This window comes from Bos javanicus, chromosome 9 (assembly GCF_032452875.1).
Source record: "Bos javanicus breed banteng chromosome 9, ARS-OSU_banteng_1.0, whole genome shotgun sequence".
Taxonomy (NCBI): Eukaryota; Metazoa; Chordata; class Mammalia; order Artiodactyla; family Bovidae; genus Bos; species Bos javanicus.
In genome coordinates this window covers 26,123,920-26,344,250 of record NC_083876.1, presented here as the reverse complement: position 1 = coordinate 26,344,250, position 220,331 = coordinate 26,123,920, and the positions used below count along the sequence as shown (strand labels likewise).

Genomic DNA, 220,331 nt, shown 5'->3' with positions numbered 1-220,331 from the left:
AGTCCATGGGGTTGCAGAGTCCAACAGGACTGAGTGACTGACTTCCTCTTCATCTAACTTTAGATTCTGTCCATTTTTTTTTGTTTGTTTGTTTTAGCTTATAAACAACAGAAATTTATTTCTCACAGTCCTGGGAGCTGGAAGTCCTAGATTAGGGTACCATTATGGTAGAGGGGGGAGAAGGCAATGGCAACCCACTCCAATACTCTTGCCTGGAAAATCCCATGGACGGAGGAGCACCAGGTAGTCTGCAGTCCATGGGGTCGCTGCTAGTCGGACACGACTGAGCGACTTCACTTTCACTTTTCACTTTCATGCATTGGAGAAGGAAATGGCAACCCACTCCAGTGTTCTTGCCTGGAGAATCCCAGGGGCGGTGGAGCCTGGCAGGCTGCTGTCTATGGGGTCGCACAGAGTCAGACACGACTGAAGCTACTTAGCAGCAGCGGCAGCAGCATGGTAGAGGGGGCTTCCCTGGTGACTCAGATGGTAACCACCATGCTATCATTCATACTACCTCTTGAGTTAATTTTCTAAAACATAGATCTAATTACAGAAAATTAAATCAAATTCCTCCCTTACCATACAAGTTCCTTCACATCTTTCTTCAACAAGTTTTTCTCACTTATTCAACCACCTGTCTCCAAACTCCACTTTGATAGAACCATCATTGAAGGTTCTGGTCATTCTGAACTTCTATTTCATGTATATTCACTGCATAAAATGATACCCTTTTCTTTGCCTGATATATGTATACCCATTCTGCAAGCCTGAAAAAAAATTCCATTCTGTAGAAAGTCTTCCTGGTGTATCCTAGGATGAAGTCAACCACTATGTTCCTAAGCACTTTATTCATTTATTATTATCACAGGTTTGCATTATGATTCATTTATTTAGGTGCTGGGACTGTTTCTACTTGAGAGCAAAGTCAATGTATTATTCATTTGCAGTGTCTCTGTCATTTACGCCCCATATAAATGCATGCGTGCTAAGTCACTTCAGTCGTCTCTAACTCTTTGCGACCCCATGGACTATAGCCTGCCAAGCTCCATCTGTCCATGGGATTCTCCAGACAAGAATACTGGAGTGGGTTTGCCATGCCCTGCTCCAGGGGGTCTTCCTGACCCAGGGATGAAACACTCATTTAATTATTAAAATCAAATACAATACTAAAAATTGGCAACTTTGGGCAGAGTACTTACAATGTGCAGAAATTTTCAGTGTTTTTATATGGGTTCTCTTAAAGTTACTAACTCTTCCAAAGGTAAATATCATCTCCATTTTCTGCATGAGAAAACTGAGGGTCAGTAAAAGACACACAGCAACTAAGCTTGAGAGTCAAAATAAATATACAGTTGGGACACATTATTAATGTCCATGTAAAAGAGTTCAGTGATAAGGAACTTTCTGGAATGCTCTAAACATCCTTTTTTTTAGCAAAAAGTAATGAAAAAGCTATTTATAATCTAGAAATATTAAACTGTCTTTAAAAATATGTTTTTGAAATTTAATAATTCAGTTAAACAACAATACTAATAGAACACCACGTAGATAGAATTGGAACTGAAGGAAACTCCAAATAAAATATGATGATGCAAGGTGCAAAGTTCATGTTTTCTGAACTTGAGAACAGCATACAAGAATATTTACTAAGGAATAGTGGTATAGCTCTGACATTAGGACTGAGGCCCTAAAGCCAGTTGTTTTACCAGAATCAGTAACTGTTACAAAAATGGCTTGAGAGCAGAGATCTTATCTTAACCGCTCTACTGCAGGCAATATACACTGATGTTAATAAAAGGGAGGAAAAATGAAATCACTGAGTTTGCCCAGTCTTCTTTTTTCTTCCCAGAATAACATCAAAAACTCCTCTTGAAAGTCTGCAATGTATTCATCCATTTATTCATTCATTCATGCTTTCCTTTGATAAATATATAATCAATTTTATTATTATTTAGGCCCTACTTCAGGCCAGGCACTGCTCCATGTGCCAAAGATACAGTGAAAATGGGAAAACATGGAAAACAGCATCCTTGCTTACGCAACAGGCCCATGTTCTCTTCCTTAAAGTGGAAGTTCTCTCCTATAGTGGAAATTCATCAAATTAGGTCTTCAATTTCTTCTGCTTGTGCTTTTGTTTAATGAGAATCCGTAATGATTAAAGAATGCAACGAAGTTCCCAAAGGATCAAATATCATTTAGGTTGAGAATCAACCAGTCAATAGAGCAAGGAAGAAATATGGCTCTTAAAGCTGTGAACTCTGTGATATAATCTTAAATTGTCATGCTCACACTTTCTAAAGTGACCAAAGAACCCCCAGCAAATTTGGGGAAACGGCAAAAAACCCCCAGCAAATTTGGGGAAACGGCTATAGGAAGAGAAAATCTCATCAGGAAAGTGCAAAGTGGCTTCTTTACAAAGAAAGGGAATTTGGGAGTGTGTGCCCTTCTATTACCTGATATTGACCACAGACAAATACGTGTAATATAAAAGGTGTGGTTTTGTCTCTGAATTGCTATAATAGTGCTTCCTTCCAAATAAAATGTGCTTAGAGCAAGTGATTTAACTTGCTAATTCTTCATTCCCAGGTGGTAACAAATAGCCCCCATCCCTCCCGGGATAGAATATGTTACACGAACGCAAACGGTTGAAAGTTACAGGAGAATCGATGTGCTGCCAGATGACCATTTATAGAACTGACTCACCATGTGTCCTTAGCAATGCTGGGAGTTTCCCTATTTATAACATGGGGTTCACAGAACTTGTCAGTAAGAATGTGTGAACTCTCAAGTAAAATTTAGTACCTGGCACCCAGTGCTCAGAGTTATCACATTATTACCCAAATTGGAATTGGCTTTGTGACAGATTTTAAATACCAGAGTCCCACAAAACAACTGCAACAAGTCTGTACATTCCTAGCAAACCTGACAGCACATTCAAAATATTGGTGCATCTGGTTTTCCCTCAGGCGGCAGCTGCAGCCGCTCAAGTTGCTGTGGAATCTGAAGTGACAGCCCCCTCCTGGCTGGCAGCGTCGCTGTCATTCAGGAGAGAGATCACAGAGCCTGGATCCTCTGGGCCTTTGACGCACAGCTCACAGACGTCAGCAGGAGACCTGATGGCATGTCAGGAGAGAGATTAGAAACTTGCAAAGCTGGAATGCCTTCTCCTGCCCACAGACATTCAGCCATCCCTGTTGAGACTGGACAGATCTAGAAATGAGGGGAATTGCATCTGAAACCTCCACTTTCTTAGCTTTTCAACAAGAGACAAGCAAACCCAGAAGTATGAACTTTGGTGCTGACATCTATGGTTCAAAAAAAAAAGTGAGACTGTTTTTCTTTTTTAATTTTATTTATTTATTTTTTAACACCAAAAACATTTTCTATTGGGGTGTAGCGGATTAACAGTGTTGTGATGGTTTCAAGTGAACAGTGAAGAGACTCAGCCATACATACACATGTGACCATTCTTATATTTTGAATGGCTCCAGGGGTGGGGCAGGAGAAGTTTAAGAAAACATAAGCAGACTTCATTTTTCTCCTTCCTTTTTCTGCAACTTTTTTTCTGCAACAGGATTTCCTGATCACATCATGAGGAACTATGTAAATACGCCTCCTTTGACTTTACTGGTAAGAATCATTTCCTGTCAGGTTCTTTCAAGGAAGAAAAAAAGACCAGACCCACTCCCCCACCGCCCCCACAAACAGCCAAAAATAGAAAGGTAGGAATTGTCATATGAAATTGGATCAGGAAAAATTTTTTAAGAGAAACGAGCATTATTGTGTAATTTGTTCTTAGTTGCTTTTGCTTTGATGTGTGTTGTTTTGTCTTGTTCTTTTGGTCAAACACACGACTTACATTGTGACACACTGGTATTCCCATCTTACAAGCATTGTTCAAAGCAAACTTCACTCTTTAAAAGATTTAGGGTTTATAGCAAGCCCAGGGCGATTTATGGTGAAAAACGCTTTCTCTCTCCATTCCCGTTCCCACCTTGTTTTTGTTCATAGTGAAAGTAGGAAATCTTCAGTTGGCGCAGATGTGGGCATTTAGTGTAAGGCAGAAAAATGTGCCAAAATGTTTTCCACACAATAACAGAAAAATAAATAAATAAATGAACTCATGGAGCCAGATGGATCATTTGCCTTCTTGTCTAGATGATTCTCTCTCCCTCTATCTTGAACTTGCAACATTTAATACTTCCACATTAGTACCGTTCAGATCCTTTAAGCAGTAGCCTGAAGGTCTCAGCCATTTGAGACCTTCAGCCTACTTGAGGTGTTGTTGGTATTTACCTAGCTCAAAAATTCCTTACAATTGTTCAGTTGTTCCCTTCCTCCCCCACTTTCTCCTACCCTTTCTCTCTCTCAATATATCTAGGGAGTCCTACTGTTAAATGAAATACTCAGGAAAACTAGTGGTGACCAGTGGTTACCAGTTTGGAAATATGGGTGGAGGGAGGAGCAAGATCAGGGCAGGAGATTAAGAAGCACAAGCTACAACCTAGAAAACAAATAATGTACAAGAATATATTGAACAAGACAGAATAAAGCCATTAAGTGGACTATAATTTATAAAAATTATATTACATATTATGTTGTTCAGTTATTAATCATGTCCAACTCTTTGTGATCCCATGGACTGCAACATGCCAGGCTTCTCTGCCCTTCATTATCCCCCAGAGTTTGCTCAAACTCACGTCCATTGAATTGGTGATGCCATCCAACTATCTCATCCTCTGTCTTCCCCTTCTCCTCATGCCCTCAGTCTTTCCCAACATCAGGATCTTTTTTAATGAGTCAGTACTTCGCATCAGGTGGCTAAAGTATTGGAGCTTCAACTTCAGCATCAGTCCTTCCAATGAATATTCAAGGTTGATTTCCTTTAGGAATGACTGGTTGGATCTCCTTGCAGTCCAAAGGACTCTCAACTCTAGCACCACAGCTAAAAAGCATCAATTATAACATTTTAAATCAGCTGCTGCTAAGTCACTTCAGTCGTGTCAGACTCTGTGCGACCCCATAGACAGCAGCCCACCAGGCTCCCCCGTCCCTGGGATTCTCCAGGCAAGAACACTGGAGTGAGTTGCCATTTCCTTCTCCAATGCATGAAAGTGAAAAGTGAAAGTGAAGTCGGTCAGTCATGTCCGATTCTTAGCGACCCCTGGACTGCAGCCCGCTAGGCTCCTCCGTCCATGGGATTTTCCAGGCAAGAGTACTGGAGTGGGGTGCCATTAAATCAGCCACACCTTAACAAAAAAGAAATATATTTTTCTCAAAGGGTTTTATGTGGAAACTACTAGTAAAGTGTAGCTTCATCTACATGTAAGTTTCCATTATTACTCCAAAGTCTGCTGCTATCAAGTGGAACCCAAAATCTTCCTTTCCTTCTGTAATAAAACAGCCTCTTTAAGATTAGAGAAACACAAAATCTACACTAGGAGTAAGGCGTAAGATTTGACCCAAAAAATAATTTTCTGACTTGGGAACACAGTCACGAAAACACATTTGAAAACTCTTTTCTTTCTCTTCTTTTCTGGTCAGTGGTGAACTTTTAAAGCATTACATACTTCTAGGGCAATTAGATTCACTTCAACAAAATTTGATAGTGGGTTAAAAAAAAAAAAAAAGGCAGATAAAACCTGGTTATAACTGGAAGGGAAATAGGGAGCAAAGCCTTGCATGCAGCCTTAGGAATGTGAAGAGAAGTAGTAGTAGGGCCACAATAGATGGAGATGATAGTCCCAGACAAACAATCATCTTCTTATTTCAGTTACTTCATCATCAATTTAAATGAAAGAGCAGAGTTGCCTTTACATGACACACATCAGAGCTTAAATGAGTTCGTGGGCTTCCCAGTGGCACTAGTAGTAAAGAACCCACCTGGTAATGCGGGAGACACGGGTTTGAAGGGTCAAGAAGGTCCCCTGGAGGAGGAAATGGCAACCCACTGCAGTATTTTTGCCTGGAGAATCCCAAGGACAGAGGAGCCTGGGAGCCTGGCTAGCTACAGCCTATGGGGTTGCAAAGAATCGGATGCAACTGAAACTACAAGATACTTATGCTCAAGAGGTGTGCTCAGGAAACACGACTGTTCTACAAGTCTTAGCTGTTCTTACTAACTGTAAATATATGCCTCTGCCTTTTAAACACTGGCTTACAGAATCATATACCCTCTGCTGTCATAAGTCCTAATTCTAGAATTTTCTATGTGGTTCATCATGCCCTTGGATTAAGACATTTTCTTGCCCTCATATTCAAGCACTATAAGATGGGTTTTCAGGTTGATATAGGTCTAAGTCTATTCGTTTTCATTCTAATCTCAAAGTTTTTCCTACCTGTGGTTCTCTATGTCATTCCTTTACCCTAAGATCTCCCTACTGGCCTTTAGAACTGTTCCTCTTCTGGACTGTTACCTTCACTGACTATTTATTACACATTCCTTTTGGCATGGCTTTTCTTTCCTTTTACTGAGCTGAGTACCCTCCAAACAAGGATTACTGGTTTCACTTGGTTTTTGTTTTGTTTTGTTTTTTTCCTTCTTCTTCCTTCCTTGAGAAAGCCCATCTGCTTCAGGTCTGCAACTATCGTTTGTTTTTTGGTGTTTTTTTTTTTGTCAATGATTTACCCACTGACCCCCAGCCCCATCAAGTCCCACATTTCTTCCTGTTTTCTGATGGTGACACCCTCTGCCTACCCTCTCAGTTGAAAAGAATAAACACTCAAGTCTCCATTTCCTCCCAAGGGTTGTCCAGTCTCACAGACAGGACCCTTCTCAATTGTACTAACTCTGTAGAATCATCTCTCCATTCTCTTCTGTCTCCTAGAAGCCTTTTTTTTTTTCTCTATCACACTTAACCAGTTGCCAGATTCTACTGTTGTTTCCTCTGCATTATCTTGGAGAGATCTGCTCCTTCCTCTCAGTGCAGCAGACAGATACCTGAATCAGAGTTTCTAGTCTTTGACTAAATTGGCTCTCATTTTCGTACATGCCACATGTTCTCAAAGTCCTGTTTTGTTTTGTTTTGTTAATCAGTATCACCATTTCTACCCACTTTACTTTACATTTTCTTCCAGTCTTTCTTTCACTTTGCACTCACCTCTGTTTCATTTGTACTTGGTTTGGAGACCTTCCTCCAATACAGTCTGCAAGCATTTTCTGTCTCCTTCACACTCCTTTGCTTTACAACCCAGTTGAGAGAATTTTCAACCCTTTATAACTAACTTGATTTATAGTCTGAAGACAGATCAGTGTCTGCACTTCCAGGACTATGATTGACCTGGATCAGCATCATCCTAGAAACCTGAAATATGGCTAGTGCATCTGAGGACTTGAATTTTCCATTTTACTTTTAATTTAAAAAGCACATGTGTCTAGTGACTACTGTACAGGACAATACAGTCTAATTCTAGGACCTCCGATATCAAATAATGCTATGAGAGCTCAAATTATTAAACACAATAAGCTTTTCCAAGGACCTAAGAAAATATACAAAACTTGGAAATATTATTAGAAAATAACAGAAAACCTCAAATTCAAAATTAATAAATGTTTAAATATTGCAAAACATATGGTATCAGTTTTTTAAAAATCTTATTTAAGGAATCAAAGAAAATTGCATTGTGTTTCCACATAATTTGTTTATTTTTCCTGTTCACAAGAATTTCAAGTATACGTAATAATTGCCAAGAAATAAAATCATAGCCAATTGCAAATTAAGGGAGTTTCTCATGGTCAAATTCTATGATAAACAAAACTGTAAAAAACCTCTAAAAATATTAAAAATTTTTCCTGGCTGCGTCAGCTCTTAGTTGCAACATGCCGGATCTTCGTTGTGTGCACAGGCTCTCCAGTTGTGGTACACGGACTTTGTTGCTCTAGGGCATATGGTATCTCAGTTCCCTGATCTGGGATTGAGCCTGTATCCCCTGCACTTCAAGGCAGATTCTTAACCACTAGACCAACAGGGAAGTCCCTAAAAACCTCTAAAAATTTTATAGAAAAAGTTAATCTTTAATGTGTAGTCTTTAAATGTGTTTGGTTTGATATGAGATAGGGCCTCTGCAAGTATGTCTAGTCTATGTTCAAAAGTAACCTACTGACCCACCTGACTACAAGTAGATTCCAAACCATGTACCCAGTCTCTTCTATCCCTTTATTCAGACCCATCCTTAACATTTACAGGACAAAGCAGTGTTTAAATGGAATCTCTTGCCACATGCCCACCTTCCTCCCCATTCTACTTCATCCTGCACCAAGAAAGATTTCATGCTCTGATGGACAGCCAAGTACAGCCTCCTTGCTTCCAGAAATCATCCTAGGAATGTTCACAACTGCATCTCTTGTGTCTCCTCCATTGGCAGGTAGATTCCTTACCACTAGCACCACCAGAGGTATGGCTAAAGAGCCTTTACTTTAAAAGTGAAGGCCTTTAAAGCATGGGCTCTGGATAATACTGCTCTTACTTTTCCATACTCCCATCATAGACTTCAATACTACCTAAAATATTTTATTGTTTGTTTTTTATCTATTAAAATATATATATATATATATATATATATATATATATATATATATTGCTACCACTGGACTCTCTTCTTCTAGGCAGCACAGTAATAAAGAATCCACCCAGCAATGCAGGAAACGCAGGAGACTAGGATTTGATCCCTGACTCAGGAAGAGCCCCGGGAGGAGGAACCCACTCCAATATTCTTGCCTGGAGAATTCCATAGACAAAGGAACCTGGTGGGATCAGTCCATGCAGTCACAAAGAGTCGGACACGACTGGGAACACAGCACACCAGTAGACTAATAGCAGATTTTGCCTGTTATGATACCTAGAATAAGAAGAATCCCAATAATAAAATAGCTTCTGGCTTATAGCAGATACTAAGTAAATATTTGTTGGAAAAAAAAATGATTTTTTCCACAACAATTTCCTGTATAAGGATGGCATTTACATTAGAAAAAACATGGTCTTTGAAACTGGATAAACTTAAATCGAATTCCCTCTCATTCAATTATTAGCCATGACCTTAGTTGGTGGGGATAAAACTAAAATCTAGTTTAATGATATTCCCTTCATTTCCTTCAGACTTCTTGCTTTTTAAAATTTTCCTGCTTTAGCATGTTCTCTGTGTAAAACTGGTTTGCTACCTGTTAGTGTGTTGCCAAACCAACTTAGCATTGTAGTTCCCAAGGTGTGATCTGTGGAACCCTGGCAGAAGAGGGGTCCCAGGATATTTTCTGGAGATCCACAAGGCCAGCACCACTTTTCTGATGAAATAGGTGGTGATATTAACAAATACAATTTTCAGATATTATATAATGAAATGTATAAACCATCTGGAAAATCTTTATAACTCAGTGAACCAGTATTTTCCAAATGACTAATGCATGACATTCCAAAATCAAGCATGGGTAAAAGATCCATTTAAGGTGCAAGACAAGCCAGTGGATTTAAATGAAAATGTACTATAAGTTCATTGACACGGTTTCAGATTTCATGATGCAAGTGACCTTTAGGAAACTATTAATATCAACCACTGAATTTTGGTGTAGTAACAAAACATAATCATGATTACTTTTAAAAGCCTGTTAAAATACTCCTCCCTTTTCTAGCTACATATCTGTATAAAGCCAGACTTTCTTCATATACATATATTTCTTCATATACATGTCTATATTTGAACAACACGGGTTTGAACTTTGAGGATCCAATTACATACATGTTTTTCGACAGTAAAGACAATACTACTACATGGTCCATGGATGATTGGATCCATGGATGCAGAAGAACTGCAAATAAGGAGGGCCGACTGTAAGCTAAGTGCAGATTAACCTCTGCATTGTTCAAGGGCCACCTGCACTTCGATTTAAACACGTCTCAACCAGCTGAACACAGAAACAGATATGAAAGTCTAGCTGTCTTATACATTAAAGGGATTTTCAAAAATGTAAAACAATGTCTTTTCACTAATTTTTGCGTAAGTTTCCTTAAGAATATTTTTCATGAAAAATGAACTATGTTGGCCTATATTAGGCTTATTATTGTCATTTTAGATCAAGTAGATATTTTTTAGTTATCCATTTTAATTTACAGTATAGCAAATCAATAGATGTAGCCATGTAAACAAAAGTTTTTAGGGTGTTGTTAATATTTAAGAGTGTAAAGAGTTCCTGAGACCAAAGTGTGTGAGAACCGCTGACTTAATGCATTGTGACCAGTATCTTTTTTTAAATTAAATAGAATAAATTAAATAGAATAGAATAAAAAGAACGCTATTTTTATATTATTAAAATTATGTTTTACATTAAAGTTTTTCATTACATGGATAAATATAGTTTATTGAAACCTCATTTCAGTTATGTTGATGTGTATAGAGGCATACTGGATCACAAGATGAAATTTATTTTTTACTGTTGTAGTCAAAATGTTTGGGGGAAAAAATGTACTAGGTCATCTTCTCCTTAAGAGCAGGAACTGTGCTTTTTCATATTTCTAGGCCAAGCTACTTAGCTCAATGTCTGACACATATACTGACTCAATAAATGAAGAATGGATTCTCTATTTCTTTCCATTTCCACACCTTATGTATCAGCAAATTCTGTTTGGCTCTGCTTTGAAACTCTACTCAGTATCTGACACTGACCCCAGCTTCATGCCACTCTCGTTTCTGCCCTGCATTATTGCAATGTACTGTTTATCCTTGATTCAGCTTTTTTGCCAATAGCTTATTTTTCATACAGACGCTAGAATGATCCTGTTGCCTGTCTCTGGTGTCAACCCTTATTATTCTTCCCCTTTGCTCTTTCCCCTCAAGCTACCCGGGCCTCCTCCTTGTTCTTATAACATGCTGGCCTCTCACTAAGAGATTTCATCATCATAAATTCTCCATTTGCATCTCCAAAGACAATCAATTAGCACCCCTCCGCAGTCGCCTTTTACCACCTGCTTCCCTACATCACATTTTCCACAGCTTTGGATGAATTTCTCCACTCTCCCCTTGAAATGCCTACATTGCCAATTGCACTCATCTTCTTGCTGCTACTGCTAAATCAGTCGTGTCCGACTCTGTGCGACCCGATAGACGGCAGCCCACCAGGCCCTGCCGTCTCTGGGATTCTCCAGGCAAGAACACTGGAGTGGGTTGCCATGCACTCATCTTCTTAGTACTGTGTAAATGGTAATGGCCATGCATTACCTTAACTAAATGCTAATGAGAACTTGGAAGAAAGCAGTTGAGAAATTAGCAGCACTTGCATCTGGCTATTGCCCATAAATCAGATGTGAACATAAAAAGGGGAACTTGACTGAGGTAATAAATTCAGTAATAACCAAATAAAGTTTTCTGGAATAAAAAGTAAAATTCTTCAAATGAACCAGATCTAAATTAGACAATTGGAAAGTTAGAAAACAGAAATATAAATAGATATTTTAAAGAAGTAATTTCAGTAAACTAATCCATGTCTTAAGAGAAAGCTATGAGTTTATCTGTGAAGCGGTATTAGAGAAAGACACGTGACTAGGGTCACAGAGGTGCTGACTCTCTACCTTTTCCTGCATATCAAACAAATTCTTGAAGTTCTTGTTTTAAAAATGATGTGTGTCTTGTAGTCCATAGGATCGCAAAGAGTTGGACATGACTGAGCAACTGAATTGAACTGAACTGAAGAGTTTAGATGTTCAATTGTTTGAACAACTAGGCTCTTTAAAATTTTTTATTTCACTATGCTTCTATATTTTCTGAACATTCACAGAGCCTCCTGTCAAATGGAGGTAATAATTATTTTTTTCTAGAAGTAATAGAAGACATACACTTAATTTCTTAGGAATTATAAATCCCTTTCTTGAAAAGGGCTTCCCTGATAGCTCAGTTGGTAAAGAATCCACCTGCAATTCAGGAGACCCCGGTTTGATTCCTGGGTCGGGAAGATCCCCTGGAAAAGAGATAGGCTACCCACTCCAGTATTCTTGGGCTTCTCTTGTGGCTCAGCTGGTAAAGAATCCTCCTGCAATGCAGGAGACCTGGGTTTGATCCCTGGGTTGGGAAGATCCCCTGGAGAAGGGAAAAGGCTACCCATTCCAGTATTCTGGCCTGGAGAATTCCATGGGCTGTATAGTCCATGGGGTTACAAAGAGTCAGACACGACTGAGCAACTTTCACTTACTTTTCTTGGAAAAATCACAGGGAACAGTAGACTTAGTAGTTATTTCTCAGATAGCAGTAAATAAACTTCTTTTCTATACATGACTAACTCTTGGTCCTACTCCAGCTCCAAAATGATTGTAAACCTCATCTGATTTTTGCAACATTTCTTTCACAAAGTAATCGTACTTTGTGAATATTCTTAGGGGCTTTAAGGGACAGAAAACAAAGCTGGAAGAAACTTTTATCATGTGTATGATAAAGGAAAAGACCAAAAACAGAAAGTGAGGGGCAAAAAGAAAAACAATGAATATTCAGACAAATATAAAGTTTAAAAGTGCATTAATTAAGATGGCTAAGGATAAAAAGAAAGCAAATTCACAATTAGAAAGAAAACCAATTGGCAGCTTTTTTAGACCAGTCCACACTGGAGTCTGACGCTTGATGTCACTTCAAGCCTGAGACCTAGTCCTACATACTTTGCAAGTTTATTGTTTCAACTCACTCTGGGATGTCCCTAATCTGCTTTTCTCCCAACTCTAATGCCCAGGATGACCCGTGCTCTTAATCAAGACAGGATGTGGGACTGTAGCCAGCATAAATCTATTCTGGTAGAACAGAGATATTGAGTTCAGGGATTAAGAATGTCCAGCATTGTAGCATTATTGCCTTAACTAATTTTTTAACGAAAGACATGAACCAAAATGATAGTACATAGAAGATGAATGGAAAATACATACTAGAAAAAAATAAGACTACATCAATATTAATGAGTAATAAACAGGTAGTTAATTATTTCTCTATTCATTCTATTACTTATTCAACGATCATCTATTACATGCCTCCAGCTACTGTGAGAAAAGCATAGAAGGGATAATATTCTTTTCCTTAAAGATTTTACAGTCTACCATCTGATTGTACCTGCAAACCTTGTTACAAAAGCTAATAAGTTTAATAAGTTACTAATAAGCATAAATAGTTATGAACAAGTTTACTATTTAATACCTCTTAAATCTTTCAAATACTGCAGTGAACATGTAAGAATAATGTCTTAACAGAACTTTCCAGACATAGAAGTCAGCAAACGGGTGAGTAAAATTCATGAATAAGGGGGGTGGCGGGTGGAGCACAAGATTAGAACACAAGAATTTTACCATTTTGGGGATTGTGAAATCATAGCTGGTCTATGAATTTGGGTTTCTCCATTTTTAGAATAAAAGAATCGCAAGCAACAAGAATAGAACATAGAAACAACAGAGACGGCGGATTCCATAGAGCCAGCTAAAAGTACAATCTCATCTAAAAGCCGATCGCGTTTAATCTTACAGGAGCTCTATGATGGCTGCCCTGCCATTAAGCTCAATTTGCAGCAGAGCGAAGTGAGCAGTTGAGTGCCTTTGGTCATGCAACCGCTGAGTATGCGACTGGGGATCAAAGACTCTAACATCCTCTCACATCATAAAATGTACTGCCCCTAGGCTTCTTTGAGCCCCGTCCTAATCCTGTTTTCCTAATGGCTGTTTTGTTTACTGGATTTGTCAGTACTTTGTTTTCCCAGCTAATATGATTTGCACCACAAGAGGCACACAGACTGTAAACCTGGCTTCTGTTAGAGCCATAATGCCAGGGGACCCACAGCATCAGAGAGCAGCTGTGTTATCTCCCCAAGTCACGAAACCCCCCCAGGTCTCAGCATCCTTGTCTGTAAAACTCAGGGGTTAGATTAGATTATCTCTGAGCTCAAGGGTTCTGTTGTTGATTTTCCATTCTGGGAAAAAAATTATAGAATTCACAGATGCTTGCAGCATATAATTGATTAAATCTCACTAGATCATTTTTATTCAAGAACAAGATCCAGAAAGATGCTAGTAAACATAAAAAGAAGAAGAAAAAAAAATATTCTCTTTGTTTCTTATCATCTAAAAGTACTATCTGCTTTTAGACAGCTATTAAAAGAAACCATGCAAGTCTGAAGAGCGGAAATTAGAATTTTGCGGTAAAATATAGATAACACTAAATTTAAGTTTTGACCATTAAAGCGTACAGTCCTGTGGCATCCACTGCATTCACATTCTTGGGCAATCACCGTCACCACCCATTTTCTTCCCCAACTGAAGCTCTTTAAACATTAACTCCACATTCCTCTTTTCCCCAGGCCCTGGCAGCCATCATTCGACTTTCTGTCTCTATGAATCTGACTACCCTCAGTTCAGTTCAGTTCAGTTGCTCAGTTGTGCCCAACTCTTTGCGACCCCATGAATCGCAGCACATCAGGCCTCCCTGTCTATCACCAACTCCCGGAGTTCACTCAGACTCACATCCATCGAGTCAGTGATGCCATCCAGCCATCTCATCCTCTGTCGTCCCCTTCTCCGCCTGCCCCCAATCCCTCCCAGCATCAGAGTCTTTTCCAATGAGTCAATTCTTCGCATGAGGTGGCCAAAGTACTGGAGTTTCAGCTTCAGCATCATTCCTTCCAAAGAAATCCCAGGGCTGATCTCCTTCAGAATGGACTGGTTGGATCTCCTTGCAGTCCAAGGGACTCTCAAGAGTCTTCTTCAACACCACAGTTCAAAAGCATCAATTCTTCGGTGCTCAGCCTTCTTCACAGTCCAACTCTCACATCCATACATGACCACAGGAAAAACCATAGCCTTGACTAGCTGGACCTTTGTTGGCAAAGTAATGTCTCTGCTTTTGAATATGCTATCTAGGTTGGTCATAACTTTCCTTCCAAGGAGTAAGTGTCTTTTTTTTTGCAGTCACCATCTGCAGTGATTTTGAAGCCCAAAAAAATAGTCTGACACTGTTTCCACTGTTTCCCCATCTATTTGCCATGAAGTGATGGGACTGGACGCCATGATCTTCGTTTTCTGAACTTTGAGCTTGAAGCCAACTTTTTCACTCTCCACTTTTACTTTCATCAAGAGGCTTTTGAGTTCCTCTTCACTTTCTGCCATAAGGGTGGTGTCATCTGCATATCTGAGGTTATTGATATTTTTCCCAGCAATCTTGATTCCAGCTTGTGCTGACTACCCTAGGAACTTCATTGAACTGAAATCATACAGTACTTGTCTTTTGGTTATTGGCTTTATCATGTATAATGATTTCAAGGTTCATTCATGTTATGAGATGAATCACATTTTCCTTCCATTTTAAGACTGAATAATATTCTATTGTGTGTAGGTACCACATTTTGTTTATCCATCCATTTTTTGATGAACACAGTTGCTTCCAACTTTGCGCTGTTGTGAATAATGCTGTACTGAATAGAAGCGTACTCAGGTTGAGACCTCGCTTTTATTTCTTTGAGGTATATACCCAGAAGTGGAATATCTGGATCGTATGGTAATTCTATGATTAATTTCTTAAGGAACTGCCAGTAGTTGCACCATTTTATATTCCCACTAGCAACACATGAAGATTCTAATTACTCCATATCCTCCCTAAAACTTGTCATTTTTCTGTTGTTTTTTTTTTCTTCAAAATAGCTATCCTAATGGATGTGAAGTGATATCTCATTGTGGTTTTGATTTGCACATGGGCTTCCATCTACGGGGTCGCACAGAGTCGGACACAACTGATTCAACTTAGCAGCAGCAGCAATGAGTTGTAATGTTGAGCATCTTTGAATGGGCTTGTTGGCTGTTTGTATATCTCCTTTGAAGAAATATTTATTCAAATCCTTTGCCCATTTTTAAAATCAGATTGATTGGGTTTTTTGTTGTTGAGTTATTGGAGTTCTTTATATATATTCTAGTATCAATCCCTTATCAGTTATAGGATTTGCAAATTTTTTTCTCCTGCTCTGTAGACTGTGTTTGTACTCTGTCACTATTGTCCTTTGACCCCCCAAAATTCTTAATTTTAATTTAATATTTTAATATTAAATTAAATTTTAATTTAATATTTTAAATTAATTAATATTAATTTAATTAAGTATTAAATTAATATTTTAAATATCTAATGTATATTTTTTCTTTGATTTCCTATGCTTTTAATGTCATGTCCAAGAAATTATTGCAAATTCAATGTCATGAAGGTTTTCTGAAACCGTTAGGTGTCATTTCTAGGATTCTGAAGAGCTCTGGTACCACAGTCCTTTATGTCTCCATGCAGAAAGGAATTCAGTAAGAGGCAAAATGATAGATAAGTGATTTATTACAATAGGACACTTACAAGGTTCACAAGCTGGCAGACAAGCGTTGCACTGCCCTAAGTACTCATCGGGATACATTTTTATAATCAAAGGAAGAGAGGGGAGGGGAAGGAGACCTTCTTTGTCTTTCTTGAGTAGACATTATGTTTCCATCATGAGTTCCTCCTCCAGGTAGGACAGAGGAGTTTTCTTGTTCCTATATGGTTAGGCCAGGATTGTCATAACGCTTTGGAAAAATTATTTTTCCAAATAATTGGTCTCAGTTCAATGAAAAAACTGAATGGAAACTTTTGAGCACTTAAAACTTTCTAGGATCATATAAATATTCTATTAATATGTATTCATGCTCAGTTGCTCAATTGGGTTCATGTCTTTGCAACCCCATGGACTATAGCCCACCAGGCTCCTCTGTCCATAGGATTTTTCTGGCAAGAATATTGGAGTGGGTTGCCATTTCCTCTCCCAGGGAATCTTCCTGACCCAGGGATAGAACCTGAGTCTCCTGTATATCCTGCACTGTAGGCGGATTGTTTATTGCCGAGCCACTGGGGAAGCCTTCAGTACAATAAGCATCTTTCATTTTGAAAAAGTCACCTTTCCACAAACAATTGTGTTTTGTATGAACAGAGCATGTCCTAGGGTCATTAACTTGATGACACCTGGGCAGGTTGTAGGCCTTATTCTCTACTATTGTTTTATTGTTTGAGGGACATTGTGCAAAGAACATATCTTATGTGTCAAAGAGCATGTTTTGGGGTTCATTAACTGAGCTCACTGGGAAGGATATAAGTCTCATGTCACCATTGTTTCATTGTTTTGGGGCATGTCTCATGTTTCTGTTTTATGGTTTTGATTTTATTGTTAGGCAAGCCAATCTGGCTTTGATGCTAGGTGATTTGTTCTGCTTTATGAGTTAAGCAAGCCCACATTGTTTCAGAATTTTCCCTTTACTTTCTTGAGTGATCATTAATCTTACTGTGGTCTCCCAAAGCCCCTTAAAGTTCCTCTTTATCTCCAGTTCCCTAATGGGGTTTCTAAGCTAACTATTTGATTATCCTACTCTATCCCTATCATGTCCCTATGTCTTCTAAGAAACTTATAACTGTAGCTGTTATGTTTAACTCTGATCTATGTTAATTTTTGTATATGGTATGACTCAGAGGGTAAAGAATCTATGTAAAATGCAGGAAATGCAAGAGACACGTGTTCAATCCCTGGGTCAAGAAGATTCCCCTGGAAGAGGGTATGGCAACCCACTCCAGTATTCTTACCTGGAGAATCCCACGGACAGAGGAGCCCGGTGGGCTATAGTCCATAGAGTCAAAAAAAGTCAGACACAATTGAAGCAACTGAGCATGCACATAAGGTAAAAATACAACTTTATCTTTTTGCATGTGTATATTCAATTTTCCTAATACCATTTGTTGAAAAGGCTGTCCTTTCTCCATTAAGTAATCTTGGCACTTTTGTATAAAGTCTTTTGGCTTGGGCGTTTATTTCTAGGCTCTTTATTCTACTCCATTGATCTATGTGTCTGTCTTTACGACAGTACCACATTGTTTCGCTTTCTGTGCCTTTGCAGTGAATTTTGAAATCAGGAAATACGACACTTCCAACTTGTTTCTTTTTTAGAAGACTACTTTGGCTATTTGAGAAAAACTAATTTTTAATGAGGAAATAATGTCACTTAAAAGTAAGATGAAGATAATGATTTTTATCATAGACATACAATAAAATATTCTGTTCATGAATGAATGGGAACTTGTTCTCAAGGAGCTAGTTTTCTGCTGGGAGAGATATATTCTAAATAAGATACAAAGTAAAAGTTCAATAAAACAAACTAATACCTAAGAAATGAGGGAAATTTGAAAGAAATGAGAAACTATTTCTGGTGAAGATTAAAGGAGAAGACTTCCTTGAGCAAATACAATTTGATCTAGTTCTAAAAAAATAGGAGACCATGATGAAGCAAGGCATTTTTGTTGATTAATTGGTTCTTCTACAGCTGTTTCTACCTTGCTTCTATATGCAACAAAGGGTGTTTTCAACCTGTTTTTACATTATTTTAAAAGCTGTGATTAAAAAGTAAACACACATAACTGCCTAGATAATATCCTATATATTGTCTCCTCATATTCTTTTCCAATTTTGAGGAAAAATTGCATGAGTTTTTTCAAATGCTTTCTAAATTAATGATTAAAAAAAACAACACCTTATTTTAAAAGTCTGTCATAACACATCATCAAAGAAAATATATAGATGGCAAATAAGCTCCACATCATATGTTATTAAGTAAATGCAAATTTAAACAAAAAAATTCAACTACACACCTATTAGAATGGCCCACATCCCAAATTCTTGCAAGGATATGAAATAAGAGAAACTCTCATTCATTGCCAATAGGAATGCAAACTAGTACTGCCACTTTAGAAGACAGTTTGATGATTTTAAAAAACCTTATATTCTTTCCATATGACTCAGCAGTCATGTTCCTTGGTATTTACCCAAAGGAGGTAAAACCTCTGTCTACACAAAAACCTACACGTGAATATTATAGAAACTTTATTCATAATTACCAAACCTTGGAAGCAATCAAGATGTCCTTCAGTAGGTGAATAGATAAATAACTTGTAGTATAGCCAGACAATGGAATATAATTCAGTGCTAAAAATAAATAAATCTGAGAAGCTAATCTGAAAAAACTGCATAGTTGGAGTCATATGACACTCTGAAAAAGGCAAACCTATGGAGACATTAAAAAGACCAGTGTTTGCCAGGTATTGAGGGGCTGGGGAAATGAATAGGTTGAGCACAGAGAATTTTCAGAGCAGTGAAAATACTCTGCATGATGTCATAATGACAGATACATGTCCAAACCCATACAATCCCAGGACCAAGAGTGAACCCGAATGTAAACTCTGGACTTTGGGTGGTTATGATATAGGTTCATCAGTTGTAAAAAAATGTACCTCTCTGGTGGGAAATATTTATCATTGGGGAGGCTACGCATATATGGAGAGTATATGTAGGTAAATGGGAAATCTCTGTACTTTCCACACAATTTTGCTGTGAACTTAAAACTACACACACAAAATAAAGCCATTTAATGCCTGTTTTAAGTTTCTGTTTAAGATGACAAAACCTTTCTGGACATAGTGGTGATGGTTATATTATATTATGAGTGTACTTAATGCCAGTGTATTGTACATTTAAAGATAGTTAAAATGGTAAAATTTATGTTATGTATATTTCTCACTAGTTTTTAAATCCTGTTTATTGTCTCAAATACAAAATTTTGCTAAATGGAAACTTCCTACAGATGTACAGATTAAAAAATATTATGTGTAATTGAAGACCTGTGGGAAATATGAAGGATATGATAGCAGACCTAGAAATATTGGAAATAGCTGCTTTGTACAGGTGACTTTATGTTCCAGGGCAGTAAACTGATAATGTGTCATTTAAAGAAACAGAAGGGCTTCCAGGAAATTCAGGGAAGTTTACTAGAAGATTTTAATTTAAATGATATGTTTAAAATCAATTAAAGAAAAAGATAATTATCTAATTCCTCAGGCTAAATCCCAGGGGATACATACCCAGAAAGTCACATAGGTGAAACAATTTTTGACATGAAAATAAAGAGATAAAGCCTTGTGCTTAGTTAAGATTTTTTTCTCCAAGAATCCGGAGGACTAGAAGAGAGGATGCAGTTCAGGCCTGGGGATCACCAGAAAGGACCCCAGAGACATTTGGCCGTCTCTTAACCGTGAATGAATTCTCCCTCCCTTGTGACTTCTCTCAAAGATGAGTCACGAGTCCAGTCTTCAGCTCTCCCTGTCCTAAAAGTCCTCAAACAAACATTCTCAGTCCAAAAGAAAGGATTATCTGTACATGAGGCTTCCCTGGTGGCTCAGAGGTTAAAGCATCTGCCTCCAATGAGGGAGACCTGGATTCGATCCCTGGGTCGGGAGGATCCCCTGGAGAAGGAAATGGTAACCCACTCCAGTATTCTTGACTGGAGAATCCCATGGACGGAGAAGCCTGGTAGGCTACATTCCACGATGTCGCAGAGTCGGACACAACTGAGTGACTTCACTATTCACTACTATTCACTATAATGATGACCACCAACCTGAGAGAAACAAGGCTGTGAGGCTCTCAGTTCACCCAAAGTAGGCATCCAGTATTTGCAAGTTCCGGGGCCAGGCAGTGGAGTGGGGGAAATATTACAATGGGTCAAAAAACAGAGGTGGATCGTGATGGTTATATTCACCAATCTGATTGAGGGAATGGTTTCAGTGATATATACATATGTCAGTTTCATCAAATGGTTCTACTTAAGTATGTGAGGTTTAATGTATGCCAAAAATTCTTCAGTGAACCTCTAAAAATAAATGTAAATAAAATGAATGCATTTAAATAAAGTATTTTTTTTTTTAAAGGAAGTTGCTCTTTCAGATTCCTTCCCACTGAAGTATAGATTAGCTTGATTAGGCTTGACTGGGCTTGCTAGATTAGGAGCACGCTTACACGTTTACCAAGTGTCAGCTAAGATCCACTGTGTGTGGTAAAGAGAAGAAAATGAACAGGACAATGTCTTTGAAGAGCTTTTAGCATAAAAAATCTTGACACACTCAGTCATTGCAAAATAATTCAGTAAGTATTAGACTTGCAGTGTTTTCATTCACTGGGTAGCCACAGATGAAGCAACTTCCATAAACCCATTCTAGGATCTGGAAGGCCATAAATGAGTAACATGCTTTGTGCCACTGCGGGACCCCAGAAGTGAAGTGCAACCAGGTGAGAGACAGTGAGCAAATGTGTATATAACACTCAGCATTACTGAGCCCTTTCCATATTTCAGTCTCTCCCTGAAGCACTTGGCTTCTGTGAGCTCACTGAATCCTCATCGAACTTCTTTGAAATAGGAATTAGCATTCTCATTCTAAAATGGAGGACTCTTATGGCAAGAGGTTAAGTAATTCACCCATCTAGTTACATCATTTTCAGTAGAAGTATTTCCGTCAGATAAATAAAATCTTTTTGTTGTTGCTTAAAAAAATAACATCCACATGACAGAGAAAGGTTATGTACAGAAAGCAGTCCCTGTGGACATAACTACAAATATGATTTCCTCTGAGCGACCAGAGCAAGAGAAAAAAAGAAATGATTGATTTGCACCCTGCATTTGTTAGATACAGTTTGAATATTTTGATTACAGCTGCCGTGCATTGTTTTGCAGCAAAAAACAAAGGAATTTTCTAAGGTCACGCAGCAAGAATAATTCAAACTCTTGAGTCTTCTTACTACAAATGTTATACCCTTAAGCATCATGTTGCTTTCTGTCCCAACTCCAGTATAACATATGTAGAAGACAAGTCTTTGCCCCTTCTCAAGTCTCAACCCCCTTTTAAGTAATTCATCAGAAGACGTTCTTGAGCCCCTGTTGAACCATAATGAAATCCTGTTTACTGAAAGAAATGTGGGAAGTGCCAGTGATATTAAAACATGTTCCAGTGCTCCTCCAGAGCCTTCTGAGAATGGTGCTAGCAGTCCCTCAGGAGCTCTGGGTTGCATGGGAAGATCTTGCCTTTTGACTAGACTCACTGGGGAAATCGAGCTCTGAGAGCACTCAAGCAGAAGATCTACATTGGTCTTTGGTTTGTTGTTTGCTTTTGGATTTATTTTCTTGATAGTTGGAAGCAGCTTATCTATACAACCCTCCAAGATTTATTTACCACCGTTTCAGTAATAAAAGAGACCTAGAAGAAAAGGAAACAAATATGGCAAGTCTACATTTGCAGAATTCATTTTCTCTGCATGGAAACAGAAGGCTCTTTCTGTAGTCTCCTCCATCTAAGTTGGGCTAGAATTGTCTTCCCTTATAAAACAAAATACTGTAAAGAAAATATAAACAATGCACATATAAATAAAGAGAACAGTAGATACATAAATATAAAATTTGGGAAGCCCATTTGACGGTTCCAACCACAAAGTCATTCTCTTTCTATATTTAGTTATCAGAACAGGGATTTTCATTGCATACACATAAGAAAGACTTTTGAACAGAAAAGGTCAAACTGGAAGTGTCAGGGAATTGAGATATGACTTTAAAACAGCAGTAATAATAGTTTTGAAATGGTAAACTTTGTAATGCATGAATGAGCTTAGAAGTAGAATATTGTAGTCTAACTTCCCTTGAGTGTCCTTGCTCTGCTTAAGTAAAAGCAAGCAGCACCGGATCCATTTTCTTTTTCCCGTGAGCTCGCCTTCTCTAATTAAGGGAGATAGTAATGGCACTTAGATTTCATCTGATCTGACTTTAGGTAATTATGGTTCATTGCAGCAATTACAAGTTACATTTATAATGAACAATAAAGGGAGAAAACCTTTCAAATTCAGTTTATTAAGCTTTGGAAACCTTCAACAGAACGAGCAGTCAAGATATATTTACTGGACCATCAAATATTCAGTGAGAATGTCGAATTAAGTCTAAGAAATTCATGCCAAAGGCTCTCTTAATACTGTAACTCTAAACCCATTTTCTCCACAATCCTCCCCTAATTTAGCCCAGAATAGTCCTGCCATTCTAATGCTTCCTCAGCATCGTATATATAGTTCACAATATTAGTTTGAATTGTCCATAAAATATGGCTCTTTTAAATAATTTCATGGGATTTTTTTCCCGTGTGAATAGTCTTTCCTGTCTATGTACATTCTATAAGGGCAGAAATCTCCATCTCTATTTCTTTTGCTTCTTTGTGTAGTTTCCATGCAAAGTCTTCTCTTGTCCACATGTCTCAGTGAAATTCCTTCTCTATGAGCCCTCTCCATCATCTCAAGATCCAGCTGGGACCCTAGTTAATTTCAGAAGTTTTTCCTAAAAACTAGACCCTTCCCCACAACACTTCCTGCATCTACCATTTACTTCACTCCTATAGCATAATGTCTCACATCATTAAGAACCATTAGTTCCTTAAAAACAAATAGACAAAATTGGCCATTCTGCCTGCCACCTATTATCAAAATTCACCCATGCAGCCAAAGAGTATTTATCAACTTCACTTTAGAAAATGACCACGTAGAACGATAGCTCTTTTAAGTTCACTCATCTAAACATTGTCACTTCTTGAAGAATTAATGTACATCTTCACATCTTCTATCTATAGATGGAAGAGTGATTGCTCATGGGGTGGCTTTTTGTTACGTTTTCTCTAAATCCAGATATTTTAAACAATTTTTGAGTCATATTTGTTAACTCCAAGTGAAGCACACATGAGTAGAAATTCATTTGAATTTTTTTCTCCTATTATTTTTCAGATGCTTAACTGATGTAAATTTTAAAATTTTTGACTAAAGTGTTCAATATTTTAATATTTAGATCATTGTGCTATCATGAGAAAATATAACTTAATAAGTTCTGCCTCTGATATAGGTTCTTTTGCTAAGAAATTCCATTTTTAAAGTTATGTAACCTTTAAGGAATAGTGTTTTAGGCCCTATTTCTTTGGGGGGGGGGGAATCTGGTTAGATTTTGGAACTTGAAAATAAGATAAATTATTATCTTTTATACCCTCACATGCCAAGAACTGACCAAAGTCTTCTCTTGGTATAAAGGTTTTCACCACTTTTCAAAGATGTTAAATTAATACTTAAAATATAGTCTTACTATGGCAGCTGGCTATAGAGCTTAAACTGTAAATTCCCAAATAATAAAACAAAACAGTGGACTTGTAATTGTGCTGACCTTTGAATCTTTGCAACATGTCTCCCTTCTGAGAGAAATCACTTAAAAACCAAATTAATCTCTTTGATACATCTACAGAGTACTTTCTTGGATAAGCCCCAATATTGATTGGAGTGAAATCAAAGTCTGTTCTGTAGAAGGAAGAGTCATCATGAGGTCCTGATGTCTCCTTTAGAAATACAATGCTGAGTTCAGGACAGTCCCCCATGTCAGTGATGCTCCTGGCCCTGCTAAGGGAGTCTGCCTGGCTATCAGCCCTTACTGTTAAAGAAGCCCATGGCCAATCACGCTTTTATTATGTTTGGCCACCCTCCAGACACACCTTCCAATGTTCTATGCTTATTCTCAACTACATATATTTTTTTACATGTTTTGGGACCTGCAGACACAATCCCAGAAACTCAATGCATGAAACAGCCTTCATACATATTTAATTTTTGACTCATCTAGGCGCTAAAGCAAGTTAATAGTGTGAAGGATTTTACAAACGGATCAGGTAAAACTGTTTTCTTTCCAGTTGTAAAGTTTTCCATTCTATTCCTGTCTGAAAGGGAAAATCTGTAGCAATAATCAAGTTAGCCATTGTCCTTGTCCCTTAGGTCTTTCTTGGTCTATGAAATTAATGTTTTAAACACTAAATATTTAGGTTTGGAAAGAGCTGGATTGTTCTGGTTCAACATAGCAATCTGGAAAGAACCTGAACTCAGCTCCTTCCAGAGAAACACTGAATCAACAGCTATAAATAGAACAATTTCCTCTGGGGGGGGAAACCCTACAAACTGGCAGAGCGACACCTTTGCATTGGGCAAACAAGAGGGAAGCCACAATAAAGCAGCTGCTGCTGGGACCACTGCTATATGGCGTGGCTCTGGGGGCCAGCGGGGCTTATGTTCATGGGTCCTACGGGGCTGCACCCAATGAAGAAAGTGTTCTTAAGCAGTTATCACCCCTAGTGCACTAGAGATGACTGTAAGAGGAACAGATTCAGGAGCTCAGTCTTCCTGTGGAAGAAGTCTATTAGCTTATTATCATTACCGCAGCCCGCGGGGCAGGCTTCTAATTAAACACATATCTAAGGACTGACGGTAAAGCTTTTCTGAGACCTGGGAGGATGGGCACTATCTTAACACTCACCCTCTGCCACACTCTAGAGCACCAGCCTCTCTCATTCACCTCACTTCATCTCATCATGTAGGCATCTTATCTCTCATTACTGCAAGGAGATTGAGTATATATAGTACAATGGAATATTCTGAGAGAGGGAACCACATTCACACGACTGTTATTGCAATAGTTATATTTGTCCTGTTTAATTTTTAGTTATAGTCATTATTCTCACAGTGCCTAATTTATAAATTAAACTTTATCATTGGTGTGTATTAAGGGACAAACATAGTATATACAGGGTTCAGTACTATCTGCAGTTCCAGGCGTCCACTGAGGGTCTTAGAATGTATGCTCTGTGGATAAGGGAGGACTACTGGACTCTATCAAGCAAAACTATCATTCAGAGTTGAAGGAGGGGTTTAAAGTTTTCCAGACAAGTGAAAACTAAAGCAGTTCAGCACCACTAAATTGATCTAGCAAGAAATGTTACAGGAAATTGTTTTAAGCTGAAAAGAAAAGATGTTAATTAGTAACAAGAAAGCATATGAAAGTCTAAGTCTCACTGGTAAAGGTAAATTATATAGTAAAACAGTAGTAGGTTAGTCACTTATAAAGCTAGCCTGAAGGTGGTTAAAAGACAAAAGTAGCAAAAAGAGCTGACTGCATGCGCTCTAAGTCATGTCCAACTCTTTGCAACCCCATGGACTGTAGCCCACCAGGCTCCTCTGTCCATGGGATTTTTCCAGGCAAGAATACTAAAATGGGTTGCCATTTCCTACTCCAGGGGATCTTCCCAATCCAGGGATGCAACCCGTGTCTCTTGCATTGCAGACGGATTCTTTACCACTGAGCCACCAGGGAAACACGAATGATAGGAAAAATGGACCAGATGGAAAAATAGCTTAATTTGTAATATTAAAGGGGCAGAAGCAAAATTGTGTGAGTTGTTACCAAACAGCTCCTAAAGAGCAACAAGGACTTCTTATCCCATTAAATTCCAACAGTACGGTGATCGTGGTGATGCTTTGAAACTGCAGTTGTGACATGAGTCCAATAGGACTCAATTGATATGCAAATTATGTTACAGAATGCACGCACACACATGACTTTAATAAATGGTGCATTCTTTAAACCTTTTCATTGCTTGTTTAATTTGTCTAGAAGCAGCAAAATTAAAACCAAAATTACACGGTAGTTTTGCTCACTCTTCTGTTACTCGTCTTTCAACCTAAAGTCCTTCAGTTTCAGGATTACAAGCAATTACTTCAAGAGAAGCTGTTTCTCCAATCACCATCATTTTACTTACAGCTGAGGTAGTACTGCTAGGAATCATTTCTTATGGGCCTGACTCCAGTCCTACACGGAGGGTCACTCAGTTGAACAATATGCTCACCCAGCCCTTGTTTCATCCCCAGCGCTCCCCATGAATCAAGGTCCCCAGGAAGAGTCATTAGTCATCCTAGCCTCTCACATGCACTTTGCTGGACATGCTGATGCACACTCCATTCTGGAAAACACCCCAGCTTCTGCAAAACACCGTCTTATCTAACATTGACATAATCTACCTACATACGCCCTTAAATCCACCGGCTTATATAATTCCTCTTAAGAGCCACAGAATTGGGATCTTTTAAATAAAGCATGCCTGAAGTAAATGCTGTAGCAATAAAATAAACAGGTCACACACATGACGGCCACCATGCTGTCATGCAGAGCAATGAAGGAGGGCATTCCTGGCAGAGCTGAGGTATAGCCAAGCTCACAATGGCGTTTCTTTTGAAAATGTGTGGGCTGCTTCTTGCTCTGCACTCTAAATACCCTGCAGAAGGTCAGGATTTAATTTGCCAGCCTTCCATTTCAGGGTAATTTGAAGCATGCTTCTTCTGCGCCTCCTCTCCCCCAACGTGATGAAATGAAGTCCATAGAGCATATTTCCACGAGAAAGAGACATCTGTAGTTGTGCCATTACACTGGCGTCACCTCAGCATTCCTTTCTACCTACCAAAACCTTTTCGAAAAAGGGATTCATTTAATCTCCTTTTTTTTAATGTGACCCAATATGTTTTCACAAATGGGAGGTTTTCTCAAATGTGGCATTCATAACAGTCTGCGTGGGTTTGTGGGGCATGAGTAAATCAAACAGGGAACCTCACCGTTTTGACAGTCTGATTTAACTGGACCATTTTAAATCACTGTGAGCAGCAAAAGCAAATACAGAGAAGCCGACCAAGGAATTTTTAAGCAGGTCCAATTGAACCGCATGTTTATTCACACAGACAACCTCAATCACCTGAAAAACTCTGAATTTAATAATATTTCATGATTTTAGGGATTTCATTGGCAATGTGAAAGACAAAAATTACACTGGGCCTCACAAAAAGAAATATTTGTGGTTAGCATAGATATGGCTGCATGGGGTCTAGCTCCATCAGTCCCAGCCTTAGTCACCATATCATCTATCCAAAAATCCCTGAGAGTATGTTTGGGCCACGACTAGATTCAGTCATTTGATTAACTCCATAGGAAGCTTGATTCATTGAAGTTCATTTTGTTGCAGGGAAGAGGGACCCCTTCCAGGGCCCGAAACTGGGCTCTTGTCTAACACTCAGAAAAGAATTGTCCGAGGAGACACATGTGCTGACAAACCAAGAGATTTTATTGGGATAGGGCACCCGGGTGGAGAGCAGCAGGGTAAGGGAACCGAGGAGAACTGCTCTGCCGCGTGGCTCGCACTCTTGGGTTTTATAGTGATGGGATTAGTTTCCGGGTGGTCTTTGGCCAATCGTTCTAATTCAGAGTCTTTCCTGGTGCCGCACGCATCGCTCAGCCAAGATGGATGCTAGCGAGAGGGATTCTGGGAAGTGGACGGACACGTGGTGTCTCCATTCGACCTTTCCCGAACTCTTCCTGTTGGTGGTGGCTTATTAGTTCCGTATACCTTATCAGGATCTCCTGTCATAAAACAACTCATGCAAATGGTTACTATGGTGCCTGGCCAGGGTGGGTGGTTTCAATCATTGTGCTTCCCCTAACAATTTGAGTCAGTCTACACTACTGATTTTCTATTTAAGCATCAAAAGGCAAATGATTCGATTGTGTTTCATGCAGAATAATTAGCTTGTAATCTGTGCATTTGGGCTTTCCTGTTGGCTCAGATGGTAAAAAATCTGCCTGCATTGCAGGAGATCCAGGTTCGATCCCTGGGTCAGGAAGATCTGGACAAGGGAATGGCTGCCCACTCCAATATTCTTGCCTGGAGATGCCCCATGGGGTCATGAAGAGTCAGACCTGACTGAGTGACTTTCACAGTCACATTCAATCTGTGCATTTAAACAGAAGGCTGACTTGGAGGAACTAGCTTTGATCAGACTTATTCAACCAAAACAGATTCAATTTCCATCCTAGTTCTATAATTTGGTGATGTCAGTAGTTGATACTTCAGTCTTGTGTTGCCAGGACTTAGTTTTCTGAAGATGTATTCCAGAATACCTGAGGATCCCAAAGGAATAACCCAGCAAATGTGCTTACTCCAGAAACCCGTTAGGAATTTCCCAGCTGCTCCAGAGAAAAAGAGACATTCTCTCACATTTTGCAGCCAGCTCTTAAGACTTAATGGTTCATGTAAAGAGAGGAATTGGTTACCAAGTAATCAGAGTCTCTTTACTGTCAATAGAAATGGATAGAAGGTCTAACAGTTAGAAGGACATCTATAACCAAGATGACTTACGATAAGGAAACACAGATCTATTGTTCTCCCAATTCCACAAAGTCATCAAAAGAAAAGAACCTTCTTCAGAAAAAGTAAGTACAGGTAAAAAGAGAGAAGAATCTATTTGATAGAAAAGAAAAAATCCACTTCAGGAATCTTTAATATATCAAGAGAGTCTCTCTAATGTTTTAGAAACTAGACTCAATGAGGCAGGAAGCCCAGGCATGAGGAGATCTTAAAACATTGTCCATGTCTAAGAATTCATAATTTTATATTCAGACATCATACTGTAACTGATTTCATAATAGCATGAATAATTTTCGCATCAAGTTAGCAAATATTTTTAAAAGCTTATTGTGTTTTCAGCTTTGCTTATCTTAGAGCGTGTAATATTTTTTCTTTGTGGTCTATGTAAGTTTGTGTTTGTGATTCTATTTCCTGAGAGTCACCCTGTCTATGTCCTGCTTTAGCTCTATCACTTTGTATATACAAGAGTGATTATGTCACTTACCTGCCTTGAAACTCCCTTTCTCTCATCATTTTCAGCTCAGAATTCAAAGCCAAAAAGACCGAAGTTTGAAGCTCGTCCCAAATATTTAATACTCACGTGACTTAAAGGCAAATTGTTTGATGTCTGCAAACTTTGACTTCCCTACCTGCAAATGATGACAATAATATTTTTCTAGTAAGGTTACTATGAAGATAAAATGAGAAAACTAATGCAAACCACTTAGAAGGCAAGAATGACAAAAATGCAAAAGAAACCCTACTATTCTTACATAAGCAGAAACATACTATGTTTTTATAAAGTGTCCATTTCTGCCTTTATGGAGGTTATATTCTCATGAGAGAAACAGGCAATAGATAACTTAATTCCAGATAGTGATAAGAGCTGAGTAGAGTATAAAACAGGGTAAAGATATCATAGTTGTGAAGGAGGCTGTTTTAGATAGTAGGGAAGTCTTCTCTGCAGGCATGGTATCTGTCAAGAGATCTAAATGGTGTGAAGTCAGCCATGCTGTTATCTGGGGGCAAGAAAGGCAACAGGAAGAGAAGGAAAAGGCCCAGAGGAGGAAATGACTTTGGGGGAAAAGAGCCAAGGTATCCCCATCGTGGAGGAGTAGGAGAGAAGGGTCATCTTAGAGGAGGCAGGCTGATATTTGTTTACTTACCTCAGAAAAGCCAATGAACGGTCTTGAGCAAAAGCAAGACTTCATCTGATTTGTTTTTAAAAATCACTCCAGTAACTTCCTTAAACTATTCAATTACCAAGAATAACAACACTTTTCTGTTTTCTTTGTATCTTTCCTGTGCCTTTATGAGCCTTTTCCCAAGCACCTATTTTACTTCCTTTCAAAAGACTCCTGTTTCTGTTTCAAAACAACTTCGAGAGAAAATAGACTCATATTTTAGATGGGGAAATAGTTGTGGCTTCAGTATGTCTTGGGAAGAAATGGCATTTTTTGCAATCAAATATGCTATATTAACATTTTTAAATGAAACTGATATTTTAGTTATCCTAATAAAGTATTTAGTGTGTTTCTTTGCTCAAATATTCATATGAATGTATTGATTAGGGTGTTATTGGAAGCTAATTACTATCATCGTAGCTGTGAAAAATATGTTGTCATCAAAATGTTGCAAACTTATAACTCTTATAGCTGATTTTGTATACATTATTAAAGAATTTCTTTTATGTATAACTTTTTATTAGCTACTCTACTTAGCGTTAGATCAGTGGCCAAGAAATCAATTCACGCATTCAACCATACCAGATGTGTAAAAGCAAGTGAACCTCTTACCACTTATTACCTGGATTTCCTCATCTTCAAAACGAAGATGCTAGATAGACAAGATGGAAACATTCAACTTAGTATATGCAGCATGTCATTTATTATCTAATCTTTTCATTTAGTCTGACATTTCAATGTATCCCTTAACTTAATTTTTTTGATTTTTTATATAAGATCTTCTTTCTTAGGTAACACCTGACTAGTTCCATGTAGAGTAAAAATGAATTTTTAATATTAATATTATCTGTTTAATGATCTTTACTACAGTCCACATAAATTAACCTTTCTTGATTTTTCTATGTGACAATATGCTGCTTTTAAATTCTCAGTGGAAAATTATATTTTGAACAAGACCCTGGGAATTGAGGTAATGGTATTTTATGAACATTAACTAAACAAACTTCGCCTGAACCTAAAATTTTCTTTATACTCCAACCTAGTGTTCCTTATATCAAACTACAAAATAGCTTATATTTTTAAAAGTTGAAACTTACTTTAACTCCTCATATTGTAAGCATATATTGAACATCCAAATCATGTCTTGAAAACTTGAGCTTGGAAAATTCTTACTGCTGAATTTCTTCTGGAAATCTGGCCTTAATTTGCATTGAATTTCAATGACTTCCTTAAGCAAACACCTGGAGGGCCTCCAGTCTAATGGAAATGTGGGTCCACAGACACAATTCTGCAAAAACAGTGAGCTCCTTGGCAGTTTTAGAAAGGTTGAAAGCTGGCCATTATTCAGACCTCAAGCTGTTCACACTGTTTTTTTCCAGACAGTCAACGCAAACCAAGTACACGATTGCCCTTGCTTGAGCAAGAGGATTAAAGCTCAGATACTGCTGGTATTTGCGCAGAGGAGCAGTTTCACTGTCAAGATGAGTCATACCATGACTGAAGATGCTCCTAAACCTGTGGTTTTGGATGCTTGCCGAGTCTCCCAGCCCTAAAATGGCACTCCCTCCAGAGTCACTCCAATGGTCTAGATTGTAGACTGTGACAAGAATGGGGGAGACGCGCATAACCCAAACATTGCTATATTTCTCTGCCTCTACCCTAGGAGCCTAGTCTCATCGATTTCTTGATTTCCCTTCTACCTCTTTTATAAACTACAACAGTTGGAGTTCGTCCAAAGAAAAGTAACCACTGGTAGTGGATTTAGAAAAATGAGAATTAAAAAGGCAACTGCTCAACAGCAACAGAAAAGAGGAAATGAAACAAAGTTCACTACATGCCTGGAAAATATTAAATGATGCAGAACAATAGAAAATTTAGATAGAGTATAAAAGCATAAATCAGGAGAAAAGGAAATGGACTCATAAGCAGACAAGATTCTAGAAGGGTGTTTCTCAACCATACATGGTGTTACTGGGAACTTCAAAGTGCTTTACAAAGCACTGTGAAATTTTTTATAATGTGGAAAATCATTTCTGTTAAAAATGAAACTCCATACTATTACAATGTGAACACTTAGATAAGTAAGTCTGACAAAATGAGATCAAGCTGGCTCTAAAGAAGAAAGCATATCATAATATCCAACTGGTTTTAAGGAAAAATCACATATTTACAAGGATGGCCATGAAATTTGCTTTGTGAGTATATGAGAGCTTAGAGCAGTAATTTTTCTCAAAGGCATATTTCAGGAAGCTATCAAAGACATAATGTAATTCTATCCATGCCTTTTCTAAAGCCTGTAAGATCTTGTTACGTACAGGATACTTTAATGTAAAGTTTGCTGATTTGTTTTGAGAATTTTAACTGTTTCAAATTTTCAACAAGTTTGTATTTAAAAAGGTGTCTCAAATACAAAAACTTTGTGAATCAATGACCAACAAGAAGAGTTATTTTGAGGTAAAGGAGATGAATATCACCCTTAGCCTGGTTCCTGATACTTTCCCCAGCACAACAGGCCACCAAGACCCTCCCAGAACTGACTACATGTACTGGAGACAAAAATTGTTTGAGAAAAATCTTAACTGAAAGTTACTTCTAAGATTGAAATTAATCTGACTGCAATTACCTGGTCAGTTTTAAAGATATCATTGGATTACTTTAAATGAAATGTAAATGATATGTTGACAGTATATCCTGATAGCTCTTCATAAGAAATAGAAGTGAGTCCATAAATTACAATTATTTTATTTTTCAAAGATAGTTTCTTTGGATTTGTATTACATGAGGTATTAACTTCAAATTTATTGAAGTTTAGCTATACCTCATTTGAATATTTGTACTATGAAAGTGAAAGTTAAGTCACTCAGTCGTGTCCGACTCTTTGCGAACCTGTGGACTGTAGCCCACCAGGCTCCTCTGTCCTTGGGATTTTCCAGGCAAGAATATTGGAGTGGGTTGCCATTTCCTTCTCCAGGAGATCTTCCCAATCCAGGGATCGAACCCAAGTCTCCCACATTGCAGGTAGACACTTTAACCTCTGAGCCACCAGGGAATCTTTCTGAATAAAATGAATTTCTTTTAGGAAACAAGTAGATTATGTGAAGTCAGGCATTAAAATAAATTTTATTTCATCTACTCTTGTTAAGTATAAAGACTTAAAAAAAAACACATAATTCTCAAATTTTTCCCCAAAAGAAAAGTGTAATTACATGGCAAATTTGTGACATGTCATGTTTCCATACAGATTGATCAAATTCAATTGCTTAATTTGATTATCTTCTAGAATATTTAAAAATTATTAATATTGTGAAACTCATATTATGAATGGAGCTTTGTGATACAACCACTCTAAATTATTTTCTTACCAATGCTCAATGCTAAATAAGGCTCCAAGTAAGAAAAAAAGAAATAAGAGAGGGAAATGATAAGCTGTTCTGTTGAGAATTATACATGATCTAATTGGGTAATACAATGACTTAGTCTTAATTTATTCCAACATTCACTTGTATATTAGAATGAACAGCTGTTTAATTTAATAATTTCTGCTGTAATTCATTTGCTTCCTGGTTATAGTTTTCATCTGCCTCTTATTTGTCATGTAATACTATGAATGGCACCCCACTCCAGTACACTTGCCTGGAAAATCCCATGGACAGAGGAACCTGGTGGGCTGCAGTCCATGGGGTCGCTAGGAGTTGGACACAACTGAGCGACTTCACTTTCTCTTTTCACTTTCATGCATTGGAGAAGGAAATAGCAACCCACTCCAGTGTTCTTGCCTGGAGAATCCCAGGGACAGGGGAGCCTGGTGTGCTGCCATCTCTGGGGTCACACAGAGTCGAACACGACTGAAGTGACTTAGCATAGCATAACAATACTATGAAAATATTTCTTAATTTCAATATAGCACAAAAGACTATTGCCCTATGTTTCTCTATGAAACAAAACATTGCTCTTGGTATGTCCATTCTTCTCATGTGATTGCAACTCTCAGTAAATTAGATTTTCAATTTAGATTTCTCCAAAACTTTCCCAAAGAACGTAAGACTAAGCAAGTCTCTTCATTCTGACTTTACAATTCTAGTTCTAAAACTATGCTCTCATTTTATTGGACTATTTTAGAGGTGACATAAAGTCAAGACAATGCATCTGTAGAAGTCTCTTCAGTTTCTTTGCTCTCATTGTTAATAATGGTTCCTCTCTTTCATTTACTTTTCTCAGGTCCTTGTTGAAATTCTGGCACTTTTACTATTTCTAAACTCTTGAAGGATAAAGTTATGCATGCTGGAGAGTTTTCACAGAGAAAATATAACACATCAAACGTGATTATTTAGAAAGATGCCATGAGGTATACAGAGGCAGAAGAATGAACACTGTGCTGTAATCCCACTGATTTAAGTTAGTAATGGGAGGCTTTGAAAACTAACTTAAGAGACAATGCCTATGAGACCTTTAGAGATTTCCTATGACTCCTGACCTATAGGGGCTTCTCTCCTGTCTCAAAGGGTAAAGAATCCGCCTGCAATGTGGGAGACCCGGGTTCGATCCCTGGGTTGGGAAGATTCCCTGGTGAAGGGAGCGGCTACCCACTACAGTATTCTGGCCTGGAGAATTCCATCCTGGCAGGCTACAGTCCATGGGGTCGCAGAGTCAGACACGACTGAGCGACTTTCACTTTCAGTGACCTATAGACTGACATCTGATTTGTTGCAACAATGAAATCATGGTTGCCTACAGGAAATAATTGCTTTTTAAAATATTTTTAAAATTTATTTAGTTATCTATTTTTGGCTGCACTGAGCCGTCATTGCTTCACGGGCTTTTTCTCTAGTTGCAGCGAGCGGGATCTATTCTGTAGTTGCAATAGGAGGGATTCTCACTGTGGCGGCTTCCCTTGTTGCAGAGGATGGGCTCTCGGGTGTGTGGGTTCAGTAGTTGTAGCTCCTGGGCTCTAGAGCACAGGCTCAATAATTGTAGTGCACAGGCTTAGTCTCTCCACGGCATGTGGGATCTTCCTAGATTAGGGCTTAAACCTGTGTCTCGGGCATTGGCAGGTGGATTCTTTACTACCAAGCCAACAAGGAAACCTGGAAATAATTGTTGAATAAAATAAAATGCGATTAGCTATCATTACATTGCTTACCAACAAGGCAACTTAATATGCTTATAGTCAACAACAGTTTGATATCTTTGAAATACATAGATAGAAAATAGACAAAAGGTTATGATAGGAGAACTAAAAATAGTGAATAAAGATATGTTAAGATGTTCAGTGTTGCTAGTAATCAAAGAATTACAAGCTACTTAGGAAAGGAAGGTGGGGTTTAGTAAATTAAAAAGGCAGGCAGGTCATTCTCTCAGAGTTTGTGGGCCTAGACAAAAAAAGCATTTATCTCTTTATACTATGTCCCATCAGTTGTAGAATTTTTTTTCTTCTTATCCTTATAAGAACCCAAATCAGTTCTTGCCTCAATTATCCCTTTTGTTTTGACTGTGAAGTTTTGGCCTTAAACAATATAACTTATGAGTAAACTTGGAAAATTTTATTCAGCATTTATCATCTCCTTGTGTTTTTGAGGTTTCTTTTTAACTTATATGCAGAGTACATCATGAGAAACGCTGGACTGGAAGAAACACAAGCTGGAATCAAGATTGCTGGGAGAAATATCAATAACCTCAGATATGCAGATGACACCATCCTTATGGCAGAAAGTGAAGAAGAACTAAAAAGCCTCTTGATGAAAGTGAAAGTGGAGAGTGAAAAAGTTGGCTTAAAGCTCAACATTCAGAAAACTAAGATCATGGCACCTGGTCCCATCACTTCATGGGAAATAGATGGGGAAACAGTGCAAACAGTGTCAGACTTTATTTTTCTGGGCTCCAAAATCACTGCAGATGGTGACTGCAGCTGTGAAATTAAAAGACGCTTACTCCTTGGAAGGAAAGTTATGACCAACCTAGATAGCCTATTCAAAAGCAGAGACATTACTTTGCCAACAAAGGTCCAGCTAGTCAAGGCTATGGTTTTTCCTGTGGTCATGTATGGATGTGAGAGTTGGACTGTGAAGAAGGCTGAGCCCCAAAGAATTGATGCTTTTGAACTGTGGTGTTGGAGAAGACTCTTGAGAGTCTCTTGGACTGCAAGGAGATCCAACCAGTCCATTCTGAAGGAGATCAGCCCTGGGATTTCTTTGGAAGGAATGATGCTAAAGCTGAAACTCCAGTACTTTGGCCACCTCATGAGAAGAGTTGACTCTTTGGAAAAGACCCTGATGGTGGGAGGGATTGGGGGCAGGAGGAGAAGGGGACGACAGAGGATGAGATGGCTGGATGGCGTCACTGACTCGATGGACACGTGAGTCTGAGTGAACTCCGGGAGCTGGTGATGGACAGGGAGGCCTGGTGTGCTGCGATTCATGGGGTTGCAAAGAGTCGGACACAACTGAGCGACTGAACTGAACTGAACTGAACTTTAGCGTGTTATGAGTTTTATTAATCTGGCAGAAAAGAGGAGAAATATCAAACTTCTCCATGAAAATAATTGAGAAATTAAGAAATTATTAAGGGCTATAGAAATCTGGAAATTAAATTAAAAAAGATTGTCACTGGGCTCTTTATCTGTTAGCAGGCTGATTTTTTCCATGTATTTATTATTTATTTTGGCATATTCTAACTTTCTTCTCCAAGGAATCACCCAGTGTTAGATCTCAATGAGACCTTAGAGGTCACCTTGTCCAACCTCTCTCCACTCAAACATGAGAGCTGAAGATGTAAAAATTTAAGTGTAGGTCTAAATCATCTAACCAGTCCATGATGGCTTTGGCACTAGAACTCCAAACTTGATTGGACTGATAAATTAATTGCTTTGAAGAGAGGTACAAATTTTTTTCATTCTAATTTCAAGAATCCAAAATCCAAAAAAAAAAAAAAAAAAAGAATCCAATGCTCCTGGAAAGCTTTACCTCCCTCTCAGTCACTTTCTCAAGGACATTCCAACATACCTTGGGTCACTCTTCAATAGACACATCCTTCTTTCCTTCTTAAGGTGAGAGTGGAGCTATGTTACCTACTGTAACATAGCTTATCTTCTTCTTATCTCATTCTCTACGGACATTAAGTATCTTCCCCGTGATTTCTTCAGTATCTCCCAAGGAATCATCAACCCTTGATATTGTATGTATTTATTTTTACTGAAGTATAATTGATTTACAATGTTGTGTTAGTTTCAGGGGCACAGCAAAGTGACTATATATATTATATATAATAAAAAATATATATATACTTTTTCACATTCTTTTCCTTTAAAGGTTATTACAAAATATTGAGTATAGTTCCCTGTGCTAAACAGTAGGTTCTGTAGTTTTAACTGGCATTTCTCTAATAATTAGCTATGTTGAGCCTCTTTTCACACGCTTTTTGGCCATCAGTATTTCTTCTTTGGAGAAATGCCTATTTAGATCTTCTGTTCATTTATTTATTTATTGAGCTCTATGAGCTGTTTGTGTGTTTGGGGGACTAATTCCTTGTCAGTTGCATCATTTGCAAATATTTTCTCTCAGTCTGTAGATTGTCCCCCCTTGGCATTTTAAAATGACTTCAGGAACGGTCTAGAGGCAAAAAGAAAGGCAGTAAAAAGGAAGGCTATCAAGAAAGGAAATGAATAAAGCACAGATAAATGGAGAACATCCAGATACAACTACAGTTGGAACTAATAAATCTAAGGCAATAGAAATACATTTGTGTGAATGTTCCTTCTGGAAAAGCAGGTCAGACAACTTAGTCCATAAAATTACAATAATTTATTCAATATTTTGTTTGCTAAAGAACTTAAGAAGGAATTTTTAAGGCCAAATATGTGGCTAAACACTCTCCCTGTTCCAGAACTCTTTGTAATCATGTTTGATCCCACAGCTTTAGTGAAACTATTTCTTCTGGCCAAGTCACTGTTAATTACTCTGTTAAAATTCTAGCTTCCTTTATATGCTACCTCCCCACTCTCAACTTTTCTCTCTAAAAGGTGACTTTTCTTCTATTTTACTTCTTACCTCTCCTACTTTACCTCCACAGAGTTCCTCACTAGGATTCTCTGTTCTTTTCCCTCTGCATTCAACTGTTTATGAGAGTTTTGCCCCATGGCTTCATCTCTGTCTTGATAATCCCAATCTGAATGCCCTGTTCCCTACTGCAGAGTAGTTCCATATGTCCAGCTAGAGGGCATCTCTCCTTGCATGGACCACCATCAAATAATCACCATGCATTCACTACTGAGGGGGCAATACAGGCATACCTCAAGACAACTGAATATTTCCAATTCAGTTCCAGACCACTACAATAAAGCAGTATCACAATAAAGTGAATCTACTAATTTTTTGGCTTCTCAGTACATTTAAAATTATGTGTATTAGACTATACTGTAATCTATAATGTGCAGTGGCATTATGTCTTAAAAAAAAGTGCCTAAATTTAAAAATACTGTATTGCTAAAACATTTCTAACCATTATTTCAGTGTTTAGTGAGTCATAATCTTTTTTCTGTGAAAGTAAATATTAATAAAATCCAAGAATAACTTCAAATCAAGTCAGAGAGGGCAGGAAAAATAGGAGGACTCTTTGTGTTGTTAAAAACACTATTACTCCAACTCATTAAACTTTTCCTTTCCTGAAACCAGAACAGGATACTATTGATAAAAAATAAAATGCAATGTAATACAATTTAAAAATTTCTAGGAAATATACATTTAGAGGACAAAAATACATATAAAGTCAGTAGCAGCATCATGGTGAATGTCAGTCTGATTCCTAAAAATGCTTCATGAAAAAGACTGTTCATCCTGTGACTGCTCAGGCTTTGGAGATATGTTGTGAGCCTGTGCCATCTGTTTAGTAGATCATTTACTGCCTTCTGGTTCAAGCTAATTGTAAGATCATTTAGTAATAGCTGGAAATTTTCTTTTTCCTGAGAGTGGTCAAAGGAGCTGCACAGATGCAATTACTAACATTTATGTTTTTTAAAAAAGAATATATTCCATGCTTTCATGTCTAAATTCCTGTAGATAGCCAAATGCAGCAAGAATACATTTGTTATTGGGCAATGCCTTTCAGGGGCTCTGCGCTTTCTTTTCTTAGGGGTCTCTTTCTGACCACATTTCTCCCAGAGCTCATGTTCTCAAGTTTTCTTAAATTTCTGGATTAAAGCTAAATTTCTGTACAAAGCAATTAAGCCTAGTGTCTTAGTCCATTAAGACTATTATAGCAGAATATCATAGATTATAAACAATGGAAATTGTTTCTCACATTTCTGGAGAAGGAGAAGTCCAAGACCAAGACACTAGCAGATTCTGTGTCTGGTGAGAACCTGCTGCCTGGCTCTTACAGATGGCTGCCTTCTCACTATAACAGGTGGTGGAAGGTGCCAGGCAGCTCTCTAGAGTCTCTTTCATGAGGGTACTAATCCCATTCATGAGGGCTCCTGGAGGCCACACCTCCAAATCCCACCACACTAGGAGAATAGATTTCAGCATAGGAATTTGGGGAGGCATAAACAGTCAGTGTATAACACCTTATTTGTAGTTTCCCTTTTATAAAGCATTCATTCTGTTTTTACCTGTACATTATTAAGGAGTTTGTTGATGATTAAAAAAAAATACCATTAGAATTAACTTCAAGTTTCTGTAGCTTAATATTGAGTTTTCCTCAAGTGCTCAAGTAGATGCCTGGGATACAAGGAGACTTTCCAAACTACCTTTAAGTAAACTCAAGAATTTTAAATAAATTGAACTTTTAGTCATTCCCACAATATAATTCCTGGTTATGATTTTTTCTAAATTTTATTATTAAGATTTTCAAATATACAGAAAATTTGAAAGAATATTATAGTGAACACTCACATACCCACCACCTGGATTCCACCATTAATATTTTACTGTGCTTGTTTTATCACAAAACTGTAATTTTCAATGTAAGGTCTTTGACATATTTTGTTAAATTTACTGCCACGTATTTTATGTTGAGACTATTTTAAATTATTTTTTTAAATGTTTTAAATTTCATTTTCTAATTTCTGCTAATACAGAAAAATACAACAACATTTTATATAGTAACTGTATTCGATGGCATTGCTTCGTAAGTTCATTACCTCTAAAATCTTTTTTCAGATTTTGTAGAATTTTCTTTGTAAACAATTGTGTCATGTGTGAATAAAGGCAAACTGACTTCTTCTATCCCCCCACTATCCCTTCTTTTCTTCTTGAACTAGCTAGGACTTCCAATATAATGAGTAGAAATGGTAAAGGTGGATACTCTTGCCTTACAAGGCATTTTAACACTAAAAATGAAAAAGAGCTCAGAATAAAAATTATTTCCCAGAAAGCAGTGTCATATTTTTTGCCTTAAATATTCAAATGCAGAAAAATATTTTATACTTAAATTACATAATACCTCACATTTTTTGATGCTCTTAATTTCATCATTAGTATAGATTTTGTTCTAGCATAATTTCCTTTCAGCCTAAAGAAATTTCTTTACCACTGCTTATAGTACGGGAAGGTTTGCTGGTAAGTATTTCCGTTTTTCTTTTATCTGAAATGTCTTTATTTCACCTTTATTCCCAAAGGATCTTTTCATTGGCAATACAATTCTGGGTTGACAGTTTTATTGTTGTTATTGTTGTTTTAACACTTTAACAAGGTCCTTCCAGTACCTGCATAGTTTCAGATAAGTCAGTGATCATTTGAAGCCATGTTTTTCTGTATGTAAAGTGTCACTTTTCTCTGGTTGCTTGGAATTTTTCCTCTTATAATTGGCTTTCAGCAATTTGACTATGATGAGCAGATGTTCTTATTTACCCTGCTTGAGGAATGTTGAAATATTTAAGTACTAAATCAGGGACATTTTTGGATACAATTTCCTCAAGTATTTTTTATCCTCGAACCTCTCTTCTTCTGAGACTTGTTACCTATAAATTAGTTTTCTATTGTCTCATGGGTACCTGAGTTTCTTGCTATTTAAAAAATGCTTTCCTTCTTTTTCAGATTAAATAATTTTATTCATTTATCTTCAAGTTTTACTGACTCTTTCCTCTATCATCTCCATTCTGTAATTGTGCCAATAAAATGAATTTTAAAATTTCACATACTGTATTTTTCAGATAGAATTTTCATTTGCTTCTATTTTGTAATTTCCATACTTTTGCAGAGATTTAAAATCATTGTAAGAAGATTTTCCTTTACCTCATTGAGCAGAATTATAATATCCACTTTAATTATCCTTGTCTGCTAATTCCAACATCTGGGTTATTTTATGTTTGCTGTTTGTTGATGTTTTGTGTTCTGAAAATGGGTCACATTTTCCTTGTCATTCAAGTCAAATGATTTTGGATTGTATCCTGGACATTGGAATTGATATGTTGTACAACTCTCAGTTCTCTATATGTCTTCAAATTGTTTATATGTAAAGATATTTGGATTTAGCTATTCCCCTTCATGGATTGAAGGGGCTTGAGTAACTCACTGAAGCTACGAGCCATGCCGCGTAGGGCTACCCAAGACAGATGGGTCATAGTGAAGAGTTCTGACAAAACGTGGTCCACTGGAGGAGGAAAAGGTAAACCACTCCAGTTTTCTTGCCAGGAGAACCCCATGAACAGAATGAAAAAGTAAAGAGATATGATACCGGAAGATAAGCACCCCAGGTCAGAAGGTGACCAGTATGTTACTGGGGAAGAGTAGAGGGCCATTACTAACAGCTCCAGAAAGAATGAACTGGCTGAGTCAAAGTGGAAATGATACTCAGTTGTGGATGTGTCTGGAGGTGAAAGTAAACTCCAGTGCTGTAAAGAACAATATTGTATAGAAACCTGGAAGCAGTGACGGATTTTATTTTCGTGGGCTCCAAAATCACTCCAGACAGTGACTGCAGCCATGAAATTAAAAGACGCTTGGTCCTTGGAAGGAACTTGGTCTTTGGAAAGAAAGCTGTGATAAACCTAGACAGCATATTAAAAAGCAGAAACATCACTTTGCTGACAAAAGCCCACATTTTCAAAGCTATGGCTTTTCCAGTAGTTAAGTATGGATGTGGTGCTCCCCTCATAGTTCAGTTGATAAAGAATCCTCCTGCGATGCAGGAAATCCCGGTTCGATTTCTGGGACGGGAAGATCTGCTGGAGAGGGGATAGGCTACCCACTCCAGTATTCTTGGACTTTCCTTGTGGCTCAGCTGGTAAAGAATCCACCTGCAATGTGGGATACCTGGGTTTGATCCCTGGGTTGGGAAGATTCCCTGGAGAAGGGAAAGGCTACCCACTCCAGTATTCTGGCCCAGAGAATTCCATGGATTGTATAGTCTATGGACTCGCAACAAGTTGGACACAACTGAGCGACTTTCATTTTCATGTATGAATGTGAGAGCTGGACCATGAAGAAGGTTCAGTGCCAAAGAATTGATGCTTTCAAGTTGTGGTGCTAGAGAAGACTCTTGAGAGTTTCTTGGATTGCAAGGAGATAAAATTAGTCAATCTTAAAGGAAATCAACCCTGAATATTCATTGGAAGGACTGATGCTGAAGCTGAAGTTCCAATACTTTGACCACATGATGTGAAGAGCCGACTCATTGGAAAAGACCTGATGTTGGGAAAGATTGAAGGCAAAAGGAGATGGGGGTGGCAGAGATTGAGATAGATAGCATTACTGACTCAAAGGACACGAGTTTGAGCAAACTCCAGGTGATAGGGAAGGACAGGAGCCTGGCATACTGTAGTCCATGGGGTTGCAAAGAGTCAGAAATGACTTAAAGACTGAACAACAAAAATTAATTAATTGCTTGTTGATTTTCTTTGAATAGGGAATTAACTTGGCTGGCTTTAATCTGTAAATATTGTCTCTGGGTACCAGCTTTCATTTCATTTTATCTATTTTATCCTTAGCCAAATGGTTACAGTCTGCCCCATGAATGTGTGTTTCAGGGTCAGCCAGAGAGTTTGGCAGAATTAATATTTAGTGTTTGCAGCTTAGCCTTCTGGCTCTCTCATTATGAGATTCACCTTCACTTTCTAGTAGCTGATGTTGCCCAAACTGTCTTCCATTCACTCACAATTCTGAGTTTCATTCAAACTTTGAGTTTTCTATTTTCTGCCACCCTGTGTAGCACAAACCACAGCGGGTCCTAGGGGTCAAGCTATACAAACAGGAGACTTGTCCCGAGCCAATTCCTTCTTTAGAGGTTGACTCTTCCAGAATCTGCCTGCTTTTACTCACTCTCCAAAGCTTTCAGTAGTTGTTTTTTGGTCTGTGTATTGTTTGTTTTATTTTTGGTTTTGATTCAGAGTTTATAGCTATTATATGAGGAAGGATCATTTCCCTAAGAACTTATATGACTGTAGAAGCATGGATGTGAGAGTTGGACTGTGAAGAAGGCTGAGCACCGAAGAATTGATGCTTTTGAACTGTGGTGTTGGAGAAGACTCTTGAGAGTCCCTTGGACTGCAAGGAGGTCCAACCAGTCCATTCTGAAGGAGATCAGCCCTGGGATTTCTTTGGAAGGAATGATGCTAAAGCTGAAACTCCAGTACTTTGGCCATCTCATGCGAAGAGTTGACTCATTGGAAAAGACTCTGATGCTGGGAGGGATTGGGGGCAGGAGGAGAAGGGTTTGACAGAGGATGAGATGGCTGGATGGCATCACTGATTCGATGGACGGACGTGAGTCTGAGTGAACTCCGGGAGTTGGTGATGGACAGGGAGGCCTGGCGTGCTGCGATTCATGGGGTCGCAAAGAGTCAGACACGACTGAGTGACTGAACTGAACTGAGAAGCATAACTTGAGTGTCAGTTTTTGAAATTTTAAAATCCTACAGAACTATTGAGTCTCTAGGAGAAAAGGTCCAGTAATAGTGTCTAAAAGGTCAAAGAAACTAGGTATTTCCAAAAGTTGTATTTTCTATTGAATTCAATCTATTTATTATTTTCAGCTCTTTAGTTGGTTCAGTGGTCAAGAATCTGCCTGCCAGTGCAGGAGATGCAAAAGACGTGGATTCAATCCTGGGTCTGAAAGATCCCCTGGGAAAAGAAATGGGAACCAATTCCAGTATTCTTGTCTAGGAAATCCCATAGACAGAGGAGCCTGGTGGGCTATAGTCCGTGGGGTCACAAAAGAGTCGGACAGGTGGATGAACCTAGAACCTATTATACAGAGTGAAGTAAGTCAGAAAGAGAAAGAGAAATATTGTATTCTAACACATATATACAGAATCTAGAAAAACGGTACTGAAGAATTTATTTACAGGGCAGCAATGGAGAAACAGACATAGGGAACAGACTTATGGACATGGGGAGAGGGGAGGAGAGGGTGAGATGTATGGAAAGAGTAACATGGAAACTTACATTACCATATGTAAAATAGATAGCCAAGGGGAATTTGCTGTGTGGCTCAGGAAATTCAAACAGGGGCTCTGTGTCAACCTAGAGGGGTGGGATGGGGAGGGAGGTGGGAGGGAGTTTCAAAAGGGAGGGGATATATGTATACCTATGGCTGATTCATGTTGAGGTTTGACAGAAAACAACAAAATTTTATAAAGCAATTATCCTTCAATAAAAACATAATTTTTTTAAAAAAAGCAAAAAAAAAAAAAAAAGAGTCGGACAGGACTTAGCAACTAAACAACAATAAGAGGATCAAAGTCATGACACAATTCCTTTGCAACATTTAATTGTTTTAATTGTTGGTATATTTTTGACTTAGAAGGATGTAATTCTCTCTAGTTTAACCAGTGGAGGCATTTCAGACTTACAGCGCTTAGAGATGGAACAGATTCAAGTATCCAGATAAACCCTCTAATTTTGCAGATGAGAAATTGAAGACCGAATGATTATGTGATTTAAACATTAGCACAAATGGTCATGAGACAAAGTTTCCTGATGTTGTATGTTCAATAAGAGCTATTTGTATCATACCCTAGGGATTTTATTTCTGTGGTATGTCACTACATATTATTAACTGTATGTACTCTATCCTTCTGTTGGCTATCTTTAGGGATGTATTATTTCCTGAGCTGCTAAGAATCAGAGAGGGTTCTTGAGTAGTTGTTATATATAGGATAATACTGGATACATTAAGAATTAAGTTAGATGGTGTTTTAAAAAGCATGTCCTAAAGCTCTCGGTACAAAATAAGTGTCAGTAAGTACCTATTCTTCATCTTCTACCTACTCCTCTTTCCTATTATTAATTGCCCATGCTTTCAGAAGAAAGCATCTGAATTTAAGGAGAGCAAGGGAAAGTGGCACTCCTGTTTGGAATTTTTATTTTATTCCTGTTCTAAAATAATACAAGTCTTCCATAGACACAGTCTTTCTTCTCTCTTCGTCTTGTTTATCCCTACTCTTTCATTGCCTTCACAAGACTACAGGTTCAAAGAGACAGATAAGTAAGCAGGATGAGGTTAGCAGGGTCTCAGGCTGTGATTAGTGAGAAGTGGGTAATTTTTCTCACTCCTTTCTAAGCAAAAGAAATTGAGAGAGAGAAAGAGAGACAGGGCACACTAGTTTCTTGGCATTGTTAAAAATAAAGCCAAAGGCTTCTAGCTCTTAACCTATCTGTAGCTTTGCCTGTTTGGTCATCTCTTAATGAACATTAAAAGACTGATCCAGAGATAAGGAAACTTTGTAAAGTGACTGTAGACATTGTACACTTTGTGGACAACTTTTTGTTTCATGGTGCCTTTTATTTATTTATTTTTTCTATAGCTCCTTAAAAATATAAAAACCATTCTTAGCTCAAAGGCTGTACAAATGAACTGTACTTTGCTGATTTATGTGTATTAGACACTCCTATTGCACAATGTTGGAGAATCAGATGAGATAATGCACATGAAAATATGTTGTAAACCATGCTATAGACCTGTGCTATTATTATTAATGATAATAATTACCTGTTTTCATTTTGAGTGCAGCACAAAGGTCTGAGGGAATTGGACATATGTAAGGGAAGTTTTGATGAAAGGAATGCTAAAGGAATATTTCGAGTCTTACCAGTATGAATTTGACAGGCAACATTATTATCTAGGTATTGCCAGCATAAGATCCTACCACTTACACCACAAGCAAGGCAAGGTAGAGGGAACACCAATACACACATTGTTTACTTAACAATATTTTTCCAAGTCTAACCTTAGCAAAAATAATCTGGCTGCTTTGGAATTAGAGAAAAATGGCATATAATCAACAGTCATATGGGCTTCCCTAGTAGCTCAGCTGGTAAAGAATCCACCTGCAATGCAGGAGACCCTGGTTTGATTCCTGGGTCGGGAAGATCTGCTGGAGAAGGGATAGGCTACCCACTCCAGTATCCTTCGCTTCCCTGGTGGCTCAGCTGGTAAAGTGCTGGTAAAGACCCGGATTCAATCCCTGGGTTGGGAAGATCCCCTGGCAAAGGGAGTTAGACACCACTGAGTGACTTTCACTTGCAATCAACAGTCATAATCCTCTGTAGCCAGGAAGGCAATATACTTTGCCTTTGAAAATTATGTTTTCATAATTTGATTTTAACTTAGATGTTCAGTAAACAATTGAACTAAATTTGAATTTCCAAGCTCCTACTTTTAACTTTTATTTGTCTCCCAAATGAATGTTATATATTAAAACATGAATGATCATATGCTCTGACTTTTCACTGCTCCGTTTTTGTAGACATGAAAAGCTACTTAATTAATCTTAATATTTTATAGGGAAAAAAAAGAAGGTCTTTTGCTGACTCAAGTCTTGTTGGATTCAAGTGTGTTGAGAGTTATTTATCACTGATAACATTTAAATTTACCCTATTTTTATTACTTCATATTCCCTATGAATTTAAAAAGATTATTCTTAAAATAATAGCATAAGTAGTCTCTAGAGCCCAGGACCTGAGGGGTTTTGCAGATTCATGACTCAGCTGGACGGTTGAATGTCAGCAGATCTTGTCTCCCTCTGCCTGCAGAATTTCATCCACAGGCACCATTTTGAGAAGTGCTCACTCAACGCTGGACAGTTTCTTAGGTGTGGGAACGCCTGTCCCATAAAGCAATGTTGGGTTGTAGTTTCACAATATCTCTTAGTCACGCCTAAAGCCAGAAGCAAGAAGTTAAGTAACGAATATCATGCATCACAGAACAAGCGGGATAATCATGTTAAACACACTGACTTATTCTTTAACATAACTATTTGATGTAAAGAGAAAAGTATTGAGTCAGCTGGTGAGGCAGAGATGTAATAACTGTTACATGAAGTTAAAGGAATGGGGGGAAAAGTGCTAGACTTCCTACCAAAACCCACAGACCAAACCATATCAATAGAATCTGATAATAGAATAACAGCATACAAATCAGAAGCACAATCTTAAAAATGTATTTTATGAGTCACAACCTACTCACATTTCTCATAGGCATTACTGATTTCTATGACTAACATTCGGAGAAGGCAATGGTACCCCACTCCAGTACTCCTACCTGGAAAATCCCGTGGATGGAGGAGCCTGGAAGGCTGCAGTCCGTGGGGTCGCTGAGGGTCGGACACAACTGAGCGACTTCACTTTCACGCATTGGAGAAGGAAATGGCAACCCACTCCAGTGTTCTTGCCTGGAGAATCCCAGGGACGGGGGAGCCTGGTGGGCTGCGGTCTATGGGGTCGCACAGAGTCGGACACGACTGAAGCGACTTAGCATGACTAACATTAGAACTTTAAAAAGACATTGAACATAAAAGAAATGTTTTTGTGAAATGTAAAATGAAAAAAATAACTAAACCGGGTTGCCACACACACACACAAAAGAATTAAAATCATATTTATCTAAGAGGAAAAAATCCTTTAGTTTCTTTTTTTTCCTCCTTTTTATCACCTTTTCCACCATGTTACCTCTATTACCATATCCCACAGATTCTGTCTCTAATGGTGGTGGTGGTGTTTAGTCGCTCAGTCACGTCTGACTCTTTGCAGCCCCATGAACTGTAGCCCACCAGGCTCCTCTGCCCTTGGGATTTTCCAGGCAAGATTACTGGAATGGGTTGCCTACCATTTAATGAATGTTTGTTGAACATTTTCTATGTATCAGGTACAGTTATATTCACTGGGACAGAATAGCAGATAAACAAAATATCCCTGTTCTCATGGATCTTAAATTCTAAGGAAAGTGAAAGTGAAGTCACTCAGTCATGTCCAACTCTTTTCGACCCCATGGACTGCAGCACACCAGGCTCCTCCGTCCATGGGATTTTCCAGGCAAGAGTACTGGAGTAGGGTACCATTTCCTTCTCCAGGAGATCTTCCTGACCCAGGGATTGAACCCTGGTCTCCTGCCTTATATGCAGACACTTTACCATCTGAGCCACCAGGGAAGTCCCAATTCTAAGGAGGGGGAAGACAATTAACAAATAAAGAAATATTTATTTCATCTTACTTGATGATCACGATGAGGAAAAACAAACAAAATTTAAGGAGCTGGAGATGATGGGGGATGAGGTATATGATGGCGATATGTTATTGAAGCCGGTTAAGAAAGGCCTCTATGGAAGAGGAACAGTTTAAGCAGAGACCAAAAGGAAGTGAGGGAGGCCATAGGTATGCCAGGGAGCACTTCTGGAAGGGAGAAAATGGATCAAGCTGCTGCTGCTGCTGCTGCTAAGTCACTTCAGTTGTGTCTGACTCTGTGCGACCCCATAGACAGCAGCCCACCAGGCTCCCCCATCCCTGGGATTCTCCAGGCAAGAACACTGGAGTGGGTTGCCATTTCCTTCTCCAGTGCATGAAAGTGAAAAGGGAAAGTGAAGTCGCTCAGTCATGTCTGACTCTTAGCGACCTCATGGACTGCAGCCTACCAGGCTCTTCCATCCATGGGATTTTCCAGGCAAGAGTACTGGAATGGTATGAGCAAGTGCAAAGGGCCAGCGAGAGTCTGTGTGGTAAGTGAGGGGGAGATGAGGATCAGGTGTGAGGAAAAGGGAAACCATATGAAAGGCCTTAAGGAAGACTTCGGATTTTACTCTGGGATACAAGGAACCATTGGTACTCCTTCCCACTTCAGACCACATCGAGTCCCAACATGGCGAAGTAGCACAACAGTAGACTTGGTGGCGGTTTAGATGCTAAGTTGTGTCCGACTCTTGCAACCCCATGGACTGTAACCTGCCAGGCTCCTCTGTCCATGGGATTCTCCAGGCAAGAATACTGGAGTGGGCTGCTGTTTTCTTCTCCAGAGGATCTTCTTGACCCAGGAACTGCACCCGGGTCTCCTGCATTGCAGGCAGATTCTTTACCGACTGAGCTATGAGAGTAGACTACTACCTCATATCTAGCCCTCCACCCTGTCTTCTTCCTCTATTGCATATTTACTTTGCTATGGTATCTATTTTTCTTAAATCCAGAACTTAAACTATTAAATATATACCACTATCAAAAGCAAAACAAAATGCTTGGTCCAATCATTGTGAAGAAAATCAAATCTATATAATCAGAATCTCTGAATAAAACAGACGGTAAAAACAAACCAGGTAACATAGTGTGTGTGTGTGTGTTAGTCATTCAGTCATGTCCAACTCTTTGTGACCCCATGGACTATAGCCCACCTGGCTCCTCTGTCCATGGGGATTCCTCAGGCAAGAAATACTGGAGTGGGTTGCTGTTCCCTTCTCCAGAGGTCTTCCTCATCCAGGGATCCAACCTGGGCCTCCTGCATTGCAAGCAGATTCTTTACCACTGAGTCAGCAGGGAAGCTCAAGTAACATAGCAGAGCTTGGTAATTACCTATTACAAAAGTGTTTAGGATAGGGTTTAGGTCTTGCATGAGAGATAGCACAGTACCTGGGGATTAGCAACTGTGGGGAGCCTTACCTCCTGTCATGAGGTTAACTGTATCCCTCAAACAGATCTGTAAAGTCCTAAGCCGTAGTATTTCAGAATGTTATCTTATGATAGATGTGAACGATGCTCCTACAAACCAAGAAATGCCAAGGATTGCTAGCGAACTCAAAAGGCTAGAAAAGGTGAAGAAGGAGTCTCCCCTACAGATTTCAGAGGGAGCATAGTCCTGCTGACAACTTTATTTCAGACTTCTAGCCACCACAGCTAGGAGACTGTTTTTTTAAGTCTTCCTGTTTGCAGTATTTTGTTACAGCAGCCTTGGGAAACTAACATACCTCCCTTTTCCCTGAAGGAAGAAATTCTCAGAACCCAGAGATGATAGCATTTATGGCTTGCGATAGAGGGGCACAGACATCATAGAGGGGCCTGGCAGATTGAGAGCCAGAAAAATAAACACACCAACCCTCTGATCACCTGCCCGTGCCTTCCCTTGGCTGACCTGCTTCGGCAGCAAAGGGTAATTGAGGCCATTGATGTGTGTCCCTGTGAGTCCGCTTCCAGAGGCAGAGAAAAGGAAAGAGGGGATCTAAAAGGACAAACAGAACTATCAAGTACAAAGTCCTAAACTTATCTTTCCTGCCTCTTCTCCTGCCCTTTCTCCACGCATCCCATAGGACCAGACACCCGGGGCCACGAGCTGCCAACCAAGGTACCACGTGTTTGCTCATCTAGTCTCCCGACAGGAAAATGTACTATCCTCACCACCTTCTCCATTCGTAAAAACCTAATTTGCCTTCTAGGCTCTCCATGAAACTTTCTATGATCCCCCTAGGCAGAAATCCCCCCTGAATTATGGCTCAACACCATCCACAAAAAGATGTCTGCTATTACAACTAAGCACCGGTTCTCTCTATTTAATTGCAAGATTCTTCAGGGCATAACTTGAGTTATATTCACCATTTATACGCCCTATATATTTCACAACAATGTGTACAACATAGGGATTAATGTCTATGGGTTAAATTGAAAATGACAGTTTTAATATTGAAATGAACCTTAGGGTCATCCAGTTAAATCTGCCCATTTTACAGAGTAAAAACTGAAGCCTGGAAATAGACAGTTAGTGGCAAAATTAAGACTAGGATACAGATATTAATTTACCCAGGCTTGTGCTTTTTCTCGGAGAAGGCAATGGCACCCCACTCCAGTACTCTTGCCTGGAAGATCCCATGCATGGAGGAGCCTGGTGGGCTGCAGTCCATGGGGTTGCTAAGAGTCGGACACTACTGAGCAACTTCACTTTCACTTTTCACTTTCATGCATTGGAGGAGGAAATGGCAACCCACTCCAGTGTTCTTGCCTGGAGAATCCCAGGGACGGCGAGGCCTGGTGGGCTGCTGTCTATGGGGTCACACAGAGTCGGACACGACTGAAGCGACTTAGCAGCAGCAGCAGCAGCAGTGCTTTTTCTAGTATATAATTATGGAATAAAGCATCATTCTCATAAAGGTTATAAAAACAACTTCAAAGTCCAATAAAGATAAGAAAAAAAAAGTGAGTGAGTTAGGAATTTGTGAATAAAAAGCTTTTTAAGATACTTGCATACTGAGAAATTTCAAAGAGATATTTGAGAAAATATTTTGAGCTTTATTGATTTCACAGTGTTTGAGAAACAGCTTGTGATATTTAATATCCTCCAAAGGCATCTGGGTGCTCCCATTCCAACTTGGTAGCAAATGTGTTGAGATAAATAGATAAAATTATTTGCCATAATTTAAAAATAAATATAATCGTATCAGCTGAGAAAATTTCAGCATCATTTAATCTTTTGCTAGATTATGTCAAGGAAAATGTCATAACCAATTTCAAGCAGTTCATAAATTAGAAGGGTCAGTTACTTCTCTATATTATCTGAGAAAATCAACTTTCTTGAGTGATAAGAACAAGATAATGCATTTTCTTCTTTTTTTATATTAAACTTGTCATATTCTTGCATTAGTGGGTCCCATACCTTCTTAATGACCTCTTTCTGCTTGGGAAAATAAAGAAAATGAAATCCCATAAAAGTTGATCAATTTCCATTTTGCAGTGACATAGTTCAGTAAGTTCTCAAGACCACCCTCAGATTCAATAATTCCCTAGAAGGACTTTCAGAACTCAGCAAAAATGCCTACTCACAGTTATGGTTTATTACAATGAGCAGACACAAATTCAAATCAGCCACAGGCAATGGTACACAGAGCAGGGTGCAGGAGAGACAGGGCAGCTGGCTCCTTCCAGTGGAGTGTTATGCTGTGCCGTGTGCTCAGCCGCTCAGTCGTGTCCGACTCTTTGCGACCCAGTGAACTGTAGCCTACCAGGCTCCTCGGTCCATGGGATTCTTCAGGCAAGAACATTGGAATGGGTTTCCAGTGTGGACAGTGCTTATTTTTCCCAGCAGTGATGTGTGGCAATGTGCATGGAATATTGCAACCACAGAAGCTCATCAAGCCTTGGTGTCCAGGATTTTCATGGGAAGTCAGTGATACAGACATGGCAGACCACACCAGTGACTCAGTTAGTTCCCTGCCCCTCCAGAGGTCAAGCTGATACCATGTGACCCAAAGACCACCTCCCTCACTGCATACATGATGTTGTTAGCACAGACTGTGTGACATGGTTAAAGGTCCTCATATAACAGAAAGACCCATTTCTGTAGGCAGGCCCTATACTTACCTTCCAGGAGCTGGCAGCAAGGACCAGACCTTTTGTTAAATGAAGTGAAGTTGCTCAGTTGTGTCCAACTCTTTGCAACCCCATGGACTGTAGCCTACCAGGCTCCTCCCTCCATGGGATTCTCCAGGCAAGAGTACTGGAGTGGGTTGCCAGGTTTCCTTCTCCAGGGGATCTTCCCAACCCAGGGATCGAACCTGGGTGTCCCGCATTCCAGGCAGACGCTTTAACGTCTGAGCCACCAGGGAAGTCCGACCTTTTGTTAGGTAAGGTTAATTCTTTATGACATAGGTAGGTTTAAAATACATTTAAAATATAAATCTCTAAGAAGTTAGGATCCTGATCACGTTGCTTCTGCTCTACCTATACCTGTGGTTTCCAACCTAAAGTTCCAAACTTCCTCAGGTCATGGCACCCTTGTGTCTCAGGTATTTTCCATGTTGCCCTTTGCACTTGTGTGCTCAGTCCCTTCAGTCCTGTCTGACTGTAGCCCACCAGGCTCCTCTGTTCATGGGATTCTCCAGGCAAGAATACTGGAGTAGGTTGCCATGCCCTCTTCTGGGGGATCTTCCTGACTCAGGGATCGAACTCCAGTCTCCTGTGGCTCCTGCACTGCGGGTGGATTCCTTACTGCTGAGTCACCGGGGAAGCCCCGCCCTTTAACTGAGGCCAAAAGAAATTCCTTGTAGTAACTAGGTCTGAACAACTCAATAGCAGTAGTTTACATGGTATCCCACAGGTGATGCTGTGATTCCCTGAAGAGTTTTAAATATACCGAATTTTAAAAAGAAAAAAATTATTTATTTTTAATAAGATAATTGCTTTACAATATCGTGTTAGTTTCTGCCATATATCTACATGAATCAATTATAGGTGTATGCATGTCCCTTCCCTCTTGTGGGAGGGAGGGACAAGAGTTTTAATCAGTTAGGAACTGGGAGTTTACTATTATGCCTTAGGGCCCCTTGGTATACAATTTAAGAACCATATCTCTGTATAATGATTGTCACTACAGAAGCTCATTCTTTCGTTGTCCTTACTTTCCTTTAAAATGTTTTGTTGAATTGCTGGGTCATAAGGCAGTTCTATTTCCAGTTTTATAAGGAATCTCCACCCTGTTCTCCATAGTGGCTGTACTAGTTTGCATTCCCACCAACAGTGTAAGAGGGTTCCCTTTTCTCCACAACCTCTCCAGCATTTATTGCTTGTAGACTTTTGGATAGCAGCCATTCTGACTGGCGTGAAATGGTACCTCATTGTGGTTTTGATTTGCATTGATAATGAGTGATGTTGAGCATCTTTTCATGTGTTTGTTAGCCATCTGTATGTCTTCTTTGGAGAAATGTCTGTTTAGTTCTTTGGCCCATTTTTTGATTGGGTTGTTTATTTTTCTGGAGTTGAGCTGCAGGAGTTGCTTGTATATTTTTGAGATTAGTTCTTTGTAAGTTGCTTCATTTGCTATTATTTTCTCTCATTCTGAAGGCTGTGTTTTCACCTTGCTTTATAGTTTCCTTTGTTGTGCAGAAGCTTCTAATTTTAATTAGGTCCCATTTGTTTATTTCTTCTTTTATTTATACCCCAATGTTCATCACAGCACTGTTTATAATAGCCAGGACATGGAAGCAACTTAGATGTCCATCAGCAGATGAATGGATAAGACAGCTGTGGTACATAAACACAATGAAGTATTACTCAGCCATTAAAAAGAATACATTTGAATCAGTTCTAATGAGGTGGATGAAACTGGAGCCTATTATACAGAGTGAAGTAAGCCAGAAAGAAAAACACCAATACAGTATACTAATGCATATATATGGAATTTAGAAAGATGGTAATGATAACCCTGTATGTGAGACAGCAAAAGAGACACAGATGTATAGAACAGTCTTTTGGATTCTGTGGGAGAGGGCGAGGGTGGGATGATTTGGGAGAATGGCATTGAAACATGTATAATATCATATATGAAACGAATCGCCAGTCCAGGTTCAATGCAGGATACAGGATGCTTGGGGCTGGGCACTGGGATGACCCAGAGGGATGGTATGGGGGGGTAGGTGGGAGGGGGGTTCAGGATGGGGAACACATGTATACCCATGGCAGATTCATGTTGATGTATGGCAAAACTGATACAATATTGTAAAGTAGTCAGCCTCCAATTAAAATAAATAAATTTATATATATAAAAAATAAAAACAGCAAAAAAAAATGTTTTGTTGAAAACTTAATATGTGCAGAATGCTAGGTACTGGAATTCTGTATATAGCTAAGATATGTTCTTGCTCGGGACAGCTTAAAGTGTATCATAGATGTCAGGAAGTTAAAAATAAAGGAAAAATTGGGGAACAAATTAGCAAATTGAGTTTGCCAAAGTTTGACACAGGATCTAATAGACTTTCAGGAAATGATTGTTGAATTGAATTGTAACACAAATAGGAGGACTTGCACACCTTAAATTTCACGAGTGTGCAGGCAAATAACATCTATTAACACCAGCTTTATTTCCCCATTCATTAGGATGAAACTGTTTCATTCTTTAAAAAAAAATCTTGTTTTCTCTCTTGTCCATTTTTAAAACAATATAAAATTTTAGAAATCTTCAGAAATGAGGGAAAAAATCATCACCCTTATACAGTAACTCCCATTACTTTTGTTCTTATTTTATCACATACATGCCTACCCAGTTGTAATCATAGACATTAGATTTTCCTGTCTTTTTTCATTTTAACCCTGTTTTGTAAGCACTTCTCCATTGTTCTAAATAAATCTTTAATTTATCTTTACTTCTTCCATAATTTGGAAGAGATTTGCTTTTCCTTTTGGTAAGAAAATCTCTGTGCTTTTCAGAATTAAAGCTTTGTTTTGTACAAATGCATCTTCAGCTCTGTTGCATTGATGCCTGATTATCCCTCAGTTTGGACAAAATGATTTCCTTAACTGTGAATAACCCAGCAATGAGGCAATGGGTACTGAGAACTGTATAAGAAGAGATGTATCTCACTCTTTGCTTACCAAACCAACGAGGCATTTCAGTCTCAGGGCCAGGGAGGGGCCAGGCTGTAAATTTTTCTGACTCCTGCTATAAACATAGCCTGTCAGGAGGAGGCGGTGACTTGACACCCTTTTCACAAAGGGAAACTGGGGAACAGAAAGGTAGAGCATGTCTCTCTCTTTATGTCATTCTATGCCTTGGGAAGAGGAGATCAGGGATTTCTACATGCAGAGCCAGGGTTGACATCTTTATGGTAAACCAAAGTCACCAGAGTAGAGTTGAGCTGCTTTGAGCTGCTGTTAAACTCCAAGGTGACTTTTTCTGTGAGGGCAGAACTGGCTTCTCTCAGGTCGAGAAGAGTTGATCTTGTACTATGTCCCACCTCAGTTCCAAGAGCTTCCACAGCGTAGGCTGAAAGATGAGGTTTTCTTAGCACAGTATTCATTTGAGAATGAATTCAGGCACTCAAATAGGTGCACCTGTATTTAGGAAATGAGAAATTAGTATCACAGACTTGAAAGTATTACTTATGTCTGAGGTTATCTCCAAGCATTTTTAGAACGTTAGGAGGAGGTGATGAAGAAATTTTTAAAAAGACGAGGAAGGGAAGCCACAACCTCAGGAACAGAGGACATATAGGCCATGTTAAATTGTATATATCCAAAGAGAATCAACAATTAATATTTGATTTTTTCCCTTTTAATTTAAAAGAATGTGCTCATTAATTAAAAATGAAATGTTATTTATCTTTAATTTTCAAAAATCTCCTCAGAAATATTAGGGATGTAGACTTTCTCATGGGTCAAGGAAATGTCAACCCACTCCAGTATTCTTGCCTGAAAAATCCCACGGACGGGGAAGCCTGGCAGGCTGCAGTCCAAAGGGTCACAAAGAGTCAGACACAACTGAGTGACTGAACAGAACAGAGAGACTCTCTCATAATCTGTTAATGGGGTTATGAATTGGCGCTAAATTTCTGTGATAATGTGTGCCAAATGCCTCAAAATTACATCTACTCTTGTTTCAACAGCAATTTAATTTCTAGGACCTTATGATATGGTTAGGAATGTACACAAAAATTATACTACATATTCATATATATTAAATTTTATACATTTTCTTAAATTCTTTTTTAAAACTAATTTTTAAAATAAATGGAATTAGTTCAATAAATTGTGAGATGCATCTATAAAGTAAAATTCTATATGGTCATAAATCATGATGATGTATAGATGTCTTATGTGAAAAATGGTCAGGATATATGATTAAGTTTTTTTTTAAAAAAGCAGAAAAAAGAGCATATGCCATTTGATATTTTTTATACACAGAGATGTAAACACTAGAATAACATTTATCAAGGTATTAAAGTAGTTTATGTGGTTATTTTGGGTAGTGGATAATAAAGTTCTTCCCTTCCTTCCCTTCTTCCCTTTCTTCTCTTCTCCTTCCTTCCCCGCCCCCCTTTTCTCCCTTCTATTTGTCTTCTTTTTCCCTGCTCATCTGCCTTGTTATTCTTAGTTTCCTATGTTTTCCAAGCATTTGGGCTCTACTTTTATAATTTGAAGGAATATACTGTTTTGCTTTATTTTTAACTTTGTCTCATAAAGCCTGTTATTTGTATTTTCCTTAGGGAATTTAGGTAGAAAAACAAAATGTTCCTCTCTGGTATACTAAATGCCTCTTTTCCCTAATGATTCCAAGTTCTCTTTCTCTATGGGTGAAGAAGAGAGAAAATTGGAGTATGAGGAACAACATTCAACTGTGTCTTTCAGAAGCAGACCTAGAAAATCATTCCACCATGTTCATTCCTCTTCAGGAAATGAATTATATATATATGCTAAGATGATGCTGTGAAAGTGCTGCACTCAATATGCCAGCAAATTTGGAAAACTCAGCAGTGGCCACAGGACTGGAAAAGGTCAGTTTTCATTCCAATCCCAAAGAAAGGCAATGTCAAAGAATGCTCAAACTACCACACAATTGCACTCATCTCACACGCTAGCAAAGTAATGCTCAAAATTCTCCAAGCCAGGCTTCAAAAATACGTGAACTTCGAGACGTTCAAGCTGGTTTTAGAAAAGGCAGAGGAACCAGAGATCAAATTGCCAACATCCGCTGGATCATCAAAAAAGCAAGAGAGTTCCAATAAAACACCTATTTCTGCTTTATTGACTATGTCAAAGCCTTTGACTGTGTAGATCACAATAAACTGTGGAAAATTCTGAAAGATATGGGAATACCAGACCACCTGACCTGCCTGTTGAGAAACCTGTATGCAGGTCAGGAAGCAACAGTTAGAACTGGACATGGAACAACAGACTGGTTCCAAATAGGAAAAGGAGTACGTCAAGGCTGTATATTGTCACCCTGCTTATTTAACTTATATGCAGAGTACATCATGAGAAATGCTGGGGTGGAGGAAGCATAAGCTGGAATCAAGATTGCAGGGAGAAATATCAATAACCTCAGATATGCAGATGACACCACCCTTATAGCAGAAAGTGAAGAGGAACTCAAAAGCCTCTTGATGAAAGTGAAAGAGGAGAGTGAAAAAGTTGGCTTAAAGCTCAACATTCAGAAAACGAAGATCATGGCATCTGGTCCCATCACTTCATGGGAAATAGATGGGGAAACAGTTGGAACAGTGTCAGACTTAATTTTGGGGGGCTCCAAAATCACTGCAGATGGTGATTGTAGCCATGAACTTAAAAGACACTTACTGCTTGGAAGGAAAGTTATGACCAACCTAGATAGGATATTAAAAAGCAGAGACATTACTTTGCCAACAAAGGCTATGGTTTTTCCAGTAGTCATGTATGGATGTGAGAGTTGGACTGTGAAGAAAGCCGAGCACCGAAGAATTGATGCTTTTGAACTGTGGTGTTGGAGAAGACTCTTGAGAGTCCCTTGGACTGCAAGAAGATCCAACCAGTCCATTCTGAAGGAGATCAACCCTGGGATTTCTTTGGAAGGAATGATGCTGAAGCTGAAACTCCAGTACTTTGGCCACCTCATGCGAAGAATTGACTCATTGGAAAAGACCCTGATGGTGGGAGGGATTGGGGGCAGGAGGAGAAGGGGATGATAGAGGATGAGACGGCTGGATGGCATCACAGACTCGATGGACAAGAGTTTGGGTGAACTCCGGGAGTTGGTGATGGACAGGGAGGCCTGGTGTTCTGCAATTCATGTGGTAGCAAAGAGTCGGACACGACTGAGTGACTGAACGAACTGAACTGAACTGAAACATTATATGCTATTTTTTCCACAACAGTTAGGAAGAAATTAATTTTGCCTTTAGTGTGTAAAATTTAAATGATTCGCAGCTTTTCTTATTTTTCATAACATTTTCTAATAAATTAACAAAATTAGCTGTTTAATTATCAAACTATAGCCTGAAAAAAATTTTCCAAGGAAGCAGGAGCAAGTCATGTTTAAAAGCCAGGACAGGAAAGGTGGTAATAGAAAAAATAACGCTCAGTAATGATCTAAAGCAGTTGACTATGTCAGTACTGTATCCCAATAATCAAGTGCTGGTTTTAGGGAAGGTGCACAGCTCATTGCAAATTACAAAACACTGAAAGTTGAACCTGGTAATGGCAGAATTGGAGAAGGAAATGGCAATCCACTCCAGTATTCTTGCCTGGACAATTCCATGGACAGAGGAGCCTGGTAGGCTACAGTGCTTGGGATCACAAAGAGTCGGACACGACTGAGCGACTTCAAAAATTCAATTCAATGGCAGAATACTGGTGATAGGGTTCATATTGTGCTAACAACTGTATACAGCCTGATATGGAGCAGGTGGTCTGAGTCTGAGAATACTAAGCTTGCCTTGGATAAGTGAAATTTTCACAATGGTAGCTATATTTTCAACCTATATGTATATACATATATTTAATGAATCCTATCAGCACAATCATCATAGCTGCTTCATGTGTTTTATTTCAGGGGAAATTGATAGTAGGATCATCATATTAACTTTGCATTTTAACTCCATGATGCTGGTGTCCCATGGGTCCCAAATTAAAGACCAGGGGTGCTGGGCCCAGGTCTGATTCAAGTCTGAGTCTGTCTAGAGGCTGGTATGCCGTGGTTCTATTTTTACAAAACACCAGATGAATCCTATGGAAGGAAGTCATGGTAAGGAGAAGGGCTGCAGAGCTGCCAAGGCAGCCTTCAAGAATCCCAGCAGCGACTTGATTCAGTGTCAAGGAAAGCCACTTTCAGTGAACTGAATCTGAGGAATAAGAAACGAAAGGGTGGACACTGCAGGAACATGTTTTTGGAACACCTATGACAAACATCTGTAGGAGAGGGGGTCCCAAAGTTATGGGAAGATTGTGAGGGGTTTGATTCCTGTAGACACTGTAGAGATATACTTTTTTGTATCCATTATTGTTACTTTGGTCTTACCCTCAGACTACTGTCATCTAGAAAACATGGATTACTCTTATATCTATTTAGAAAGAACAGAAAAGTAGTTATCAGATGGCATACAGAAAAGACACATATATGTGGGCTTCTTGTCCTTGCCTTTAAAGCAATAAACACTAGGATTATTTGGAAAAAACAGCAGTTATCAGGAAATCAATGAGCCACGATGAAAAAAAACCCCTAAATAACATTTAATCTTTCAAATAAGAATTCTTCATTCCTTTTTAAAACAATATTTATTTTAATTTATTTATTTGGCTGTGCAGGGTCTTAGCTGTGACACGTTGTATCTAGTTCCTCAACCAGGGATCAAACCCAGGGCCCCAGCATTGAGAGCTCAGTCTTAGTCACTGGACCACCAGGGAGTCCCAAATTCTTCATTCTTGAGTTGAACTGACAAACGAGGTGGCATTTAGACCGACTGATTAGACTTATAGCTTTGTGGGGCTGCTGAACATCACACACATGTGATAGAGGTGTTCGTTAGTGTTACTCTGCTTTCTTAGTCCTGCATGTTTATATTTGCTCAATTACGGCTGAGTTGCACTAATTTTTCAAAGAATTAGCTTCTTCCAAACTGTCAAATTTATGAGCATATTATTGTCTGTAGTACTTTATTATCCTTTTAATGACTGCTGCATAAGAAGTGATGTCATCTATCTCATTCTTGATTTTATTGATGGTTGTTTTTCACTTTCTATTTTTATCATTCTTGCCAGAGTTTTGTTGTTGCTGTTGTTTAATTACTAACTCATGTCCAACTCTTTTGAGACTCTGTGGACTCTAGCCCACCAGGCTCCTCTGTCCATGGCATTTCCCAGGCAAGAATACTGGAGCGGGTTGCCATTTCTTCTCCACCCAGGAATTGAACCTGCCTCTCTTGCGTCTCCTGCATTGGCAGATGGATTCTTTACCACTGAGCCACCTGGGAAACTCTTAGTCCTGCGTACCTAATCACATTTCTATCATTTGTATCTGATTTGGAAAATATAGAACAATCCATTAACAATTTCAAGACAAAAAAGTCTACACACTTCATAGCCCCTTCCTATTACATGAACGTGTAAATTGAATTCCCTCTCAAGATGAAAAAAAACAAAGGTTGGCTTCCCAAAAATGTTTTCATTGGCTTTAGGGAACTAAAACGCACCAGTCTGGGTGACTAATACTTCCTGGAAAATAAAGATAGATCAACACATAATTAAGTTCTGGCTCAAATATAACTGTTGTCTTGGAAACAGTTTGGGGGATAAATATGGTTATGCTAATAAAACTTTTCATGATTTTCACCAATAATCTGGTTTATTAATTAGGCCAGACCATCTTACTATCTTAATTAAGGCTACCCGTTTTGGACTACTCAAGGGTTAAAAAAAGTTCCTAAGAGGACATTGAAAAGGAGGAAAAGGGGATAAACCTGGATATTTACCAGCGCTCAAGGTTAAACGTACTTTTTGGCACATGTGTAGGTTTCAAACATCTTTTCTACTTCATTAAGCAGAAAGCAGAGTTGTATATACAGCATTTTGAACTAAGAATTCCTAGCGTTGTTTTTCTGAACCCCATCTTCGGAGGATTTCAAATCCGACGAACTCAAGAGAAACAAGCGAAAGCAAAATCCTAAGTAGCCAGGATTTTTCTGGTTCCCGCTTTCAGTAAAGAGAGTTTTGTAGGAAGTTCTCCTCCGAGTGTAGCCCGAGGGGCAGCCTGCGGGCTCCGGAGGGTGTCTGGTGGAGGCCGAGTGTGAACTCCGGGCGCGGGAGCGCATCCCGGTCTGAGATCACACCCACTCGGGGTGTGCGTGAGTGAGCGCGCGGTGGCCGCGCGCGTGTGTACGTGTGGGGAGGTGTGCGCCAAAGGGGTGGGGTGAGGGGCGGCGAGGAGGGCTCTAGGTGAAGCACGAGGCGCGGGAGCGGGAGGTCGCGCGCTCCGGCCTCTCCCCCAGGGGCCGCGGCGGCTGGCTCGCGCTCGGGCTGCCCCTCCCGGTGCGCGCCGCTGCGGCGCCACAGGCCCCTCGACCCTGTGACCACCGCCCTCCGGCCGCCTGGCCCGCAGCGGGGACCGGCGATGGCGCGGGACTGACGGTCTCCTCCCTCCGGACCCTTCTGTCCCGCACGGGGGCTCCCGGGGGCCGCGGCGCCGCCCCGACCTGCATGTGGGGCGCGCGCGCCGGCGGCCGGAGCGAGCGGCCCTCGGTGCCCCCGAGGCGGTGCCCGGCCGCGCGGGCGGACCGGGAGGAGGAGCAGCAGCAGGCCGGGCCGGGCTCCCCGCGCGCCGCCGCCCGGGAGCACGGGCTCCCTGGAGGGAGCTCGGGGCGTCCCAGCCTCGGAGGAGGGACCCGGAAGCAGAAGCGGAGCCCCGAGTCGAGCCGAGCCGCTGCCCCCGCTGCCCGCCGGCGCCGGGTGGGGGTCCCGGCGGCTGGATGGGCAGCGGCGGCTCGGGCCGCGGGCGGCGATGGGCGAGGAGCAGAGCACGGTGAGCGGTGCCGGCGGGCCCCTGGAGGCGCGGATCCCCGCTGGCGACGCCGCGGGCCCCCCGGAGCCCCCGCGGCCGCCGGGGCACAGCGCCGGGGCGCCCGGGCCGCGCGCCGCCTCCGCCGAGCCGAGCGGCGGCGGCTGCGGAAGCGACTCCGGCTGCGCGGACGCCGGAGCCCCGGAGCCCGCGGAGAGCCGAGGGGCCCCGAGCTGGAGCAAGAGCCGGGCACCCGGGCAGCCCGCGGGACTGGCCCTCCCCGGGCCCCTCAACCCGCAGGCTTTGCAAAAGCAGCTGGCCAAGGAGGAGGAGGAAACGGGGGAGCGAAACGAGAGCGGGGATGAACAGCAGGAGGCGCCCCCCGGCGAGGAGCTTGAGCCCCCGACCCGTGTCCACGTCGGGGCCCCGGACGGACTGGTCTTGGACGTGCTGGGCCCGCGGCGCCCGCCCCCGGCCAAGAGACAAGTGTTCTGCTCCGTGTTCTGCGTGGAGAACGACCTGTCCGAGGTCCCCTCGGCGGAGCGGCTCTCGCTGCCCGCATCGCCACCTCGGGCTCCGCCGGTGACCAACCCTCCCAGCACCCCCTCCTCCTTCCCCAGCCCCCAGCTGTCGCTCCCAGCGGACCCCTTGTCCCCCGACGGCGGCAGTATCGAGCTGGAGTTCTACCTGGCGCCGGAGCCGTTCTCCGTGCCCAGCCTGTTGGGAGCCCCACCCTACTCCGACCTGGGTGGGGTCGGGGATCCCTATGCGCCCCTCATGGTGCTGATGTGCCGGGTGTGCCTGGAAGACAAGCCCATCAAGCCCCTGCCCTGCTGCAAGAAGGCCGTATGCGAGGAGTGCCTCAGAGTCTACCTGAGCTCCCAGGTAACCTCACCCCTCCGACCTTCCTCTGTTCCCCATTCAGCTTTCCAAATCCGTGGCCAGGAAATCCCGCACGCCAGCTCACTGCTCACCGGAAGAGGTGATGAGCACCCTTACCAAGGACGTCTATCAGTGTCTTACATCTCGGTTGTTGCCCTTAGAATATTTAAGTGTGTTTGTCTTCGTGGGTTAGCTCGACTGGAATTTAACTCTGGGTGAGCTTTGGGCTTTGATTGGCCACCACAGAAGGAACAGGGTATGAATGCATTGCCCTCTTCTATTTATTTTATTAGATTTCGAGCAAGGAGCTTGCTCAAAGAGGAGGGCAGTTGAGCGCGCTTCAGAGGCCTGGTATTCCAGAAACTGACAAATAGTGGGCATAAAATAAATATGTATTGAGTTAGTGGAGAGAAGGGTTGCAATGAGTGATTCCTGAATTTGAAATTTTGCTACTTTCAGGTAATCCAAAGAAAAGTGTTATTAATTATGTATTCCTTGCCCCTGGGTCACTTTTCAGTTTCCTTTTCCACAGTAAAGTTGAAGTACTTTTTCTCACTGAAGTTTTAAGCCAGCAGAATGCTTTATTTCTTTAAGAAGGAACAAAACAGAAAAAGCAAAACAAAGCAAAGCAAGGCTAAGAGGCTTAACAAAACAAGCACTGGTGAAACTTTCCTCCTCAGTTGCTTATTTGAAAGCTTGTTTTTTTTCTTGGAAAGTTGAAGAGTGCAGTTGACCGGCTTTCCTTCCCTGGTGGTGAAGGCGTCCTTCTAGCAGCTTTCAGTCTGTTAGGTTTCTGCCAGTGTTTTGCACAATCTCGAATGCCCTTTGATCCCATGTCTGATTGTCCTGGGCCTATTCATCTTTCAAAATCCTGAGCTGTTAAGGTGCCAACTTCTCTGTGAAGCCTTCCCTCACCCTCCAGGCCACGGCTTATATACTTTCAAACACTTCTGCGTGTCTTGCATGCACTGAAGTTGTTCTGTATGTCTGTGTGACTAGACAGTGTCTTTCTTAGAGCCCCTGTGTCTGATAGACTCATGTTGGTATCCTTCCTCCTAACAGTGTTTAATAACTTTGGCTGAAGGGAACTAAACAGGATTTCACACTACAGTTCCTCTGTGTATTGTGGCTAATCTGTGCTTGTGTCTAGACTGAAAGTGTGTACCCTGCCCAGTGGAAAACGCAAAGGGGAATTTAGACAGAATGGAATGTTACACAAGCAGTGACTTGGCCAAGATGGTTGAGATTATCCAAGCGCCTGTGAGAGTCTGTGATGTCTCTTTCGTGCTTTATCCGCAAACAGATACTTCAAACAGGAGGAAAGCCCGCTTCTCACTGTGGCTGTTTCTAGGATGTCACTGTCAAACAGTCAAGCAGATAGCCATGGACAAGGCCCCGTGGTGGGATTCAGACATTCCCAAACTATGGGCTCTACTCCAAGGAAGCTCCCTTGTGTGTACAAGATGTGTACACACGAACAATACAAGGTAGCATATGATGAGGTGTAAACAGAGTGACAATATCATGTAGCACTTAAGCATTGAATAGAAATACAGTGTGGGTTTAGAGGTTCAAGGGAGGTGGTCATTAGAAGTTGGGGTACTCTGCTTTGCAGTTTGATTTCCTTAAGCATTTCCGTTTCCTGAAAGCAAAAACTTTTTTTTGCCTCCAAAATCTGATCTGTGTTAATCCTAAGGTCTCTTCTACGCAAAGACTCTTGTTTCCATGTCATTTAACCTTTCTGTGTCTTAATTTTCTCATCAATGAAATGGAATTACAGGCTCTCTAATGACACATCAATTCTAAAGCAAAACAAAAACTGCAGAGTTGTTTTGGTGCCTTTCTGAACCCGATCAAAAGGGCATAAAGAGTGCCCTCTTTTTTATTTTCTAAGGTTTCTTGGTTTTTACAGTAGTAAATCTGTCAAGCTTGAACTTGCAGGCGTCTTAAGGCTTTTTAAACTAAAGCGATATATTTGAAATAAAAAGTTAATAGTGACTTTTGTCATCATCTTTTGGATTTGTGCCAAATACTTAGTGTATTAGTTAATATCATTTAAGAAAATAAAATAGAGTCCCTATTAAGCATTTAAGCAGTCATTAAAAATGCATATTAAATGTGAATTGGAATGTTGCCTGGTTAAATAATATTCTTCTAAAAGCAGCTGATGAATTCTTTGGAAGAAGGTACAAAGTTGGAAGACAGGAATGCAGATTTTTAGGTGATAAGTCTTATTTCCATTAGTGCCATGGCCTGAATATGTGGCGAAGGCCAGTGGGTAGTTGTCTCCATTATTTCAGTGTACACATAGGAGATTAGGTGGTGACTTAAATACCTCTGTGCACGCTCAGTTCATCAGTTGTGTCCGACTCTTTGCGACCTCATGGACTGTCGCCTCCCAGAGTCCTCTGCCCCTGGGATTCTTCAAGCAAGGATACTGGAGTGGGTTGCCATGACCTCTCCAGGGGATCTTCCCAACCCAAGGATTGAACCCATGTTGTCTGTGTCTCCTGGGTTGGCAGATGGATTCTTTACCCTTGGGTCACCTGGGAAACCCAAATACCTCTATGTGCATGCATGCATGCTCAATCTTTTAAGTCATCTGACTCTTTGTAACTCTATGGACCATAGCCCACCAGAGTCCTCTATCCCTGGGATTCTCCAGGCAAGAATATTGGAATGGGTTGCCATGCCTTCTTCCAGGCGATCTTCCGGACCCAGGGGTTGAACCAGCGTCTCTTATGTCTCCTGCATTGTCAGGTGGGTTGTTTACCACTAGCATCACCTGGGAAGCCCAAATTCCTCTATATTGTGGTTTAAAAATAATAGTTTTAGTTTTTTAAAACAGTGATTTGAAAAACTAAAACCAGTTTTTTTTTCAGTGATAAGAATTCTTCTTCAGTTATCACTATGCCTGGGGTCTATGTAGGATCCTTCTTAGTGGAATGACTTTACTGGCCAGCAGGTATCAGTTGCTGTGGTGAAGGATTGAACTGGTACATTATAATCTTTGGTACACATACATAGGGGTCGAGGTAGAGGCGCTAGAGCCCTATGGTACAGACAGTGGGAGTTTAACTGGTTTGTGTTGCATGAGTATGTAAATCTTTGGTGCATAAACTTCAGAAGTCCATTTCCAATGGCCTGTGTGCACATGTATGACCGTGGCTTAGAGCATGCAATGCCAGGGATATCTGTGGTCTCCTTCAGGGCACTGAGCCGTTCTGAGAACTGACCTTCTCAGCTGGTTTGGCCTTTACCCCATTTTCTTAGGAGGAAGGGTTGTTACTTTCCTCATTTCATGGAATGATACCGCACTCATTTCAAAAATTCTCCGCAGGTATCTTTCCTTTATGATTTTGATTTGAAACAGTAAAATCTGGTAGGATGTGAAATACTAATATTGAGCACTTTATATAAAGAAAAGAGAGAATTGGACATGCTAAGGGCTTTCTAAAGGTAACAGCTGTTGTGACTTTCATCACTCTGCTTCAAAGTGCTTGTGATGGCACATGCATATGAATTGGAATGTATACACCTGTCAAATGAGTATTAATAGAGACAAGCAACACATTTCTTCGGCACTTTGTGAACAAAACAGCTGCTAGATGATAATGTCCTGAAATGACTGTCTACTATAGTCATCCTAGAACCGGTGACCTAGGAGTGAAAGCTTCTAGATCCTTTTATTAAACTCTGAGTCATCCAGACCTTTATGGGTAAAAGTGTAGCTTGCTTTTTCCCTTTAAACCTTAAAGCACCCTGTATATTTTTAGAAACTGGCCTTTTCAAGATGGAGTTTGCCAGCAGCCACCTTCACACAGGTGAATTTATGGCTCTTCTCCTGCCAGCTGTGATTTTGGTAGTCTTGAAAATGTGAAGAATAAGAGACTGAACCCTGTTAAATCACTCTGTGAATTTTAAAAGTGAGGATTCCGGCGTATGTAAACTTACTCTTCCGTGTACTCTGTGTGTGTGTGTGTGTGTGTGTGTGTGGTGTGTGTGTGTGTGGTGTGTGTGTGGTGTGTGTGTGTGTGTGTGGTGTGTGTGTGGTGTGTGTGTGGGGGGGGTGTGTGTGGGGTGTGTGTGTGTGGTGTGTGTGTGTGTGTGGGGTGTGTGTGTGTGTGGTGTGTATTCTGGAGCTGTGGTTAACATTCACTTTCACACCTTTCTGACTCATGCACTTCTTTTTCCTCTTCTGACTCTTTAATGCTCTCTCTTTTAATAATTTCTTCATTTCCATTTCCCCTTAATAATTCTCTCTTTTTCCTCTTACTTTTCAAAATTTGATTTTAAATAGCACTTGAGTGCTGCCGAGGAGTCAGGGCCCTGTCCGGGCTGTGCGCTGGGCCCTCAGGACCTGCACCTCAGGTGCAGATGGTGTCTGGGCGCCTGCCTTCCCGCGTCCTCCAGCGTCTAGAGACGACACGCTCCGCCGAGAAACCCTGCCCTGCCTACGGGTCTCAAATAACCTGACTAGTACTACTTTCCTTGGGTGTCACCTTTAGAGTGGTGATTTTTTTTTTCCTCCTAGAGTAGAGCTCAGCTTTTTATAGTTGAAGGCTGTTCCTTACTCCTCATGTGAGAGACACAAAAAGAACATTAGATTTGAGCTCCCAGCTTTTCCTTAAGCATTGGTGATGGGGATGTAGACAGATGTCTGAGTCATAATTTCTTATAATTAACATTTTCATTTGTTAATGTACCATTTACACATATAAGACATTTATTGGCTACCTGTATGTCAGGGACCTTGAGAGACTTTTTAAATGTATTAAATGCCCACAAGGAGCTGGCTTAGAGCCTTGCTGGCCGTGTTTCCTCCAAGCTTTATCTGGTGGCATAAATAAGCTTTCCTTTAAGTTCTCAGACAAGTGTGGCTCTCCTCTTCTTTTTCCTTTCTGGGAGGATTTTATTAAGCCAGTTCTGGAACACCAGCTAACCTTTTAGTAAACATATTACTATTCCTCCTCTTACATGTTTATTTCAAAGTAATAAGAAACATTATTGTAATAAGTTATTACTATAATTAAATGTTCTTAATTAACATTTCTTAGAGCTCTTTGTAATTGTTGTAAATAGAATATTAGTTAATGCTTTGCTTCTTTCAACATTTTTATTACTTTTGCGCTTTTGCAAAAAAAATACTCAAAAGAAAACATTTTGCTAACTGTGTTTGGATCATTCATAAAAATATGGCCAATCTTTAAAGTTAGGACACTTTCAAAGAATTGTTTCTTGGTTCTACTTCACTTTGTCAGCAGAGTTTTATGTGATAAACTTATTGAACCTTCCCAAATCAAGTTCTGTCTTAAAAAAAAAATTCAGTATCTTCAGGACAATAATTCCTAGAAGAACATTCTCTTTCAAAGTGATCACTACTATTTGCCCCATCAGTTTTGGGTAATTACTCTTGAGCTTTGAAGTTTCCATAAATAACAACCATTAATTGAACACCTATATTTCAAGCATTTTTTACATTTATTGTGTTTCAGTTTCTGTTAATATGTTATTATGTTTCCATTTAGTGTATTTTATTATTTAATTTTAATTCCCTTGCATATTAAATACCTATTACATACCAAGCACTGTTGGTGTTGGAAACACAGAGAAGTGAAACAGATAAAACCCCTTACTCTATGGAGTTTATTTATTAGGCTGGGGGGAGATTGATAATAAAATAAGTAAATTAGTTAGTATACTAGATATTATTTAGTCTACCATAGTATACTATAAAGAAAGAAAAACAAGGGAAAGGTGATAATATTGGGAAGGAGGTTTTTCTTTATGTATTTATAGTGTTTTTAGGAATTGTCAGCGAGGGTTTGTTTTACATGGTGACTTTTGAGCAGAGATCTTCATGATGGCAGTGAGAGAGCAAACCAAGAGAATATCTGAGGAAACAGTAAGTATAAAGTTCCAGAGACAGGAGCATGCTTGCTGAGGGGTTCCAGGAATGACAGAGAGATTCATATGGGTGAAGCATATGGAATGAGGTGGGAAGCACTAAGAAGAAACCGGAAGGAGAAGTGGGAAAAGCTGATGGAAAGGGCTTTAAGGCCTCAGAGAACTTGCAGTTCCTCTGAATGAGCTGGAAAGCGGTAAGATGGTTTTGGGTTAGTCAGATGTGACTTCACCTTTAAGACAGAGGACTCTGGCTCTCTGTGGAGAATGTATCAAGAGAGTTAAGAGCAGAAGTAAAGGGACTTCCCTGGAAGTCCAGTGGTTAAGACTCTGTGCTTCCAATGCAGGAGGCACAGGTTCGATTCCTAGTCAGAGAATGAAGATTCCACATGCTACCTAGCTAAATAAAAGCCATTAAAAAAAAAAAAAAACAACTTGGGGGAAAAAAAAGAATGGAAGTGATCAGTTAGAAGAATTTGGCAATAAGCCAGAGAGGAGATGTGATGGTTCAGACTAGGGTGATTAGAGGTAGATACGGTTTGAACTGGTGGAATTTTGGATGTATTATGACAGTAGAGCTGATGGAATGTGCTGATGACTTGGTGTGGGATAAGAGGAAAAGAGTCCAGAATGACTCAGGTTTTGAGCCCAAGCAATCAGAAGAATGGGTTTGCCATTTAACAAGGTGAGGAATACTGTAGGAGGACTTATATTAAGGAGAATCAGGAGTTCATGCAAAGTTCCAAAAGCTTGTTTAGACATTCATAAAAGGATGGCAGTTGGCGTGTGGCATTCAGCAAAGAGACCTTAAGAGGAGATGTAAATTTCTGTCTTTCTGATATAGAGAAGATGTTTAAAGCCATGAGACCAGAGGAGGATTGAGGACTGGGTCTGGACATACCAGGGCTTGCTGATATAGAGCCTGGGATGTGTGAAGGAATAGGAAGGAGTCTGAAAGGGAGAGGGCAAAAAGGAAACCAAGGTAGAGTGGGTTAACCAGAAGCCAAACAAAGATGATGTTTGATAAAGGAAGGAAAAATCATTTTTGCCTAATGTTTCTGATAGTTTCAGCAGGATAAGCGTTTAAATTGACCATTGGATTTCCCAACAAGGAGACTATTTGTAAGTGTGAATAGTGCTGTTTTCATTGGCACTGCTGGAGTTGACTTTCTGATTATAATAGGTTCAAGAAAACAGGAACAGCTCAATTTCTGTACTGAAGGTAGTAGAATGTTACATGAGGAAACTCAGGGTTAGCAAGGTTAAAGAACTTGTCCTAAATCACATGGCTAGGAAATGGCAATGGTGGGATTTCAGTTCCATTTGGCTCTAAAACCCAAGGTCTTTTAATAGTGTTTGCATTTATTATCTTATTTAATAAGTTAAATGTTTTTTTTTTTTTAAGTTTATATCTGTATTGTACAAAGTCACAAGGCTTCCAGTCCAAGAAGAAACTTAATTACATGTTTTGAGGAAGTGGAAGTCTCTTGCCCAAATTTAGATCCAGAGAAAGATTTCAACCAAAGTCAGCTTCATCTTCATGTAAGAAAATCAGGAATTGAGTTGAGAAGAGCTATGATTTAACTTACTATTAAGTTTTAATGGCAGCACACTCTCTTGTTTTCTTCCTAACTCTTGACCATGCCTTTTCTTTCCATTTGAACTATTTTTATGTTACCATCTCTTAATGTTGGTATCTGCATGATCATATATTAAACCCTCTCTCTCCTCACATTCAAGTCAAAAAGAGAAGGGGGCAGCAGAGAATGAGATGATTAGATAGCATCACTGACTCAATCAACACAAATTTTTGCAAACTCTGGGAGATGGGCAGTGGAGGGTATAGAGGAACCTAACTTACTGTAGCCCTTGGGATTGCAAAGAGTCAGACACAACCTAGTGACTGAACAACAACTCCTCACATTGTGTATTAGTAGTGGGACCATGTACTTTCACTCCCGTGGTTTCAAGTGACACCAATACGCTTTTCCAAATCTTTGCTTCTAGCCCAGATGACTTTTTCTCACCTACAGTACCATATTGCTGGCTCTGTCTTTGACATTTCCACCTGTATGTTCCAACCACAGCCACCGTAAAGCTCTCAGAACTAACCTCCCTTTCCTCCTCTTCCTTCCCCCATCCCTAAAGCTTTGCTCTTCCTTTGGGGGTCCATGTTTCCATCAGTTACACCCAGGCCAAAAGCTTGGGTGTCATCTTCGAGTTCTTTTCCTCCCTCATCTCCCACATCTCATTAATCACCAGTCACTAATCACTTTCAGTCCTACCTCCTAAAATTATTTCTGTAGTCTTCTCTACTTTTCTCCATTTCCACTGGCATTTCCCTTGCTCAGGCCTCTACCATTTCTCTCCTGGATTCCAACCACAGCTTCTTCCTTTGTCCAAGTGTTCCAATCTTGGCCATTTCCAGTCTGTTCTTCACACTGCCACCAAAGTTGTCTTGTAAGATACAAGACTGGTCTTGGCATTTCCCTTCTTTACCTTTCAGTCTGCTTCTTGCCTTTAGAATTGACTCTGAACATGGTTTACATGTGCCTGGGTGAGCTAACTCCTATTTACCACTCTTGTTTCTTATCTATCCCTATAGCCGTATTAAACTTCTTTTTGTTCATTGAGTACTCTATGACTCTCTTAATCATGAATCTTTAGTGACATGTGATTCTGTGTTAGCGGGATCTACTTTTTTCCCTTAATCCCCATCTCTGCCTCTTTCACACTGATTCATTCTAGTCTCAACTTAGACATTTCTTCCTTTGAGAATTCTTTTTGACCCCCTCTTATCTGGATTAAGCATCCTTCCTATGGTCTTTGACAACCCTTTGACTCACTGTAAGATTCTTTATATTTCACTGTATTTAAATTGCCCGTTTCCTGCTCCATGCTCCCATTAGACTATAAAGCTTGATGCATGTAGAGACCTTATTCATTTTTTTTTTTCTGATTGCTTTCTTAGCTCTTGGCATACTGTCCACATGAAATGAGTATTTGTATAGTAGATTTATGTAGTTAGATTATAAATAACTAATACATCAGAGGCTAGTTGTCAACATACAAAGTATTAGGATAGATAGCCAAGATGGTTTTTAACAGGAAAATCTCAACATTTCATTATCTTGCTTAAAATCCTACAAACCCTTTCCCATTGCTGTAATGAAAAGATTCTGGTTCATGACACTGCTGATGAGGTTTGGTCCCTGCTGCTCTCTTCAGTCTCTTCTCCATCCCTCCAGCTCCAGTACTTTCCAGGCATGGATCCTTCCCTTTGTTAATTTCTTCTCATCCTTCACATCTCAGCCTTCCTTGGTCTCCAGACTGAATCTGTCTCACCGTTTATGCTTTTAGAGTCCTTTTTACCCTGCAATCATTTTTTTAATCCCCTTTTGTAATTATATGTTTGTGAGATGATTTGATATTTGATTAATTCTCTCTCCCTCCCCATATTATTTGAGCTGCTTTTATAACTAGCAGTTAGCACAGAGCCCAGCGTAGAATAGGTGCTGAACAAATGTTTGTTAAAAGACTGAATGAATGAGAGTAAATTATACTATGTTCAGGTTGGTAGAAAAATTAAGGTAGATTTTAAACCTGAATTTTTGATATTCTAGAGTAAATTTACATTTTTAATGCAATGGAATGCTGTGGCCTGAGTCTTTATCTTGGCAACCAGTTTATCACTGAGATGCTTCTTTATTATGAAACCTCTTCTGGTTTCTGTGTCTTCTGCTTAACAGATTCCTCCAGAACCTGGGCACTTAGGAACAGCCGTTTTATTTTGATCATGGCATGTAGGTCAGGAATTTGGGAAGGGCTCAGCTGGTAGTTCACACTTGGGGCTTCTGCTGCTGTGGTGGTCAGATGTCAGCTCACTTGCTTGGCTGGCAGCTGGTGCTGGCTGGTGACAGTATGCTTGGCTGTGGCTGTTCACAGCAGTGCCAGCAAGTAGCCTTGATAGCACTGTAGTCTCAGGGCAGTGGGCTTCTTACATGGAGGCTGGCCTCCCCAGGGCCAGAGTCTCAAGGAAGCCAGGTGGAGGCTGTCTTATCTTGGGAAGTCATTCAGCGTCACTTGGGCTTCCCTGGTGGCTCAGATGGTAAAGAATCTGCCTGCAATGCAGGATGTCCTGGAGGAGGAAATGGCAGCCCACTCCAGAATGGGTTGTCTGGAGAATCCCATGGACAGAGGAGCCTGGTGGGCTACAGTCTATGGGGTCACAGAGTCGGACATGACTGAGCGACTAACACTTTCACTTTTTTACTTTCAGTAGAAAGACATTTAGACCCACCCCTTCATTTTTTGTGAATATATAAAAGAATTTGGGGCCATATTTTTAAACCACCACACTACTTCAAACAAAAATCAGTAATGTTGTGAATTTAGGTAGTAAGCTTTTGAGCCTGAATTTTAACTTGTTTTTATTTGAAGTTTCATGTCTTATCAGTTATTTAATTACATATTTCCTATTCATATCATTGGGAGAAGGGCATGGCAACCCACTCCAGTATTCTTGCCTGGAGAATCCCACAGACAGAGAAGCCTGGCGGGCTACAGTCCATGGGGTTGCAAAGAGTCGGACACGCCTGAGCGACTAACACATTCATATCATTATATTGATTAATGTACTTCGGTATTGTGGGAGTTTTGTGCTTTATCTTTGAATAATAAAGCCTTAAGCTTGTATGAAAGTTGTTCCCTTTTAATAATATTTATTTTTAATTATTTATTTGGCTAGGCTGGGTCTTAGGTACAGCGCGCTTGGCTTCCCCTAGTTGCAGAGAGCAGGGGCTGCTCTCTGGTTGTGGTGCTTAGTCTTCTCGTGTGGTGGCTGCTCTTGTTGCAGACCACAGGCTCAGGGCACGCGGGCTTCAGCAGTTGTAGCACAAGGGCTCAGTTGCTTCATGGCATGTGGAATCCCCCAGGACCCGGTCAAACCCACGTCCCCTGCATTGGCAGGCAAATTCCTATCCATTGTCCGTCCACCAGGGAAGTCCAAAAGTTGTTCCCTTTTAAGCTTAAGTATTTTAGATAATTTCATTGGAACTGAATATCTCGAGATCGGGTCAACTTCCGATTATATCTGATTAACACCACTTATGTTGATTATCATAACAATATTATGTTAATTATTAATGAATGATTATTAACACCACTTATTCTACATATTGTAACTTCTATCATATCAAAATTTTAGCTTCACTAGTGATTAAAATATCATTTGAAAAAGTTGAATACCTTGCTGAATAAAAAGAATTGAGGTAACGGATAGTGTTTGTGGTACAGGGATATTCTGTACAGAAATTGTTGTATTTAATGATACCTGAGAATTAACCACTCTAGTTAATGTTTGTTAAATTGGCTCACTGTTGGGTTTTTATTGTTTATGATATTCTAGTTTGGCTGATTCTGTCATTCAGCTAGTGTCCTCTCACATAGGTAGCCCTTACATTTGCAGAAGTAAGTATGTTGTGCTCAGAAATCTCCTGGTTGAGGATCTGTGAGCCCTGAAGAGGAGGAGGTGTATGGCTTTCATCATGTGCCTTTTTTCATTTTCCCCAGCTCAGGTAACTGAATTCTGCATTTATTCATTCATGTGAATGACTAATCCCTTTTTAAATCTTCCAAAGCTGTTTGCCTTAATGGTATTCTCTACTGTAAGATTCAGAGGCTAATTATAGGCTACCTTGCAAATTACTTCCCCTTTTGTGGTGTTGATTCTTGCCTTATTTCCTCACTCACTTATTGGCCATACTCTGCATCCTTGAAGCTCTGAGACGTAAGTGGCCAGTTAAATCACCAGGGCTTTTCCTTCTGGTTGCTTAACCAGCTTAATTTTAAACAGCAGGTAAAATAAAACACTTGGTTATAGTGTTTCCCTAGCGTTTTGTTTCCTTTGACAATGCCATTTCCCCTAATGTTTAGCGTTTAGTTTATTACTAGTTTATGTCTAATTAGAGCCGTTGAATCAAATCAGCAATGACTTTGCTGTGGCTTGATCTTAGCACACCGTGTTTGTTTGAACATGTGACCTTGGTGGGGAAAGTGAATTTCCTTCATTAGTTCTACAGAGAGTAGGGCTTTTTTTTTTCCTTCTGCTTGAGATGTCCATGGTGGGAAATGATTGGTGCAATTCCAAGGGTTCTAATTTAATCCTGCTTTTAACAACTCTCACCATTAACTTCAGTGTTGTTTTTCCCCTTATGTTACCATTTTTCTTCAAGATTGTTTGTGAAAGAAACACTTTGAAAATAATGGGCTCCTGAAAATAAAAGAAATACTCTATGTGTCCCGTGTTCTGGTGTTTTATGCTAAGACTCTCTGTGTGTGTGTGTGTGTGTGTGTGTGTATGCGCGTGTAGGTCTCAAGTTTGTGTGTTACAAGAAGATTGTTTGCTCATTTTGATTTATAAAAATCTAAGTTTAGTCATTTTTGGGTGAATTCATGTATCTTGGGTTTAGTTGGAGTCAACCTAAGCCCCTTGGGTTTACCTTTTTCCTGCTGTTAGTTTTTAATATGTCACAGTGTGAGTCACTGAAGGCTTCAGTCTTAAGATAAAGGGAGAGTTTAGAGGAATGCTGGAGAAGGCGATGGCACCCTACTCCAGTACTCTTGCCTGGAAAACCCCATGGACGGAGGAGCCTGGTATGCTGCAGTCCATGGGGTCGCTGAGGGTCGAACATGACTGAGCACCTTCACTTTCACTTTTTACTTTCACGCATTGGAGAAGGAAATGGCAACCCACTCCAGTGTTCTTGCCTGGAGAATCCCAGGGACGGGGGAGCCTGGTGGGCTTCCGTCTATGGGGTCGCACAGAGTCGGACACGACTGAAGTGACTTAGTAGTAGTAGTAGAGGGATGCTTGAAAAGAAAACATTTGAAACAATAGTAAGTCTTTTCCCAAGAGTTTGAATTTGCTGCTTTTTTTTTTTTAATACTGTTTGTCCAGATATGTTCTTCTCTTTTTAAAAATCACTACAGACTTAGAAAATTTGGAAACAGAATTTTCAATTTTGCTTACAAATCATCCAAATGAGCTGCTTTCAGAGAGTTTTGACACATTTGTTTAAAAAATAGCACTTTATGATTAGCTCTAAGAATAGTTGATTGATGCTAAAGTTAGGAAAGATATACCTCGCTAGCTGAATTTCATCAGCAATCTTTGAATGCTTGGTAGATGAAACATAAAAAGAAGTGTAATGATTTAGTAAGCACAGGCAGCAAAGTATTTTTTTGCCTTCCTGTGTCTCTGTGTGGTGCTTTTTCAGTTAAACACCATCATTAAAACAGTGTATCAAAATAAACTGAACATGGATCTTAGAGACCCACTGTCACTGAATGTCAAAGATTTCTAAAATTAAGAATGCTGTTTCTGACTCATTGCTTTCACAATTTCTAATGATCCAATTAGTGATGGTAAGACATTTTGTATCATTAATTAATAAAATTGAGACTCAGATGTTAAAAAGATCACTGGAACTTTTGGATTCCTTTTACAATCTAGATGGCTTGGCCAAAACCCTGTTGATTTGCTCAGGATGCTAATAAAGAAAGGTCAAGCAGGCAGTCCTGTCACAGGCTGGCTAATGACACACTGATCTGGGGCCATAAATTACCCCTAACCCCACATGCTCATGTCATAAAGTGTCTGCTTCTGATCAGAAGACACAATGGAAGAATTACTATTAATCTCATCACCACTTCTGGAAAAACAAATGGAAACACATAAACTGCTAGTGAGTTGCAGAGACTTTTACACAGAGAAATCTTTTCCAGTGCATAAGACTTTCCTTTCTTTTGCTGTAGTCACACTGCAGAAGGTCAGTTCTCTAGTAACTCAGCTGATTTAAGGCAATCAAAAGGGAGGGGAAGCTAGAGCTTTCTTATTAAAAACATTCTCTGAGCACAGAATATTTGTTTAGCAGTGTGCTGATCACTTGAGAAGATGTAGTCTATGATCCATCCTCTTACCAAGTGTAGAAATTCAGAAAGTGAAAAGTAAGGTGTCCAAGCAAAAGATCAGGGAAAGTTTATAACTACATTATGTAATGCTGGTTGTTGACTTAAGTCGTTCTAGGAAGAAGCTGTGTTTATGGGAGTAGAAAAAGTTGAAGCTCGGCTAGTTTATACAAAGTTCTTATTGATACACAGAAAACATAGAAGAAGCGAGTTCGAGGTGGGATGTGTCTTCAAGTGAGATGGAGTGAGCAAGCACACAGGTGAATGTGCACAGGCTCAGTCGCTCGGTTGTGTCTGACTCTGTGACCCCATGGACTGTAGTCCGCCAGGCTTCTCTCTGTCCATGGAATTCTCCAGGCAAGAGTACCGGAGTGGGTGGTCATTCCCTTCTCTAGGGGATCTTCCTGACCCAGGAATTTAACCCACATCTCCTGTGTCTCTTGTATCGGCAGGCGGATTTATTACCACTGTGCCACCTGGAAAGCCCAAGCACACATATGCACTCAAAGATGCATTTGTGGAAATGAAAGAAGAGAAAGTTAGTTGCACAGTCATGTCTAACTGTTTGCTTTTCCATAGACTGCAGCCTGTCCCACTCCTCTGTCCACAAAATTCTCCAAGCAAGAGTACTGGAGTGGGTTGCTGTTTCCTTCTCCAAAATAAAGAATGTGAAGTTGCTCAGTCGTGTCCGACTCTTTGCAACCCCATGGACTGTAGCCTATCAGGCTCCTCTGTCCATGGAATTTTCCAGGCAAGAGACTGGAGTGGGTTGCCATTTCCTTCTCCAGGGGATCTTCCTGACCCAGGGATCGAACCTGGGTCTCCTGCATTGCAGACAGATGCTTTTACCAGCTGAGCCACCAGGGAAGTCCCAAAATAAAGAGGGAGGGTAAAAGTGACCATGGCTAGAGAGAGGGGCTTAGAAGGGCAGTATGGCAAATTGGAGTGGAGAGGTGAAGCTGTATGGTGAGCAGGAGTCCGTGGAACGGAGGTCTCAGTACAGAGCAGAGCACACGGGCAGCCAGACCCCCAGGTGTCCTGTGTCTCAAGGGCAGGGGCAGAGGGAGCCGGGTCATGGCTTCCAGAACAGGATGAGATCGCAGAGAGCTCTGAGGCCCCTCTGTGGAACTGGTACTTTGTTCTGTGATATGAAGTCATCGGAAAGTTGAATGGAGCTGTCAAATTATAGTTAGTGCTTCAAAAAGAGCCTGGCTTCCCTGTGGAGAATAAACTGTGTTTAAGGGTGGGGTGTGGCGGAAGAGAACCAGGGAAATGGGTTAGGAGGCCACTGCAGCAGTCCAGGGCAGAGGTGAGAGTGGTCTGGGTTACCGTGGAAATGGTTCCGTCTCTTGTCCCATCACTTACCCGGCTTTTGGTTTTCAAAGGTGTAGGGAGTTCTTCGCCTTTGGACCAGCAGGATGTACTGCCAGTCTTTGTAGCCTTTAATGCTCAGAGGTCCATGTTGTATTGGGTTGGCCAAAAAGTTCATTGGAGTTTTCCTCTAAGATCTTAGAGGAAAACCACCCGAGTGAACTTTTTGGCCAACCCAGTATAACTGCAGCTGCCATCTTTATCTTTTCAAGTCATGTGTGATTAACTGCTGTTTAGCTTGATCCCCTCTCACATCTTGCCTGTCTTCAATGTGTTTTTTGTTTTTAATTATTTCGTCCAGCGACACCATGGAAAAAATCACTAACTCAAAAAGGATTTGGAAACCTGTCCATTGTTATTTTACTGATTGTCAGAATCAGCTTATCAAAGAATTTGAGCTTTCCTCTGCTACCTAGTCTTTTGCAATTTGCTGTTCTTAGTCTTTCCTCACTTTATACCCGAGCAGTTTGCTTACCTCACTTTTTAAAACAGACAGGAACTCCCGCCCTCTCCTCCTCACAGATAGCAAAGGTCTCACAGGTCCGCCTTCAGTGCTGAGAGGAAGTTAGAATTATTTTGTAGTTCTACTTAGTTCTTTTCCTGTAACGGTTTTGAATTGTTTTGAATGACTGTCCTTTGCTTCAGTGAATTCCTGTCTAATTACACACGTTCATCTCTTACTCCCAATTCTTGTTTGTGTAACGGAGTTCCCTTTAGGTGTCAGGTCCATTTCCTCTCCCTTAAATGGCAAAGACCCTGGGGTCATGACTTCACTGTACGTGGCTGTTTTGATTGTAGTTGTTCTTTGCTTTGTTTTTAATCAGGGTACATAATAAAGTAATTACTTCAACAGAGATTTACTTCGCTGGTTTTATGCTGTGTAACTCAGCAAAACCCTCCCTTTTGTATGAACCTTCATTTGTTTATTTCAGAGTTCTAAAGTGTCTCTTCTCATTACATTCTATTATTCGTCATGGAACCAGTACTATTTCAATTGGAGGCAATAAAATATTGATGTGGTTTTTACATTATTTTTGAGAAAGCCTCAAGTATTTATCTATAAAATAGATTTGTCCCATGTGTGGGTTGTGTAAATTTTAGAAGAATATAAACCGTATGCATTGGTATCATGACAGATTTTTTAGTTATCTTGCTGTATAACAGTTACCACTGGGTGAAAGTTTACTCAATTTAAAATATTTTCAACTAGATAGTGTGAACAATCACAGATACCAGGTAGCATCTTGGAGTACTTTAATGTTTATAAAACAACTTGAGAAAAATTTAAGTACTTAGAAACACTGGACTTTATGTTTACAACATCCATTAAGTGTCTAATACCCCATTTCTATTTGTTGTGAGGAATTTAGCTCTTTTTTTCCTCTATATTAATCTTCTTGTCAAGAGCAACTCATTTCAAGGTGGATTCATTGTTTTTCCTCTATAAATATGAATGAGTTTTAATTTTGGATCTCAGCACTTTAACATTTTTCCTTAGAAGTACCTATTTTATTGAAAAACGAAAGCTAGTTCATAAAGTGATACATGATGAACTTTAATATCTATCTCACTTTATACGTACTTCTATAGCAGAAATGTGGTTGATACCTCAAAAATTCCATAGTCAAAACCCTATCCCCAACTACACACACACAAAATTCCTGCATTGCATTTTGTATATATTGATTACACAGTGTATCATTATATATTTCATGTAAATAGTTTGTAACCATTGCCATCTTGTAGACATTAATAATCCATTAATATTTATGTAAGATATTATGGTAGATTCTGCTTGAAGACAAATTAAAAATTATTTTACCTACTTACCTACTCTCTCAAGGCTTTAAAAATTTCTATATTTTTACACGTTTACCGGTCATCTTGTGTAGACCATTGATAAAGTTGTAAAGATAAAAGGTCAAAAGTTAATGACATTATAGTATGTGAAAGTTATTTACTTAGTTTCTGATGAGCAGAATGAAAATGGGTTTGTATTACTCAGTTGTTTTCTTTGAATAAGATTTAAGAACTGTGAAGGGAAGTCATTCATCCTTCCTTGGCGTGCAGGTTTATTGTCTGGTGAGGAAAGGGAAGAGACATATAACTGTCAGAGTGGAATGACCACTTTAGAAAGACTTTGTTTTAAAGGGAAAGACAAGCTTTCTATGTCATGTTCATCATCACTTCAGCATCCCCTGTTTCCAAATAGGGTGTCCTAAGTTGGTAGACTTAATAGTTCATGGATTATCTTCAGAAGGGTTCTAAGTGCCATTCATTAAAATGAAAAGGAAGAAGTTCCTTAGGCTTATAAGGATGCATCAGAAACTTAGAGTAAATATCAGCTTAGCGGTGAGACCTTAGAAGCATTTTCACTAAATTAGAAACATGCACTGATTCTTGTTGTCATTGTTACTGTTTAGCTTTATTGTGTAGGTGTAATATGAAACGGACAAATATATAATCTGAAAAAATAATGTTATTGTCTAAAAATGATCAGTAGTTTTAGACAATAAGATTACCTACATAAAATGTCCAGGAGAATCTGGAGATAAAATGTTAGAACCAACAAGAGTATTATTTTTGCTGGATATAGGAGTAGACCATGGAAATCTTGGTGTACTATTTACCAGCCAGAACCAGTGAGAAAAAGAAATTACCTTCAAATAAATACCTAGAAGTAAATCTGAAGACATGCATGATCTTGACAGAGAAAATTATTAATACTTGAGGGAAATAAAAGAACAAGTGAATTAAGACAGAGATATGTCCCATTGAATGGGAAGATAGAATGTCATAAAGATGTCTGTCTTCCTGAATTAGTCTATAAATTTAAGGCATATCAAGAGATTTATTTAGTATGTGTAGAAGAATAAATGTCCAAGATGAACAAAGAAAATTTTGAATAAGTAGGAAGGGCACATTTGCCCCAGTAAATAACAAGGTGTATTTTAAGGAAAAGTTGATTAAGACAGTGGGGTGTTTTTATCAGTTCAGTTTAGTCACTCAGTCGTGTCCGACTCTTTGTGAGCCCATGAATGCAGCACGCCAGGCCTCCCTGTCCATCACCAACTTCTGGAGTCCACCCAAACCCATGTCCATTGAGTCGGTGATGCCATCCAACCATCTCATCCTCTGTGGTCCCCTCTCCTCCTGCCTTCAATCTTTCCCAGCGTCAGGGTCTTTTCAAATGAGTCAGCTCTTCGCATCAGGTGGCCAGAGTAGTTTCAGCTGCTTTGGAGTTTCAGCTTCAACATCAGTCCCTCCAATGAACACCCAGGACTGATCTCCTTTAGGATGGACTGAATGGATCTCCTTGCAGTCCAAGGGACTCTCAAGAGTCTTCTCCAACACCACAGTTCAAAAGCATCAATTCTTCTGCGCTCAGCTTTCTTTATAGTCCAACTCTCACATCCATACATGACTACTGGAAAAACCATAGCCTTGACTAGATGGACTTTTGTTGGCCAAGTAATGTCTCTGCTTTTGAGTATGCTGTCTAGGTTGATCATAACTTTCCTTCCAAAGAGTAAGCGTCTTTTAATTTCATGGCTGCAGTCACCATCTGCAGTGATTTTGGAGCCCCCGAAATAAAGTCTGACACTGTTTGCACTGTTTCCCCATCTATTTCCCATGAAGTGATGGGACCGGATGCCATGATCTTCATTTTTTGAATGTTCAGTTTTAAGCCAACTTTTTCACTCTCCTCTTTCATTTTCATCAAGAGGTTCTTTAGTTCCTCTTCAGTTTCTGCCATAAGGGTGGTGTCATCTGCATATCTGAGGTTATTGATATTTCTCTGGGCAATCTTGATTCCAGCTTGTGCTTCATGTAGCCCAGCATTTCACATGATGTATTCTGCATATAAGTTAAATAAGCAGGGTAACAATATACAGCCTTGATGTACTCCTTTTCCTATTTGGAACCAGTCTGTTGTTCCATGTCCTAGTGTTTTTATAGATAAAGTCAAATCCATGAAACAGAAAAAAGAGCTTAGAATGAAACCCATTTGTATATGGCGACTTGGGACATAATGAGATTGCCCTATGAGTCAATGAGGACAGAATAGATATTTCGGTAAATGTGCAAGGATGGTTGGCTTTCCAGTTAAAAATTAAGTAAGATTCTTTATCTCAACACATGAAGAAATGAAGTCTGATATGTTAAAGCTCTATATGTGTAAATAAAATTTAAAGTATTTTAGTAGAATAGATTTACGGATGTCTCTATAACCTTATAAGAAAAGATTTTTCAGGCAGCATCTGAAAAACACAACTCTAAATGAAAATTACTGTTTGATTCCATCTATATGACGACTCTCTGAGGGAGGAAGATGTTATTAGGGTAAAGGTTAACTCACACCCTGGGAAAATCATTTTCTAAAATACACAACTCAAGAATTATTATTCATTATATATCCATTATGTAGAAAAACTTACAAATCAATTTAAAAAAGACTAATTACTCATTGGAAAAATACAAAATTTAATGACATACTGCCAAGTCGCTTCAGTCGTGTCCGACTCTGTGCGACCCCATAGACGGCAGCCCACCAGGCTCCCCCGTCCCTGGGATTCTCCAGGCAAGAACACTGGAGTGGGTTGCCATTGCCTTCTCCAATGCGTGAAAGTGAAAAGTGAAAGTGAAGTCGCTCAGTCGTGTCCGACCCTCAGCGACCCCATGGACTGCAGCCTACCAGGCTCCTCCGTCCATGGGATTTTCCAGGCAGGAGTACTGATAAGTGGCCAATAAATGTATATAAAAAAGTTCATTTTCATCGTTAAGATACACTATGATTCATACTAATGGGGAAAGCACAAGTTAGCAACAATGAAACAAGACAATGTTTGGGTCTTAAAAGTGGCAAGATCAAAAAGTCTGATGTAAATCGAGTGCTGGTTAGTATACGGGGTAACGGGATGTTTGTGCTGTGTACTGTGCTAGTTCTCTTCAGTCATGTCTCACTCTTTGTGATGCCAGGGACTGGAGCCCGCCAGGCTCCTCTGTCCGTGGGATTCTCCAGGCAACAACATTGGAATGGGTTGCCATTGCCTTTTCCAGGGGATCTTCCCAAACCAGGGATTGAATGCACATCTCATGCATTGACCGGTGGGTTCTTTATCCCTAGCACCACCTGGAAATTTAGACACTACTTGTTCCCAGCAGACTCTTGTCATTACATTGCGAATTGATTGCTTCCAATTGAAGATTAGGTGGAAGCTCCTCAATGCACAGTTAAATGGATTTTTAACAACATTTTTATTAAAATATGCTTCACGTATCATACAGTTCACCTATTTAAAGTATATGATGAAATATTATTTAGTATATTCACAGGGTGGTATAACCATTACCAGTCTAATTTTAGAACATTTTAGTTCTCTGTTAAAGAAATCCCATACCCATTAGCACTCACTCCTTGCCCCCTCCAAGTCCCTCCCAGTCCTGAGAAACCATTGATAAAAAACTTTCTCTCTGTATTCTGCTGCTGCTGCTGCTAAGTCGCTTCAGTCGTGTCCGACTCTGTGCGACCCCATAGACAGCAGCCCATCAGGCTCCCCTGTCCCTGGGATTCTCCAGGCAAGAAGGCTGGAGTGGGTTGCCATTTTCTTCTCCAATACATGAAAGTGAAAAGTGAAAGTGAAGTCACTCAGTCGTGTCCGACTCTTAGTGACCCCATGGACTGCAGCCCACCAGGCTCCTCCATCCATGGGATTTTTCAGACAAGAGTACTGGAGTGGGTTGCCACTGCCTTATTCTGGACATTTCATGTAAATGGAATTTTGTAATATGTGGTCTTTTGTGGCTGATGGATGAATTTTGAAATACAAAATTTCTATTGTACTACAATCAGGGTCCAAAAAATGCTGATAGAATTGTAGTTTGAGCTTAGAAAGAATATCAGCTGAAGAATTGTGTGGAAATGGACATTTTGCTTCTAGTTTTAATTTTTAGCAATATAAGAAGTTTATAGAGCAACTTGACATGACTTGTTATTCCAATGGTGATTGTCAACATGATTTTACTGTAGAGTAACTCTTGAATACAGGTACTGTGGGTTAGTGTGATTTTAGGTTGAATTCATTAGTAAACGCTAAGTCGTGTCCAACTCTTTGAGACCCCATGTACTGTAGCCCACCAGCCTCCTCTGCCCATGGGATTTCCCAGGCAAGCATACTGGAGTGGGTTGACATTTCCTCCTCCAGGGGATCTTCCCCACCCAGGGATCGAAACTGGGTCTTCTGTGTTGCAGGCGGATTCTTTACCTCTGAGCCACCAGGGAAGCACTTAGTAAACATCAGGTTTTCAGCAAAATCTAATTTCCAATGGTGGTTGAAGGTGGTTCTTGTCATTCAAAAAAAAAATTCAGCCTAATCAGAGCTAAAAAAATTGCAGTTAAATTTTACCACTGTTAGTCCATCACACTACTGTGTGGTAAGTCAGGATATTCAGCTTCTTTATCTGACGAAATGATGCACAGAGCTAACCATAGTTAACTTCGTGAAAGCAGATTAATTCCACTGTTAACACTGCTGGTTTAATAACATAATGCTGTTGTTGTTCAGTCGCTAAGTCATATCTGACTCTTTTCGACCCCATGAACTGCAGCACACCAGGCTTCCCTGTCCTTCACTATCTCCCTGAGTTTGCTCAAACTCATGTCCATTGAGTCAGTGATGCCATCCAACCATGTCATCCTCTGTCTCCCCCTTCTCTTGCCTTCAGTCTTTCCCAGCATCTGGGTCTTTTCCAATGAGTCAGCTGTTGGCATCAGGTGGCTAAAGTATTTGAGCTTCAGTTTGAACATCAGCCCTTCCCAATGAATATTCAGGACTGATTTCCTTTTTTTGAATTTTTTCACAAACTACCTGCTAATGAATAAAACAGTGAGTAATCCTAGCCTTTAAATGCATTAAATTTTCACTAGCTTTGTAAATTTGACAAACTAAACCTTTTTTTATTTATGTATATTTTGGGGACAAATCCATTGTATTACATATTAGCGGATTCCACTTCAGATGTTACTGAATTTATGTTTTCTCAGCTTCTTTAAAAATATCCTTGCCTATGGTTTATTTCATGCAGATTGTTCATACAAGGCTAATTTTCCTATCACTTCAAGGAGCACTGACTCCTCTGAAAAACAGTAAGTGGTATCTGTACACCTATTGACATGTAAGGAGATAAGGAAAATGACTTGAAATCATTTGATTTTGTTTGTAATCATTTGTTTTTAAATTGACTGTTGACATTGCATCCTGTTTCTTCAGCTCTTGTGAGTAGTGTTCTTACCAAAAGGCTTAGTTTTAAATAAGTTTATTTTCTCTAGAAACATATCTTTAGCAGCTACCACATAATGTAATTTATTTAATATGCAGTTGGTAAACAACTTTCTTTGCTTGTCTAACAAATACACTGTTTGCCCACTTAACTTTGGTGGCAGCCTCATTTTATTTTTATATTTTGTGAGGAAATTTTTCTGTAATAGGACATTCTGTTTAGGATTTTCTGGGTTTTCTGACGCTTTCATATGAGTTAGAGAAATTGTGATGAGTGTGTAGGCTGAGGTAACGTTGACATATATTGTATTTTTTTTAGCACAGCTATGGTGTTGCTACATAACAAACAAAATGTGTTACCATCTAATTCAGTAACCAAAGAATCAACTCTGTGCCTTCCGTTCCAAGTCCATTTAATCTCCTTGTGCATTGATAATAAGAAAATTAAGTGCATAGTACAGTGATACACACATGGCACTTGAAATATTGTCAAGTTATAACTCTGTCATTGTGATTCATAGAGCTCTGTGCAACAGTGGGAGTCAATAAAATGTCACACGTAATCTCTTACCACAGCAACTCAACTCAGTCCCTTGTTGAGCAAAAGCAGTCATACACAGTGAGGATATGCTGAGTATGGTTAGATTCCAATAAAGCTTTATTTGTGGACACTGAAACTTGAATTTGGCATAATTTTCTTATTTCATGAAATATTATTTTTCTTTTGATTTTTTGCAACCATTTAGATATGTAGAAATCACTGTTCACTCATGGGCTATAAAAATAGTCAACAGTTTAAAAAGAAAAAGAAAAAAAATAGTCAACAGGCCAGATCTGGCCCATGTATCAAATAGTTCTTTGAACTCTGTCCTACATCATTGATTTTTCCCTTTATTGGATCTTTCTCATCAGCATACTCTGTTATTGTTCTTTTCTTTTAAAAACAACAACAGCAGAAAATAAATAAATAGAATAGCCCTCATATGGCTGCATTTTCCTTTGCAGCTAGAATTCCTTTCCTCCACTCTCCTTACAGTCAGTTCTTTGCAAAAGTTGTCTATACTCTTCATCTCATGTTTCCTTTCTTTTCATTTTTTCTTGAACACACTTCAGTCAAGCTTTGCCTCTACCTCTCCACTATAACTGCTCTTGTAAAGGTCACCATTGGCCTTGATATTGCTTAATGGCCATTTTTTCACTCTAACATTACTTAATTTCTTAATGGTATTTGACGTAATTGATCATTCCCTCCCTTTTGAAACATTTTCTTCACTTTACTTGAAGGACGCCAGTATCTTGATTTTTTTTTTTCCCCTTCTGCTCTGGATATTTCTTTTATAATTCTTTCTCATCTGCGTTAGTAGAAACAGGAGACACAATGGATCTGCAAGGGGGGAGTCAGTCACAAAGAGCTCCGTCTAATCAAGGGCAGGGGACTTGAGCCTTTATCCTGCCGGCAGTGAGTGTCACTGAGGCAACAATGTTCTACATTTTAGAAAATAAATTACTCTGCTTGGAGTGTAAAGAGTTGAAGGGTAGGGGAGCCTGATGGGGGAGGAGGAAAAAGTGAGGCTAGAAGAAATGATAATTTTAAAGTGTTACCTAGAAAACAATTATGTAAGGAATATGTGTGTGTGATAAATATGTATATGTATCTTTTTATCATGGAAAAATTCATACATAAAATATGGACAAAGTCCTGTAGTTCCCCATGAGTCCATCACCCAACTTCAATAGTTAGTAACTCGTGACCAGTTTTTTTACATCTCTATTTCCACTAACTTCCCCTCCTTTTATTATTTTGAAGCAAATTCCAGACATAATTTCATCTTAAGATATCTTAGTATGTATCTCTATAAAAACTTTCTTTTAAACATAACCAGAATACATTATTATACCTAAACAATGAACAGTAATTTCTTAATATCATTATATATCTAGTCCATGTTCAGATTTCCAGTTGTCTCATAAGTGCCATAATTCACAAACTTGTAAGTGAAATAACCAAGATTGCCCAGGCTTCTGGCCCCAAATTTCCCTCTGTTACAATTGCTGCTTCCAATTTGGAGAAAGATTTAGTTACTAGCATGACTTTAATAGGTACCGAAAATTTCTACAACCTACTTTTACATGTGTTTTGAAGCTAATGTATCCTGAGCTGCCTGGTGTTTTCATCAATGCTCGCGATGCCATGGTAGGCCGTTGTGTGGCATTGTATTTCTACTTATGCCTTCAGCTTTTTAGGAATAAGAGTTATACTCGAAAATTTATACCTATACTTGACTCTGAATTTTATAGCTCTGTGGCTGACTCTTGGCAGCCTCTGGGATTTAGAGCTCACTGTCTGAAAGAGGTAGCATTGACATAGTCAAGGATACAGTATGAGAATTTCTGATGGTCTGCTGCTGCTGCGTCGCTTCAGTCGTGTCCGACTCTGTGCGACCCCAGAGACGGCAGCCCACCAGGCTCCCCCGTCCCTGGGATTCTCCAGGCAAGAACACTGGAGTGGGTTGCCATTGCCTTCTCCAATGCGTGAAAGTGAAAAGTGAAAGTGAAGTCGCTCAGTCGTGTCCGACTCTTAGTGACCCCATGGACTGCAGCCTACCAGGCTCCTCCGTCCATGGGATTTTCCAGGCAAGAGTACTGGAGTGGGGTGCCATTGCCTTCTCCGTCTGATAGTCTAGGGGTATAAAATGTCATTTGTAAACCTCTGCCTCTATGTTGGGCTTCTGCAGTTCTGTGGAGTTTTCCATTTTGTTGTTGTTGTTCTCTTTTTTTATTTTAATTTTTAATTTTCCAAACCTATTATTATTTTTTCTACATGTATCCAGGCTGTTAGCATTATGCAAAACCGTGATGTTAAGTACTCAGATATTACGTAAGGAAAACTTACATTTCCATTAAGAAATAATTGAAACAAGATTACTGCTAATTCTGGATTGTATTTAGAACCTTGAGTAGGAAGATGTTTGTGACTTGTTATTTGTACGTTTATTTTCTTGACACACAATTCTTTAAGTTAATGTGGTATAATTGCCTTGTAGTCCCCATCCAAAACATTCTGCACTCTTCCCTTGAGAGATAATTAATTCTTGGATTTTATTGAATCGTTTATCAATATAGTTTCACCACAAATACATTTGAAAAAATCACATAAACAGTATTGCTTATTTTTGCCTAATTCACCTTTATATAAATGCAAACATTTATATATTCTTTTATGCCGTGCTTTTTAAATTCAAAGTTAAATTCCTGAGCTTCATCCGTATTGAAGTGTGTGACAGCAGTTTGCTTGCTCTCATTGCTGTTTTGTAGTTCATTGTGTGAATAAATCCCAGTTTACTCAGACGCTTTACTGTTGATAAACATCTGAACTGTTTCTGGTGGTGTGGTTTACTGTTTTTATTACAGACAACACACCCATACAGGAATTTCTCCAGAGTTTATGTCCAGGAAAGGTATTGATGCTGCTTCATAAGAATGGGCATCTTTAGCTTGGCTTGCTATTGCCAGATTGTTTGCCAAGGTCACTGTGCCAGTTTTTACTTAACTCTCACAACTCATGAAGGTTCTTATTGCTTCGTAACCTCAACAGCACTTCGTAGCATCATACTTTAAGTTTTCAACTAATCTCCTGGGTATGAAAAAAAAAAAAATTCATAGTTTAATGTGTGTGTGACATTGAACTTTTTTTTTTTTTTTAACTTATGGTTCATTCATGTTTACTTTGAGGTGCTTTTTACATCTAGCACATTTTTCTCTGTCTCTTGGGTTACTTGTCTCTTCCTGATTGATTCACAGGAGTTCTATTTTTATAGTCAGAGTACCAATCCTTTGTTAGTTATGTGTATGACCAATATCTTTCCCCAGTTCATCCATGGTTTTCCTTTTGTTATTTTTATGATTTAATGAAGAATTTAAAAATTTTCTTTAATCCGTTGCAGTCTCATTTCTGCCCCCACCATTGTACTGATACTGCTGTGTTGAAAGTAAGATCTGTTGTCAAGGGTAGATCCAGGTTTTTGGAATCTAAAGCTTATGGGTGTACTCTTCAAGACAAAGAACCATAAGTTGTGAATACAAAATTAGATGCAAAAGAAAACGTTAGAAGAATCAGAACACATATACACTACTATGTATAAAATAGATAACTAATGAGAACCTACTGTATAGCACCAGAAGAAAAACAAAAAAAGAAGGTGTAATCTGTTTGTAAGGACATATATATGCATGCGTGCTCAGTTGTGTCCGACTCTTTGGGACCCCATGGGCTGTAGTCCCCCAGGCTCCTCTGTCCATGGAATTATCCAGCAAGAATACTGGAGTAGGTTGCCATTTCCTTCTTCAGAGGATCTTCCTGACCCAGGGATCAAACCCATGTCTCCTGAAGCTCTTGCATCGGCAGTTAGATTTTTTACCACTGAGCCACCTGGGGAGCCCCATGGCATATATTAAGTTAACCTTAAAAAATGAATTCCAGTATACAGTGAGTGAGTGAGTGTTTGCTCAGTCGTGTCCAACTCTTTGCGACCCCATGGACTGTAGCCCACCAAGCTCCTCTGTCCATGGAATTCTCCAGGCAAGAATACTGGAGTAGGTTGCCATTTCCTTCTCCACCAGTATACAGTAGGTGCCGATAAATACTGTTTGATTCCACTTACATGAGGAACCTAGAACAGTCAAATTCATAGAGTCAGAAAGTACATTGGTAGGTGCCAGGGGTTAAGGGGTAGGAGAGTGCGGAGGGGGAGTGGGGAGTTAGTGTTTCGTGGGGACAGAGTTTCAGTTAAGAGGTGAGAAACTCAGGAGAGGGATGGCGGTGAGAGTTGCCCACCAATGTGAATGTACTTAGTGCCACTGAACTGTACAGTTAAATATGGGTAAAATACTTTGTTTTATATTATGTGGCTTTTACTACAATAAAAAATTAAAATAAATTTCAGATTTAAACAGTTGAAAAATACTACAAAAATCACACAGTTTTAAGATATAATATGGTTTTAACTGCTTCATACATCTGTCATACGTCTGTTGGGAGGCATGAAACACATCTCTCCTCATACAGACTTGCTCACAGTACTCCTACAAGTTTGCATCCTATAGACACAGGTATGCTGATAAATTCTTTGTCATAGTTCTATAAAAAAAGAAGAAAATATCTGATGTGTCTTAATTGTTAAAATGATTGGAGAGAAATTCTGTTTTGATCTAGGCATAGCGAATAAGATCGCTGCTTAAATGCTTTGTGTTTGATGAGGAGTTTGCCACAGATAAACGTCTGCTTCCCTGTATTTCAAACCTCTTTTCTCCTGTACTGCCTGCGTATTTCCTGCCCTGAGTTCTATAGGGCCCGACAGTGTGTGATGCAGTGCTGGTACCTTCAGTGAGTCATTACAGAAGGGAGTAAGACGTTCTTGGAAGTTGTTCCTACCCTGGGGCCCAACCAGTTAGTTAACTATACTTGTGAGTGGCTGAAGATCACGTAGACACAGTCCCCAGACTCAGACATTTTGTGTCAGTTCTCCTTGGGCAGATCTAAAAAAGGTTCACTCATAGCTGCAGTAACAACAGGTCAGAGTAGAAGGGGACAAGAGTATTAACCAGTTGCAGTCAAAAGATCTTATTTCTGCAGAAACATGACCCCATTAGTACATTCCTAGGACCTTAAAGGGAGCCACTGCACATGAGAGACCCTGACATTGGTGTCAGAGTAATGCTCTGCTTCTATCTGCAGCCCTGAACACTGCAGTCTTTCCTTTCTGTTCATCCCTGTCTTTATTGCTGTCCTGCCCCCCGCCCCCCGCACCCCATGGCGTCTCTTGACCCTGTCTTCTCAGTTACCATATTTCTCCATGATCTGCTTTCAGACTTTTGTCTTCCACCTTGTTTGTGCTCTTTTGACCTCGTTGTTCCTGTCCCTTCAGCTGCTCTTATGCAGGGGTGACTCCAGAAGTTCTGTGTTTAGCCCTGATCTCTTTTGCAGGTTCTGGAGTCCCTTTTCTGATTGTGAGCTGAGGACATCTCCTAAGAGACATTCCTCCTGACATACCTCACATTAACTATGTCCAAAGAGAAAGTTTGTATGTTTTCTCCAAAACATTCACTACTTTATCTTCCTAGGTTCCTGTCTCAGTTACTGTCATCTCCATATTGGTCATCTCTGACTATCATCTAGTGTTGGTTATACACTTTGTTTCCCTCTTTGGCCCCTTTGTTATCCCAACCTGTGGATGACATCTTATGTGTCACTTACATCTGCCTTTTCTACTCTGCTCCTTTACCTGGTTTCAGACTCTTTAACAGCTACAAACTGCTGTGGGGTGTGGAAAAAGGCTAGTGAAGACTAATTTCACTGGAGGTTTCTTAAATGCTAATGTAAACCCATAAGCTTATTAGGTCTTCAGTTTGCCCAACATCCCAAAATTCTAAATTCTCAAAATACCATTTTCTGTACACATTGTGTTTAGATTGGTCATAGCCATATCAGATTTATAGTAATTATTTGTCAACATAAGATTATAAGCACCTATAAGATTATAAACTTGTAGTTGACAAGGAATCTATTTTCTCATTTCGGTTAAGAACAATACTTTGTGTATAGTGGACACTCAATAAGTCTAATGGGGCTTCCCTGGTAGCTCAGTGATAAAAAATCCACGTGCAAATGCAGAAGCTGCAGGAGATTTGGGTTTGATCCCTGAGTCAGGAAGATCCCCTGGAGAAGGAAATGGCAACCCACTCCAGTATTCTTGCCTGGAGAATCTCATGGACAGAGGAGTCTGATGGGCTACAGTCCATGGGATCGAAAAAAGTCAGACACGACTTTGTGGCTAAACCACCACCAAATACGCATAATACATGTTGAGTCCTTCAAAAGTGCTTTTTGCGGCCACTTTTTGTTTTCCGGTATCAATATGTCTCCTTACACCTTTACCTGTGGTCTCGAACCTGCAGTTGATGTATAGCAGAATTTGACATCAAACACGCCTTCATGTTTCAAGGTGACTTAGGTTCTCTGATGAACATACAGGGAGAAGCACAGTGCACGTGACCGGGAGGGCAGGCAGGGCCTGCGGCTCCTGTTAGCTCTGGTTCTGAGTCTCCTCATTGAGTCCTCAGAGTGGTTGGTCTCAGGATATTTTATTTTAAATTTCCTCTTGTAGAAACGCCATTCCATTTTTAGCCTGCTCGTGACATCGGTGGCTAACCGCAGGTGCACGGGGAAGTTGGTGCTTGGAGCTGGCAGGGATTCATCGCTTCCTCAGCTGACGGCCCTGCGGAGCTCTTCTCCAGTTTCTCTGGAGGCTTTCTGCCCTGTGAATACCCAGAAGTGTGTCTCTTCTCTCATCTCTCCCACTTCTCTTAGAAAAATAGCAAGTACAAATGGTCTTTCTTTTTTTTTTCCTTCTCCCAAGGTTTAAAATTATAGTTTAAACTCATGGATATGTGTGTGGTATTACGGGCAAAGCACTGTACTTAGCCAGAGCTGAAAGCATAGTTACAGGCTGGACAGATAACCCAGTTGTGCCACATTTGCCTAATGGTAAAAATGTCGAGCATAAGCCTGGTAGGGTGGCTCAAGGATCAGATGAAATGATAATTGAGGATCAGATGAAATGATAAAGACTGCTCTGAAAAGTGGGCAACAGTGTCTCTTAAAATTGAGAAATATTCAGAGCGCTTTTAAAACAGGGGGAAATAGTTTCCTTTGATGTGCAGAAGCTTTTAAGGTTAATTAGGTCCCATTTGTTTATTTTTGCTTTTATTTCCAGTATTCTGGGAGGTGGGTCATAGAGGATCCTGCTGTGATGTGTGTCGGAGAGTGTTTTGCCTATGTTCTCCTCTAGGAGTTTTATAGTTTCTGGTCTTATGTTTAGATCTTTAATCCATTTTGAGTTTATTTTTGTGTATGGTGTTAGAAAGTGGTCCAGTTTCATTCTTTTACAAGTGATTGACCAGATTTCCCAGCACCACTTGTTAAAGAGATTGTCTTTAATCCATTGTATATTCTTGCCTCCTTTGTCAAAGATAAGGTGTCCATATGTGTGTGGATTTATCTCTGGGCTTTCTATTTTATTCCATTGATCAATATTTCTGTCTTTGTGCCAGTACCATACTGTCTTGATAACTGTGGCTTTGTAGTAGAGCCTGAAGTCAGGTAGGTTGATTCCTCCAGTTCCATTCTTCTTTCTCAAGATAGCTTTGGCTATTCGAGGTTTTTTGTATTTCCATACAAATTGTGAAATTATTTGTTCTAGCTCTGTGAAGAATACTGTTGGTAGCTTGATAGGGATTGCGTTGAATCTATAAATTGCTTTGGGTAGTATACTCATTTTCACTATATTGATTCTTCCAATCCATGAACATGGTATATTTCTCCATCTATTAGTGTCCTCTTTGATTTCTTTCACCAGTGTTTTATAGTTTTCTATATATAGGTCTTTAGTTTCTTTAGGTAGATATATTCCTAAGTATTTTATTCTTTCCGTTGCAATGGTGAATGGAATTGTTTCCTTAATTTCTCTTTCTGTTTTCTCATTATTAGTGTATAGGAATGCAAGGGATTTCTGTGTGTTGATTTTATATCCTGCAACTTTACTATAGTCATTGATTATTTCTAGTAATTTTCTGGTGGAATCTTTAGGGTTTTCTATGTAGAGGATCATGTCATCTGCAAATAAACGACCCAATCAAAAAATGGGCCAAAGAACTAAATAGACATTTCTCCAAAGAAGACATACAGATGGCTAACAAACACATGAAAAGACGCTCAACATCACTCATTATCAGAGAAATGCAAATCAAAACCACTATGAGGTACCATTTCACACCGGTCAGAATGGCTGCGATCCAAAAGTCTACAAATAATAAATGCTGGAGAGGGTGTGGAGAAAAGGGAACCCTCTTACACTGTTGGTGGGAATGCAAACTAGTACAGCCACTATGGAGAACAGTGTGGAGATTCCTTAAAAAACTGGAAATAGAACTGCCTTATGATCCAGCAACCCCACTGCTGGGCATACACACTGAGGAAACCAGAAGGGAAAGAGACACGTGTACCCCAATGTTCATCGCAGCACTGTTTATAATAGCCAAGACATGGAAGCAACCTAGATGTCCATCAGCAGATGAATGGATAAGAAAGCAGTGGTACATATACACAATGGAGTATTACTCAGCCATTAAAAAGAATACATTTGAATCAGTTCTAATGAGGTGGATGAAACTGGAGCCTATTATACAGAGTGAAGTAAGCCAGAAGGAGAAACATAAATACAGTATACTAATGCATATATATGGAATTTAGAAAGAGGGTAACAATAACCCGGTGTACGAGACAGCAAAAGAGACACTGATGTATAGAACAGTCTTATGGACTCTGTGGGAGAGGGAGAGGGTGGGAAGATTTGGGAGAATGGCAATGAAACATGTAAAATATCATGTAGGAAACGAGTTGCCAGTCCAGGTTCGATGCACGATGCTGGATGCTTGGGGCTGGTGCACTAGGACGGCCCAGAGGGATGGTATGGGGAGGGAGGAGGGAGGAGGGTTCGGGATGGGGAACACATGTATACCTGTGGCGGATTCATTTTGATATTTGGCAAAACTAATACAATTATGTAAAGTTTAAAAAAAAAAAAATAAAAGACCAGAGAGAGAAAAAAAAAAAAAAACAACGGGGAAAAAAATGGTCATGGACTCCCTGCTGTTGACTTAACATTAACATATATGCAAACATCCAGTTACACTTTCCACATACTTTGTACTTAATCCTCTCACACAGTCCTACAGCTATAAAATGGAAACAAATTTTAACGTAGGTCCCGACAGTTACACAATCAATAACTACAAATTTACAAGATCGGTTTAATATAATAAATTTTTTCCTGAAACTAGATCCTTGTAGATGAATGTTTTCCGTGTTAACCTGCCATTGGTCATGTGATGACCAAAGTCTCTCAAGCCTTTCTTCTTTCAGACTACTGAGAAACCCTAGTTTATATAATGGAGTCTCATCATTTAATACTGTCTGCATTAACATCTCTGTTCCTTTTCCTTTAGTCCTTGGCAAACGGGGATACAAAATCTTGCCATGTTGTACCCTTAATTTAAGAATCTAGAAGTTATAGACATATTCTTTTTAAATGGTGTAAGATATAGATAATCACTCAAAAACGAGTTTTCTTTAAAAAAAAAAAACCAGTATGGTGAGGATCACTGTATATTGAATTCCAGTTTGAGAAAAACTAACACATAATGTTATAATATATGAAGTGTTGTATATAAACAATATACAAATTCATGGGGCGAGTATTAGAGGTGTCAGACAATAGTTATAATTTGTTGCCATTTTATATGAATATAAATGCTGTAAAGAAAACGTCTATAATTTTTTTTAAAAAGAACTTGATTTTTTCACTAAAAGTATATTCTTTCATGATTTCCTAGGGAAATTTTGGCTCTCATGTTAATCAAGTATTCTAGGAAAACATGATGCATTTCTAATTTGTAACCTTTTGAGAAATAGACATTCTAGAATATATTTTATCTAAATATATTGACTGAAATATCGGAGTAGCTGCATGTTTTTAAGGAATGGAAATAACTTTCTCACCCAATCCAGTTTGAGAAAGTTTTCCATTATTTGAATTTGAATCAGGCTTTGTAGTCCAGCAGCATGCTCCAGTAATGAGAAGAGTCCTGAATGGACTACTATGTAAAAAGATTTTTAAAACATAGAATAAGCTTAAATCTTAAATTTGAAAAGTAACATACTTTTATTCAGCAATTTTTTGTTCTTTTATTTGTAATGTTAGGGTGTTTCATACGTAAGACAGTATACTATATAAGAACTATACTTCAGTTATACAGAATTTATTTAAAAAAAATTTTTTTTTTTAATTTATAAAAAAAATCTTTGGAAATTTTGTCAAAAAGTCTCAAATTTTCACTCATTGACTTACCTTTTACTTAATGATTACTAGAGATTACCTTTTACTTATTGGTTTGGAATTTTGCAGAATATTATTTTTTAATGTCCTTTGATTTCCTTATTGATTAATATGCACTTGTTACTTATTTATGAGACTTTTTCCCACATGGAAAATAAAAGAAGGCAATAGTATTCAGAAGATTAGAGTTCTCTTAGGGAACACCAAGTCCAATATTTATGTAAAATTTTAAATAAATTTTCCAGTATTCTTACTGTGTTTTTCTTGTTATTGGTCTTCATCTGTGTTTATTCTCCTCCTATACTCCATTTTTGCTACCATCTATTTTTGGGGGCTATGTCTTTGAGGTCAGTAATAAGTAGCATGTGCTACTTGTAGGCTTGTAGGACTTAATTTGAGAACTATAGAATAAAGCATGTAGTGAAGGCTGAGGTATGTAAACTCCTATATTAATGTTACCACCCATTACTATATTATGATAAAGATGTACTAACATATTTTCAACTAGTAATTAAACATGACTGTAGAAATAAACTGAAATAAGTTAGTTTCTTTTTAATTATAAAGACACTCTTTTAGTGTTAAAATGTTAGTGGCTCAGTCGTGTCTGACTCTTTGCAAACCCAGGGACTGTAGCCCACCAGGCTCCTCTGTCCATGGGATTCTCCAGGCAAGAATACTGGAGTCGGTTGCCATTCCCTTCTCCAGGGGATCCTCCCAACCCAGAGATTGAACCTGGGTCTCCTGCATTGCAAGCAGATTCTTTACCGTCTGAGCCACCAAGTGTTAAAACATGAAGTTACAAATTGAATCAGAGTTGTTAAATTTAGGGATCATTTGCTTTCAAGTCCAGAATTCAGACACTTGCCTTGGTTTTCTCCTTTAATTTTATAGTTCTGAGCAAAGTATAGGATTTCTTCCTTGTGTGATAAGAGTACGTTGTAATGGAATCCTGCATGCATCATTGCATGGATTCTGTATTATTTGTGCTGAGAGAGGGAAACAAAGTGATTATCTTTTAATCCTCACTGGTGTGATCCAAAGCAATGATAAGTGAAAAAATGCACAGCAGGTGAAGAACAAATGTCCGTGCCATCAATTATCCCTGACAGATGAGGGAGTGTTCAGAAGCAGACCTTCTCCAGCTCCTGTTTTCATCTGGGCCGGGCATACTAAAATAATTTATGCAGGTATATTTTTTTAAGTGCTTTTGTATTCTAAATATGAAATAGGATCTTTAGTGACAAGTTTGTTTTTTTTTTAATAAACTCCGAACTAAGGGATGGTATATATTGAATTATTTCTGTATTGTTAGAGAGTAGAATACTGAAAAGAATAACAGTCCTCACAGTGGCCTACTTTGATTTTCCCAACTGCAACATCTTTGTCTAGTCGTGAGCGTCTAAATGAAGTGTCTCTCTGTCTGGTCTGTTGCATCTGAGCGCAAGGAAGCCTGCTTGGCTGCTGAGAAATGTAGCTGCCACTTTCCAGGCACCAAAACAATGTGCTCGTTTGTGGATTAAGTAAACTGTGACCTTAAGTCTTCTAATCGTCCTCATCACGGGCTTCATGGTTTCGAACGGGCCCCGCTGGCTTAGAATCACCGTCCTACTTTTGCATGCATCTCAATGTCTAAAATGCTCTTCTGGCCACTCCTCACCTCCCTGTGGGACTTAGAAGAATCGCTTGCTTCTCTGTGTTTTGTTTTGGTTTCATTTCCTCATTTACTTCCAATCTGGATCCCCTCCCTGACTTGCATCCCGCAAGTTATTTCTTTCGACACTCTTATTGACTCCTACCTGCCGCTGCCCCCGCGGTCCTCTGTTGTAGCTTAACTCTGGCCCTGTGCTTTCCTGCCAGCAGTCTCCCTCATCTTCATCTTCTCTACTTTCTGCCAGTGTCCATGTGACTTTTATGCTGGCTTACAAAACTTCATGTCCCTCACTAGAGTAGAATCTTCCCTATGATGTTATTTTGTAGTTAGGTATTTTGATGTATTTACAATGGACTCTGTTTGGTTCTGTTATATGCAGTTGGAGGAATCTTGCTGACTCTGTCAGAGGAGGCTGCTTGTTGTATTGTCATTGTTCTGGAGTCATGGTGTAAGGCAGTTATGTCAGATGAATAAGAGCAACCAGCGTGCCATGGAGTCTGGAAACCTTTATAGTAGGATAAGGAGAAAGTGAAAATCATGGTTGTATGTTAGAAAGATTGATCTAGTACCGGGATTGGCCGAAGAGTGATTGGTCTACATACACACACACATGTGCATTTTCAGACATGTACAGGTGGTTAAGAATCAGATGTGTGGAGGTGAGATTTAAAGCCTTGACTTGCAGTGCTGTGAAGATATGATTTAGCTATTAGCATTGGCGTTTAGTTTAAGATGCATTGGTTGGAATGAAACAATTCATTTTTCATCTTTTCCTCTTGTTTGAATATTTTTCTGTATTTGTTATCAAAGTGTGGCATACATAGTGATGAGTGGCAATTCAGGATTTATACTTTAAAAATCAAACTCAAATGCATTGTTACATCTGACAGGTTTATTCAAGGTCAGATCAGAAAGAAGCTGGAGAAGGAAATGGCAACCCACTCCATTATTCTTGCCTGGAGAATCCCAGGGACAGAGGAGCCTAGTGGGCTGCCATCTATGGGGTCGCACAGTCGGACACGATTGAAGTGACTTAGCATCAGTAGCAGCAGATCAGGAAGAAGCACAAATGGAGAGACCACACGTGTCTATAATGACTGATATGAAAAGGGACTAAAGTATAATAGTGGCAAACGGGACTGGCTCTGGAGTCAGGCAGGTATGGATTAATCTCCCCTCACTGCTGCTTGTGGGCTTGTGACCTTAAAAAAAGGTATTTAACTTCCCCAGGTCTCCTGGTCCTCATGTTACAATGGAGATACAGTAGCTAGTACAAAATGAACACCCAGAGATTAGTAGACAGTAACATCGTCATCATTATCATCAAAAGGTAATTGTAGCAAAGGAAAAGCTAAATGTTTATTGTCTGTGGAAATATCAATAACCTCAGATATGCAGTTGACACCTGCAGATGACAGGCAGAAAGTGAAGAAGAACTAAAGAGCCTCTTGATGAAAGTGATAGAGGAGAGTGAGAAAGTTGTCTTAAAGCTCAACATAAAGAAAACTAAGATCATGGCATCTGGTCCCATCACTTCATGGCAAATAGATGGGGAAACACTGGAAGCAGTGGCTGACTTTATTTTTCTGGGCTCCAAAATCACTGCAGATGGTGATTGCAGCCATGAAATTAAAAGACGCTTATTCCTTGGAAGGAAAGTTATGACCAACCTAGACAGCATATTAAAAAGCAGAGACGTTACATTGTCAACAAAGGTCCGTCTAGTCAAGGCTATGGTTTTTCCAGTAGTCATGTATGGATGTGAGAGTTGGACTGTGAAGAAAGCTGAGCACCAAAGAATTGATGCTTTTGAACTGTGGTGCTGGAGAAGACTCATATGAGTCCTTTGGACTGCAAGGAGATCCAACCAGTCCATCGTAAAGGAGATCAGTCCTGGGAGTTCATTGGAAGGACTGATGTTGAAGCTGAAACTCCAATACTTTGGCCACAGATACGAAGAGCTGACTCATTTGAAAAGACCCTGATGCTGGGAAAGATTGAAGGCAGGAGGAGAAGGGGACCACAAAGGATGAGATGGCTGGATGGCACCACCGACTCAATGGACATGAGTCTGAGTGAACTCCGGGAGTTGGTGATGGACAGGGAGGCCTGGTGTGCTGCAGTTCATGGGGTCATAAAGAGTCGGACACGACCGAGTGACTGAACTGAACTGAACTGAACTTGTTATTGAAGATCTCATACTGTGCCTCTTCATTTATGCTACCCTTTTGAGTCCTCAAAATGCCCTTGTGAGTTGAATAGTTTGGCAGGGAGGGGAAGAAGTTGAGGTTCAGAGAAGTTACGGAAGGACTGTGGTGGAAACTTAGAACTAATTGATCCCAGCATCTATGTTTAATTTTGTTGTCCAGCAGCCCAAATGATGTCAGACTGCAAAACTCTGCACTTGAAATGCATGTTTTAAAATTGCATCTGATCTTTTTTCTTTAGTGATAAGTTAAGGTTTTTTTTTTTTTTTTCTTTAAAATTCAGCAATCAAACAAGGTGACCTTTCTCAGGTAGTTTTGGGGAAAAAAATCCAGTGGGAAAGTTTCAGAGAAATATATATATAAGATCTAAAGCCAATTGTTAAAAGAAACAAGGCACAGCACTGGTATTATTTTGCTTTTGACTCAGGGTCCACATCTTATCTTACCCTTGTTCCTGAGGTGCAGCCTGGGTGTGTATCTCAGAGTAGGAAGCAGTTGGTGCAGGACTGGCTGTCATCCAACAGCAGTGTGAGCCTGCATCCTGGTCTTCCTCTGCCCTCAGCCTCAATTCAGCATCCAGCTAGGATAGTCCTTCTGTGCGGGTGAATCACAGGTAACAGGTATGGGGGTGGAAGTTGAGGGAGATAAGCAGGGCAGTCTAGGCCCTAGCCCTCGGGAGAATAGATGCCTGGCAGATTTAAGATAATGAGAATGATTTTCTTGCCTGGCTAGGAAGTTGTCCCCAAAGGCAGGTTACAGAAGTGTTCTGAGCCATGATAGCTTCGTTGGAAAAAGAACAAAGCTCTTACCAAGGTTGTGTGAGGGTCTGCATCTTTTTTAATGAGCCTCTGTTGTGTGGGCAGAAAGGTAAAATTGTAAATGCAAAAGAGGACAAGGGACACACTCATTTTGAAAGGTTAATTCTAACTTGTTCCTTTGAAAGTTATTCTCCTATCTTTTATTTTTTTATATATAAACTTTGATTTTAGGACAGTTGTAGATTTACAGAATTATTACATAGATAGTACAGTTTCTTTATATTCCATACGCAGTACCCCCTATTATTAACACCTTATATTAGTACAGTGCACTGGTCACATTAACCAGTATCAATACATCCTTATTTACCAAAGTATGTACTTTATTCAGATTTCCTCAGTTTTTCCCTAATGTCCCCTTTCTCTTCCAGGATGCTATCCAGGTTACCACTTAACATTTGGTCATCATGTCTCCTTATGCTTCTCTTGTCTGTGACAGTTTTCAGACTTTTTCTGTTTGCTTTGTAGTAAAACTTTGTTACAATTGTGTGTATAGTATTGTATTTCAACTTCTGTATACACAACAGTGGTCTCACTACTCTACAGTCACAGGTATTTTCAGGTTTTTTCAATAGCTGACAAAAGGAAGAAACATAAGTTATTTTCTAAGGGCCTGTATGTAGGATTTATAGCCACAACAGAAAGGATTGATTTTGTAAACTCAGCCTCAAGCGTGGTGCTTCAGGCCATTCAGGGAAAGATCTGAAGCTTTATGACTTTGAAATATCAGCATATTGAGACATCAAAGGATAAAAAATTCCATGCAATAATGTTGACTCTGTAACTTAAAGACAGACAGATCTTGCATAACATAAGGGTATAAGGTGAAACTTCTTAAAGATGATGACAAAGCAGAAAGACTTTCTGTTTTGCAGGCAAGATAATGAGAAACTTGATCTTTGCAAGAAAATCTTTCTTGATAAAAGCAGATATCCGGATAGGATTTTCAGTCATCAAGTGGTATCGCCTATGCTTCCAATAACAGATCTTCAAAGCTTCCTTTGGAAATCTTTTGAAAAGAGTTTTTTCCTTAAATCTGAATCTTTGCAATCTTGCTAAGTCGCTTGAGTCGTGTCCAACTCTGTGCAACCCCATAGACGGCAGCCCACCAGGCTCCCCCATCCCTGGGATTCTCCAGGCAAGAACACTGGAGCGGGTTGCCATTTCTGTCTCCAGTGCATGAAAGTGAAAAGTGAAAAGTGAAAGTGAAGTCGCTCAGTCGTGCTCAACTCTTAGCAACCCCATGGACTGCAGCCTACCAGGCTCCTCTGTCCATGGGATTTTCCAGGCAAGAGTACTGGAGTGGGGTGCCATTGCCTTCTCCGTTGCAATCTTGAGGAGACATTTAATCTCTCAGAATTTTCAGGATATGATGGTTGAAATTCATGTATCATGTTATATTCTAAAAATATAAATTTATGCCATTCTTTTTGATTGAACTGTATGAAGTAGCATACTTTCATATGAAAGAAATATTTCATATGAAATAATGAATAATATTTAAACTGCAGGTAAAGATTTATGGGGCTTGCCTAGTGGCTCAGTGGTAAAGAACTCACCTGCCAATGCAGGAGATGTGGGTTCAATCCCTGGAAGATTCCCTGAAAAAGGAAATGGCAATGCATTCCAGTATTCTTCCCTGGAGAATCCCATGGACAGAGGAGCCTGGTGGGCTATAGTCCATGTGGTTGCAAAAGCGTCTGACATAACTTAGCAACGAAGCAACAACAGCAACAACAAAGATGATTTATGCTGTGTCTACAACCTTGAAAAATCAGTAAGAAATGGTGTCCTTTTCTAAGGACTTGGTAATGGGCTATTGACTCGATAGATACTTTTTGAGGCACTCTGCCAGGCCCAGGAAAGAACTGTCGAAGTCTTCATTGTCTCTGGCAGTTCCTGCAAGGGATCAGAGGTCTGAGAAAAAACTTCTCAGGGAGCTCTTGCTTCCTTACAGGGGACTTTTGCCCATAAGGGTGTCATTTAGAGGGTGAATGAAGAATGGAATATAGAAGTAGAGCATTACTTTTGTTAAAGATGTCAAGTTGTATTTAAGGAAGAGAAAAGAGGCCTGAACTTTTTTGTCTAGATTCTAAAATTTACATTATAGCTGTGATGTGGGAGAAATTTTAGTTAGAGGACTTATCTAATACAGGGGATTAGTTAATAGTCAGGTCCTAACTACAGGACTACATGTGGTACTAAGGTGCTTTAGTTGTGTCTGACTCTTTGCAACTCTATAGGCTATAGCCCACCAGGCTCCTCTGTCCATGGGATTCTCGAATGCTGGAGTGGGTTGCCATGCCGTCCTCCAGGGGATCTTCCTGACCCAGGAATTAAACCTAACTCTACTGCTGCTCCTGCATTACGGGCAGATTCTTTGATTCTTTACTGCTGAGCCACTGGGGAAGCCCACAGGGCTACAGAAGGGATTAAATATGTAGCCTCACTTCCCGAGTACAGTCACTAGAACAGTGTTGTTTTACAGTATGTTATTTTTCTATATATGTTACCTAGGTATAATTATTGCATAGAAATTGCTATCCATTTTTTCCACTTAGATTTCTTTCATATGAATTACCAGTTTGCTCCACAGACGTTATAACTGATTTTAATGAAAGCATGTGATTCCACTAAATGAATTTATAACAACCGCATAGTCTTATCCGGAGAAGGCAATGGCACCCCACTCTAGTACTCTTGCCTGGAAAATCCCATGGATGGAGGAGCCTGGTAGGCTGCAGTCCATGGGGTCGAGAAGAGTCGGACACGACTGAGCGACTTCACTTTCACTTTTCACCTTCATGCATTGGAGAAGGAAATGGCAACCCACTCCAGTGTTCTTGCCTGGAGAACCCCAGGGACAGGGGAGCCTGGTGGGCTGCCGTCTATGGGGTTGCACAGAGTCGGACACGACTGAAGCGACTTAGCAGCAGCAGCAGCATAGTCTTATCAGTGTATGTTAAAATTACTTTGCGGTTTTTGTTTTTATTACTGAAACTAAATTCCCAGATGAACATCTTTGTATATATAACTTTATCAGTATTTTAGATTCGATTGACAAATACAATTATTGAATACATATATGTATTAATATATATTCAACACATATATAAAATTAAATTTTAGATAATTTTCTGGGGTCTGTCATCTAATTCTCTAGTTTTGTCATCAACTCTGTTGAGCCTAATAAATCAACTTGTTGGCTGAGTTACTTCAGTGACTGTGCTTCTCATGTAGAATTTCTATCTACTTTGTTTTGACCTCTTTTACTCTTTTTTTTCTTGCAGCAACCTTATTTTTGCCTAGAAATTTCTACTCTTCCCTTACTCAATTTGAAAGTTTTAAACCTACTTACCTTAAAGTCTTTTTTCACTTGTTCAGCTTTATTCCATTGCTTGGGACACAGAAATTTCTTGTTTGTGGTGACCGTTGCTTCATGAAAGTGTGTTTCCTTGTTCCTAAATCTTCCACACTTTTACAGTTATGGGCATCGTTACTGGGATGGTAACATCCCTTCTGCAGGTTAGAGAGCCAGATTTACAAAGAAGTTGAGCGTTAACTAATCCCAGAGCATTCATCCAGTTTCTGGTTGGGGTCCGTGAATCACAGAAGGCTGTGACCTGGACGTCCCAGTCCTGAGCACAGTTCATGCCTTTGTTTCCAGCTTTTTGGAATGACTCTCCTTCTGTCGTCAGTCAAGGCTGATGGGAAGCCTCTGGCCCTGGTGGGGTGTTGGCTAGTCCTGCAAATGGAGCAGCCCTCTTGGCCGTGTGCGTTTAGCATGGGTCAGGATCTCCTTGTGGGCTGGATCCTTTGTCCTCCCTAAGTTGCCCTCAGCTATTGCCTGTAGTTGGCCCCTTCCTTGGAGACTCCTCTTTTTCTGGATCCTGGTGATTTCCCTCTCTTGGTGTCAAGTTTAATTAGATAGTGAAAATGTTTACTTTATTTAGGCTTTTTATTTGTGTGTGATAAAATTTGCATATCATCTAAAAATTCATCATATTGAAATCACTAAATAATTTCCCCAAAAGGCTTATAATGTATTACGCCACTAGCAATATTTGAGAGTGTTAGTTTCTTCATACTTAAATGAGCATTCACAGCTATCATTTTAAAAGTTTTTTCTTGACTTAATGCTTGAAGATAATACCTTATTATGTGTATTTTTATACCACATTGCATGTAATTTTATAAAAGTCGTTCACAAAGAACAAAAAAGTAGGTAGAGTGAGCTTCTCTGAGTAGAGGTATCAGAAATGCATACATAAGAATATATGTTCTTCTTGCACCATTTTATTCTTTATTCATTTTCATGAGTCTGTTGGTAGAACTTAGAAAAAGGCATAGGATGAAAATCAAGTCTCTTGTATACCTAGATTTTTTTTTTCTCTTCTCATCCACCCTTCCAAGTCAGTTCAAGAAAGGGATGAACATAGGTATGTAGACAAAGAGCCCATTTATTTGTGCTGTAGGAGCCCTTGTGATTTCTGTAAAACACCTCCTGTCAAGTCCTGTCACAGACATGGCACCTGGACAGTAGATTTTTTTCACTTTCTTAGAAGCAGAAGTGATTGTTTTTCAAATGATGCTGTGTCTTTCTAGGAAGAGAGAGAAGTAGGCAAGAGAGAGGGAGAGAGAATGAATATGAATATATGCCATGGAGAGCTGCTGCTGCTGCTAAGTAGCTTCAGTCATGTCCGACTCTGTGCAACCCCGTAGACAGCAGCCCACCAGGCTCCCCCGTCCCTGGGATTCTCCAGGCAAGAACACTGGAGTGGGTTGCCATTTCCTTCTCCAATGCATGAAAGTGAAAAGTGAAAGTGAAGTCACTCAGTCATGTCTGACTCTTCGAGACCCCATGGACTGCAGCCTACCAGGCTCCTCTGTCCATGGGATTTTCCAGAAAAGAGTACTGGAGTGGGCTGCCAGTGCCTTCTCCCATGGAGAGCTATATCTGTGTAATTATGTGTCATGATGCCATAGGACTTTGGTTCATGGCAGCTGACTACTGTACTGGCATAATAATTTGAGATAGACTCTTTTTCTTACTCTCTAAAGAATTTCTATCTTCCCTTCCTCCTTCCTTCTTTCCCTTCCTGCCTCTCTCTCTCTCCTTCCTTTCTCTTCTATTGTATTATTTTTCTGAAAGATACAGACAAATATCAAAGCCTTTGTTTTCCTAATTAGTAGGCGTAAACTCCTGACAAGCTGCATTCTCTCTCTGTGCACATTCATTGGGAGAAATTTCTGGGAAAAAACAAAAACTGTTTATATCCTTGCAATTTTATTTCCAGGTGATCTTTCCCATGTTATATTACAGAATTTTTTTAAATGATGAGATTTCTCTATTGCTTCAGTTATTTTAGACTAGTTTCAGTAAATAGTTTTTTTGGTTCATGCTTGTCTTCCTCCAATTCCCATTTGCTGATGCAAAAACAGCTCAGCACTTTTTTTTTAACTCAAAGAGTCAGACTGGAGAAGGAAATGGCAACCCACTCCAATACTCTTGTCTGAAAAATTCCATGGATGAAGGAGCCTGGTAGGCTACAGTCCATGGGATTGCAAAGAGTCAGACACAACTGAGCAACTTCGCTCACCCACTCAAGAGTCAGACAGCTTTTCAGACTGGCGGGTGTGGCTTTCACAGAGAATGGAAGAAAGGCCAGCAGTTGCCCTCCAGTTGTACTGTGTGTCTTCTTTATATCTCATACATTTCACGTAGTTGAAATGAGCAGCATTTTCTTAAATTATTTTTCTTGAGTATTTGCTCTAAAGGAATGAGGACGGTGTTCAAGTAACAGACCCAAAGCTGCTAGTGTGACTAGAAATTATTTCCTCTTAAGATGGATACTGCCAGGACATAATATAATGATTTACCATATTTTTGTTGATTTTATTCTTGGTTTATTTGTGATCGTATATCTTTAACTTTAGTTTCAACTGAGCTTCCTTGTCGTAGTGTGCTAATGAAGTATAATGTGTGAACTGATTTGATATTTAATATTTAATTTAGTGTCTGTATTATTTTAACTGCCTTCTTAATAAGCAGTTTACAGAGTAGCTTAAGGGAGAATTGCATTTTGCATATTTGAATACCTGTACCTCTTTCTGTTTTTCCTGACACAAACTATTGCATGTTGAATCTCTAGGAAATGTTTAAAATTTTTACAGTTGAGGTTTTTCTAACTCAATAAAAAGTTGGTTGTATAAAAAATGGCGTACCTTTTCAAATGTAGGAAAAAATGCAACTGCTTTGTTTTAAATAGGTACTGCTTCTTAGACCCAGGTATTTAATACCTTAAGCAACATTTACAGAAAGAGTGCCTTCATTTTTTTTTTTTTTGCTTCTTTGCTCCTATCCACCACATGACATCCCAGTTAAATCAGAGACTTCTGAGTCTTAAGTGCCTTTAGTAGTCTCCCCTAGCTACTCTGTTTGGGTGCAGCAGACAGAGATCTGAGGAATAACCTAAGGTCTGCCAGCTGCCAAGTCCAACAGCAAAATTCTGCTGTTAGATTTGTGATTTGAGTTAAGATGTGTCTCCAGAAAGACTGGGAGTGAAATTCAGTAAAAACCTGGGAATTCTCACCCATTAAACTTTTCACATATCAGACACATTAGCACAGGTTCTTTAAACTTAAATCACTCTCAGTTCAGTTCAGTTCAGTAGCTCAGTCGTCTCCAACTCTGTGCGACCCCATAGATGGCAGCCCACCAGGCTCCCCTGTCCCTGGGATTCTCCAGGCAAGAACACTGGAGTGGGTTGCCAGTTCCTTCTCCAATGCGTGAAAGTAAAAAGTGAAAGTGAAGTCGCTCAGTCATGTCTGACTCTTCTCGACCCATGGACTGCAGCCTACCAAGCTCCTCCACCCTTGGGATTTTCCAGGCAAAAGTACTGGAGTAGGGTGCCATTGCCTTCACTCTAGAAAGCGATAATTGTGAAGGTATACTTGTGGTAGTGATAAAAGGGAACCAAGAATTCAAGAAATGACATGGAAAAGGTAAAAGGGAAGGAAGCAGAACATATAAGACAATCTTTTCTTATTTTTAAGTTTACCTAGGTTTTGCTCCACAAAAATTTTAATCTTCAGAGACAGTGGACAGCTAAAGTCTAATTAAACGGGCTCTCACCTTTGATTTTACAGTTTATAATAATAGCCACTGTTTATTAAGTAACTACTGTGTCAGTTTCTTGGTCTGATTACCTTAGCCTTGTTAACAATTTTCTTCATGTAATTACTCAAAAATCACTTGGTTAGGTAATGTCTTAAAGCGTCTGCCAACATTCATTAGTGTGAATGTATCTTTCATTGAATTAGATCCAAAAGTTTTACATGAGACAACAAGGAAATGTTAGATTCTGGAAAAGTCACGTTTAACTTAAAAATGAGAGCTTCATCGGAAGCAGTAATTCATGGTATTTCTGCATATAGTTCTCTGTTTGCCATTGCGTCTTGTTTTTTCTTTACTCTTCCTCCTCTGTATCTCCTTCCATCAGCTGTGGTGTTGCAAGAAATTCTTCCTCCTAGGATACTAACTGCCAGCTCTGTTTTTTTTGTGCTGCGTTTGCTTGTCTTTTTCCTTTGTCTTCATATGCATTTTAGTGGGCGTTGAAGGAGTCCCATCAGGAGGTGCTGGCCAGATATAAATTTTAAATCAAAAGCCACTTTCCTCTTTTAAAAGGAAACTTATTGAACAAATATATGTTGAATAAGATGAAAGGCCTTGATTAAATAAAAAGATAATCAAAGTTTGGTATCTAGTTCTTTGTAAGAGAAAACAGCCTGAAAAAGAAGCAATAAGAAATTTCCAAGGAATAGAATAAATCAGCCTTTCTAGATGTTTCTAAATATTTAAACTATATTGAAATATAGTTTAAATATATATTATATTTTAAATATATAATACTAAAATAGAAAGCATTACAAAGACTTGTCCTTGTAAGCGTTGCAGATTGGGGAGTTTTAAGTTGAGTAACTCACATAACAGAATTTGGGAAATTTTTGTAAATTACTGTTCACTGATAAATATAAGGTAGCTATAATGAATATAACATTTTAAATGTACCCCATCATACCCGCATTGTATTTTTATATATTGTATTAATACCACATATATCTATTGTGTCTAGTGGTTCACAGTTATATATACTGCTTTTGGGCTTCTATTCAAAATATATTTTGATAATTACTGTAATTTAACACAAGCTTTCCTGATAAAGGTGGATTTATAACTCAAGATTTTATGTATTCTTAGAAAGCATTAGTTTTGTGTTTTACAGAAATGTTTTTCTATTTGAAATTTTCCAAGAATTTGTCCTGTGTGTTCCCTTAGTGTTCCTTAGCAAAATGATGGCAACAGGCAGCCTATGGGATTTAAAGTGATATTTTACTTTTGTAGTGTGCTTTTGTCCTTTATATTTGAATATATTAGAAATAATGATTTAGTTTAATTTGAGTTTTGTCTTTATCGGCAAATCTGTGATCATCTTGGAATTTCTTACTCATGTTCATTATATTTTGATGATTATATTCCATGTCTTTTTAAAATACCTATTTCATACCTCAAATTGAAAGTATCTTTTCAGAGCTTAGAGTAAAATATCTTTGTACAATGGATTGATTTGTCATGGTGGTTTTTCATATATAGAATATTAAATGTTTGTTTCCTGAAAGTTAGCATTTCTTAAAAATTATTCTGAAAGGCCTTTTGGGGGAAAAAAGTATTTGAAAAACTGATATTTAATTTTGATTTTTCATTGATTCAGCATTATTGTATTTTTGAGCACCTACTATGTAGAACATAGACTAGGGAAATAGTTCTAGGGATATGATAGTTTTTGAAGCTACATTCTAGTGAGAAGAAAGAGATAGTACATATCCTTAGCAGGACAGTGGTGATAATGGTTATTGCCAGAGGTACAGAACCAAGGTGAGAGGACCGGTGGATGTAGGTGGGGGGGTGTGTGCGTGCGCGCATATGCATGTGCTCGTATGCTGGTTTTGGAAGGCTTCATGGGTGATAGGATGGTTCAGAAGAGCCCTGAGTGAAGCAAGGAAACAAGGCATATGAATACCCAGTGAAGGGAGCCTTCCAGGGAGAAAGGTGAGCAGGCACAAAAGTGCTGAGGCCAGAGTATACTTGCACTAAAACCAAACTCTGTAAGCTTTGGGTGTGTTTAATGTCAATTTATTCATTGCACAGTTCTTATTCATCTGCTGCTACTGCTGCTGCTAAGTTGCTTCAGTTGTGTCCGACTCTATGCGACCCCATAGATGGCAGCCCACCAGGCTCCCCCGTCCCTGGGATTCTCCAGGCAAGAACCCTGGAGTGGGTTGCCATTTCCTTCTCCAGTGCATGAAAGTGACAAGTGAAAGTGAAGTCGCTCAATCGTGTCTGACTCTTAGTGACGCCGTGGACTGCAGCCTTCCAGGCTCCTCTGTCCATGGGACCTTCCAGGCAAGAGTACTTGGAGTGGATTGCCATTGCCTTCTCTGTACCCAATTCATATTAAATACTGTAGTAAAAAAAGAAGTATGTGGATTCTGAAAGAAAGGACATAGCAAGAATACTCCGTGTATACTCACTGTATATTAATAATTCAGTGTGTCATCTCACTGAGTGGCAACTGGAAAGAGCATAATATTTTTCCTCTAGCGGATCAAGGTCCAGATCACCACTTGGCTATTATTTACCCATTGAATAATGTTTATAATGTAAATGGCATATGACAGCACCAGGAAGTAAAAGCAGCAATTATTTGTTGTTCTAGGATAGAAAATTAACTTGTGAAATGTTAGTATAAATCCTAGAAATATAATGCCCTCTGAGCTATGTATACAGGTTGTACTAAATCAGCCAGCCCTTTTTACTCATCAACTTGTTACTCTCTTAAATGGGAACTGTCTTTGCACCAAATTCAGGGCTAACATGTTGCACAACTCCAGATGGTGCTGTTTAGGTAGACAGCCAGGTAGTACCATTCATATTATATTAGCTGGTTTGGGGCAGAATGTATGGCCCTGACTAAGCTAGGTGATCCCAGGATAGATTAGAATCTCTTCTGTGCTTTTAACAAAATAACACTGTAGAGTAGATAGGAAAAGATTTTGAATAGTGATGGTAATCATTAACACTTCTTGAGTTAAGACTGCATTCCAAGCTCTACTATAAATGCCTGGCATGTATTAGCTCACTAAATCCTTGGAAAAACTCTATGAGGTACATATAGATGATAAAATTAAGGAACGTATAGAAAAATTATAATTGCTATAAAGCTTTGATTTCCTCTAGTTAATATTATGATTTAATTATTTTACATAGCTAGTGAAAGGGCTTCTCTGGTGGCTCAGCTGATGAAGAATCCACCTGCAACGTGGAAGACTTGGGTTTGATCCCTGGGTTGGGAAGATCCCCTGGAGATGTAATTCAATTTCTGATGATGGAAATAGGATATGAATTCTTCTCTATAATTAGCCTTGAGAGATAACTGACTTGTCAGAAACAGTTAAAAAAATCAAACAAGCCAAAACCAAGCTTTTGGTATTGACTAAATGCTTGGTATTCTGATGGACAGTAATAAAGACTTCCATTCTTCCAATGACTCTTTCATTTACCTGGGGTACAGTTTTCTGAAGACTCCGTTTTTTTTAATGAAGGGAAATTATTTTAATTAAAAATGAATACTATTTCAAGTTAAGGTTATCTCTTGACGTACATTGTAGTATAGAATTAATGAGAAATTATTAGTCATTTGCTTGATTGAGCAAATCCAAAGCTGCTTCCGGCTGAATTATACTGACCCTGCTTGTGATATTATTTAGGCCACCTGTGTCTTGAGATGAACTGGCTCTGGGACTGTATATGTTTATTTTTAGATTGATGAAAAAGTAATTGTGGTTTCTGACTGTGAATTTTAAATCATCATAACTAGGCTCAAACACATGTTTATTAAATCAAAATAGGAACCATTACAACTAACTCATTTTTGTCAACAAGAAATAAGTTTGTTTATTCCTGTAGAGTAAAAATCCCTGCTTCACGATTTGACAAACTCTTGGAAAGCATTTTCTGCCTCCTGCTGGCCGTGGAAGCATTTTCCCTGCAGAAAAATGTCGAGATGCTTGAAGAAATGGTAGTCGGTTGGCAAGAGGTCAAGTGAATATGGTGGATGAGGCAAAACTTCGCAGCCCAATTTGTTTAACTTTTGAAGTGTTGGTTGTGTGACTTGCAGTTGGGTGTTGTGGAGAAGAATTGGGCCCATTCTGTTGACCAATGACAGAGGCAGGCATGGCAGTTTTTGGTGCATCTGATTGATCTGCTGAGCACACTTCTCAGATGTAATGGTTTGCCAGTGTTTAGAAAGCTGTAGTGGATCAGATCAGTAGCAGACCACCAACCAGTGACCATGACCCTTTTTTTGATGCAAGTTTGGCTTTGGGAAGTACTTTGGAGCTTCTTCTCGGTCCAACCACTGAACTGGTCATCACCATCGTATAAAATCCACTTTTTATCTCATGTCACAATCCAATCGAAAAATGGTGCGTTGTTGCATAGAATAAAAGAAGATAATATTTCAAAACAATGATTTTTTTTTCGATTTTCAGTCAGCTCATGAGGCCACCCACTTATCGAGCTTTTTCACCTTTCCAATTTGCTTCAAATGCCAAATGACCTTAGAGTAATCATTGTTGAGTTCTTGGGCAACTAGTTCTGTAGTTTTAAGAGGATCAGCTTCGATGCTGGCTCTCAATTGGTTGCTGTCAACTTCTGATATCCGGCCACTGTGCTCCTCATCTTCAAGGCTCTCGTCTCCTTTGCAAAACTTCTTGAACCACCACTGCACTGTATGTTTGTTAGCAGTTCCTGGGCCAAATGCATTGTTGATGTTTTAAGTTGTCTCCACTGCTTTACGACTCATTTTGAACTTGAATTAAAAAACTGCTTAAATTTGCTTTATGTCTATACTTTCTGTAGTATAAAATAAATATAAAATAAACAGCAAGTAATATCATTAGGAAAAAGCATAAAGTGAGAAATGCACATTAAAATGATGTGTAACAGAGATGCCTTTAAGAATGTATTCCCATATCAAATGGCAAAGTTCAGCAGTGCAAAACCGCATTTCATTTTGCACCAACCTAATATAAATATGGATACTATAAAATTATAAATATAGATATGACTTTGTATAATTTTTTTGTATTTTCACATTATTGTAAAGAAAATAGTAATGTAAAAAGAGACATACTTCCACCAACACCCAAGAATTTTACTTCTGAAGATACTTATTCAAACATATATTAACATGTATAAGCATTTTTATTGCTATACTGTTTCTAAGAACTAACCTTGGAAACAACATCAAGTCCACCAAAAATATATTGGATTAATATAATATAGCATATTCATATGATAAAATATTACATAGTATTTCAACCAAAAATTTAAGTCTTTATATACCAACATAAGTAGGTCTCAAAACATGTGAGTGAAGAAAGGTACCATAGAGAACAATATGTGCTGCCTATATAGGCAAATGGTACACTTTTACATAAAAATATAAAGATGACTTGCAGGAGGCCTGCCAGTCTATTGACAGTTGATGAACTGGGAGAAGAAATAAGAAGATGGGGCTAGTTAAAAGTGACTAAATAGTGTTTATACTATTTAATATCTTTAAGTAGTTACATAAATCACACATGCACACATAAATGAAAGTCTAAGCAAATATAACACCTTAGTAGTTACTACTAAATGATAGGAATATTTTTCTGTCATTATTCTTTATACCTTTCTAGATTTTAAAAAATTTACTGTGAAAGAAAGCAGAGAAGAAAAAAAAAATCAGAAGGTCTCAGGGAATGTGACGTCAAGAAAGGGATGTTTTTGTTTCTGTGTTTAAGATGGGAAAGTTTTCAAATGCGCATGGCTCATTAATAGGTTATCAGTGCATTATTTTCATGGAATCTGTGCAGAAAGGAGTTACCGTAGCAGACTTGAGCCCATTCTCCTTAGAAGGTGCTACTTGCAAGTTGGACCATTGGCTGGGGAACTTGAGTGGGAACCATTTTCCTACTCAAGGAAAATGTATTTTTCCCCTTACATTTAACTTTCTCCCCAAATGGTAAGAGTGGGTCACTGCCCCTAAATTATTTTTACACGGAATACAGTTTATCCTGAAAAGCTACCCGTCTCCCCGGAGTCTGGAATTTGGGTGTGTGCTTGGCAAAGGGAGCTAACATGAGCCGTCCCCCGTGAACCCTTGGGCGGTGGTCCCTTAATGGACTGTGATTCTTCACACGCCTTGTCTGTTGCTGGAGGGACTGCGTGCCCTCTGTGTGACTTCACTGGGAGCGCACTCTTGGAAACTTATACCTGGTTTCCTCTGGATTTCACTCTGTGTGCCTTTTCCCTTTGCTCATTTTTTCCTTTTGCTGAAATGTCTTAGCTGTGAATACAACTAAAAAGAAAAAAATACATCGCCATATGAAAGCATCTTTCAAAAAAATATTTCTGGTGACTCTGCCTTTATTTAGTGTTTATATGAAGAGTCACACAAATTTTCTTATAGTTTCATGTAGGAAAAAAAGTTTCTCTCTCAGTGAGTTGGTATGCTTTTCTTTGTTGAACACTAACAGACATTCACTCCATTGCTTTTCACATTTGTCTTTGCACTGGGAAACAGGTTAAATTTGGGGATTAATGGGAGTTGTCCTTAGCAAGGTTTCTGAGTCAACAATAGCAACTCTTTGATGAACAGGCAGGGGTTGTTTTCCCTTTATTTTGTCTGTCTTTAAGTATATAAAATATGTACATGGAGGCATAAAATGATAAAAATAGCCTAGACACAATAAAAAGATTTCTGAGTAGGTAATGTTTTAGGGAGTATATGCATTTCTCTCCACTTGGTATTAGGATCAGGTGTTTCATAGGCCTTTAAGCTCAAGTGTATATAATCCTATGATTAAAATAGGGGTAAATTCTTTACTTGGTTATATAGATTTAAGTGCCATTGACTTTTGGGGAAGTTATTATTAAATTTCAACTGAGTGTGTATTTTTACAGTGCGGACACCAACCACGTTAATCTTTCTGTTCAAATTGTATTCAGTAGTTATTTTGGCACAAGCAAAGCATTATAAATAGATTAACACATTCAATGGTGAAGATTTAGATAAAACATACTGAATTACAAAGCCAGTGGTAACAGAGAAGTATTTATTCAGTTTAAAGAAGAGGTTACCATATATTTCTTTTCATCAGATTTTCTGATGCATTTAAACTATTTGTTTACACTCAACTTCCTAGTAGTACACAGTAGAATTAGACTTTGTATAAGTAAAACACTAGTCATTTCTAATGCTGACTATTCAAGATTTGTGATAGAGCAACTTGTAAGTTTTAAAAGCTTTATGTTCTTTAGAGAATCATGGTAAGAGGACTCCCTTCTTTGGCATTAGCATCAATTAATGAAGTACAGAACCAAAAAGTGCTACCACATTATATCTGTATTTTTTACAGTATTTTAAATAATGTCTTAGTTAAGCCTTTCATTTTACGTTTGAGGAAAGTTGATAATTAGTTTTATTTTCATAAGATCAAGTGACTTGCTGGAAATGCAGGGGTCACTGGTATTGTATAAAAAATTAGAATTATTTTACCCTTTTTTTCCAAAGCTGGGTCTAATTCATACCTCATTTTGATACAACAGAATGAGCTCATTGTATTATTTCAAGGACACATCTCCTTGAATACAAGAATTTTCATTGAAAACATAACATCTTGTTTGTTTTAGTTGAAAGCATTCCAAACATATTAGCATTCACCAAACTTGGGTTTCAACTCAGGAGGACAATGAGAATGAGGGATAAGACAACTGTGGACCAGAAATCCAGACCCATTTTTAGAAGAAGAAAGTGGATGAAGACATAACTGACTTAGAACTTGTTGAAACTTTAGATGATTAAAAAAAGGAAAAAGGTAAGTCTGCACCAGCTAATCTCAGAAAGTCTTCAGAATAGAAAGCCTCAGTATATTTTAAGATGGTGCCTTGTGGGGCTGAAGGTGGTAGGAGTAGTTGAGAATCTGAATAAAAATAGGAATCCCACCCCCACCCCCACCCCCCACCTGCCTTTCTGAACCTTGCACAACGAGGTGATTACCCCTCTTCCAGAGTGATCAGAGGTCTGACAGGGGTGCTGCAGACCCAGTGTGGTAAGATAGAGGCACTGCACTGAGAGTGGAGATCTGCAGACATGTCCAGATAAAGGGCATCAAATCCCCCACACCTAGTTTGGCCACATGTTCCGGCTCTGACTGTTGGACATACGCTTCCAGGCATAAAGCCAGAGAGTTCTCCTCTAAAGAAAGGGCATAGCTCCAGGGAACATCCCTAAGTCTACAGGTACGTGGTGATTTCCCAGCAAAAATGCAGCTTGCCACCTAATTACAGCAGTGCAGTCTGCCAGTGAGGCAGCTTCTTCCCCATCAGCTTCTTCCTCTCCCACTCTGACATGTGGATGGCATGACTCCTCCATGGAGGTGGTCTCCTCCATGGAGGTGGTCTTCAGTGAAACAGGGAAAAATGAAGCAAGAGAGTGGATAACGTGGACTCCAGGAAGCTATAGTTCCAACATAAGGGAAAAGTGGCAGGCTTAGCAAGAGTCCATATTGGAGCAATACAAAGGGCTTCAGAAAGTATGCTCTGAGAAAGAAGAAATGGAACTCAATGAAGTGGCTTATCTGATGATGTGAAAAAGAATCTTCCAGGGAAGTTTGTAAGAGTGGAGAGTTTTCAGAAACATTAGCAATGGGGATATAAAAAGCTTAAAAATATAAATAAGATGATAAGCCCTAGAAATGGAATAGTTATGTGAAAAATGAAATGACATTGTAATAAAATATTAGGGTCAGTTGTAAATAGTATCACATATAGTCACATATTTTTAAATGAATTTTTAATTAACAAAAACTTGTGTTATAACTCAACAGGAAGGATGGAAATAAGTAAAATGATGAGAAAAGTAGGGAAGTTTTGAATTCTAATCTTTGAATATTAGGAGCATAAACATTTTTTAGGAACAAAAAAGTAAAAACAAAAGAAAGACTTATGTTAAAAACTGTATCCCTCCCAGGCATAAAGATTAGAGTTGGATTTCTGTTTTTATTTACTTTGTAAGAATTATTTGATTTTTAAAAAACAACACACAAGTATAATGTGATGTAAAAAGAATGGGCAGACACACACAAGTGACTTACTAACTCTAATTTTTCAGATGCATAGACAGTATTGTATTGCTCTCTGACCCTGGGAAAGCTACTTAACTTTTAAGAAGACTTAGTTTTATCATTTGCAAAATGGAGATGATGATTATAACAATAAAATAACCTCCTATGAATGTTAGAGAACAAAATGATGCATACAAAGCATTTGGTAGAGTGCTTGGTACATACTATTGATGATGGGTATTATTAATGCTACTTTAGTACAGGTGTATTTGGCTCTCTAATCCATTAAGTTTTTGATAAGCTATGGAAAAGCAGATTGCATCTGAATAACACTTTGGCTTTACTTAATTAAGCTTACTTAAATTAACATTTAAAGCCAGAAATGATTGTGTCTGGATAGTTAATCAATTTCCAGTTAAGGTCATGGCACTAATAATGTTTTTTACTTCTTAGGCCAGTTAGAGTTACTTGTGAGAACTCTTTAAGTTTTCAATTTTAAAGTAAAAAATTAGCTTGTATATTCTATTTTAAAATGAGCTGTTAGCATATATGTGCTTAGTTGCATCTGACTCTCTGTGGCCCCATGGACTGTAACCTGCCAGGCTCCTCTGTCCATAAAATTTTCTAAGCAAAAATACTGGAGTGAATTGCCATTTCCTACTCCAAGGGATCTTCCCAACCCAGGGATTGAACCCATGTATCTTGCATCTCCTGCATTGTCAGGTGGATTCTTTACCATTGCATTACCTGGGAAACCCATGAGGGAAAAAAAAAAAAAATATATATATATATATATATAGATATAGATATACACACACATACACATGTACACAGTCCAGTTCAGTCACTCAGTCATGTCCGACTCTTTGTGACCCCATGGACTGCAGCACGCCAGGCTTCCCTGTCCATCACCAACTCCCGGAGCTTATTCAAACTCGTATCCATTGAGTCAGTGATCCCATCCAACCATCCCCTTCTCCTCCTGCCTTCAATCTTTCCCAGCATCAGGGTCTTTTCCAGTGAGTCAGTTCTTTGCATCAGGTGGCCAAAGTATTGGAGTTTCAGCTTCAGCATCAGTCCTTCCAATGAATATTTAGGACTGATTTCCTTTAGGATTGACTGGTTGGATCTCCTTGCAGTCCGAGGGACTTTCAAGAGTCTTCTCCAACACCAGAGTTCAAAATCATCAGTTCTTTGGCACTCAGCTTTCTTTATGGTCCTACTCTCACATCCATACATGACTATTGGAAAAGCCATAGCTTTGACTAGATGGACCTTTGTTGGCAAAGTAATGTCTCTGCTTTATAATATGCTTTCTAGGTTGGTCATAACTTTCCTTCCAAGGAGTAAGCGCCTTTTAATTTCATGGCTGCAGTCACCTTCTGTGACATCATATACCATGTGTATGTATGTACACACACACATAAATATTTTATATAGGGAGACATGTGTGCTTGCTCAGTTGTTCAGTGGTAGCTGCCTCTTTGCGTCTCCATGATTGTAGACCGCCAGGCTCCTCTGTTCATGAGATTTTACCAGGCAAGAATACTGGAGTGGGTTGCCATTTCCTAGCCTGGATAATTTTCCCACCCCAGGGATTGAACCCGCATCTCTTGCTGTCTCCTGCTTTGGTAGGCATATTCTTTACCACTGGCGCCACCTGGGAAGCCCCCTTAGCATGTATCTCCTTCTATTGCTAAATGTTTAAAAAATTCTAAGGTGGGTTTTCATGATTTCCAGTGTCTTTTTTATAATAACTATTCCTTCTTGTCGTGTGCATGACACATTGTTAGTGCTCATTTGATGACTGAGAATAAGTGCAAATAATGACAAAAACTTGCTTTAGCTAATTTTGAAAATGTTATTCTTACTGTACTATGTCTGTCGTGATACAAGGCTCTGGTTGTTGATAGCTTTTTAAATACTTGCGTAAGTAAACTGATAATTGAAGTCTGCCCCTGAATACCTCTTAGAGATGTACTAAAGAAAACCACCAGAGCATTTAGTTCTAATGTATTTTCTGGATTATTTTGCCACCACTATTCTGCCTTGTATTCTTCAGTTAACTTTTTATGTGGGAATGTGCTATCTCCCCAACTAGACTGAAAATACTTTAGGGAAAATACAAAAAGAAACCTGTGAATATGTGACTATATCTGCCTATTTTTGCATAAAGAAACATAAGAAGGATACATGAGACACAGTGAGATGGTTACCTCTGGAGAATCCCAGGGACGGGGGAACCTGGTGGGCTGCCTCTATGGGGTCGCATAGAGTCAGGCACGACTGAAGCGACTTAGCAGCAGCAGCAGAGGTGGGCGGGAATGGGGTGGAAGGTAGTAGAGTAGGTATATGCCTCTCCATGTGGCTTAGACTTGTGAAGCATGTTAATGTTTACTTATCAAAAATAAAATTAAAAGAATTTTTTTAAAGCAAGCTTGAAGATAGAATATGAACAGAAGCAAAGGGGATAACTATCTATCAAATAACATAAAGAAACAGAAGAAATATTAATCCACTCAGTGCTCTGAGTGTGTGGTTAGTAGGATATATTATGAGTAGAAAGAGAATTTCAAATAAATCCTGATCTTTCTGTAGTGGTTTGTTGTTGCTAATTTGTTGATAATTGTAATTGTGTGTGCTAAGTCGATTCAGAAGTGTCTGTTTATGACCCTATGGACTGTAGCCTGCCAGGCTCCTCTGTCCATGGGATTCTGCAGGCAAGAATACTGGAGTGGGTTGATATTGCAATTAGGAAATTCTTATTTATGTATTGGAAGATAAAGCACGTAAGTAAGTGTTATATCGGTGTTTTAACCAGAGAAGAGTTACAGGGATGGAATGAGAGAAAGTGAGAAAGACCCCTTGTAGCATTGGGTTAGAAGTGGAGACATCAGTATGAAATGCTGATATAAAATAAAGAAAAGTCCAATAATATATATTTTTAAGTATATAAAATTATATATATGTGTGTGTGTATATATATATATATATGTATATTTAAGAACTCTGATGACTCAAAGAGTCTGGAGACAGTGATACCTTAGGAGAAATGAGAGTATCTGAAGCTTGGATCTTGATCTCAAGATAAATATTTCCCACTAAAAGAACAGGGTTCTTTGGAGAGTTATTTCACTCCAGCTCTAAAACAAGGAATTATTCAAGACTAATGCAGACTTCTCAAAAGGACACTGACTTAAAGAAGTCCCCAATGGCTAAATTTGGAACTATTTGAATGATGGTAATTCCCTGGTGGTTCAGATGGTGAAGAATCCGCCTGCAGTGTGTGAGACCTGGGTTTGATCCCTGTGTTGGGGAGATTCCTTGGAGGAGGGCATGGCAGCCCACTCCAGTATTCTTGCCTAGAGAATCCCCATGTACAGAGGAGCCTGGCAGGCTACAGTCCATGGGGTTGCAAAGAGTTAGATACCACTTGAGTGTCTAAGCACAGCACAATGGATTATAACACAATGAATTTAAAAATCTGTAATTTATAAATCTATAGGTCTATAATATTATTTTTTAACTAATGTGAAAAATTCTTTTTAAGAAAAATGCCAGCAGAATCATAGAAAAATCACCATTTTGCAGTCCCCAAGACAATACTGATTTTACCATCAATGGATGGTAAAACTATTGAGTAAACTGCTTGAGGGGGAATAAAATAGTCTTATGGTCAGGTACCAATCAGGGAATTGATTAATTACAAGGGGGAAAAGTACTTTTAAAATAAAGAAAGCTGGCATAGCCATCACCATAACCAAGTGATTAAACATGTCACCACCAATAATGGTGTAAACGGAAAGTATGGGCTTCTCACCTAACACCATGGGAAGGACGCATCACCCAAAATGTATAAGTCCCATTTGCTTATGGGGAAATAATAAACAATTCCAGATTGTGAGATGTTCTACAAAACAATTGGCCTGAATTTCTCAACATGTTAATAACAAATTGTCTTATTTAAAAAACGGGAGGATTAAAACAGAAAGAGAAATGACAACAAAATGGACTGTGTGATCCTTGCCTGGATCCTGAGTGATTTTTTTTTTAATTGCATTTGGGGGACAATTAGGGAAATAAGAATGTAGAATGTGTGTTGGGTAGGGATATCTTATCTGTGCTCTTTCCCTATGAAATGATTATATTTTGATTAAGTAAAAATAATGTCCCCATTCTCTTAGGTGGTTAAGCAAAAAAAAAAGATGAAAAATATAAGAGGCATGTGTGTATGAGACAGAGAGAGGAGAAAAAAAGAGAGGAAGCAAGAAAGAGAGACTTGAAATGTTTCATAATTGAAAGCTGGAAAGAAAGCATTCGAAGGACAGATGATGCCATGCATTCTTTTTTTAACAAGTGCCTTAGCAAACTCTTCGCCAGTACAGATTGAGTGAAGATTTTGATTTTGCAAGAGTAGTGGTGTGGATTGGAGGCAATTAGCATGTTTCCTAAAATGTGGGATAGACGTTAGTTAAATGTTTTGAAAATACGTGATCAAAGAATATTGAGACCTTAAAATGAAAATCTGTCTAGGTTGCTGATTCAGGTGGACACCTGTCTCTCTTCCCCTTTGAGAATTGCCTGTCACCATTGCTTTATTGGGAAAATGAGTAATCCTTAGCTAAAATAATATATATTAAGTTAATAGTATGTTTCCGTTTTGCACAAGAAACTGAAGTCCCTGTTTGCCTGCTAGCTCAGTCAGCTTTATGAAGAACCAGCAAACCTGGGCAAGCACCGTATGTGCTGTGAAGGTGTTCCACCTGCCTCGGAAGCCAAGGGCTGTTCCGTCTTATGCTGTTCTTCACAAGCAGCGCTGCTGTGTGCTTCCCATGCCAGACTTCTCACCCTCAGCAGGACTTTCGACAGAGCTGTTTATCATGACGATAAACAACTACCAGCGCAATTAGGAGACACCCTCTGGCTTGGAGTCAGACATCTGCCAAGGCTTTGATTATTCTATCTCCGTTTATTTCAACAAACAAATACAAAGTGCTTACTGTATACAAGGCAGGGTCCTGGTGCTCCCTAGGCTACCAAGATAAAATGTGGTATGTGCCTAAGAGAAGTATATAATCCAGGGAGAGAGGGCTTGAGACAGTTACATCAATATCTGTTATTAAAAGGCAGAGGATGAGGAGTGAATTAGGGGACAACCAACAATACCCTAAGAGCATTTGGTGTTCAGAGGCCTCTTGTCTTTTAGGACTGTCGTGCAGGTCCTTCTCAAAATGGAGGCTTAAAGCCCAGGCATCCAGATGGTTTGGGACATTTACAGAACCATGATTCATAGATGTGAGATCTGGTTGTATGTTTTTTTTTTAATTGCCCTGTTTTCCGATGTTAATTATTGCAGCTAGGCTGCCAAGCAAACATCTGTTCAGAGTTGCATTCTGGATACGGGCTTGTTGCTTTGGCCCCTCTTGCTGGAAACTATTCTTACTTCACATGGAGTGTTATATAATCTCTGTGAATGCTGAGTAGTATGTACAGATCATCAAACTACCACAGGTCAGCACCTGGCCAGAAGATTCACAGGAAAGGAGAAAACAACACATAAATAGACGGATGTGTATCTTAAAGCTTATAATTAGTTTAAAAAAAAAAGCTTAAACCACAAACACAGAAAGAAAAATATTGCCATTTTTTGTTTATCACATTAAAGGTGAAAGTATCAGAGGTCTTCAAGTGCTGTTTACTTTGCAAGCTTTTTTTTTTAAACTATGGTACTCATTAGAGCATGTTGTGGAAAAATGGTTACTATCGTGGACTGTAAATAAATACAGCTTTTGGAGAGCAGTTTGGCAATATGTGTCAAAGAGTCATAGTCATCATGTCCTTTGACCCAATAATTCCAATCTGGGAATCTCTCCTAAGGAAATACTCTGAAGAAGCTTCATGCATAAAGTTATTCATCACCATAGTACTTATAATAGTGTGAAATTGGAAACAGCCTCTGCAGGTTAACTGTGGGTTTTCTACTTTCTGAAATATTATACAGCATTTCAAAATGATGATTATAACTGATAATAACATGGAAAATGCTCCTGTTGTGTTATGTGGAAAGGCAAGATACCAAATTGAATTTAGAGTGCATGTAGAATTTTAAAAATTATAGAAATTAGATGGTGTATTTGAAACGAGCCCTTCTCAATTAGTAGATGTTGTTTTTTAAGTATCCAACAACAGGGAACAATGGCAGAAGCAAGGAGATGTGAAACAATGCAATTTTTCTGGTAGCAGCACTGAAATCAAGTAACTTACCAGGTGGCTCGGTGGTAAAGAATCCACCCATCAATGTAGGAGATGCCAGAGATGCAGATTCGATCCCTGGGTTGGGAAAATCCCCTGGAGAAGAAAATGGCAACCCACTCCAGTATTCTTGTCTGGAAAATTCCATGGGCAAAGGAGCCTGGTGGGTTACAGTTCATAGGGTTGCAAAGAATTGAACACGACTAAGCGACTGAACACAGAATAAATATAGTTTCTTTACCAGCTGAGCCATAAAGGAAGCCCAAGAACACTGGAGTGGGTAGCCTATCCCTTCTCGAGCAGATCTTCCTGACCCAGGAATTGAACTGGGGTCTCCTGCATTGCAGGTGGATTCTTTAGCTATCAGGGAAGCCCTACAGTGCATTCTAGAAGGTTGTATATGAAAATGTTTATATTGTTCACATTTGGATAAGACAAAGCCTAATTTTTCCCCTTTTTCTGTTTTCTGTATTTCCTCTATAAAGGAAACAAACACTTCTCCACACTGCAGGCCCCAGTATGATTGATATCTCTTTTCCACTTGGTTCTATAAAGTGAGGAATGAAGCAGACTTGTTTGGTTTAGAGAGAAAAAGTATGTTTCTGTTCTGTCTCAAAATGATTAGATTATTCAACAATTAGATAAAACTTGTGTGTGTGTTAGTCTGGAGCCCGCCAGGCTTTTCTATCCATGGAGTTCTCCAGGCAAGAGTACTGGAGTGGGTTGCCATCCCCTTCTCCAGAGGATCTTCCTGACCCAGGGATCGAACCCAGGTCTCCTGCATTGGAGGCAGATTCTTTACCATCTGAGCCGCCAGGGAAGCTCAGATAAAACTTAGTTCCATTTTATGTAGTAGGAGTCCAGTGAAATTTTGGTCAGCCAGTAAGTTTTGGCAATTGGAGCTTTAAAGCACATTCAAGAGCCAAAAAACAAAACACTCATTGCCCTTTAATCAGAGTAGCGTAGGATCACTTTAGAGAAGCTGGACTAGGAAGGATGGGCTGACCAACAGAGAGGCCCCGAATCCCAGCCCTTTTTCTTTCCATTAACATGTTGGGTATAATAGCTGAGCCTGTGACCTGTCAAGGATGTGTCTGTTCCCCTTAAGGAAGGCTGTGCTTTCAGCCCACGTGAGTTCTCTGCCCTGATAGCAATCACTTGTATCTTCTTAGAACTACTGATGAAGGCTAATCTGACTGTCAACCCCCTCCCTCACTCCCAGAGTCCCTTAGAATGATCTAGAACAGGACATTAATTAGTCTACCTCCAAGGCTATGTTATACACTAGACAGAGCAAATAAAATCACCTTTCGCCCCCTATAATTGAGGCTGCACCCACGCTCTGTATTATCGTCTCTGTCTTTGTTCCCTCCTGGATCCTTACCTTTCTGTGGTTGGAGATCTGAACACTACCTAGAAAACCAACACAGCTATGTTAATCTCTTTTTGAATTTCAGCAAATATTCGTTAAGCACCTACCCTGTGCTAGGTAGTGAGTGAGGTATGTGAGATGTAAGAATAAACGCGTAATTCCTACCCTCAAAAAAATGTATAGGATAGTGGAAAATACCAAGCAGTCACTCTAGGATAGATAAAATGACAGGAGAGATTTGACAAATAAGCTAAGACCGGCAGAATTTAGGCAAGACACATGTGTATAAATCATGTCCCAAGTAGAAGGAACAGCAGGTACTAGAGGCAAACCAGTGTATGACAGACAGAGCCTGTGATGGGGCAATGGCAACAGAGAATCCAGAAAAATCAAATCATTCATTGAATCTTTATTTCACATATTAGGATTTTTTTTTTTTACTTCATCCTAGGCACAAAGGTATTATTAAAGTTTTAATTATTGGAGAGTCATGAATGTGGAGTGGAGTGTCATGGAATGGCATTAGTGGAGCGTGTTTTAAAAAGGGTACTCCAGAGCCAGGGCGAACTTAGTGGCAGGGGAGATCCAAAGACATAAATGGTTCTTTAAAGTGTGAATAAAATGGAATTTTGAAGATTGGTTGGTTGGGGGAGAGATGAGGCAAAGAAAAGTCAGAAGAGAGAATACTTTGTTTTCTGGTTTCTGCCCCTCTCACTGTGATAAGCAAATGAAGGATGGTGGTCTGTCAGGGAGGGATGAATGGGGAGGTGATGAGTTTGGTTTTAGGCTGAGTTTGAGGTGTATTACAGGAGGCACGAGTAGGGGATTGCCTGTGGCTATCGGAAGCTCAGTAGAGAGATCTGGGCTGGAGGTTTCCGTGGGGAAGCCTTCAGCATTTGTATGGAGTTGAAACAATGGGAGTGGAGGAACGACACTCAGAGAACCATCTGTGATAAATGGAGCCTTGGAAACTTGGGAAGTTGTAAGAGACAGAAATAGGAAGAATTCACAAAAGGGACAGAAGGAAGTACCAAGAACCTGAGAATGTGATGTCCTAGGTGTCAAGAAAGAAGCAGGGGTCAGCAGGGCCGGTGCTGCAGAGGAGGTGAGCAAATAAATAATCCTTGTTCACAAGGGCAGTTAGGAACGAGAAGGTCACTGGTAATTTTGTTTGTAGAGAGTGACCTAAAGTGGAGGAGTGAGCCAGATAATAGTGAATTTTTAAATGTGGACAGTTCAGTTAGCTTGGTTGAAAATGGAGGGAGACTGAGATGTAGAGACTGCCACATATAGGGTCCTAAGAAGTTTTTATTTCATTTTGCTTTTATGATCGGAGAAACTTGAACATGTGCATATGCTTGATTGTCTCAAGTTTCCAGAGAGAGGAGGGATCCCTGACAAGGCAGGCAGAAATACTGATCTTGGGATGCTCGGGAGGTCCTTCTTTCCAACCAAGAGGAAGGAAGGTTAGAAGGGAGCTGATAGGGAACTGAAAGTTGAAGCGGTTCTCATATGACCACGTTAGATTTTACTGTGTCAAGTGGGAGTGAGGTTATGGATTGCGTGTGGGTCAGTCACAAAGAGGAAGTTGGAGTGAGGCCTTGAGGAGGAGGTGGACATTGGAAATGGCTCATAGGTGAGGAAGGCGTGACCTTGAGGGACCCCAAGAAGGGCTGCTGCTTAGCGATGACAACCCAGACGCACATGGGGACCATCTGCTTGTTTATGGGACTGTGTGAGGGGGGAGATGAGGGTTACATCTAACCCTTATGCTATCCAAGTATCATGTTTAGAAAGGCATGTACAATGTCTGATTAAGCATTTAAGAATTCTCAGTGGGCACTAGCAACATGGCGTTATTTTTCTGAGTGACTGATTTAGCCAAGTCTGGATCAGCATCAGCAGGGGCTTAATGACAATGTGGTACAGGCTCTGACAGTGATTAGGTTTGGATTAAAGCTTCAATAAAAGTTAGCTGCTGCTATCATCATCACCATCATTCAGTTCACTCTGACAATACCAGAAGTTTCTAGAAGGTTTACAATTTAAGGCTTTACTGTAGAGCGTGAACATGCCATCAGTGCTCCACTTGCCTGTGTTAGAGAGAATGACAGAAGGCACTGGGCATTCCTGTGTGGAGAGGACAAGACATAAACAAATACTAAAAAGCATTCTCAAAATGAGAAAAAAGAATCAAAGTTCAGCGTTTATCCACTGAGTCTTTTTAGGAAGTAGGTTTCCTTGTGCAGCCCCTAAACTTGCCTAGGAATTTCACTGCTTCCCTGGCTGACCTTTTACTTCATAGAACAGAGTGGGATTGGGGTGGGTGCAAGTGGGAAATGATGATCCTTGCCTAAATCTATCTCTTTTATTGGATGAAAAACTTTAAATACAAAAAAAACCATATTCATAGTACAGTAGCCTTGTTTTCACAAACAGAGAGTAATAATAAAGTAATAGTAAAAGATAATCTCAGGACCCCAGGCTAAGATCCCTTGATATATATACAATCTATGTAGTTCCTAGAGGATTTAATTTCTAGAATATGTATAATGGCAAAATTTATTGTTATTCTATCTAAAAATGAGGTATCAGATCAGGTCAGTCGCTCAGTTGTGTCCGACTCTTTGCAACCCCATGAATCGCAGGACGCCAGGCCTCCCTGTCCATCACCAACTCTCGGAGTTCGCTGAGACTCACGTCCATCGAGTCAGTGATACCATCCAGCCATCTCATCCTCTGTCGTCCCCTTCTCCTCCTGCCCCCAATCCCTCCCAGCATCAGGGTCTTTTCCAATGAGTCAACTCTTGGCATGAGGTGGCCAAAGTACTGGAGTTTCAGCTTTAGCATCATTCCTTCCAAAGAAATCCGAGGGCTGATCTCCTTCAGAATGGGCTGAAGAATCTCCTTGCAGTCCAAGGGACTCTCAAGAGTCTTCTCCAACACCACAGTTCAAAAGCATCAATTCTTTGGTGCTCAGCCTTCTTCACAGTCCAACTCTCACATCCATACATGACCACAGGAAAAACCATAGCCTTGACTAGACGAACCTTTGTTGGCAAAGCAATGTCTCTGCTTTTGAATATGCTATCTAGGTTGGTCATAACTTTCCTTCCAAGGAGTAAGCGTCTTTTAATTTCATGGCTGCAGTCACCATCTGCAGTGATTTTGGAGCCCAGAAAAATAAAGTCTGACACTGTTTGCACTGTTTCCCCATCTATTTCCCATGAAGTGATGGGACCAGATGCCATGATCTTCGTTTTCTGAATGTTGAGCTTTAAGCCAACTTTTTCACTCTCCACTTTCACTTTCATCAAGAGGCTTTTGAGTTCCTCTTCACTTTCTGCCATAAGGGTGGTGTCATCTGCATATCTGAGGTTATTGATATTTCTCCCGGCGATCTTGATTCCAGCTAGTGTTTCTTCCAGTCCAGAGTTTCTCATGATGTACTCTGCATATAAGTTAAATAAACAGGATGACAGTATACAACCTTGACGAACTCCTTTTCCTATTTGGAAGCAGTCTGTTGTTCCATGTCCAGTTCTAACTGTTGCTTCCTGACCTGCATACAGGTTTCTCAACAGGCAGATCAGGTGGTCTGGTATTCCCATCTCTTTCAGAATTTTCCACAGTTTATTGTGATCCACACAGTCAAAGGCTTTGGCATAGTCAATAAAGCAGAAATAGATGGTTTTCTGGAACTCTCTTGCTTTTTCTATGATCCAGGGGATGTTGGCAATTTGATCTCTGGTTCCTCTGCCTTTTCTAAAACCAGCTTGCACATCAGGAAGTTCACGGTTCACATATTGCTGAAGCCTGGCTTGGAGAATTTTGAGCATTACTTACTAGCGTGTGAGATGAGTGCAATTGTGCGGTAGTTTGAGCATTCTTTGGCATTCCCTTTCTTTGGGATTGGAATGAAAACTGACCTTTCCAGTTCTGTGGCCACTGCTGAGTTTTCCAAATTTGCTAGCATATTGAGTGCAACACTTTCACAGCATCAAAAATGAGGTAAGAATGTATAATAAAACTGAAAATAATACTAATACAGAAGTGTTAGTATATATATATATAAAGAGCTTCCCTGATAGCTTGGTTGGTAAAGAATCCATTTGTAATGCAGGAGATCCCTGTTCAATTCCTGGGTTGGGAAGATCTCCTGGAGAAGGGATAGGCTACCCACTACAGTATTCTTGGGCTTCCTTTATGGCTCAACTGGTAAAGAATCCACCTGCAATATGGGAGACCTGGGTTTGATTCTTGGGGTTGATCCCTGGAGAAGGGAATGGCTACCCACTCCAGTTCTCTGGCCTGGAGAATTCCATGGATCGTATAGTCCATGGGGTCACAAAGAGTCAGACGTGACTGAGCAACTTTCACTTTCACTTTAGTATATATAAAGTATATATGGTATGTATAAATGCTTTCTAAAATGTTTAAATTGTATTATTATTCTTCCTTTACACTTTTTCCTATGTTTGGCTTACAAGAGAGAGGTGTAAGGGTTTTAAAAACAACTTGGTTTTCATTTTTACTTATGATTATTTTCTCTGTAAAAATGTGGTGATGCGTTCTAGTCTTTCCATATAGCTCACACTCTTTTGATGTGGTCTCTATTTTTACCATCTTCCTCTATATACATTATCTTAGCTAATTTTCTTAAATGAGTGTTCTTTCAATCAAAACCCTCTCATTTGAGCAGTCTCAATGCTAATGCATGAGCAATATTGATCTTGTTGGGTGGCAGCAAAGTCAAGAGGTTTTTATCCTTGTACTGCTGCTGCTGCTGCTAAGTCGCTTCAGTTGTGTCCGACTCTGTGTGACCCCATAGATGGCAGCCCACCAGGCTCCCCCGTCCCTGGGATTCTCCAGGCAAGAACACTGGAATGGGTTGCCATTTCCTTCTCCAGTGCATGAAAGTGAAGTCGCTCAGTCGTGTCCAGCTCTTACTGACCCCATGGACTGTAGCCCACCAGGCTCCTCCACCCATGGGATTTTCCAGGCAAGAGTACTGGAGTGGGGTGCCATTGCCTTCTCTGATCCTTGTGTTACAGTCTCCTAAAGAAATGAAGAAGCTCAGTTGAAGCAGGGTGGGATTTTATAAGACACACTTGAAGTAAATCAAGACATTTAACACTGGGTATTCCAGGTATTCCAACCCTTTTTCAGTCTAACCACAAAGCTTTTCAGTGAGAGGTTATAGTATATTCATTCACTAGGCTAGTTTTTGTGGTTACGTCTCTATAGCCAATCACATTTTTAAAAAGAGATTTCTATACTCCTAGGATAATATTTTCCCCTATTTTGGAGGTATTAAAACTCAAACTTCAGAAGAGTTTTTTAAAAATACATATTTTTTTTTCTCTTTTCATATTCTTAGACACTTGAACTTTGTTCCTGAGAGATATAAAGGAAAATTTGGTCACTCTACACTTAGCAGTATTTTATATCTGAAAATGATGAATAGAAACCAGGAAAGGAATTATATTTTTCTTTATTGAATCTAAAAACTCCAGGTAGTGAACAGACTATTCCTAGAACTGAGTGAGTGGTGCACAAAGATACTTTGTTTTGGCATGAAAAAGTTCTGTTGAAATTGCTCCTTTTAAGTTAAAAACCTATGTTAACTTGGTTTAAGGTCTAGGAAAGCACTGATGCTTGCCAATATTGAAAGCCCAAAACCTTAGGGGGAAAAAAAACCCCAAACATTAAAATGACTGTGAATAAAGCTACAGAACATGTATTTTTAAAGTTTGTGAAACTTGGACTTCTTCCAGGTTTACAAGTAATATCGTAAGGAGTGATTTTTGTTGTTCTATTTGTTACACAATTTTCAGGAGGAAAGGTTTCTAGATATGTAAAAAAAAAACTATTTTGACATGACCTCCATGAAAGGAATGTTGCTTTCTGTGAACTAGCTGTGATGACGTCAGCGGCGCGTGGGATAAGATTCCCACAGGGTTTAGTTGACCGAGGAAATGTCTGCTTTCTCCACTGCAGGCGGCAGAGGGTAAGGACAGAGCCCAGAGTTCAGTGCCGTGGTAGAGGCTATAAAGTTAGATTACCAGATGTGTACAGAAACAAAAATGGTGTTCATAATTCAGTTTTGATAAGTAAAATCCTGTACCCGTAATTCTTAGTACTCTGGCTTGTTTTTAGGACCAGTGCGAAGTTTCAGTTTACTGGTGTTGCACTCCATTCTGTAACTATCACCGATTGGAGTACAGAAAACACATATGCAGAAATAAAAAACTACTGAATAATAAAAAATGTAACAAACATACTACAATATTAAATAAGAAAAAATAATTCCACCACCTGAAAAATCCATTCTTAGCAATTCTGTCTTCTTCCCTCTCAGTTTATATTTTTTCACATATGCCTTTACATTTTTATAATATATACATTCAATGTTTATTCTGTTTTCTTACCTAACATTATCAGATATGTATTTCATATTATTTTTCAATTTAAGAAATAAGGCATAGTCAAAGCTACTCACTGTGATCCATCCTTCCCATTCTTCATGATTTAACTAAAATGCCTTCCTTTCCATGAGCAGTCAAAACCGTTTCTGCTTTGTGCTTCTCTGCCTGAACCATGGTTATTTATGCCCATGCCGTCTCCCCTAATAAACTGAGAATTACTTGAAGGTAGTTTATTCAGCTTTAAATTCCCCCCAGTACCTAGTAGACTGCCTTGTTCATGGTAGGCACAGAATAAATACTTGAATATTGAATTAATCTGTAGAATCATTTATAATAAAGTGACTTAAAATGAAGTTGAGGTGAGAAGAAAAGAGCAGAGCCATAGGAGGAAAATCACAAAAGAGGGAGGAAGTGATAGTATTAATTTCTGATGAGGCAGAGGGAGAATTTAAATGTAAAAACATTAAATACAGAGAACATTATTTATGAAGATATGTCATAAGTCTGTATGTACCACATAACATTGCAGCCAAATATAAAACCTAGAAGTGCAAAGGTAATTTGAAAAAAATATATAGTAAGCAATTTAAATATTCCTCTTTCAGAATCCGATTGAGGAGATAAATAATGAGCCCATAGAGAAGTTGACTTAAACCATCAAAGCTGTGGTTTAATATAAATCTATATAGAATGTTACCTTTCTTGATTAAATATTTTAATGTCCAAAACACATTTTAAAAGATTATGTAATTGGCTAGAAAAACATTAATATTCCAAATTTAAGATTTTTATAGTTTACTTTTTTCATAATCAAGTAGAGTTGAAAATAAATTTAGAAAAAAGTTACTGAAAAAACTACATAGAAATTAAAAAACACTTAAAGAGGGAGTAAAAATGGATTATAAACTGCCTAGAAAATAATGAAGAGAGAACATTTCATACCAGAATTTTTGGAATGTAGCAAAAACTCTGTTCATTGCTAACGAGTAAAAGCAGAAAACAAAGTGATCAGAAGAAGCTAGGAAAAGAATAACAAAGTGAAACAAATCAAAGCAGGAAGAGCATAATACTAATGTAAAAATCAAAAGAAAGGAAAACTAAAAGGGGGGAAAAAAGCAATATAAAGGACAAGAAAGCCCAAAGCTAATAATTTTAAGAAACAAAATGTCATTTTGAGAGCCTGATTTAGGGACCAAAGTAAAAGAAATGAAAATGAGAAAGAAACAAGATGAGAAAAGAGAGAAAAACCACAGAGAGAATATTTCTCAACAAGAATATTCTCAATAAGAGAATACTCAGTTGCAACAAAGGTAAAAATCTAGGAAACAGATTTCCTAGTTTTCTTCCCACACACACCTAGGTAAACACATTTTCCAAGAGAGAATGGAAGTTACCTTGGTGTGTGCAGGAAGAAAACTGGGAAGCTACTACATTGCCCTTCTCAGCTGGCATGTCTGTTTTGCAATACGTCTGTGTGTGTGCTCAGTCGTGTCTGACTCTGCATCTCCATGGACTGTAGCCGGCCAGGCTTCTCTGTCCATGGGATTTCCCAGGTGAGGGTACTGGAGTGGATTGCCATTTCCTTCTCCAGGGGATCTTCCCCACCCAGGAACCAAACCAGCATTTCTTGTGTCCCCTGAATTGGCAGGCAGATTCTTTACCATCTGTACCACCTAGAAAGCCTTTCCTTGAACCTTTTACCTTAAATATGCCCTTACTTGAGTTAGTGGCTCTAGTTCGGCACTAATATGCATAAATCCTCAAAATTACCTGTATTTGCAAAATTTTACTTTCTTATTTCACTTTTCAGACTTGTTAAACGAATTTGTAGAAGGGCAAAATAGTTTTCCATAACTAAACCACCAGCTTTTGGTTTTGTTTGCTTTTGACATTTTTAGGATATTTAAGCATATTTTGAAAGTCAGGGAAAAGATACCAATGAAGAGGAGGGGAAAGAAGTTATAAAAGGTCTCTTGTGAGCTCTGTAAGTTCTTTTTTAAAGTTTAAAGTTGTTTCTGAAATTTTCACTTGCCCTTTTAATTGAAATTAAACCTCAGAGTAAAACAAAATTTAAGCCTTCCTTCTCCCACTAGAGTAATACTGATTATTAATCTTTGGTACTGGATTGACTCAATTTACTAAGTCACTTCAGTTGTGTCTGACTCTTTGCGACCCTCTGGACTGTAGCTCACCAGTCTCCTCTGTCCATGAGGATTCTCCAGACAAGAATACTAGGGTTGCCGTGCCTTCCTCCAGGGGATCTTCCCAATGTAAGGTTCAAACTTGTGTCTTTTACATCTACCTGCATTGGCAGGCGGATTCTTGATCACTGGCGCCACCTGGGAAGCCTAAAAAATTAACTCAGAGAGTCCTCTAAACAACCAAATTCTATCAGTAAATTCCAGCTTTTACAGATGCTGGGCAAGGGAAACATTTAGCAACTAGTAAAGGACCAGAGGGTTTCCCAGGGGGCACAGTGGTAAAGAACCCGCCTGCAGTTATTCAATCTGGAAGAAATGGGGGGTTTTATATCTTTATTTCTTACTATTTTATTTTCAGTTTTCTTTTTCTCTTCTTGCATTTGCTAGCTCTAGTCAATGTTTAGTAATGGTGGCAGTGCATATTCACTCCGTTTCCATTCTTAAGAAAGAACTTTCAATATTTCATCATGGAATATTATGTTTACTGAGTTTTCATCTCTTCCGAGTTTGCTAAGATTTTAGCATAACTGAATGTTGAATTTATCAAATAACCTTTCCTCTTTCTATTGAGAAAATCATATGATGTTTCTCCTTTATTTATTAATGTGTGAGTTATGGCAATGGGTTTTTGAATGTTGTCATTCTTGCATTCTTGGAATAAACCTGCTTTGATTATATTATCTTTTTCATGCATTATCTGGATTGGTTTGTTAATGTTTTGTTTAGAATTTTTGTATCTGTGTTTACAAAGAGATCAGTCAGTAGTTTTTCTTGGTTGCAATACCCTTATCAGATTTTGGTATCATGAATATGCTGGCCTGATAAAACAACCTGAGAAGTGATCTCTCCCCCTCTTTTTATCATTATTCACTAAGAGTAGTTCGGTAGTGTCAGTGTTATTTCATCCTTAAGTTCTTAGTAGAATTTACCAGCAAGTCACCTGGGGCTGAAGTTTTCTGTGTGGGAATATCTTTTTCCTCTGTTGCTTTTTAAGTTACTTTCTTTGTATTTGGTACTTGGGTATCTAAGTGTGATTTTTATCAAAGGCATCTACACAATGATCTATAATATCTGCTGAGCCAGCAAAAGAGCATATTTGTCAGTAAAGCAGCCACCTTCCTCTCATTAATGATAAAATTATGGAGAAATCCATGAACCTAAAAATGAATCTGCCTTTATGGTGTTCCACAAGTAATTAATGCACAGAAAGTGAAAGTCGCTCAGTAGTGGCTGACTCTTTGCAACCCCATGGACTGTAGAATTCTGCAAGCCAGCATACTAGAGTGGGTAGCCTTTCCCTTCTCCAGAGGATCTTCCCGACCCAGGGATCGAACCCAGGTCTCCTGCATTGCAGGCGGATTCTTTACCAGCTGAGCCACCAGAGAAGCCCGAAGCACAGAAAGTGCTTGTAACAGTGCCTGGCGTAGATGAGGTGCTGCTTACATTTCCTGACTGTTGTTATTGCTTTCGTTGTTGTGTTCTCTTCTCCTCTGCCATATCAATGTGCTTCTTTTTACCGATAGAGGAAATCTGAAATCACTTGGTTTTAAGTGAACAAAAGACTGTATAAAGCACGCTGTATACTCTCATGACCAACCAAGATCAAAACATGTAAACCATGTGTTTGATAAACTGAGCCTTGAGTCCAAGGTTTATATTTTCTGTCTTTTTCTTTGGAAGAGTTCTGTCACTTTTCCAGTTGTCTCCCTCACCTGTGTCACTGAATTACTTTTGAGTTATCCCAAGTGGCAAATTAGCCATCTAACTTGAACATTAAGTGGGTAACTGTGTCTCTTACTAACGCCCTTGGAGACTGTTTTAGAATTAAATAATTTTGTCTTCAAGAATGGACATGCTTTTGTTCAGATTTGGAGAGCCTATTTTTCAGTGATATAAATAGCAGTATTAGCGTTGAACACAACAGAAATTTAGACCTTTGTTTTATTATACTAGTACAAAAATTTCTATAAATAGATGTTAGATGACATTACTGAAACTAAGTTGATATTAAAGAATTATTGTCATTTAAAAAATATTTGGTATAGTGATTATATATATTTTAAAGATTTCTTATTTTCTTTAGACTCATACTGCAATATTTATGAGTGAAATGCCATGATGTCTGGTATTTGGACTAAATAATATGGGAAGACTGTAGTAGGTCAGGGCAGAAAAAAAATAAAATTGACCAAGCTGAAGCATGGGTACTTAAGGGTTCATAATACCAATCTGAAGATTTGTGCATATGTATATGTGTTCCTAATAATTTTAAATTTGGGGATAGAATATTAAATGAATTGAAGAAGAAGAAGAGGAGTCGCTCAGTTGTGTCCAACTCTTTGTGACCCCATGGACTATAGCCTACCATGCTCCTCTGTCCATGGGATTTTCTAGGCAAGAGTACTGGAGTGGGTTGCCATTTCCTTCTCCAATTAAATACCACTAAATTCCAAATTGCTAGAAGAGGCTATCAACACAAATTTAATTACTGTATTCTCAAGTTCCATGAGGGCAGGATTCATGGTTTAAGCTACTTTATATCCTGGACTTTTATATCCTTTACCTGTAATATTATAGGAATTTAATATATGTTTTGAGGATGAATTAATCTTTACTAAATTTGCTGTGAGTCATTTCCAGCAAGTATCACATACCCATGTAAACTGTTGTTTTATTAGAAATTCTCAATAAACTGTGTTTTATTAGAAATTCTCAATAAACTGTGTTTTATTAGAAATTCTAATTTTATTAAAATATTAATCACACCCACCAATCATCAGGTTATTTCAAGCCCAAAACCTGGAATTCTTGACTCCTGCCTTTACTTCATCCTCCATATCTGGTTCACCACCAAACCCCATTGGTTGCATTTCGGAAATGCATCTCATGTCTGGCTACCTCTTGCTACCTAGTTCAGTCCCCTGTCGTCTGCTGCCTGGATAACTGCAGTAGTCAAGTGCCACTGGTAGAAAGAACCAGAGGACCTCCTGCTCCCCTCTCTGGTCCAGTGTGTCCTCTGGGAAGAGCCAGGATGATCTCTTTGTAAAATGTAAGTCGGGGTATGTCACTCCTCACAAAACCAGTCGGCGATTCATAGTGAACTTAGAATAGGATCCACACTTCCGGTCACAGCCAGCAAGGCCTGCGTTTCTGGCTCACTTGGTACATGTTTCAGTTGCTCAGTTCTGTTCCCTGCACACAGGCGCGACAGCACTTTCTGCCCTGGAGCCATGGTCCTTGTTTCCTTGGCCATTCAGTCCCTCCTGCAAGTTCTCTGCATGACCGGCCCTTTTGTTCTTAGCCATCACCTCTTCGGAGATATCTTCTTTGATGTGTAGTTGCTTCATAGGTAGACGGATTCCAGTCTACCTGATTCATTTAGTTGTTTATCATGTGTTTCCTCCAATAGAAGCCCTGTATCTCTTTCTCTCTTTGTCTTCTCATTTCCCCAGAATCCATCATAACAAACCAAACCTGTAAAAACCACTTTTAGTTGAAATCTAAGATGTGATACAGTTGTAGGATGCAGTGTTATATTATGTGTCTCTAAGAAAATTAAAATGATACTAATTAAACTTGGCACAGTGTTAAATACTATCAATTGTAAGATGGCCTTGACTTTTGAAATATTAAAATGTTGAAAAAAATGCATCTTTGAATTGCTGAATTATGTACCTTGTTGAATAAATAAGTGAATGTACTTTACTCAATCATGATTATTATTTTTTAGTGATCTTTTGAGGAAATAAATTCTGAAAAAATAGACATGTACAGGCCAGAGATTGCCTAGGTCATGAGTAGTGTTTTATTATGAAAAAGGGGATGTTAGTATGAAGAAGTATGAATAATGCTTGTATGAGTAATTGTTCCAACTGCCAATTATTATCTTACCAGCAATAATTCAAATTTTATGGGCCTCGAGTGGGCCAGGAAACTTGAATTCTCAACAGACACTTTGAGAGACTCATGCAGTCTGGAAGTAGATTCAGGCCCTGTGCTGTAAAAGGAGGGGAGACAAATAAAATAGGAGGTTGGGATTAACACATGCACACTACTATATATAAAAGAGTCAACAAGGGCCTACTGTATAGCACAGTAAATTCTACTCAATACTGTAATAACCTACATGGGAAAATAATCTGGAAAAGAATAGATATATGTATATGTGTAACTAAATTATTTTGCTCTACACCTGAAACTAACACTCCACTGTAAATCAACTATTCTTCTTGCATGCATGCTCAGGCGTGTCGCTTTGTGACTCCATGGACTGTAGCCCACCAGGCTCCTGTCCATGAAATTTTCCAGCCAAGAATACTGGAGTGGGTTGCCATTTCCTACTCCAGGGGACCTTCCCAACTCAGGATCAAACCTGCATCTCTTGCGTCTCCTGCATTAGCAGGCGGATTCTTTACCACTGTGCCACCTGGGAAGCCCAAATCAACTATATGCCAGTATAAAATAAAAATTAAAGAATTTTAGCTCATAAAAATAGCAGTTTCTTATGATTTTATGTAATAGTTTTCTTTTGATATTAATACATAACTTAACTTCATTTTGGTCAGAGAATATTAGAGTGAGGATTTTAAACCAAAGGTTTAAAATATTGACACACAAAGTCCTGGTTTCCACCATTTTTGTTTTCTATTTGTGGGATTTTAAAATATTATATGTATAACCAGAAATTTTCAAATAAAAATCCTAAATAAAAAAAAAATTAAAGAAAAACATGAAGGCTAATAAAAAGGGAAGAATACAAAAAAAAAAGGAGGGAAGACAGAAAAGATGGGGACAGGCGTTGGAGAGTTGGTAGTGGGAGGATAATGGGACATTATCATATTGCTTCTGTTTAATAAAATATGAGATCATTTGGCTCAGTGTAGCAGGGTAGAGATTTTGGAGCTTTCAGAGAGAAGAGAAGGTATGAAGTAGGCAAAATGCAGAGGGTGTGAAGCAAAAGGAAACGGTTCTTTGGGAATGGAATAGACTTGCAGACAGATATTTGAGAAGCATGAAGAAGATGAGGCTTTGTTTGGACATCAGACAGTAGGTGTTGCAGTGTGATATGAACACCTGCTGCTGACAGGGGAACAAAAGGACCCACTCCCTTGAGCTGCTTGGATTGTCTGGTCCCTGTACTGCATTCCATTTCTTTAAGACCTGACTACCTGGGTGGCTGTGGAATTACTACTTCCATTGTTACTATTTATTTACTTAAATAAACTTAGAGGCAAGGGAGGGGAGGTTAAACATTGACCTGGGAGTAAAATATTCCAGCTCTTACTCCCGCAAGTATGCGGCTCCCCAGTAAGCAGGAGTCACTTGAGATGTACCAAGTGAACTCTTCTGTGTAGAATGAAGAGAAATTGTCTTTTCACATGCAAAAGACAGAAGTTTTCAATTTTCATAGGTGTCTACTTCAGACTCCTAAGGTGGCTTCATACTCTGCGCTCTTGTTCGGATCCCAGTTTATCTGCACAGCCTCTGACTTCAGCTATAACTTAAAATAATTTAATATAAAGCATAATTTGGGTTGTAATAACTAACAAGTATAATAATAAGATCTGATTGTAACTATAAGCAGACTCATCAAAAAAGTAGAAAAAATTGCTTTGGGCTAATACTTGAAAAGCATCTCTGGACCATCTTTATACAATAGTAGCACAAGTGGAATGGCACCCCACTCTGGTACTCTTGCCTGGAAAAATCCCATGGACGGAGGAGCCTGGTAGGCTGCAGTCCATGAGGTCCCTAAGGGTCGGACACGACTGAGCAACTTTGCTTTCCCTTTTCACTTTCATGCACTGGAGAAGGAAATGGCAACCCACTCCAGTGTTCTTGCCTGGAGAATCCCAGGGACAGAGGAGCCTGGTAGGAGGCCATCTATGGGGTCGCACAGTCAGACACGACTGAAGTGACTTAGCAGCAGCAGCATAAGATGATATGGAAACTTATATTTCAACAGGTCAGTACTAATAAGGTGGCTTATCCAAAGTTAGATGTTTTTCATTATCAGTCTGGCTTATGTTCTTTACTGGTATTAAATATGTCGTTCCCAGGCATCCTATAGAGTGTAGCTTCTTACCTACCTTTCCTCGAGAGAAACAGCAAAGTTCAAAGTTACTATGAACTTAGGGTCTTTGTTAATTGCTCATTATAGATGTTTTCTTTCCTCAGATCTGGTGACTTTTTCGCATTCCTCTCTCCATCGTAATCGTGGGCTTTTCTTATTAAGGTCAATGAGTTTCACCTTCTCAAAATGTCAAGTTCACCAAGTGAGAAAGAAATGGTTTGGGGTTGTTTTCCATTTAGAGCTTTCACTGCCTCCCTTTGCTACCCTAAGATGGGCAAAAAGAGACTATGATGCCAGGACTGTAAAGGGTTTTTGTTACTATTTATGGAAAACAAGCCCAAGTCATCCTTAAAAAGTAGTTTATTTTTTTTTAATCCTTTGAAACTTGTGTCCACACTTTGTACTTGAGTTTTATACTGTAATTTTTAATGCTAGCCATTTCTTGAGTTCTTTATCCAATAAATAGTAAATGTGTCATTCCAGTACATTCCCTCTCCCCTCTCCTAATCTAACTCTGTAGTTCTTTAAAGGAGTTCATTTTATAAATTACTTCAGAAGCAGCCAGATCTCAGAGGGATTTTTTTTTTACAGTTTTATGATTGGTTTAATTTTCTTAGTTGTGCGTATGAGTCTCATGACATGGGAACAGTTATATGTTCTTTACCTGGGAAAGTCAGGGGAAAGGGTTTTTTCTTTTTAGCAATAATTTTTAGACTACTGGATGTTGCACATATAAGTAAAATTCTATTTTCTTTTGGTCTTCTTAAAGTTAAATGTGCCCTAAGTCTAGTGCTGAGTAAGGCTATGCCACCTGGTGGTTATTGATCCCTGGGTCTGGAATCAATATCCCTGGAGAAGGAAATGGCAGCCCACTCCAGGATTCTTGCCTGGGAAATCCTGTGGACAGAGGAGGCTGGCAGGAACTTTGTAGTAAGGTTGAAAAATCTGAAACACCTTTTCATCCAAGCTGTTCTTTTATTTGGCTCATTGTCTGAATGCTGTCTCATCCTGCAGGTTGCAGAGGATTGAATGATAATTTGCTTCCCAGGTGAGCCTGTGATGTAGGCCCATTCCAGTTCTCATATTTGATAATCATTATATTTAATGATAGAGAATGCTTAAATGCCCTATCAGTCATTTTGGAGACATTATATAGTAATTATTTGGTATCACCTGACAGGTACCAAAGTGATTATCATTTATTATGCTACGGAATCATGAAAAGTGACAGATAATCCTTTGCTATAATTATGAAATCAGCATTACCATATGCAAAAAGAAGAGAAATGTAATAACCAGGGCCTTTTCTTTCTCTCCCATTTGTTCTTTCACACAGGTACAGCTTGGCCAAGTGGAAATCAAATGCCCTATCACTGAGTGCTTTGAATTCCTGGAAGAAACAATGGTTGTCTATAACCTGACACATGAAGACTCCATCAAATACAAGTACTTCTTGGAACTTGGCCGTATTGATGCCAGCACCAAGCCATGTCCCCAGTGCAAGCACTTTACAACCTTCAAGAAAAAAGGACATATTCCCACCCCTTCCAGATCAGAAAGCAAATACAAAGTAAGCATGTTCACCAGAGTTGTGGGTTAGATGTCACATAAAGAGAGCAGCCAAGTTAGGCCAACTTGTGGTAGGCATTAAGTGGGCTTCCTTCCCCTATCGGAGTCCAAGGTGAGTGTACAACGGCTGTAGTTCTGAAAAATGTGTGGTTTGGGGATGCCGCTAATAGGAGAGTACTCGTGAGGATTTAATTAAAGTTCTCCTTTGGCTTTAACCTGTTTAAAATTCACTCATAGCCAAATTAAAAGACTAATTTTTAAAGTAATTATCACTGCTGTTACTAAATATTAAATAAATGTGTGTTAGTTGCTCAGTCGTGTCCAACTCTTTGTGACCCCATGGACTGGAGCCTGCCAGGCCCCTCCATCCATGGAATTTTCTAGGCAAGAATACTGGGGTGGGTTGCCATTCTCTTCTCCAGGGGATCTTCCCGACCCAGGGATCAAACCCAGGTCTCCTGCATTGCAGGCAGATGCTTTACCGTCTGAGATGTTTTTCAGTGGACCCAATGTGAATCTATCTGTAATAAGTAAAATAGTGTAATATGCTATTTATTCATTTATTCAGCAAATACAAAATGCCAGTATATGCTGGGCAGTGTGCTAAGTTTGGGGGATTCCGTGGCAAACGTGACATAGTTCTTGCTCAAAAGATGTCTAAGGAAGGTGAGAGAGTCATATGTTCTAAAATGATAGTGCAGTATGAGTAGTCATAAGGGGGAAAGGCGGGGATGGGATGCATTGGGAGATTGGGATTAGCATATGTACAAAATAGGCAACTAATGTGAACCTACTGTGTAGCACAGAGAAGTTTATTCCATGCTCTGTGATGACCTAGATGGGAAGGAAATCCAAAAAAGGAGGGGATGTATGTGTATGTACAGCTGATTCACTTTGCTGTACAGTATAAACTAACACAACTCTCCTCCAGTGAAAACTTAAAAAAATAATACGAGTAGTCATAAAACAAAAATGTGAAACCCAGTAGACTTGTGCTTTGAGAACACCAACAGAAGAGGGGGGCTGGCATGTCAGGAAAGGCTTCCTGGAGAAGATGCGGTTCTCCAGGCAGATAAACAGGGGAGATCATTTCAGAGCAAGGGAGGAGTAAGTGCCAGGCCCAGAGGCGGAGGCAGGCTTGCTGAAAGTAAGTGCTTGGTAGAACTAGTGGAAAGAGAATAAGAACAGACAGCAGCTCAGGGATTTAAGAGCAGATCATGTTGAGTCTTTCACCCTGTAACTCAGGCTTGAATTTAAGTCTGCTGGCGTTACAGAAAGGTCATTCTGGCAGCATACGGAAGGTATCAGAAGAGGGCAAGACTGAAGGCAGGGAACACAGCAACAACAGCAGGAGCAACCCTCGCCCCACTGCCCTGACTGTACCCTGGAATCTCCCGGGGTCAGGCACACCAGTTCGCAGTCCCTAAACCCTCCCAAACAACTGTCTTCCAAATTTTTGAACCTCACCAAGTGGCTCTGATAGGCGGCAGAACTGGGAACCTTGGCAATAAGTGAAGCAGAAGTAAATACAAACTAAATGTTGTTGATCAGGAAGCAGTTAAAAGTCTTGGTAATAGGTGAGAGATGGAAATCTCAAAATAAAGTGAAACTCTTTTTTTTATATTTTATATTTTTTTATATTTATTTTATTAAGCAGCTCAAGAAAACTAAAGCTAGTACAGATTTGAGGGATGGTTATTATTGTTTTTCTTAATTAATTTTATAGAAGAGATGATCTATAACAGAAGTGGTAAATAATCCCCCTGTTCTGTACTCTACAGAGTTCTAGGGATAATTCAAATAATTTCTGAAGCAGTGATTGTTTACCACTTAGTACATTGTTTTATATGGAGAAGGAAATGGCAACCCACTCCAGAATTCTTGCCTGGGAAATCCCATAGATAGAAGAGGCTGCGATGCTACAGTCCGTGAGGTCTCAAGAGTTAGACACAACTTAGTGACTAAACCAGCACCACCCACAGTGTTCACATAGCATTTTCATCATTAAACTCCAGGTTCTCACATTTGCATTAACTACCTGATTTACATGCCCATACCTGCCTGGATCATATGAGTAAAGAGAACACAGACATGGATACTCTAGCAAAGGAACTATGACATTCATGATTACAGTATGGCACCCTAAACTGATCCCATTTTGGGGGATTAACCAGTGGTTATTTGTTAGGTTGACTGAATTTTTTAAAATTCAATTTTCCTAATAACAGAATCCAAATTGGTATAATTTGTCATAATTTCAAGAGTAGTGAATTCAAGTATTTGAATGCAATAAATTGAGTCATGAGGCAACAGAAACAGAGAAAAGCTTACTGCTAATATCTAACATGTTTGAGCAATGTAAAATCTCTTCATAATATTCCTTAGAGTCCGTATTGTGTTTTGCATATATTGATGAAACCCTTAGAATAGATATTTCAGTATTCTTTCTGAGTCAAGTCATATTAATAATATCCTGATCCAAGATGTCATTCTTTGAGGATTGATTGTAGTTTCTGCTGTCAGTTCAGAGGCACTTAACATCTAAGGTTAAAATTGCTTCAAAATATTATGGCTATTTTATACCAGGAAATACTTTTAGTGGATTCCCAGATGGCTCAGTGGTAAAGAATCCGCCTGCCATTGCAGGAGACAGATTTGATCCCTGGGTCGGGAAGATCACTTGGAGTAGGAAATGGCAACCCACTCCAGCATTCTTGCCTGGAAAACTCCATGGATAGAGGAGCCTGGTGGGCTATAGTCTGTGGGGTCACAAAGAGTCAGACACGATTGAGTATGCACGCATATACTTTTAGTATATCACACATGTTACGTCATTTGAATATTCCATTTAAATAGCTTTTTGTAAGTTTTTTGTACTCTGCAGATGGAAAAAGGATAAACAGACTATATCAACAAGCAGGAACAAGAATTCTTAAGGGCCAGCTTATCTTTCCAGGCCCTCACTCAACATCTTTTGGCAACAGTTCAGTAAATAGAGCTTTTCATTATGTTCTGAACTCCACAAAATTATTGTTATATGAAATAGAACAAGCACATTCCTGAATTGAGAAACTTACGTTGAGACAACCTTGCCTGTGGACAAATCCAGTCTTTCTCATTCCTAGCATTTGTCTTCTCACCCCTGAAACTCACGAGGCCAAGAAGTTTTACCATTCCACTTCTATGAGATTGATTTCACTTGCCATTTAGAAATCTAATTTCTAACCTAAACAGTTTCTATAATTCATTAATGCGGCTCCAAATGCATGTTAATACAAAGAACTAGTTAGCTTGGAGAAAATTTAAATGGCTGGGCTGTAACGTGCTCAGGCGACGCCTGGAGACAGGCACATCACCAGCACCTGAAGGTTTTCTCCATGGCAATTATCATCCGGGATTTTATGGTGTGTTTGTGTGGTTATTTGCTTAAAGTCTCTCCCACTGGTCTCTAGGAGACCAGGTCCAGACTTGCTTACTGCTGATAACCTGTGTCAAGCACTCTGTCTGATATTCTCTCAAAATACATTTCATGAGGGAACTAATCAATGGGCCAGTGCATAAATAATAATGTGTACTGTAATAAATGTGGGTGGAAAATGCTGAGCGTGTAAGAGAAGAAAGGGCAGGAGAGGTTGGGAAAGCTTCATTAAAGGGCAAATGCATTAAGCGAAACCTTGAAATATTGAATTTGCTATGCTGGAAAAGATGGGTCAGAGCACAGGCTTCAAACCAGATTTAAATTCTCAGCCTGCCATATGCTAGCTCTATAACCCTAATAACAGCTTCTGCATCTTTTACTGGTGGTAGAAATAATACCTGTCATAAGAGTGTAATAAGGATTAAATAAGATCACACATATAAAGTGCATAGCACCATGTCTGATATAGCCTAAGTGCTCAACACATGCTAGAATTAGTATGCTTATTATCATTATTAGGAAAAGTCAGCAGAACAACCTGGGTTATTAGGGAGGTGATGGAGGAGTCAAAAAGAATAGAGGTGGAATAAAAGATTGGGCGACTGATGGATGGTCAGAGTGAAAGGGGGATGAAACAGACTTTAAGTTCTTTTTTTTTTTTTAATTTTATTTTATTTTTAAACTTTACATAATTGTATTAGTTTTGCCAAATATCAAAATGAATCCACCACAGGTATAAGTCCTTTGAGTTTAAAGAACCTTTGAAGCATCAGAGATGTCCAGGAGGCTTGGATCTAATGCTAGGAGTGATCTGATGGAAATCATTAATATTTGGGAAGAGGAGGAGGTCACTGAATTCACAGAAATGAAAACTATATGTTTGGGAGGTAAAAAGTTAGTTTCTCATGGGAAAGAATAGAGGATTGCAAATAATTTAAATATACTTACTTTACTCCTAGGAGTTTTACTGAGGTACGGGCAATTCTGGGTTTCCTTCTTATTTCCAAGTGTAGACCAAGAAATGATTCTCCTTTTCACATTATTTGGAGTAAGTTGAAGAACATGCATAAATCAACAAGGGAACATTTTGGAAATAATCCTTTTTATGGTTTCCTTGAGGCAAAACTCACAGTCATCCCCACTCTTCTTCCCGCAAATATTAAGCTGAACCTTGATAATTCACGGAATGGTGCTTTGACTCATCATAAGATGAAAAAAGCCAATAAAACATCCTGGGGAAACTCCCTCTGTAGTCTTACCTTATGTCTTATGCATTACTTTCCCTCTTGTAACTATAAATCTTCTGGTTAGAAGTCACAGTTCATAAAACTGCACAAATACATTATTTCTTCATGTGAGAGAGAACTTTTCTAAGATCTTTACGAATGTAATCAAGTCAATGGGTCTGTTGCTCCTAACTGATAGACTTTAAAATATGCGTAAGTGAAAGGCTGGAATTCTGGTACTACCCAACTTACTTTCTTCCTGTGTCTGTTATTCAGTCTCCAATGACCTGTCCTATACTCCAGAAAGATGCCTCTTTGGCATCTTTTGGACTGCTTCTCCACGCTTCCTTAGCATCTCAATTTCTGTTTGGGTTTAGCCAAGGGTTGGCATTGGCAGGGAAGGAGAGAGTGGAAAGAGAGCATAGTGCATGCATTATTCTGTCCATGGGATTTCCCAAGCAAGAATACTGGAGTGGGTTGCCTTTTCCTTCTCCAGAGGATCTTTCCAACCCAGGGATCGAATCTGAATGACCTGCAATGCAGACAAGTCTCCTGCATTGTAGGTGGATTCTTTACCAACTGAGCCACTAGGGAAGGCCCATTCCCTTCCTGCTTCAGTGCAAAGCTTTAGCAGAGCTGTGTCCCTCCATGACTGTGGCTTTCCTCTAGAGGGTGCTCCCCTGCCCCCTCCCATGTTTCTAATGCTCACTAGGCTCCAGAAAATTCATCCCTTGTCTCTTTGGCCCTAGGAGAGGCAATGACTTCCTACTACTTGAGCTTCTAGGGAACTGCCAGTCTTTTGTTCAAATCCACCTGCACCTCTTCAGTCATACTTCTGATAAACAATTTTCATATATATATACATAGATTAAAAAGTCAATAAAATGTGCTTAAGCTTCCTTCTAGTAAAGACAGTCTGAGAATTTTTTTTTCCATCTGTAAAAATGTTTACAGCTTTCCCGTGGAAGTGCAGTTAGTGCTGCTCTGCTCCTCAGTTTTCCCTCGACACCATCACTTTAAATTGACAGTGTTTACAAATTGAGAGTCAGCTTGTGCATCATCAGCCTGGCAAGATCAGTTTAGCTCATGACACACTGAATTCTCTTGGCAGTAATGCATCATGAATGTCAGGAGCTGAGAGAAAACAAGTGTAGTTTCTTAAATGATTGTTGCTAGCATAGCTTTGTGAGGGAGATAAAGATGGCATTCTTGATTCTGGTTTGAAGAAGCCATTTGTAGGGAGGGATCAGTTAGGAGGTTGGGAGTAACGTAGACACACTGAGCAAGTGAAGTCGCTCAGTCGTGTCCAACTCTTTGTGACCCCATGGACTGTAACCTGTCAGGCTCCTCCGACCATGGGATTTTCCAGGCAAGAATACTGGAGTGGGTTGTCTTTTCCTTCTCCAGGGGATCTTCCCGACCCAGGGATCGAACCCGGGTCTCCTGCATGGCAGGCAGATGCTTTACCATCTGAGCCACCAGGAAGCTGGTATAGACACACTACTATATATAAAGTAGATAATCAACAAGGACCTACTGTATAGCATAGGGAACTCTACTTAATATTCTGGAATAACCTAAATGGTAAAAGAATCTGAAGAAGAACGTGTGTGTGCTCAGTCACTTCAGTCATGTCCGAATCTTTGCAACCCAGTAGACAGTAGCCCACAAGGCTCCTCCGTCCATGGGATTCTCCAGATGTGAATACTGGAGTGGGTTGCTGTGCCCTCCTCCAGGGGATCTTCCAGACCCAGGGATCAAACCTGTCTCTCCTGTGTCTCCTACGTTGGCAGGTGGGTCCTTTTCCACTAGCACTAACTGGGAAACCCCTTAAGAAGAACAGATGTATACGTATAACTGAATCACTTTGTTGTACACCTGAAATTAATACAATATTATAAGTCAACTAAATTCTTTAAAACAGAAAGCCATCGTAAACAGAGCGTGTTATGTATGTGTCCACTGAAAAAATGTGTCATGCTCAATTACAATGCAAGACCTAATAATTTTATTAGAATGCATTTGTACTTCTAGTTTCTAATGAGGTGCTTTGCTGAAATTGTTCTTTGTTTCCTTTCTTGATGCATAAATTAGCCATAATATTTTACAGAGCCTTTCCTTGTGCATGAAACTTCTAACAACAAAAGCCAAATATTGAAATTCATTTGAAATTTTAGCCTACATCTGACCTTAAAAAAGAAAAAAAAAAACTACAGTAATTTTAATATTAGAGGCTCATGGCTTCTGTGAATTGACCTGCCATAGGATTGAGAACTGTTTGTTTTTCTCACTTTATCATATCACCCCTTGGATTTTTAGCACAAGAGACAAGTGAAGAATCATTTCTTTTTGATGACCTGCTGAATAGTGGGTAAGCCAAGTCTGGTGTTCATTGTAAAATGTTCTGTAAGATGTTAGGACTGTACATTTCTCACCTACTTTATTCTGTATTCCTGCTGCTGCTACTGCTAAGTCGCTTCACTCATGTCCAACTCTGTGCGACCCCATAGATGGCAGCCCACCAGGCTCCCCCGTCCCTGGGATTCTCCAGGCAAGAATACTGAAGTGGGTTGCCATTTCCTTCTCCAATGCATGAAAGTGAAAAGTGAAAGTGAAGTCGCTCAGTCGTGTCCAACTGGCAGCAACCCCATGGACTGCAGCCTACCAGGCTCCTCTGTCCATGGGATTTGCCAGGCAAGAGTACTGGAGTGGGATGCCATTGCCTTCTCCGATTCTGTATTCCTACCTTGCCATATTTACCCATTCAGAACTGTAAGGCAGTGGTCCCCAACCTTTTTGGCACCAGGGACTGATCTCATGGAAGACAATTTTTCCATGGACCAGGGAGAGGTGGGTGTTTCAAGGGCATTACATTTTATGTGCAACTCCACCTCAAGTCATCAGGATTTAGATCCCAGAGGCTGGTAGCCTTTGCTATAAGGGAACCCCATGCATTAGTCTGTGTGTGTCAAAGTGTAAAAGTGTTAGTCATTCAGTCATGTCTGATTCTTTGTGACCCCATGGACTGTAGCCCACGAGTCTCCTCTGTCCATGGAATTCTCCAGGCAAGAATACTGGAGTGGGTAGCCATTCCCTTCTCCATGGGATCTTCCCCATCCAGGGATCAAACCCAGGTTGCCTACATTGCAGGTAATTCTTTACCATCTGAGCCACCCTGTATAGCTCCACCTCAGGTCATCAGACATTAGATCCCAGAGACGGGGGCCTTTGCTGTAACGGAATCCCATGCATTAGTCTACATGTGCATAAATCCTCTCTACAAAATGCCTACCAAGTGATCATTCAGACACTGAAGGCTTCCATTGTCAGGGAGCCTGCTAGTTGTAGAATCATTCCCTTCCGTTTTGAAAGATTCATTGTTACCTTCAGGCTGAGATCTCTTTCTCCTGCTTCACCTGTTGGTCACAGAGAAAACTCCCATTTTCTCATGTACACTCTCTACTTAGATGGCCCTCTTGCTGCTTCCGCTGGTATCTCTGTGAGAGGTTAGTCTTTTGTGTTGTCTTCCGAGCAGGGTGTCCTTTTGAAAACTGGATGATGTCATCCTACTGTGGCTAGGGAGTTTGGGTTTATACAAATTGGAGCAGAATCTTCCAGGACTTGATATTCATCTGTGAAGAGATGGGTCCTCATAGACTCAGATACTCTACTGGGTCTTGCTTTCTAGGTTTAGAAGAAGAGTCTATAAATGCTTAAAGATGTTTCCAGGCAAGACGGATTAGTATAGAACAGTGATTCTCAAAGAAAGGAGGAAGGACTGTCTTCAAAGGACAGAATCCCTATTCCCAAGTTCCAATATCCTGTCCTAGAAAAGCTTGCCTCTCAGTTAAAAACAGAAGTTAGTATTGAAGTGAATGTGGGTACATGCATGCTAAGTCACTTCAGCTGTGTCCGATTCTTTGCGACCCTAGGACCATAGCCCATCAGGCTCTTCTGTCTGTAGGATTTTTCCAGGTAAGGATACTGGAGTAAGTTGCTATACCCTCCTCCAGGGGATCTTCCCAACCCAGGGATCGAACCCCAGTCTGTTATGTCTGCCTGCATTGGTAGGCAGGTTCTTTACCATTAGCTCCACCTATTGTGCAATAAATTTGTGTGTTGCTTATGTAAAAGGAGCCTGGAAACCAATAAAAGGTAGTGTGATTTATATGAATAAACACCAGCTCCATTTAGGTTATCTTGTCATGTGTTATTCTGCATTTTTGTCCTTATTTGGTCCCCAACCCTTAGGAAAGTTTCCCTTTCATTTTCCAGTTTAGTTTAAGCTATATTGTGAGAAATTTAGGGAAGGGTCACTTGGCCACGTTTGGACCATGTTCAAGGAGCAGTGCCTCCTGGAGCTATGTATTATTGGCGCTGCATTCAGGGTGAGAATCCCAAGTAGCAGGTAAAATCTGAGGGATTAAAAATCAAAGCAAGAAGTCAAGTCATCTTCCCATGTGGAGACCCTTCCCCCACTGCCACCCTTGCTGTTAGATTTGATCTTAAAAGGAAACAGATTGCGGTTCCTTGAAAGCATTTAAAGCCATGCGTTGGAGACTTCTTTTCTCCTCTCTGTAATACTCAGCACCTCCTCACAATCTCCTCTTTGAGAAAACCACTTTAAGCTGTTATGGAACTTTTTCACTAGTGGTAAAGAACACGCCTGCAAATACAGGAGACTCAAGAGTTGTGGATTCAACCCCTGGCTTGAGGAGATCCCCTGGAGAAGGGTATGGTTACCCGCTCCAGTATTCTTGTCTGGAGAATCCCATGGGCAGAGGAGCCTGGCAGGCTATGGTCCATGGGGTCACAAAGAGTCAGACACTACTGAAGGGACTTTTATAATTATGAGATGTCACAATTATTTACATATATATTGATTAGTTTCTTTCGGACGCTCTAGTCTGACATCCGTAAGTTATATATGGTTCATCTGAGAAGTTTCTGGACCACCACGTTGGGAGTATAGGAACCTTAATGTAAGGCTGATTGATCTCTGTTTCTCGGGCACGTTGGCGAGATTCAGGGCTGACCCAGATAAAGCGGTTCTCCTTTTCGGGTTCCATGCGAGCGCTTGCTGTTTCCCCATGCACTGTTTGCTCAGGCCTCGACGGCAGCTCAGGTTGGGCTCTCTGCCTGCACTGTGGTCCCATGACTTTTCCCAGGGACACCCCACTCGTCTTTCAAGGCCTTATTCTTTCTGACTTCTGCCCTTTGGCCCTTCCTTGAGTCAGTTTTCCCGTGGCTCCCACTTGTCCAGGCTTCCACTCCAGTAGTTGTCACATGATTTTATAGCTTTTTAGGTTGATATTTTTCTGCATTCAGTAATTTTTTTGAGGATAATATTCCATTCTTTCTGATATGTCTAAAATTAATGCACTCAGTATCTGTTATTTGAAGGTGCTTAGTAAGTATTTGTTGAATGGAAAATGAATTTTGGAGCGTTTTATTATTATTTGTATTAATCTGAAGTTCTGTTAATAATAAAGCAAATTCTTCTTGGAAAACCAAGTTAATTCATATTGGCCATGCCACATTTATACATGGATGTTGTCTAATATTTTGAGTTTGATAAGTAAGGATTTTATGATTTACTTAAAATAATTATGTTTATAGGACTGTATAGTATTTCATGAACAAAAAAACTTTTCTAGGATGTTCTTTGGTTTTTAATTTTGTATTTATTTTGTGGGTTATTTCTTTATTGGCATGATGAACTGTTAAGAGAAAATACAGTTTGCTTACAACAAGTGGGTTGGTTTAATTTGTCCTCAGAGCGTCATTGTAGCCCAGGATTCTAGAAAAGCTAAGGAAATTCAAAAGTAAAAAATGTAATATAAGGTTCTTTTATATTTCATGGATTATAGAACAAGTTAATGAAGATTTCTATCTCTGATAACTTTAACTTTTGAAACTTGTAGCCTTGCCTGTTGTAGAAGAGTCACACACTAATCATGATGTTTTGTAAAATGTCATGTGGATGATGTTTAGTAAACATCATTCAGTAATCTAAGATGCAAGAATACCATCTCAGCCACTGGCTGTAAATTAGACACGTTGGTTTTTCTTGGAATTCATGTGATGTTAGCCAATGTGCAATACTTGCTCTGTGCAAAATCATTCATTTTACAAAGAACTTACTCAAGTGCCTACCATGTGCCAGAAGTTCTGTGTTACTTAACTCAGGAAATACAGAATGAATGAGAAGTCAGCCTTTGCCCTCTGTGAACTTGTAGCCTGTTAGGGAGATTAGACAGCTACATGTTTAATGTAAATTCTACAAGATACCGAAACTGGTTGGGAGAAATAGGGAAGACATCCTGAAGCAAGTAGCATTTGATCTAGTAAAGGTTTCAATAGATTGTGTTCATTGGACTTTTTCCAGTTATGAGAAGCAGGGCTATGCTCTCTCTTAAGCTCCATCATGTAATGTATTTTAGTATAAAGCTGCAGGGAAATAGGAAGGGCAAGAAAGCGGTCCTAGCTGCCACCCGTGCGGGCCTCATGGAGAGTTGGACCCTGGCCCTGGGAGCGTGAGAGCCCCTCAGTTGTGTTACTAGAAGTGAATGTCTGTTGTTCCCATCTCCAGTGATCTGTGCTGTGGTCACTCAGCTTTTCTCTGTCTTTGCCTATATAGCAAAGGCAGAGTGCTTGTGTATGTATCCCTGTTTCTCTCCTCAAGAAAAAAAAAATCTGTCTTGGCTAATCTCTGTTCAGCAAGGAGCATGCTTTGCACAAAGCTTCTGCCTGCAGCCTCATAGATTGCTTGCCATCAAGCAGACCCCTGCTTTTAGCTTAGGGACTCATTCCTGGTGTGATCAGGTGTGGCCACTGCGATGGGGTCAGTCCTTCAGAGCTGTGCTTCTCAAACTTTAACGTGGGGACCTTGTGAAATCACAGGCTGTGGTTTAGTAGGTCTGGGGTGAGACATGAATTTTTGACGGCAACAAGCTCCCAGGTGATGCTCCACTACACTCTGAATAGCATGGATACAGCACGGTAACCTGTATGTGAATATAATTACTCAGAAGGCAGGCACTCCATGTGGGAAGTCTGTGATTATGGGATGGCATTTCATATGGAGGAAGATACAGTGTTAATGTCTACAGGTGTTTCGTATGAGTCCAACTTTGAGTATGGTTAAGGAAGACCCTGATGCTGGGAGGGATTGGGGGCAGGAGGAGAAGGGGACGACAGAGGATGAGATGGCTGGATGGCATCACTGACTCAATGGACGTGAGTCTGGGTGAACTCCGGGAGTTGGTGATGGACAGGGAGGCCTGGCGTGCTGCGATTCATGGGGTCGCAAAGAGTCAGACATGACTGAGTGACTGAACTGAACTGAAGGTTGGAGTGAATAAGTCATCGTCAAACGAAAAAGTCAGTCTTTAAACAATTTAGCCACAGTCTTTGAATAACAAGGTGGTTGGGATTGCCTGTTAGTCCTTGTATTATTTTAATCCAAACTAAGTGAAGTGAAAGTCGCTCAGTCGTGTCAGACTCTTTGTGACCCCATGGACTCTAGTCCATGGAATTCTCCAGGCCAGAATACTGGAGTGGGTAGCCTTTTCCTTCTCTAGGGGATCTTCCCAACCCAGGGATCAAACCAGGGTCTCCTGCATTGCAGGCAGATTCTTTACCAACTGAGCTATGAGGGAATCCAGAGTAAGGCAATAGTTATTTTCCTGTTTTCAGTGAGAGACAGTAAGCAGGTGGGTCTGAATTTAAGTTATTTATCTTCACGTGAGAACTTGGTGCAAAATTCCTTTCATAGTTTGCTGCCGAGTCTTTGTTGTCTGGCAGCAGGTTCTGCAGTGAAACTTAGTTGTTTATTGTGTGATGTTGGAAGCCAGAATCCTGGGGTGGACACCAAATACCTGATTCCTTATCATTCTGATACCTTAGGAGAACCATATATTTCCAGTTGTCTTCATTCGAGATCTGTAGATAAGATAGTTCAGCATCAGTCATAAAGATCCTTGAGCCATTATAGTGTCTGACACCCTTTGAGTTAATCCCAGTTTCAAGGCACATGTTACAGTTATTCTTTGGCTATTCATTTCATAAATATAATCTAAGACTGGCATTAAAAACCAAGGTTTGTTTTTTTTTTTAATTTAACAAAGGTAGAGTTCAGTAATTTAGAATTGTGTATGTCTAATAGAATATTCAAGCCCTCTGTCATAGTGGCAGAAGCAAGAGGTAAATTGAGTCTTTTTTACTTCCCCATTTCATTCATTATATTAAAAAATTATATTCCTATAGGCCCCATATGATATTTACATGTGTTCTTCATTGTTTTCAGTGATCATTTTACATTGTTTTATTACCTGGAGTTTACCTTCTTTGACTCAGTCTTCTTACTTTAAAAATAAATTAATTTAACTTTAATGATCAGAAAAGGCAAAAATGGTTATTTTAAATGACTAAAAAAAATCATCTTTTTAAAAAGCACAAGAGATTTCCTAATTTATCTGAGTAAAATCTTGAAAGAGATTTTCAAAATTAACCTTATATTTTTAGTGTTCTAGAATTCTAATTTACTGATTAGATTAACCACATGACTTTCTTCGACTTTGACATTTTACTTTTCAATCATCAAAGTAAGAATGCTGTTTAGTATGAGGAAGTGTTTTAACACAATGGAAAGAATGCTGGCCTTGGAGTCACAATTTTACTTGCTCTGTGTCTCTGGGCAAGTTATTTAATCTCTGTGAGCGTAAGTTTCCTCATCTGTAAACTTATGTTGTTCATACTGACTTTGGAGCATTAGTTTGTTGATAAAAATAAATAATGCATGTAATACAACAGTATAAACATTATCGTATAACAGCATTTTAATAAATATACATGAAGATTTTTAAAAATTGATGACAAAATGCTGTTTTATTTTGCCATCAAGTTAGAAGCAAAAGTATTTTTGTTGCTCATATTTGCACAGGAAGAACATTATCTATTTTGACTGCATGTTGCAGTGCTTAGAGTTATAACAGAAGAGTTGACTGTAACTGCCATTCAGTTACCCTGTAGATTGGAACCACTGTTTTCAAAAAAAGAAAGTAGCGACATTGTGTACAGTTTACCAAAAGACTTGCTAACTCATCTTCAAAGTATAGTCAGTAAATTCACTCTTGCCCAGTGAAGTAAGAAGCAGGAGCACAGAGAATAGTCACTTACATTGTTTATAGTGACACATTTTATTAATCACTTTAATCAAATAGAAAAGTCAAGTTATGCCCATACGTTTCTAGAGTGAGGACCAGAAATATGGTTTGAGAGTGGGATACTCCATTGTTATTCAAAATGCAGAAAGTCAGATAAAATGTCTTTCTTGTCAAGAGGAAGACAGATATTTTTAAAACATATACATGCATTCTATACACCTCTGCATAGTGACCATACAAAGATATCTTCTGATAGTTTCCCAGGTACAGGCCACAAGACCACCATACATTCAGTTTTCTAATAAGATCCTTCATATTATTTTTATGATTAATCTCCCTTATATGAATAGCAAACCAGGGATATCCATTATCATAGCAAATGTTGGTGTAGTGGTTCATTTGCTGGAGTGTTTTTTATTTGATGAAACATCTTGGGGGGGCGGGGCTTTGATTTTACAAAAGTGAATGAAGCCAAGAGCAATGGAAATGCCTGGGAAGCTGGTTCAAGGGCCAGGCAAGTTCCAGGGTGGTAGCCTGAGTAGGGATTCGGGGCATTTTGACCTTCAGATTTTACCTCTGTGTTTCAATTGAGGGCTTTTCTTAAGGCCAAATTGATTTCCAAAGCATCCCAAGTGTTTAGTTCTACTGGTCTACAGACAGCCAGATCATCCAGGCCAAAGCCGTTCTTTCCTCCTTTAATATAAGAATAGTCATATCTTACTGTAGTTTTGGTTTTATCCAGGGGGAGGTATTTTAAATTTGGACCAATTATAGCCTTTCAGCTAATTTCTCCAAGCATCACCATTCTTATCTTCTTAGACACTTTAAATATATCCACTAGTACTTAACATTACTTTTCCTTACACAGATCCAGTGCCCCACTTGCCAATTCGTCTGGTGTTTTAAGTGCCACTCTCCTTGGCATGAAGGTGTTAACTGCAAGGAGTACAAAAAAGGAGACAAACTGTTGCGTCACTGGGCCAGCGAAATTGAGCATGGGCAGCGGAATGCCCAGAAGTGTCCAAAGTGCAAGGTGAGACCACCGTTAGGAGGAAGGGGGTCACTGAACGATAATATTTACAATGTTGAAGTGATTCTATGTGTAACTTTCCTAATGCAGGCGTGGAGAAAAAGAATACTTGCTGTTTCATTTTAGAAGAGTAATTATATAGCTAAAATGAAGATTTTATATAGAAAAAATATATAGTGTATATTTCTATTCCCATTATATTTCATTGTTTTGCTTTGTTTTTAATTTACATTTATTTATTTTAATTGGAGGCTAATTACTTTACAATATTGTATTGGTTTTGCCATACATCAACATGAATCCGCCACGGGTGTACACATATTCCCCATCCTGAACCCCCGTCCCACCTCCCTCCCCGTTCCATCCAGGCTGGTGCAGTGGGTCATCCCAGTGCACCAGCCCCAAGCATCCTGTATCGAACCTGGACTGGCGATAGTTCAAAATTTAAGGAGTCTACATGTAACTATGGGTCTTAAACTTCAAAATCCTTATTTTCCATTTAAAAATGGAAATTTATATATAGGAAAAAACTCATATAAAAAGTATATAAAGTATTATTTCTAGTTTACACTAGCAAACTACACTATAATCACTTCTCAATTAGGTAGGCTCTGAATCCTTGTAAGCCTTTGTTTTTGTTTGTTTCTCTCTGACATTGCTTATCATTTTAGGATTATATTAAACTGGCCATTTCCTTTTTTAGTAAATCTGGTGAGGGAGAAGCTAAAAGCTTCAGGTCTTTATGGATCCCATTTTTCAATTTTCTCTTGATAATCATGCAAATAATCAAGAGTCAGCAGGCGTTTGAGCAGAGACCTAGATGTTGAAAGTCAACTGTGCAGATAGCCAGGGAAAGGAATTTCTCCTATAGAGAAATCAGCACATAAATCCAGCCAGAAAACTTTGGATTTGATGCTTACCGGGTAGGGATCTGTTGAAGTTTTTCTCTTTCTAAAGCTCAATGCAGAAAATTATATGTGTATATATGTATACGTATACTCCACCATGTGTGGTTTTCATTTTTTGCCAAATTTATTTTTGAAAATCATGTCTAAACTGGGCCAAATTTTCTTTCAAGAATAATTTTGCCATTTCTTTCAGGAGAACTTAGCACCAAGGTAAAGGAAATTTGAATTATCAGAAAAATTTTAAAAATTAATCATGTGAACCCAACTTGAAGTAGTATAAGTATATTCTGAAGCTTATAGATGAAAATATACATGAAATATATAGATGAATATATATATATATGCGCACAGATTGACTACACCAGTGTCACTAGTTTATATGTATATTAATAGTCAGTAAAGCATTGCCTAAAATAACATGTTGTGTTCTTAGCAACTGGAAGAAAATTTTGAAATAGTTTGGATGGCCTGGCCCTATTAAAAGTGGTATCTATGGATGTCTGAGTTTAAAAGCTTCCTTTGTTTGTCTGTAGAAGGCAAATCCATCTACAGTTATCCCTTTGGTTTTAAGACTGTTTCAGATTGCTGCATCGGTTGCTCTGTACACTTATTTTTCACCCGTTGAAGAACAATGGGAGAATGAGGCCTTTCCCCCTTCCTCCTGCCTTTTCAGTTTATTCAAAGCTACTGCTCCGTTTCAAACTAAATAAAGGCCAGTAGGAGTTCAGGAGCCCTGTTTAAGTCATTCTATTTGACACTTTGTTCATAATACTTTATATTTCTCTGAAAAGCTGTGAAACAGTTGCCAGTTGGCCTGGCTCACAGAATGTGTTCTCAATGAAGAATACTGCAACATTACATGTTAGGGATATTTGAGATAGTACATAAAAACATAACATTTGTTACTGTAATCCTTCCATCTAACATTAAATAGACTCTGATTTATTGAAAGAAAAAGCACCCAACTGTAAGGAATTTACCGAATGCGCTGACGGTTCCCCACAGTTTTAACAAATATGAACAGTTAAGAGAAATCATGGATGCTGGTTTTCTTTTGAAATAATAGCTAAAAAGTTGAGGTTTTAAAAGGAATTACCTTCTGATTAGAAGGGAAAGGGGCCGAGGAACCATGGAATGAGTTTACATTCATTCCATGTGGAGCAGAGAACCCACTTTCTGGTGAGATTCAGGTTCCATATGAAATCTGTGTCAGGTTACATCATATTTTATGACTTGTTTTGAATACAGATTGTTTTAGGTTTTTTGAAGCATGTGACTTTAAAATTTTGTATTTTCTTAATTCTGATTTTGTTGTTGTTGGGCCATAAATTTTATTTTTGCCCATGAAACCTCTCTAAGAGTAGAAATCCACAGGGAGAGATTACTCAGTGAATTAATACTTTTTTTTATGGGCCAAGGCTTTATTTTCCTAAATACTCTTTTAAGATTTATAAGTGAAAACGGAAGATGCTAGGAGCTTATGAAAAAAATTTTCATATAGTGCTTCCAGTGAGCAAAACAATTGTCATATATTTTCATATGAATATGTTTTTATTAATGATAATCAAGTGTGTTTAAAATTTTGTCGGGACCAAAGTATATTTATGTACCCTGCATGTGTATATTAGATTGATCCATAATTTTGATAATTATTTTGATTTTTAAGTGATTTTTTTCATAAAGGTCATGTAACATATGATAGAAATTTGAAAAATAGAGAAAAAGAATTCACCACTCTAGTATACTCACTATTAACATATCAGTGTCTTGTTGCTCTTTGATCTTTCCCCTATTTAAGTAACTTAAAAAAGAATCGTAATATGGGGATAATTTGATATCCCGTGTTTTTTTCCATTTAACTTTTCAAACCATTCTTAAGTTACTAAGTAGTTTTATAGCATGTATTAAGTGAAAGAAAGTGAAAGTGTTAGCTGTTCAGTCATGTCCGACTCTTTGCAACTCATGGACTGTAGCCTGCCAAGCTCCTCTGTCCATGGAATTCTCCAGGCAAGAATACTAAAGTGGGTTCCCATTCTCTTCTCCAGGGGATCTTCCCAACCCAGGGATCGAACCCAGGTCTTCTGCATTTCAGGCAGATTCTTTACCATCTGAGCCACCAGGGAATCCCAACATTTATTAACTATGTAATATTTGCTTAAATATCCTCCACCTATTAGATACCAAAGCTGGTTTTGTTTGGGTTTGGAATTCTTTAAAAATATATCCCTATGTTATAATTTGTTAATGATATTCATCTGGAATATATATTTTTCCATATTTTGGACCTTTTCTTAAGATAGAATCACTAGGTTAAAGGACATCAATATATTCAATATTTGGTACATATTGCCAATTTGTTTTCCTAAAAGATTGAAACAATTTATCACCAGAATAGCTTGAAAAACTATTTATGTATGATCATTTCTTATTATTTAGCATTTCAAGTATTTTTAAATGCTTATTTAATAATTTAAATTTAAATAATTTAATAACAAAATACTTTGTTCTTATATTTTGAATTGAGTATATTTTTAAAAATATGTACTTTAAAAGAAAGCTGAACATATTTTCAGTCCCTTTTACCCAATACTTTGGGGCAAACCAGTTTAAAGCCAGTAGGAAGTGAAAGAAACAATTATATTTAAAATGCATATATAAGTAAGTATTATCTCTTCAAAAATATTTCTTAAATATTGTAATATGTTACTGTTATTAAAAATGGGTGATAAATTCATGCATGTCTATTATACCATTATCTTTAATTTTTAAATGTTGGAAATAGTTCATGATTAAAAGTAAATAAAACCGATTCAAATGTATTCTTTTTAATGGCTGAGTAATACTCCGTTGTGTATATGTACCACAGCTTTCTTACATTTGAATCAGTTCTAATGAGGTGGATGAAACTGGAGCCTATTATACAGAGTGAAGTAAGCCAGAAGGAAAAACATAAATACAGTATACTAACGCATATATATGGAATTTAGAAAGATGGTAACAATAACCCGGTGTACGAGACAGCAAAAGAGACACTGATGTATAGAACAGTCTTATGGACTCTGTGGGAGAGGGAGAGGGTGGGAAGATTTGGGAGAATGACATTGAAGCATGTAAAATATCATGTAAGAAACGAGTTGCCAGTCCAGGTTCGATGCACGATACTGGATGCTTGGGGCTAGTGCACTGGGACAACCCAGAGGGATGGTATGGGGAGGGAGGAGGGAGGAGGGTTCAGGATGGGGAACACATGTATACCTGTGGCGGATTCATTTTGATATTTGGAAAAACTAATACAATTATGTAAAAGTTAAAAATAAAATAAAATTAAAAAAAAAAAAAGTAAATAAAACCTAACAAGGGAACAGAAGGACTCTAACATCAGATTTCTGGAGCTGCTTACGCATCTACGTTTGCCCCTGCAATCTCTAAGGATGTGACTGTTGCATTTTCATTTTTATCCTCACTAAAAGTTACACTTTGAATAAATGGTTTACTAAAGCAAAGTTTGGGTTACTATTTCTCAAAATGGTTAGCTTTTTTAAATTGGAAAATTTAAACATCTCTGCTGCAAATTACCTTCTTCCTTAATGTCAGATAAGAGAAATATTTATGTAAACATTTATATAATGTGGAAAAAATACAGTCATAGCCAACAAGATGACAGGCAGCTGACCACTTGAATTTTTCTCTTACATAAATAACCACGTATCACTATTTAGGACATTTTACAAAGCATTGAAGAGAGAATTAATTAGGAAGTTATACACTTCGTAGGCTGATATATAAGTAATGTGATTTATGAATTAAGGGTAATTAAGTCGTTTATTTTATTTCAGTTCAGTTCAGTCACTCAGTCATGTCCAACTCTTTGCGACCCCATGGACTGCAGCACACCAGGCCTCCCTGTCCATCACCAACTCCCAGAGTTTACCCAAACTCAAGTCCATTGATTCGGTCATCCAACCATCTTATCCTCTGTCGTCCCCTTCTCCTCCTGCCCTCAACCTTTCCCAGCATCAGAGTCTTTTCCAATGAGTCAGCTCCTCACATCAGGTGGCCAAAGTATTGGAGTTTCAGCCTCAACATCAGTCCTTCCAGTGAACACTCAAGACTTATATTCTTTAGGATGGACTGGTTGGATCTCCATGCAGTCCACGGGACTCTCAAGAGTCTTCTCCAACACCACGAAGCATCAATTCTTTGGTGCTCAGCTTTCTTTATAGTCCAACTCTCAAATCTATACATGACCAATGGAAAAACCAAAGAATAGCCTTGACTAGACGGACCTTTGATGGCAAAGTAATGTCTCTGCTTTTTAATATGCTCTCTAGGTTGGTCATAACTTTCCTTCCAAGGAGTAAGCGTCTTTTAATTTAATGGCTGCAGTCACCATCTGCAGTGATTTTGGAGCCCAAAAAAATAAAGTCAGCCACTGTTTCCACTGTTTCCCCATGTAATTGCCATGCAGTGATGGGACCAGATGCCATGATCTTCGTTTTCTGAATGTTGAGCTTTAAGCCAACTTTCTCACTCTCCTCTTTCACTTTCATCAAGAGGCTCTTTAGTTCCTCTTCACTTTCTGCCATAAGGGTGGTGTCATCTGCATATCTGAGGTTATTGATGTTTCTCCTGGCAATCTTGATTCCAGCTTGTGCTTCTTCCAGCCCAGCGTTTCTCGTGATGTACTCTGCATAGAAGTTAAACAAGCAGGGTGACAATATACAGCCTTGACGTACTCCTTTCCCTATTTGGAACCAGTCTATTGTTTCATGTCCAGTTCTGTTGCTTCCTGACCTGCATACAGGTTTCTCAAGAGGCAGGTCAGGTGGTCTGGTATTCCCATCTCTTTCAGAATTTTCTGCAGTTTATTTTGATCCACACTGTCAAAGGCTTTGGCATAGTCAATAAAGCAGAAGTAGATGTTTTTCTGGAACTCTCTTGCTTTTTCGATGATCCAGCAGATGTTGGCAATTTGATCTCTGGTTCCTCTGCCTTTTCTAAAACCAGCTTGAACATTAGGAAGTTCACGGTTCACATGTTGCTGAAGCCTGGCTTGGAGAATTTTGAGCATTACCTTGCTAGTGTGTGAGATGAGTGCAATTGTGTGGTAGTTTGAGCTTTATTTGGGATCGCCTTTCTTTGGGATTGGAATGAAAACTTGACCTTTTCCCGTCCTGTGGCCACTGCTGAGTTTTCCAGATTTGCTGGCGTATTGAGTGCAGCAGTTTCACAGCATCATCTTTTAGGATTTGAAATAACTCAACTGAAATTCCATAACCTCCACTAGCTTTGTTCGTAGTGATGCTTCCTAAGGCCCACTTGACTTCACATTCCAGGATGTCTGGCTCTAGGTGAGTAATCACACCATCGTGATTATCTGGGTCTTGAAGATCTTTTTTGTATAGTTCTTCTGTGTATTCTTGCCACCTCTTCTTAATATCTTCTGCTTCTGTTAGGTCCATACCATTTCTGTCCTTTATTGTGCCCATCTTTGCATGAAATGTTCCCTTGGTATCTCTAATTTTCTTGAAGAGATCTCTAGTCTTTCTCATTCTATTGTTTTCCTCTGTTTTTTTGCACTGATCACTGAGGAAGGCTTTCTTTTCTCTCCTTGCTATTCTTTGGAACTCTGCATTCAAATGGGTATATCTTTCCTTTTCTCCTTTGCTTTTCACCTCTCTTCTTTTCACAGCTATTCGTAAGGCCTCCTCAGACAGCCATTTTGGTTTTTTGCATTTCTTTTTCTTGAGGATGGTCTTGATCCCTGTCTCCTATACAATGTCACGCACCTCCATCCATAGTTCATCAGGCACTCTATCAGATCTAGTCCCTTAAATCTATTTCTCACTTCTACTGTATAATCATAAGGGATTTTATTTAGGTCATACCTGAATGGTCAGTGGTTTTCCCCACTTTCTTCAATTTAAGTCTGAATTTGGCAATAAGGAGTTCATGATCCAAGCTACAGTCTGCTCCCGGTCCTGATTTTGCTGACTGTATAGAGCTTCTCCATCTTTGGCTGCAAAGAATATAATCAGTCTGATTTCAGTGTTGGCCGTCTGGTGATGTCCATGTGTAGAGTCTTCTCTTTTTTGTTATTTCAATGTCAACATATTTCCTATTTGTAGGAGGCAGGACACTTCTCTCTTTTTGTTTTTTTTAAAGAAATGCCAAGACGTGAACAGGGAGTGCTGAGTTCTAATATGCCATCTTATTTTATTCATAAAATGCCTTTGTATATAGTGCTCTGTCTTTCTTTGTGGTGTTTGCACAGCAATAATAAAGCAATACTACCTACATGTACTGATATTAATTACATATTACTCTCCATTGCCGTTGTGCAGTTTTATTAGTTATCTCATCAAATCCTCACATGTGATACTAAGATGCTAAGTTCCAGTGTGCCATCCAGATCTTAATTATTAAATGCTTTTTCATGAAGCTAAGATGTTTCACAGGAGGAGAAGGGGGTGGCAGAGGATGAGATGGTTGGATGGCATCATTGACTCAGTGAACATGAGTTTGAGCAAACTCCAGGAGACAGTGCAGAACAGGGAAGCCTGACGTGCTGCAGTTCATGGAGTCACAAAGAGTTGAATGCGACTTAGTGACGGAACAACAGCAACAGTCATAATAAAATGATAGGTTCAATAGTGTGTGAGTTACATTTATTGTCTCATTTAAATCTCTAAGGAAAGTTGTAAGAAAGATACAGAAACAGCTTCAGAGAGGCTAAGTAACTGGGCCAAAAGGCAGGCAGGGAAAAGTGAATTATATTCATCCATAATTTATTATGAATTTGAAATTAAAGGAATTTACTTGTCAAGATATTTCCCTTCAGATATTTTATTCTCTTAAATCCTATAAAAGGCTGCTCTGGGGAAAAAATGTATTGATTCACGGAAATGATTAATTTCCTCCTGTTCATATCAAATTAGCACAAATCTCTGTCTATGAGTTCTTATATCTGAGCTACAGCTGTGTAGCTTATGGTTGCTAAGGAAAGAATTTAGAATATTAACATTGGATTTTCTAGATAACCCTGCAGTTCTCTGGCACTTCACGTGCCACTGCAAACGTATGTTCAGGGGCTGGTGACTGCTTTTAGATAGTGCCTCTTATAGAGGATAAAATAGCTTTTCCTTGACCACTGATCACCCACTTTAACTCTCCAGATTGCCTGACATCACTAAGTTTGATGCAGTAGTTATCACTGCTACTGTTTTCTTGAAGTGCCAAAATCTAGACGTTAGTTGTGAGGAGAGCCTGATTGTTTGGTGGCAGATATTTTCTAGGATATAAACTGTATTGCATCCATGACCCATTTTTTATGACTAATAGCTTTGATGTTGATTAGCTGCCCAAGATTAAATGTATAATGTTAGTACATACAGCATTTCATTAAAAATCATGTCCTAATTTTAATATGTGATGGTTTAGTTGCTAAGTCGTATCTGACTCTTGCGACCCCATGGAGTATAGCCTGCCAGGCTCCTCTGTCCATGGGATTCTCCAGGCAAGAATACTGGAGTGGATTGCCATTTCCTTCTCCAGGGTATCTTCCTGACCCAGGATCAAACCCAGGTGTCCTGAACTGCAGGCAGGTTCTTTTCTGACTGAGCTATGAGGGAATCCCCATTTTAAAAAAATATAGAATACCAAATAAATACGTATAAACAAAATAATATAGAATAACAAATATTATATATTCCCTTGTTGTTATTCTTATAGTAGAATAGAATAACAATAAGTGAATATTTCAACATGTAAATGTTCAGGTACCATGGCATTAAAAGACAAGAAGAAGCAATCAGATTTTTGAACCCATTTAAAATGGGCTCACAAATTTGGATTTAGGAAACCATGAAGGGAAGCTTAAATATTATCAATACCTATCCTTTTATTTGAAGACAAAATATGTATGTATGTATGCTTATAAATGTATGCATATATACATATGAATACATGTGATTATATTGCTAGAAAATTCAGGATACATTAAAACCACACATAAATCTTTGAAACATATATAAAATGGAGTTAGAATCTAAATCAATCTTTCTCAGTTTATTCTGTAGTTATATAGTAATTAGAAAATTATCTATTAAAAGCATGCAAACAATATTTTGTTTTATATGTAAGATGAAGTTAGGTTCTGTGTTCGTATATTTATAAATAGACTCTCTAATAGTCTAGTGTATTAGAAAATAATATGGATGGGACCTAATACTCTTCTGAGCAAAATGTCTGAAACATTGAAGAACAACCCAAACTGCCAGTTTCAACCACCTTTGTGACTGCCAAACATCCCCTTACCAAAGAAATTCTGAAACATCTGCAAGGGGCTGAGAGTCCATATGGAGAGCCTCTGACAGAGATGCGGGCTTCTGAGAGGATTTCTAGTGAGCTGTGTAGACACAGAAGAGTGGAGTAAAACTCTGCCCATTTTCTGTGTGGATACCAATGGGGCCAGTGTTTCTAAAGGATTTAAAGCTTTCTATGATGGTTCATTTCCTTTCCTTTTCATTTCATTTCCAGCTTTAAAAATTGTTTTTTATTTCTGCTGTAAACTCAACTTAGAATTCCAGACAGGGTACACGTTTTGCTGGTGGCAGCAGTCAGTAGGCGAATCAACAGTTTGGAGAGGTATGGGGAAAGATCTGCATCCCAGTGCATAAGCAGCATCTTCACTTGCTTGCCCTCGTGGACTGCTCCAACATAGATCCCTCTGCTGTCCCCAAGGACCTTCTCGTAGTCTCTGCATCTCAGTGAATGGCGGCGCCAACCTTGTAGCTGCTCAAGTCAAGAATCTGACCTCATTCTCTCACACCCCACATATCATCAGTCATAATCTTCTGTAGATTGTACCATCAAAATATCTTCAGAATTTGACTATATCTCAGCACCCCCACTGTCACTAATCTGGATCAGGACATCAACATCTTTTTCTCTCCAAGACTTTTTCCACAACCTCCTGATGGTTTCTTACTCTTCACGGTATCTTGACCCAGCAGCCAGAAGGAGACTGTTTAAACATAAGGAAGATTACATACTCCCTGCTCGAAATCCTCCATGTCTCCCTTCTCACACAGAGCAAAAGCTAGTCCTTACAGTGACTATATGACGCATCACACTCTGCTCACACTTCCACCCCATTGTCCCTCTGACCTAATTTTCCACTTCCTTTGCCCTCTTCCAGCCACCCTGCCCTCCTTGCTATGCTTCAGAAGCACCAGGCGTGTTCTCTTCTCAGGGTCTCCATACCTGCTCTTCCTTTTGTCTGAAATATGCATTCCCCAGATACCTGCACACCCAGCTCTCTCCCTTCATGTCTTCGAACAAAATTCAGCTTCTCAGTAATCACTTTCTCCTACCTTATGCCCTTTATAGGCTTTGTTTTTTTGTTTTTTGTTTTTTTCTCCATAGCACCACATTGCTAGCACTATTTAAAATAGTGGATACATTTTGCATCGTGAGAGCAGGGGTTTTGATCTGTTTTTTTCCTTGAGATACCTTGAACATTTAAAAGCAGTGCTGGGCACTGTTCAGGACTGAATGGACAGTTGATGAGTGAATTAATGTCATTTTACTTTACTCCTTATATGCACTTTTAGTGAGACTCCATCACGGGCTCTGTACAACATGGTCGTTTTTCTCATGAAACCCACGTAAGGGAACACAGAGGTTACGCGGGAAGATGACAAAACACTGTTGCGCTTCAGTAGGGCTTTGCATAGAGTATTATAGATGAGTTCATGGTAAAGGGGGTATCTCCATTCATCTTGGGGAACCAGGGAGAGCTATGTTATCGAGAATTCCTGGGTGGACTTTGATATAAGGAAAGGTATCCAGGGGTGAGAATATAACACTTAAAGGACAGGACACAGAGCCAGGAAATGAGTGTTGTGTAGTGGAGCCACAAGTATTTTGTGGTTCCTTTAGAGTAAGGTTCACAGAAGGAAGTGGTGAAAGGTGGGGTAACAGATAAAAACAGAAGCCTGGGCCTTGCATGCAATGTTAAGAAATGTGGATTTCATCCTCCAGACTGAAAGTTGTAAACAAGGGAATGGTGTGGTATCCAATTTATATCAATATTTTAGGTTGGTTGCTGTTGATCATATGAAGGTAGTTGTAGACGTCTAGAAGGAAATGATGATTGTTTGAGCTAAGGTAATGGTCAAAGGCTGGAGAAGAGGAGAAGGGCTCGATTAATATCCTGGGGCTGAAACTGTCTGATCTTGATAGATAGCTGGAAGTGAGAAGAGGCTAATAACTAGATATTTAGCTTAAGTACCTAAATAGATGGTGATGATACCATAAAAAGTGACAGTGTTAGCTGCTCAGTCATGTCTGACTCAGCAACCCCATGGACTGTAGCCTACCAGGCTCCTCTGTCCATGGGATTTTCCAGGCAAGAATACTGGAGTGGTTTGCCATTCCCTTCTCCAGGGGATTTTCCTGACAAAGAGATTGAGCCCGGGTCTGCTGCATCACAGGCAAATTCTTTACCATCTGGATCATGGTACCCAGATATCATAAACTGAGATAAAGTAATGGAGATTAGAGTTATTTTTATTGTTGTTGGGGTAGGGAACCTTGCAGTGATTATGAGTTTGGTTTTGCTTATTTGACTTTGAGATGGCTGTAAGGCATACAGGTGTATTCAGATTCAGATCAGTCGCTCAGTCGTGTCCGACTCTTTGCGACCCTATGAATCGCAGTACACCAGGCCTCCCTGTCCATCACCAACTCCCGGAGTTCACTCAGACCCACGTCCATCGAGTCAGTGATGCCATCCAGCCATCTCATCCTCTGTCGTCCCCTTCTCCTCTTGCCCCCAATCCCTCCCAGCATCAGAGTCTTTTTCCAGTGAGTCAGCTCTTCGCATGAGATGGCCAAAGTACTGGATATGACCCCCAAATAGTTGCTATCTGACTCTGCAGCTCAGGAGTGAGGTGTACAGTGGTAATTTAAAAATGAAATCCAGTGGAGGGAAGTTGAAACCGTTTGAGTATGGAAGAGACTACGCAAAGAGTGTATGCAAAGTGGTGATTCATGGATGGAATTAAGAGAAAAGTGAATGAATAGGAACCTAAGAGAGAAAGGAGCATCTGGAGAAAAAAGGTGTCATTGAAGCAAAAGTATATCAAAGGTCAGAGAGAAGTAGTGACCAACTGATTAAATGACACTGAGAAATACAATAAAATAAGAATTAAAAATGTATTCGTTGGATTTGGCAATTAGAGGGCATGGATAATACTTGTTCTTTTAATAAATAATGCATATTGAGAACACACTATGTGACAGGATCTGTGCAACTCCCTCTAATAAAATAACAAACAAGACGTATGTGATATGGGCCCTTTCAGATCTTATCAACTGGGAGAGTAGAGAGTTTGAGCAGAGAGATACATACAACTAAGAGGTTTAAAATAGAGACTGAGAAACACTGTGATAGGGCCAGTATAGGTCGCTTCTCATTTTATGGATGTTGTTGTTGTTCAGTCTCTCAATTGTGTCCAACTCTTTGCGACTCCATGGATTGCAGCACGCCAAGCTTCTCTGTCCTTCACTATCTTCCGAAGTTTGTTCAAATTCATGTCCATTGAGGCGGTGATATTATCCAGTCATCTCACTTCATGTATCATTTCATGGATACGGTGCCCTGAATATACTGTTCTGGGAATGGTCTCCCTACCTCTCAGTCTTCTTAACTGGTGAACTTAACTTGTTCTTCATTTCTCAAATCAACCGACACTTCCTTAGACAAGCCTCTTCTGACCCTTAGATCAGATCAAGCTCCTTCTGTTGAGTACTCTCTTCATGCCTTCTCCTTCTCCTTCATAGCATTTTATCATAGCCTATGAGTATCTGTTTAGTTGTACAATTTATCACGTCCATCAGTTGGACCGTAAAGAAGGCAGAGTGCCAAAGAATCAATGCCTTTGAACTAATACTGGAGAAGACTCCTGAGAGTCCCTTGGACAGCACGGAGATCAAACCAGTCAATCCTAAAGGAAATGCACCTTGAATATTCATTGGAAGGACTGATGCTGAAGCTGAGACTCCAATATTTTGGTCACCTGATGTGAACAGCTGACTCATTGAAAAAGTCCCTGATGCTGGGAAACATTGAGGGCAGAAGAAGAGGGCATCAGAGGATGAGATGGCTGCATGGCATCACCAGTGCAATGAACATGAACTTGGGCAAACTTTAGGAGATAAATAGTCAGGGACAGGAAGGCCTGGCATGCTGCAGTCCATGGGGTCAAAAGCTGGGCATGACTAGGTGACTGAACAACAGCAACAACATTAGACTACAAGCTCCTTAAGGGCAGAAGCCATGTTGGCTTTTATCAGTGAGCAAATAAATATTTATTGAATTAATGAATGAATAACTATTTCCTGGAGTTGATCTGGATGTTTCAGTAACATGGGATTGCAGTCAACTGAGGAAGAATTAAGAAGTGAGTAAGAAAAGCAGTGAGAATAGACTATACTTTTAAGAATCTTAGTGAAAATGGAAGAGTGAAGGTAATCATTGGCCAGAAGGTCATGTGGAATTAAAGGAAGGATTTATTAGGTTGGGGAGACTTGTGAACTATTAGCAGGCTAAGTGGTGCACAGCCACAGAAGGGAAGGGGTAAAGATGAATGAGAAGGAGGGGAAAACAGACATCTGGAAATTTCTGAGGACATGGGTTATGGAATCAAGGGAAGTATGGTCAAGAAGAAGGAAGAAACTTAGGGGCTAATTTGTAGTACAGCTCTACTCTGAGGAGTAAGAATTGGACAGTCTTCTCACTCTTCTTCAAAGAATGTGTCGTCATAAATCAATCATAAGACTGAATTACACGGAGGAGGGTTCAGGATGGGGAACACATGTATACCTGTGGTGGATTCATTTTGATATTTGGCAAAACTAATACAATTATGTAAAGTTTAAAAATAAAATAAAATTAAAAAAAGACTGAATTACATATGAAATTCCCTATAAGAAAGAAAACCAGTACATTCAGTTCAGTTCAGTTTCTCAGTCATGTCCAACTCTTTGCTGCCCCATGGACTGCAGCACTCCAGGCCTCCCTGTCCATCGCCAACTCCCGGAGTTCACTCAAACTCATGTCCAGTGTAAGAGGGTTCCCTTTTCTCCACACCCTCTCCAACATTTATTATTTGTAGACTTTTGGATCGCAGCCATTCTGACTGGTGTGAAATGGTACCTCATAGTGGTCTTGATTTACATTTCTCTGATAATGAGTGATGTTGAGCATCTTTTCATGTGTTTGTTAGCCATCTGTATGTCTTCTTTGGAGAAATGTCTATTTAGTTCTTTGGCCCATTTTTTGATTGGGTCATTTATTTTTCTGGAGTTGAGCTGTAGGAGTTGCTTGTATATTTTTGAGATTAGTTGTTTGTCAGTTGCTTCATTTGCTATTATTTTCTCCCATTGTGAAGGCTGTCTTTTCACCTTGCTAATAGTTTCCTTTGATGTGCAGAAGCTTTTAAGGTTAATTAGGTCCCATTTGTTTATTTTTGCTTTTATTTCCGATATTCTGGGAGGTGGGTCATAGAGGATCCTGCTGTGATGTATGTCAGAGAGTGTTTTGCCTATGTTCTCCTCTAGGAGTTTTATAGTTTCTGGTCTTATGTTTAGATCTTTAACCCATTTTGAGTTTATTTTTGTGTATGGTGTTAGAAAGTGTTCTAGTTTCATTCTTTTACAAGTGGTTGACCAGATTTCCCAGCACCACTTGTTAAAGAGATTGTCTTTAATCCATTGTATATTCTTGCCTCCTTTGTCAAAGATAAGGTGTCCATATGTGCGTGGATTTATCTCTGGGCTTTCTGTTTTGTTCCATTGATCTATATTTCTGTCTTTGTGCCAGTACCATACTGTCTTGATAACTGTGGCTTTGTAGTAGAGCCTGAAGTCAGGTAGGTTGATTCCTCCAGTTCCATTCTTCTTTCTCAAGCTCTAGTACAGCCATTATGGAGAACAGTGTGGAGATTCCTTAAAAAACTGGAAATAGAACTGCCTTATGATCCAGCAATCCCACTGCTGGGCATACACACTGAGGAAACCAGAAGGGAAAGAGACACGTGTACCCCAATGTTCATCGCAGCACTGTTTATAATAGCCAGGACATGGAAGAAACCTAGATGTCCATCAGCAGATGAATGGATAAGAAAGCAGTGGTACATATACACAATGGAGTATTACTCAGCCATTAAAAAGAATTCATTTGAATCAGTTCTAATGAGGTGGATGAAACTGGAGCCTATTATACAGAGTGAAGTAAGCCAGAAGGAAAAACACCAATACAGTATACTAACGCATATATATGGAATTTAGAAAGATGATAACAATAACCCTGTGTTCGAGACAGCAAAAGAGACACTGATGTATGGAACACTCTTATGGACTCTGTGGGAGAGAGAGGGTGGGAAGATTTGGGAGAATGGCATTGAAACATGTAAAATATCATGTATGAAATGAGATGCCAGTCCAGGTTCAATGCACGATACTGGATGCTTGGGGCTAGTGCACTGGGACGACCCAGAGGGATGGTATGGGGAGGGAGGAGGGAGGAGGGTTCAGGATGGGGAGCACATGTATACCTGTGATGAATTCATTTTGATATTTGGCAAAACTAATACAATTATGTAAAGTTTAAAAATAAAATAAAATTTAAAAAAAAAAAAACTCATGTCCATTGAGTCGGTGATGCCATCCAGCCATCTCATCCTCTGTTGTCCCCTTCTCCTCCTGCCTTCAATCTTTCCCAGCATCAGGGTCTTTTCCAGTGAGTCAGCTCTTCGCATCAGGTGGCCAAAGTACATTACATTAGAGGACAATTGAAGTTAGAGTATGGCTTTAAAAAAACTAACATGGCAGGAGACACCAAATGATTTTGAAATCAACATCTTATTTATTTTTTACAGAATAGTTTACCAAATAGAGGCAACCACAGTTGACACTACAGGATTCCTGCTGCTTAGCTACCCTTTCCCTGTCTTTCTATTCCAGTTTTTCATAGTTACATTTTAGTTCTTTTGATTATCTCTCATCTTTAAATACTGTATAGAGACTTCTGTCCCGTGTCTAACAGTTTTAGGTATATATGAGGATCTAGTCATCCTGCAATTCTTGCTGCTTCTGTTTCCCATTTTCTGTAAGCTGTAACTTTGTTTTTATATCGTCAAATTTAATAACCTCCACACTCTATTCTAATGTTTACTACTTTTTTCCCTAAAGAACGATTCTAATATTTGAAAACCAGTTGAGTGTTTACGTATCAAGAACATATAATTACGGAACAAGGATTACAGTTCCCTGTCTATGGAATCCCAACTTCTAGGAAACATGCCCCTTGCATCTTTGTGTACTCTGTTAACTCAGTTATGCTCTAGTGTGTTATGCCTCATATTTGAACCTTCCATGCCCTTTGTTTTGTTTTGCTTTTCCTGAAAGTCCTTACTGTTTTTCTTCCTTCCTTATTGGGAATAGAAGTATCTACTTTATTTATCATGTTATTTAATATTTAGTTCCTCATAAATTTTATTGCTTGTTGTATATTCCATTGTTATTTTTTGAAGACATTCTTGAAACCAGCTGACTTCCTGTTCTAAATTGGACTGATTGCTTTGGAACCCATTCGCTGAAATTTCTTACACCTTTTTTGTATGTGGTAACATTGTCCTTCTTGACTTGCACATTCACTTAATGAAGTGCTTCCTTAAGTCATGGCCCTAGAAAAGGCACAGAGGAGTCTTAGCATGTCTAGAATTGTTTCATTTTTGCCCTTATTATTGTTTATTTCACAATTGGGCAAGTAATTCTAGCTACATGCTTTTAATCAGGTCTTTGAAGGCTTTGCATATATGTTTGCTTTTAAAAAATCCCTGTGTTGGGGCGTCCTTGGTGGCTCAATGTTAGAGAATCTGCCTGCCAATTCAGGAGACGTGGGTTCCATCCCTGATCCAAGAAGATCCCACATGCCACATAACAGCTAAGCCCATGTGCCACAACTGTTGATCCTGTGCTCTGGAGCCCGGGAGCTGCAATTACTGAGCCCACGTGCTGGAACTACGGAAGCCTGTGTGCCCTGGAGCCCACGCCCTTCTCCCCAACAAGAAGCGCTGCTGCAATGAGAAGCCCGAACGCCGCACCTAGAGAGTAGCCCCCACACACCACAGCGAAAGAAAACCCGCACAGCAGCGAAGACCCAGCACAGCCAAAAATAACATTATTAAAAAAAAAAAATATCCCTGTGTTGTGGAGAATTAGAATAGTGAGATAAGTTAGGAACGAAGAGTTAGTCATCGGATCTCCAAAACCTCTCATAATTATTGTTTCTAATTCATCCCTCCCAATATCAAAGCCACGGAGGCAAATGCATATATTAAAATAATTTTATACATAGACTAAATCTCACTGGGAACAGTAATAGATAACAGTTAATTTAGTTATCATTTCCCACTTAAAGGATAAAATAAATCTTCAATTCTTGGTGAAAGTGGAGATAAATACTTGTAGGCAGATGTGTACTGATTTAGTTATAAAATAGGTTGGATATTTAGCAGTACATTTATTGTTATTTTTCCACCTTAGAATTAAGCAGAATCTGTATGAAAATAAACAGCTGAATTCTAGTTCAATAGAACTGGGATTTAAGATAGTTTGTGGGCATTTTATTAAACTAAATGTAAACAGCTTGAAGAGGGGAGTAGATACATTGATTAATGTCTTATTCCAGGTGTTTGTATGTCCTGTAAAGAATGTCATAGGCTCAGAGGTGGTCCATGTTGTCATTTCGATCTACTGCTACTGTGTGGACTTAATATCAAACTCATATTAAAGAAATATCTGGCATATCCTGAATATTTTATCTTATGACTTGTAAATATACAGATATATAAGCAACATGTAGTGTTTAAATATTCAGCTCCTTATGTATCAGCCATCTTTATTTGATATAGATGTAGAGAAGAAACCCTGTCTGTGGTAACAAATCAAATGATGTTTGTGGCTTATGGGCAGTCAGTTTAATCTAGTGGATTAGAAATATCTCATCTGTCTTAACTCTGTCTGCATCTCTTAATTAAATACAAAGTTTTGATGCTGAATTACACTTGGGCAATTAGTTTGTTTTTTAGCAGAGATAAATTGATGAATGTTTTGAATCTATAATAAAAATGTTTTTAAAGCTTCACTGAGAAATAAAATGGACTTTACATAAATGTAATTTAAACCAACTTTTAAAAGCTTTGATGTTTTGAAAAGAGTGACCTTTAAAGATATATTCAGGGAACTCATTTAGCAGATTAAATTTATCATCCTTTGGGTGTTAGAAGTTCAAAATTATAACTTGCTTATTAGCAAATGTGAAAAGTCCTGTCTCTTGTTACAAGTTAACTTGCATTATGTCAGTGCATTTCTCTTTTAGCCTGAAGTTATAAAATATTCATATATAATCAAGATATATTTGCAATAGTATTAGAGGATTCACTCTGTACCTGACAGAAGTTCTGAAACCATTTTTCATGATTAAGTCATTGCTGTTATGTGTGTAAAATATTCAAATTACTCTATAGAACCATATAACCCTGTGACATATAGGGTTCCCATAGAGTATTATCAGAGCTTAGAATTTTATCACGTCCTGTGTAGACATATTATTGGACTAACTGTACTTTAGTAGCCTGCTGTGTTTTGAGTGTTATTTTTGAAATAAGGAAAGACTTAAAATAGGCTAGAAATTACAGTCTTTGGTATTTAAATGAATAATGAATATACCACATAAAGATTTTAGAACACAATAAAAAGTATTACAAACAGATGTAAAAGAGCAGTGAAAATTGAATATGAAATTTTGAGGCAAATGAACTGTCAGCAACAAGTTTAATTTATTAGAACAAGTTTCCTGTCAGAAAAAGTTTGAATATTATTTTAAAGGAAGAATGTGGATTAGTCCGGAGAGCAACTAAGCCAAGCAGAAAGACTCAGACATGCCTCATGCAGGAGGCAGACATGATGACACTGTCAGCAAAGAATATGACTGACCCTCTGGTCTTATCTTTAAGTTTATGATAAGAGGGTGCTTACCTCCCTGGGTAGCTTAAATGGTAAAGACCCTGCCTGCAATGTGAGAGACCTGGGTTCAATCCCTGGGTTGCAAAGAATCCCCTGGAGAACGCATGGCAACCTACTCTAGTATTCTTGCCTGGAGAAGTCCATGGACAGAGGAGCCTGACGGGCTACAGTCCATGGGGTCACAAAGAGTTGAACACAACTGAGCAACGAACACTTTCACTTTCATCTTAGCATAATAACAAAATAGACATGAATCAAATCCTTTCTCCATTCATTCAAGCAGAGTACTTTTCTGAGCTCTGGTTATGAATAAACATGCCAGTCTTATGGTTGGTCATGAGGGTAAAGATGCTATGTATGTACAAAGTTTGGTATATAATAGGCTCTAAGCAAATATTAGCCCTTCTCCCTTTATAGGTCACATACAACACTATGGTATGTGGCTAGGAAATCTGTTAAGATTTATTATCTCCATATCAAGATCAAATACAATATACAGTCCAAAGGTTGAGGATGTGAAGAAGTAACCTTTATTTTGGATGCTTAGCAATTGTCTCTGAACATGTTTTCTCCTAATGCTCAGGTGGTTTAAAGGATGAGAAATAATTCAAGGGTTAAGTAGGGCCTTGCCCTACATCGTTCCTAAATGCCATCTGCTCTGCTAAGTGGATGCAGTCACAGCAGTTGTTCATCAGGCTTATTCATAGAAACAGGCCCTACGGGGCCATCAGGGGAGAAGTTACCAGGAAGCTGCAGAGCTTAAGCTGCAGAGATCCTCACCTGCATGGGACCCTTTGTAGGCATCCAATTTGTAATTTGCATGCTTCTCCTTTAAGTGTGTGTGTGCTCAGTCATCTACAACTCTTTGCAACTTCATGGACTGTAGCCCACCAGTCTCCTCTGTCCATGGCATTTTGCAGGCAAGAATACTGGAGTGGGTTGCCATTTTCTTCTCCTAGAGATCCTCCTGACCCAGGGATCAAACCTGCACCTCCTGCATTGACAGGTGAACTCTTTACACTGCACCCCCTGAGCCCCTCTAATTAGATAACCAGGCTCCACAAAACCTGGGTCCACTCTCAAAGGACTGTCAGGTAAAAGGGGAAAAAAATCAATACAATTGAAAAAGATGAGGTGGCCAATAGCAGGAAAAGCAAGTTTGGCTTCTATTGACCAAGTAATGATTGGTAGTTACCTTTGACCACTGATGCCCATATGCCCTTGACCATAGCAAGTCCTTGCCTGTCCAGGAAGGTACTCTCTAGTCTAGCATCAGTCTAAGAATCATCCATATGAAGAAGTGATAAAGGAGATCACTTGGCAATCAGGGAATGCCAGTTACACTGCCCAGGTATTTGGTTCCTCACAGTTTTAGGTGAGTGAAGGGGGAGGGATAAATGGAACCAGTATTGTACTGACCTGACTCAGTATGTGCCTCCAAAATGGGTTAGTCCCTGTATGTATATTATCACATTTTTATTCTCATGAGTAATATAAGTAAGTAGTATCATCTAAATTGTAGCCTGGGAGATAAGGAGTAATCTCAGTATTTACCTGTAACTTGACAGCAACAACTTCTGTATTTTCCTGTTAACTTGACGACGACAACAGTTGTGCAGGTAGCATTGTATACACAGTCCTGTTCAGGCGTTTGCAACTAACATGAGAGCTGGGAACTAAAACGGTATTGCAAATACACTTATACCTACTGGGGCTTTCCTGGTGGCTCAGCTGGTAAAGAATCCGCCCAACTGGGTTCAGTCCCTGGGTTGGAGAGTTGGGAAGATCTCCTGGAGAAGGCAAAGTCTACCCACTCCAGTATTCTGACCTGGAAAATTCCACGGACTGTGTAGTCCATGGGGTTGCAAAGAGTCAGACATAACTGAGCGACTTTCACTTTTACTTTACACCTATTGTCATTCCCTTACACAAAGAGAAATTTCTGTCCCTTAAAAAATTTTATGTAATCCTTTCTTTTAAAGAATCCTCTTTGTCTCTTCTTATTTCCCAGGCCACCTCATTTTTGCTTATCATAGCATCAACAAAATATACCTTCACAGCATTTTAAATTGCCTCCTAATCATTGAGTGAGATGTATGTTTAGAAAGATAAGTGAATTTTCTTCAGGATGTGTTTGTTTATATTAGTCAAAATAAGCCAACAGCTTCAGCATCTGAAATGTTAATGAGCTTTACACATCTAAAGGGTTTGATATAAAGATGGCCTTAAAGAATGTGATTATAAGCAAACTCACAGCTTCAGGAATGCTCTGTAAGGCTTTTATTTTGGTGAAACTTGTATCTTTTGTTCCATACATCCTTTATTAAAAATTTAATAACCTTGTTCTTCTATCTCTCTTTCTCTGTTACAGATCCACATCCAGAGAACTGAAGGGTGTGACCATATGACCTGTTCACAGTGTAACACTAATTTTTGTTATCGATGTGGGGAGAGATACCGCCAGCTCCGTTTCTTTGGAGACCACACCTCAAACCTCAGTATATTTGGATGCAAATACCGCTACCTCCCAGAGAGACCTCACCTAAGGAGATTAGTGCGAGGGTCAGTCTGTGGTGAGTGTCCAACATTATTTATAGGAATCTTCCTCAGGAAGTACGCAGTGACGATGATAGAGCTTAGAAATGTGACCCAACAGCTATGATAAATCTCAGCACCTGCCATGCATTCTAGTAGAGCCTTTAGCTGAAAATAGGAGGAAGACATTTTTTTCTCCTTTTGTGTTTAAAATAAAAAAACTTAAGTTTGTTAGCAGGACACTTTCTATATGAGCAAGTGGATTTTGTTCGAAAAACGAATAATTGAATCTACCGCAGAAATGTTAAGTCATTTCTGAAACCCTATTGTAGGTGATTTGATAGAAGGGGACACTGTCACATTGATTTGTGTAGTGACGATACTAGCAATGGGTCTTAACACATAACCTCTGTTTATTCATGGAAGACACAACAGTACAGTTTTTAAAATCCCTGTGTTTCAGAGTCTTGTGATAGAGTTCCACTGTACCTATATAGTTGATAAGTTGTATATATTTTCTATTTGTATTAGAAGTTAATATTAATCGCTTACAGTTAATGAAATGAGCATCAAATGCCTTCATTGCATACAAACCCAAGTTTAAATATCCAAGGTTTTGATCCCTGGATCAGGAAGATCCCCTGGAGAAGGAAGTGGCAACCCACTCCAGTATTCTTGCCTGGAGAATCCCATGGACAGAGGAATCTGGTGGGCTACATTCCATGGGGTCACAAAGAGAGAGTCGGACATGACTGAAGTAACTTAGCATGCATGCATGAAATGCTTTTATGGATTGACTTTTTACTGCTTTCTTCATCCTCAGCAACACATGGTCTCATATACAAATATGCAAATGTAAACACAGATTCCTAGGTGCAGTGTTCTTCTGGCCTAATAGTTCTTCTTCTAATGGCTCCCTACTCCTTTGGAATAGACCTACAATGAGATATGCTTTCTTTTTCATCACCCAGAACTCCATTCTTTCTTCCTCTGGCAGTCTTTCTCACATATGCAATATTTTTAAACATCATCCACATGTCTCCCTTTCTACTTACTTCATGAAACTCTCTTATATCTCTCTTCAACCCTCCATCACTTCATTAGGGTTGTGAAACCACTCACCTTGCTAGAATCATGGCAGGCTACTCAGAACAGTTGGTGGTAATGATATACTTCTGACAGCTAAACAGTAGAACATATATTTTAAATTTAATCATGTGGAAACCAGCACCATCATTTTCTAAAATCTTATATGATCTTTGTAAAACACTCTTCCTGAGCTTTATTTAGTTAAATGCAGTGTTCCATAACCAATAGCATTGAATATAGACAAGATTGGTTTTAATAATTTTTAGTGCTTTTTGGTTTATTTGCATATAATAGTGTATGTAAACAATTATATAACCAATATATACTTACTAGTTTAGTAGGCTTTGGAGAGATACTTAGGGAATCTAACCCCTATTTATAACAATACTACCATGAGAAAGCTAATTGCAAAGTAAGTTTTTGAGCTATAACCTATTTGTAAGTCTATATATACAGAGAACAACCTAAAAACCAACACCTGTATCTTTTCCTGCATTGCCAATTCTTTTCCTTCCTACTTCAGTGCCATTTTGTTGCAGGATGTTTCCTTCCATTTTTATTTTTAATAATCTTTGATTAGAGCATGCTTTTTCCCCCCATTTTTCTGTTTAGTCATTCTTAAATAAAGTTATTTCCCACCCTGTTTGTCCAGTGATATTTTGGACACCTTCTCTTTGGGTCCTCTCAGTTTTTGCCTTGATGCCATCAGAATCCTCTTCCCACATCATAAAATACAGTCAAGTTATTTAACAGCCTGTAGAATCGACAGGCCATGAAAACATTGTCAGCAGGGAAATATTTTCTTTGTACTGTCTTCATTTTTAAATTTTGCAGTCAGATTTCTGTAAATGGTTTCCTTTTGGGGCCCATTTTCGTGTGTGTGTGTGTACGTGTGTGCTCTTGTGTGTCAGGATGTACCTGATAAAGCAGGGAGCAGCTGGCCTTGTAAGCTCTCTCTCCTACACATATTTTTCCACCTTCAGAACAGCGGTCAGACCGTCTCAAACTGCTGTCAGACCATCACAAGTGTGGCAGGAAAATGTGGACTTTTCTCCTATGGACAAACAGGGAAGAATACAATAATCCGTGTTACCCATTACATTTTACAAAATGGAATAAAGTGATTTTATAAGCAGTGTTTTTAAATAAAAGAGCAGTTCAGTTTCAAACATCTCATCCCTACAAAAGGCAGGACAAGGCTTGCTTCCTCCCTGCCATGGGAGAGAATAGATGGATGACAGCAAAGCCTTCCTGACCTCTGTCTTTCCCTGATCTACAGTTTGGGAAGCCTGCAGATGTCCTTGGATAGAGACAGGAAAAGGGCCTATCCTCCTCTCACACCTGGAGGATGAGAAACAAAGTCTTCGTTTCATGTCAGCATCTGCCCAGCTGCAGATCAGAAGTTCTGTCTCTAGAGAATAAAGCAGAACAGCGATTGGAGGATAATTAGTGGCCTCTGACATGGAAGTATCTCCCTAGTAGGTAGATTTTTCAGTGAATGGCTTCCTGGGTAGCTCAAACAGTAAAGAATCTGCCCACAATGTGGAGGACCTAGGTTCATTCCCTGGGTCGGGAAGATCCTCTGGAGAAGGGCATTGCAACCCACTCCAGTATCCTTGCCTGGAGAATTCCATGGACAGAGGAGCTTGGTGGGCCACAGTCCATGGGTTCGCAAAGAGTCAGAGATGACTGAGTAATTAACACTTTCACTTTTTCAGGGAGTAGGCAGATTTTTCAGTGAATGGTATTGGGAATAAAAGTGACAGAAAAATGCTTAGTTCTCATATTATTCCATACAAATATTCAAAGTATTAAAGCATACATTGGTGAAGAAAATACAGGTCTTTGATTCCTTGTTGACAAGTAGCTTATATACAAAAATAGCTTATATGCAAAAGAAATGGAGGCCCCCCAAAAATAAATATCAATTTTTTTAAAAAAAGAAGTCTGGAACCAGAATTGAAGAAATAAAGATAGCCAATAAACATGTTTTAAAAGATTCCACATTATTAGTAGTCAGAGAAATGTAAATTAAAATAAAATGAGGTTTCTTTGGATTATTGATTAGCAAATATTTTGTCAAGTTAATACTCTGTGCTGAATTTCCATACTCTATTGAATGAATTGGAAATTTTGTGCAGTTCTTTTACAAATAAATTTGATGGTAACATGATAGACATTTTAAAATATGATAAATCTAGGCTGACAATGGTGTACTTGCAAGTATAATTTAAAATAGCAGAAAAAGGAACAAAAAATAAGTACTAAAATATTTAAATAAGGTAGGATATATGGATATGATAAAATATTGTTTCAGCTATTGAGAATAGTATTTTAAAAGAATTATTATTGATCTAGGAATAGCAGAATCTGAGCTTAACTGTCCTCAGGACAGTTTTAAAAGTAGACTTAAACATGTGTCAAATATGGATTGCATGATTGTAATAAGTTTATTGCTTCCTAGAGAGAAAAAGAGCATGTATCTGGTTCTGAGTCCTGTGACGTTTGAAAACAGTAGTGCTGTTACCTTGCAGTCATGTTTTATCTCTCTTATGAAAATATATCACTCTTGTGAAATTGATAATTACTTAAAAAAGAAATATGAATGAGCACACTGAGCTACATGTACAGGAGAAAACAGATTCACTTAAAATATGCAAGTCAATACATTCTAAACTCAAGCATAGCGTTATGAGTGTACAAAATATAATTGTTCAGTGGGATTTAGTATTGCTTGATAAATTATATCATTGGTGAAAAAAGTAAGTAAACCTCATGGTTAGACATTTTGTCAACTGAATGTCAATTTTTTCTAAATTAGATATTAAAAAATATATTTCCTAAAAAAAATATTTTCTCTCTCTATATTTTCTGTGGTTCCAGAGACCCTTTCTTAAGAATAAAAAATGTTAATATAATTCTGACAAATTTCCAGCAAACGGCAACATTATGTTTCTGTTTTCTAATGTAGTTTGTTATTCCAAATTAGCATCCTTATTTATAGAATGGTGTTGCTGCTTGATTCTTTAATAGCAATGTGATTCTACTGCAAAGTCCATCCATTTTTTCCTCTTCTCTCGGGTTTGCATTCTGTAGCTGTTGCTACATCACATGCTTTGAGAATAAGATTACCATGTAATGATAAAGATTATGATGTAAAGACATTAACTATTAGCCTCTATTTTTGTGCCAGTGCCTTTTAACACCAGCAGGATTCCAGTCGTGAACTTTGCGCTGTAACTAGAATTTATTGTAATCACTGCTCAGTTATTCATTCAGAAGAAAAAATGCTGGTTGATGCCACTGGCATCCTTACCAGTGTTTAGCCTTCTTATAAGTACTTCCTTTTTAAGTTTGCTAAAATGATTTATTTGAATAACCTTCAGTATATTGTGTGTCTACTGGTGATTTTCTCTAACAGTATTGAAACATCCCATTTGTCATTCAGTATATTAGACGTTCATGTTGTTAGTTTCCTTTGGACCCAGGAAATAAATAAATCACGTTTTCAGATGTGGGCTTAGGCAGAACTCTTTGTAGCACTACGAGCTCTCCATTTTGTGAGCTAATTAGATTTTCTTTTGCCGGCTCAGGATGTGTCACTCCCTTTTTAATCTTTCAGAATATTTAAAAAAAATGACAATGGAAGAGATCTAAAGGAAAAAGCACAAAGTTGAATGGTTCTGGTGGAATAAAGTGAGTCAGTAGCTTTAGAATTTTCTTGGTTGTATAAGGTAAGTAATTTATGAGATGGATGACCCATGTGCCCAGGACTTGAGTGAAGTTACTGAATGTACACATTTGTTCTACATCTGATACATTTCCAGAGAAATATTGCCTTACTTATAACGACTCCTTAAAAATACACACTGTGATATTTAAAAGTGTTGCTGAATTTGTATTTTGGTTTTAGTTTAAGACTCTCTAAATGGTTTGCCTTTTGTTTTCCAGCTGGAAAATTGTTCGTTGCACCTCTAATTCTGGTCTTGGGATTAGCACTAGGGGCCATAGCAGTTGTCATCGGTAAGAAACACTTAATGTATTTGAGATAAGAATTCTCTGGGTGCTGTAGAGAGAACATGAGTATAAATGTAATAGTGAGTCAGTTAGTAAGTAGGGGAGGTACCTGGCCTGTGCTTGCTCTAGATAAGCCATCAGCACATGATTTATAGATTCGGAGGGGTGTGTTTCATATAGGATGTATTTGTGTGGCACTTCTTCACTCCATGAATACTCTCATTCATATTTCTTATAAAGCATTATTAACTCTCTTTTAATACAAAAATTAGTGTAACTAGAATTTTACCAAAAGATTCCAGTGGACAAGAACCCAGATTTAGAGCATCAAAGGAAAGAGGCTCTGGTACAGTTTGGTTAGTTCTAAGAAAAGGATTCCCTGGGTCAAAAAGATACGTTTGATGTGGGTAGGAACACCTGCCCAGCATAAAATTGAGCACTTTGACAAATAGAAAATGTATCAGTGATAAATATAGTTTCATTCATACAGGTATATTAAAATACACATTTCAAGCAGTGATTCTGAGACTCTGGAGTGCTTTATAAGAACCATGAAGGCTGGTTAAAACACAAGTTAACAGGTCTTTGCCCTAGTTTGTGATTCACTATAGAGACGGGACCCATGGATTTCTAGTTCTAAAAGGTTAGGTGACGCTTATGCTCATGGTCCACGGACCACACTTTGAGAACCATTGCTTTAGAGAATTTAAAAGCAAACATGATAGCTAAAGGCTGCTTGGATAATTGTTCCATGTAGTAGACGGGATTTCTCTTTTTTTCCTAAATAAATTGATTTTATATGTCAAGTTCTGTTTAGCAAGTAATTTGTATGTGCAGGATAGATAGAATTATAAAGTAACTGACATAAGTTCTTGCAATGAGTGAGGCTTTATGAAGTAGATGCTATTTCTGCATTTTACAGTTGAGGAAATTAAAGCTAGTCACTGCTGCTGCTGCTGCTAGGTCGCTTCAGTCGTGTCCGACTCTATGCGACCCCATAGACGGCAGCCCACCAGGCTCCCCGTCCCTGGGATTCTCCAGGCAAGAACACTGGAGTGGGTTGCCATTTCCTTCTCCAATGCATGAAAGTGAAAAGTGAAAGTGAAGTCACTCAGTCATGTCCGACCCTCAGCGACCCCATGGACTGCAGCCCTCAAGGCTCCTCCGTCCATGGGATTTTCCAGGCAAGAGTACTGAGTGGGGTGCCATTGCCTTCTCCGCAGCTAGTTGCTAGGACCTCACAAATGGTAGAATTGGGAATCAAAGCTGACATTTGCTCCAGCACCCATCTTCTTGAGTAACATGTTATATGGCCTGAAACTGAAGCATGAATATCAGTGTGAAAGATATAACCAGGGTTAATAAAGAAGACTTAAACTTACGTTTTGATATTTTGATGAAAAAAAATTCATATCAAAACTTGTGTCACAGACTGTTAAAAGGTGAGGAGAGAGTTTAAAAAAAAGAATAAAGAAGAGAATCTTGAAAAACTAAGTACGTTTCATAGCGTAGGTATCTTCCCTCTTTTCATGTATTACTAAATAATGATTATTAATAAATAGCTTGCAAAATGAACATTTGAAAATAGAAATGTTACAAATCTATCGTACTAAAAGCCTGTTCTTTTAATTAGCTTTCATCTTTTTCTTTTTTTTTTAACCCCCAGGTTTATTTGTATTTCCTATCTATTGCCTTTGTAAAAAACAGAGAAAACGATCACGGACAGGAATGCACTGGTAAATGCAGATGATGTCATCTGACAGCGCTGGGCTGGGTAAGAACCACACAGGATGATACACGCATCAGAGGGCTGCACCTTGCAACCGCCTAGAGGAGCCTTCTGCCTCCTCTTCCCCGTGTTCTCTGCAGGCCACAATGCCTCTAGCTCCAGTGCATTCCCAACATGGTATCCTGTCCTTTCCATATACAGATTGCTGCTTTTACGAAACGGTCACTTTCATAGACTATAAACATCTATATCATAGACTCTTCGTGGTTCTTGGAAGACAGTACTTTAATTAGAACCAGTTATCCTCAAAACTGTCTGAGCATGTGTCTCCTGAGCATTGCTTAGACTGTCTTTGTCCCTGACTCTCCCTCCAGGCCTTCTTCTGAGACTTGGGGTGAATAACTCAAGTGCCACCTGCACCAACAAGCAAGGCCACCTTTCAGAAGACGGAGGCTCACCACACGCACCTATTTTCATCTGTGGCCCAAGCATATAATTCCTTCCTCCTTCAGATGCTCTCATTGTTACAAATCTCAATGCCCAAAAAGGAACTAATGAAACTAAATGAGAAGAATCCTAGTTACTGAAGTGTATCGTGTAGGGGTGTGAATGTGTGTGTATATACGTATCTATATTAAAACTAGGTCCAATACCTTGTTCTTGTCGAGTTCCATGCCTCTACACTATTTTTCCACATTTTTGTAGACGTATTTAAAGACGATCGTTCCTTTGTGGGCATAATTTGGTAACGTACTGAATTAAAGTCAGCGTAGACAACAGGCTGTTTTGATGTTGACCCTTTCTGTTTCTTGCTGTTTCTCTGTGTGTCTCAGATGTACACACAGAAATTTGTGCAGAGTCGCCTCAAGGATTATCAAACTTTATAAACTGACAAAACTGATAGGCTGCTTCTAGGAAATTCTCGAGACCTAAACATTCAGTCTTCTTTTCAGATTTCTTACATGTTGGCATACTTGCTTCAGTCTATAGTTAATTTAAATGAGTTTGCTGTAGAGAGAACTGCTGAGGCCTTTGAACATATCCCCATTCTTCTAATTGTTTAACCAACTGGTGATGATAATAATTATGCTTTAGATTAAGCATATGGTATTATTTAAAACCCCACCCTCTCACCTCTCCTGTCTCTCTCTCTCTGTTTGTCCCCGAGTTTTTCATAAAAACAAATACTGTTTTTGAAGGATTTTTCTTATGTTTACTGCTTCAATGCATAATAATGTGTTGGTATCTTCTTATGGAGGGGTGATTTGAAACAAAACTTTTTATGTTCACAGGTTTATCTAAAACATAAACTGCTTTTAGAGAAGGAAGCAAAAAATGAAAAAAAAAAAAATTTAGGATGTTTTACCAAACTGAGAAGTCTTTAAAAGTAAGAAAAGGACAAGTAACTAAATTGTGTTTTATTTTGTTTTCATTATGAGTGTTCATCATTAAAGACCCCTAAGAAGCCTAAAGTTGCCACTTGTCTCCAAATCCTTAACATTAGTTATTGGCATTGATGTAGCATTTACTTGTCACCTGCCTTTTCTTAATTGAAATACATTATGTGATAAAACATGCATTAACATGGATAGTTTGTCTTGTTGGGCTTCAGAGTATAACATTTATCATTTTTATTTGATCTAAAAAGTCCATGATAGTGAAGTTTATGTGCACAGATAACAAGCCAGCACTTCCATTCTCTGAGTAACACTCAGAAAAACTTCACTGCTGGACTAATCTGTTTCCAGTTAGAGGAGGCTGTGTCCACTTATGGTCCTAGAATAGCATATTTCAAAACATAACATGATACAAGAAGTCATGCTGTAGCTTCACAAATTCATCCGTGCCTCTACACTGTTTTTCCATTCATCCGACTATCTATCAATCCAACAAATATTTATTGAGTGCCTAGGCTACATCCTCTAGCAAGAGAACTGAGAGAATGGAAAGTTCTAGCCCTAAATCCACATAATTTTGTCATAAAAGTGCTTAATTTTTGTAAATTAGTCTTTCCCTTCCTGGACTTAGGTGTTAGTTTAATGATGTGTGCATGTGATGAAATCTAAATCTAGTGGAAGTGTCTATGTATGATATGTGTATGTATATATATTTAGATATATACATGGCTGCATATGAATACATATATACTAACTAGCTAAATAATATACTCTCTGGTCCTGGATAATCTATTTCCTTAGGTTATTGTATCTGTGTGTCTGTTGTCTTTGGCCTACTCAGGGATTTTTTATTCCTTTCTTTGAATAACTTATCTTTTGGAGATATTTTTATATTATTTGGAAATGTTCCAGTTTTCCACTTACAGAGCAGTGTCTGTTATCAGTGAAGGCTCTTTCATCAACACTTGTGATGGTGTGCACAGCATTGCACAGGATTTTCATTTTTATATTTCGTAGACTTTTTTAAATTAATGTGTGCGTTTTTCACTTTCAGAGTTGCTATATATCAGGCCTTTCCCTGCTAGTGACTTACAGTAGGTATTTGTGACTTTTTTTGCTAAGTGTCATTAAGATCTTAAAAAGGAAGGAGAAAGATAAAAGAGATTATTTATATGTTAGTGCCAACATTGAAGGTAAAACAACCTTACCTTTTGGAGGAAATTTAAAAAATGACTTTAGAAAAAGATGTGCATAAGATGAATATCTTTTTATCCAAGGCTTATCATTTTAATATTTTTCATTATAAATGCAATATATGCTCCTTAAAAAAAATCAGCTATAAGGAATTATAAAATACAAATTCCTCTACTTTTCCCCACCCCTTATTTTCTAGTGGTAACCACTGTTAATGGTTTGGTATAGGTCTTTCCAGATACTATCTAAAAATATACAAATAAGTAAATATGTATGTGTGTATGTGTATCTGTGTATGTATTAGTTTTGTACAAATAGAATAATAATATGCTTACTGTCCTGTGACTATTTTTCATTTTACTATGTATTGGTAGACAAATTTCCATAAGTGTTTAAATAGAGTTACCTCATTCTTTTGTAAATTAACTACATATTCCATTGGGGGGCATACATTAATTTATTTAATCAGTCCCCTATTAAATGGACATCAAGGTTGTTTTCACTTCTCTGTTACAAAACATTGGTGAAGACCCTTTACATATATTTTTGTCACTGTGTGAACATTTTCATAAGTTTTTAAATTTGGTTTTTATATTTGTAATAAAATTTTAATGCATTTTCGATGAATGAAAATCATAGAAATAATATATTTAAGACCCTTTTCTTGGAGAAAAAGTTGTGTAAAAGTGCACCATTTTTGAAGAAAAGCATATTTTGCAGGATAATTTGTCCTCATGCTTGATTAGCCAAATAAATACCTTGCCAACACAAAAGAAAATTCATCTTATTCCAATAAAAATAAAGTGCAATGAGATGTCTGTAATATAATGAGAGAAAGATACATTGATGTTTGGATTGCCTAGTTTTAAAACTTGAGGAATTTAGTGAAATGGCTAAAGTGATCATGTTTGTCACATTTTAAAAACACTATCCATGTTCATGCATGTTCCACAGAGGAACTTAATTATGCCATTGTGAGAAGTAGGAAGCAATATGTTGGTAATTACAAACGACCACATTATCCACAGAAAAATAACTTTGAGTGTACATAAAGTTGGTGGTTTTTTGGGGTGCTTATAAACAGAACAGCATGACATTTATTTGACAATGATTCCCAGCATTTCCTGAAGGACTTCTGTATGTGGAGTTAAGAAGAAAAGAGGAATCACACCTTTGGCACAAACAGCATTCTCTTGCCACCACCCTGATTTTCTGATAGGTGCTATTGTTTCCTAAAGGTAGAGCAGACTGGAAAACAATCAAAGATAATTAAACACTGGTCAGGTTACAACCTGATATCTTTAATTGTGCTGTCCTCTCTGTGATATCGGATTCATTAGTGCCTGTCAGGAAATTCCCTGTCTTGTGTCACCCATCATCTCTTGAGTCCCAAGGCCACAGGTGAGTCTTTATCTTTTGATCCTGTCACCCAAACAGATGGCCCAAGGCTCCCCTACAATACCTTCAAACAGTTTTCCAGTCCCCAGACAACCCAACCTCATTTTCTCCACTCCTCTGAGACTCTAACCAGCTCCTCTGCAGTAGAAAAGAGGAGGAAAGGAGTGGGTTAAAAACTCACTTAGGAACCTGCAAGGCAGTTCATTCCTCCTGGACCTTTGTCAAATGACAGGACATCTGCCAACACATTGATCTAGTTTCTCCCTTATTAAACAATGCAGGTGTTTTTAACACTACAATTTTATAAGTTCTATTGAATTCATGATTATAAAAGTTAGTGGCCTAAGTAATATTAATTAGTATACTTCATTAAGTACCAAGATAAAAATTCATACCAAATGCCATTTTATATTTGAATTTTTTATGCAAGCTGCACATATGCCTTAATGTCAGTCTTCCCATTGGATTGTGTGCTTAACCTTTCATATTTGTGGCCGAGATCTGTCTCAACCCTTGAAAGTAATCTTTCCTGTGGTCAGCTTTATTGTTTTGTGTTAATGCCTATTATAAATATAGCCTTAAGGTCCAATAATGCACTTTAAATACTTGTGTCATTTTAAGTAATCTGACAGAGTTAAACTGATTGCAATGTTTCGATGGAGACAGTAGAATAACAGTGTTATTAGCAAATAGATGTCACCTCTTTAAATCTGGCAGGCGAGCAGGGAGGAGGGTGGAATCAGAAGCGGAAAATTTAAAACAAGTAAAACATACCTGAAAAAGATATAGCCAAGTTTCCAAAACATATAGTAATTCTAAAAATTGGTATTAGGAGCTCGAACCTAGCAAGCAATTAATGCATGTTACCTAATAACTTCATTGGAATATTTGTTTAAAATACTAAGTTAGTTTCTAGTGCACGTTTTAGCTGCATTTTTTATTTTTCATGAAATCTATAAAAGAAATTCCACCAACTAGTACCATAGTAAATCAAAACTACCGTTAATAGCCAGTGTAAGCATATTTTGTTTGTTCAAATCATTGTATTTTAATTATGACATCTTCCTCTGGAAAATAAGTTGCAAATCCCATTTTAATATGAATATCCATAATTATTGTTTCAATAGTTATGAAATAATTATAAATTTGGTATGAACAAAATCAGAGTCCAAATTTGGGGAGTGCCGTCTATGGGGTCGCACAGAGTCGGACACGACTGAAGTGACTTAGCAGCAGCAGCAGCAACATGGTGAAATGCTCCCTTTCCAATGCAAAGCTTTAAAAGAGAAAGACACTTCTTTGTAAATCATAGAGGGGCTTTGCTGGTGGCTCAGATGGTAAAGAATCCACCTGCAATGCGGGAGACCTGGGCTTGATCCCTGAGCTGGGAAGATCCCCTGAAGAAAGGCATGACTACCCACTCCAGTATTCTTGCTTGGAGAATCTCCATGGACAGAGGAGCCTGTAGGCTACAGTCCATGGGGGTCACAAAGAGTCAGACACGACTGAGGGACTAAGCACAGCACAGAGGATAAAGCTATACTCATTTCACAGCCAACTGGTGTGTGGGGTTTGTACTGTACATCGCTATTCTGGGGCTGGAACTTTATAGTCACTTAATCAGAATCCAAGAAACAGTCTCAGCAGTGTGAGACTTGCAGTCATCTTTTTGGATCATTAGCTGAAGCCTTCAAGTATCACATACTTTACATTTCCTCATGAAAAAAAAAGTATTAGTCACTCAGTCATGTCTGACTCTTTGCAGCCCTGTGGACTATATAGCCTCATACATGGTGCCAATTTTAGGAGCATGTAACTTTTCATGTTAGAAATTATGTTCTTTTTTGGCTAAAGAAGTGACTGTTTTGAGACTATCAATATGGCCTTAAAAGGCAATGAATTTTTTTGAAAAAAACATAGAAGATTGCTACTACCTTTTTTGGCCACTTCCTGTTAGTTTACAAAAGAAATTTCATTAGGTGTATTTAACTCTGCTTTGCTTAGCTTATACACCTTATTAGCATAGAAAATATTTTTTTGTTTTTTCAGGGTTATCCCACATTTTTGTCACTCTGATCCATCATACTACTTTTTTCCCTGCTTGTAAAGTGATATTCACATACTTGAACATCAAGTTTCTGTTTTCTTTCCAGATTTCTTAGTTATCTTGCTTTTTCCCTCTGCAGTCCCCTTCCTGTCTTGACTGAATGTGGGATAACTTCTGTCTGACCATTAACTTTTTTGACTCTAATGAAATTCAAACTGAAAGGACTCCACAATTTGGCCCTGGTAGTAGATCTGTAAGTTGAAACATGCCAGGACAACTTGGAACACTGTCCCTCTCCTTGATAGGAGTTGGAACACCCTGCCTGCCCTCCTGTTGTTCCTCAGTCCTTAAGTCCTGTCGGATTCTTTGTGACCCCATGGACGGCAGCATGCCAGGCCCAGCCCTCTGATAAGAAGTAAAATGAATGAGAAGATGTCAGTTGAATCTGAGAGCCTAGAAATACTCTAAAATGTAGCTTTCAAAATTGCTTCAGGACTATTGTAAGGTCAATATTGTGTTTGCATCTTAGTTGGACAGAAAGCACATGTGGATATTCATTCAGTGTGACCCCCAAATCATTCTTGATTCATCCAAAATGGCCAGATGTGTGCCTGGGGGTCTTTGTTTCAACAAAAATCCCACAGCTTGGTCTTAAGGCTGGATTTATAATGTTGTCACATTTGTATGTAAGACTTGACCATGGATCCTTACTCTGTGAACATTATTAGACTTTTTGATAATCTACAGTGGATGGCGTTGAATGTAACTCATATCGGCCCTTTTCTAGAGAAACCATGCAAAGTTTGCAGATGTTCAACATTTTCATTGATATGAAAACCCACACTCAAGGTATATTAGTATAGGTTTATTATGTAATATGGAAGAACCTAAGGGAGAGTCAAACTTGGGTGTTAAATTGCCCCCAAATTGCTGAGATAATGTTACTTCAGATTTTTCCTTGTAGCTGGCCCACTACTTTGGTTATCAGTTCCCTGTAAAGTTAGGTGCCCACCTCATGCTCCCACTGGAGAAATAATGTGAATAATTCAGTCAAGTTCTTAAAAATAATATTTTTCACTATATATTATTTCTTCTATGTCCAAATATACCTTTAATCTTTCAAGTAAACACTAAATATACGATAGAAGTATCTGAAATTTTCAGTTTATACAAAATTAGCATGCTTTGTGTTCTTTTATAAAGAAAATTCTAGGTAAAGTGTGATTTTTATCAGCTGATTACAAACCCTTTCTTTAAGACATATTATTTTAAATTCTATATGGCAATAGCTTAATTTTGTTATTTGATCATATTCATCATAATTAAAAGTCTTTAGATGGTCTTGAAAAAAGTAAACCTACCTTGTATCTTGTATGAAACTTAGAACACTAATTGGTATATTGGCAAATATATATATATATACACCTTAACAAGGACAATCTGTTACAGATTTTTAATATAAAAATTAATTGACAATCTTGTTTATTATGAAAGACATTATTAGTTTAATAAGTAATACGTTCTGAGATATCATAAAAATAATTTTGTGTTGAAAGAACATGAAAACGGTGGCATAAAAATGTTGTTAGGTTAACACATTATTAAGAAGCCACAACAGTTAGTTGTTTTGTTTCTATTGCAAACAAAATTATTAGATGTCTTCATGAAACATTTATTTACATGTATATGTATGTTGCAAATTTGTGGGCCTATTCTCTTTTTCAAAACGAATTTAAAATACTAAAAAGAAAAACATTTGAGTCTTTAATCTGTCATTATTGTATATTTAGAAATTGCAGTTCTAAAGAATAAATTTTACTTCCTTTGAATTACCAGAATATATTCCATTTAAATTACATGCTCACAAACAATAGCAAATGAAAAGAATGTCTTAATTTTAAGATGAGTGACTTTGACTAGTAGGTTGTACCAGATCTTGTCATAGTCTCATTACATTCTTTTCATTTTCTGTAACATTAATAATGGCATACTCCTTTTCATAGTAATATATGAGCCTGGTCGAAAAGAGATTTTCTTTGCTTTTTCAATGACATTGGCAAATATTTATGTAATTTTACTTTTTATCCCTTTCTACATTTCATTGGTCATACTATTAACTTTGGTATTCATAAAACTATGTGGAGGAAGTCATTTTGAATATATTTTAAGAAAGAGGGATGTAGAAATAAAATAAGAAAATAGAAAATATTAATACTCTTTTGTAGAAATTCCTAAAAGAAAATTGGAAAGGAAGCAAATTCTGTTGTGATGGAAATGTCGAACAATTGGGAGTGTTTAAGACTTTAATGTCTTACATTTTTAGAGTGATGGGCTTCTTAGCTCCAAGTGGTTATTTCATGCTGTTGGTTCCATGAATTGTGCTTTTAGCATAATATATAATTCCTCCCGCCAGTATTCTAGTGTTTATACATTAATTACTTTTAAGAAGAGAAGAAATTAGTGAATTAAGGTCAGGGAAACTGGGTTTATTACCATTTTCCAATAGCAGTAAAGTATAGTCCCTTTAACCTTCCATATGGTGCTTTGTGTGATGAGAGTATGAAACATTTATCTCTGTTATTAGTGCCTTATTTTTTTCACTTGACTTTGTTTCTTATCTGAAGAGCCATATATTTGTGTGAGTGTTTCTTTGTCCTTCTATTTAAAGTGCTGATGAGACACTTTAGGAATATATATACGTAGGCTGTATTTGCCACCTTCATTCACTGTATTTTCTCCAGAACAGCAGGTTAGCCAATATATTTTTCTTAAATTCATCGTCATTTTTAAGCTAAAGTATTTTAAAAAAAGGATCTTAAACACCATAAACTGAAGCCATTACAACTGAAATGTATTTTTAAGCCACCAAAAAGAATGCTGATTATTAAAGTTTAAAACAAGAGTTGGAATGGCTATAAGTCTTTATAGCTACAATTAGGATAAAATTACAAAGCATTAAAAATAAAAGTAATTATATGGTTCTTCAGGAATTTGACCAGTTTACTACCACTTGTCTTTGATAATACTTCATCTGTAATTCCACAGAGATGCCGAAGAATTGATGGTGTTTGCTGTTTAAATGGAGTTACTCATTCACAGTGGGCTTTATCAACAGTGAGACATTTGGACAATATATTATCCTGCTCTTCTTGATCTTTGCCTTTTGTGTTAGTTTTATACAAAAAGCTGGTGTTGTTGTATTCTTTATGTACCATAGTATATAATTCAACTTTTCCTGATGAATGTATAACGAATAATTAAAATAAATCATGTGTTTAGAAAAGACAAAGACACAGGTTGTATATGCAAATATGTGTAAATATTTGACAAAGAAAAAAAAGGAGAAGAATCTTCCTGCCAACCGATATGTCCTGCTGGATGGGACATGGAAATTAACAGATTTTCTTTTTTTTTTTTAAGCAGTGAAATTTAAAAATCTATTACCTCAAGAATTTTCAGTAGATATGTATCAGTGTAACGATCCTTCTTCGTAAATACATTCTCACATGCTGCTGGCAGTAAAAGCAACCCACGTGTCAGATCACACAAATTTTAGGGTCAAGCCTTTCAAAAGATGGACACCTTGTAAGACTTTGGAGTCCAATTTTGGACTTTTAGTAATGTCCTTATGGCTTTGTGTTGTGGTTGGGCTTCTACATTTATTTTTTGTTGCTTTTGGTTGATTGTTTTAGAGTGGAAGGGCAATCTTAATCATGAGATCAGATCTCATGGAGGGGTGAAACAACATTCACTCTACTTGGATGCAGACTATAAAGGGAACCAACTACTTTGTCACTGTATGAACTGTTGTGTGGATTCCTGTGGAGTGCTGTTTACTTGCATGATGTGTGCAGGACATCGTGCACCATCATCTAGCAATGCCTAATAAAAGTTTTTAAAAGAGAAGACTCGTGGTTTTTTTCCCAGTTGATTTGGAATTTAAACACATCAAAAGGTAATATTGGGCAGTGCCAAAATTACATGTATGGAAGTAAATCTGGAAAGTTATTGAAGTCATTTCTGCACCAGATTCTTAAGAATGGAAAAGCAGGAATGCACAGAAATTCACGGGTGTGCATTTTGGAAGGTGGGTCGTGTTGTGTTGCTGTGGCAGATTTTGAGGAAAACACACAGGACAGTGACGATCATTCTGCATGGAGTGTGATGGAGACACAGATACTGTGAAAGTAAGAGTCTGGCTTAGGGTAGTGGTTGCTCCTCAGACAGAAGGGGCTGGCATGGAGTGGGAAAAGTAGAAACTGCTAACCATTAAAGCTAAATATATATGCCTTCCTTATAATGCCTTTCTAGCTCTATCATTCGGAGAAGGCAATGGCACCCCACTCCAGTGTTCTTGCCTGGAGAATCCCAGGGACAGAAGAGCCTGGTTAGGCTTCCATCTCTGGGGTTGCACAGAGTCGGACACGACTGAAGCGACTTAGCAGCAGCAGCTCTATCATTAGGGAAACAAGGGCATTTGTTGGCCAAAGGACATGTATAAGCATTCCTGTCAACAGTAAAGTGGACAAGTATACTGGGGTATATTTACATATATTTATATGATGAAATATTATAAGACAATAACAATGAAAAGTAATGATTTAAAAAATCTACAGAGTGATGCATGGCTTCCCTGGTGGCTCAGTGGTAAAGAATTCACCTGCCAATGCAGGAGACACAGGTTAGATCCCTGGGTCAGGAAGATGCCCTGGAGAAGAAAATGGCAACATACTCCAATATTCTTGCCTGGGAAATCCCATGAACAGAGGAGCCTGGTGGGCTACAGTCCATGTGGTTGCAAAAGAGTTGGACATAACGACTCAACAACAGAGCGATGCACAAAAATGTGGTTGACTCTCACAGACGTTGTTGAACAAATGAAGCCAGACGCAAGGATACGGTGATACAACCATCAACACAGATGAAAGTAATCAATGGTGATAAAAGATACAACACTGGTTACTTTGTGGGGGGGATGGTCATTGACTAGAAAGGGATGATAAAAAATACAGTATCACTTCATCTGGGTGTTAGACAAGGCACTGGCCAGAGGACGGATAGGGTGTGTGGGGCCCTGGCGCTGCTTGCTGCCTCCCTGCAGGGCCCACGTCCACCGTTGCCCACCCCCGTGGACAAGGGTTCCAAGAGAGGTGGGTCTCCTGCACTTGCACAAGGGGAGGGACAGCGAGGCTGTGACATCTGTGCATCAGCAACACATCCCGAGGCTGTCTCATCCTGCGTGTGTAAAGGAAGTTCTGTTTGCTTGTCTTTTAATTGAGGAGGTGAATTTTTAAGTTCAATCTAATGTTATGGTGAGGCTAGAAGACAGCTATCCGCAGAGTCCTGGCTGCATCTTCCATTCACCAGATCACTTCTAAACCTGGCTGATGAATTCTCTATGTCTCGATTAAACGGTATCCAAAAGAAAAGGAACAGAAGGAGAATGGGATGAAAGGGAGAAGGGAAAGGAAAGAGAAAAGAAAAGGACATTTGAGAAGCTAGAATAGGAAAAAGGAGCCAGGAGTTACCTGGAAGAGCCTGGATCCAGGTGGAGATGAAGTGAACTCAGGACAGTTGCAAACCCCATCTGATTTCAGAACCAAAGGCATTTTTTTTGTGACATTAGAGTGTCTGATTCCCCCAAAACATTAGAATTAACCACTGTTAAGTTATTTGTTAGCATTGCATGTGTTTTAAGTCACTTCAGTCATGTCCTTAGCCCTCTAGGCTCCTCTGTCCATGGGATTCTCCAGGCGAGAATACTGGAGCAGGTTGCCATGCCTTCCTCCAGGGGATATTCCTGAGCCAGGGATTGAACCCACGTCTCTTATGTCTCCTGCATTAGCAGGCAGGCTCTTTACCACTAGCACCACCCAGAAAGCTCACTGACTGAGTTTAAATAACTTGCCCCATCATAAAGCCTATCAGGGACAGAGCTGAGATCTGAACCCAGGCTGAGGAAGACCCTTGAGTCACAGCACTAGATTGCTTCCTCATCTCCTCTTATTAACCAGGGAATCAGGCAAGCTACCTTATCCATTTTTTAACATCTGCAATTTTTTTGCAAAGAAAGTGAAAGATACTCAGTCGTGTCCGACTCTTTGTGACTCCATGGACTGTATAGTCCATGGAATTCTCCAGGCCAAAATACTGGAATGGGTAGCTTTTCCCTTCTCCAGGGGATCTTCCCAACCCACGGATTGAACCCTCCTTTGTAAAATGATACATAATGTACATGCATTTCAGAGAAGACCAGGCCGCAACACCGGTCTAATGGAGAGAGTGCTAGGCAAAGGTTTAAGGTACACAGCATCAGGATTTGACTTACATATCAATACATCATGAAAGGATTATCACAATAAAGTTTAGTGAACACCCGTCATCTCATATAGATAGAAAATTTTTTAAAATAGAAAAAACAATTTTTCTTTGTGATGAGAACTTAAAGATTTACTTTCTTAAAAACTTCCATATGTCACATGAGCAGTGTTAATTATATTTATCCTATTGTGCCTTACATCCCTGCTGCTGCTGCTGAGTCACTTAAGTCGTGTCCGACTCTGTGCAACCCTGTAGACGGCAGCCCACCAGGCTCCCCTGTCCCTGGGGTTCTCCAGGCAAGAATACTGGAGTGGGTTGCCATTTCCTTCTCCAATGCATGAAAGTGAAAAGTGAAAGTGAAGTCGCTCAGTCGTGTCCGACCCTCAGCGACCCCATGGACTGCAGCCTTCAAGGCTCCTCCGTCCATGGGATTTTCCAGGCAAGAGTACTGGAGTGGGTGCCATTGCCTTCTTCACCTTACATCCCTAGTACTTATCTTATTGCTAAAAGTTCGTGCCTTTTGATTGACTTCCTCCAATCTTTGTTCCCCCTACTCCCTGCCTCTGGTAACCACAGATCTTACCTGTTTTTCTGTGAGTTCATTTTTGAAGTATAATTGATCTAGAACACTGTTAGTTCCTGTTACACAACATAGTAATTTGATTTTTCTATACATTTCAAAGTGATCACCACAATAAATCTAGTGACCACATGTTAACATACAAAGATACTACGCAGGTATTGACTGTATACCTCACACTAGGCATTTCATACCTGTGACTCATTAATTTTACAACTGAAAGTTTGTGGAGTGGTATAAACTTCCAGATGACTTGAATGCTTAAGCAAGGAACTTAGATCACATAAATATGATGCTCTGGGGGTACTGAAAGGGTGTGACTTGAACCCAAAGACCTGGCTTCTGCTGCCTGCTCCTGGGTAGTATGGCCTTGGAACAGGTGTTCGGTTTCTCTGTAGACAATTTCCCTTCCTTGAATTTCTCATTATGTGAACAGTAATACGTAATAAAGTCAAACTACAGCATTAAAAACCATTCATAATTGTATACAGTTAAATTTTGCTTTTAACAACTGCACAATGGGAATAAATATACTGGGGATAATGTTCATACAAGGAGGTTCAAAGTAGTATTCAATGAATGGCAACTCCCTTCTGCTTCCCTCACAAAAAACACACTTGACCCAGAGAACATTCTTAATAATCGCTGGGTTTTAACGTGCGAGCTCAGTTGCTCAGTCGTGTCCAACTCTTTGTGACCCTATGAACTGTAGCCCAACAGGCTCATAGTGACCCCAAATTAATAGATTTCTCATCCTGGTTATTAATTCAATGTTGAATTAAAGTAGTGGCTTGCTAAATTAGAATTTTGGTTTACCTAGTTAGACATGATTGCAGACTTTAAGACTCTTTGAGACTTGTTTCTCTTAGCTGATCTACTATTTAAATTAGGTACAGGAAGTACCCGCACGAGGACAGCCCAAGAAATCATCCAGACATTCCATGAGGGAGGTTGGGGGACTCCCCCCGCACACACAGCCAGCAGCACAGAAGCCCTTTCAACATCCAGAAATAGATCTCCCATTGAGCCTCTGTTTATCTCCTCTGACCATAAAAAGCAGCTGGCTCGGCAGGAAAGACTGGCGGCTGCAATTAACTCCAGGAGACCGTAAGCCCAGTCCCAAGCAACATGAGTAAAGGCTGCTCAAAGAACTTTTGGAGTCATGTTGCTAGCTCATTGCTAGGACCATTCGATCATCTGAGGAGGAAATCTGTGAGCTAAACACCAGACACATTACCACAACGTTTCCTGTAACCACCAGAGGCACTCAGAATCATTGCATTATTTGGGAGATGCTTCAGAATGACGATCTACAAAACGATTAAATGCTGATGGCATTTTGTTAAATGAAAAGCATAAAAAAAAAAAAGGATTGCTTGATCCCATTGTTTTCCTCTTCCATGACTTTGTATTCAAACTTTTGCTCAATATTAGACTAATAGGGGCTCCCTCATAGCCCAGTCAGTAAAGAATCTTCCTGCAATGCAGGAGACCCAGTTTTGATTCCCTGGTTGGGAAGATCCCCTGGAGAAGGAAATGGCAACCCACTCTAGTATTCTTGCCTGGAGAATCCCATGGACAGAGGAGCCTGGCAGGGTACAGTCCATTGGGTTGAAAGAGTCAGACACGACTTAGCAACTAAAAGAAAGAGACTAATAGTAGTTGCAAAGAAAAAGCTGAATCAGAATTTTTAAAGCCACTGGAGGCAATAAGAGATCTGTATTGGAACATTTTACACTTCATTGCTAAACAATTACCAGGTCATTAGGAAACAATGGCAAACATCTCTCATATTTTTGCTAAGAGCCCTTAAGAGCACTATTTTTGTTGCTTATTTTCTATACAAATGAATTAATAAAGGCCTGGAAAATTGCAGTAATTTAATTCACTATATATGTGTCCAGGAGCAGAAACAAGAAGTATCAAGTGCAACCAAATGACCATCTGAAGCTCATTTCAAATTTATATTAACTTGGTATTATTAATATTCTTGAGCTCATGCTCAGTCGTGACTTTGACTCTTCACAACCCCATGGACTGTGGTTCGCCAGGCTCCTCTGTCCATGGGATTCTCCAGGCAAGAATACTGGAGCAGGTTGTCATTTCCTTCTCCAGAGGATCTTCCCAACCCAGGGATCAAACCTGGGTTTGCATCTCCTGCACTGGCAGGCAGATTCTTTACCACCAGTGCCACCCGGGAAGCCCATTAAATAAGGCAAGAAAGGCCCCAAGTCTTTACCCCCAAAACTTCTCTGGGGCCCAACAAATGCTTTTAAAGCTACAGGTAGGCATTTTGTATTATAAAAGTCTAGCTCTTTGCTTTCACTGCATCTAAAATTTGTTTTTTATAAAACTAAAATAAATATTTCTAGGGTGCAGTTTCTACAATGTTGTCAACCCTTTATAGCTGATGGGTCCTTGCTGAGTACAATGAAAATAAAAACCAGTTACCGGAAAAGGTAGGAATAAGCAAAACCAAGCAGGTTGTGGTGGGAAATCAAATATGGAGAAGCAGCCCCCTTGGTGGGAAGGTCTCAGTTGTTTTCCTTGAATGTTTTGCTCCAAAGGCATGATTGTAGAGGACACAGCTGCAACAATTTGAGTTGAAATTTCAGAACTAAGAAGACAGGGCAGGAGGGGGATTGTGGAGGGGAGAGAGTGGAGAAGGAGAAATGAATGAAGAGAGGAAATCTCAGCAGAGAAACAATCTATTTTTAAAAGAACCAAATAAAACTCTTAGACTGGAAAAATGCAACATCTGGAAAAATTCACTGATTGAGTTCAGAACTATAAGAGCGATAGCAGAGTGAAGCGTCAGGAAACTTGAGGACAGATCAATAAAAATTATTATAGCTGAAGAACAGAAAGAATTTAAAAAGCGAATAGAATCTTAAGAATCTGTGAAAGTGAAAGTCGCTCAGTCATGTCCGACTTTTGTGACCCCGTGGACTGCAGCCCGCCAGGCTCCTCTGTCCATGGGATTCTCCAGGCCAGAATACTAGAGTGGGTAGCCATTCCCTTCTCCAGGGGATCTTCCCAACCCAGGGATCGAACCCAGGTTTCCAGAATTGCAGGTAGATTCTTTACCGTTTGAGCCACCAGGGAAGCCCTGTGTAGGATGATATCAAAAATTATCATATATGTAAACTTAAATTCCTAGACAGAGAGAAGAAAGAGATTGGAGGATAGATTACAATTGGACACAAGAAATCTTTTGAGAAAATATTAACTTGATTGTGGTAATGATTTATACACCCGTGGAAATTCATTCAACTGTACACTTTAAATATAAAAGTTTAATGTCCATTCTATATCAATGAGACAGTTTAAATAATTTTATACAATATACACATGCAAAAAAGTAAAATAAATGTTCTTACACCCAAATAAGATTTTTGGTTTTTTTTAATATTCTTTTTCGTATTTTCTAAATTCTCATTATATACATGTCTTTTTATATGTTGTTCAAGTTCTATGTTTTAAAATTGGGAAAAATTAAAATTATTTGTTTCTAAACAAGCAACTTTACTTTGCCAACAAAGGTCCGTCTAGTCAAAGCTATGGTTTTTCCGGTAGTCATGTATGGATGTGAGATTTGGACTATAAAGAAAGCTGAGCACTGAAGAATTGATCCTTTTGAACTGTGGTGTTGGAGAAGACTCTTGAGAGTCCCTTGGACAGCAAGGAGATCCAACCAGTCCATCCTAAAGGAAATCAGTCCTGAATATTCATTGAAAGGACTGATGTTGAAGCTGAAACTCCAATACTTGGCCAGCTGATTCGAAGAACTGACTCTTGAAAAGACCCTGATGCTGGGAAAGATTGAGGGCAGGAGGAGAAGGGGACGACAGAGGATGAGATGGTTGGATGGCATCACCGACTCAATGGACAAGAGTTTGAGTAAATCCCGGGAGTTGGTGATGGACAGGGAGGCCTGGCATGCTACAGTCCATGGGGTCACAAAGAGTCGGACACGACTGAGTGACTGAACTGAACTGAAATAAGCAACTTAGTTTAAATATAGTATTACTTATCTGGTTTTATATTTGGATACTTTCTATTAAAGTTTTAGAGAAAATTTAAGTATTATATTTGTCTTATCTATTGGATATGCTGTGTGTTTAGAGTGTTTCTTGTTTTATTTTATTTGAAATAGCATGCCTCTTATTAAGTTTTGATTTGTGGCTATCTGAAAGACAAGGAAAACACAAAAATGCATAAATCAAGAATAGCTGTCTTACCGTATTTAAATGGTTCAAACCTAAGCCAAAAAGAGTATATTCCAATCTACTCAGTGTATATGGATTAAAATTACCTTCTGAGTTCATTATTAACTTTTTAAAGTTTTATTAATGAAAATCAGCAGGATCACCATGTTTTGTTATTATGACAATTGTTTCCATAACCATTTTAAACATTGCATAAGAATTTTGTCTGTTCTTAAGCATATTTCTTCTAGTATGTGACTATAAGAACTTATATTTTGTGAATACGGGCAGAAGAACTAGTTTATTAAGTAAATGTTTCTTTGTCTCTGATAGTTTACTGATATATATAAATGTTAAAGAGAAGAAACTCAAGGCAATTGATTTTATAAACCATTGTATTGCCACTATTTTCTACTTTTTATAAGGCCACTTGGGTTTTATCACATAACTTTTTTTTAACTAGAAGTTACAAATTAAGAGCCAAATGGTTTTAATTTGCAGTTAAGCTAAAAAGAAAGCAAATTAAGTGTTTTGTAGACAAAAATTTAACTAATAGCCTATTTGGTGTTGCTGACAGTGATTACATTTCATCAGCTTATTATCATCATATTGCCTTAGTAATAGGCCTAGGCTCAGGCTGTGCCCTCCAAAACAGCAGAGCCCAAGATCAGATCTTGCTTGTAGGTAATAGTTTATTCTGGCATGTGAATCTGAGAAACAAAAGCAAGCAGCTGGGAGAATGAAACAGGAAAGGAGAATGGATTTATCAAAGGCTGCATTATCAAGGCACTGTTGCCTCTGCAGGCACCTAGCCTCAATCAATCCTCGAGGTCCCTCTGAAGAGCTAGATAGAATGTTTCTCAAATTGTCCACCCTAAAAACAGAAGAGGAGATGTTTATCCACCTGCTCTGATTCCCATTAGTTGAGGGTTGCTCCGTGGAACAAAACTCCATCATGCTTCCATGTAGGTGAATCTTGAGGGCTCAGCAGTCTCTGCACGGCATCCAGTGAAGCAGCAGAGAACTTCCAAGACGGAAATCGGAGGAAGGAGCTGTCAGATCGCCCTTGCCAGCAACTGACTGCCCCTGTGCAACTGAAGACGAAGGACGGGCTGAGACGTGAGAGCTTAAGGGGTAACAGTTTGGGCGTTCTAGGGATAAACATACCAACAAAGAGGAGAACCAAGACAATTTGTTAGGCTAATCCCATTAGCCTCTGATACACAACACACACACGCACACACACACGCGCGTGTGTGCACGTCCTGACATTGGCGTCCGTCGGATTTCGAGAATCAATTACGTTCTTCTCTTCCAGACTCTACGTTCGGTAATATCAAGTCAGGAGTTTCAAATCAGCAAAGATGTGAGTGTTTTGCACTACTGAAACTGGCAGGCTTTACATATCAGAGGAGTTTTGTTTGTTTCTTTAGTGGGAGTGGGGCGGAGCTGCTTTGCCAGCATGCCACCACTATCTGTATGTGTGTATGCAGGTGCTTGCACATATATAGACACACACGACAAAGCGTTCACTTACTGGTAAACTGTAAGGTAAACAATTTTGGTAAAATAATAATAAATTTAAAAGAAGTACTATTTTGATTTCAAAATAGAAACTATCATAGGAGCCTTTGTATGAAGGAATAAACTTGAAAGCATCAGTAAAATATTAATGCACCACCTACCTAAACACAGATTAAGTGGGGAAGAAAGAAAAGAGCCTAGCTGAGATAGTAGCCATATGACAATCTGCTATGGCCTGACTGGCGTACACATGAAATTTCTCAGACTTTCGAGGACTAGACACATAATACAAGTAGCCCTCCAATTCTTTCAAAGTTCCTGATTTTTTTTTAAAGCATGTTTTAACATTCAAATAGCCATTTGGGGGCTAAATTCAAATTACTGAATTCATTGTATTGGTTATAACTTCTTGTAGTTTGAAAGATCTTACTTATAACTTCGGATCCACAAGTTTCAACCAATCTAAAGGATGATCTGGTTACCAAAGGTAGCAAAGCTTGTCACAGAAAAGTATTAGTTCAAAGGGCCAGAACATACAAAAGGAGAAAACTTCTGCAAAAGCCAGTGCTTCAGTTCTGCGGTTATCTTTTCTGTCAGGAGCCAAACGTAAATTCTATTTACATTTACCCCAGGCTACTTACTGGTAAATATCCTAATGTAGGACTATTACTACATTTAAAATTTCACAATTTAAATTTCTTTCATGATGTTTCCACTTTAGAATAAACTTGAAATAGAAGCTTCTTGTGGGAAACACTGTTGAGTGTTCAGCATTTCAGCTGCTGGTGAAATGCTGTTAGCAGTATAAGTATTAGCTGAACCAAGATGTGATTATTAAAGTCATAATAATGAAAGTGATTACCCTGGAATCTCTCTTTGGTTCTCCCGCTCTTTTTTAATATATAACTCTATTGGTCCTGATACAAAGATGTTTAATCTTTGCCTTTCCAAAATGACCCAGAGTCATGTAGCTAACAATGACTTTAAATTAGTTAAATTAAATTATTCTTACCTCATTACGTGTTACTTCATTGTATAATCAACTGAATTTAGTATCAAAGGTGAATTTACTTAAGTTGATCCTTCCCTTGCTTTATTTTTCTGATAAACATAAGAACATTGTAGTAAGCATCCAACACTTATATCAACTTTTTTATAGCTTACATGATGATTGCTTTTAACGCTTAAACCTAATACCACACTGCTATAGGAGAGGTGAAATGAAAATGCTAAATGCTATATATTTAATGGGCATGAAGAGAAAGATGCATTGTGAAATGCTTGAGAAACTTTTGACTTCATGAAATCAGAGGCTTTAGTTTCAGACAGACTTATCTCACCAAGAATTGCCTAACCATATAATATTGGGCAAATTAATCTCTCTAAGCCTCAGTTTCTTCATTTATAAACAAGGAATGCAATATAAACTAACTCTCAGAGCTCTTGAAAATTATGACTAAGATGATCTATATCAAAACTCAACACAATGCATGGAATAATGTTAAATTCAAAAGATCAAATCAAAATAAAACATTATTTTCAGAAATAATTTCATCTATAAAACAGAGATAATAGCTCATTTCAAGGGATATTGTGAGGAATAAAATAGTTTACATGTAAATTGCCTAGAAAAAATGCTTAATATAAAGTAGGTAATCAAGAAATGATAGCTGTTATCATCATTGGATTTATTGCCACTGAACCAAGTTCTTCTACATGCTTGTTTTATAGAGCTTATAATTTGGAGCCCTCTGGTGTTCGTATCGGGCACTGCACTTTTGAATCAGTTGGAAGAGTTACGCTTAGATCGGTTATTTCCTCAAACTATTATTTACATACGGTTTTGTCAATCCAAAAGACCTGTTACTTATTTAATATTTTAATTTAACTTGACCTATTTCTTAAGGGAAAATAAACATATCTCCTAAACCAGTTTTCTATCATAATAAATATTAAAGCAATATGTTTTTAACATCTGTTAAATACATAACTATTAACATAGAACACTGTAATTTGGGTGCCAACCAGAATTATACCTCATACAACACTTGAGAAACCTCATTTTATATCAACAGATTTCATTATATGCACGGTTGAAAAAATGAATCTTAAAGAATTATGAGACGTTAGTTTGATGGACAAGAGGACAAAGGATTTTTTTGAATAGAGATTAAAGTACATGTAAATGCAGAGGGCTGTGGAAGCACTTGCCTCGTGGCAGAAACTGCCAGCGGCTGGACGTGAGGTCCACATGAGAGGTGGGCGTGGCCACATCAGGGTCGGCCTCCTGTGTCCTGGGGAAAAGGGAATCCTTTCCTGTAGAGTCATTATTTTCCCAAGAATTGAGTTCCATGCTGCTGCTGCTGCTAAGTCGCTTCAGTCGAGTCCCACTCTGTGCAAACCCATAGACGGCAGCCCACCAGGCTCTGCCGTCCCTGGGGTTCTCCAGGCAAGAGTGCTGGAGTGGGTTGCCATTTCCTTCTCCAATGCATGAAAGTGAAAAGTGAAAGTGAAGTCGCTCAGTCGTGTCCGACTCTTAGCGACCCCATGGACTGCAGCCTACCAGGCTCCTCCATTCATGGGATTTTCCAGGCAAGAGTACTGGAGTGGATTGCCATTGCCTTCTCCGAGATTTTACTGAATACTTCTCACCATCTCTCAAAAAGAAAATGCGTGTGTGTGTGTGTGTGTGTGTGTGCGTCCGCACGGGCGCGGGCGCGTGCGTGTGGTGTCAAGTTTGCAAAAAGCTGAGTTAAACCAAATTACACAATATTTTTTTTATTTCAGAGGTTGTCACAAGCACTGTAAAACTTTAAGGGGAAATTAAAATGGTAATCGGAGAAGGCAATGGCACCCCACTCCAGTACTCTTGCCTGGCAAATCCCATGGACAGAAGAGCTTGGAAGGCTGCAGTCCATGGGGTCGCTGAGGGTCGGACACGACTGAGCGACTTCACTTTCACTTTTCACTTTCATGCATTGGAGAAGCAAATGGCAACCCACTCCAGTGTTCTTGCCTGAAGAATCCCAGGAACGGGGGAGCCTGGTGGGCTGCCGTCTATGGGGTCGCACAGAGTCGGACACGACTGAAGCGACTTAGCAGCAGCAGCAGCAGCAAAATGGTAATATGCAGATGTCGTAACCGTGTTTGATTTTCGGAGTCGTTTAGTTTTTGAAATGTCTTGTGAGAAAAGTAAGAAATGCCCTGGGATTATGGAGAGTCCTTTTTTTATAAAGACAGTAATAACATGATTAGATTTGTATTTCAGAAAAATCATGGGTAACAGTATGGTGGCTAACTTGACAGAAAAAAAAAAAAATGAGGCTGCCAAATGTGTTAGATTATGGCTGAATCACCCATGTGCAATGCTTAGTTGCTCAGTCATGTCTGACTCTTTGAGACCCCATGGACTGCACCCTGCCAGGCTCCTCTGTCCATGGGGATTCTCCAGACAAGAATACTGGAGTGGGTTGCCATGCCCTCCTCCAGAAGTTCCCAACCCAGGGATTGAACCCAGGTCTCCCGCATTGCAGGTGGGTTCTGTTCAGTCTGAGCCACCAGGGAAGCCCTGAATCACCCATAGTACATGTAGAAAACACAACACAATCACTACATATGTCATGAATTTTAAACTATAATAGTGAAAAATAATTTCAGGGCAGTACAAATTTGAAAGCAGTAATTTATGCCTGAAAAGAAAAAGAGACTAATTAAATAAAGTAATGGAGCTTATTGGAAGGAATGACAAAACCTAAGAGATAAAAAGAAAGGACAGAAGAAGAGACTTCTTAGAATGTCAGAAAAATATTCCATGCCAAGAAATTAGTACAACAGTAAATATATCTGAGTAATAGAAAATAATCATGATGATAGAATAAAAGGTATACTAGATGTTAAAAAGTAACAAATTATAAAAAAGTATTTCTTTTTTATTTTAATAATTATTTTGTGTACTTTAAAGGTTTCTTGCTGCTTTTGTAGAAAATGACAGATGGAGGTGGAATACTTTAGCTTGTGAAATACTAATCAGTTGTGGCTCTTACTATCATTATGAGTTATCAAAACCAGACTGTGTGTGAGTGTATGTATGTAGTGAATGGTAGTGTTTTGGCAAAAGTGAGTCGGAGATAGAAAGAGGTGGAATAATAAAAAAAAAATCTCGTAAGGTAGAAAGCAAAACTCCTTGAATATTTCAGAGGAATAAAAATGGAGGAAAATCTTTTCCAGAGGATATTGAATTTCAAGCAGGTTGATGGATCCTGTTTGCTTTCAAACTGATTTTATTAACCAGCATTTAGAGCAGTTGCTCTATTCATTTGACAGTTATGGGGAATAATTACTCATTTTCCTTATCGAACTGGTTTGAAATGCCTCATTGTGTGAGAGTTCCTGCAGCTTGTCAGATTGTGTTAATTTTGTTCATTTTTCTAGTGACTATTTTAAACTGTTGACCCAGCTCATGAATATAGCAACTCTTTTCTTTCTCTTCTGAAAAAGGTGATTGGGTAACAGACACCATTGGATATGCAGAAAATGAAGCATCCTGATACAGAGGTAAGTCAATATTTTTAAGAGAAAGTCAACATAATTTTTTCTTCTTTTCAAATTCTTCCATTGATATTTTGTGACATTTATTTCAGGTGAATTTAATCAATTAAATTTTCTTTTTAATTTATATGTTCACTGAGTATTCCCTAATACTATTATAGAATGAACTGTGGTTGTGATATTTTTAACTGTTCCAAGGAATGGAGGGAAAGAAAATTAGAAACTAGGAGGCAGTCTGGAGTCTACGTTAAGAACACAAGTTGAAAATTTAATCTAGGTTCATAGTCCCGCTCCATAGTTCTTAGCTGTCTGACCTAAGCCAGTTTCTTTGTCTGAAAGATGGATGAAGATAATACTTCTCTCCAAAGAGATTTTATGCATATGTGAATGATTATTGTATTGTTGTGGAACAGTCTAAAATTACATTGTTAATATTAATTTAATACTATTACTTTGGGTTTTATTTTTCAAAATGAAAATTAAAACAAGAGCCTGATAGTATGAACCATTTGGTACTCCGGATTCTCCTTGGGTTCCACCAATTTATCCAACCTTATCTATAATTAATTCCCAGAATTAATCCCCCAGTTCAACATGGCTGGTCTTGTTGGCCAAGCTTCCTAACTCCCAATTTCTTGAGATTCCAGCTGGATCATCCCTTCAAGGTGGCATTCTGTTTACTCATCTCAAACAAAACATCAAGCACAGGGTCCTAATTCCCTTTTAAGGTATGTGCATATATGTATATATATATGATCATAAATTAGTGATATTAACCATTTGTAAGAACATGTTTGCTTTTTAACAACTGCCTTTTAAGTTATCTGGAAAACTGCCTTGTGGGAGAATGTCAATCATCAAGAGTTAGGAGTAATTTTTCGCCAAGAGCTGTATTGACGTGGTGAAGAATCTGCCTGCCAATGTAGGAGATATCAGAGATGGGGATTCAATCCCTGGTTGGGAAGACCCCCTGGAGGAAGGCATGGCAACCCACTCCAGTATTCTTGCCTGGAGAATCCCATGGACAGAGGAGCCTGGAGGACCACAGTCCATGGGGTCGCAAAGAGTCAGACACAACTGAAGTGACTTAGCACACAGCACAGCACGAAACACTCCAAGTGGCTGCCTGTCCACTCTGCCCATTTGTAAGCTCGTCCTAGATCAATAGGATAATACTTATATGTGCAGTCATTGCTTCATCAAAGATCAGAAAATAAGGAAAACTAGGAATGAGAAAACCTTGCATTAGTAAATTTATATTTGGCAATTAAAAACCTCTAATTCTCATAATATGATAGACCAGAGATCCTAATACCATCCCACAATAAAAAATATAAATATTCTTAAACTATTAAAAATGTTAAATACACTTTTTAAATGAAGAAAAGGGGCTAAAAAATAGTAGGGGAGATATAGGACAGGAGTGAATTATGAGAAGATGTCTGGGGAAGTAAGCTACCTTGGAAGCATATGCAGATTCTTATTTCTACTCAGAGAGAAATTTAAAAAAAAAAAAAAAGGTCTTCTAACTACAAAAAATGGGGAGCCAAATGGAAGAACAGTCTTCATAAAGTGTAGACTCAACAAAAAATACAAGGAACCTAGGAATAAATATAACAAAGTTCAAAGACTTTATTAAGAATATGGTAAAGTTTAATGAAAAGGTCAGTTTTCATTCCAATCCCAAGGAAAGGCAATACCAAAGAATGTTCAGGCACAATTGCACTCATCTCACACGCTAGCAAAGTAATGCTCAAAATTCTCCAAGCCAGGCTTCAAAAGTAAGTGAACCATCAACTTCCAGAAGTTCAAGCTGGATTTAGAAAAGGCAGAGGAACCAGAGATCAAATTGCCAACATCTGTTGGATCATGGAAAAAGCATGAGAGTCCCAGAAAAACATCTACTGCTTTATTGACTACACCAAAGCCTTTGACTGTGTGGATCACAATAAACTATGGAAAATTCTTAAAGAGATAGGAATACCAGACCACCTCACCTGCCTCCTGAGACACCTGTATGCAGGTCAGGAAGCAACAGTTAGAACTGGACATGGAAAAACAGACTGGTTCCAAATTGGAAAAGGTCAAGGCTGTATATTGTCACCCTGCTTATTTAACCTATATGCAGAGTATATCATGTGAAATGCCAGGCTGGATGAAGCACAAACTGCAATCAAGATTGCTGGGAGAAATATCAATAACCTCAGATATGCAGATGACACCACCCTTATGGCAGAAAGTGAAGAAGAACTAAAGAGCCTCTTGATGAAAGTGAAAGAGGAGAGTAAAAAGTTGGCTTAAAGCTCAACATTCAGAAAACGAAGATCATGGCATCCGATCCCATCACTTCATGGCAAATAGATGGGGAAACAGTGGAAACAATGACAGACTTTATTTTCCTGGGCTCCAAAATCACTGCAGATGGTGACTGCAGCCATGAAATTAAAAGATGCTTACTTACTCCTTGGAAGAAAAGCCATGACTCACCTAGACAGCATATTAAAAAGCAGAGTCATTACTTTGCCAACAAAAGTCCGTCTGGTCAAAGCTATGGTTTTTCCAGTGGTCATGTATAGATGTGAGTTGGACTATAAAAAAAACTGAGCACCAAAGAATTGATGCTTTTGAACTGTGCTGTTGGAGAAGACTCTTGAGAGTCCCTTGGACTGCAAGGAGATCCAACCAGTCCATCCTAAAGGAAATCAGTCCTGAATATTCATTGGAAGGACTGATGCTGAAGCTGAAAGTCCAATATTTTGGCCACCTGATGCGAAGAACTGACTCATTGGAAAAGACCTTGATGCTGGGAAAGATTGAAGGAGGAGAAGGGGATGACAGAGGATGAGATGGTTGGATGGCATTACTGACTTGATGGACATGAGTTTGAGCAAGCTCCGGGAGTTGATGATGGACAGGGAAGCCTGGTGTTTGCAGTCCATGGGTTGCAAAGAGTTGGACATGACTCAGTGACTGAACTGAACTGAAAGCTTAATTGAAAGATATTGAAAGACATAAATGAATGGAGTTGGCTACTATGGTCATGGATGGGAGATTCAAATTTCTTTAACTTTATCCATAGGTTCTATGATATTTTGATCAAAATTCTAGTATCAGTTTTTATAGAACTTGTCTTGCTAATTCTAAAATGTATGTGAAAGAATAAAGTGCTATGTATGGCCAAGACACATTTGAGGAAGTACAAGCTAGAAGTTGTTCCTGAGCAGATTTGCAATTTAGTATAAAATACTGTTAAGATTCTGCAGTATTGTCCTAAGGATAGATACGCTGATCGATGGGATGGAATAGATATTACAGAAATTAAACCACATACATATTGTTTAGTCTTGATAAAACCACTTCACAGATTTTCACTGTAGATTTTTTAAAGGTTTGAAATGAACTTAGAACAAATCTGTATATATGAACAACAAAAGAAAATTTAAAGTTTTTTTTAACATAAAATGTATTTGCTTGAATTTTGTTAATGTAAAATGTAAATACTTCCTAAGTTAATTATGACAATATTACATGGGATATATTTGACTTGTGAATTTTTCCTGTACTATTTGCTTCATCAATAGGAAAGTTCCCCGGAGAAACAGATTTCTCTTCATTCATGAAGAAGACTTACTACAAAAAAACAAGAACTCAGAGACAGCTCATGAAAATGTTTTTTTCCTGAACAATTTTCATATATGTTCATTTTCATTCAAATTGTTAAATACTGCAATATTAAATTAATAGAATATTTGAACAATTGAAGTTTATAGTACTTCTAAGAATTTTTCAATTCCAAAATAGTTCTTAATTACTTTGGGGTTTATTTTTTCTTCTTCCACAAATATATTGGCACTATACAGTGTATATAAAATATACTGGGCTATATACAGTACTTTAAATCAATTTTAAATTGCTTTCTTCCATGTTATAGTTTGAAAAACCACAAGTTAATTCTACTCACTCATTCACATCCCTAGCAGAGCTAATTTGATTGACTCTTAACTAAGACAATCCTACCTACCAGGCCAGGTCCTTGAATTTGACATAAACTAGTATAACAGAGGGGCTTCCCCCTGTGGCTCAAGTGGTAAAGAATCTGCCTGCAGTGCAAGAGACTCAGGAGATACTGATTCAATCCCTGGGTCAGGAAGATCCCCTGGAGGAGGAAATTGCAATGCAATCCAGTATTCTTGGAAAATTCCATGGACACAGCAGCCTGGTGGACTACAGTCCATGGACTCACAAAGAGTCAGACATGACTGAGCACATACACATCTCCAATGTAACAAAGGTTACGCTGACATGTTCTTATTGACCTACTGCAGTTTTCATGATCAATTTGTGTTTCTATAACATTTACTTAAGACCCAGTTTAGATGATCTCAGGCTGCCAAAGTCACTCTGAAGTTTAGAAAACAGCGATCGTGGTCATGAGACAATCCTTTGCCATTTTGCAGTGTTGTCTGTGATCTATCCTATGGTCATAGACAACAGATGTGGACTGTCATTAATATTTGCTGTGTGGCTCAGGAAACTCAAACAGGGGCTCTGTATCAACCTAGAGGGGTGGGATGGGGAGGGAGATAGGAGGGAGGTTCAAAAGGGAGGGGATATATGCATACCTATGGCTGATTCATGTTGAGGTTTGACAGAAAACCAAAAAAATTCTGTAAAACAATTATCCTTCAATAAAAAAAAAATAATAAAAAGATATCATCCAGATTTCTGCTGAACCAAATAAATGAGCCTCCTGGCTCCTGTAAAACTATCCCTCAGGACATTATCAATAATCTCTGTGACGTTCTACTTAACCTTTCTCTAATTTTTCAATATCATTTATAAACAATGAAGCCAGAGTGTACACTGTGTTCAAAAAAGCATGGCCCGTACCTGCCTTTCTGCTTTTGTTTTACAAGAATGGCATGGTCATGTCCATTTATCTAGAGGTCAAACCCTGACAAAGACAGCCACTGGATACCCAGCCACTAACCACAAGAGCCATCTCACCAGCAACAAGCCGTTCTGGAGCCTTTTGTAATGAAATTGTACTTTTCAATAAACAAATCAGAAATCCTCTAAGGAATGAGGGAAAAACACCAATAATGAGAGAACTGACTGTGTAGTAGAGACCTTGTCTTTCCATCCCGTCCTTCTGGGCCTCTTTTGGAGCTTCCATACTTTCATCACCCTGGCCATGTCCTGTGCTGGCCTAGCTCTAGTTGGCAACACACTCCCTTTCTCTCTTTCCTTAGTGCTACTGAAAGAGTTCAACATTTTTGGAAACACAACAAACACTAAACAGAAACACATAACCAACAAGGACCTGCCATATAACACATGGAACTCTGCTCCGTGTTATGAGACAACCTGGATGGGAGGGGAGTTTGGAGGAGAATGGATACATGTATATGTATGGCCAAGTCCCATCCCTGTTCATCTGAAACTATCACAACATTGTTAATTGACTTCACTCCATTACAAAATTAAATGTTTCAAAAAAACAAAACACCAAGCAGAGAAAAAAACTACCCCCAAAAAACAAAAAACAAGAAGATACAAACAGCCTGGAAATAGCCGACTTTGGCAAGCTGCAGGTTTTAAATCTAAGAAAACCAAATGAAAGAAAGTGAGAGTGAAATGTTGCTTGGTTGTGTCCAACTCTTTGTGACCCCATGGACTATACAGTCCATGGAGTTCTCCAGGCCAGAATTCTGGAGTGAGTAGCCTTTCCCTTCTCCAGGGGATCTTCCCAACCAGGGCTCGAACCTAGGTCTCCAGCATTCTTTACCAGCTGAGCTATCAAGGAAGCCCGATGCTACCTCTCAAATGACTGGTGCAGGACTAGGCTTCTTTCTTGCCAGAGTCTCGGATTCTTTGTGTCTGATGGGCACATTCCAACCTGAAGGCCCATATAAGTGATGCCTTCCCCATCCTCTTTGTTATCCGTCTCCCAAGAAAAGAGGTTGGGCTAAGAATGCTGTCACTGGAAGGTCAAGTGTGTACCTGGGCAGAACTGATATGGACCCATTCGACCTCAAGAAAGAGAATGGATTTCTAGCACTTTCCTCATGCAGACGTACAGAGAAAACCACTGGGATCATTCTGCCTCCTCTTGCCTTCTCTCCTCAGGAACAAGGTAAAGCCCCTCTTAGTCCTTTTTTGGACCACAGTGTCTGTTCAGGCAGTAGATAAGAAATGACTGATGAGAAGGGAAGAAGACGACAGGAAAGCTCAGAGCAGCTATGTGTGGAAATGAAGGGCAAGAACCCCTTCTTGCTAGGCCCAGAGGCCCTCCCTATACCGAGTATGCTAAGTCGATTCGGTCATGTCTGGCTCTTTGCAACCCTATAGGCTGTAGCCTGCCAAACTCCTCTGTCCATGGGATTCTCCAGGCAAGAATACTGGAGTGGGACGCCATGCCCTTCTCCAGGGGATCCTCCCGACCCAGGGCGCAAACCCACGTCTCTTCTGTCTCCTGCACTGGCAGGCGGGTTCTTAACCACTAGCGCCACCTGGGAAGCCTCCGTGTACTGTGGGGGCCTCCTTACCCACCCAGGGTAAGCATTTCTATTCATATGATTCTATTCATAATGACCTGCAAGAAATAAAGTCATGGCTCTTACCTGGGGGCAGCTTGGCCTGCCAGAAGACATTTGACAACAGGGAGACATTTTTGATTGCTCAAACCGAAGAGTCACTACTGGTGTCTGGCGTCTCGTGAACAAAGGTCAGGGAAGCTCCTACCCATCCTATAGCACAAGGAAGGATTAGCAAGTGAAAAATGGCAACAGGCCCTTCCCTGGCAGTCCACTGCTTAAGACTCTGCCTTCCGTTGTGGGGGGCTGCAGGTTCGATCCCTGGCCAGGGAGCTAAGATCCTACATGCCTCATGATCAAAAAACCAAAACATTAAACAGAAGAAATTCAATTAAAGACTTTAACAATGGCAACAGGGTTGAGGTTAAGATGACCTTAGAAAATTAATACATTTTAAATGTATTTTAGAGATTGATATTTTAAAATGATTCTACATTTTAAAGCTTTAAAGTCTAAAGGAGTAAGTTTTAGTATTTGTGTATACTAATCCTCAGGGTACAATTAAACAATATGCCTCTTTTCAATGGAAAAAATATACCTTTATCCTCTAAATTCTTTGAACATCTATGCATAATTTATGACCCAGAGAACACATTTAGAAATTTAGGAGGAACTTAGAAAAAGCAAAATCTGTACACTAGGTTTTTTTGTAAAGGATTTTACATAGTCTGATCAATTTATTGAGGAGTTTTTGAGGGATAAACATATCTCATATGGGGTATAAGGAAATTCATTGATATTTTCCTACACCACTTGGAAGGATGGGAAATTCAAGGTGATACCCATTCTATCCTAACATTTCTCAAAGCTATTTGGACATTAGAGTTCCCCAGGGGATTGTCAGGGCCAAGTCTCCTTGCTCTGCTGGGAGGAGGGAAGGACAGGGTGAGATGCACAGACAGCCCTATGTCTAAGCTCTCCTTCAAACTTCTCTTCCTTCCCCAACTCCCCTGGAAGGAGGGACAGAAAATTCTTGCTTTGTCTGCTCACATTTCTTTTTCATTATACTCTGTTTACCCAGGTGGTGACTTTTTAATCTGAAAACTCAAAGTTTCATATCCTTTAAGTATTTAAATTTTAGTTTCAAACACAAGCTTTAGCATCAGATAGACTTAGGTTGAAATTGTGACTTTACCATATTTTAGGTACCTGTGCTTGATTTTACACTCTAGGAACAATGATAATTATTAGTAATAATTATAGTGAATATATGTCCTTATGTGTATGTGTGTATGTATATATATATACATATTAATATATTCATCTTCAGATACTATGGACAGTTTCTAAAACAGTCATTCTCAATCTTGGAAGCGTATCAATATTACCTAGAAAGCTTTCAATATTATCTAGGGAGCTTTCAAATCTAAACGTCTGCAGAGTGGGAGCCAGGTGGTCGGAAATGTTTCAAAGCCCCTTCCCTGTGTTGTGAGGGTGCACCAGTGGGCTGGGAAACACTGCTCTGGCCCCAGAAGATAGGAGGGAAAGAACACATTAATTAACACTGCAGAGAGCATCCTGCCACAAAACACCACAAATACCGAAACTCGGGTGCGGAGACGCACAGAACCTGCCTCCTTACGTGTGCCTGTGTGCTCGGTCACTCAGTCGTGTCAGACTCTCTGCGACCCCGTGGACTGAGCCCGCCAGGCTCCTCTGTCCATGGCATTCTCCAGGCAAGGATACTGGAGTGGGCTGCTGTGCCCTCTGCCAGAGGATCTTTCTGACCCAAGGACTGAACCCACATCTTCTGCGTTGCAGGTGGATTCTTTACTGCTGAGCCATTGCGGAAGCCCCCTCCAGTTACACAGCTAGTACTTTTCATCGAAAGTACTTGCATCAAAAGGCATCAAAAGCATGTTCTAAATGACCTAATCAAAACATGGGCCAAAGAACTAAACAGACATTTCTCCAAAGACATACAGATGGCTAACAAACACATGAAAAGATGCTCAACATCACTCATTATCAGAGAAATGCAAATCAAAACCACAATGAGGTACCATCTCGCGCTGCTCAGAATGGCTGCGATCCCAAAGTCTACAAACAACAAATGCTGGGGAAGGTGTGGAGAAAAGGGAACCCTCTTACACTGTTGGTGGGAATGCAAACTAGTACAGCCACTATGGAGAACAGTGTAGAGATTCCTTAAAAAACTGGAAACAGAACTGCCATACGACCCAGCAATCCCACTGCTGGGCATACACACCGAGGAAACCAGAAGTGAAAGAGACTCATGTACCCCAGTGTTCATCGCAGCACTGTTTACAATAGCTAGGACATGGATGCAACCTAGATGTCCATGGGCAGAAGAATGGATAAGAAAGTTGTGGTACATATACACAATGGAATATTACTCAGCCATTAAAAAGAATGTATTTGAGTCAGTTCTAATGAGGTGGATGAAACTGGAGCCTATTATACAGAGTGAAGTAAGCCAGAAAGAAAGTCACCAATACAGTATATTAATGCATATATATGGAATTTAGAAAGATGGTAAAGTGAAGTCACTCAGTCGTGTCTGACTCTTTTCAACCCTATGGACTATAGCCTACCAGGCTCCTCAGTCCATGGAATTTTCCAGGCAAGAGTACTGGAGTGGGTTGCCATTTCATTCTCCAGGGGAATCTTCCTGACCCAGGGATTGAACCCAGATTGCCCGCATTGCTGGCAGACACTTTATCCTCTGAGCCTGTAACAATGACCCTATATGCAAGACAGCAAAAGAGACACAGATGTAAACAACAGATTTTTGGACTCTGTGGGAGAAGGTAAGGGTGGGATGATTTGAGAGAGTAGCATTGAAACATGTATATTACCATATGTGAAATAGATCACCAGTCCAAGTTTGATGCATAAAACAGGACACTCAAAGCTGGTGCACTGGGATGACCCAGAGGGATGGGATGGGGAGGGAGGTGGGGGGGCGGTTTAGGATGGGGACACATGTACACCCGTGGCTGATTCATGTCAATGTATGGCAAAAACCACCACAATATTGTAAAGTAATTAGCCTCCAACTAAAATAAATAAATTAATTTTTTGAAAAAGCATGTTCTTTAGTATATTAGTAAGGATCACAGTCAGAGTGGCATAATTTATCTGTCCTTTCCTATTTGTACCTCAAATTTCTCTGCTCTGCCCATCTCCCAAGGGCTCCCTCAGCCCAGGTCAGAGTGTGGTCTGGGGAGTTTTAAGTGACCCAGGAACTTATTAGGCAAGACTGTTGGTATACCATCCCTTTGTCCAGGTAAGATTCCCATGGCATCTCCACCTCTGAAGAAAGATCAATTGTGGAGGAGTGAACAGGTTTTCATTAACATAACCAAACACACACCCATTGTTTTCCAGGTGGATTATCTACAGAGACAAAGAACACAGGGATGAAGATGGCTGTTTTCCTTAGCTTTAAAGAAGTGAAGGAAACTCACCATCCTAAGTGCCAAGAAAAAGGAGGGCGTAAACACAATCTCCTTTTACTAAACCATTAACCTGGTTAATTCCTCCATCCTTCAAGACTCAGCTGAGGCAAGCATCCTCAAAGAAACCTTCCTTTGTCTCCTCCCCCATCTGAGTTAGGAGAGCTCCCTTATTTGCCCAGGTGCATACTTGGCTTAACTCTGTACTGTGTTATATTATATTTATATTGCATTATATTTTTATTATATAATATAATATTGTGTTATATTTTTATTATACTGCACTGCTTGGTAGAGCATCTGCCTTCTCATGAGTCCATGAACAACCTGGGTAAAAAGGGTCATGCCTCTTCCTGTACCTTTAGTATCTAGCACAGTCCTTGGCACATAGAGGATCTTCAGTAGCTGTTTCTGAATCAATATCAATATTCCCTTATTATGAACAGTGATAGAAGACATCAAGAGGGCAGACCTTAACATTTTGTAAATCAGAAAAATGAGTCAGAGCTTAGAAGAAGTTTAGATGACTCAAGGTGGAAAGTCATTAACTATTTTTAGCTCCTTTTAACTGCTAGGAGTCAACTCTAGCCTGTTGTTTAATCTCCAGGGTAGAGAGGACCGGAACAATGAAATAGGCTCTGAAAAGTGATTTAATCACCGATTCTGATCCATCCTTTGGCACATCCTTGTTCGATATCTCCAGAAACCATTTAAAAGCCATGGTTGGTGTTCTATAGAGGCATTTTAATGGCAATGATTACAAATCAGGGACCTCTTCAATATAACAAGAAACGCTGATGTGTTTATACATGTTCCAGGCAATTATGAGTGCTCCTCTTTCAAGCAAAAATGTCTCTCTTAATGTTTATTAGACTATATTCTGAGAGTAACTATAGAAACTACTAGTTAGTTGTTTATTCAATAAATCATTTTATAGCTATGAATCTGTATAAGGCTCTTTGGCAGGCAATGAGAGGCTCAGTATAAAGACCCACATTGGCAACGCAGGAGACCTGGGTTCAATCCCTGGGTCAGGAAGACTCCCTGGAGAAGGAAATGGCAACCCACTTGCCTAGAAAATTCCACTGACAGAGGAGCCTGGCGGGCCACAGTCCATGGAATCACAAAGAGTCGGACGTGACTGAGTGACTAACACTTTCACACTTTCAATATGAGAGACCCACACTGGACCCTGACAGACTTTACCATCTAAGAGAGGACAAAAAAATAAAAACAACTGAACAATACAGCAAATCATTCAAGACAAAAAGTAAGTAAAGACTACACTGTATTTTGCAGATGAAGATGGTATAGGTGGGAGGAAAAGTTACCGAGACAGCTAAATAGCTGAGGAGGTGCGGCAGGAGCTGATATTTCTTAGTCCCTGCCATGCTTTCTGGTCACATTGCCAGGTCAGGTCAGGCTGGGAACAGAAATGTAAATTTCTAGTCCTTTGTCTCAAAAATGTGACTGCTTCATCAACCTACAGGTACAGCCCATGGGCTTCAGATTAGAAAAATTATACAGTTGATGCTTTTTATTGGCAGATTCTGTATCTGCGAATTTGCCTCCCTACGAAAATGTGTGATACCAGAATCAATAGAGCACTTTCATGGTCCCTCCTGGACAAGGGCAGAGCCCTGAAATAGCTAGGAGGACTGGTGTATACCTCCTAGCAAAGGAATCAAAGGCTAACCTCCACCTTCTTCTTTCAACTCTCAGATGGTACATAAGTGCCCTTCTCACAGACTATAATGAAGGCTAAAATGAAGGCTAGTTCTACTATTTAAAAAGGCCTCCACGCCTGGTTGGCGGTATAGTGGTGAACATAGCTGCCTTCGGAGCAGTAGAACTGGGTTCAATCCCCAGCCAACGCAGCAGGCTGGTCTCTGGGGCTTCCCAGGTGGGGCTAGTGGGAAAGAACCCACCTGCCAATGCAGGAGACTAAGAGACATGGGTTCAGTCCCTGGGTTGGGAAGATCCCCTGGACAAGGGCATGGCAACCCACTGCAGTATTCTTGCCTGGAGAATCCCACGGACAGAGGAACCTGACGGGCTAAGGTCCATAGGGGCGCAAAGAGTCTGACACAACTGAAGGGACTTAGCACGCATGCGCGCAACCACCAAGCCTGGTGCTGAAGAGCCGTGGGGTATCCTAAGTGCCTGAAAGCTGTCTGCGACTTAGGGAGAAATGCAGATATTGAATAAGCTTCAGAAGTTCTGTTCACATTTCCTAAGTTAAATAA

General features: G+C 39.1%; 1 protein-coding gene, 2 long non-coding RNA genes and 2 other non-coding genes across 6 annotated transcripts; 2 read left to right on the top strand and 3 right to left on the bottom strand.

Annotated features, from left to right (window-relative positions):
• Positions 1 to 55,076: 55,076 nt before the first annotated feature.
• LOC133253756 (uncharacterized) lies at positions 55,077 to 64,664 on the bottom strand. The gene is made up of 2 exons (XR_009738409.1): positions 63,474 to 64,664; positions 55,077 to 56,065 (listed from the first exon to the last, which is right to left on the bottom strand). It is a non-coding gene; the product is annotated as an uncharacterized LOC133253756 (long non-coding RNA).
• Positions 62,382 to 194,795, top strand: RNF217 (ring finger protein 217). The gene is made up of 6 exons (XM_061427378.1): positions 62,382 to 63,359; positions 141,406 to 141,639; positions 156,318 to 156,482; positions 177,855 to 178,056; positions 183,059 to 183,130; positions 184,791 to 194,795. The coding sequence occupies exons 1-6, from the start codon at positions 62,478 to 62,480 to the stop codon at positions 184,862 to 184,864; spliced, it is 1,629 nt and encodes a 542-aa protein (XP_061283362.1). The 5' UTR covers positions 62,382 to 62,477; the 3' UTR covers positions 184,865 to 194,795.
• TRNAC-GCA (transfer RNA cysteine (anticodon GCA)) lies at positions 78,022 to 78,095 on the bottom strand. Its single transcript has one exon. It is a non-coding gene; the product is annotated as a tRNA-Cys (tRNA).
• TRNAG-GCC (transfer RNA glycine (anticodon GCC)) lies at positions 147,695 to 147,767 on the bottom strand. Its single transcript has one exon. It is a non-coding gene; the product is annotated as a tRNA-Gly (tRNA).
• Positions 194,796 to 207,402: 12,607 nt separating the features above from the next.
• LOC133253755 (uncharacterized) lies at positions 207,403 to 211,792 on the top strand. 2 transcript variants are annotated; one of them, XR_009738408.1, is made up of 3 exons: positions 207,403 to 208,076; positions 208,711 to 208,798; positions 211,652 to 211,792. It is a non-coding gene; the product is annotated as an uncharacterized LOC133253755 (long non-coding RNA). The 2 variants fall into 2 exon arrangements; XR_009738407.1 differs by having other exon boundaries at positions 207,410 to 208,076; positions 208,718 to 208,798.
• The last annotated feature ends 8,539 nt before the right edge of the window (positions 211,793 to 220,331 follow it).

Excerpts from the sequence above, each read along its gene's own strand:
- RNF217 (XM_061427378.1), top strand. The coding sequence starts at position 62,478 with ATGGGCGAGGAGCAGAGCACGGTGAGCGGTGCCGGCGGGCCCCTGGAG. Across the intron at positions 156,483-177,854 it reads AGAAGTGTCCAAAGTGCAAG|ATCCACATCCAGAGAACTGA; the intron begins GTGAGACCACCG and ends TCTCTGTTACAG. Across the intron at positions 178,057-183,058 it reads AGTGCGAGGGTCAGTCTGTG|CTGGAAAATTGTTCGTTGCA; the intron begins GTGAGTGTCCAA and ends TTTGTTTTCCAG.